Source organism: Lagopus muta, chromosome Z, assembly GCF_023343835.1.
Source record: "Lagopus muta isolate bLagMut1 chromosome Z, bLagMut1 primary, whole genome shotgun sequence".
Classification (NCBI taxonomy): domain Eukaryota; kingdom Metazoa; phylum Chordata; class Aves; order Galliformes; family Phasianidae; genus Lagopus; species Lagopus muta.
Window position 1 is genome coordinate 2750216 of NC_064472.1, and position 246187 is coordinate 2996402.

Here is a 246187-nt window from a genome sequence, read left to right on the forward strand (position 1 = left end):
TTTTTAACTTCTCTCTGTCATCAAATCCACAAACTGTATTTAAAAATCATTTCAGCAAAGGATTGCTAAATGTGCTTGGAAATCATATAGGACTCTGTTGTTGCAGAAACTGAAACAAATAAGCAGTCATTGCGATAATTAATAGCAGATCAACTCTTTCTCGCATGGCCGTGCCGACCATTCACCCATCAGAAGCACACAGTGCGGGAGGTCGGATATTGAAACACAGACATAGGGCACTGTCATTCACATAGTACACCCTCCATTAAGTAATGCAAATGCAGTGATATATAACTCTAATATATAACTTCAATATATGCCTTGATGCAGTTGGTTACGCCTCAACTAATCTCTGTTTTTTCAGCTGCTGGGACTAAAAGCACAGACTGAGCAGTGCAGAAGTATTTCTTTCCAGTAGCGGTGATAAGTGACCAGCTCAAAGCATCTTGCTGCCAAAGCCCACCCAATGGTCTGGATGCAGTGAAGAAGAAGCACAGGTCTGAGTACCTCTCTAACGACCTCTCTAACTCACTTTTGTAGTGTTAATTTAAAAAGAAAACACCCTCAGGATAGGAAAAACAAACAGAGGAACCTAAGGCTAGCAGCACAAAGCTTAGTTCTGTGCTTTCTTATCAAACCTAACTACTTTGAGGGTAGGGCAGTGAGGTGCCCTTCTTACTGTGGTGAGAGCTAATTGGAAAAGCAGCTGTTCTTCTAATGGGTGGGATTGGTTTAAATTAGTGGGGAATATACAAAAGGGAGATCTGAGAGGAACTTGGTCTGGATCTGGAGGGGGAGGAATATGTATGGGGGCATGGTGGCTCCTGTGATATGTAAGAACTAATGCTATGAGGGAAAAAAATATATATACATAATGGATAAAACATCAGGTAGGTAAATTCACTGTTTTGTGGTGGAGTCCCCAGCTGCAGAGGTGTTATGAACTGTGGGGGTGTGGAATTTAGGGGCATTGTGTGGGTGGTAAATCCTACTGTAAGGGCAGAGCAAGTCTGAGACCGCCTCATGAGACTGAATGTGTACAGATCTATGGGCCGGATGGTGTGCATCCCAGGGCTCTGAAGGAGCTGGCTGAGGTGGTTGCTGAGCCGCTCTCCATCATATTTGAAAAGTCGTGGCTGTCAGATGAGGTCCTGAGTGACTGGAGGAAGGGTCAGCTCACTCCCATTTACAAGAAAGGGAGCAAGGATGACCCCGGGAACTACAGGCCGGTGAGTCTCACCTCTGTGCCTGGGGAGATCATGGAACAGATCCTCCTGGATGACATGCTTGATCACATGAGGGATGAGCGTGTGATCTGAGACAGCCAGCACGGCTTCACCAGGGGAAGGTCATGCTTGACCAACCTGGTGGCCTTCTATGATGGAGTGACGGCATTGGTAGACAAGGGAAAGGTGACTGATGTCATTTACCTGGAGGTGACAAGGAGGTGACTGTCACCCTCCACTCTGCTCTTGTGAGGCCCCATCTGCAGTACTGTGTTCAGGTCTGGAGCCCCCAGCACAAGAAAGACAGGGAGCTGATGGAGAGGGTCCAGAGGAGCCACAGAGATGATCAGGGGACTGGAGCACCTCCCCTACGAGGACAGGATGAGGGAGCTGGGCTTGTTCAGCATGGAGAAAAGAAGGCTGCGGGGTGACCTGATGGCAGCCTTTCAGTACCTAAAGGGAGCCTACAAACAGGAGGGGAGTCAACTCTTGGAAAGGGGAGATAACTGCAGGACAAGGGGAAATGGCTTGAAGTTGAGGGAGGGAAGATTGAGGTTGGATGTCAGGGGAAGTTCTTTGCTATGAGAGTGGTGAGTTGCTGGAACAGCTGCCCAGAGAGGCTGTGATGCCCCGTCCATCCCTGGAGGTGTTGAAGGCCAGGTTGGATGGGGCCCTGGGCAGCCTGGGCTGCTATGAAATGTGGAGGTTGGTGGCCCTGCGTGCGGCAGGGGGTTGGAGCTTCGTGATCCTTGAGGTCCCTTCCAACCAAGGCCATTCTGTGGGCTGGGAGTTCTGGAGGTGCTTTCCAGTCCTAATGATCCTTTCGTTCTCTGTGGGGTTGCAATCAGTGGGCGTACAGGGGTGAGGATGACAGGGGTCTCCTCCAACTGTAGTGGTTCTGTGACTTTATGATTCTCATGGCAGTAAATCCGTTTGGTCCCAGGGCACTGAACACTGTGACTCAGTGATTGCTGTGACTTGCTAACGGTCCCTGTGTGTTTCTGAAAACAGTGTTGTCAGCTGCACCTCAGTGATTTCTCCACAAACATCTGCTTTTCTGTCTTTTCCAATCCGCAAAACGCATCCCACCATCAGCGTGACAAACGACACGACTGCTTTCAATTAGCGATCCGCGCTTCCTCGCCGGCCCTTTTTCCCTCCCGTCCCTGAAGCGCGGGGCTGCGTGAGGCGGCGCTCAGTTCCCGCCTCCGCCACCCCCCCACCCCCGGGTCACGTGACGAGGGCGCGCGGCGGCGCACGATGGTGGCGGCGCGGCCCGGCTGTGGCGGCGGCGGCGGCGGCGGAGCGGGCGGCAGTGCGTAGAAAATGGCGGATTTCGAGGAGCTGCGGGTGAGGAGGGGGGGGAGCAGAAGGGCGGCGAGGCTCGGTGCCGCCTGGGGGGCGGGGGCTGAGGGCTGGGCCCGCGGGGAGACGCGGCCTTCTGCTTTCATTTCCTTTTTTTTTTTTTTTCCTTATCATCATTATCATCATTGTTTTCATTATTGTTATTATTATTTTCTAGTCCCGACGTTTTAAAGGCTTGGGCGCTGCGTGGCTGTTCAGGATGACAGCGCTTTGTGGCTGCGCCCCGTCGTAACGCCTCTAAAAAGGCTTCGGCTTGGTGGCGTTCAGCAGATCTCCTTCAAATGGAGGAGAGAAGGAAAAAAAAAAAATCGCATCCCAGTATTTCCTCGCAGGAAACGCTGTCCCGAAGGGCCCCTTCCGGCTCTGACAGCGGGCACGGAGCGCCGGCTGCTTTGTGGGAGCGCAGCAGCGCTCTGCCCTATGGAGAAACACGGACTCGTTTGTTACACAGATGCGGAACGGTTGGTTGTGTGGCTTTTTTTCCGTCTCTTTGAGGCCTTTGCTGCCGCGAAGTCCCTTTTCTCTTGGAGATGGGACGTGTGTGGCTGTGTGTGCAGTGGGTGGTTTTGTAGCTTTCTTTCCTTCATCCAAACGCTTCTTCCTCTTTTATTTATTTATTTATTTATTTCGGAGTGGGAATTGTTCCCCACCTTTAGGAGCAATCTGAAGGTGCTGCTTTATGGATATGTACGTGGGACCTTTTTTATGGCAGCATTGTTTACTTCTGTCATGCTGATGGTGATTTCCTACGGTTTGTGATCGCTGCCTGCCTTAGGAAGGCCCAGTAGGGCAATTTGGAGAGTTGGATTTATTCTGGTTGGTTTTTAAGGTCATTCTAAAGGCAGGAGGTCACAATTCTTTCTTAAATCTATCTTTTTTTTTTTTTTTTGTTCTAGAGAGAGTGAAACGTGCATTTCTTTATTCTCACTGCAGTGTCAATTAGTGCCACGCCTATCATCCTCTGGTTTCCCTGAATGTAACTTTAGGGGAGCTGTGATGCAGAGGTTCCTAACTCTGAAGCTGTAGGGAAAGATAGGTGCAGAGGAACTTGCTGTTACCTCAGACCTTCAGGAAATTTGTGCATTTGTCAAGGATTCAGAAATAGCTGGAACCGCAGATTCTTTTCCAAGATCGTGGTGAAAGCCTCTGGTGCAAGGCTGACCCTCAGATTTGGGGAGAAGAGTTATTTTGACTGAGCTCTCCATTAATTAGTAGTTGAAGTAGGTGATTTAGTAATTTGTTGAGTAGCGTAGGTGACAGATTTCTGAAATATGAAGGCATTGCTGAGTTGTGGTAGGCAGAGCTTTCCTTCTCGTTGGAGAGAGAACTTCTAGACTTGCTTTTCATGGATGAGTTTTTAAACTTTTTCCATAATTTTCATTCACGGGCACCCTGATGCATGTTGAAGAGATTCCATGGGCAGAGCTGGATGTGGATCTGTGCTGTGGAGACCACAGAGGACATTCTTCTTTAACAGCATTGGCCTGGGAGTGGGAACTTCAGCTCACCTTGAGCTCTTGCTAGCCCCTGCTTTAGGACATACTAGAATCTGACTAAGCTGCTATGTGGTTGTATTTGGAAGTAATGTGTTTGCTTCATTTTAAGGAAAACAAAACCTCTTTATAGGCAGATGAATAAGCCTTTGCCAGAAGCAATTTGTGTGACACTCATGATCAGCTTCATGGCTGTTCAGAAAAGATGTTTGAGCGAGAAGAGATGGGAAAGTGGTCTTACAACTTACTGAGAGAAGATTACAGTTAGCATTCAGTGTATTAACTAACAGTATATATTACGATAACTATTAACAGTGTTTTACCAGAGGTTATCATGTATCTGTATTTCACTTCTTCTGTGCTTTGTATATGTGAAGTTACTTAAGACCAGTGAGGCTTAATGTGGTAATTGAAGTTTCTCTTGCGCAGAATAATTAACAACTAATGATCATGCTGAGATACAGTGACTGGGGAGAAGAATGAGGCCAAGTAATTTACAGTGCTTAAAAAATGGAGTAGCAGTGGAATGAGTCAAGCTTTGTGTTCAGAGAGCTGAGCGCATTGGAAACCTCCAAAGAAAATACTTCCGTTCACTGTCACATGGGGTGCATCCAGCTTTGGAGGACTCTGATGTGTGACGTAGGAACCGGGCTAGAGCTGCTCCAAAGCAAAACTGCCCATAATACAGAGGTTCCCTCAGCTCCAGTGTAACTTCATCTCTGTTGAGGGTCCTTACAGATCTCCTCGACCATCCCAAGGCACGAGTTGCTCTTTCTAGCAGTGCTCCTCATTTCCAGCCCCACGTAGATCGGCAGACTTAATTGGAAAGGTGTCACAAGTGTGCTTCCTTGTTAATGAGTGGTCAGAAAAAGTTTAAAAAGAAGCAAAATGGGATTTTTGTGTCTTCTGACCTCCAAGGAGGAATTTTTGTGGAAAAATTTATTTCTGGACCACACAAGTGCTGGAATTATCCAGTGCTGTTTCCCAGAGTTCTGTCAAACTACTTTGTGTTCATGAAGAGACCATAAACATAAAGCGGCTGCGGTCTCTTGCTTGTCCAAAAAGCTTCTTATTGGGCTGTGCAGCTGTAAAGAACTTCTTTCAAGAGCAAATTGATGGTTTGTGTGTGGCACAACTTGAGTGTCTCACCTTAATGCAGAGATGTGAAGAGTGTTACTGGCTAGGCTGCAGGCTTCTGCAACAGGGCTGGAACCCTACAAGAAAATAATCTGGGAGCGTTTGCTGCATATCTGCCCTGCACCGGGATTAGAAGTGCTCCTAAACACATGTTATGCTTTGTAAAACCATGTTGATTGTAACAAGCACTGCTTTGATACATCTGTAAAGGGGATAATAAGCTAAACAATGTCGATGAGATTAGCTGTGTCTTTATGCTTGTGGTTACTGTGTAACTATGTAATTTTTAAACTCCCAAGCACATTAATGGAGATGCTGATTTAAAATCTTGCTGACTGTGATACTGAACCCAGCCTGCATCTTCTAATGAAATGAAATCCAACTCATAACAAAATGCTGCTTTGTGAACTTACCCATAAAATGCTAGGTGTTCTAAGGCATGATTGACTGCACATTTCACCTTGATTAATGGTGGAATTCACAGGAGCACACAGAATGCAGCAGTCGGGTTAATGAGAAGTATTTTGCACGACAGGCCATTCCCTTAATCTCAGCGTAAAGGATTATTTTGCTCATTTGCATTCTGATGATGGAATCCAGAATCTCGCTTACTGTCTCCATCTGAGGGAAGGAGGTGATGGTGCTGTCGAACTCATGCGTCTATTTATGCAGTCAGTGTGAAGTTCTCAGTAAATTCTTCAGTATCTCTGTTCCTTCAAAGCTGGGATAAGCCACTTGACGCTGGATGTGACACTGCTTTCACCTGCAGTGATGTTAAGGTGAAAATGAAGAGCAAGCAACGGGGCGCATAGCAAGTTGCAGCTTGTTTTGGTGGTGGAGGCACAGCTGTAGCACATGTTCAGTCTTTAGTTAAGATCAACTCATGTTGGAGTACGTGGTTATGAACTGTATTGTAGCAGTAAAGGAAGATAAACACAAAGTGCTGCACTTCAAGGCTTACACTTCTCCTAAAATCAGTGCCTCAAACTCTAAGTATTGTCTGCTGGACCATAATTAAGAGCTAAAAGGGCTCTGCTAAACAGGTTTTACATCTGCATCATGGTTGCAGATGTGTGCTGCTTGATACCTAATGTCCAGTCCTTCACCTGTCAGTCCTTGAGTGCAGAACTGGTACAGTACAGCTGTATTAAAGCCAGGTGTTCCGTGTCCTTCAGCATTTTACGTTTTCATTGCAAGTAGGAAGCAAAGGAGAATTCTCGATTTCTTTTCTCTGAAAAGAAAGCTTCCTTTCAAAAATGGGAGTGATACGTCTGTGCCACCCTACTGATTTGTACTAATCCAGGGAGAGGAGTGCTTTCTCTTGGGTAGTGTTACTTTTTATTTTTGTATGAGAATCTTTCTGCTTGTGAACTCTGTGGTTCACTCTTCCATGTGGAAATTGGATAACGAAGTGAATAGTCTTCAGCATCAGTTTTCTAATTGAAACTCACCCTTCCCAGATATGTGATTTCCTTGCCTTAAGCAAGTCATGCTCTCTCTGTGGGTGAGGTGTGGGTCGTACCTGAGGCAGCAGAGGTGGAACTAGAACGGTGGAGGTTGATATGCTTCACTGTGCTTCTCAGAAAGGAAGTTTTAGAATCATAGGATCATTAAGGTTGGAAAAGAGTGCTGTGATCATTTCATCCAACTGTTGTGTACTGTTGGCTCACTGATGTGTACGTTGGTTCTTCTTTCCAGAATATGGTATCAAGTTTTCGTGTTTCTGAACTTCAAGTATTGTTGGGCTTTGCTGGGCGTAATAAAAGTGGACGGAAACATGACCTCCTAATGAGGGCTCTGCACTTACTGAAGAGTGGCTGCAGCCCAGCAGTGCAGATAAAAATCCGAGAACTCTATAGGCGTCGGTACCCAAGGACGATTGAAGGACTTTCAGACTTATCAGCTATAAAGCCTGCGGTTTTCAATCTGGATAGCAGTTCTTCTCCCGTGGAGCCTGACCTGGCTGTTGCTGGCATTCACCCGCTCCCTTCGACTTCGGTCACACCTCAGTCTCCGTCCTCACCCGTCAGCTCTGTGCTCCTTCAGGACACTAAGGCCCACTTTGAGATGCAGCAGCCATCACCTCCCATCCCACCTGTCCATCCCGACGTCCAGCTGAAGAGCTTGCCTTTTTATGATGTGCTTGATGTACTCATAAAGCCTACAAGTCTAGGTAAGTGTTTAATTGCATTGTAAGCTGCTTAATTCATGGAGTAGTTGTTGCTTGTGACAGTACTAAGCCTGGGTTTAAATTGCTTTTTGCAGCTGGAGGAATTTCCTTTTTTTTGAATTTTTTTGGTCTGAAGAATGTGGATCTGAGGAATTTATTTGATGCAAGTGAGGAACACCTCTGTCAGGGCCAGCAGAAAACATTCTTCCCAACAACCTGCAATCTCAGTTTCTTCAAGCACCTCATTCTTGAGTATATTTATTTGAAAATCACTTGGTTGTTTTGAAATTCAAGTTAAATTCAGTGTCCAACCTTAAGGGGTAGAAAATATTCCGTAAGGATTTAGTAGAACAGTTTAGAAACGCTTCTGACATTTTGCCAGCTGTTTGCGTCCCCCTGCTTCAGTTTTTTAATTAAGTACTGTAGGCAGTGACTTGTACCTAAGTGAGCCACGTTGCTTCGTACCAGCGGGGCTCCAGCCCTCTGATCATCCTCACAGCCTCTTCTGGGTCCCCTCCAACAGCTCCATGTCTTTCTTGTGCTGGGGCCAGGATTCAGGAAGATGATAGTGTGGCAACTATTGGCTCACAGTTAACCAGATTTACTGCCAGCCTTGTGGTTGCTTTATCCAGTAGAATGGCAGAATTAACTGCAGTGTGGTGATTCCCTTAATGAAACATTTGCTCTTCATAGCATTTCCAAAGCTGAGAAAAGAGCTGATATAAATAAGCTGCATGAGGTTTCACCTTTCCCTTGAGAAATTGGCTTCTGGTTGTATCGCGCAGGTGTTGGTGTGGGGCTTAGCTCTGATCCACACTTGGTTCAATAACAAAATCATTTCCATTTTAAACACGTGCAAATATACACGCAGTATGTCATGCTTATGATCTGGTGCGTGTATTTGTTCCACCTGGACTTAGATTCTTTTTGTGTGAGGTCTGGGCTGGGGCTTTGAATATTGCAGTGTACACACATCTTGTGCTTGGCTACCACAGCTGTTTCTGCATGGAATAGTTCTCCACTGCTCATTAAAAACTCATGGTGTGCATTCTCCTACTGTCGTAGGATAAAATAGTTGTAAACTGGTATTTCTTTCTCCAAGTATTCAGTATTATATTTTGTTGTTGGTATCTTTCTTCCCCCAAGGATTACAGTGCAGCTTGCCAAGCTGCTTTAGTTCTGAGGTGTGAAGTGATATTAAGACTTCTGAGTATGGTTGAATGAACGATTTGTTCCTTTGCCTTCCTCTTGACAGTTACTTGCTGTTCAACAGCAGTTTGATTATGGACATAAGTGCCTTGTGCCTTGTTTGGGGAAAAACTCAATTGCAGAACCTCTTCTAATCATTGACTTTAGGCAGCACAGTTAAACCTCTTCTGTCTCTTTCTCTTTCTAGTACAGAGCAGTATTCAACGATTCCAAGAAAAATTTTTTATCTTTGCTTTGACACCTCAGCAGGTCAGAGAAATCTGTATTTCCAGGTAAGAAGCAACTGCTGAAAAAATGTGGGAAGGGAATTTTTTTGTTTGTTACTTTTTTGATGCATCCCTTAACTGTGCAAGTGTGGAATGATAATCTTCAGAGAGTTTAAGATGGATTCAGCTGCTGTATTTATTTCTCTAGTTTTTGTGCACTGTACTTACGAGCGGGTGAGGTAAATCTGATGCTTCTGAGGAGTTAAAAATTGTTGTTTGAAATGATTGTGACTTTTTAGGTGGTAAGCTTTTATCCTGTATGTGTTTTCTGGCTGTAGGAAAGGAAGGCTGCTTTTATCTTTTGTCCTGGGATTCATGTTCTTGCAAGAACTGTGGTGTGAGCCCAAATAATTAGCTTTTCATCCCTCTGGCAGCATCATATTTTGTAGTAGCAATAAAGTCTTGACAGAAGATGGTGATCCTAAAGACATGCTTAACTTAAAAAGCTTAACAGAGGTGTCACTTGTAAGATTTGTTCGTAGCTTATAAAATAAAAGCAAAACTTAGTGCTGACATAGGCGTAGCACTTATAAGTGTGACTGCTGTCTAAATAGGTACTTTTCCTTTCCCTTTGTTGTAGGGACTTCTTGCCGGGGGGCAGGAGAGATTACACCGTCCAGGTTCAGCTAAGGTATCTTTTTCATGGTGTTCTCTTCTGCTTGTTGGCCAGTTAAGGAGTTGTAAATCTTAATGTTTGTGGAGACACATAAGCGTTGTGTCAGCTGAAAATGTTTTCTCTTTTTGGGACTATAGGTTATGCCTAGCAGAGACCAGCTGTCCTCAAGAAGATAATTACCCTAATAGTTTGTGCATTAAAGTGAATGGGAAGCTGTTTCCATTGCCGGTAAGCTTGTTTGCATGTGTTTGTGGTTTGTTTGACTTGTCTGTTGTTTCTGTAATGATAGCTTGCTAAAACGATCAAGCACTTTATTGCTATCATTACAGTTTCCCTAGACATTAATGCTAGCAAACGCAAACCGTGCCTGGGTGAGGTAGCCATTGCTGCTATTAATTAATTATGTTAAAGCCACTGCGCAGCTTAATTATGCTTTAGCCACTTGTAGCAAACCTCATCGGTGCAGTTGACACTCAGAATTCAAAAACAAACCGGTGTGTGCATGAGGAGTCTCCCTTGTATAGAACCGAGTTTGGTTGGATTGTGCTGGGTATCTATTTGTGTGCAGGCCTGAGTTCCTTCTTGTTAGAAGGAAACTGTCAGTTTTCGTGTATGTTTGCATGCAGCTCTGGTTAGAGCAGTGTCCATCGCAGGGGTGAGGAGCAGCAGATTCCAGGGTACCAGCAGCTACTGGTCCTGTTAGCAGTTGTGCTCTTCGCTGGTGCCTTGTGCTTTAAAAGTTGCTATGTGTACAGGGTAACTGTGAGGCTGGAATATTTCAAAAAGAAGCACTCTCCATTTTCGGGAAAAAAATAAATCACTGAGATGGGTAATTTGATAAATAGAACAGGGGTTAAAGCCATACCCTGCCCATTCTGAGGTGGTGCTAGAAGTTCTGTAAGATGGGTAAAGTAGCACAGAGGGGTTTTCAGCAGCCTGACTGTAAAATACTGGGTGGGGAGTGAAGGTCTGAGACGTTTTTATCTCAGAATGCATGCTACTTTCTTGGCATATCAGATTGTCAGTATGTTCAACGTGTCTTGTTTTCACCCTGCAACTGTCCTCTTTCATATGCAACGGTGATGGTTTCCTTGCCTCTGCTGGGCTGAAGTGACTCTCCTCACCTTTTCCATCTGTTTCTTTAACGAGTGCATCACTATTCTTCTGTCTTCAGTTTATAAAAGGGTTTCTTTGAGATGTTTTCTTGTCAAACACAAACTATGTCCTGTGAGGAACATAGGAGGACTTCCTTTCTTCAGAAGATGTCTTTCTTCAAGCAACCCTAACGCATTGAGTGATATTGTCCTGGAGATATCAAGCTCTGATGGTTCTCAGTCTTGCTAATATAGCTCATAGCAGGTGATGCTGTGTTATGCTATCCATCTCATGTAATGGCACAGTCATAGCAGAAATTCTATCATCTTTAATTCTCACTTTGCTTTAGGTCTAAATCCCATAGTTTCTTTTTGCACATGGTTCTGTTGAACAGTCTGAAGAACTATGAAATGAGAAAGTGAATAAATGACTCATCTTGGCAACTTCCTTATTTTTTCAGTATAAGCTGAATGATTAACAAAGTCTCAGCCTGAGCGCTCTGGCCAAGCTTTCTTTCCCTATAACCTGTTTATTTGCTAACTGTCTGCATCCCACTGGTGATTCAGAAAATGTAGGAGCTTCTTTGCTTCAAGGATCACTGTTGTCCAACTCAGTAGTCGTAGGGAACTAGCGAGTGATGCCAGGCTCTGTTCTTGCCTAATTGCTCTTCTGATATATTTTCTGGTTACAGCAGAGTCCACATGTTTTTACTGATATGGTTCTTGCAGGAAGCACGGAAGACTTAGTAACAAATACTTTTGGCAAATAGTAGCCACTGGAATTGGCCACCAAACTGAGCAGTGTTAGACCACGCTGATTACAAGGCAAGCTTCTGCATTAAAGTCACAGAAAGCTGGGAAGGGCTTAAACGTGTTTTAGGAGTACAAGATTGAGTCCTGGAAGTCCTGTGAAAATGATGGGATTTATATCCCATAAATGACTGCAGTTGTTACATCTGACTTGAAGAAATGACAGATCATTCGAATCTTCTTTTAAATGTGAAGCTAGCAGTCCTTATACATCTGCCGCCTCCTTGTGCGATAAAGCACGCACGGCATGACTCCTAGCAGCTCCTGTCACTCATCTTCTGGAGCTGCAAAAGGTTCTTTAAAAGAGTTGGTCAGCAGTTACTGCCTGCAGCTCTGGCCTGGCAGTTGAAGCCCTGTGTTTCTTTGCTGCCACTGGAAGGGTGTCTTAGGAACCCTTGCTGTGTGGTGCTGTTGGGTGTGACAGGGAGCACCCTGCAAAGAGGCTGCTAATCAGGTTCCCATGGAAGGCTCACTGTTGTGTATAAACTGCTAGCTAAACTAAAATCTAAAGAGCTTTCCAAATTGCTTTCCTGTATCATTAGATGAACAGGGGAGCATGTTTTGTGTGCTCTCTTGGACCATTTCTGGTGAAGTAGCTAGTCAGCAGTTCTGGCTGTTAGATAATACTTTCAGAATTTGGTTCTTTCACTCTTGCTTTGAAGTGTTATGCTGTGAATGTTCATGTTATCTGTGTTAAACACGTGCTTTTCAGCACGTTGGTCCTGGGTAGTTTCCAGTGTAGGACAACACTTGAACTGAATGAAATGTGACAGTTCTGTGCAAGACACAGGTCTCTGGTTGGTTTTTCTGATGCAAGATGAGATTTTGAGATGAGTGGACCATAGGCTGTCTGAACTCAGAACAGACTCTGAGTTCCTCTTACGGACTGGCTTGCTTTTGTGGTGACTGTTGCAAGATGAGATGCAGTTAGGCCATGTGCTGCTTCACAAAGCACGAGTGTTCTCTGCTTGGAAGTGCGTGCTTGTCAGCAAGCAAAAGGGCTGCTGAGTGTGTTAATTAGTGACATATAGGAAATCACAGGATAGAATCTTTAAGGTTGGAAAAGACCTCCAAGATCATCTAGTCTGATCACCCACCTTCCACCAGTATTGCCCACTAAACCGCATCCCTAAGTGCTACATCTTCCCTTTCCTTAAACACCTCCAGGGCTGATAACTCCACCATTCCCTCAGCAGCCTGTGCCAACACCTAACCTCTCTTTCTGAGAAGAAATTGTTCCTAATATCCAACCTGAACCTCCCCTGGTGCAACCTGAGGCCGTTGCCTCATGTCCTGTTACGGTTGCTTGGAAGAAGAGTCTGACCCTCACCTTGCTCCACGCTCCATTTCCTCCATACAGCCTTCCAGCTGCTCTGCCCTGAGCCTGCAGTGACATGTGGTAATTGTGACCAAAGTGTGGGACTTGGCACTAGTTTAACTTCATCCCACTGGAGAAATGAAATAAACCATGAAATAAAACTGCAGAGAGAAGCTGTCCAGGTTTTCTTCAGTTTTGAAGAATTTAAAAGTATTTAGTTTAATTTGCTTCTGCTGATGGCAGCAAAGCCTTTTGGCTCTCACATGTACCAGGTACGCTGTGCACAACTCATGTTCACTGAGTGTGCAGATGACAGCCTGCTGCTAATGAAGCTCTGTGTAATTAATGCAAGGCGAAGCTGGGTGTGTGGGGGGAGCATCAATACAACTTTTTTCTATTTTTGATAAAGCATCAACACTGATTTTTACACCTCCAGTAAACCTGCCTGGATCAAAACTCTTCTCTTTTCAGCACTCCTTTAAAATTGCTTGAAAATTGTTGATGTATAGTAAGGACTGTCAAAACGACTGATATTTCTCACAAATTTTGACTTCAGTCTCCAGTCTGGAGAACCTCAAGGCTTTTCTGTTTCCCACAGATCAGTCTAAGAGGATCGGTTCAGAGCTAACGAGTTGTTGGGGTACTTTCACTGGTTTGTTTTTTTTCTCATAGGGATATGCTCCACCACCGAAAAATGGGATCGAACAGAAGCGACCTGGGCGCCCCTTGAATATAACCTCTCTAGTTAGGCTGTCATCAGCAGTGCCGAACCAGATTTCCATTTCCTGGGCTTCTGAAATTGGAAAGGTAAGCTGTCTGTTTTGTAGGATGTGGGCAGTAGACTAAATCACCTTGTCTGGCATTGCTTCTAATCCACTGTTTGATACTGCTGGCAGGGTGTAGTGTGATCAGTGGCTAAAGTTACCGTCGGTGCTAGGAAACAAAGCTAGCTCCAGAGCCATGGTAACTTGCAGCAACGTGAAGAGCTTGCGTGTGGATTGCAAAGAGTTCCGTGTGGAATTCCAAGGGCTGTGTGGCTTTCTTTGAGAGCTTTGCTGTCAGCTTTGCTATTAGGAGGTGCCTGTGATATGTCAGAAACACCCATATCTTTCTGTGATGTAAATACAAAACAGTTCAGGCACAACAGAAAGGGAGCCTCCATGCTTCTTTGTAGCCTCATTACACGTTACTATGAACATGAGGTTACGTAGCCATGTCTTCAAAAGCTTTTTTTCTCAATATCTTTTGCAACTGTTCACTGGAGAGTGCTTGTAAAATGAACGATGTGCCACGGCGCCATGACTTGGTGTACTTGTTTCTCAGGTCTTTGTATTTTCAATCAGAGTAATTCCAAATAGTTCTGCGAAGGCAGTTTTTATTTCATAGGAAGAACTGCTTAACGGATGCTTCCTTCTTTATTCTTTTGAGATTAATGTTTTACATGAAAATGACTTCTCTTGAGTTAAAACTACACTTATGAGTTAAACACAAGTACAGTTTCCTGTTCAGAAAGCTTCTAGGGGGTACCTTCCTGGGAGGAGGTGTAGCTGGGAGGTGTCAGGCTACGGGTGTCCATTGCTTCTGGGCTCGGTGTGTCTTAGAAGTGCTCAGTTGAACCACAGTGTATTTGTAACGCAGGATGTCTGTGCAATGTGCCTGTTGTTAACAGTGAAGCATTTTCCTGGAAGCTTGTGCAGCTTGAGGAAGAAGTGCAGATACTGGCAGGAGTGGGCAGCAGGGTAGGAGAAAGATGACTGAAATGTCTTCAGAGTGCACTCATAGACTTCATGGAGAGGTGGCAGAAAAGCGTGCTGGACTTCAGATGGCAGGAGGTAGAGCAAGTGGTGACTGAAATGTCCTGTCTTGCTTTCTGGTGCCTGTAGTTGAACTTCTGATTTAGGAATGTGAAGTCATTAGAGTTTAAAGGAGTTAGCCTTCTAAATGGGCAAGTGACTGCTTAGAAATCTGCCTGTGAATTCACTAAAGAAAGAAGGGGAAGTGGTAAGAATTTTGGTAGCTGTTGCAACAACCCTTGAAGTAAATAGAAGACCCAGTGTTTTTCCGTCTGTGGTTACTTCTGGAAGTCCTTCTGGACTCTCTTACTATCAATGTAGCTTACCTCTTCAAGGTGAGGCTGAATGGAGCCCTGGGCAGCCTGGTCTGGTATTAAATGTGGGGGTTGGTGGCCCTGCCTGCAGCCGGGGAGGGTTGGAGCTTCATGATTCTTGAGGTCCCTTCCAACCTGGCCATTCTATGGTTCCTTTAACATCAAAATGGTCTGGAGCCATCGTATCCTTGAAGTAAGGCTCCAGTATAAACCTACATAAATTAAATAAAATTTTAAAGCGAAAGTGGGAAGTTTATGTTCAGCAAAAGAATGAAGGTGTCAGCCTTTCCTCACGAGGCAGATGCTGTAGGCAATAAACAGGACAATATGTGGTCGTTCTTGGCAGGGCAAGCAAGGCATTTGTCTCAGCATCTTCCTGTGTAGTTTGATCACTTTATCTGCTCCTCAGGAGAAGGGCTGTTCTTGGTAAAGCAGGAGCATGGTGGTATATGCACTTAAACATTAGTACAGGAGGCATAAGAAGGTGACTGCAGGGTGTGAAAAGGCGTTGCAGGTTGTGTGTCCTGCGGATGAAACCATTATCATTCTGCAGTTGTGGGGCTTGCAGATTCTTCTCTTCATTGGTGACCCAGAGGAGAGGAAATCTTGAACAAAGGAAGCTGGCAAGAGGCATGAGGGAAGGAACAGCAGTAGTTGCTAAGAAATGCATGTACTGCTCCTCTAGGCTGGCTGTAATGAGACTTGGCCTGGGAATGGCAAGCCAAAGAACAGGTGCAAAGAAATCAGTGCACAGAATTATTAGGGCTGGAAAAGACCACAAAGGTTATCAAGTCCAGCTGTCAACCTGTGCAGCTGTGTGCCCTCTGAAGGTGGAGTTTGCACCTGAAAGAATGTTCATCCTAATAGCAGGTTTGTCTTTGAGGTCTGCATTAATGACAGCATGAAAAGGGGGATGTTTAGGAGTGTGAATGTGAATCTCCTGTAGACTGCATGTTTAAGAAATTGTATCTTCCATTTAACTTCTTTTCAAGAAGAAGCCACCTTGTGTCTTAGTTGTGAAGGATAAGGCTTTTTTGCAGTTAAATTGCAGCTTGCATATTTGATTTGGTTAGAAGAATTAAGGCAAAGTGTGGACTTCTTAACAGCAATGAAGACATCTGTCAGTGCTTTTTCAAAATACCTTCATAATGCCAAGGAAAAAAATCAGCATGTTTTTACTTAGAACGGTGTAAGTGATCTGTTGTAGCAGAATTACTGTATTAAATCAATATCTCATCCTTCCTTGCTCTTTTTGCAGAGTTACTCCATGTCTGTGTATCTTGTTCGTCAGCTCACTTCAGCTATGCTTTTGCAGAGGTTAAAAATGAAAGGGATCAGAAACCCTGATCATTCCAGAGCGCTAAGTAAGTAAAATTAACTTTCCCATTAAATTTTCCTTAGGGGTGGTTAATGGCTCTTTTAAAACCAGAACTGATAATACTTAGGAGACTTGCAGCATTTAGAAAAGAAAGTCCGTGCCTAGAATATCAAAGGTTCCTTTTGTTGTTACTGAGGTGGCTGTTAATGCTTCAGCACAGGTCCCTAACCCATAGGGAGGAGTGCTGAGAGACTGAAATGCTAGGGAGTGCTGTGAGCACTTCCTACTGTTGTGGGCAGTGAGGTGCAGATACATGACTTAAATATGCATTCTCCTCACTTGCATGTGCTGCTGATTGTCTTGTCTGCATACCTCGCCCCTTGATTATTATTTTTGCTTCTTACCTGTTGGGTAGAGTTTGCCCCGCTAACCTGTGGCTAAGAAATGCACCATACAGCATGCATCTGCTGCACATAAAGCAATCTCATGATGTGCTGTTTATCCTTTACCTGTAAACAGTGAAGCTATTCCTACTGGTATTAGCTGTAAAGTAGCTTCTTAGATACTCAGTTGTTTTAGATAGCTGGAAACAAAATGTATGTGCTGTAGAATGAATATTAGGGTTGTAAACGGTGGTGTCTGTCTATACCTTCTTAATTTGTTTTTATAGTTAAAGAAAAACTAACAGCAGATCCTGACAGTGAGATTGCCACCACCAGTCTGCGGGTGTCTCTGATGTGCCCTGTAAGTAAGGCTGGGAGCTGCCGTGTACAGGTTTGCGTTGTCATCTGTAGTGCAGACTTGGGCTGTTCTTATGAGACCTGGTTTGGAGATGTCATGGGATTTCATTACATTCTGCTTTAAGATGTAATGTGGAGAAAGGTGCATCTGCAAGCACCTGGTTGCAGCAGCGTTCCACCAACAGGCTTGAACTTGTGAATGCCCCAGCTGCAATGCTGTCAGAATCACGTTGTTACTTGTGTGTGTATGTTGAGACCTTTAAATGAAATGGTCTGGTGTACTGAGGCGTCCTCTGGTTGGGCGGGGTGATGGGTAAAAAAGGGCACAGTGAGAAACAGCACTTTGGATCGTCTGCTCTTTGGGGTATTGCTTTTACTGCCCACTATTAAAACTGGAAAATAACCTGATGAATTATAACAAAGTCACAGCTAAGTGGTTTTCTCTTTCCAGGCAGAAACTGGTGTTGTGACTTGTCAGTGAAGTCTTACACTGACACGGGTATAATGCCATTCTAATGTGACTGCAGCTCACAAAACCTTGAAATGACAAAGCAGGTACTTTAGCAGGTCTCACTAACAAAATTCAAAGTCCTGGAAGTAATGCTGTAGGTCCGTTAAAAGTCTGATCGTTTCAAATCAGGAAAGACTTTGAGGACTGCTTTATTGTTCCTTCAGGTACATTGTATGTGATTTGATGGAGTGGATTTGCATGCAGCAACCTTGGTGTTGAGTTTGTAGTGAGAAAGGATGGTTCCTTGCTGGTTGTCGCCTTTCATTGTTAGCCATACAGGTCTGCTTCACTGTCTTCTCTCTGACACTCTTTAAATGCATCTTTGCAGCTGGGCAAAATGAGACTGACAATCCCGTGCCGGGCTGTCACTTGCACACACCTGCAGTGTTTTGATGCTGCTCTCTATCTCCAAATGAATGAAAAGAAGCCCACCTGGATCTGTCCTGTCTGTGACAAAAAGGCAGCTTATGAGAGCCTGATACTAGACGGGTAAGAGAACGGGCCAGCAGACTGCACAACTATTTCCAGCTTTTCATTATGTACTCGATAGATATGCTTGTGACCTGAAGTTTAGACACTTAGCCATTTTTTTTCTCAAAATAAATTAAGCTGGGAGGAACCACTGGAATGCTTTAGCTTCTCTTCCTTTGTAACAAACTATGTAAGCTAATCTCCTAATGGAGTCATCCGACTTTTGAGCCTCAGCATATCTCCTCTAGAGAAATCCAAATGTGACATCTCAGGCTGTCTTCCTTTTACATGAGCCTATCTCTGAAGCTATCAACTTTGACACAATTTGAGTTAAAGTTTAAAACTCATTTGAAGGACGATGGCTTCTACTTTGTGAAAATCTCTGAATTGCAGTAATGTTGAGTAAAAGATGGGTGGGTTGGAATACTCTGGATTTTCATGTGTGCTTGGTGGGAAACGCTGCAACTGCAGGTCATCAGGTGAGATAAACCAGGGAGAGCAGCTGTTGGTTGATGTTGATCGTAGTTTCTCAGCTGTCTCCTTTTCACTTAGCAAAAGCCTGGAACCAAATGACAAAACCACTTCATTTTTACAGACTCTTTATGGAAATCCTTAATGAATGTTCAGATGTGGATGAGATTAAATTCCAGGAAGATGGTTCCTGGTGCCCTATGAGGCCTAAAAAGGATGCTGTTAAAGTCTCAAGTCCACAGTGCACCAAAATAGAAAGTGAGTACATCATGGATACTGGTGGTAAATCAACTAAAAGGCTCGATGCATTGGAGGCTTGGTGTTTGTAGCTGGGATGATGGATATGGACATGGATTTTGTTTTGTGGAGGGTGTGCTTAATTCTTCTCACCTTTTCATTTAATGTAAAAAGAAAAGGTTATATCTCTGCAGGTGTAGGTTTTATTTTTGTTCTTTATAACAACACTTTTGTTGTTCTTGTGGCCTAAAACTGATAAGTGGAGATTGAGAAAACTGAGCATAAGCTTTAATGTGACACAGAATACCACTAATAAGATGGTTCCTGAGTCATATTGGCCTCTGTAGTGGTCTTAAAGATGAGCTAATACAGGATTTGAGGTAGTGGTTCTATTGCAAATTGGAACTTCTGATGGCAGCAGCCTTAAAAATAATAATAATAATTTGTTTTTCTATTTTAGGTTCCAGTGTTGTTAGCAAACCGTGTTCTGTGACGGTGGCCAGTGAGGTAAACAAGAAGAAAGTTGATGTTATTGACTTGACTATAGAAAGCTCTTCTGATGAAGAGGAAGATCCTCCAGCCAAAAGGAAGTGCATATTCATGTCTGAAACGCAAGGAAGCCCAACCAAAGGGTTTGTCAGTTTTGAAGTTAGTTGGTGTTCTGTTGTGTGTCAGATAAACTGATGTTAGACATACTGACTCTGCACTCTCCTTGGGATCCAGCTCTGAACTTTCGGAGAACTTCTAGGCCTCCCTTTTCAGAAGGTTATATTGCTACAGTACCTCTGTGCAGGCAAACCTTTATTGCATAGGTTTGTGTCTCTCAGAAGACGCACTGAAGCTGTGTTTGCAGGGATGTTTATCTGTAGAAAAGGAAACCAATTAAGCTAATGTACAGAGCTCTTAGAAATCAGATTATCCCAATTGCAGGAGCTTCATGCATTCTCGTTGAGTTACTGTCATCTTAAAGCCTTTTCTCACTGCCTTTTACCTTTATCATGTGCTCTGGTGCCAGGAAACAGAGCTGTGTTGCATGCTTTCCCCATCTTCTCAAGCTTGGAAGGGGAGGAAGGCACTTCCTTGTTTTGAATCGAGGCAGTAATTTTTTTTTTTGCATCTCACTGTTAGAATCTGAAATGTCTTGGTCACATTTGCTGGCCTTGGTTGTCGGTCAGTTCTGTGCCTTGGTGAACACAGCCAATGGCTTCCCAAGTCCTCTGTCAGTTCCCTCATCTCTGTAGCTGCCTGAATTCCCTGCCCTGAGTCACGCAGAATTAACTGACTGCTTTTCTGTTCTGCCTTCTGTTTGCTGTGATCTGTGCAGTTTGGCTATAGCTACTCTTTGTGGTTTCCACACTGTTCTTGCTCTTAGGCTGCAGGACATGAGAGCTGTAGGGTGCACAACCAGCCAAGTAGGGAGAAGAGGGCATTGGTTAGGTTCTCCAGCAGGCACTGCTCCATGTGGCGACTTGAAGTATTGGCTGTATGTTGGCCTTCTGGTTAGTCCAACTGCATGCACAAGGTGTATCTGTCTCAGCGTTGGTGGCTTCTCTTCTTCTAAAACAACAGTAATAAAACCAAACCTTTCTGTTTTGCTGCCTTTTGAAGTGATGAGCAGCTGTGCTGTCTGTACTCAGCAGCAGCCTGTAGTCTTTGGCAAACAACAGTTAATCAGCTTCCTCCAGTAGTAGCATGAAACACTGTTGCTTGTTGTAAATGCTGTGAGGGAGTTGTTCCCCAAGAGACTTTCTTATTTTGATATAAAAAATAGCTACAAGCACCTCTTAATGAAATTCCAGAAGATGTCAAGATTCTTTCCAAATTCCTGGGTTTGTCCAAGGTGACTGCCTGCAGTCGTAACTGTAGGACTGAGTGCTCTTGTTTATCTAACCAGTTCATTTTCCACAGTGTTCGGTAATGGAAATCGCATGCTTTCCTTATTGAAATCATAGTTTAGGCCCAGGGTTTTGGAGAAAGCTTGCCTCCTGTGAAGAATGTTGCTCAAATACCAGCTTTGGTGCTACTGCGAGGTGGCCTTTTGGCAGCAACAGCAGAGAGCTGATGTTCAGGTGGTGCTTGAGGGTCTGAAATCCAAGCGTCTGAAACCAGTAGTGTGACTGCACAGTAGTTTATGGGGGAAGATTGGATTGGATTGCAACTCACTGCTGGTGAGTTGAAAGGAGAAATACAGGACAGCTGCAAGTGGGGCTGCTGTTGTTACCTGACAGGAAGCGTATGAAACACTTGGTGCAGGTGATGGGTGCCACATTGCCTGTTACGTGGTCTTTAACAGTGCTGCAAGTATGCAGGAGGTTAGAGACAGAAGGGTTTTGTGATGGGCTGTGTGCTTGAGAGCTGAATTTAGCTTAGGTTTGGCTGTTGGCCATGGTAAGTCAGAGACTGAACTCCAGGCTTGGAAGTCTGTGCTGTAGGGGCTGAATCACAGTCAGCTGCATCCTTAGTGCCACAGCTTAGTGCTGAGAGCAGCAGAAGGATTTGCAATGTCCTGCTCCTGGCTCAGGCCACCTGTCCCACAGAGTGCTCTGCACATATGTGCCAACTTGGATTGTTCTGAATGACTCCAGCACTGTACTTAATTTTAATCTTGCTCTTATGTCACAGCTGCTGTTGAGAGCCAAGATGTGATGTTGTTATGAAGACTGTTATGAAAGGAAATTAGAGTGGAATACTGTGTAGTGAGTAGCCATGCCGTAGCTGTGTTGTAATGTGGTGACTGTGAATGAGAGTGCATAACGTCTCTTCTGTAATCTGTGCAAGGTTGGTTGTAATTCTGTGATTCTGAAACATGCTGTGCCTTCAAAACAGGGTTCTTATGTATCAGCCATCCTCTGTCAGAGTGCCCAGTGTGACGACGGTTGATACAGCTGCTATTCCTCCGTCGTTAACAGACTACCCTGTGCCATTCCACCACCCACCAATGTCCAGCATTTCCTCAGACTTGCCAGGTAGGTGGTGTTATTATTTTTAATTATTAATTAAATATTTAATTATTTTTAATGCGCGTTCTGAGAGACTGTTATATGCGGGGTGGGTAAGAGTCGGAAATTGACTTCTGTAGATGGGACAGGATTGTATATAGCATTGCCCTGATATGATGCCTAGACGAGTCTAGTACAAGCTGTCTTTCCAGTTTCAGATTGCACTTCCAACAGTGATGTGAAAAACCTTGCTTCTGGGGTACACCCTCAAATTGGCACTCTGGAATGGCAGCCAGAAGCACTTCTTGATATACCCAATTAGACTGTGTGTAAACACCTGATTGTTACTTGTTGTAGAAGTGAGGGAGAGTAGCTGCTTACTTAAGATTGAGAATTGTAATGGCACTGACTCATCCCAGCCCTAAATGTAGAGATTTCTGCTAGCTAATTCTAGTGGTGCTCTGTCTAGACTGTATGAAAAAGGTTAAGGTGAGCTACAATATGTAAGCTGACCTCTATTGACTTTCTTTACCTAGACAAACCCTAAATGCCTATGATGTATTCTTCAACACTGCTGCTAAATATCAGACAAAAGGTGGGGATACTGATTGTTTTCTATCCTGGCTCCTTGAAAAGAACGCTGTGTGTAGGGACTCTGGGGGTTCTCTGTCGGCTGTAGTGAACCTAGAGCCCAGGAAATGGTGACTTGTGACAGCAGGTGTCACGTGGGCCTCCTGTCCTTCCCTGCCCCGCTCCATTGCCTGTCTCCATTTCTCCCCTGCCGCATCTCTGGGTTTTTTTTCATCTTCTTTCAGTTTGGCACTGGGATGGATATCATTCCCCTTGTTTCTCTGTCCGTTTTTGGTTGCCTCACTGCTCCCTCCCTCCACTTCTCCCTTGTTAAGAAATTCAGTTTCTTTCCGAATTGGTTAGAAGACTAAGCTGAGAGAATGGAAGTCTAGAACTTTGTTCATCTCTGCCAACTGAAGTTCTAGCATGCGTATGAGCAAAAGCTGTGAATTCTGTAAAAGCAGCTGATCTTACATCTCCTTTAAAATTTTTCTTTAATTTTCTGTAATGGAGAAAAGTAGAGATGCCTCTGGCTGAAACAGATCTATGCTAACAAGAGAGGGAGGGAGAAAGCTGACCGTTTCTTTCTGTTGCCATAGCAAACACAAGGCCAAGATTTTGAAATAGAAATGGCTGCGATTTCTCATTGATTTTGTGTTTCTTAAACATCTTGCCCTAAATGCTTACGTGCTAATGGCATAGAGGATGGGCGCTGGTTGTCACTGCTCATAGAGGATTACCTTGAACTACTTGTAGTTTCCTCTTCTTCATTCCTTTTATTTGTCTAGACGCAAAACGGGGATGATATTAGAAATGTTTCCTTATTGGCTGCCTATGGGTGGAGGAAGAGACCTGCTGCTTGTTTTTGGACTTGTGCATGTTGTGACTTTACTTCATTCCAGCATCCTTAATGTGATGACACTCTTCATGTCCCAGTTTGGCCAAGTCAGGTACAATATGCAGTGAAACTTGTGTTATGAACAACAGCTCCAAATGGCAACCTCCATCTAAGCAACCACATTGAACCACCCTGCAATATCCAGTGAATAATACATCATTGTCATCCTCATTCTTAAAAGAGCCACTTGTACTAGAAAACGTGTTTTGCTGCTGCCTGAAGTCGTTGAGAGTGGTGTCACAGTGGTATACTTCATTTAGAAACTGTATAGCAATTGCAAAAATCTGTTCTACGACAACAGCAGAAATTCCTTAAACTTGTTGTGTGTGAAGAGAAGGAAGACACGTCAGTTTATTATCCCTCTTTTCTTTCTAGGTTTGGATTTCCTTTCACTAATTCCAGTTGAATCACAGGTATGTTTCTTAACTGTCAAGGGCTTAATTTCCAAGTGTGTTTTCTATGAAACACTGCTTCAGTAACGGTCAGGATGTTGTCCCTCACATTGTATTTGCAGTCCACTTGCTTAGATCTAACCACAGACCAGGAGAACACATTTTACCAACAGGTGGTAATGAGGAAAAAATACATTAAAGGAGGATTCTGCTAATGATACTATCAACTCGTGCACAGCAAATTACTGGTAGTTTGCTTTGCCTTACCAAACCAGGTACTTGCACAGTGCTGACATGAGCACAGCTATTATGTCTTTCATGCTTTCAGTTTATACTGTGTATCTGTAAGCCAGATTAATTCATGTAAAAATTTCAGTGCGGGTGGTTTTGATGATTGTAGGTTGAGTTGTAAAGACTGTATTGTCACTGGTTTGGGCACATTTACTGAACGTTTTTACAAGTCCTTCAGTGTAACACATAAAATCCATTGGCCTTGCTATAGTGGAAGTTTTGTAGGTCAAAAGTAACTAGCTGGTGCTTCTGCTTTCGTTTGCATAAATGACTGGATTATAATTAGATTCTTACACAGACAGTCAATAGCCTTCAAGAGGGGAATACTGCCTCCCTAACTAAGGTAGTACTCAGCCTGAAGCTCTCAGGAGAGCAGAGTAGAAAATGACAGTCATCTCCCTTGACCTGCTGGCCTCCTTTTGATGCAGTCCAGCATGACTGGCTTTTCTGGACTGCAGGTGCACACTGCTTTTCATCTGACAGTACTTCAAGCCCTTCTCTGCAGAGCTGCTCTCAATCTGTTCCCTGCATGTACCTTGATTGCGTGCCCAGAATTTCTGTAATCGGGGAGCAACACGCTGCACTTGGCCTTGCTGAACAGTTCAGTTCACAGCCCATTCACGTCCCTCTGGATGGTATCCCCTCCTTCGGCTGTGTCACCTGCACCACTCGGCTCGGTGCCGTTATCCTTGTCATTAAGACACAAGTAGTGCTGATCCCAGTGGTACCGATTCCAGTATGGACCCTTGAGGGACACTGTTCATTACAGGTTTCCATTTGGACACTGTGCTGGGAGGTCCTGATAGTGGTCATGGTAGTGTTTCCTAATGTGCCAGTAAAGGCTCAGACTAACAGGTTAGGAGGGGGAAGGAAGAACTCTCCTTGCTCTGCATGCACTGGTGAGGTCCCGCTAGCCACTGTGTTGTGCTTGTTGTAGGGAAGATGTATCTTTAGAGCATACATTTCCCTTGTGCAGTTAGTCTCTTCATTTTTCATTGTTTGTTTCAAGCAGTACTGTCCTCCTATGTTTTTGGATAGTCTCACCTCAACCTTAACAAGCAACACACCTGGCAGCATCATCACATCGACCAGTCACCACGAGAGCAACACACACGTTAGCTCCTCCAACAGGAGCGAGACGGGAGTTATAACCAGCAGCAGCGGCAGTGCTCCTGACATCATCTCACTGGACTGAAACAAGAGGCAGCATTGGAACTCCAGGAGAAATTGCACACAGCTGCTGCTTGTATCTCTGGAACTTCAGCATCTCTGAGGTTACTCTGATATTTATTGAAAGGATCTGCCTTCTGGAAAATGAAGTAATCATTTACAGTAGGGACAGAAGTGATAGTACTTCTTTTTTTCTTGTTTATTAAGTAGTTGGTATAGGAAAGGCCCCTTCAGAACATGCGTTTTGTGCTTCCGCATTGTTCTGGGGAAACTGACGTGTTGTTGTTGGATGGATACAACAAATGTTTTATTTTGAGGGTGAAAGAGCACAGGCAGCCCAGACAGGTGATGGAATCTCCTTCTCTAGAGATACTCGAGGCCTGCCTGGATGCTTTCCTGCTTGACCTTCTGTAGGGAACTGCTTTAGCAGGGGGTTGGATTAACTGATCTCAAGGTCCCTTCCAACCCCTGTGATTCTATGATTTGTTGTAAAACAGCAATAATGTAAAAACAAACTTTTTTTTTTTTTTTAATAAAAAAGGCACTTAACCACTCTTAAAAAAAAAAAAAAAAAAAAAAAAAAAACAACAACAACCTGGAAAATGGTGCAAAGGTAGATGGTGAATTTTTAATATTTTCACTGGGGCCGGTAATGAACTTCATTTAAGACAATGAAGCTTTGTGAAATAGCCATGACTTCACTTCTATGTTTTGTGACCCCCACTTTCCCCTTGCCTGGGATGGATGGGAAGGGGCTGTAAGTGGAGTTTTTTTTTCTTTAGATTTCACGTTCTTCACAAACTTAACACTCCTAACTGTGACGACTTCATGTTTTTTTGAGCTGGGGATGGGCAAGCTATCTATGCAAACCTTGCATTGTACAACCTCTCTGTGCTGCCATGTTAGGGTGGGACACTTCTCCCACCACCAAAACCCCAAACCTATGCACAGTTGGGACATAGCTGAGTTTCTGATTTGATAACTTTAAGAGATGACAAAGCTTTTCCTTGCTTTAAAGTACCTGGTGTCTTTCTCTGCCACCACCAGCTCTGCCCTAAATGCACCAGTGAGGTGTCTGCTTCCTATGGCACTTGTAAGGAGAGAGCACATTGCTGATTTCTCCAGTGCAGAATTGTTTTGTGGGATGCCATGCCCACACCTTTGCCACTTTGGCTGCATTCTGCTTGGGCATACTGCAGTCTGGCTTGCCATGGTGTAAGTATTCTTTCTTGGAGCAAAACAGCTGTAGCTGCATACTGCTCCCACTTGACTCGAACTACAGAGGTTGCTCTGAAAGTAATGCTTCCTACTTATTTCCATGGAAATGAGAACAGATATGAAGACACAGTTACGCTATTTGAACAGAGCATGGTCTCGGCTACAAAACACTTTTTCAGCAGTCACTTCTGTTAGTTAGCTCTGTATTTTCAGCAGTGATGAACGAGTGCCTGTATGCTGTGCTCATAAATGAACATCAGTGGGTGTCTTTTTTTTTTTTTTTTTTTTTTAACATGTAAGAACTCAGTTCCACACCTTTGCTTCATAAACACTTCCCTGTCAAATGCCATTCTGTTGGACTGCCCCTTTGCTGCCATCTGTTGCATGGTGACCAAATGGAATATTGGTGGGAAAGCCCAGCGTCTACTTGTCACCATCATCTGCCTTGGACTTCGTGGGCCGACATTGTGAAATAAGAGGCATTACTTTTGGAGCAGCCCTCGTATGTTCACAGCTGAATGATGCTTTGTCCCACCGCAGAACTGCCATGACCAGAAGGCCACGTTACCAGATGGAAATAACCTCCTCTTCTGCTGTGCTGCCTTGTTCAGTGTGTGGGGCACAGCCCTGCACGTTTCTGGGGATAACGCAGGCAGTGCCGTACGTGGAAGAGGTTACAGACCAGGAAAATCATTTCCGTACTGCTGGAATAATGGTATTGTCTGTATATGTTGACATAGCAACTTTTCCAAGTGTTGTTTCTCTGTTGAGTAACTGTATTTGAGATTACTCTTTCCCTACTTCCAGCATTCATTTTTCCCTAATTTTGTTTCACGCTTGCTTTCTCTCATCAAATGTCTGGTGCTTTTTTGCCTTTCAGTACTGTTACAGTATTTGAACTAAGCATATGGATAAGAAATGTTGAAGCAGGATATACTGTACCTCGTCTGCTCTGTACTCTCATCATTAATGCCGCGCTGCTGTTTTTCATTGCTTTTTTGTATCATCTTTCACACCAATCCTCAATTCACCCATTGGTCTTAATATTACGCCCATTTTCTTCTCCTTTCCTTACCTGTTAATTTTTTGTATCTGTTAAGGATCAGTTTTTAGCATGATTTATTTCTAATAAAGCCACGCTGCTCATGAAGTGTTTTTTAATGGCTTGCAGCTGGTCGGTGCTCTCTGCATCACAATTGCACAGTAAATGAGCTAGGAGTGGGGGGAGGCTCGAGAGCCCTTGTGAATAAACTGCTTAAAACTTACTGCTGGTGCTGTTTGTGGTCTTAATCATGAGGTGAGGTGTGAGATCACTGAACTGGCTGAAGGGATGTAAAGATGATGTAAAAAGCCCTGCAAGAATGGTGGATGGAGACTGGGGGTCCCAGAGCGATTCCAGCATGTCCCCCCACATGAAACACGTGACTACAGCTAACCTACAAAGTTCTCTGGAGGTGGAATGCCCTCCTTCAAGCCTGTGCACTTACGTCTTTCAGCCATGGTAGGAATTTTCAGCCAAAATACCAGAGATTAGCTGTGGAAAAGCCTGGCCACCAATGCCAGATCTCAAGTCAGTGGTAAAACGTAATGGGAAAGGAAAGAGAAAAGAAGGGGATGGCTAAGCAGTAGAAAAGTTACGGCTTATTGTGAAGTTCTGCACCCTAACTCTGTCAGAACCTGAATAAGGCAGTGTTGGCAAACTGCTGCTTTCCTAGCAACTATTTCAGGCAGGTAAAAATGAGACCAGTTCTGCAGAATTGCAGGACTTGGTGTGACCAAAAGCAGGCAATAGAATAGCACATGAAAGACAGTTTGCATGATTAAAGAGTGTTCGGGTAGATTATGTTTCACATGTAACGAGGCCTGATCACTACCACTCCCTGTGAAGTCCTAGCATTACAGCAAGCAGTACGAGAGCGTTCCGTGTCCAGACGCAGTCAGAGGTAACGCACATAGCACAAAACATGACCAGTGAAAGCCTGCACCTTGAATGCGGAGTGCAGCCATGGTTTTCTTTTTACTGCAGCAGTTTCTGCAAAACTGGGAAAAGGTTCAGAGAAGAATACAGCTGGGCAAAGCCCTAAGCTGGCTTCCATGCAAGATGCGAAGAGAAGAGGCAGCAGTGTATCAGGAGGGATACAACTGAGGGCTGAAAATAAAACCACAGCAATCCAGTGCATAAAGATCAATGGTTCGTGCTCATTTCTGATATGAAGGAAGCATCAACTGAAGCTAATAGATTGGAGAGACACAAAAAGAGGCATTTAGGTGGCATTAGGTTTCCTTTGCTGTTACAGAATGCTCTTGAAGATTTTTATAATTGGGAGAAAGGAAGAAGAGACACAAAAAAACACGACCAGAGGAAGGGCTCTGCACCACACTTATAAGGCGGTTTGGTGGCAATGCAAGAAGGGCCAGGTACTGTTCCAATGGTGAGGACATGGAAAGCCATCTAAGCTGTTCAGGCCCATTCTCCATCCTTCTCTTACAACATTCCAACAAATACCAAATTATCCCACATGCTGCCTCGGCAAACGAGTTCTTTTATCCAGAGATTAATTCCTGCCTCAGGGGAAGACCTTGATTCAAAACAATGGGTACAGAGCCAGTTCAACACTGGAGTCTTAATTTGCAGGTGCCACGTGTTCTTTTGGCGTCCTCTGCTGGCAGGAAAGGCCAGTGAGTTGAGGGCCAGAAAAACAGTCAACTTCAAAATGATCTGAAGATGGGAAGAGACAAGGGGGAAAAACTTCGAGCTGATAAAATCAGAATTCTTCAGTCCCTTTTGTCCCACAGTGGTCTTTTTTTGGATTGTATGTCAGTAACAAAACAAGTGCTATCTTTTGTGGTCTCCTCTCCGTGTGTTCTTGGTTGCACAGACATATTCTACTAACTCCAACAAGAGAAACTTTTCCAGCAGCACATCTCTGGTTGCCATCATTGTTTCTAGTTAGTTTTACTGCATCTTCAAATCTACATCCTAATGCCAAGCTCTCTGATTAATATCATAAAAAATTCCTGTCACTGCTTATACAGTTGTCCTCTTTTGAAAAGTTTCAAGTTGTTTTAAGGAAGTTGCTTTAAGGAAACCAGCAACAGCAGATTTTATATTTTCAAAGGTTAATATCTAGTCATATTCCATATCCTGCATTCCTCAGAAATTGCTGAATACCTTCAGTGGAGTAAAGCATGATCTTCCAGATCCTTAAGACAAACTTCTAGCTGGGGCTTGCCAGCTCCAGTAATTGTATGGCCACCAGACTCTTCAGCGATACATTAGAAGAAGAGATATTAATATGCAAATATTTTAAGAATTCATTAGTATTAATACAAACATACAGACTAAAACAGAAAATGTCAGATCCCCAAACCCAAGAATTAAGGTCAACCCCAAATATTCAAAAATGTAAGTAACTATCATCTCTATATAGCTTCCAGCAGTGCTCCACACTCCTATCTCCTCATCAACAGAGTGGCTGATGTCCTCATCCACCAAAACACGGCAGACACGGCACAATGAAACTATGCAGGAAATGATGTGGTGAAGTATTAGCTATTTAATTAACACTGAAACTTCATGGGAAATTCAGAGTAGTCAACTGAACTTCCTGCATTCAGTGGGATGCTACAACTTACACAAAACTTCTGTTACCTGTTTTGTTTTGTCTTTTCCCCAAAAAGAGGAATAAAAGAAAACACACCAAGGTTTTTCTGATTAGAAGGTCTTGCTTACCTGAAACACAGTAAACCACAACAGGGGCACCATCAGTGACACGGAAAGCTGCTGGACCTTCAAAGGAGAAACCAACACTTCCAGAGGAGTCAGACAGGCTAATCAGAAACCTCAAGGCTTCTCCATAGTGTTTGATGAAGGCTAAGTCAGAGTTCATACATAAAGAAATCATCCTGTAAGGGAAGATGATTCCTTTTAATAATTCGCTACTTTCAATAATTTCATTCTTTTAAAATCTGCAGTGATTTGGCATCTATACTTGCTCTGCTACAGTGCCAGCATTCCTTGATGTACTTAGAAGACAAAAAACATGATAAGATCTCAGTATTTCAGTTCTAACATTCTCAAGATCTAAAAATCTGCTTTGGGTGTATCTGGATTTTTATTCGAAATATACTAAAATGTCACAGCATTACGTCACTGTCAGACATGAAGAATCATGCTTCAGATGACTTTACAACTCATCAGCTTTGCGTGTATCATAGATAGGTAGTATTAACAGACAGAGGAAAATAACACATGAAAGAGACAAGCAAGCAGACTTGATTGTTACGTATCTTTCTTGTTCTAATGCTGGACTTCTTGACTCTGCTCACTCAGATGTGGTCTATTGTGAAATGTGGCTGATGGGGAGGAAAAAAAATACCCGAGTTTGCTTTTACAGTAAGTCTGTGACATTTAAACTTACAACATTGATTTTATATTCAGTCTAAAGAAGAAATGAAGTTGTTCACAATGTTAAGCTTAGTACTGTTAACAGTTGTTCCTATTTTTTATGACATGATTTTCTAAGGATGAAGAGCAGAGGTAAGACTCAGGTTTTAGTATCACAAAACAAAGACTGCACAAAAGTGGAGAATTCGCCTTGAGAGGCAGAACAGCTCAGCTCTGCCAAGTGTTAGGAGTGCTCAGCACGTACTACTGCAAAACAGCTCACCTGGTAATTGCCAGGTATTAAACACGTGTCAACTTAGCAGGTCTTACCAATCAGGGCTTGTCTCATTTTGTACTGAGTTACCTGCAGGTCACAGGACAGCAGTCCAGGTGGTTATTTCTGCAAATCCTTTCAGTTCAAGAAAAGAGCAGAAGTGGGAGGAAAAACGACGGGGAATATTAAACACACACCAAAATCACACCCCACATCACCTGCTCCAATGGAGAAAAACACCAGAACAATTAAAAAAGCTGCACATCTCTGCATAAGCTGCAACTAACACAGAAAGAAAGAAACATGCATTTCTACCACTGCACCAACAGATGTTTCCAGCACAGTCTGGGTCTGAATGATGGATCTGAACACCCGGAGCTGGAGACTAAGGCTCCATCTGCAGCCCATACCTCTGCACATATATGTTTGCTGCATCCCTGGCACTAGGATCAGGGATGTTAATCAGGAATAACGCAAGGCCGTTACGACTGTGAAGCTTTCAGCATGGAGGAAGCTTCATTGCCAAGAACTGTGCAAAATCACTCACCCTGCTCTGGCAAGCCCCAGACCTTTCCTTCCCAGCAGCTTCCACACATGGAAGAATTAAGGTCCAAGTTGGATTCTTACTTTCAGCGTATTTGGCTGCAAACTGATTTGGACAACCATTTAATTTACCAACTATTAGGATTGCAGAAATTAATTATTATCAAAGTCAATATCAAATTCACTTGAAAAAAATCTACAAGCTTTACTAGGAGTTACTTCTCTTTTTTTTTTTTTTAGGTCATTGGTGAAATCATTAAACAGCATTACAACGCAACAAACCTGTTCCAGGTGATCATTCTCTTTACCTGATTAATTCACCTGCAATTATTGCTTTGAAATTAGAAGGCACTCATAGGCCATCCTCAGTAAAGCAAAAGCTAACAAGGAGCCAGGATAGTCTGAATCAGTAGGATAGTAACAGAATCTGACCCAGATGTCTTTACTGAGTGAGGTTCTCACTGAAGACATTGAAAAATATTTTACAAGATTAATTTCCTACTGCCATCATGGTATGTCACTCAGTTTTATTGGGATTATGCCACCATTCTTCACTGCTTTACTCACTATGTCCTAGATAAATATAACTGTGTTCGCTTCTAGAATGAACTTCAGGACAGTGCACTTCTGCCTTCTCAATTCCTGCTGCAACATTTATTTTCAAAAAGAGGAAAATAATTAGCAATACTCTCCCTAAATGGTCGGTAATAACATCAATAGTTCAGATGAAGCTAATGCTGACAGCCCAGCACACCTTTGTTACATGGGTATATTTAAGAGCATAACACTGCTGGCTGTCTTTGCATTCACTCCGCCCCATCACAGCAAGTTGCTCTTGCTAATACAGCTAGGAAATCCATTCTTAAGTTTCTACTAATTAACTTGTTAATAAAATAAATTATATTACAAAAGATAAAGTACTCAGTTCCAGTGTTAATATTCATTTCTTGCTAGGCCTTTCCAGAGAAACTCCAGGAGTTTGTTTTAGTAGATAAGCACGACCCGTTTCCAAACATTTTATTTACCACTTTATTTATCCAAATTCCAAATCAGAATTTACCATTTACACCATTCTGCAATGGGAAGAGACATTGGCATCACATCAACTTTTGTTGCAAAGACAACTGAAAACACAAAGCTGGATTATAAATCAATAATCATTTTAATTTAAGACGTTTTTCATTACAGAGCTGGGACAGAGCTTCGTATCTGTTCACTAGAGAGCAACCAAATTGAAATTATCTTTCTATGACTACGGCATGAGGAGCTTCTGTCAACAATGGGGAGCAAAAATGAAGGAGAAGGAAGCATTATGTACAAATGAGAGAAACATCATTGTTTTGTTTCAAGCAGAATATCGCTTTTGCCACCGCAGACGGACAGCAGCCCTTCCCAGCTGGCTGCAGCAATTTGCATAACCCACTCTGCAGCTCATCCCTGGTGCTCGTTAACATCTCCGGTCTTCCTCTTCTGCAGGGCACTTCTTTGTGAACAGCAGTTCACATTCTTACGGTAATGACACGTGATGCAGCTTCAGCTCAGAAATACATTTTCTAAAAGCAAAGAAAAACAAAATATGCACTGAAGCTAACAGAGGTAACTGCACTGTTTCAGCAGAACATGGTACCAAATGCACAAAAGAATAAAAGAGAGAGGTTCCAAAAGCATTAATTAATCATCAAGAAATAGAAAGATGCATGTGTATCTGCTTATCACAGGAAGCGGCTGGTAAATTCTGATTCACTGGAATAAAAAAAGACATTCAGAGCAGGTGAAACATGTCACCAGAATGGCTGCTAATAAATTAATAGGACAGGCTTGCTAAAGAGAAAAAATAACAAACACATACACAGAATCATAGAATCTGCGAGGCTGAAAAACTCCAAGATCACCAAGTCCAGCCACTGACCTGACTGAGCCCCATCACTTAGCAATGCCCCTCAACGCTTCGCTGCCACTTTCTCACAGTGTTCCCTGTTGCACCTTAGTGGCATTTCCAAAATCTATTGTAAAGATCAGACAGGAATACTACTTTCTTTTAAAGCAGAAAATCACAGAATCATTAAGACTGGAAAAAGATCTTCCAGCCCAACCATCAACCTTGTTTCAGCATCTCTAACACATCAGCTCTTACACTGAGGGGAGAAATACAGCCAGCACAAATACAGTGTGAACACATAACGAGGTCACAGCAAAAATTGGTGATACGATTTCACACTTGCACAGAGAAATTGTGGTTTGGTACTCACAAGGATCAGTCTGCAGTGTCTTGTAGGACACCGCTGCACTGTTTTGCATTCCATATAACTCACAGGCTCATTCATTCTGTCTTTTACAACTGAGATGTAACAAAAGATGCCACACATCTCCATTCTGAGACCTGTATTGTTCTGGGGTTGCTTATTCCAGTATCAGTGGTGGCACTGCTTCTTTTAGCATGTTTAGAAACATTTCTTTCAGAGCAGTGTTCTACTACTGGACAGACACCTTAACCACTCTTTCATTCTGTCTCCTCCAAAGCCGAACGAATCAGGGTGTGTGACTACAGCAAGAAACAGCCAGATTTATCAACAGCAGTTTGTAACCTGCTCATTTGGGCAGCTGCTCTTGGGAAAGCAGGAAATTTTATTTCCAGTCACAGTGGCAGGATACTTGCACATACGAGGGCACTAAGCATCTGAATTACTGATGTTTCAGTGAGGAAGTATACCTTCCCTTCTAGAAATGGGGAACTTCCATGAGAAAAGCTGACCAGATCCAGGTCAGACCATCCTTCATCAGCATCTGTGCACTGTGGCACTGAGTATGATGCATATTCAACACATCAGCCCCCTCAAACACTCAGTTTGGTAGGAGGGGGTTGAGGAGGAAACATCCCTCCCACTGTAAGCAAAGATCAGGCTTGTGATCACCTGAGGAACCTGAACAGCCAAAAGTCTATGGGTCTTCATGAGATGCATTCCGAGTCCTGAGGTAATCGATCTAGTTGTCAAGCCACTCTCTATATTTGGACAGTAATGACAATCAGGTGAAGTCCCTGCTGAATGGAAAACAGGTAACATCACACCCATTTTTAGAAGAACATGATTCTAGGAACTACTGACCTGCAACTCAGTGCTGCAAAGATCACAGAGCACATCCTCCTGGAAGCTCTGGAACTCATGGAAGGCAGGGAGCCAATGCAGGAGAACCAGCACGGCTTCATGAAGTCCATGCTTAACCAATCTAGTGACCTTTTGTGATGGTGTCACTGCACCAATAGACAAGGGAAGAGCCACTGATGTCATCCATCTGGATTTCAGTAAGGCCTTTGACCCGGTATCCCACAACATCCTTCTCTTGAAACTGGAAAGATGGATTTGATGGGCAGGCTGTTCGATGGACAAAGAAATGGCTGCAGGATTGAGTCCAGAGCACGACTGTCAAAGGCTCAATGTCTGGATGGAGAATGGTGATGAGTGAGATCCCCCAACACTCTTTTGCTTCTTAATCAGTGATTTCAACAGTGGGTTCGAGTGCGCCCTCAGCAAGTTTGCTGATGACACCAAGCTGTGTGGGGTGCAGCTGACACAGCAGCGGGATGGGGTGCCATCCAGAGGGACACTGAAAGGCTGACCAGTAGGTCCAGGTGAACTTCACGAGGTTTAACAAATCCAAGTGCAATGTCTGCACCTGGGTTGGGGCAATCCTCACTACCAACACAAACTAGGGGATGAAACCTGGACGTAACCCTGCCTAAGAATACTGCTGGATGGCATGCTGGACAGGAGCCATCAATGTGTCTTCACAGCTCAGAAAACCAACAGTGCCCTGAGCTGCATCAAAAGAAGGATGGCCAGCAGGGTGAGGGAGGGGATCCTACCTCTGCTATGTGCTGCGAGACCTCATCTGGAGCACTGCATCCAGATGGGGAGTGCTCAGTGCAGGAGAGACATGGAGCTGTTGGAGCATGTCCAGAGGAGGGCCATAAAAATAATCCACCAGGGGATGGAACACCTCTCATATGAGCACAGGCTGAGAGCTGGGGCTGTGCAGCCTGGAGATGAGAAGGCTGCCAGGTGACCTGATTGCAGCCTTCTAAAGGGGAGCTGCAGGAAAGGAGGGGACAGAATTCAGCAGGGTCTGCAGTGATAGAACAAGGGGAAATAGCTTCCAGCTTGAAGAGGTTAGGTTGGACATAAGGGCAAATATTTTTACAGTGAGGGTGGTGAGGCACTGGCACAGGTTGCCCAGTGATGTGGTTGATGCCCCATTCCTGGAGACCTCCAAGGCCAGGCTGGATCAGGCTCTGGGCAACCTGATGGAGCTGTGGTGTCCTTGTGCATTGCAGGACAATTGGACTAGATGGCCCTCAGAGGTCCCATCCAACTCAAAGATTCTACGATTCACACACACATGCAGCCTTCTCCCAGCCCTCTAAGCAATGCATTTTGCTCCTGTGTTTATGATGGGCAGCTTCTAAGAGCCAGGGGAAAAATAACAGAAACGCACCTTTTTCCAGTGGAAAGATTTCCCCACAGGAAGTGCTGAACACAGCAGCACCCCCCCTCCCAGCAACCACGCTCCTCGGTTACAACAACACAGCTCAGAGGATAAAACAAAATCCTCTCACAGCTGCCCGAGCCCGCGGTTTGCACTCAGCACCGCCTCCAGCCGCTCGACCAGCCCCGGCTCAGCGGGACAACGGAGGCTCGGACAGCGCTATGCCGCTTCCAAGATGGCGGCCCATCATCCACCCTCAACTCGAGCGCGGGAAGGACGGCGCCGCCTCAGCGCTGCGGTAGGTGGGGGGAGGGGCGGGAGAAGGGAACGGAGCATGGCGGCGGGCACGAGCACGGTCCCTTCTCTCTGTGCCTGACGAGACGGCTGCCCCGAGGGGCGCGGGGCGGGGCTGAATGCGTCCGGCTTAACCGATAGCCCCATGGCTGCGACAGGCAGCCGACCTGTTCGCTCGTCTTCTCACAGCTCCGGCGGGACGTTAGGTGGAGCCCTGCGCTCGCACAGCCAGTAGCGATTGGGCCACGGGGAGTGGCTTTAAACTAAAAAGGGGGAAATTTAGGTCAGGTATCGGGAAGAAATTCTTTACCCAGAGGGCGGTGAGGCCCTGGCAAAGGTTGCACGGAGAGGTTGGTGTTGCCCCATCCCTGCAGACAGCCGAGGTCGGGCTGGATGGGCTCTGAGCACTGCTGGAGCTGCGGGTGTGCCTGTGCACTGCAGGGAGTGCGACCTGATGGCCTTTAGGGTTCCCTTCCCACCCAAACCATTCTGTGGTTCAGTGATAAGTTGTTTGTATTCCTCAGAGTGGTGCTGTAGCAAGGGAGAACTTCCTCAAGGCTGAACAAAGCCAGCTCACCCAGCCTTTCCTCACAGGGGAGATGCTCCAGGCCCTTCATCACCTTTGTGGCCCTAACTTTGTGTGAGCTCCCTTAACCCACCTGCAGAACTGGGGAATGCTGGTGTGGAATGCCTTAGGCAGGCAGATTGTGCTCTTCGTGCGCTCCTCTGCTATCTGAAGACCTGATTGCTGGTTACGAAACAGGCTTTTCTTCTGCTTGCATACACATATGGGAATGAAATGTTGTTTCTGCATTGGATATTGAGGTGGACTATTGATCTAAAGAAGTAGAACATAATGTGTTTGTATTCTGTAACTTGTCCTTAGGAGTAGCTGATGTGAAAGGAAGAAATACTATATACGTGTTAGTAACATATTTTAGAAACATAATTACTGAGCTGTGTGACAAATTCTTTCTCACAAAGTTGTGATAGATTTTTAAATGTTTAAAACAATGTAGGTATAATATTCTGACCTAGAAAACGTATTGTAAGATTGTTCCTTAGGCCAGAGAAAGTGAAATACATTTAACAAGCTTTCAAGGAGCCAGGGCCTTTACACAAAGCAGAGCTGTTGCGCTCTGTGGGAATGTTAGGATGCTATAGGCAGGCCCCAAGATACTCCACTCTATCCTCCTTCCAAGCTTATCTCTATGCAAGGACAGACATGACCAGAACAGTGACCCAGGGTAAAGGCCACAAATGCTAGGGAGGGGTAATTAAACAATTAAGAAGTTAGGTTTATGTTTATGTTCTGAAGTAGGCATCTCCAAAAGTTATGACCAGATGTTTGCTAAGAAAGCAATGGTTAGAAGGCAATTAACCAATGAGGATATTTATGTTTGGGTGGCAAGGAATTGTGTTTACTTGGTATTTGTATGACTAGTGAAGTCTTGCATAAGAGTGTGAACCTGCAGTACTCACCCAGTGAGGAGCCAGGGGAGAAAGAGATAAGCATTGGGCAATGGGGGATAAAAGATGGAACACTGTTTTCTATGCGTGCTCCTGCTTGCAGGAGGCCTGCCATTGCAATTGCAAATAAAATTTGATTTATCAGAGATTTTGTCCTGGAAAATTATTTGGTTATTTCCAACACACACATACATGTGATTTTAGAACTATTTTGCATGGCTCATGCACACCCACAATCCTATCAATGTAACTCAATGTAATTTACTTTTTTTTTTTTTTTTTTCCACATTTGAATTTATGCCAGTCTGTGCAGGAAAACAAATCTTTTGTAAATGTTGGATAGTTTCCAGATTAACAGACTCCCTGGTAAAAAAGAAAAAAAAAAAGAAAAAAAAAAGAAAATAAAAACAGAAACCCCTGGTGCTTGCTGTGAGCTTCTTGTGCTCTAAGAGACCTCCACTCCATTTAGAAAATACAGCTCTTAAGCAATGCATCTTTCACCCTTCGTGCTTCCTGCAAGATTATTTTCACAGGTGCTCATTGGCTCCTCTTCCTGATTTTGTTTATCTGTCTGTCTGCCTATCTAAACTGGGAGCACAACCTTCTTTCATACCTTTGGAGCAATGACTCTCCTCTTTCTTTCCTCCACAGTGTCATCCTCAGCTGTGGTCAATGTTGTACTAATTCTTTCCAGGTTATAACATCACTAAAATTAATCAATTGGGTCTTTTAAATTACACATGAAGAATAAAACGTCAAGTCTCTAGACATAGCACAGCACGAGGGCTGTGTGCCGTTCACAAGTGAATGGACAGTTTTTTGTTGCCTTCTGGCTCTTTGGTCCAGGTTCTGCTTTCTGTTCCATCCAGATAGATGTGGCCTGTTCTGTAGTGCACAGAACAGTTGGGGTTTCCGTGCGTGTAACAGAGCCAAGTGGTCTCATGATGTACACAAATCAATTTTGACAACGTTTGGTGGTACGGAGGATGGGGTTATCAAAGGCTGTTCAGAGACTGGTGTGTTTGCAGGACTTGCTCTGGCCATGCATGAGGCAGCTCAGAAGTTAGGCAGCCTATTTGTTCTGGTTCTGGGTTAATGGTGTGTCTCTTTTCTCAGGGAGGATGTTAGCTCAGTGGTGGCAATTCATTACCGTCACTGCATAGCTTCCACTCCTTTGTTGGCATGGATCTAAAGAGTTCCAGGCGTGTCTGAGGAGCTCACGTCTGCCTTCACCTGCATATATACAGGATTTTCCCTGGAAAGGTTCAAATCCATTACCAACTCTTGGGGCTTTTCTAGGCTATCGCTGCTGTTAAAAGTAAAGGCTTGATTAATTTGTTGCCGTCTCTTTTTGTACTTTGTTCCTTCTGATCTCTGCAGTCTATGTTTCTGAAGACTCGACTGTCCCACAAAACTTAATTTCACACTGAAATCCAGGCAATCAAAGGAAATAATGGTATATATAAGCTGCAACTGACTTTTGTTTTCCTCATAGGCTCTTCCTTAACAGAAGGCAGCTTTTCTTTTAAAACTCTTCATCAGAAAGCTGAAGAGTTTCATTTGCTATTTTATAAAATTACACATTGGCTGTAGTGAGGTAATCCTTCAGATTTTGCCTGCTCTTCAGAAAGGCTGGAATCCATCTCACTAAACATCAGACATCTAGCAGACAACTGCACTGAAACCTTGCTTAGCAGTGCAGAGACAGGCACTTTAGGAAGGCATTTCGCCCTGCTATTTGCCTGTGATTGGTTGTGACTGAATGACAGTAGAATATGCCACATGGTATCATCTCTTCTCCTTCACTAGGTGATTTGCAAAAATATCTGGCTCTGATACTAACGCGGAAAAGCAGCTCAAAAGATTTTCAAGACTGCTGTCTCTGTGTTGTATTTATTCTTTTCACCTCAAATTGGTGAGCTTTCTGCTGTGCTTGGTTTGAAATTGTTTGGGCCCAAGTGGCTGTTCTTGAAAACACCAGCGATAAAGATGAAAATCTTGAAAAGACTGATATTTGTAAATTTGAAATGAGTGGGATTGTGCTGGTAAAACACACTGTCTTGTCTACACATGCCCAGTGAACTGGGTCAACTTGTTTAGAGTTGAGGGTTGGTCTCTTAAATGAGGCACCCAACATGGTTTGGGAAGTGAGTGAAAGGCTTTGTAAGATTACATCATCTCTGCCACCATGTCTGTGCTTGTGAAAGAAATTAATGATTATACCCTTTTGCTATCACTTCTTACAATTATGCAATTACAGTTAATACTTCTTACAATTTAATATCATATTTATAGTGATGATACTGTATCATAGAACGGTTTGAGTTGGAAGGGATCCTTAAAGGCCATCAGGTCCCATTCCCTGCAGTGCACAGGGGCACCCAGAGCTCCAGCAGTGCTCAGAGCCCATCCGGACTGACCTTGGGATCACCAGGGATGGGGCATCCACCTCTCTGGACAGTACTAAGCTGTATTATTAAATATAGTGATACGCATGTAGATGTTTTATCATTGATACGTTTTATCAAATAATCAAGAAAATTTATTTGTGTTCGTTCTACTCTGTATATCAATGAAAAGGGAAGGGTGGGTGCAATGAACGAAATGTTTATCTGCTTCAGGAAGAATGCAGGCAGATTTTCTACAGTGAAGTAACTGAGAGCAAACAGTGCGTTGGTAACTTTTCTGCACTGAGAAGGTCGCATCTGTTTCTCTGGGAGCAGAGTTATGTTTTGTAATTGATTGAAAAGAATGGCATAGGCCAAGGGATGACGCAGAAGGTTTGCCCTGTGCAGAGCCAGCGTGGAAGTAAACACAGTTTGAAGAGGCTTACCAGGAAAGCAATTCTGGTGAACCCTTTGCTTAAAAGGCTTGAAGTCTCTGAAGTATCTCTCCATCTTTATTACTCAGGAAGAGAGCAGGATGAAGAGTGAATGCTCTAATTGAGCCAGATGTTACATCCAGCTTCCTGCTTTGCTAAAGGAATAATTTTCAAACAGAAATGATTCAAGCTACTTGAGGAGGCAAAAAGCGTCACATCCACAAAAACAACACTGTTAAGGTTTTCTGTATGTGTAAGTGACAGTAGGATGGTTATGAGAGTTCCGGGTAGTCATTCACTCTTCCAGGAACTCCCAACATTTCTGACCTCACCAGGAGCAGTCGTAAGCAGCTTATGCAGTAATGACAAATGTGAGAAATGTTAGAAGAAATCACTATAGTCACAGGAGAAAAAAGGTCTGTTGTGGAGCTGAAGTTGGCTTGTGGTCAGTATTTTTCATTTTAGGAGCAGAATGATAGATTTTATAACACCTCCTTTCCACTGAGAACTGAAAAGTAAAATGTGAACTCTTTCTAGTGTCTCTGATGTAACTGTGAGACACCAAATTGCTGCAGATCAGACAAATTTGTCAGTGTTGCGTAAGGCAAAAAAGTAGAATCCCAGCCATTCTGTCATGTTTTTATTTGGTTGTAATGCTGACAGGTCCATGGACTTGTTTTCTTCGTTAGTGGGAACAGTTAGGCACTTTTTATTTATGCATTTATTTTTAATACTTGTCCTATATCTTTTTGCAACTGAACAATCCTTTCAAGTGGGGAAATTGCATTAAGATGAGAAAAAAGGAAAAGGAGGGATTTCTCTTGGTGGCACTGCCATATGTCTTTCCAGGTGGAAGTACAACAGGGCACAGCAAGGCAGGGATTGTCAAGGGGACCCTGTTATGCATGGTTCCTGGAAGGCATATGGTACAGCAGTGTTCCAGCTCTGACTGTGAATTTTTGTTCTTGTGTTCTCTGGTAAATAGAATAATTCCAATGTATGCTCCAATTTTCTGTTTGTGCTTAGGGACAAAGTGCTTCTTCATCACCTGAGCTGCCTTCTGAATCAGGACCTACCCCAGAGAGAACCTTGGAAGAAACACACTGCAGGTATGAAATACTTCTTCAATAACTGTCTGAACCACCTTTATTGTGTAGAAGAGGTTGCAAAGGCTTGGGCTACTGGATGCTTTAGGATACTGCATTTCCAGAAGAAGGAATCTCTCTCCATCTCAAAGTGGTAGCTGCTCTGAAGAAAAGTCATGCTGGTTCTCCACCAGTTCTTGTGCCCTCGCAGTAATGCTAAGCTGCAGTTGGTTTGGTATCAGGGCTTCCTTCTGATCTCTGGAGGGAACTGCATGGAGAATACCACATTCAGAATATATTACTTAGCTTTCTCAGTGTGTTCTTCAGGGCACTGTGCTGTAGGAGTGTTAACAGAACCCAAGTTCCCAAGTTCTACCTGCTCTGTTGTGTTTGGTCATGCATGTTTGGGACAATACAGAGAGCTTCACATCTCCCAGGCCCTCATTTCATAGAATTACAGAGTTTGTGGCTTCTGAGGAAAAAGACATAAATCTGTGGCGCTTGGTAGTTTTGAATCAAGAAGATCATGCAGGGAAATTTGTCTGTAATCATGAGCTGCTCAATGACTGCTTCTGTTCTGAAGCTGGAGGGGGCCTTATGTCTGCTAAAACATATCATTATTGCCTCTAGAGCTATTATCTCTAACATAACCATGGGTATAGAATCGCTGAATCACAGAATGGCCGAGGTTGGAAAAGACCTTAGAGATCATCAAGTCCAACCGCAACTTAACCATGCTACCCTAACAACCCTCTGCTAGATCACGTCCCTGAGCACCGTTTGCATTGTCCAGTCCTTTTTGAAAGTCCTCTTAGACTTACACCACTGAAGATGTTTGTACGTTGCAGCCTTCCTGCTCGGTGGCGTCTGAATGGTTAGCAATCTCAAGCTGTGCTTTCCTGCCACTGGCAGAAGGGACAAATGCATGGGTGCAGAGCTGAGATACAGACTTGTCCACAATGTTCCTGAGCTGCATCTCTTTCTTTTTTTTTTTTCCTTCACCTCATTTATTGCACGTTTTCCCTTTTTTACCTTACTTATTTTCTGTTTTTACAGAAGCTGTAAGTGCAAAGAAAGTCACACGCAGTACAAGCAAAATAAATACTGCAGATATTGCAGTAGAATCTGGGTTGTGCATCCAGGCAGTACCTTGTGAGCATCATCCTGATGTGAGCTGGCATGCAGCACATTTGGCAGATTACCTACCCTGCTGATACCTGCACGTACTGGTTGAGTTAGCAGGGCATCATCATCATTGTTGTGATCTTACGATGCATAAAATACTCCTTACCTCATAGATGTTAAGCAGAGCAAAGTTGACCACGTTTATAGGAATGTCATTTGTGACATTAATTAATTGTAAAATGGCAGCTTCACCTTGTTCTCCTTGCAAGAGCACACTCTATTAACATGAACTGAGTGTGTAATTCTGTTGAATTTTGCCTTTTTATTTTTTATCTGTGGTCAGAGTACTGCTTCACAACCAGAACAAAAGAAGGCATCATCATCACAGTTTTCTAGCAGCAACGCTATGATAGTGACAGCAGGACAACAGTGTCCCTTGGGAGTAGTAGAATCTCATATTGTCCACACACATGCACCACATCTCCTTATAGCCCATAAAGCACTTCTACACTATTCTCAACATTGATGTCTTTTAAATTTCTTTACTTCTCTGTGAGCCAGCTCTCTGTGAATATTCTTGAGATATTGAGTGTGAACTTCTTGTTTCTTCTTGATCCTCTACCTGATGAAAAAAACGTTCTCTGAGAGGGAACACAGAATTCTGGAAAAATCAGAAATGTCACCTTAAGGATTATATGATCCTTTCTACCCATTTCCTGCTGCCCCTCTGTTACCTGGTGACGGTGGAAATGGAAGGATAAAGTCATATTTCTTAAAGTGTAGACACAATAAGGAGGGAAAGGAAATGTAGGTAGCAAACCTTTGCCCCCCCCCCCCCCCCCCAAAAAATAAAACCAACAAAAAAAACAATTCTTCCATGATATGTATTTTGAGAAACATTCCCATAAGCTGTAGAATTCTCAGATGAGTTTATTGTGGGGCCCGGGACACTGGGAGCTCCTTACATCCACTCACTGCTCTTCATCAAATGCATGCTTGGGGCAGCAAAGAAATGTTTTTATCCCTCCAATTTCCTTTTCTCTGTGGGATTCCAATAAACATATCTGGTGTGAAAAATTCAATCTACTGGTAGAAATGTTGGAGTATGGTAGAGGTAATTAATCCTTCTGAGAGCCCTTATTTGGCGGCAGTGAGTGGGGAATGTACTTGTGAAGTGGGAATGTCAGATAAACTGACAGATAAGCTCTGACAGAATTATAGGGGCTGCAAATCATAATAGGGATGGAGAAGTCCTGCAGTGGATCTTCTTACCTGTTGTCTTATCTTCAAGGCTTGTGCATTTATCCAGCTTTAGATCTTCAGAGATGATTGGAGGTGTGAGATGTGATGCAGCGTTAATGAGGCAGGGACAGTGCTTCAGATGTCACCAACAGTCAGTTGTTTTTCAGCCTTACTGCAGATCTACCTGGAGGCTTTTAGCAGGAGCAGCAAGCTGTGCTGTGCTGTGTTAGACAAACAGGAGCAGGCAGTGCTGCCCTCAATTAACTATTAATTCAGCAGTCCGAATTCTGCAAATTTCACCTGCTTTGTTATGCCTGTACTCATGTGAATGGCTCCAGATAGTCAGGGCTTGAGTCAAGTTACTGGTGAGAAAGCTTGCAGGATCAATTGTTAGATTAAGTGTTGAACTCAAAATTATGCAGGAAGGAGCTGTTCTTTTTTTTTCTTTTTTTTTTTCCCCCTTCTTTTCCTTTCCTTTTTTTCCTTTTTTCCTACCTATAAAAATTATATTTTTTGAGAACTTTAGAGTTAGAATTTTGTTCACATTTCATGACAAATTTTCCTTTTCAAAGACAGATTAAATGCTTATTACTTTTAGCTTAATATTAAAATTTCTCCTTGGAAATTGACTCCGGGGGATTTCCAATCCGTTAAAGCAACCAGAGGAGCTGTTTCCAATGAAGACAAAGATTTAGTGCAAGGAAAAGGCTTCCCTCAGTACAAAAAGCTGATTTTTTGTCACATCAGACATAAAAGCTGCAAAAGAAATTGGATATAGAGCGCAGAGTGAATAAAAAAACCCAAAATGCTCGAGATGAAGCAGGGGGTGGGTTCCCTGGGCTGGGCTGGGCTGAAACTTGACATCAGGAGGCTGAAACCTAGCATTGGTGGAAGCTACTGTGATGCAGAGGTGAGGGCTGGATCTAGGATGGTGCTCAGAGGAGGTGGGAGAGGGGAACAGCAGCGGCTCAAAGCTGAGAAGGAGTCCACGATTAACAGGAGAGGAACAGAGAGAAAAGGAACGCTGGCATAATAGGAGGGCAGCCACAACACGTGCAGCAGGTAAATAAATAGTCGCAGTATAAATAAGGGGAAGTCAGATTGGAAAGCGTTTGGCTGCTGCTGTCCTGGATTTATTGCTGCTTGTGTTTGCTGTTTGGCGACAGCACAGTTCTGATTTGTCTGTGCAAAACTTTAGAGCAAATCTGTCTATGTGGTGAACTATGCTAGGGGCTTTGTTTAAAAAAAAGAAAGTCAACTTCAAACAAAAAAAATAGTTTTCAAATGGTGGGTTGTTTCTTTTTTTTTCTTTTTTTTTTTCTTTTTTTCTTTTTTTTTTTATTAAGTAAAATACGTTTCTATGCTAGAAAAGAATTTAGAGGTGAGGGCCTCTGGGAGATATGTGCGTGCTATGCAGGAGCAAAAATGACTGGCAGTTGGATACTGAGCTTCATGTAAATTCAGTTTTGTCCTTTAGGTGTGCTCTGAGCTGTTAACATCTGCACTGAACACAGTAGCCAAAAGTTTTTGAGTATCTCACTAATAATAGTTTAGTGTGCTAGGAGAATGGTGTGAAATTATAGAAGTAGAAAATGAAGAGAGTTCATAATGGGAACTGGCTGTGCACAGAAGTTGCACAGATAGCAGTCAAATTAAGTCCTACTAAATCCGACTCAGGTGTGATTTGTCTCAACTCGACTCCTGGAGGGCTGCAGGGTGTTTTTGTGCTTGATAGCGCTGGAGCACTTTGCAGATAATGCCAAGTTAATCCAATCAGTTGTTCTGTGAGCATGAGTGTCACGGATGAGCAATTGGGGCAGTGCTGGGGCTGCAGGTCATACAGGACCCAATTCCAATAAATTGTGTAAATGCTCCAGTGTGTGGGAGGGAATAGGAGAAGAGATGAAGCTATATTTTAGCGTGACCTTATAAATGTAATCCCTACTCTGCCCTTGCAGAATGAAATTTGAGGTCCTATTTCCTGTTTCTATGCAAATCTGTTGTGTAGGTTCTAGTATCAGCTAGCTGAGAGATTACAGTAATGAATCTTTCTGCCACATCCAGGAGGCTGCTGGCTCTCTGACATTGCTTGCTGTTATCGCAAGCACAGTTTTTAATACTGATGGAAAGCCACAGGGAAGAGAAGAAAGTAGATGCTATGCTTTAAAGAAATAATGGGCCTGGACTTCTCAGCTAAACCTCAACAAATGAAATGTTTGTCTTTGCACTTGTTTCATGAGCAAAAAAAGAATAGTGAGGTGTTCCTGTGGGAGCACAGAAGCCACACACACAGCTCCAGGAGTTACAGTTAATTGTTCTACAGAGGGATAATGCAGCATCAGTGTCCCACTGCAGCTTCATTTAAAGCACTAAGTGACTGCAGCTTTTGAAAGACCTGAGGTGTTTAAAGGTTATGGGTGTTTTTGACCATCATTGTTGTCTTCCTCCAGACTTAAACTGTTACAAGGTGTGCAAAGAGAACATCTGCTTTTGCAGCGTGATTTTATTCTTGGCTCTTATTTTTGCCTACTTACTGTAATGTTAACTTGTTCTTAGAAGCCTGCTTCATACCTCAGGCACAAAGATTATGCTTCCAGGATACTAAAAAACAACAGAGTTTCCTATCAGTGGAAGTGAGAAAACTGGAGGAATCAGAATTTGCCTTTGCTCTTTACCCTGTAGGCATGATTTACTCCAGAAAATACCAGGAGCCATATATGAATGAAGGGACAACTGTAAGTTGTAAATCTACCAGCTTTTGGAGCTGCAGTCCAGCTGCCCTGAGATTTGCTGTACAGCATTGGTTCCTGAGACAGTACTGCTATAGAATTTACTCAGAACAGCCCCTTCCTATTGAATTCTGGGAATTTTACTCAGAATCTTGCTAACCCATTACCCACAGCACCTTTTCATGCCAGCTTTTACTTAAAAAGCAATTTGTAATTTCCTGGGTCTTGCAGGAAGAACATGGACCCACGTTCTTAGTTCTCTTTTCCAAGAACTGGAGTGCAACCTGACCCTGCTGTCTTTATGTTTTAATGCAGCACTTCTGCATTCTTAGCTGCTTATGTCATTCTGACAAAATGCCTCTTTTTGGACTAAGCACTGGGCAAATCATCAGTCCTGGCTTGTGAGCTCAGTTATATATAACCTGACTCAAGATTTGAGCAGGAAATAGCTGCTGGTCTGTTTTTGGCATGTAGGTTCTGTGCTGTTAGCAGTTCTCTTTGGCTGCTGATTTTGTCAATACCCTGTGACATGGAAAAATTGTGTGTAATGATCCTGGTTGGTTCGTTGCATCTTCCTTGTGATCTTGGCATGCTTTCAGCGTTTTGTTATTCCTAAACTATCTGCTGTTATCACTTTTTTTTTTTTTTTAAATCAGTTTCTTATTTTTCAATCAAACTTACTTTGTAGTTAGTTTTGGTCTTTAATTACTTCTAATATTTGAATTCATATATATATTTCAGTATTCTAGTAATTAACTTTATCAGTATTCAATTCTTGCTCGAGTCATGCTTTTTTTTGACATTTCTAGGGTGCAACAGTCTGTTCTAAGAAGAAAAGCAAGTGATCTTCAGTTTTAGTGGATGTCATTGTTTATATCTACTTGCTTAAAGACAACCACATGCACGTAAAGGACCTCCCGTTCAATGGAGATGTAACTTCTGGAAATGTGACTATAGCCAAGAGAGATTTTTTAGCATGAAGTACTTCCTAACCCTGCAACTGAAATGAATACACTTTCCAGTTCACAGCTAATAAAAATACCAGTATCAGAAAGCAGACTCCAATTCCTGTAGGCATCTATTCCCTCTTTTAGACATCTATTCCCTCTATACTGTAGACATCTATTTCCTCCACACCGTGTTCTGCAGAAAGTGTTTATGCTTGGACACAGAGTCTTGCAATATTATCTGTGTCAGTAAATCCCCAAACTTTAGTGTCCCGTACTTTGGAATTAAAATTACTTACAAAAGCAGAAATACTGTTTTTTGCAAAACACTCTGAGCTCTGCAAAGCTCCTAGCAGTGCTGCTTCTAATACGGTCATATTTCTTTAAAGTTAGAACGAGAAATAATTAGACAAATTAATCCCATGTGCAGTGCTTTTCATTTTGCAAGGAGAAGAATGGTTTGAGATGGGAGTGAAAGCAAATTGCTGGTGTTTTAAACTTTAAGATTCATTAAGTTTTCTGGGACACTTTAATTATTTCTTATGTTATCTTTTTTTTGCTATTGATTTATTTTTGGCAGCGCTGCAGGTAGATAAGACAGGGAAGACAATCCACTCTGAGACACATTACTAAAGTTTTGCCAAATTTCAGGTTACATATCTATATATGAACTTCTTGAAACATTCATACAACCTCAATCCCAGCTGAGCTGAGGAATCACCCAGTGGGAGCTGAGTAGATGTGTCACTTTGATCCTAGTTTCCATTATGTACTCAGAGTGTTGGCCAGTATTGATGCTCCTGGTTTGTTCCTCTGTGCTCAGCATTAATTCCATAACACTTCTTCAGCTTGGTACCTCTCCTTTCCTGCTGTAGACTATGAATTTTTAAACACTGAGAATAAAATGAAAGGATCCTATTTTACTTTTTTCCTCTCCCTACCAGTAATAGCTGGAATATTTTTTGAAAGTTGAATGAAATGAAAACAGAACAGGAAGGAAGGAAGGCATTTGGATGGACGATGCCATCATCTACACTCTGGTTTTAAACCCTGTTAGGTGTTGTGTAAGTTGCTGGGCCAAGATTACTTTGTGTGTCTTGAGCAAAGCACTGTTTCTGGATGCTGTAGCTTGGGGACAGAGCTTTCTCCAGGCGAACCTCTGCTGAGGGCATCAAGCCTTATTGAAAAAGAGGTCATTTGAATAATGAACTTTAGGATATACCCACATTTTTTTGCATTTTTTATTCATAAAGCTATTTGATACTGTGGATTGTTATTTGCACTTAAGGTAATTGAGTGAATGGACGCTGTGTTACTATTCTGTGTTGAGAACTATCCATATAAAGAAGAAGCAGGGATGGTATTACCCTTGTTCTGTGTGTGGGATGTTCATTTGTTCCCAGGGAAACGATTAAGGCAGCATTTGAAGAGTACAAATGAGAAAACATGTTCAAGCAGAGCTGCAGGCAGAATCTTATAAAAGAGTGAGTAAACCTTTGCATTAACCAGATCCGAGGTGGAGGTTTCCACTAGTGAATGAAGACCTAGGAAGAGATCTTAAAAGTATACAGAATATTAAATGACACAGAGTGATATTAGGGATGTGTTGTCGTGTTTTCAGCCTGCGTAATACTTTAATCCTCAGACCTACTGTCCTACAGTCATCTGTAATTAATCAGGAATGAAATGCTCAGTTCAATTCCATTTTTTCATATCAAATTTGGCTCCCAACCACATTGCCTTCCTGTGTATCAGTAAAGGTTGTATTCAGTATGTGATTCGGATCTTCTCCTGACTGCAGGCCTTATAAAAAATTGTATTTGACTTAAAAAGTGAGACTTGCTGCAAGCTGTTTGATTTTCCCTCTGGACATTCACTAGCCTTTAATAAGAAAGTGAATTTTTAAGTGCTTTAAAATGTGTTTCCAGTGTGTTCTTAGGAGATTTGGGCAGAGCTGAGTCACTGTTCCTATCCCAGCCCTGTGCTGGAGCCAATCCGTAGGACATATGGTTCTGTGTTCTTGTGCCTCTGACTTCTACATCACCTTCCTGGCTCCCTCAGCTTTCCTTGTGCAAAGCAAGAGGCATCAGCAGGGGCTTCTCCTGCAGGACAGCAGGCAGTGATACACTGAGATCGGTAGACTCTTGCTTTTCTCTTTCTGGCTTAGTCCAATTTTTGTTTTTCTTGCACAGAATAGCAAACTTTCCTGACTCTGATCTGTTACCTTCTGATATGACACCTGGGCAGTGGTTAAAGTCAGTGGCTTTGGGCTGCTGTGTGAGGTCCTTTCAAATCAGTCAATGATTGTGTCTGTTATCTCTGCTGAGAAAGGAATAATAACCTTAATTCACTTAATATCACCTAATAACCTGTGATAACCGTAAGTGCTATTTCATTTATTATTAGAGATCTTTGCTTTGTGAAGATTTGTTCCTTTTCAGTCCACGGCCCTATGCTTTAGTAAATAAAATACACACCTTGTTAGCTTATAATCATTTTGAGAACCGAAGGTTATTGTTTTGTCTAAATCTCACTCTGTAAGCTATAGAGGAATGTGTGCCCTTCAGGATGACCTTGTGTGGTAGGAGCAAAAAGAAAGCAGTCAGATGCCATCAGCAGCCTTTTGTGGGTGTAGCAGCCAGCAAAATCTGAGAGAGATGCCTGGGGCTTTGTAGTATTGCTATTGCATTTCTGCACATCTCTGTTCAAGAGCAGCCACGCCATATCCAGCAGAGCCCAGCTCAGCTATGTCATTATGCTCGTCCCTCTCCACAGCTTTCCAGGTAAGGTAAATAGGCTCTTGTCTGCCAAGAATTTGTACTTCTCACCCCTGCTTCTCCTTCTTTCCTTCCAAGTGTCCCCTCTCCTGGTTTCTGGAAGCAGCTGCTGGTGTGGTGTGTCTGAGTGAGGAAGATGATCCACTTGAAAACTAACCTTTACATTTTTTTTTCTGCTGGGTTTATTCTAAGCTGGATTACCTCTCTGGTATGAGCCACACATCTGTGCAAAAGCTAATGCCCTGAAGTCCAGGAGCTTTGCAGCAGCGTAGGCAGGTGGCTGGGAGCACGACGAGTTTGCTTTTTCTGCTATTAGCTGCAGGTTGAAGTGCTTGGAATGCTCCAGTTTCATGCTGTCTTCAGGCATTAAAACCTTTTTGTCCTAGCAGATGGTGAACATTTCCATAAAATATTCTAATCTGAAACACCTTGTTGCAAACTTTTGAAAATGTGATGTTTTCTTATTTAATTAAGACCTCTTTGACCAGGTGCTATGCTTGCATTAGACAACTGTACAGAAGTAGGAGAGTCAAAAAAAAAAAAAGAAAGAAAAAACAAAAAAAGAGAAAAAAAACAAAAAAAGCCCCAAACTCTTTCCATACTCAAAATGGTATAATTTAGTCTCTTCCAGAGACGTGGATGCTGTGTTGCCCTGGGGTGATATGTGGCAGTAACAGTGCATGGACCAGGCTGTGGCTGCAGAAAATGTGCAGGGAGGAGAAGAAGCCCATGACAGCATCCGCGGGCTGTGAGGCAGAGGGCAGAGAGGAGAAGAGAGCTGTTGTACTTGGGATGTTCGACTTGTCAGAATTTGTTTAGTGAAAAAACAGAAACATTTCCCAAAGCTTCTTTGCTGAGCTCTGGGCACATCTGTTGTACGTTCGGAAATGGAGCTAAAATAACACAGGGGAAAAATTAACTCCCTATAGTCAGGCATGGAGAAGGAGTGAAATCCACTTTTCAGCTATCAATTTTTAAGTGTGAAGGGAAAGATTCTGTCTCCCAGCATATCCCAGTAGTGTCTTTGTGGGGTTACCAGGGATGCTCTGAGGAGCAGTCTGGCCAGCTTTGGGAATACCATGATCCCAGCTCCGTGCCCATGGTACCAGCATAGCTCAGCTTTCACATGGGGTTGTCAGCAGTAAAAAAAAACCAGTTTTTTTAGCAGCAGTAGATCCCAATCACTCCCCTCTCTTTCGTCACCAAGCTTCTGTAAAAGACGGAGCCCAAATAAAGTCAGAACTTGTAGGGTTAGAGATATCAGCAGACCCTTTGAGAAGGTCCGGAGCAGGGATGGGAGCAGGGAAGACATAGCTGCATCCCTGGGAGCCAAGCAAAAACTCAAACTCTGAATTAAAAGTCTCCTGAGGAGAAATATCCCTCTTCTGTACTTGCTGCCAGTTCTCCTTGATTAATTGGGTGCTTTCCCCCACTCCATTCCTAGCACATGTTTTTCCACCGGTGATCTCAGTCTTGTTAGAGATGATTCATTGCCTGCAAGATCAGAACTGTTACAAAAGTTGGAATATTTTGCCTTCAGAAATTCATAGATTTCTCACTGGAAATCCTTACATATATTTTTGAAGCATCAGCCCTACAAAGGTATTTGTTTTAAAGGCGATCAGCTTATGTTGCCTTCTGCAATTAAAAAAAAATAAGAATGGATTGGAATGGTTTTCTTTCTGTGGATTTGATGTAAGTTGTCCTCCTTGAATTCCTTAGGTTCAAAGCAGGTGATACAATGTACAGTGCACCTGTTCCCAATAGTTCCCCATCTCTAGAGAGGCAGCTGTAGCAGTAAGTCTTGCTCTGGGGAAAACAACATTTTGTAATGATTTCCCATCCCCCAGCCAGCTGGGATGGAGCTGAGGCAGCTGCAGTGCAGCTCCCATGGGAAACAGCACAAAGAAGTTCAATTAAAATAATTAGTTAATGCCTTTTTTATCTGGCGTGATCGCAAATGGAAAAAAAAAAAAAAATAATAAAGCTTGAAATAACTCTTGTACACATTTGTCCCTTCTGATACTGGATGCTTCCCAGCACTGCTCCGAGATCTCTCTGGGAGCTGAAGAGCTCTTGCTCAGTTTCTGTGCAGGGTACAGCCACCTCACAGGTTAAATTCCACAGCAACACCAACAAAAAAAAACAATCCATATTGTTAATGGGGTGATTTAGATTCTGCTTCTGCCCTTGAAAATCAAGAATGCCTGCCATTATGTTAAGCATGTACTGGTTTTGCTTCTGATTAAGCAGTAATGCAGAGTTTGCCTGGTGATTCAGCCTTATGGGGGAATGTACAAATAGAAAATAGTGGGCCAAGTACGCCCTGTGGCACAAATCAGTGAAATCTGGCCGTTACCTTGTCATTAATTGCTTGTTGTTCCAGGCTTTTTCCACTAGCCTGCAGATGGTGCAGCAAGCAGAGATGTCTTTTGTGGGCATTTTAAGTGTTCACAGCAAACAAAGCAGTGCACCAGGAGCTGTGGCCACAGCAAGCTGTATTATTATTGCCATAGCAGAGTGGTGTTTGGTTCGCAGACAGATTAGATGACGAAAGGGTGAGGTGTAAGCTGAAAAACAGGGCAGGTTCTCTTCAGGATCCTTAGCTTCCCTGATTGCACTTTCTGATTTCAACCCTGGGTCTAATGATTCGAGCATGGGTATCTTTTCATTTTGTATTCCTGTTGTTGTTCCCTGCCATCCCCATGGAGGGACGTGGAGGTCAGGCAGTAGTGAAGTGGAAATAAGAAGATGTTAGATAATTAGTGCTTCAGGTCAGACAGGCCGTTCCTATCTTCCATTTCTTCATAAATGATTACAGAAGTGTAGCTGAGGCAATCTGGGGGGGCTCAGAGAATATTTTTGGACTGTTCGTCTGCAAGCTGTGAAGCTCTATGATGCTCTAAGCCTTTGCATGGGCCATCAGAGGAATCCTAGAATCACAGAATGGTTGGATTGAAAGGGACCTTGAAGATCACAGAACCATAGAATAGCTGGGTTGGAAGGAACCTTAGGGCCTCCCCAATTCCAACCCTACCTTGAGCTGGTTTTCCCCCATCAGCTCAAGCTGCCCAGAGGCCCATCCTTGGCCTTCGGCATTTTCAGTGAAGAGGCACCCACACTAGGCAGGATTCTTTCAGTTCTAGAAGTGCTATTTTAAAGTATCCAATTTTCTTTCCACTACTGTACAGTCTGGAAATGTACCTCCCCTTCTCTCCGACCCCCAAACCATTTTTGAATATTATGGGGAGGGAAGGAAGATTCCAACTCCCAGGTCTGCCATGTTGCCTTTGGACTGTGAAAACAGGGTTAACACAGAAGTGCTGAGAAGGGTGAGCAGAGGGAGAGAGTCATGTGGACAGAATGCCGGCAGCAAAGCTGGCACATGTTGTTTCATTCGCATGAAAGTATGTTTTATTCATTTGCTGATGATCATCTTCAGTAGCTGTAAGAGAGAAAAAAAAAAAGAGGACGAGAACATTACTGGAAATCTTGATGAAATTCTGCAGCTTTGTCACCTTGCAGCAGCAGCTGAGTGTAGCAAAGGTGGGTTCCTGTGACAGTTTTGCTGGAATTAATACAGGCACTTTTGAATGGATTAAAGCTGTGAATGCCCTATCCCTGAAGGTGCCCAAGGTCAGGTTGAATGGGGCCATGGACCTGGATGGGCTCTAGGGTCCCTTCCAACTCGAGACATTCTAGGATTCTGTGATTTTTGCTTGTTTGTGACGTTTTTGACGTTTTTCCTTGTTTTTGAAACAAACATGCTAGGCCAAGGAATGCTGCAATTGCCAGCTCATGCTTGAGGGAGGAAATGCTGAGGAATACAGAGATGCTCTGTGCAAAGCACATGGATTGTAAGGTGAGGGGATTAAATGGCAGATGACTCCACCATGCCACGCTGAAGTCACAATTCCAGTGCCGAAAGCAGCAGTGCTGCTTTGCCTTCCTAAGCCAGCTTGGGGATGTCAGCACTACAGCGTGGCTCTGCCTGAAATTGTGGAGGAACGTGGAGACGAGCACAGATCTCTTCCTAAGTAGCAAATGATGGTGAGGACTGCTATCCCATGGGATAAGGATGGCTTAGCTTGTAGCCTGCTCTAGGACATGACAGCGGGGTAACAAGAAAACTAGACAGGGGTTTAGTTTTCAGACACCCTTTCCACTTTCAATTTCTTTGTTAAAGCTCAGACTGTAAGTTCAGTCAGTTTATAAAGGCACATCCTCCATAACCTCTCTGACTTTGCCACATCAGGAAAAAAAAGTGAAAATTTCAAGTAACTCTTGCCCACTTTACTAAGCAGACATTTACGATTCTGACAGACAGGAACTCTCAGCACTATTCTTGTTTGCCAGCTACTCTCATAAACTGTGAGGACCCCAAAACATTGCATATTATTTTTATTATCAGGGAAGGTCTTTCCTCATAAATTAATTGACTTTTGAACCCATGAACTCTTCCGTGTGAATCTGACACTGGTTCATCTTTTCAAGTGCAGAAAAGGAATTGTGATTTGGCAGTTCTTGTGTCATCCACATCTGTGAAATGCCATCCAATAATGTCACAAATCAAAAGATCCAAAAGACAGACATAATGTAAAAACATGCTAAAAAATATCAACTGCTTGATGCAGAATACTTTCTTTGGTTTAATATAACTAATACTGACTCATAACTTAAATTTAGATTCATCGAAGGATATTCTTGTAGACTGTGAGCCCAGCAGACACATGTCCAAGCCTCATCATTCTTCTTCACCCAGGGCCAAAGCCTTACTCACATGCTGCTGTTTGCTCATGTGGTTCCTACTTACTGTCATTTAAAAGAAATGAGAGATGCAGTACAGAGGATGCTGTACCAGAAGCAATTTGTTCCCAGCGAGACCTTTTTAGCTACACAGGATCATGAAATCATCAAAGTGCCAGGAGAACTTCTCAGAACTAAACTGCCCTATTGCTAAAATAAGCTTTAATTGATTGGGAATTGCAGTGAGCCTGACAATCTGTTCAATTCATTATTATTTTTCCTTTCAAGCTTCAATTCATATGTTCTAAAGTGACTGCATTGCTGTTCACACATACCTCCCTGCCCACGCTGCAGGCAAAGAAACCACCCACAGCCCTTGTAGCTCCAGTGGAGCTGCTGGGTATACCTGGAGGAAAGCAAAAATGCTGATTGAGAGTGAAGTTTAAATAAAGATGATGGGAGTGTTCTGTACATCACTAAATGCCACGCTGTGCTTCCCTCCGCTTGGAGGAGAGATCTCCCGGGGACGTCTCTGCCTGTCAGAGGCATTTCATTCATCTTAGCTTGTAGGGCACTGCATCCCGTAGGCCAGATGCTGTCGTAACCCCTTTGTTGGGGATTAGTAATGGGTTGTGGATGAACTCCCACTCTGCATTCCCAGTTTCGGGTTTTTAAAGAGCTAGCACAACTAACTGGCTACACTCTTGGTTATTTCCATACGTAGCCTGGTGCAGGCTCCCTAGAGAAGGGTCAGCGCCACCAACTAAGCTGCTGGTAGACGTGCAGAACTTTGGGCACATGGAAAGGAGCACATTGCTGGGGAGAATCACAGAATCACTGAGGTTGGAAAACACCTCCAAGATCCCCAAGCCCAAGCCATTCTCACCATGCCCACTGCCCATGTCCCCATGTGCCATATCTCCACAGTTCTGGAGCACCTCCAGGGATGAAGATTTCCACCACCTCCCTTGGCAGCCCGTGCCAATGCCTGACCAAAGAGAAGGGTGCACTGGAAGCAGGAGGATTATAGAGGATGTCAGTGAGGTCAGAAAATGGAGGTTCTTCAATGAAGAATGAGGTGAGGCTCAGGGTCTGCACCACATGGAATCATGGAATCACATAAATAGGAAGTTGATGAGTACTGAAGCTGGTGGATCAATCACAAGGTGTATACTTTATTACTTTGAATGGAAAATCAGCACAGAACTGTGATAAAAGGACAAAGGTAACCTTTCTGAAGCCCAAATCATATCCTAAAATAGCTCTCTTTGTCTTGATTGTGTAGTATAAAATTTTTGAAGGAATCAATTAGCTTGTTGCTCAGAGAAATCTTTACTACATAGAATTATGGAGTTGTTAAGTTGGAAGGGACCCTTAAAGGTCACCTGGTCCAACTCTACTGTTCTGATCAGTGCTATTCACTGACATAGCAAAATGCATTCTGACATCAAAGTCATTGCTTCTGTGAACTGCATCCAAAATTGTATGCCATATTTTAAGGTTTGTTAATATCTCAGATTAACATTTTAGGGTAAAATTTTGCTCTTAAAATAGTGAAATCAACACGAATTGAGCTTGTCGCCAGTAGATGATGTTGTCACTGTTAGACAGTGTGTGGCTGTTCTTCTGACCATAGAAATGTTTCATTGCATTAACAGCTAGGATATTTTCTGAAAAAAGAAATATCAAAACTTTCATCTGTCACTTTTAACATGGGTGGCACTAGCTCCAGTGCTTCATAGGCATTCACCAGAATGTGAAGTTTGGTTGTTTAAGCTCGGTTTGGTGAAGCCTGTGGGAGTTTTAACTTGATTGGGATAGGTAAGTGCCACCCATGAGCTCCTTTATGGCTCTGGCACCATCGCAGCCCTCTGGGTTTGACCTCCCCCACTGTCTATGAGAACATGGTTGGAAGGAAACTGGTGGTGATGTAATGGATATCCAGTGTGCAGAACATATGTTATCTCCAGGACACATCCTCCACAGGTAGCTCTGGTGCCAACATGGCTTTCGTCACCCCCTCATGCCTCAACCCCAGCTAAATAAACATTTACACTTTAGCTGAATCCTTCCAGCTTCTTTAATACCCAGTTGTAGGCATACAGATTCATGGTGGTAGTGGGACAAGATGTTGTGTTAAGCAATAGGTCGTGCTGATAAATGCATGTTTGATATTGCAAAAGAGTTAATACTTATAGACACATGTTAATAGGTTTCACATTTAGCTGAACCTTATGGGCATGTACATGTGTGCCAGTGCTCAGCTAAATCAGTGGTCTGGTAGTTGACACGAGTATTGTAGAAACTTTCATTTAGAGGAAAAGGAAGGTAGGAGAGTGAGATCTGAAAGATCTACAGCCTTGCAAAGCTGTTAATAATCTGCTCTGTGAAGTTCTTTAACGTGCATAACAAAGAAGGGTGAAGAGTGGCTGAGCAGGCAAGGAGGGAAACATTCCTGTAGGGGAATGTTGTGCTTATTGTGCTTTACTCTGAACCTGTATGGTCCTGTGAGCTTCATATATTCATTCAGTGATGCATACTGTGATTTAAATAGCTAACAAGACTGATCTTGCTCTCCGACACATGAATGCCCTTGCTTCCAGCTGAAATGAGAGTGCACAGTCAAATGCTGAATCAGGTGACTGGTTTAAGGAGAGATGCTTAGCGAAATTCCCAGCCAGACCTGCCCATCAGCAGTGAATTTCTCTGTTTTATTTAAGCTCTAAATAAACTGCAACTCAGAAATAAGGACTACATGTTGTCCCTTCAGCCAAGTTGTGCTTGGTGCTTGCACAGAAGAAGCACTGAAGACATCAGGAATAAAATCTCTGCAAGATGTGGCACAGAAAACACTCTCCATGTATGTGTCCATTTGCTTTGCTCTTTGCATTAGGTTTGCAGTGGTTCTGCACAGAGGTGTCTCAGTGCTGTATCATCTGATGCAGTGCAGAAGGGTAAGAGGACACAAATCAAAGGCTGCATGACTGCATGTGGCCATGACTGCATGGGGCCTTGCTCAGCTCAAGCGGAATAGCTTGCTGAGTTTGGTGCACTGTCCCAGTAGCAAATCACTTCAAATGGAGAGGAATAAAGGAAGGAAGGCAGAACGTTTTCACTAAAACTAGCTGATATTGCTGTCTGCAAAAGTAGTATCACACTAACAGAAGGTCCTAAGTAGCCAAATTTTCCTCGCTGATTCTTCAACTGAGACAAATTTCTTCGGGATGATTTTCAAAGGTACCCATAAAAATCTGACAAATCAAAGCATTGACTGCATTTTCCTTCACAGGTGCCTTTATTTCTCAGCTTCCCAGTGCAAATCCACTTTCACAGCATTTACATAGCAGCCCCACTGTTCTTCCTGTTGCTGGGGATTAAGTTGCATGTAAATGGTATTGTTCCTGTATGGAAGTATTCTCATGTTCTATGAGCTGACATGTACTGATTATTGAAAGAAACATATTTGGCCTTGCAACTGGTGAGTTTGGTGGGAGGGAATCCAGCCAATGCTGCTGTTTAATTTACAGTCGCCCATACGTGTGATATTCCCAGTATAACAGAAGTGAGCGCTTCCAAAACAGTTATTTCTCCATCCAGATTGTTATTCTTCTTCTGACCCCGGATGTATTTCCATGTAAGCATTGCCCTGTTCCTTCTTTTCCCTGTGGCTGCCTGTTCCTGGGACAGGGCACTGGGCTGCTGATCTTTGCCTAGCCTCAGGATGACCGCAGTTCTTGCGTGGACAAGTGAAGCCTAAAGCCTTCTGCTGGGCTCATAAATGCAGGTGTGAAGCTTTGAAAGGACTGGTAGGGGGCAGCCAGCCCATGGTAGGGTCCCTTCCAACCCAATCATTGTGTGAAAATCAAGAGAGTCTGAATGGGTGGAATTACCCCAAGGTCTCCTGCCTGCAGGGACTCAAGGTTCAGGTTCATATCTCAAGCACTTTTATTACCTCTGTTGGTTACAACAAAAGCAGCTGCTTGCTGCTTTGCACTGCTGGCTAATGGCATGCTTTGCACACACTGATTTACCTGTTGGAAAATTTATCAACACAAATATTTTCCTGTTATCTTAGACGAGGGTTTATTTCACTATGTTTTGTTGTCAAAATCCCCGTTCCCTGTCCTCCATTTGGGCAAAACAAACCCCTAGCTGTGATGTTTACAAAGCTTTCATTAGAACTTGTTAAAGAAGAGCTGGGAGTAGTAGGCTTTGCTCTCACATCAGCAACAAAAGTGCCATTATTTCCCTGCGAGCAGCATGGAGCCCTCCGGATGACAGGGAGATTTCAGGCAGCTCTGATACTTGTGGGCAAGGTCATGTTCTTTGCCTTTTGCAAAAAGCACTGCTCCCCGCAGAGAGCAATCAGAATATTTGTCTCTTTAAGTGAATCTGAGAGGCAGGCTGCGCGCGGCTGCTGCAGGGCTGCTCCGTGCCTCCAGTACATCAGCATGCAGGAACTGAGAGCGTGTCCTTGAAGGATGCTCAGCGTCCTTGCTCACTCTGTAGGAATAACTAGGGGAAATGTAGGAGCCCAAACAGTGAGTGGTATGTGAGTACAGCATCACATTTGGCACGCAAACCTGTAATACCAGTGGCACACTGCTTCCCTGCCAGGCTGACCAGATTGCTGTTGTTGTTTTTGCAGGGGACTGAAGGAAACCCTCACGACTGCTCCGCACTCATTCCTCAATAGCACACCCTGATCACGTCTCCGTGCGAGCACATTGCACTGGGATTGCTGAGCAGAAGCAGCAAGGAGCTGATGGCGATGCGTTTCCAGCGCGGGCTGCCAGAGCCCTCTGTTTGCCATTGGCTGCTGTTTTCTGGTTTATTTGCAGCTTCCCCCATCTGGAATATGAAAATTGGATTGGAGTAGGTAATTGCTAGCAGCGGGTTTTTGAGAGAGGCTTTGTGGGAGTGGAATGCCTCTTGCACAGCACTGCCTGCGCTGAAAGAGCTCTGATTTTAGATGTTAGCCACGTCTGAATCTCTGGGAAACTTTACCGTGGGAGCACTGCGCACAATCCTGGAGCTGACAGCCAAAGAGGCACGGAGGGGGCAGACAATGGGATGCCCTGTCCTTGGGTTGCTCCAAGAACAGACACCCGGAGCTCCCCTTGGCTGCCCTGCAAAACAAGCGTGAAGGTGACCATGGACTGAATCATACCCAACGGAGATCCCACAGCTGTTAAGGATGGGATACACAGACCCCTCGTCGGGCAGGGATTTGCTGGGAAACAGAACTTTGTTCTTCATCTTCATCTGCGCCTTCGCTGTGGTCACCCTGCTGCAGCAGATCCTCTACGGGAGGAACTATCTCAAAAGGTAAGGGGTGAGACTGAGTGGAAAAGTTGCCTTCTCCAACCAGTTCTGCTGGTCTGAACCACCTCCTGGCATTGTGCTGGCAGTACGAACCTCTTGTCGGTCTGGGAGAGTGTATCCGGCATCTGCAGTGTCTGTTTGATTATTAATAACAGCATGAGGCATTTTGTACTGACTTGTGTTATTGGCAGTTATTGACTCATGCTTTTAGGATATCTTCACCTTGGTGTTTCTTAATTCTCAGCTGTTGTTAAAGACTGGGTCTCACTTAGGATGTAACTGTGCCACCTGAATTTTTATTTTGACCAGACCCTGCCATCCAGGCTTTTCACTCCACGTAAGTTGAAGCTGAAATGCTTTCAGAGGTTGAACTAAGGCAGCATGGTTACTGCTTAAACTTTGGCGTTGTTAGAAACAAACATGCCAAGGCCATTCCTGAAGTCAGCATAACAATGCTAGTATTCCAAACAGCAGAGAAAGCACTTGTTTTTTTCCCTGCTGTATTCTAGTGAATTTGCTGCTGAAGCTGCTGTGATGTAGAGCACATCAGCCTTTGATCTGAAACAGTGCTGCTCGTGTTACAGCAAAAACCAGTGGGGATCTCCAAGTGCTTAAACTCGACCCATGCAGAGTTTATTTTGCTTAAATCTAGTTTGAAGAGTTATGGCTGATATGATTTTATAACGGGGAATGTTTGTCTTGAGGGCTCTGAGGTAAGTAGGCAGCTGCTGTGGAATTTTTTATGGGAACTGAGCTGTAACTCGCCAAAAGAGATCAATGGTTTGGCTCCTGATTTGCAGTGCTAAGAGCAAGGAAAATACTGACAAATCAGCAAACATTTCTTGCCAAGAGGGGAAATAGCAAACGTAGTGTTAATATGTATGGACAGATGTGTTGTGGGTTAGCTGAGCAGTTTGTGTGCCCTGCTCGGTGGTGAGGGGTGATGATTTGGGCAGCTCACTTACAGAAAGGTGTGACTAGATTGGAAGGAACCGAAGGAAAAGAGCAAGAATGAGCTGAGTTGCAGAAGGCACAGCAGATAATTGCTTGTTTACCTTGGAGAAAATTGAGGGGAGATATGATAACCATCTTGAAATATCCAGTGTTTGGAAAGATGAAGGTAACGAGCACATTTCGGTGACAGCTCATGGGGTGACAAGAAGTCACGTGTTTTAATTACAACATAAAAGATGTGTTTCACAAAAAGGGAAAACTTCTAAAGCATAAGGCTACCTAAGGAGGTATTAAATCTCTGTCTTTGAGGGCTGCAGGAACCCATCAGATAGACCAGGATGGTCTTGGTGCCACAAGGATAACCTGATACCCACGTGAGGTCTCATTTTGCCTTACTTTTCCAATTTGTCCTGTAGGCCTTGCAGCCAGTAACTGGTTTTCCTATGTGCAAGTGATTGCAGGAGGATTAGTGCTGACAAATAGATCCCAAGTAGAGATGGAAGTGAGAAATGGCCAAATGAAAATACAATAGTGAGAAGATACAACGGAAGACTTTCTTTTGGGGTTAGTCTGTGTGTTACCACATGCCCTGGGACAGCCAGCAGGGAATGCAAAATGAGCGATGTTCAATTCCTAGATTTGCTAGGAAAAGCTTTGGTTTTGAGCAGTGCCATTCAAGGAGCTCAGGCGAAGAATCGTGCATTCATTTTGTCACTTTGACTGCAAAACACGGCTGTTTTTTGTTTCTTTTTAATCCAGCTTGTAATGATTTGTCATTTTTCCTTTTTCTCACACAAACTATCTCCAGGCAGGTTTCTCCCTCACTTAATGGGAAAAAGCACTCAGAGTCCTTTCTGCTGGGCAGTGTTAGTTCTGTTGGCTGCAGAAATGACAATTCAGAATGTGGCAGTCTCAGCCTGCCAGTTATTAAGGACAGAAAAAGTCACATATCAGCCTACGTCCTTACCATAACATCATCATGAAGATACTTCTTTCCCTGAGGTGCATTACAGTAACTGATGTTGGGTTTCTTGCCAGTGGCTGTGACTTGTGCCCAGTCTCCTCTTTCACAAATCCCTGCTAGGAGCTGTGAGGCTCCTTGGGCACGTTACATCTCGCACCTTCAGGTCGGTGGTGGTTTTGGAGAGCATCTTTGCAGAGAAGTGGAATATTTATAGCCTCGGAGCCTCTTGCCAAGCTGGAGCCTGGGGACGCTGCCTAAACCCAAAGCCATTTACATGCTGGGATCCAACATGCTGTTTGGTTTATGACAGCGTTTGCTTGATATCATCCCAACCTCTGCAACAGTAACAGCCCTCTGGGCCTCCTCCCAAGGCAGCAGGAAGAAATTCCGTTGTGTATTTAGGCAAAGCTGAAAATTGCCCTGAAATACTCTTCTGCTAAATGTGCAATGCTTTTAAGCCTAAATATAACACAAGGCTGGCTTGTTCCTCTGCAAGGAGATGGTGGAAACGGCTGATGTCCAGCGAGACTGAAACCAAGCAGCTAAGAAAGGGAGCTTGGACAGAATATTGGGGCTGCATCAGCTCCTCCACTGATGGCTGGACTTGGTGGTCTTAGACCAATCTTAATCATTCTGTGGTTCTATTACGAGGGACTTGGTCCCCATAAGGGGTATGGACAAAGTGGTGTTTGTTAGGAGTGGAAAACACACAGTTTGTTGGGAGCCAGATGGAAATGTGAGCTGTATGGTTGTGAGCTCTGCTCTGTCCTAAAGAAGTAAAGAACAGGCTGGCTGCATTGCCAGCAACACTCCTCAAGCTCCCATGGACACTGGTGGCCCTCCATCCACCCATAGCCATGCCCCAAGCCCATGGGGACAGTAGGGCTGCAGACAAGATTGAATCTCCAGGAGAGGAACAGCACTCAGAGAAATTCAAGAAGGGTTCCAGGCTTGGTGAAGTTCTCTCCCAAGTTTCCAGGTTTTCACGCATTTTTCACTAACCATGTAAATGTTGTTCATTTCCTTTGGCTGCTGCTTTGTAATGTGCCTTTGGAAAGCAGAGTCCTGCCCGCCTTTTTTTTACTCTTTTTCCTTTTTTTCCATCTCTTAGCAGTGCTCTCAGGAAAGGCATCCCCATAGCAGCTGAAGTCTGAATTAGAGTTAAGCTCCACGACTTCAGAAAGCTGTGGACTATGATGCTCCTTATCCCGAGTAAAAAGGATGATGAAATGAGATATAATTAAGGGACTTTAATACGGATCTCTGGGGTAATTATTTTTGTTTTAGGATTAATGGGATGATTAAAAGCCCACTGGATTGATCTGTTAAAGTAGGTTAAACGCTGTGGACTTCTGCTTAAACCCAGAGCTTTTGCTTGCTGTTGTATTAACTTATCTCTCCAGTGCTCAGCTTTTGGCTGAATTTTCCTTTGGATCAGATGCTCAGCTGAGGGCTGGCCTTCTTTTTGTGAGCCCCTGTTTGGTCAGCAGGGAATAGCCCTGGATTACATCCGGAAACTGCCAGTACTGTATAAACTGCTGAAATGGTCCCTGTTCTCCTCTTCCAACCTGTAGCATGGAATAGATCAATAGAATAATACTTGAATATTACTTTGCTAGATATCTATGTTCTGTTGACAGGATTTTCACGAAATACTGGTTTTCTGACTTCTGCACAGAGTGAGAGCCTGCTGAAGAAGCGAATCTGCCCATTTGAAAACATTTTTGAGTAGGGTGAGAGCACTTTTGCAAAGATATTGAAGACTTTGAGCAGTGGTTACTGTAGAGTCTGTCATGTATGAAAACACAAAGAATTACTTAGCAAAGAAGAGCAAACCTTGCCATGCAGCAGAATGCCTTGTTTGAAAGCTTTATGTCTTTTAAGTGAGATTTAAAAAAAACCCAAACATTCTATGTATGTCTGTGTGCCTTATAATTAATACCAGACTCTCATAGGTTTATACCACCATTTTGGTATTTTTGAAGTAGCTTAGCAAATGAGCTCCCAGATGTATTTAACCCTTTATTTACCCTCTTAAGAAAGGTAATGTAAATACAGCAGGAGCAAATAGAAGACAGTGAACAAACGTGGACTGCATCTTGAAGGAGTCATGTGGTTTGCAGAGTGCTGTAACACAAGATCAGATCTCCCTTATATCAGGGCCAAATTTCTTTCCATTTAAATATTTCTCCCAGGAGACAAGCTGAAGGTCACCCCATGATTCATTTATCTAACGCACATTTATCTAATTATCTCTGTGCCTCCACTGTTTCTAACCAGAAATATTATCCAAGTGGAATGACATGCGACCCATGAGGCGTCTGACTGAATCCCTGACAGGCTTGTGGAGCAGCTCTTGGTTGTGTTGGTTTTCTTCAGAGGAAAAGAGTGCTGGAAACTTTAGGAGATGTGAAAGTCTTGAAGCTATATGGACAAATATGTGTATGCATGGAAAACGCACACAGGATACGGCTGTCCTCTGAAGATGCTGGATGTATCCCAGCAGATCAGAGAAGCTGAGACTTCTCAAGAGCATTTCAAGGTGTGGCGGGGATCACGGAGCTGGCATCCACATCTTGGGAAGCTGGTATCCCCATCTTACCATCAAGTGGCTAAAGTTTTGGTACCAGAGCATGGAGGCATGTTGCTTCCTCTCTCGGATTCCCTGGAAGCAATCTTTAATGCAGAAATTAGGCAGGAATTTAATCCCTGCTTCTTGTAGACTTGCTTTGTTGCTAGCCTCGTTGTGTTGCACCTTCAAGTGGTTAGAAAAGCGAGTCCCTCAACTGCCAAACCTTGTCCATTCCTCAGATGACACTAATTTAAAGCAATGGGAGTCAGTTATTCTAATATTTTGCATGTTCAAATTGCATTATCGCCAGTGTGTTAGACCGTGCTCCTTCCTGAGCTCAACATGAGAGCTGTGAGGCACTGCAGTGACACACAGATGCTTTCCTCTTTCCCAGGGGCCACTGGGTGATCCGTGTTCCTCACAAACCAGCTGCGTAGATTTTGAATTGTGTTGGGAGCTCTGCAGAAGCTTTGTATCCTGGAGTGGTGGATTGCAGATGTCCCGTTGCCTGCTGAAAAGTGACCCTCATGACCCTGTCAGCAGTGGCATCATGGCAGCTGCTCACATCTGTGGCCACTGTTAAAGATGTCGTGGCCACTTGGTCTTTAATTTTTGTCCTGATAGGGTTTTCTGTTTGTTCTTACGCTTGCTGCAAATCATGTTCAGACAAAATTGCTGCTCAAAGCTTTGTGTTTTCTGACTTTCACTGTGCGTAATTCTTACCCTTGATTGCTTTTTCATCTTACTCCTTGTTTTTTTAATTCAAGTGTTTTCATTGCTCAGCAGTCCGTGCCTCCCTCAGGCAAATTGTTGACTTAACCTCTCATTTCCTTGAGGTATCTTTGCCCTCCACTGCTCGCATCCATTTTGCATTCCCATTGGCCTTGCAAGTAGTCACTGTCCTTGCATGTCCTCTTCAGCTAGTTAGCTTTATGCTTTAGTTCCTGTGATGAAAACCCTAAAAGCAAGCTCCATCATTGGTAGTTTTTTGGCACTTCCCATAAGAAAAATGCAGCCAGAGCTCAGCCAGATGAAAATTTTGGCCAGTCAACAGCAAGGGAGGCTTGCACAAATGGGAATCCTCATCCGTGGAGTTGTTCAAGAAACTTGCAGAAGTGGCAGCTGGGGACATGATCACTGGGCATGGCGGGGGTGGGTTAGGGTTGATCTTGGGGATATGGAAGTCTTATGCAATGTTTGTGGTTCTGTAGGATGAGTCCTGCTGCTTGTACACACAGGAAGAGTATGGCCTACTAATGAGGCTGTAATACAGTACAAACACTGACTTTAACAGTGTTGCTTGTCATGTTCCACCCATGTCTTCAGTACAGTTGAGCTCTGGGGGTATGTTTACATTGGAGAATATAGCACTGTGTAGGAACACTTGACCTGGTACTAAATATATTAGCCTTGGAAACATGAGATGCATAGTAATTAGCTCAGTCAGATCTCTCATACTGTGGTGAGATTTCTCTTGGCACCCATGCTGTGTCAGGTATCCTTGCACTGAGCTCTAGCCTCCAATATCATAGTTTGTTGCCATCTTACAGTATTTGTGATTTCATGTTGCAGTCTGAGCTTGGGACTTGATCAGTCTTTTCTCTTGATGAATTCACTGCGTCACTGTCAACTCACTCTGTGATGGGTGTTGTGCTTCCCCTAATGATTACAAATGATATTTTAATTTTGAACACTTGTAACAAAGCACTTACTTTGTGTTACTCCTTGGATGTGTATCTTCCAGCTATAGAAAAGGAATGTTTAACTTCTTTCATCTTTCTTGGGAAGTAATTTTTAATCAGATTTTTGAGAAGTCACATGTGAATATCTGAGGTAAAATTTATCCAAGAAGTGATATATGCTATATGAAACAAAACTTTTTTTTTTTTTTGCCTGTATAATAGCAGTTATAATCCAGAAGCTTCCCACCTATGTTTCCAATTTTGCTCTTTGTGCTAGTCAAAATATACTCCTCCACCACTCTATAACTAGTGCTTCCATCCAACATGTAAAGCCAGGCTTGTCTTTCACACAGCACAGTATGGGCCAATTGATGTAACCAAGTGGATATGGGATCATGGGGTCTGTATTATTCCACGTTATTCATATTATTTCATATTGCTCTCTGCTAACATGGTGAGAATAAATATGAGTATTTTTTCCCTGATTTTACTGGAGAAATAAGAAATTCTCTAAGCTTGACAAGTCAGATTCCAATCTATTTTCACTGAATGCAGATGTGGCTTTTAATAAACCACTGAAATAAGACTTTGCTTTCACTTGCTGCCATCTAATGTAATTGTCTTCAGTGACCAAATCTAGGTCTGATTCATTTCAGTGACTGTTTTCAGTCACCCTAATCTGCAGGTTGTTTGTGCATACCACTGGTTTTGTTTTATTTTCCGTCCGCCCTGTGGACATTGTGAGTCACATTTTCCCTATTTTGCAGGAAAGGAGGGACTGGATCTCAAGGTGATTAACCATCTGACTCTGCTGTACCCCTCTGACATCCCTGTTACTAGTCTGGGGGGATCACTTTCCATTTTCAAAGAGAGCAGCATGATCATTTAACACCACAGTCTTCAATTCCTCCTCTCAAGGGCACAAGGATTATGGGGAAACCATTGCTCTAATCTCCAAACATCTGCTGTGCAGGAGCTGTTTCTTGTTTGGATGATGGCGGTGGGTTTGTGCTTTGCTCCCTGCTGCTTCCACAGCTGGTCTTGACAGCCCTTCACAATTACCACTGCTCCATTAATTTTCCTGCTCTTCTTCACCCTCTCCCTCTGTTCTTACATTACAGCAGCATTTATTTGACCACATACTGATTCAACATTTGCAGTTAACAATTAGGATCAAACTGTTGCTTCAACATTTACCTGAAATTCAAGGTCTGTGTTGCCAAGAGTTCCAGCTTGGATTTGTTCATCACCAGGTCTAGACTGCTCATTCTCACATATCTTAGGGGCATGTCCTATGGTTAATGATGTCAATCAACTAGCACTCAATCTGACCACTGCAGAACTTCCTTGATAAGAAATTTACACAGGACAGTATCACTATTTGTGGTCATTACATCATTTATAAGGTCTTCACTTGTCATCATCAGCCTCACCTGTTAGGCAAATGTGCTAATTTTAGAAGGAGATAACATGAAGGCACACTGAACAGAGGGTAGCTCCACAATGGTAATCACTGCGGATTATCCCTGGCTCTCTTCTTTTTTTTTTAAATCTTTGACACTGTTAAAATACAAAGGAAACCTCTACATAATTTCCTCTGCTTTCCTCTCTTTTAATCTTCTTTTACCCTCTTTTTTTGTCCTGCTTATTTTTTATCTGCCTTTTCTATGTTTTCATCCTGCATGTGCTTTCCTATTGCAATTCTGACTCAAAAAAGTTCAGCTTGCCCCTTCTTTGTCTACCTGTTGAGGTGTAGCTAGTTTTGAGAGTGAGTTTAGCTGACAGAATATACTGTTGGAGCAGTCCGTCACTCTGATGTTTTCTCAGTCTGTTTGCAGATCTGGACAAGAGTTATTAGCCCTTAAAATTCACAAATAGAGGATCAGAAAATAATACACTTTCAAAATTGCAGTCTCCTGGCTCAAGGCTGATTGAAATCAATGGTAAAACTTGCAGTAATCTTGTTAGGAACAGAATTAATTCAGGTCAGTGTTATTAAATGTCTCATCCTGCTCAGTCTTAATACTCCAAGTCATTGTTTGTGAAAGCTTTTCTTACTAGCAGAAACAGGTTTATCATCACTCCAGAAAATGCCATACTTTACCTTAATCTCAGGCTTGCAGTGAGACACAGTCCTATGAGCTGTGGTTGTATAAGTAAGCTCTTATGGTGTCAAGCTCTATAGAACCTGTTAGAGAAAAGCACTGTGTCCATTGCTCTTGTCTTGCTCAAGGTCAGACACTTGGCTTGCTCCTGATCCCAATTTCAGCTCACCACCTCGGGTTGTGTCCTTACCATCTAGAGGAAGAAACGTCGTACCCAGACCCTCTGCCCTCGTTGGATATTTCTGTGCTTCAGTTAGATCCCATTCTACCATTTCAAAGCTAAGTATTTTAAGCTGCTCTTCACAAGACATATCTACCATTCCTCAGTGTTAATCTTCCTGATCTCCTGCTGGATCTTACTCAAGATATGTGTGTCCTCTTGTAAACTTCCTCAGCTGCAGGACACAGTGTTTCCAAAAAGTCCCAATGAGAGGAGGGATTGGAGAGTGATTTCGTCATATATTTTGCTTTAGGGGCAGATTTTTAAGGGCTTAAATTGTCTTTTTTAAGGACATTTACATTGAAATGAAACACTTCTCCAAAGGAGTCGTGAGTGTCATAATGTGTTAGACTGTGGTGCATCATGAGTGTTATTTCAGCAAGCCTGAAGTGAAGGTGTCTTAGTAAAAGTGAGAATTTTCTCATGGATTTTTTTTTTTTCTTCACACCATCCTCTTTGTAGAAATCATCTCCTGGGGCAACCTCAGCTGGTTAAAGCTAAGAGCAATGTCAGAGGCATAGGACTCTCTGATGAGCAATAGCACTGCTTTACCTGTTGGCATTATGGTATAACCCACACACTGTTGGATGTGCTTTTACAAGTGGACGGGATGCCGTCTCTGTCTTCAGCTCAGACCACTCCCTACCTCCTTCAGAATTCCTTTTTTAATGCCCCTTGTCTGTCTTTATCTTCCAGAGCTGCTAACTGCTGCCAGTCAGACTGGAGGATGGATGGGATCTGAGAGTCCTTGTGACTACCTGTGGACCCAGTGGGGTCCTGGATGCCCTTTCTTTTGGGCAGAGCAGGCTGTCAGATTGCTTCCTGCACAGCCCTGCCAGGAAGTTAGCTTGCAGTACTGGCAGCACCAAATGTTCATAGTGCAGCTGCCAGCCCTCTGAAATCATTTTGTTAAAGTTGTGTTAAAATGGAGAAGATTAAAAATAACAATTCGTTGTCTTCTGAGCGATTGGAAGGATTTGACTAGTGTTGTCAAATGTTTCTTCAGATCCAACTTTTTAAAATATGCGTTAGATTTCTACTTTAGGTGGGGTTCCCAGGATCACAGAATAGATTATTCACAGTCACAGAATCCCATAATGGTTAGTTTAGGAGGAATCTTAAAGCTCATCCAGTTCCAACTCCTGCTGAAATCTGAGGAATGCAGGCACCCTGGGATATGCAGTGAATTTGTGAAAGTTTGGAAAATGGGGAGTTGTGATGGTTGTGATCATTTGCATTTGCTTAAAACATATCATCTTCCCAAAAAGGGGGAAGCAGCAATATGGTGTGACTTAGAGAAGTCATCAACTACTGCAAACAATGATAAATTCTCTGGTGGCATGGCTAGAAGAGGCTAGAGGAGGAACCCAACTCCCACCACGTGTAACAGCTACAGTAGATGTGAAATTGAAGCTTGGAGGGTTTATTTCTTTGACCCTAGAGTTTTCCACATCGGTCCACAGCTTTTTGTACTCTGGGACTGAAATTTCCACTATGCTTCATGCATCCGTATGTGGTTCTGAGCACTGGCCCTCCATTTTGCTTGGTTGGGGTGACTGGTGGTGCTTTCAGAAAAGGGCTTGTAGAGTCCATTGGAAGTGAAAATTAATGGTTTGCACTGCTAAGGTAATGAATTGTGGCTCTTGATATCTTTTTGTTGTTTTTGACAATGTTTGTGTTCTTAGTCACATTTCTGTCTTAAGAAAAAGGACGTGAGAACTTGTGCTGATAGACTTAACCTAATGAATGGTGTCAAATACCAACTGCCTCGTTTTCTTGCTAGAGGGCTGCAGTTTAGCTGGCAGAATGGAGAGGAATTGGCCAATTGGACCGGCACCTTTAATTTCACGGATGACGGAGCAGTGAAGAGTGGCAGTGACACAGGCACCAGGTACTGGCACCGGAGGGGATGACTGCAGACATCTCTTGCTCTGTGTATGAACAAGTGTGAGCACAGGCTATATGAACAGATTTACAGTTTGATTTGTCCGCCGGATGCTGTTCACACATCACAGAAGATTCTGGGGATGCTGTGCTGGCCCACCCAGGTTTTGGGGCCATTTAGGATATACCATAAACACCCTTAAGATGAGCAGGATGGTGACATCTGCGTCCTGGCCTCTCCTTTTCCCATTTCTCCACCATGGCCATTTGTAAATATACAGGGAAGTATGGGAAAGTGTACTTGATTGGGAAGGGCTTTTCTTTATGGTAGAATGCTCATTCTAAGAAACATAGTTTAACTTGAAATCAGTCCAGTACCTCATAGTGGAAAAATGGTCTGTCAAAGCAAGACCAGAATATTTCCTTTATGTTTAGTATTCTGAAGATGATTTAAGAAGTGCTGATGCACTGTTTGCTGTTGCACTTTTATTAATTTATAGTAGGATTCTTCAGACTGATCTCTATATAAAAGGCCATGAAAAGCCGTGTGCATTGGTAAGACAGTGCAGCTGTCACAGGGAGCTCTATGGCTATCACTGTGTGCAAAATTTGATGCAGGTATGGGGCTGATATGTGGGACGAGTTCCTAGAATATCAATCATAGGAAAGGGCCCTTTCCTATAAAGGAAGGCTGCCTGGTTTTCATCTTTTGTACAGGGCAAACTCCTGCACTTTTACCTCAAGGAGCAAAGCTCTGTATGTTCAGTGCACAACGTGCATTTAAGTCATGTATTTAATAACAAATGTAGGATGGGACATCTGGGCCATTGGTTGGGTTATGATGCCCTCTGCTATCAAGAGTCCATCTGAGCTGAGGATGGGTTCACTGTGGTGAAACCTTGCTGTGGGTGGTTTAGAAAGGACCTTTCACTGCGTAGTCCTCCCAGTTCCTATGGACTTGAAGGAAATTAAATAACCTGAATCTTGTATAGTACTGAGTTGAATAAATAGCAGGGAAACTCTAGAAACACTGTAAGTTAAAGAAAAGAAAAATAATTACAAGAAGCTTGCATTAATAAAGCTCTCCCTGCCTAAATTAGGTGTTGTGTGTGAAATACCATCACAGTGTATTTTGGTAGCCACTCTCTACTGCAGCTGTGCAGCTGATAGCATTTCAACAGCCAGAGGAAGTACTGCACATAAGCTGCCAAAAATCACCCATCTCACCAAATCACAGCGGTCTGCAGTTCCTGTATGGCTCTTTCATGTAACAGGATCTGTATCCCTGCTGCTGCCACTCATTAAGGAAACGTTGTGGAAAGAGACGGCCTCTCAGCAGCATTTAGCTCAGAACCAGAGAAGAATGGTTCATTCTTCCTGTTTTTATGTATGGATCCATCTGCCTGTCTATACCTTTTTTTTTTTTTTGCATTTTTAGTGAGTGCATCTACGGTCTTTATGTTCAAAGTCTTTGATCAGGGCACTTGGCATAAAAGAAAACTGAATGTGGCACAAAGACAGATGTCTTCCTGAAGATAGAATAGAATTAATATAGATTTCCTCTTGTAAGTGCCCTTGGCAGGAACAATTGAACCATCACTGCCTGTGGGATGGAGAGACCTTTGACTGCAAAATGCATATGATATTGGATGACACTGAACAACAGTGCCATTCTCAATCTGTTTAGCCCCTTCAACAAGGAGGAGGTTCAGGAGAAGAGTGTCTTTTTATACAAATAGTATCTAATTGCATGAGTTAGGTACAAATTTCCCTGTGCGTTGCAGGGGGGTTGGACCAGCTGGCCTTTAAAGGTCTTTTCCAACTCAAATGGTTTTATGATTCTGTGATTCTCTATGCAGTTAATGTTGATAGACATAAGCAGATTTCAAAGTCAGTATGTTAATAAGCATGGAGATGAAAGATGGGGTTTCAGGTTGGGGACAGGTCTGGCTGTGACATGCATAAATGCATTACAGACATTGTCCATTTGTCTACTGTCTGAGGGTGAAGTATGCAGAAAAGTAAAATAGAGCTATGTAGATATGGAGGTGAGGCTGCATGGTGAATAACTGCAGAGTTGTGTCATCAGCTGTTTGCTGTTTACCTTTGATCACCTTTCCTGCTGAGTTACCACTAGACATCTCCTGAGAGGCCTAGCATAACACCCAACATCAGACTGTTGGTATCATCTGAAAGCAAGCCTTCCTCTAATGAATAATTCTTTCTATCAGAAAGAAAACTTGCAGAATGAATTTTCCCTGCCTGATTTTACTTGTGTGTATTTATGCACCTCCAGAGAGATGTCTAAAGAGTACAAAACTAATTACGTGTCAGCATGCTCACTGTATATCTCTCATTGCATGGCTCTGCATTTCACTGTGTGTTATTCCCTCCATCTTTGTAGAAGGTTTAGTGTTTAAAAGTAGTAACTGAAATAGATGTTACTTCAGTTGGCTCCTGTCATTCCTGTATTTCATGCATATAGATACATGTTTATTCATACATGCCTGGTATTGATCCATTTGTGTTTTATAACTACTCATTGTCTTTTAGTGATGTAATTTAACGTACAGTGCTGAGACATTAATAACTCATCGCTCATTTTGCAAGGGATTTATTAGTTGCAAATAAAGAAATTCCAAAGCAAAAGGCATACTGAGCAAATAATTTCATTTTTGCAAGAATTTCAAGACAGACAGACTTCATAAGAGTGGGGGCCATGCCAAAACCAATGAATAGTGAAGACTGCTCAAGAAGGGTAAAATAGCACAAAAGTGAAGAACATCATGCTGTCTGATTTGAGTAGGAACTCTGATTCAGACATTAACTAAAGTACAAAGTTAAGTGTAGCTTGCAGTTGGAATTCCAAAATGAGCCCTACTTCAGTTGCTGGCAGCTCTACTGTCCCACAGTAACCGAGGTAACCAATGAGGCTTTTCATCCCAGAGGATTTAGACACTTCTTTGACCTGCATAGAGCCATTCCCAGGAGATAAAAAATGATGCCATGAATTTGGGTTAGTGTGTGGTGCAGTGAATGTGAATCCTTTTGTGTTAGCTGATACTGCTGTGTGTAGATTTCCTACAGAGTTATATGTTTGCTGGGACTTACTGAGCACCAGAAGGTTCGTTTCCATGCATGTGACATTGCTGCAGACCTAGAAAAACACGTAGAATCACAGAATCATTAAGGTTGGAAAAGACTGATAAGATCCCTAAGCCCAAGACCAACCTCACCATGGCCACTGACCATGTCCCCAAGTGCTGCAGCTCCATGGTTCCTGAACACCTCCAGTGATGGAGACACCACCACTTCACTGGGCAGATCATGCTGATGCATCACTGTTCTTTCTGGGAAGAAATTATTCCTAACATCCAACGCGAATATATTGTTCAACTTAATGGTACTGTGAACCTTCAAACTTAAAGCACTTGTTGCTAAGATCAAGCTGCCTTAATGGTCTGATGGTGCACCTGTCCCACTGGATGCATTATGTGATCTCTGCCACCTTCAGTCTATCTGAGCTGAAGATGTGGTCAATGCAGAACATAGGTAGTGAGATCTCAGAAGTCGATGGGTGAAGGAGGAGGTGAGCTGTATGGTTTGGGGCCCAGAGGTTTATACACTGAATTTTCCGTCATGGCAAATATGAAACTTTGTCCTCAGTGGCTGCAAAACAGAAAGTGCAGTCAGCTGAATTCATCAAATACGCATCTTACAAGATGAGTGTGAGCCGTGAGACCTCACGGACCAGCAGAGCAGTTGAGGAGATCCCTTAATTCACAGTACTGAACTCAAAGATACTAGAATCTTGAGAACTAGAAAGGGAAAAAAAAAATGCATTGCTTAAAACCATAACCTAAAATGAGTTTTTTGATATGTTATTGATGTATAAGTGTTGACTTGTGCTTTGTTATGCCTCCCAGAAGGCCCTATGGCTAACACCATCGGTGGCTTGTTTCAGTCAAAGTGATAGGAATAGGATTGATTAAAACAGCCTAGCAGCAGTTTATTAAAAAATTGGAGAGTTCAGAACTGGCATTGCTAAAAGAGAGCTCCCTGGCATATCCAACTGCTTGTCAGGTGCTGACGTTGTTTTGATACTGTGATAAAGAAAGGAAAGAAACACTGAATTTTCCTCCAAAATTCCAATCTGATATGCTCTTCAATAAATTGTACTGAAGGTGACGCATTATACAGCTGCTCCACCCACAGCTGTTGCAAAGGAGCTGAACTGGGTGAGTCACATAGAATTAGTAATGGAGGTAAAGTCTGGCAAGGTTTGGTCCCTCACTCGCAATAAGTTCTCTGTTACAGTCAGCACTTACTTTGCACTGTGTGGATTTTCCCAGAGCCCCTGTAGCTGTGGTGCACTCCACCTGATCCATTGTTTTGCAGAAAAGGTTTGAGGATCTGTGCTAGCCCAGCTGAATGAATGCAAGTCCCCATATGCTTTTGGAGTTAAGCTCTGTCTAGCGTGTAAGATTCTCGAATGGGCAAGGTGAGTCTAGACTTGAGTTAGATGTAGATCTGCCCATCTGATCAGTGCAGACACTGCAGATTGGACATTTCTCTTAATAACAGAATTTTAATAGAATTTAAGTAGAATCTAAATAGAATCTTTAATAGAAACTTACAGATCTTCATGTATTTGCTCTCATTTCTTAGTCTCTGAACAACATGTATTTTTGGAAAGATCTTTCCTGCAGAGACAGGTCCAAGCCTTCACATGTTGCTCTGCTCTCTTGCAGCCTCATCATGAGCAGTGCAGAACCATCCCTGCAGGAACAAGCAAAATGGGAAGGAGGTTTTTGCAGGAGAAAATGGTCTTGTTTAAAACATGCTCGACAGTGACATTCAATTATATTTTAAAACCTTTGTGCAATTTATCAGAAGAATCCGTGCCTTGATCCAAGAGTCACTTGAAGACATGTCTCAGGCTTAATTCATGCAGCACTATCAAACAAAGCTGACTTCCAATCAAAGCTGGAGCAGCCCGGCTGCAGATGACCAAAGACCTAAGCATGAGCTGATGTGCTTGGGAGTCACATCTGCCTCTCACTTGCCAGCTCAATGAGCTGCTCAATTGTAAGTGAGGTGGCAGCGAGAGAAGTTTAGGAAAGAAGAAAGCCTTGTTTAGGCAAGTGGGAGAATGTCAGAGCAAGCAGCATCTGATTTCTGGGCATTCAGTATCGAGGGACTTAGAAAGAGTTCTCTCCCAGTGCTTTTGGTGTTAAGAAACAGGATTTGATCCTTGAAAGAATTATTTTGTAGCATCATCAGCATTTGCAGCCTGAGTTTCAAACCATGAATTTGACACTCCCAGTGACTGCTGGAAACCAGAAAAGGTGACGTACTGGGAGAAGTAGCTGACAGGACAGCCCTGTGCTTTTCTGAGCTGTAGGCTGGTGAAATCACAGAATCATAGAATCATAGAACTGCTTGGATTGAAAAGGACCACAAAGATCATCCAGTTTCAACCCCCTGCTGTGTACAGGGTCACCAACCAGCAGACCAGGCTGCCCAGAACCACATCCAGCCTGGCCTTGAATGCCTGCAGGGATGGGGCATCCGCAGCCTCCTTGGGCAACCTGTTCCAGTGCCTCACCACCCTCTGAGTGAAAAACTCCCTCCTAATATCTAACGTGAACCTCCCCTGTCTCAGTTTGAGACCATTCCCCCTTGTCCTACCACCATCCACCCTCACAAACAGCCGTTCCCCCTCCTGTTTATACTCTCCCTTCATGTACTGGAAGGCAACAATGAGCTCTCCATGGAGCCTTCTCTTCCCCAGGCTAAACAAGCCCAGTTCCCTCAACCTTTCCTCACAGGAGAGCTGCTCCAGCCTTCTGATCATCTCAGTGCCCTCCTCTGGACCCGCTCCAAGAGCTCCACGTCCTTCCTGTACTGGGGGTCTCAGATGCAGTGCTGCAGATGGGGCCTCACAAGAGCTGAGTCGAGGGGGACGATCCCCTCCCTCTTCCTGCTGGCCACCCCTTTTTAATGCAGCCCAGAACACAGCTGGCCTTCTGGGCTGCAGGCGCACACTGCTGGCTCATGTGCAGCTTCTCATCCAGCAGGACTCCCAAGTTCCTTCTCCACAGGGCTGCTCTCAAGGAGATCTTCCCCCAGTTGTGTAAATACCTGGAATATAAATAAATACCTGCCCCAACCCAGCTTCAGCACCTTACACTTGCCCTTGTTGAACCTCTTTAGGTTCACATGGCCCACTTCTCCAGGCTCCCTCTGGATGGTTCCCCTTCCCTGCAATGTATCAACTGCACCGCTCAGCTTGGTGTCATTTGCAAACTTGTTGAGGCTGCACTTGATGCCATCATCTGTGTCACTGATGAAGATGTTGAAGAGCACCGGTCCCAAGACCGACCCCTGAGGGACACCACTTGTGACCGGCCTGCACCCCGGACCCAGTCCTGCACACAGGACCATTGGTCACAACCCTTTGGCTGCATCCAGCCAGTCAATTTCTAATCCATCAAACAGTCTGTCCTTCAAATCCACACCTCTCCATGGTGAGGGACCATGTGAACGGCTTTTCAGAAGTCCAGATAGATGACATCCATTGCCTTTCCCCCATCCACTGAAGCTGTCACTCTATCATGGAAGGCCACCAGGTTGGTCAGGCACAATCTGCCTTTGGTGAAGCCATGCTGGCTGTCTTGAATCTCGTCTTCATCTTGTATGTACCTTCACATAGCTTCTAGGATCTGCTCCATGATATTCCCACAGAGGTGAAGCTCACCGGCCTGTAGTTATACTGTTACAACTATTACAAATGCATTGCTGCTTCATGAGCTTCCTTGAAGAACAGAAAATGGTTTATTTTTTGTGCAGCCCTTTCCTATTTGTTCTTCTGTCCGTCAGTAGCACATCCTTCTCTCTTTTTTTTTTTTTTGTGGACTAGAAAAACAAGCAGTGACCAAATAGAGTTTCTAGAATACAGGAAATTTAACCTTTTTCATAAAATGATATCTTTGTCTGCTATGCTGTGGATTGCAGCCAGCTTTCCCATGTGATTACTTGCTGTTTCACATCTGAGCGGAAGTCTTATGAAGGCAGCTTTGGGAATTTATCTGGAGTACATCAAGCTCTGACCTTGCTCGACCAGATGAGTTCTTCAACTAGTTTCAGCTGGAGCAACTTTCCTAATAGACAAGTTGCTCAGCTCCAGCTCCACAAGCACACAGGATATGTAACAGTGCAGTGGATTTTACCTGATCTTCACTAAAGGCTGAATGACCAGGTGGATAATTGAGTCAGAAAGAGAGCCCAGGGGCTTTGGTGGGAGACCAGTCGTGTTGATGACTTCCATCCTCCTTCTGGGGGCTGAAGAAGTCTTTTTCCAGGTTAATCACTAGTTATACAACACTTCAAATTCATTATTTCTTCTGCAGAACTTATAAAAATGTGTTTATTGCCTTGAAAAGTAAATGAGCATACTTCAGCATAGTCACATTTTTGAAAGATTATTAGGCTTCTTTCACCTCTAAGTTTTCCCTGGAAGTGTTCAAGAATCATGTAAATGTGGTACAGAGGGACTTGATTTGGTGGAGAAATGTTGGACTAGATGATCTTGGAGGTCTTTTCTAACCTTGGTGATTCTATGATTCTACAGTTCTTGACTGTAATCAGTTTACTTCCTTATTAAGAATTTTTGGTGTTCTACTCCTGCCATTTCTCAGCATGCGATCCTTCCTGTTGGTCTCAAGGATTCTGTCCTTCACTGAATCGCAGTGGTTGGTTTGGGACTGGGCAAAGTCGAAGTGATAAAATCCTGTGTTGAAGGACGCACTTCAAGCAGTTCTTGACGAGTTAAGAGATGTCCACAGTTGGTGGCAGGTTTCTGTGGAAAGCTTTGGGCTTCCTGCAGTTGCAGACCGTAGTCCTTTTCTCCCTTTTGTGGTTCTCTCTCTTCCTAGCTTTATCAAGTCAATTTCTGGATTTACTTAAAAGGAAAAATTCAGAATGCCTTGAGATAGTTCTGGCATTAGGAGGACATCATGGAGGTTCCTGGAGATATTTTTCAGGCGTGCTCTCTTCCAGCAGTTCCACTGGGCAGTGTCAGTACTTAGCTCTTCTCAAGAAGGGGTCAGCATTTGGGTCCCTCATGGTTTTGCTGCTAACCAAAAACGTGAACCACTAAAATAAGGTTTTCTTACTTCTGTGTTCCCTCTGGAACATCTCAAAGGGTTTTATATAGGAAACTGAACAGAAGTTCAGATCAGACATGATCTTTGATTTGATTTTCAAATGTCGCCACGCCAAAATATTACATTACCAATTATGGCTAAAATAAAGCTTTTACAGGAATCTAGTACTTTTCTTACTGAAAATTCAGAGGACACATTGTAGTTACAGGGTTTTGAATTTGAGGTTTTGAAGGATTCTTCAGAATAGCTTAATCTAGCTTCTGTTGTAATACTCCTTCTCCAGGTCACCCAGTTGTACTTCTTCATCATACTGTCTTATGGATATGTGCAGTTCTTGAGTTTTAGCACAGACTTACAGTGATAGAGCAAAAGAGACGCAGAGCTTGGCTTAAACCCTAAATTATTTTTGTAGTTTTGGTACGGTCTGAAAGAATTCAGTGGCCAGCCTAGACTTTCACTGGCTCATATAACTGAGTTCCTGCCATTGTCTTTTTTCTCTCCGTTTTTTTCAGTCTGATGGTTGAAGAGGAGGAACGTGACCAAAAAAGTAAATATTTTTGTCAGATTTTAATTAGGATTAGAAGTGTCAGATCTGATGTGTCTGAACATCCAAATTCTGTTGTTCTCAAAAACATCTCAAACTTTTTGAGAAGAAAATCCTGTTTCCCCTTCTCCTCTGAATATACAGATTAAGTAAAACTTGAGGAGAAGCTCAGTTGCACTGAGCTATGCAACACTCTACACAGACAAGGTGAAACCTCCAGCACTTTGCTAAGAATTTAAGGAACTGTTTATTTTTAATTCTCAGAATGTTCAGACAAAGGATGGGAATAGTGTTCCATAAGTGATCAGCACTTTTCACTTGACCTTCAGTGGCATCTGTCATGTGCTACCCATTGGAAAATGCGCCACCTTGGATGTGCCCACTGGAGACATGAACTGATCTGACATCATAGGCTGTTATCGCCTAAGCAAGTTGTATTGGATGCTGTCTGAAAAACTATCCATTTAGTTTGAGTTAGCTAAATGGAAACTGCTGAGTGCTCCTCATTGTGGTTCTCACATTATGCCTAGTCCCCCTGCTGAACGTCTCAAATTAGTGTTTGAATCTCTGAAGAGCTGGGGATGGGTGGCTGTTCTACAGTCAGCAATGACATCTGTGTTCTGCTGGAAGTAGTAACTGCCTTTGGGCCAGTTGTTGTCAGAGATCACAAATGAGAGCTCAAAGCACATTTCAGTTGACATGTAAGATAAGTAACCTGGTCTCAGGCTTATAGTCTTTGTTTTTGTTCTTCTTCAGGTATTTCGAGTTTTATGAAGGGCCACTGGAATACAACTCCACCAAATGCCTGGAATTGCGACAGGACATCATTGCAGTGAAAGTTTTGTCTATGTAAGTGTGAATTCTTGCTAAGGAGGTTGCTTTCCAGACAGGATGAAAATGGTAACTTACGATAAAGTTGTCAGGGATGTAAGGTGCAGGACATCCTGTCACTAGGGATCTCACCAGAGTTTCCTGAGATTCTCCTATGTGTTAATGTGTAAATAGTGACATCTGAATGCTGTATGATGTCCATTTGAAAAAAAATCAAGGCTTTTAAGTACACTGAGACATTTTAGTCAGGCCTGGTATCATAATTTGGGATTAAATACAGTGTTTGCAATACTATTTCTATCTGGTTTACTAAAGGTAAGTGAAGAGTAAGAATAGACAAAGTAATGGAAGTGTGTCTAGCCTCATGCTCCGTCATTGGCAGTGGCTAAAAGTGAAGGCTAAGGAGCACGGCAAAAAAGTTAGCTTTACCAGATTGCAAATTCTGGTATAGTGACTCTAAGTGGTAGGTGGTGTCTAGCAGTCAGAGAGCTCAGTAGACCTTCCTGATAATTTATTTAGATCTTTTTTGAGCCCATTTTTCCTTTTGACTACCTTAATTTCTTTCATCAGTGAGTTTTGGTAGTAACAAAGTAAAAATTATGGAAATGTGTGTTCTGAAAGATAAAAAAATATATATATTCTGATGCATTTTGTCTTCTCTGGTCCTACGTAAATACCAGGAAACTAATACCAGGTTCCAGGATGTATCCATGGAAGCAGATAGAGTCAGTTGAAACATACAGGTTGCTCATGGAGCTGATTGCACAAAGCAAAATGGAAAGTTTCTGTATTGACCTTCTGCATTTTCAGTTGACAGTGACTTTAGGTACTCACATTATGCCTAGTCCCTTCCTATATCTAAAATCATGCTGTAGTCATCCACAGTTCTGTGAACTGATATTCTCAGCTGAAAGTGCAGCTGTACAAATGCAGAGCCTTAAGCAGTCAAGGCTGCAGAACTGGATTCCTGCTCCAGGTCTGTATGAATTTTGAGCATGTCTCCCTCACTGACTTCGTGCTCAAAAGAATGTAGGTTATGTCCTTGTCTTCTGCATTTGGTACTGGATGAAGGATAGAAGGGTTGCAACTTCGCACTGCCTGCTGACATGCAGTGCTTAAAAATAAATGGAAGGGGTGAGAATGTGATACTTCTGCCAATGTTCTGCTGAAGATGGTGAGTTTTGAATCACTTTTCTGCATACTTATCAGATGGCACAGAGACGTTTCATCTTTTCCAATGGTACACAAAAGATAGCGGACTCCTGCTCAGTGGGATCAAGTCAGCCTTACTCTGTGACAGCCATTTGACACTGACCTCTTTCGTTATGCTCAGTTCTTCTGATGTGTTTCTTTCTGCTGTGCTTCCTAAGTCAGCCCATATGGTAATGGAAGATTTCCAAGTTAATATACTCTGGGGGGGCTACGGAAAGAACGATATGACCTAGTTCCTTCCTGTGGCTTCCACAGCCTGGGAAATCCTAAGTGCTACTCACTTTAAATATATAATTATCTTAAAAGCCTTTGCTTTATTAGAACATTCAAAGCCCTCAAACCTGAAGAGAACTCATTAAGGCCTATGAGCCTTGAAGAATTCTCAGACCTCTGATGAGCTCCACCAATACCTGTATATACAAGGCTTAGTGTTGCTATATCTAAGGAGGAAAAAATAATTTAAAAGGTAAGTTTTCCCCTGAATAGACTGACTTCTTTGTCCTATTGAAAGAAGCGAATCCCATGTCATAAAGTGAATTCTGTTTTTCTTTCTTTTTATCTTTTAGGGTGAAGCAAACCGAATTATTTGACAGGTGGAAGAGCCTACAGATGTGCAAATGGGAGATGAATGTCACAGAAGCCAACATATTCAAGTAAGAATGCTCCACAGTGATGGGGCTGTGCAAGATTACTTTAGTCTGAGTTTCACTTCTTGTTAAACTGCCAGACATTCGGTATGGATTGCATTTCAAGACACAGTTTGTGAAACTGATCTCGTGAAGGCAATAGTAGAATTAAGCCCCAAAATACTTGAACGTTGTGTATTCATACATTCAGGGGCCATGTTTGAGTGCACCTAGAGAAAACACATTATTTAATTCAAGGGAGGAGGGTTTAGATTAGATGTCAGAGGGAAGTTCTTCACAGTGAGAGTGGTGAGGTTCTGGAACAGCTGCCCAGAGAGGCTGTGGATGCCCCTTCCATCCCTGGAGGTGTTCAACGCCAGGTTGGATGGGGCCCTGGGCAGCCTGGTCTAATACCAGATCTGGAGGCTGGTGGCCCCGCCTGTGGCAGGGGGTTGGAACTTGATGATCCTTGGAGTCCCTTTTAACCACAGCCCTTCTATGATTCTATGATTCTGTGATTCTATGATTCTGTGATTTCAAAGCAGAATATAGACTAGAATTCTGTAAGTCACTGGTGTGGTTCAAAGCTGTTATTTAGAATGAGGACCTGCAAATTTCTCCCAGATTCTCTTCCATGATTACAGGAAAAAGGTGATATGAATTAGTGAGAGAATGTGAGAATACATGTGCTGAGTTGGTCACTAACATCTTTTAGAATTGTTAGTCATAGACTTTTAGCATTTTTTTCTAAGGTGAGCTCCACACATATGTTTTTATTGTATATTTTTTCTATAAAATATCTGATAGGCAGTTATCAAAGTCTATTATGACCAAGAAAAAAGCTAGGCACAATTAGAGCCTTTTATCTTACAGATTCCTTGGAGATATTTAGCAGTTCAGAAGGACAAAGCATGAAAATCTAGACTGAAGGAAGCAGTTTCTGAATGGTCATTCTCAATCAGCTGTCAGACATTTACCTTAAGAAATGCAGAACTAATGAAGAGCATTTTCATATCTCAGATATCACAATTTAATTTGACTACCTGCATTTAATTAGTTAATGATTTCATTATTTGGAATTACTCGTTGATTCATACAGTCTCAGTTGCTGCCTTGTTCTGATTGTCCTATGATGTCATTCTGCTTCAGCCAAGTATATAACAATAACTGAACATCACTGAAATGTTTGCATTATTCTGCATTTCTTTTCCAATTCTTATAATAAAACCCACAGAGCAAAATGACTTTGTCTTTCAGCTCCTAATGAAGTGTCCTTACCTGGAGGCAAGGTACCTCATGTGGCCATTTGGCCTTGAGCTCACATTTATGTGTTGACCATTACATGCATTTTTCATTAAAAGGACAAGGTGCATTGACAGAAACAAACTGGCTCTGGAGTGAGTTTAAGTCAGGGCTTTCAGTTCCACCAGGAAAAAGAGAGGAGCGTCAGGGAATGGACCTTTATTTGGAAAACTACTTTTCCTACGTACATTTCATATTAAACTTGGGTTTTCTCCCATGACATGAATCCCATTTTTGAGATTTCAAAGCCATTTTTGTTTACTTTGGAGTATCTGCTCTTTTGTACTAGTGACAAAGAAAATGTTGGACATTTGTCTGCTATTCATCCCTAGATGAAGAATTCAACCCCTGTATTTCCTGTTCAGTGATGAGTGAATAATTTGCAAAAGATGGTAGCCCTCTGACACAGAAAGGGACTAATTAATGAGGATCTTTTCCATGGGATATAGGTGGCATAAATTCAGCTTGGGGATGTAGAGCAGATCAGTTTGCTTGTGGATTTCTACCTTTGATTTTCTAAAGGAAAAACCACCATTTTATCCCCCATATTGTTAAAAGGAGGTGTTTTTTTTCCTCAAAAAATGTCTTGTTAGCAATAATAGTAACTGCAAATCCTAAAACACACTATCACCTCCTAGATCTCATTTCTGTCTTTTTCATGTTCCAGATCTTCACTGTCAAGGTGTTGCAATGCCCCTGCCTTCTTGTTCACCACTCAGAAAAACACTCCCTTGGGAACTAAGCTGAAGTACGAAGTGGATACTAGTGGGATCTTCCACATCAACCAAGAAATCTTCAAAATGTTTCCAAAGGTGCCTCTGTCCATCTACTAAACCAACTTCACTCTGCTTGCTTAATTACATATTATGCTGAGGACACATTTAGAATCATAGAATCGTTTCAATTGGAAGGAGCCCTTAAGGGCCATCAGGTCCAACTCCATGCAGTGAACAGGAACACCCAGAGCTCTGCCAGGTGCTCAAAGCCCTGTCCAGCATCTCCAGGAGCAGTCAGTTCCATTGAATCATCACCCTTATAAAAAAAACTTCTTCCTCATATCCAATCTAAGCAAACAGCTGCTTAGCATTTGTCCAGACATCATTGCTTATACTTTTGAATACTCTGAGTATGTTTATTTGTGATAAACATTACAATTGATTATCCTGTTTTCATCTGGGCCAGCATGCAATGTCTAAGCATTTTCCTTCAGAACATAAACCCAACTTACTTTTAAAGTACAATATTCACATGTAATAAATCCAGCATTTGCCATTGGCCTGCTTTTTAACGGGCTCCTTTATTTTATAACTCAGATTCACAATGACTGTTTTTTATCCCTGTTGTAGCTTATCTGTCAATAGGTTGCAATATTTTTAAACATGCTCATCATAAAGATTATTCAAAACCTTTCTAACAAATAACCCATGACCTGAGGGCCAAAGTGCAAACGTAACTGGTGGGCAATCCCTCTGCACTTTGTACTGATGTGCAGAAGTCATCTTATGTGACTACTGACTGATCCTGAATTTAACGTGGGACATTTGGAAGGGATAACTGCAATTTGTCCCTTTCATAAAGGGAAGAAAGTACTGAATTTAAGTACACAGGATTCTGTGACTAATGTTGGCCTTGAAGGTCTAACCACTTTTAGTGTGTTGGCTTTCTGAATACTGCTTAAGGTAGTGCAGTGAATGGTATGGAAAAATCCTGGAGATAATCACCTAGAAATGTTATACCATTATCACTCCCTCTGTAGTTTACAGCATGAAATCACTGATAAAATATGAATGTACAAAAAAGAAAAAAAGAGCAATCTTGTGCTTACATAAACGCATCTATACATATTTTTTGGGTACCGTACCCTAATGGCCCTGTTGTGCTTTCTGAGATGGGACTGTCACTCATTCTGACTTCTACAGCAGCAGTGCTATAAAAGCTAATTATTATTAATTAATGCTATTGGTACAGTTAGTGGTAGCAAGCACTAACATTTAGGCTCCGTTTTGATAAATAGCTGTAATGTGTTGGTTTAGAGAGACCTCCTGGGCTTCACCATCTGCTCTGAGATCTGCAGACTTCTCCAAAGGACATCATCATCTTGCATGCCGTAGGTTTATGGTTCATGCCCCTGTGTGCAAATCAGAAAGGAAAGTGAGTTACTGAAATGACTTCTTCCATTATTAAGTCTGAGCAAAGAGAGCTCTGCGTGTTTCATTCTGAGTTAGTTTCTCACAGCACCTCTAATTGCACAGATAACGTTTCCATCTGTTTATGTGCACCGTGGGAATGTTGTCAGCTTCCTACAATGCGTGTATTTGCATCAAGATGCAGCTGTACCTCCCCCCCCCCAAAAAAAAGAGCAACAAAAGAGAAAAAGAAAAAAAAAAAGAGGAATAATAGAAAAAGTTTTCTTGCTCCGTGCTTCAGGAGGTGACTAACCTGCATTCTCTGATGTTGCAGGACATGCCATACCACCGCTCCCAGTTCAAGAAGTGTGCAGTGGTTGGGAATGGGGGGATCCTGAAGAACAGCAGATGTGGCCGAGAGATCGACAGTGCAGACTTTGTGTTTCGGTACAGACTTTGTGTCTTTATTCATTTGTTTTCTGTTTTACTAGCGTATGAAGGACTGCAGAGCTATTCCCTCTCAAGTGGAAACTCTGGGTTTACAAACTGACCAAGTCAAGGCTGCTTCTTGCACAACATGGTGATATTTTAAAGAAAAACTTCCCTGTATAATATTTGTTTTAAACTTAAGATTTGAGGTGTTATTTCTAACTCCATGTGGACACTAACTGACTTACTGGCAGCATTTGATGTCCTTGTCCCTCTTGCCCCGTTACCCAAGTAGATCCTTGCACGGACATTTGCCCAGGCACAATGTCTTGTGTATTTTCATCATCCTTAATATGAAGGAGGGTTACTTTTATTATTCTTAAGCACTTCTAATCCCTCTCTGCATCCTGCTAAGCTCTCTGTCTGGGTCATGGCACATGACAGCTAGTTCACAGATCCATGACCTGCTTTATAGAAAAGAATATCAGTTGACTTCTCTTGGCCCATTTTCTGACTTCAGGTACATTTTCCTAAGTTTAAAATAAGTGTTCTTAAGTCAGTGAATTTCTCCAGTTTTATACCATCAAAAATCAGTTTAAATGCAAGTCTATTCTAAACTCAAGTCATTCTAAACTTGACATCAAATGAAAAGTGATGATGCAGAGGTCCTACATTCACTATCCATTATTTTCAGACCCTTATGTCTTGTGCCCACTGTACATTAATCTGTTGTCCTAATTTTAATCTGTGAAATAATCTAGGCTTCACATTTCCTTCAGTTTAAAGGGCTATTGTACAGTGCATACAATGTAAGTATAGCAGGTTCTTTTCTTCTGTGTTGTATCGCTGTATGATTGATTTGAAGGCAGATGTTATGCCTCAAGGTAACAAACTATTGAATGGAAGTAGAAATGCAGGCAGCAGATGTCATCTCTTGTGAAGAAGAACTTTCAGTGGAGGTCTTTTCTTACCACTGTGACTCTTTCCTGGATCACACCCTCATAAAAAGAACAGAGCAGTGCACAGCGTAGGAGTTGGAACTGGATTGCTTTTGCTGTTTGTAATTTGTTAAATAGAGACTTGAGTAGAAATGAAATATGAATAAGCATATTGCTACTTATGCAAAAAAAAAAACAACAAAACCCACTGGTTTACCATCTTCAAAATATCTGTGACCAGAATTACACATAAAGCCATGTTAAAGGAGCTTACGCTCTGCTGACATCGATTTTAAAATACAATTATGTTTATAGAGAAGTGTGAACAGATCAGTCTAGCACCACTTTACAAGACTGCTGGGAATCACCATCTTTGTCAGTAACAAAATGTCAAAAACTGCCTATGGAGCACTGCTAGCATTTCACAGAACCTCCAGGACACCTGGGAAAGTCATTGTATTGTCAAGGACCTTGTGGTCAGTGGGATGCAACCAGTATTTTTCTATAGAACGGATTTTGAGAGCAGGGAGCTACAGTGCAGTGGAACGCACAAAATGCACACACAGCAGTTGCATTCACCAGTTGTTATGGTCTGTCTCCATCTACTGGCAAGAGCAGAGATCTCTGATAACAAGTGGAGTGATTCTGAGTGCATGCTGGGATGTTACTGTTCCCTTTGCAGGGGTGAGTTTTTGGAGTTGTAGAATTTATTTTTTAAGTGGAGTTTCCAGTGGAAGTGAATCTGGTGTGAGTGTGTTTCATAACTTCAGCATGTCTTGAGGGATGCTCTGAATTTTAAAAGATGGGTTGGGCGAGATGAAGTTTTACAAAACATAGTATCAGAGAATCATTAAGCTTGAAAAGGACCTCCAAGATCCCCAAATCCAACCACAGCCCACTGTATAGCTCTTATAAGGAATTATCACTGTCAAAAAATTGAACTTTCTTAATCCTGCTTTGCGTTGACTGTTTAAAAATATTAGAGCTGAATATTTAAAATGTTTTTCAAATATAATCTAATGAATACAGTACTGGCTGGAGTTGAGGATGGCAGAGGGCTCCAGAAGGATGTTGTATGTCCTCATAGAGAAAACTGCTGGAAATAACATCTCCCATGAGAGGGTGGTGTAAAAAGCTGCCTGATCTGATAAAGGAAGACTCTCCAAGAGGTAGATGTGAGTTTCCTAAATCTGAGAAGGACTTTGAAGGATTTTTGTCCATTTTTTCGCTCACAAGTGAAGAAGAAAATACGTTTTTAGAGCTGGCAACTGCACTGTAATGTTGTGAAAATTCTTAACATTGCTTCTGCTGAATTCTTTCATTATTTTCTTCTACGCAGCCCTGGCTGTCAAATGTATTGAATGTAGCTGAGTGTAAGACAGCTGAAAGAATGACTGTGTTGTCTCTGATAAAGCATGAGGCTGTTTGTTTTATTTTTTAAGTGGAGTTTCCAATGGAAGTGGAGCTTGTATGAGTGTGCTTGTGTAACTTCAGCATCTCTTGAGAGATGCTCTGAATTTTGCAAGATGATGAATCTGGGTCAATGCCAGCGGAGGCTGGACAAGGTGAAAGTCTTCAGATCTTAGAATCACAGAATCATTAAGGTTGGAAAAGACCTCTAAGATCACCGAGTCCAATTGTGGCCCATCCCCACCATGCCTACTAACCATGTCCCCATATGCCACATCTCCAGGTATGCTCCTAATACGTCCTTTGTCAAATCTGTACAGTCAGAATTGCTGCTCTTACAGAGTGCTGGGAGCTACCTGAAGGGGAAAAGGGAGGGAAGCAGGTTGTTTGGGATTAGTTAGAAATTGGCCTGATGTCTTTCTTGTGGAACATTTCCCCTAAATTCTCTAGGGTATAAAATAAATCACAACATTAAAGATACAGTTTGTATATTAATTATGGAATACAGCAGAGCTGTTACTGAGGAAATCTGTGGTTTTAGAGGGTGATTGCCTTGGGGGCTTTGCCCCAGTTCTGCTCCTTAATCACCAAAGTAAATAGCCAAACTGCTGCTAGAGATGCAAATGGATGAACATTGGCTGCCTTCGTGAAAAGGAGACAGCTGCAAAAGACTAGAGGAAGAACCTGAATAAATTCTGCTTTCTAGTGCTGAAAAAGTACAAGGAATTTTTCAAATTTCTTACTTATTTATTTCCCTTACAGATGCAATTTGCCTCCCATATCTGAGAAGTACTTAACGGATGTTGGGGTGAAGACGGACGTCGTGACTGTCAATCCTAGCATCATTACTGAGAGGTCATCTCTGCTCTTTGTGTTTCCATCTCCTATTGGTTTTCAAATCTATCTTTCACTAAATTCCAACTATTAAAGGGAATTTTTGTCCCTGTATTACTTGGAACTGAGACTATGAAACTTAGTGAATCACAGAATCATTAAGTTTCAAAAAGGCCACTAAAACCATTGAGTCCAACCATCAGCCCATCCTCATTGTGCCCCCAGTGATACATCTCCACAGTTCTTGAAAGCCTCGGTTTCATTCTGAGTTTAAATGATCCAGTACATGGAAACAGTAATAACTTAAAGAAATGTGTTGAACATTTAAACCTGTACAGCGATAGTAGGGAGTGGGAAGCTGAAGGCTAACAGTATAGCCATCCCACATTGTGCTGCAAGCCCAGGTGGGTGTCTTGGTCTCATTAGGTTGGAATTAACTGGATTCAACCCTGAGTGCTTAAGTAAAGTAATATACATCACCATATTAAACAAACAAACAAATTAAATATGAGGTTTGACCAAGTGATTTCAATTCTTAATTTGTTAATAGTTTATTGCCACCTTGCTGACAGGTTTGGGACCGTGGGACTGATTTCTATTGTCCTTCCTTGCTGATGTGTTTCACTTATTGAGAAACATAAAACCATGTTCTTGCCTTGGGATTTTATTTTAAATGTTGCAGTTAGGCATTCTGGAAATATTTTTGCTCTGCTTTGGTATTTGCCATTTTTCTGTAATATCCTGTTCTGCATATTGAGTTACACAGCTGAAAAAATTACTCACAAAAGGAGACGCGAGACATTAACAAAGTCCATGCATTGTTCAGTGACAGCATTGTCAAAATGCATTGTGAAAAGAAGGGGAGAATGTGCTTTTTTAATATCCCCCATGTCTTTGGCTTACATTACGTACTGATGATTCAGCTACAGATCTAAATATATTCTCCTCCTTAATTCAAACATATCTCAGTTACCTCTGCGTCAGAATTTTCTTCATAAAAGCCTGATGTGTCCAAACTGATCTGTACTGATCTGAATATCACTTGCATCCTTTTCCCTTTAGGTTTCATAAGCTGGAGAAGTGGAGGAAGCCTTTCTACAATGTGCTCCAGGTTTATGAGAATGCCTCCGTGCTGCTGCCGGCCTTCTATAACACACGCAACACGGACGTCTCCATCAGGGTCAAGTATGTCCTGGATGACTTTGAGTCTCAGCAAGCTGTGTACTACTTTCACCCCCAGTATCTCATCAACGTCTCGCGCTACTGGCTGGGCCAAGGGGTGCGGGCCAAGCGGATCAGCACAGGACTCATCCTGGTGACTGCTGCCCTGGAGCTCTGCGAAGAGGTCCACCTCTTTGGCTTCTGGGCCTTCCCCATGAACCCCTCAGGGATTTTTATAACTCACCACTACTATGACAACGTGAAGCCTCGCCCTGGTTTTCATGCCATGCCCTCGGAAATCTTCAACTTTCTGCACATGCACAGCAAGGGGATCCTGCGGGTTCACACGGGAACCTGCGGCTGCTGTTGACAAGGGCACTTCTTCCTCTGGTGCAAAAGTGCATCAGGAACTCGATGCCTGTGTACATCCTGAGATTATGCAATAGTTGTTTGATATAAATTTCCTTGAGGCATTCATCCCATAGGATCTATGTGACCAGCATCCTTCCTGCTAGCAGAGTTGGGTCCATAGCAGTGTGGGTGAAGAAAAACTCCTCTGTCCTGGGATGTGCACTGCCCTGGGAAGCAGGTTGGATGAGAAGCACATCTCCAATAGATTTAGAGATATACAGAGCACATAAAGATAACTGTAATTTCAACATGGAGTAGATCACCAAGCTTTTAAGGAGAATTGGGGATGGAGAGTCTCAGCATAGACTGCACGACTTTACATAGGCTTCTGAGTTGAGTGCTGTGGGGCACTGTCGAATTTTACTGAAATCACTCTTCTTGGCATTTGGGTTTTTGAAAATACTCTTTGCTTTGTAGTTTTAAGGGTAACTGTACAACTTGAAGTCATCGTTCTGTAACGTCACAAAGTATTGGTGAAAAATAGCAGATAAGTGTGATAGGAATAAACAAGGTCATCTTACGAAACCTTTCAGCTGGGATAGAAGAGAATGTTCAATTCCCACTTGCAGATACAGGTCACTGTGCTAACCATGTCGTATGGTTGCTCTAGAGCTTCTTTCTTCTTCCTTCGTATCATGCCTGGTCTTCTCTGCTGATAAGAGATTCTTTCCCATTGCAGTCTTTCCTTTTTTGCTAATACATGTGCAGTGTCTGTGCTTTCTCCTACAGTGACCATCTCAGCTTCAGATTGGAGACCTTCCCTCTTCTTTAAGCTTTCCGTGAACTGAATATTGAGAAGGCTACCCTAGTTATATTTTCTGAGTTGATTTTTGATTCAATTATTGCAGCATTAGATGGAAAAGGAATTTCTCCTCAGTTTAATAAAGACTTTTGTAGGAGTATTCGAGTGTTGATCCACTATTGTACAGGTTGATTTAAATATTTTCAGATGTCTGTGATAGATACTTACAGGAAATGAAGTTAAAAGATAGTGAAGATATGAATGGCTTGAATTACAATGTCTGAATGTGGCATTTGTTTGTGTTGAGAATGTTACTAGAACAATGAAAGGGCTGATTTATTCTTTGAAATGTTACCAATGTAACTTAGTCATGCCAAGCTTGGTTTTCCACCTGATGCAGTTACCTTGGCAAAATCCTGGTGGAGGACAGATGCCACATGCTGCCAGAATTTATTTTGACTGCTGAACCATGGTGCAGATGTATGCCCTCTCATACTGTATGATTGCATGCACAGGAGGGTGAGGTTTGCTGTCCAACTGTGCCGGCATGGTTAAGATGAACAGAGTTTCCTCAAGTGTGTTATCAGTGTGAAGCACTTGCTCTGTTGTGCAGTGCTTTGTCTTGTCCTTTTTCAGGTTGTAGAGATTTGGAATTTGAAGTGCTTGTCCCCTCTGAGGGTTGTGTTCAAATCAGAATTGGATTTTGATTTTGTAATGCGTGAGCACTCAAAGCTATTTTAAAGCCTCCCTGCTGTGCTGACAGCTCTGAAAGTTGCTCACATTACATTTGAAATGGTGTAAAGGAAGTGAAGCACAGCAGTTGCCATTCCAGAAATCCCTGCTGACCATACAGCAGTGACATGGGATGGCGTGCAGGAATCTGAATTTCTTTTGCACTCTGTTAACTGTCAGAGCTTGGTAAATACCAGCCAGGGGTAGGCGAAGGACCTGTGCTTCAGCTTTGTGTGTTTGTCTTGTGCTTTTGGTCCTAGAGCTGTGTGTTGGTGAACTGTATCACAGTACACCCAGAATGAACCTATAGGTGAAGTGCTTCCCTTGATTTAATAAGCAAAAGAGATTTTTGTCCTGGCTGTGTTTTGTAAATCGATGTGCAAAGGGCTTTGATAATGAAATGCTGTAACAGAAGTGCTACGTAGAGAGCAACATGACCCGTGGGCTGGGCATCTTGCTGTGTGTTGAGCTTTATCATAATGAAGCCATCACCTATGGACCTCATTTCTGCCTGAGTGAGGGTCTGGTGGTGACTTGGTTTGCTTTGCTGCTGCTGCTTTGCTGGGGATATGCTCTTTGGTAAGAGTTTTTATTCACTGTATTGATTGAAGTGAACAAAAGGAGTCTGATCTATTGCAAGAGGTACTTCAGAATGATGGGAAGGCATTTGAGAAGCGTCAGCGTTTTGGAAAGAAATGGAGCAAATCCCGCTGTTTGGCTACAAAATTTCTTCTGGACTTTTTGGTCAGGCTAAAGGATAAGTAAAGCTGTAATTACAGTAACCTCTAATTGCAGGAACACAGACATTTTCTTCCCTTTGTTTGCTTCGTATAAATTAGCAATGTAAATTCACCGAGGCTACACTGTATAAGTGCAGTTTTACTGTGTTTAGATTTTGATGGATTACAGATCTATAGCTACTATATTTTTTTAATGATTTTAAAATGCACGTACAGGGTACTTGCACATATGCACCAAAGGCCCAGTCCTGCAACTTTCATCTGGAAAGAACTCCCATTCCAGCTGATAGGTATTTTATTTGTACAGGTACTGCAGAAACAAACCCAGCGGTCTGTGTGGAGGTGTACATAGGTAGATACTGGCGATGTTTAGTGGTAGGTCTGAAGGGAATGGCCTCCAGTTGTGCTAAGGGATGTTCAGGTTTGGATATTAACAAAAATTTCCTCTCCTTAAGAGTTGTCATGTTCTGGAATGGGCTGCCCAGGGACGTGATGGAGTCACTGTCCCTGAAGGTGTTAAAAAATTGTTTATATGTGGTACTGAAGTACATGATCTAGTGGGGAAGTGGTGGTGTTGGTAGTAGGTGGATGTTGGACTAGATAATCTTGAAGATCTTTTCCAACCTTCATGATTCTATGATTCCTTATTAGATGAGATTTAGGGAGTGATTTGCAAGCTAGAAAGGTTCTTAAAGAAACGTATATATAAAAGTCCTTGAGAGTAAGTGCATACTGCAACATTTGCTTTCTGATCTGTTTTTTGGGTGTTGCTCAAAAATAATTGAAAAGTGACAGCATTTTTGTTAGAAATTTGGAAGCTTTCAGGTTGTTCTTGGCCTTCTTTGCTTGGGCACTGGAAAACCACATTCCTGCTGCTGTCCTGCAGGAGTGGGGTCTGAGGATAGGGATGGTGCCTGGAGGTCTCAGCCATGCAGAGGTCCATGAATAAAAGCCGTCAGCTCTCATCCTGAGCTCAGGTGGTAAGCCCAGCTGTCTTGCTGAGAATATGAAATCTGAGGCAGGGAGAGAGAAAATTACAATACTGGGGATTAATCACCAGCTTCTAGTAGTATTTATGGGAATCTCTTCAGAAGTTCCTAAGATCTTCATACATTGGCAGTGCAAATTCAGTCAGAAAAACGTGGCTAGGCCTGCTCCTCTTCGACAGGTCAGCAGAGGAGCTTATGGGCCACCAGTGCCGTCATCAAGTGGAAAAGAAGACTTAATCAAAATGCTTTAGCTGCTTGCTCTTGATCTATGGGCAGAATGGATTAAAGAGTGATAGATTTATGATAATGTTTTAGCGTATCTCCTGTGGTAGAGACAAAATGCTCAAAGCCAGCTCATGTGCTGTGAATGGGGTGCCATGGCATGGTGGCTTCTTTGGCTCCAGCAGGTCCATTGTCACCAGGAAAAGCCTTAGAGAGGGAATCTGAGAGACTGCAACAACAACTCCAGGTGGCTGGATGGAGGCAAATAACTCTTAAGAAAAGAGATATTTTTCCAAGGATAGAATTATTTTCTGCGGGGTTTGATGAATTAATGGAGATGTTGCTGAATGCAGAAATTCTTGTGGTGATGGAGCTCTGTGGGCAGGTGGCCTTTGCATTTTGGTGTGGCAGGAGAGAGCAGTCTCTGATTGGTGATAAAGCACAGAGATGTGAAATGAGAGGGAATCCATCCTTTTGAATCTTTTGGGCCCTGGTGGTTGGTCAGCAAAGCTGTAATTTTACAGAGCAGAAGGTTGGACAGTGAGAAGAGAGTTTGGAAGGGATCCTCCTGTCTGGTTTGTACCCAAGCATGCAGTGAGCTTTGGAGCTTTCACACGTACAGGGAATGCTGTCAAAATTCAGCAATCTCTAAATTTCTCTTTGGGAATTTCTGAAATGAGCCAAGGAATAAAGGAGTCTGGACTTACGTTGAGGGCCTTTTCCAAAATCCAGTGAAATTTATGGGAAGTTTGGAGGACATCAGAGCCAGCCTGCAGGCTGTGGGCAGAAGGAGCAGCCCTTGTTTCTTACTTGTTTCTGATACGTTTTTAATATATTGTAGATACAGTGCAGTAGCAACACTGTGTTTTTAATGGTTTGTGTAAAGAACAAACTTAATCTGGAAGCTGAAGTGCCGTGAATGTCACTCTCCCTTCCAGATTCCTGCACTTTCCATCCTTTCCAATTCATCTATGCAAAACATTTCATCACGGTTGTGTAAATGAACCAAACCACAGTGAGCCCCTGCACCCTGCTGTGTGTGTGTATGTGTATCACGTGCCGTGAGAGAAGGGGGGGTTGTTCTGCTTTCTTTGAAATGCCAGCATGTAATTCTACAGTAATACAAACATGTTGGAGGCAGGATTCCCAGTAAGGCCAGTACGAAGTGTGCATTTGGCTTCAGCAGGAAGACAACGGGTCCAATGCTTGTCAGTCAAGCCCATAGCCCTCATCTCCAACCTGCCCCCACGCGCTGTTACAACTTTATGTCTTAGTGTCATCCCATCTAATGTGGGTGAGGCTGCTGTGTTGTTTGCATGGTATCCCAAATTGTAGGCAACTGTACTCAAGTGCTTTTGTAATGAATCTTAAGGAAAATCCAAACGTATGTGTTGGGGTGAGGGAGCCTGAATCCCAGGCTTGAGCATCTCTCATGTTCCCTAATGCCCGAGCATGAGAAACATCAGCAATGGGGTCTGGGCCATAGTGGGAAGCCTACAAAAAGATTAATATGCCTCAGCATTTCAAGGATTGAAAGCTGTAAATATGTTGCCTATATGTCTGACTTACAGTTGGACTAGATGATCTTAGAGGTCTTTCTGAATTACGAAGATTCTGTGATTCTATGACTTTCCCTTTAGAAGCCATAAATGTTCTCGGTGTTTGACCTTGGGGTGAGCTGCTGCGTGTTTGTAACTGTACCAACCACTGTACAATGTGTTAGCATGTAAAATGGCAACAAACTAAGCCAACAAAATCAAAGTGTTGGCTGGTTCTCGAAGCGTTCTACCTGAAACTGTACATGTTAAGATGGACCAGGGCACTCTGTGCTCCCTACAGCTAATGGAGATGCTCAGAAATTGCCCAGAAATGCTGGATCAAAATGACATCTTCACGCTGAGGGAGCTCAGGCTGATGCAAAAATAAATCTTGTTCCATAATTGTCATTTCTGTACGGTGGTGACAGCGGGGGTGGACAAACCCCAGTGGAGCCATGGCAATTTCTTGCTGATGTTAATGTCATTGTGCCCATTGACTCACCTTTCTTTTTTTTCCGACTGCCACCCTGTAATTCTTGCTTCTTTCTGTAGCTGTAATATGGTTGTAATAGGAAGCCTATCAATTGATGTAAGCCATAACTAAAGCAGTAATCAGGGTACTTTCTTTTGTCTGTATCACTGTGTTTGAAAGATGATTGATTCTATTGAATAAACCACTTTAAGAGTTTTATGGGAAAGTCTGAGCCACTTTTTGTGCCTTCAGACTCGTGTTTTGCTGTTCTCTTTTCTGTTTTGTGTCTCTGAGCAGAGTGGGATGGAAGCTCAGCTGGGCAAAATCAGTTCACAAAGCTTAGCACTACAGAATACAGACCTAGCATCATGTGTGTATACAGACACACAAAAGTATATGCAGGGTCGTATGACATAGATGCTAGAAGAGGTGTAATTTAGTATTTTGGTATCTTAACAATATACATGGACACAGGTAAGTTATTACCTAGAAGTAACAAGCCGTACACAGACATGTATTGAAAAGCCTCTGCAATCCATAGGATTCGCCTGCTTCACACCTTCCTGACAGCTCTGTCCTCTTTACATGATGAGTAAACCCTCTTCCTGGTGCTGATTTTCTGTAGCCTTAACTTCTTTCAGTTTAAACAGTATCAGGAGAATTAAAACGTAATTTCACAATTATTCATACAGAACAGTAGATGGAGCAACTTTTTTTTTTTTTTCTCCTTTGTTTTTGTAGTTGTGTGTTCTCCTCTGACAATCTGTTGTTTCAGATTATACACTGGGATAGGAGTGGGTAATGGAAATAGAATATTGGCACTCTTCTAAGGTAAATGTGAATTACCTAGAAGACGCAGAGTTGTGGTGAATGCAGAGGAATCTGCTCTTGTTCCTGCTGACATTATGGCTGATAGATGCACTTCCTTCCCACAGCTGCTTGTGATTATTGTCAGTGATTATTCAATCAAGAAGAGGAAATGTAGAGAGGGAAAAATGAAGAGACAAATTGACACTGTGTGGTGTAATTGCTGTCTATCACTTTGCAAATTGCTCAGCTAAGCAAGCAATCAAGGAGTGGTTCATTTCCTTGAGATCACAGCATCCGTCATGTTCCTTAGTGGCATTTGCAGCCTTTCTTCTGAAAAGGGATAAGCAGAAGGACACAGAGAATTAGGGAGATACTTCACCACGGCCTGCATCTGACAGTGCCCAGCAGCAGGTTCTTGGGGAAAGAGAGGAAGAAAGAAGGAAAAGTAGTTAGTGGTCCTTCTGCTGGCATTCTCTCCAACTGCAATCGCCAGTTTTTATTTCTGGCCTTGTTAATAACTGCGTGGTACTGAGTGTCAGAGTTTAGCTCTGTGCTCGGGTGATGAATGAGTCCTTTGGACTTTGGGAACTGCTGCTTGCCTCCACGGTGTGGGACTTGCTAGATCCTGATCTCCCTTCTTTTCCTGCCAGCATTGCCTCCTGAAATATCACCTTTGCATGAGCCTTTATTAAGCTTTGGTTTGGTTTTGCCCACCAGCTCCAGACGATCTATTCTTGGGTAGTGAAGTGAAGGCACTTGGGATTTCACTTGTTCTCCTTCCTAAGACTTTGGCCATCTCCAAGTCATTCACATGGGCTGGGCGGAGGAATAGAACATTTAAATCCACAAAGGAGCTATTGTCCATCACAGAGAGGGAAAACCATGGAATCACACAATCACAAAGGTTGGATAAGACCTCCAGGATCCCCAAGCCCAACCTCAACCAACCCCACCATGCACACTGACTGTGTCCCCATGTGCCACATCTCCATGGCTCCTGAACACCTCCAGGGAATGTGGACTCCAGCACCCCCTGGGCAACTTATGTCAGTGCAGCACCATTCTTGGGAGAAGAAATTATTCCTAATATCCGAGCTCTGGAATCACGCAATCAAAATCCTGTAACTGCTGCAATGGACGTGATTTCAGGTACAGAAGGTCCCCTGCTGATGAGGATGTCAGTGTCAAAGCTTCCATGGCAAAGAAACAGCCCCTGATGGTGTTTTTCCACACCTAATAGCTACTGAACTAATCATTTCTTTTGGGACATACTGACTCCCTGATGTAAAAAATATTCAGCAAATATTTTGGCTCCAGCACTGTGGATCCAGCAGAGACATCCCTGCCTTTTGGGCCATGGAAGCTGATCTTGGGAATATCCATGTTCCTGAGCTTATCATTTCCACTGAGAATTATTGAGTCATTGAGGAAAACTGATCATTTTGCTAATAATTTGCATTCTTTATTGCTCAGAAAACAGAAATATTTGTCTCCCTGATGCTTTTCTGCTTGGATGTTTCTGTGGACAAGTGGTACGAGATGATAAATATGGACCATGCATTTCTTTTGCTCTAAAGGATTTAGATTGAATTTTTTTGTTCCCAGGCAGGTGTTTCATGAAGTGATCTGTACTGCAAACGTGTGTGGTTTGGTTTTGTTTTGTTTTAATTTCAGAAGTGTCTTCTCAATCACCCCTTTAATAAATCTCTGTTTCTCACGACAACATTTTGAAGCAGTTGTGCAGCAGTGATGGATTTCACTATCAGACCATTTGGAAAACTGATCAAGTTGTTTCTTTGAATGATGATGTGAATGAAAATCGACCACTGCCAGGGATTTATTTTTCACTCAGTTACACAGGGCTGCCACTATCCCTGCAACCAAGACAACGTACTGTGTAAGCAGCCATCAAAAATTTATTCTCCAAGAGAGCAGTGATGCAGTAACACAGGCTCCCCTTGGAGGTGGTGGGCTCACCATCCCTGGGAGTGCTCCAGAACCATGGAGATGTGCCACATGGGGACATGGCCAGTGGGCATAGTGGGGTGGGTTGGTATTGAGCTTGGGGACCTTGAGGTCTTCTCCAGCCTTAATGATTAATTGGTTTTATGATTCTGTGACCTCCAATGACCATCTCCAGACCCTACAAGCCCGTAACACCTGAGCTGATCATGTTCTTTTTATTTCAAAGCTAATACACATGGAAAATAGTTTTTAAGCTCTGGAGTTGTTTCGTCTGAAATCACAGAGCTGTTTAGTGTCTTTTGGCTTTCAGTGGCATATAGTCACACTGTCTGGATTTGTTTATTTGATTATATCCAATCTGTTTTGCCTCACTCATCCACGTAAGGAATAATAGGAAAAATCCTTGGAGAGCACATCCTGACTCTATGGCAGGGCAGGTCTCTTATTATACAGAATAAACCTGCTGGCAGCACTTTATTTAGACTGCAAGTAGAATTGAGTGTCCACACATGGCTGCAGGAGGAACTGTGCATGTCTGCAAGCCGGAAACACTTCCAGCACTTCCAAAATAGTTTTGTGAGCAGCAGAGCTGAGGATAATTATCTTCTTCTGGATCTGTGAGAATTGAGGTGGATAGCACTTCAAATGTGTTTTTTTTGTTTGTTTTGTTTTAATTCTTTTTTATTTTTATCTTTAACATGCAGCAGTGGACTTATCCCATATTATATTCTGACCCAGCAGAGAGATTTTACAAATGCTCAGATGAACAGAAGAACTTAAGTGAGGGTTTCTGCCATAGGGAAGACCAGAACTACACTCTCCGTTGGGGATCTCTCACCTATCCTAGCTCTCCAGTATGATGAGGGCACAAAAGCACGACTAATATTCACAGCAGCTCTTTATTTCCCTAGGATTTCCATAGATTTCCCAGGGAGAGCCTGTCCCTGGGAGTGCTGCCTTGTTGTCAGCCTTGGTTGTTATTCACCAATGTCAGCACTGGGAGCTGAAGTGACAGATGGACAGACAGACAGAAGCAGAGATTCACACTGCCTTCCCTAAGAAAACATGGCAGCCAGCACCATTACCCCCAGAGTGTTCATGTGATCATAGGATCACAGAATGGATGGGTTGAAAGTCACTGTACAGCCCACACAGCCCCAGCTCTGCCATGGGTGTCCACGATGAGCAAACTTTGCTGATTCATGAACAAGGCTTTATCTGTGGGATTAATTAACCTACGGCTTAACGGGCTTCTCTTCCTTTAGCCCTCTAACTTTTAATTTTATACTGATAACCAGCAGGAAAAGGGAACAAATTGCATTCACTGCAATTAAAATCGATGGCTGCACAAATCGTCTTCCTTCGCACGGAAGATCGAACTGTGTCAGCTGATGGAGTGGCTTCAGGAGTTACTAATTTTCAGGAGATTTAATTTTTATTTTCTTTAAATGAAATAGAGGCATGAATAACTGAAAAAAATAAAAATAAAAATTGCAAATGTAGCATAAACCTGGAGTTAATTGCCTGGAGTGGAACTTTGTGCTAATTGTGGCCGTATCTCCCCACCAGAGCAGCTCAGATGCAGACAGCATCTGAGTAGTAATAACTAAGAATAGTTGGTCGCTTCAGTCCTGTGTTACAAAACAAGCAGCAATAGTGCTTAAATATTTTTTTAGAACCTGTTAAATTAATGAAGTCCAAGATAATTGCTAGTATTTTTGATAATCCTTATGTTAGTGCTGTTTATATTATTAGCAAGGCTTAGTATAGGATGGCATTAACTACATGTTCTATAGGAAATCATCCACATTCAGGTGAGTTGCTCAGTTATTTTGCAGTAGACACAAACACACTACAGCCATGGAATAAGCTCAGCAACACGACATAATTACAAACTGCATCCATCATTTTTAGTGTCAATCTGTAGATCAACAAGTTTCTTTTTCTTTGCATTTCACAGCTCTGGAAACGGCGTATGAATAAATTTTCTGCTTTGGCTACAGAACTCAAGCCATTTAAAATACACTGGCAGGTATTTTTTCTAAGCATGAAGATGCACCTAGCATCCTTTTTGTTAATATTAACATGTCTGTAAACAGGTATATGCTTTCACAGTGGATGCTTCGGATGATGCTCAAGTAGTTTGGCACTGCTCTCTTATCCAGGCCACGGTTTGGATTTTGCTAATACTACTGAGCTGTTTTGTAAGCTGCGTTTATTGTTTTCTGCTCCATAACTTCAAACCATTGTTAGGGCAATAGAAAGAGGCAGGCAGATTACAGACTGCGAAGCACATAGTTTTGTTAAAGACTCCAAAGGACCCGTCCATAAATCGCATAGACCAAGATGGGTTGAGCTGGATGTTAGTCCTGACTGCCTCTTTCTGAGACCAATCATAACCATCGCACCAGAAGACTGCATGAGGTTCATCTCAGAATGTAACTTTTCATCATTCTTGGTGGCAAATGAGGTCTCTGCCCAGAAGCAAGTAGCTTTGCCCAGTGCTGAGGTCAAGGTCTTGCTCGCTGAGAAGCAGCCCCAATGTGGTGAAGCCCCAACAAACAGAGGGCGAGAACTTGGGCTGCTTCCTTGGCCACATTGGCTGAGCAGCATTAAGAAATTGAGCCGTGTATTGCATTCGTGTTCTCAAAGTTTACAGATGAAAAAAAGAGAGAGAAAAGACGAGTCTTCAATTCCCAAAAAGGCAATCAGATTGAGAGCAATTTCTCTGAGTGCCTCGCGATGCCTTCCCATCCCACCCCGTGCATCACTAAGTGGAGACATCACCCAGACCTGTCTGAGGCCAAGGTTAGGCTTTGTTCTCTTTCAAAGATGACCCCATGTCCTTCAGGAAATCTATTAAATATATATATATGTACATATTTATCGGGCCAACCTTAAACTTGGAGCAGTCTCTTGTTGTGTGTCACTGCAAAGTGAATATCGGGTTGACCTGCAGCACTGTAATTTAGCAGGGGTATTCATCCCATAGCACCAGCTTGAGTTGCAGAGCAGTCTGTGCTCCTGATAAAGGGCTCTGATATTGGGATGTAATTGCTTTTCTAATATCCATGTATTATTTACACTACGCCACTGCTGCAACCAGTGGCAAACTCCTTCTGACTCCAGATCTGTTGTTATTGTAATGTATTTGCTGGAGCAGTGCAAGGTCAGACTGATTTCAGTTATTTGGCTGTAAATGACCCAACTGAAACCAATAGTTTCAATACTATAGAACCAATGAAAGTGAGATCCGAATCAGGGCTTGGAGTATTAATTTACTTTATTGCCATATCCTGACAGATGGTTATTAAGTACTTTAAGTATTAATGCTGCTGCTTTATTTATAACAGAGATATGTCTTACTGGTTTCTTAGGTATTCCTTCAGGAAAAAAAGGTCTTCAAGGGGAAACTGAGGAGAACAGGCACACAGAAGAGGATTGGATCATGGTGAAAATGCACTATCAGAATGCAGAGTTCGATTTTAAGCGCTAAACACAGCTCTTCCAAGGACACTGAATGAGATACTGCTCGATACAGTTTTTCACTTGGCAGGCAGCGATGGCCAGGTCTTTGTGAAACTAAATCCGTAATTCTTTATGCAGTATTTTAATTTCAGCAAAATCTTTTCCTTTCCCAGTGCATCTGGGAAATTATCACCTGAGGGAGACCTGCAGATGGCGTTTTCAAGCCCTGGTATCTGGATCAGACTTTCCTAAGCTGTCTGCTCTAACCTAACGCTGTTCTTGTTGCAAAGCAGTGCTGAAGTGACCCCTGGTCCTGTGCAGGTGAAGCTGCCCATCACACACAGCTCTCTCCAGTTAGAAAACACGTGGGACAGAGGTAAAAAATCTGTGCCCCAATGGAGAAAAGTGAGCAAATCTATCAAGAAAAGCAAAGCAATGCCTTGAGGTTTGCTTATCTCCAGGAGTCAGGATGTTCTTTGCTGCAGAGGATTGATTCCACCAGACAAAACTGGCCTTTGCCTTGAGAAGGGGCTCTTACTCTGCTGTGTATGGATGTTAGAGGCACAGTTTTCTTCCTATTTCACACAGAAAGATAAGATGGATGTAGTTCACAGCAATGAAGAAAATCAAACTGTTCTGAACGGGGGAAGCAAAGCAGCAGATGAGCCCTCTGGTGGCACAGAAACTGGTTAAGGTGCAATTAATGCAGCTAGTTGTTCCTCTCTTTTTTTTCCCTCGGTTTCCATCTCTCAGAGGTTGACAGGTCCCTTTTGTCTTCATATTTTTTTAAAGCTCATTAACTGTGAAAGGGCTGTTGGGTGGCTGCCCTGGGTGCATAAATACAGGGCTGAGTGCTGCTGCCCTGCCTCATCTCCTGGCTTCCTCGTACAGTTCTGCTGGGACACCTGGGGACTTGGGAAGGAAGAGCATCGCAAGAGCAGCTGCCATGAGGTGCAGAGAGAAGCTCCAGTCTGCTGGTGGGTGTGCTGGTAGGGTGGAGATTTTCTCTCTTCTTTTTTTACTGTTGGACCATTTAGGCTCCAAACTGCAGATTCATCAGACCCCTTTTCCCTTCCTCCCACCAGGAGGGAGCCTACAACAATTTGAGGTCTGTCCAGAAGTTATAACGTGGCTTTTTTTTTTGTTTCCTGCTGTAATTATATTCAATACATTCGAGAAAAGTGGTTAAAAATCACAGGTAAAAAGTTTTAAAGCTGGATACACGTCAGAGATTTGGCTCTGTTCTTCAGAGCCATCCTGCATTGTCCTCTGTGGGAGAAAACACAGGAGAAGGATTGCTGCTCATTAACATGGGTGGAGGGTATCTGCAGGAATGAGCATGAACTGGAGCAGGTAGGAGCTGAGTCCTGTTTATCCCCCTGTCACAGCTTCACCCTCAAAGGAGCTGAATTGCCTTGAGTTAATAATGGAGCTATAAAAATTTACATGATGATTTGGTAATTTATGTTTATAATAAGCTTCCCCAAATCCATGTGGATTGCGGGAGCATAGGCTAAGCCACTGCATTAAAAAAATAAGAAGTTTATTATTGGGTGCTTTAAATGAATTAATAGGGGCTAATAGAGCCCTGAAGATGTGGCCTCAGCTATGAGGACTTGAGCTGTGCTGGAAATCCTGGCAGTAAATCAAGTGAGGGATGAGGAGCCTCTCATGCTTTATTTCTTTTTATTCATTCACATAGGAAATTATGCTTGTGAATCTCAAACAACTCTGTCAAAAGACCAAGGAGAGTTATGTTTTCACAAGTCCTTTATTGACGTGTGTTTGAATTATTCTACTTCTTATCTCCTCCTAAGAAGGTGCATTTCAAATAGTGGCATCACTGGTCTTTTATGTGCTGGAGACAAAATACCACTGTTTCTTTGGAGCAATGCTCTGCTCTTTGAATACCAGGAGTGTTAGCCTTGAAATCCCAAACATAGGATCTGGGGTTTGAGGTGTAGGATTCAGCACATTTCAGCTGTGTTATGTGGATCTTGCACAGAGGATGGGGTCTGCGTGGTGTGGCATGGTCCCAGTTGCTGACCTTCCATTGTGCACAGGATACTATGGGCAGAGGGAGCCAAAATGTTGTACTAAGGGATGTGGTTTAGTGGGGAAATAGTGGTGGTAGGTGGATGGTTGGACTGGATGATCTGGAAGGTCTTTTCCAACCTTGGTGATTCTATGATGATTTTATGAAGGTGCCCTGGGCAGGGATAGCTGAAGATGTAGGGTGCTGTGGACATGAGTAGCTGAAGGTGCATCATGGGCAAGGACAGCTGAACGTTTGGGGTGCCATGGGCAGGAGTAGCTGAAAGTGTGGCCATCTGAGAACAGCTCTTGGTCGAAGTTGCAGCAAGTGTAAAATATGAGATATAGAGATTTTTTTTTTTAATTGATATCATGACTTTAAGAGTTCAACACAGTGCCATATGCTGCTTGCCAGCTCGAAAGCAGGAACTTTTTGGTAGGTATTATACACACAGGCATAAATGGAGTGACCCACATCTCTAGCTTTGCCCAGAGCTCTTTAGGAGTGCGTTGGCTGCTTTGGTGATACCAGCAAGCGCCTGTGACCTTTGTCTTAAAGAACACTGTTTGATATCTTGGAGAGTCTTTTTGGAAAACCTTTTGAGCTGAACAGCTTACACAAAGTGGGGAGAATTAGTTATCTTCTGGTTAAACTGCTATTTGCACAAAGTGGCTGCCTAACCAGAAGCACTTGTGCTGCAAAGAGCATCCCAGCAGTGACCTTCACCCACCATAACAATCAGAGCTGTTTAATTTGGCATATGCTGGCTCCTTTCTTGCAGTGAAAGAGGTGCTTGATTATTTCAGTGGCTTGAGGAAACGCAGCCCCACGCTCAGTCACAAAGCCACCTTTGAGAAGCTGAGGCTGGTAACTGCAGCTGTCCCCAGCACTGATGGCAGGGAGGGCTGGAAGGGATGGAATTGCAGCTGTCCTGTGGCAAAAATAAGTGCCATACATCACTCAGGATAGGACACCAGCGTTTGATGATTCTGGTCTTGTGAAGCTTCTCTGTGATGGGAACAGAAATAAACTGCACAAATGCTTCCCCTGCAGCATCTGGATGCAGGGAGGTCCCTGTGCACTCATGCAGTCTGACACTCAATGTCAGCAGAAGTTACTGCTGAGTCCAGAGCCTGACCCCATGGCTGTAAGTACTTGCTTAGAGCTGAACTGCTGCAGAAGTGCTTCCTGAATTGAATGTTTGCCCTTAGAAAATGCTGGGATTTAGGTTGCCTCCAGCTTACATTTCAGTTCAATTAGCTGGCAGAGCTGATCTCAGCATGGATTAGGATTGACTTACGACTCCCACACCAGGAATGAGTGGCAGCAGCACTTCTTTCTTCATCCCCTTCTCTTATAAAGGTGCCCTCTAATTTATTATTACTTTTTTTTTTTTTGTGGCGAATTATTTCATCTGCTTGATATTGTCCCTCGGCCTTATTCCTTTGTTTGTCCTCTTTGTGCTGTGCCCATTGCAAAGACAGTGCTAGCAGGGCTTTGTGCAGCATTTCTGGCAATGTGGCTTTTCAGTGCCATGAATGTGAAAATTTGCCACTTGTCTTCTGCTTGTCAGCTGTGGACCTGGTGCACAGAGCAGTGGGAAGCTCTGCCAAGGTATCTTCCCCAGACAAATTTAACCAGGGCTGCAGCAGAATGTGGGGTGGGCTCTCAAGTTTTTCTGGCTCTCCATTTACATTTTACGGAGTGAGGAACCTCTCTGCTGGTCTTCAGTACACAAGGTGACCTGGAGCAAGCCCACAGTGTGAAAGCATTTTGGCATCACCTCCTGCTGCTGTGGGAGGTGCCCCTGCAGGAGCAGCAACCCAGGGGCTATGGGGCCCCTGCAAAAGTCTCAGTGTCAAGCATGTAACATGCTAAGAGAATTCAAATGAGAATAATATAAAGTCTGGAAACAAGCCTCAACCCTAATATCTTGAGCATCTTCAGTTTTCTTCCCTTGTTCTCTGAGCACCAGAACCTTCCTGGACATGAGGAGTCAGTCCTGCTTCAGTCTAGCAGATGTGAATATTAAGCAAAAGGTGCAGGTTGGTGTTAACCTTGTGCTGCTCTCCCCCTGTGCTGTAACTGAAGTTAGGAGTCATTTTACCAGCAGCAGGTGGCAAAGTCCGCATGGTCCAGAAGCAGAGCTTTATCCCTGAAGGAGCCACTGGGTTTGTAGTGACAGAGGGTGATGTGATTTCAGAGGGGGCAAGAAATCAATTGGGCTCAGGAGTGAGATCTGGGGCAGGCTGTCTGCCCGTCTGCTGTCATTACACACCGCTCACTGCCATGGGACTGAGAGCACTTTGCAGCTGGGGATGGAGTCCCCCACAGACAATAATGCAGAGGATGCTCAAGGAGGGAGTTCAAGCGATGCCGTGCATGCTGGGGAGGTGTATTTGCATGCTGACAGCTGCTTAGAGCCACATTCAGATAAGGCATGGCAAGCAGCAGCTCCTGCAGGAAATAACCAGATCAGCTCTGACATCCTGCGAGTAAATCCGCGGCACAGACAGATAAGGGGCATTAATATTTCCTGTGCTGGGCCTGGATGCTGTAACTCACAGAGCTTTTCTATTTTTGTGTCAGCATGATAGAAAGTTCAGTATTTATTGTGTTATCAGGGCGAGTTCAGCTGCAATTATTTTGCTTTTATCCCTTCCCAGACACGCGCATGTACACTTGCCCTCTTGTTTCTTGGCAGCTTCTAACAATGCCTATAATCCTCCTTGGCAGAAATCTTCTGAACTAAATCTTCCAGCAGTAAAATAAAATAAAATGAAATAAAATAAAATAAAATTAATTTAGGCGATATTTTTTCCCCCCTTCCATTCCTGCAGCGGCAATTGAAATAAATAAATAAGTAAAAATTTAAGTGAACAAACTTTGCCTAAAAGTTGACTCTCTTTCAGTGCCTGCTCAGTTTGTGTTCTGCAAATCCATATTGCTGCGAGATAAGGATCCCTGGGAAGAGGAGGGTGGCACTGAGAGATAGCAGTGCCACCTGGTTGACTCAGATTTATGGTGAGTGAGAGAAATAAACACACTCAGCCCACGTGCATGTAAGCAGACCACTTGAAATCCACAAGGAAATCCAGACTTTACCTTTGTCACAAGCTTTTGGGGGATTATTGGTGTCTGAAAGGGTGAAACGATGAAGAGAATATGGTACTTACTTGTACCATATTGCAAAAAGACTTTCATCCTGCTGATGTTTAGCCTTCCCTCTTTGTCTGCACACAGCTGCTAACTGTGGGCTTAGGGTGAAAGCTGAGATTAAGATGAAAGTAGTCATGTAACTTTGGGTGCTAGCAGATGTTTGTGAAGTAGTTGTGCAGTTTTGGACTCTTTGTAGGATGTTTGACAGCTGCCTGCCCGGTCCCAGAGATGAGATGTTGTCTTCTCCCCAAGAAATAAGGGAAGAACTCATGTATACTGGAAAACAATGGGAAGATCTGATGGTCAGAAAGTGATCTCTCTGAGTGCACACAGAATCTTGGTTACTTTAGCAATTCTCCACCTGGATTTGGGAAAACCACAGTATCCTGTGAATTTCCTGTGGTTGGGATTCACCCCTGGGCATGGAGACCTCATTCGCTTAGAATCACACAATCATAGAACCATGAAGATCGGAGAAGACCTCCGAGATCCCCAACCAACACCACTACGCCCGCTGACCGTGTCCCATGTGCCACATCTCCATGGTTCTTGAACACCTCCAGGGAGATGATGGGTTCTTCATCATCTCCCTCAGCAGCCTGTGACAGTGCCTGATCACTCCTTCTGAGAAGAAATTATTCCTAATATCCAACGTGAACTTCCACAACTCTGGCAGAGTTTTGGGGTGGAAAGCTAAGGTGTAGACGCCTAGGGGACACGTTTTGGGTCACCTGGTCACAAAGTGATAAACAAGCAGTTGTCTCAAAAATATGGAGAAAGCAGCATCAGGAAGGACCATAAGCATTGCAAAATCCAAAATGGGAAAATGGGTTGCAGAAGGTCCAGAGAAGGGCCACAAAGATGTTCAGTCTCTCATGAAGGCAGGCTGAGGTAGCTGGGCTTGTTCAACATGGAAAAGAAAGGGATCCAGGGACACCTCACTGCAGCCTTCCGTTACCTGAGGGGAGTAGTGAAGGTAATGGAATCAGGAGGTGTTCTCCACTCACTGGGTGATCTTGGCCATGCTTCTGCCCTTGTCCTATTAACCCCTTGTCTCCTTCTATACAGAGTCTCTGGGGAAAGATCTTGTCTTCTCCATGTTGTTATTGCATCATTTGACACAGCAGGGACCAACCTCAACTGGGAACACTGATGTAACTGCAGAGCAAACACGAAATAAAACCATTTCCCCCCTCCCCCCTCAGTTTTATGGGAAAAGGCTATAGAGCCTCGTAAGCTGATGGCTATAATGAGTGTCAGAAATTGTGAAGCAGCATTTGCAGCATGGGATGTTATTTATCTGTTCTGCATTGGTAAAGCAGAGATGTGCTCAGCATCCCTGCCCAGATCAGAATGTGCACAGGGATGCTAAGAAACAGACTTTGGGAGGTTGTAGGTGGGCAGGAGGGGAAATCAAAGACAGTTACATAGCTGATCTGGCATTACCTGAGGACCTGGGTATTTGAGACCTGCCTTTATTGAGTTTGATCCTCATCTTGCTGCAAAGGGTGCAAAGGTAGCGTACAGAATTGGCACAGTTGCAGCAAATGTCCCCATTGTAAGCAACAAGCAGTGTCCCGTGGACTGTAATCATTGCTGCTACTCTGGTCTCAGATAAACGAGTCTGGTATTGAGATGGCAGCTTAATTCCCAGAAATTTAACTCTGAGGTCAGAAGAGTGCATGGGAGTCTGCATGTTTACTGTTTACATGATGGTCCTGAGCTCTGCAGAAACTTCTTCCTGCTGAGCAATGTCAACAATCACAGAAATCGTTCAGGTTGGAAAAGGCCTCCAAAATCATAGAATCATGGAATCATAGAATCCTTGGAGTTGGAAGGGATCTCTGAAGGCCGTTTGGTCTATGCAGTACTGCACACAAAACCATGTCTCCTAAGTACCTCATCTGCATGGTTCTTGAAGATCCCCAGACAGAGTGATACCATCACCACTCAAGGCAGCCTGTGACAGTGCCTGACCACTTCTTGGAAGAAGAAATCATTCCTAATATCTAACCTGAACCTCTCCTGGTGCAATTTGAGACCATTCCCTCTTGTCCTGTCGCTGTTAACCTGGGACAGAGGCTCCTCACCACAACCTCCTTTCATGAAGTTGTACAAAGTGATGCGGTCTCCCTTGAGCCTCCTCTGCTCCAAGCTGAACACTCCAAGCTCCCTCAGCCACCCCTCATAGCACAGTGCTCCAGACCCATCACAGCTCGATTGCTCCTCGGGCTCCGGGGCCTCAATGTCTTTCACATTGTGAGGGGTCCAACACTGAACACAGCAGACCTGTGTACTTTACCCAGCAAACAGCGCACCTCTCCAAGCCACGGGCTGCAGCTTCTCCAGGAGAACACTGCATCAGACAGTGCCAAAGGCTTTGCTGAAGTCTACGTAGGGTACATCAACAGGCTTTCCCTCGTGGAAGGAGATGGGGTTGGTCGAGCAGGACCTGCTGTTCATGAACTCATGAGCCTGATCCGCTTGTTGCCCCAGCCACGCTGTGTGATCTCCATCAAGACGATCTGTTCCATGACAGTGGCACTGTCTGCACTGGCAGCGCCGAGTTCTCTTTGGGATCGCACTGCTTGTATCAAATATGAAATGCCCTCAAACCTCTGCACAGACCTCTGAACCAAAATAAAAATTAACAGCGGTTGTTTTTTCAGTTCCGTAGTTTTTAAGTAAACCGAGCTGTAGAAACATCTGTTACCTTTGGTTTTAATTTAATGCATAATAGCTTACATCGTAATAAATGATTCTGTGCGATTTGGGTGTAATTTTGATTTGTCATGAAGTTCACAGCCAGATCAGTGTGGTTAACGGCAGTTCTGCAATCAGCCTCGCTATGTGTCACATCAGAGCAGCCATTACTGCATTTTAAAAGGCTGAATTACTGTGTTGTTTGTATTAAATCTTAATGCTGTTCTGGATAACAGCAACGTTTTCCCTTGGAGGTAAGCGCTGAATAGAGTTTGTGTTCCTGAGTGTAAAAACCAGACGGGGTTTTTCAGTGAGATTGCCTGAATTCAGGCAATTTTAGAGAGGTTAGATGTACCCGAAAGTAATTTCAAACCTGTCTAAAATGAAAGAACACATTTTCTCCCCTGGCTGTATTGTTATGGTGAAGTCCTTTTTATGAGTTATGAGAGGTTAATGGTGTGCTGTCATGTTAATTACAGAAAATAATGTACTCTCACAGCTGACCTTTTCAGGAAAGACAACAAAGGTTTACATTTCTCTGTGGCTGGAAAGAGGACGGGAACTGCTTTGTGTTTGCTTGTTTTGGGCAGTCCCTTTCCCAGTGACCACTGCAGCATGGTGAGAGCATCATCCTGGGAATGTGAGATTATGTATATTGCCATAGGAATTGATCTGTGTACGTTTCCAATACGCCTGGAAAAAAATCAGAGATCCACAGCCAAAAAATAACTGAGCCTGATTCTCTCCATCACTTCTGTGTTCGTGAGGACAAGAATATTGTCCTATTATTCCATGTTTCTCCCAGCACAGCCCAAATGGTGTATCTCTTAGCAGGGACAACTGACCCAGTTGCCCTGTGTATTCAGTGATGCAAAACTGACCTGCAGACTTTAAAGAAAAAAGTTTTGTAGCTCTTGGTTAAATCAGAATTTCAGAGGCATCAATGTGTTTCAGAGGAATGTTATTTGGATTTCATTTGCTCGTAATTTCCCTCTGAAAATTCCTGGCCCATAGGTGTTTTATTTTTTCCTTCTCTACAATTAAGAACCTGTTTAGCCAATGAAGCCTCTGCTTCATTGGCCCCTGGCATCACTGTTGAGCTGGGAGAGCTTTCCCATTTCCCCAGGTGATGGTGACAGCAATAGGTATAATGGACTCATTTGGATAATTCAGTGCTTGCTTGGCATATCTGGTTTCTCTGGTGACACTCTGACATTCACGCTTGACTTCTTCACCTCTCAGATAATAAATGAAAGAGGTTTCACCTTGTTGGCAGTGCTGGCTTTTGGCCCAATATCTTTCCTGACATTGAGTAGCTGAGAAATTAAATTACCTAATTACCTGGCCAGCTCCCTAATGGATGCCATTAATTATGGCTTTTAAGAGAAGTTGTTTTTATTCTTTATCCACGTGAGAACTGCTTCCCTTGGCCTACCATAGCCAATTCCTTCCTTTCCCAATCTTGTCTATCTCCAGTCTTCTGTGAGCTACTGCTAAAGCTGGCAGGTGTTGTTTTCTGCACTCTTCACCTCGTGTCTCATAGCCAAAACGAAAATCCTGTTTGTGTTGTGGGTTGCTTTGTTTTTTGTTTGTTTATCTGTTCCTTCGCCTAATGCTGCTACACCATGGTGGTCGTGATTTACTCTTATGTCTGTTTCCTTCCTTTAAATGAGAAGGGAAGTTCAGGCGGACTGCTTTGCAGAAGGACTGTGCATCTCCAAGCATGCCTTTTACTTACAACTTGTTTTCATGGCACTTCTCAGGGGAACATCTTCTCCCAAGAGCTGTCAGCTTAATGAGAATCACAGACCATCCTGAGCAGGAAGGCGCCCAGAAAGAGCTGGAGTTCTTGTCTCCACACATCACCACTCAAAACTGTCTGAGGGTGAAGATGAGTGAAAATGCATCACTGTTCCTTCGTGAGAGTCAGCTGGAAAGCATGAGTCTGATGCCCTTCCTCTTGTTAAGTCTCTCCAGTGGAATCAGAAGCCCTCTGTACAAATGGGCGTGGGGCAGGCAGACTAAGTTGGGAGGAAGCAAGAAACTTGTGGCTCTTAGAGGTCAGGGATGGCTTTGGTTCTTTGTGATAAAGAAAAGTAGCTGAGAAAGAAGATAAGGACAAGGACAGTGGCACTGGATTGGTTGTGGTGTCCATCCGCAGTGATGTGGGTGAATGCAGCAGTGATGTGCTCCGTGCCACTGGGATGGGAATAAAGCTCTTGGGTTTGCTTGGATCTACTCTGCATCATGTAGGCCTTCAAGCAGTGTTAGATTCAACTGATCTCTTCGCTTCTATTCGCTTCTATTTTATAACTTTCTGGCAAAACAGATAGGTCAAAGTTCTAGGTAGGTTGATTTCTTTCTGGGGGGAAAACTTAAAGCAGCTTCTATGAAAGCTGGAGTACAGTAGGCTGTGGAAGATCTTAGTATGTCATTCACAATGGTCAGTGCTCTGCTCTCTTCCTAGTTTTGGTGGTCAGATTGATGTGTACTATGATCAAAAAGAACAGAGGAATGGGACATGTTGAGGCTGAATCTCTCATTCTTTTGGAATCAGCAGGACTCAAACTATGAGTCTTAAAGGCAAGCTTCCTTCAGCAGGGAATCATCTATGATACCAGTAATTGTGCAGCCTGCTCTTATAAAGGCATTACTACAACTGGGTTAAATAGGATTAAAGCCCTATAAGCAGTTTATCCAGCTGGTGATCTAGTCTCTTCTAGAATCTACGTGCACATGAAACTCCTGGTCTCTGCAGTGCTTATTTTCTTACCATTTTGTTAAAAGCCACTTGGAGAAGCAGGTGAAAACATGGCCAGCTCCTTTCACTTTTCCTCTCTTTGCAGAACACTTAACAAGGTGACTGGGATTACATTCTTCCAAATCCCATGCTGCACATTTCCTTCAGTACCAGGGTTTGTTTCATCACTGAGACCCCCCTGCTTATGCAAAAAAAAGGCTTCAAACAGGGTTTTGTTGTTGTTGTATTTGTTGAGTACACACTGGCTCCGCTTGACTTTCTGAGGACACGTGAAATGCTGCAGTCACGTTCCAATCCCTTTTAATAGCGGATAGCTGATTCTTAGCTGGGCTTAACCCCTGTGAATTAAACTGATAGAAGCGCACATCTCTTTCACCAGCGCTGCGTTCCCTTGTTTCCATCAGAAGTGTCGTCAGGCTCCTGCTAATGGAGCATCCCTCTCGGCTAAGCCCCTTGCTACCAGCAGAGGCCGTCATGCCCATACGCTTGAAGGCAGCGAGCTCCCACCGCAGCCCGCGGCCGCGTTAAACCTTTCCCTCCTGCCTCGGGATGGCTCGGGCTCGTTACACAGCACCCCAAACGGCCTCTCGGTGAGCTGATGAGATCGCAGTGCAGATGCGGATTTTGCTGTTATTTCAGTGTAAGGAGTTAAAAAGGAAAGAAAACAACAACAACAACAGCAACAAAACCCACAAGAAAGAATAATCATCTGGGTCTGGAAGGAGAAGCAGAACTGTGAGCAGGCACTGTGAGGTCTGATTAAATCTGCCGTGATTGGTGCTGCAGCACCAGCAAGGGACCCCCCGGCACCTCCTCTCTCCAGCCTCATCTACGCAGAAGGGAAAGGAAATGGCTGCATTATAGGAATCCTTCGGTATTTGTTTCTGAATTTCTTTTCCAAAGGAGATGTGCTCTGTGAGTGTGCTCTATATGTCTATAGCACACTGGGCTGCTGCTCCACTGCCATCACATGCACAGAAAATAAAACCCAGCAGTGATACAGCTGTGGCTGTGGCTGCAACACTGCCCTGAGCCCTGGAGCTGGCTGATGCTGAGCATCTCTTCACCTCCATCCTCATTGAATGTATGGGTAACCAAAAGAACAGCTGAATGTAAACCTTTTTCCTTTAAATGAATTCACAACAGTGCAATGAGCAGTAACAGACCCTAAAAGCAGAGCTGTGTATATTGAAAAATAACCTTTCCTGAAGCAAGAGGCATCACTGTGTGTCTGCCTTGGAACAATCCTGCTTTGGGGTGTGGTGTTCCTCGGTGTGATGCCTTGTTAGAGGGCATCTGGATGTTATGGTAAACAACACAACACAGGATAAGCATGGAAAGGAATGAATGGAAAAGGATGAGCTAAAGAAAAGGTGTGTTCTTCCTTTGTCTGAAGTATTGGGGTAATTCCAGCCCAAGCACTGCACAGGTTTTAGCAGCCCAAAAAGTTAAAGGTGGGTTGGGAGCTTAAAGAGCCCAATTCTGACTTAATAGGCTGCAGCATGTCTGTAATCCAGCTTGTGTCTCTGAGCTCACAGCGCTCCGGTGACTTTTGGTCTGCCTTTTGGGGATGGGGATTTGGGGGAACCTCCTGCTGAACCCACAGTGAGAATCCAAGCCAGTATAAATATTGGTGACAGTTGTAACTAATGGTCCTCACCAATAGCTTGGTTGCTTTCCTGTAGTTCTTTACGCACCAGTAAATCCTATTGTTCTTCTCCCAGCTGTTATTCACCCCTAGAACAAAAACAAGCCGGACTTTCTCAGCACATCTCTTCAGATAAAACAACAGAAGAAGGAAGCATATGGAGCAAAGTCTGAATGAGACATGGCAAATCCCTCTTCTCCTCCTGATCCCCATCACTTTAGCTCACTGGATAAGAGGCCTTTTCCTGACTTCTACCTGAGGTTCTACTCTGCTGCAGCAGGAGGAAGTGACCTGTGATGCTAGGAGAAGCTCAGAGGGATGTCTCCCACTGGAGCAGCTCTTTTTCAGGTCCTGTGGTGTCCAGCTGGTGCTTCTAGCATCTTGGATATGCTTCTTTCTATCACCCTGCTTATTAAACTGGGGACATCTGTGTGTACAGCCAGAGCTTCATCTCTGGATGGTGCTCCAGCAAAGGGTAGAATCAGACTGAGGATGAGCACCCTAAAACTTGTGTTAAACCTCTCAGTGTGGGAGGAAATGGTGTTTCTTCCTCTACCAACAGACCTGCTGCTGCAGACAGGTAACTTAGTTTGGGAGGAGCAAGGAGATAATATTACAGAAGGTATTTTTAGGCTGGAAGGGAGCAGTCCTGCAGCTGGATTGCCTGCCCTGAGTAATTACAGCAGTGCCTTTTGGCCTGAGAAGTTGATGCTGTCAGCATTTTGATGCAGGGAGCTGGAGCCACTCAGAGCAGCAGTGTGCAGGGATGTTTTTTGATGAAGTGTTTACCTTGTGTAACAGAGAGATGAGCTTTGCTTTCCTCAGAGATCCCACCATTCTTCTTTTTCTGAAAGCTTATTTTTTGTCGTTGTTCTTCTTCTTTTTTTTTTCCTCTTCTTTGGAAAGGTTGTCTCTTCTGAGACCAGCATCCCTCTGTTCTCCACTGCGCCATCAATCACGTGCATATATCAGAAGCACCCTGAACAGGAGCTCTGTGTGCTTTCCCACTGCTTTCCAGATAACACAGGTCCAGGAATAGGTCCCAGGATTTCAGCAAGAGAAGGTTATCTTTTTAGGAAGGACGTGCTTTTTTTTTTTCTTTCCCCTTCTTGATGTGATTTTCAGATCTTGGAAAAGCCATACTTCTGTTTCATCTCAAACCTGTGCTTAACCTACTTGGAAGCCGTCCCTGAATAATTTGCTTTATCATTTTTAATGGTAACATTTCCATTCAGTAACAGAGGCCATGACAGATGAGGTGCATTTTTAAAAATTATTGTTCACTTTAAATTGCTGCAAATTGATACCTGATGAGAGGAGGGACTGACTGTTGCCCCCTGGGCCAATGCTCCATCAGATCTTGACTGGAGCCATGCTGCTGCTGTCCTACTCATAGAATCATTAAGGTTGGAAGAGACCTCCAAGATCCCCCAAGCCCAACCTACCCCACCATGCCCACTGCCCATGTCCCCATGTGCCACATCCCCATGGTTCATGAACACCGCCAGGGATGAGAACTCCACTTCTCTGGGCAGTTTCTGCCACTGCCTGGTCACTCATGTTGCACATCCTACCATTAAAACAGCTTTTCCTTTCCATCAATCCAGCCTTGATGCTGTTCCTCCTTCAAAGCTGGCAGATGGAAACCCCAATATTGGTCTAAGAGGACTTTCAAAGCTAATGTATTAGAGGCTTAGCATGGCTAAACCCTCTGATACACCATGTAGTACTTAACAAGCTGTCAGTCTGGGCTGCAAACCACCCAGCACATAACATTTAATTCACCATTTGAGGAACCTTGTTTTTCCTGTGGGCTTTTTTTTTTTTTTTTTTTTTTTTTTTTAAATCCTCTTTTGCTGTCAGGTTCCTGGTCCTGACTGCAGCTGAGATTGACTTGGTCTTGTGTTGGTCCTTCCCTTCCCTGCTCTGAAAGAAAAAGCAGCTGGAGCTGCACACCAACCCCTTCTGTGTGCACTGGATGTTGGGTGAGCTTGATGCTGATGTCCTCATGGGATGAATTGTGCTCCAATGTCTTTCCAGCCATCATAGAATCATTTGAGTTGGAAGGGACTCTTAATGGCCATCCGTTCCAACTCTGTGCAGTCAACAGGGGTGTCTTCAGGGATGGACAATCCACAACATCACGTTGCATCATTCATTTTTCCTTTTCTCATCTCTCTCACCTCAGTCTTTGCATTTGAGAAATGCCAGATTCCTAAGCTTGTGCTTTTGTTCACTTACAAACCTGAGATTTGTTTTGTGTTTTTTTTTTTGTGTACAAACCTCTTTGTTTTGCAAAAAGGGGCCATTTTATGGACAACTTATGCAAAAGCTATGCAGCATTTTCTTCTTCTATGTGTTGTATTTATTTGTTGTATTTATTTTATTGAATGCTGATTTTTCATTTGGCTTGATTTCTGGCAGATGGATGCAGGAATGAGTTGCTGATGCTATGGAGGTCTCCTGACCTTCATAGAGATCCTGGAGATGTTCATGATTTCTGGTCACAGAAAATCCATGTAAAGTTGAGACCTCCATTGTCAGTAAGGCGATCCTGACACTATGAATAATGGAGATGAAATGCAGACCAGTGCGGTATAGTTGCTCGATGGGTCTCCTTTTTCACCTGCCCATCTGCCTCATAATCACATGACAACCTTGAGTAAATTTTCATGAGGGTTCTGAAGCTGCTACAGGTTGGGAGGAGGAGGATTGCTTTTGTTCTTGCTGGCATATGGAGAGGAGAAGCAAACTGGACCATGTGTCCTCATCCAACCCATTTTCCAAAGGGCAACAACTGTGAATAGAACGTACTGATACGATAGAGTCAGACTGTCAGCTGACCTTGAGCAACACTGAAAACAGGAGAATGGTCTCAGCTCAGCCCAATGAATAAATCGTAATAGCAAAAAAAGGAGAAAATCCAAATACAGAGAGAGACAGAAGGGAAGGAAGGGGAAAGTGCCTCAATTGAGGAGGTGAAGGAAGGCAGAAGTCGGGAGGCGAGCTGTTGGGTTGGGAAGGACTCCAGGACAGATGGACAGACAGTGAGACGTGGAGGAGAAAGGACGCTGAAACGAGAGCAGCCCATCCCCAGGCAGAGGAAGGAGTTTTAAGGACTTTTGTAATAGGTAAAGTCACCAGGAGAGGTGGCAAAATTTGGGTTGTGGGAATCCTGGTGCATTGTTTAAAGTGCAGGAGTGAAAAACAATGCCATGAAAGAGACCAAAAAGAATAAGGCAGAAGAAGAGGGGGAAGACGAGGAGGAAGAGGAGGAGGAGAACGAGGAGGTGGTGGAAGATGTAGTTGAGGAGGCAGTAGAAGAAGATGGGGAAGATGAAAGCCAGAAGAAAAAGAGCAAAAAGAAATCAAAGTCCGAGGACTCAGAAGATGATGGGGAAGTGAAGAAGAAGAAAAAGAAGAAGAAAAAAGCCAAGAGAAAAGAGTACAGCAGTGAGGAGGAGGATGACTATGAGCGCAGAAAGAAGAAGAAGAAAAAAGGCAAAAAGAGCAAAGAAAAGAAGAAAAAGAAAGGTGACAAGTCCAAGAAAGGAAAGAAAGAGGACAATTTCCTCGAGCTGTATGAACAGGAGCTTCGTGACTATCATTCGGACTCCTCCAATGCAACAGAGGATGAGTACAACAAAAAGAAAGGTCAGCACCATCGTTTCCCATTTCCCCCTTGTGCGCTTCAGATATCAACCGTGGGGCCCTTCCTGGGAGTGCAGGCTTCCTTTGTCGGGAATATTTCTAATTGAATGAGAATTTTTACCATGTGAGATGATGCTGACAGATTGTGCCTCTCCAGTTTATGAAGTCGCTTTGCTGTGTGCATGGTACTGCTGTAATTACAATCTCCTAATTGATATTATTCGTATTGTGGTGCTACTGGGAAGCTGGATCAGCAGTCAGACTCCCCTTTTTAAGCAGGGTACATGGACAAGGCACATGCTCCTGCTCATGCATTTGCAGTAGGAGAGTGCTGGAAATCCCAGCAACCAGGCTGGGTAGGCAGTGGAGTGCTTAGGATTGATGTAGCAGCAAGAGATCAGCACACGGTCCCTCTGGCTGTTGTGAGTAGCCAAGTAAGGTGGAGAGTTACTGCTAATCACATCTAAACCTGAATATTGTGCCTGTACAATAATTAGCCCATGTGCTCCGAGTACTTTATGCCAATGTATGGTGAGTCGTGCAGCGAATTAGGGATTAGGTGATATGCTCCATTTGGTTTGAAGATCGTGGTCTGGAAAAAAGTTGCATTCATCACCCAGGCTGTGTGTAGATAACTCCTGGAAAAAGGCTGCATTTGAGCTTTCTATCTACAGGATGGCAGCTAGTAATCCTCCTACAGCAAACCTGCTGTTCTGGGGTCGAGAAGCAAGGAATGAGCAAGGCGAGAATAATGAGCCATGGTATAGCTCTGTAATTGGGGAAAGCCCTGGGCAGGGAGCACCATGGTGCTCCAGAGCACAGCAGGGTCATCTCCTGATCAGGGGTGGGCAGCAAAGGGGTAATGGGCTGCTGTGGGTGACACTGACTGCCCATTCCCCATCCAACTGGATCTTGGTGCGCCTGGGGCAAGATGCTTAACTTCTTAGATGGGTTTCCCTGTTGGTTAATTAGTGTAATAATAAATCTTGTACACGGTAACTCAAAGAACTGAGTGTACCTCACATCAGTGGTGTGGTTATAGGTTAACTTAAACTGATGATTTCCATAGTGTGCCGTATGGCTGTTCTGGGAAGAGAAAAATGAAACAACTGCTCCAATGGCTGTTCAGGCCGTACACCTAACTTGCCTCATTAGTGATTGCTCTTTGGGGGAAGAGACGTTCTCTCCTCATACCATTATTTTATTTCATATTCTTTTTATAGCAGAGGAAGAACAGCTCGAACTCAGCGAAAAGAGAAGTTCCAGCAAATTATTTGTAACAATTTCTCCATGGTCTTCTTTCTTGTCTGTCAACAATTTCTGCTGGGAAGATAATAGCTTGTGGTTGAAAACATTGAAAAAGGAGCCAGACAGGGACTGGGTTCTCACAGGCTCCATCAGAAATTAAAAAGTCATAACCTGCAACATTTATTATCGTAACAGCCTCAGGGATCCCGAGAAGCTTTTCATGTGGACAAAGTCCCAGCAGTTAATCAGTGGTTGTTACCTTAATCAGGACTCCTTCAGCTGTGGCTGGATCTTACCCCTTCATTTTCCAGAAATTTCTGGAAATGAGTGCACATATACAAGAGAGAAGAAGTAGAGGGCAGAGAGGGGAGAAAAACGTTGGGAAGGATACAGGCTAACAATGAACTGCTCAAGTTTTCCATCAGTGAAAACCCGATATTAGGCCACAAAACCCAAAAGTTTATGAGCACGCTCAGGTTTCAGGTTGGATACTAGGGATGATTTATTCTCAGAAAGAGCAGTGATGCTTTGGCACAGACTGCCCATGGAGGTGGTGGGGTCTTTGTCCCTGGAGGTGTTCAGGAACGATGGAGATGTGGCATTTGGGAACATGGACAGTAGGTTGGGACATAGTGGAGTAGGTTGGGGTTGGGCTTGGGGATCTTGGAGATCTCCTCCAACTTTAATAACCCTAGGAGACACCAGCTGCTGTGTTCTCTTCTTGAGGCTATATTCGCTTTGCCAAGCACACTGCTGCTGATTTTGCATTTTTAATCAAAGTAAGTTTCAGCTTTTTCCTGACTTGGTCCTAGAGGTCACCACCGTTTTTCTTCCAAAGGACTGAAGGAACCAATGTTGGTCAGCTCCTGAGAAATGTGTAACCACTGCAAACGCTTCTCTAAAGCACTGGAGATTTTGGCTGCCTTTGATACTGGTGAATATTCAGTAGAGATGAATTTCAGTCCTTGAACCATGATTCCTTTTGTTCTAAGAAGAAGGGAGGTGTAAATGTTTTATAAGTAGGGAGCTGATGGTGTCTGTGTCATCTGATGTCCCCTTTATCTTACTGCATTAGCAAGTGGGAGAAGGGATTCCCTCTGCCTTTGTCACAACCAACTGATGACTGAGGAACAAGGGGAATCCAGCTCCTGGAGACAGGAAAGCACAAAAGATATAAAGTGGCTGGTTGTCAGTGTGGAAATCATAGCAGACAGCAGGCATTTTCAAGCAAACTGCATCTCTTGTCCTTTCTTGTGTTCCTACTGTAAACTATGACTATTAAGAATTTGCCAAGTTTCTTCTACTTTCCATCTTCAGCTGCAGCTCTCCTGTGCTGGCCCAGTGTCAAGTGTTGCTGGCTCAGATCCTCTTGGGGTTTCTCTGTTTGCAGAGTTGTCACTGAACACTCTAGTCTGGGACTTACTGTTGATAATTTTTTCTTTTTCTGTATTGTTTACCTCTTTTTTCCCTGTTTGTTTCTCCCAGCTGAATTTAAGGACTGCGTGTCACCCCTGTAGAGCAGCAAACTCTATAGAAGGCTTTCCTCATCTCTTGGAAGCTTTGCATTTAGACCTGTCATGCCAGTCACCATCTAGAAATGTGTATTTTGCTCAGCACAGTGTCTGAAATTGTGTTGGGAAGGAGAATGGCCAGTGTTGATTTGTGAGTAGATGCACGAGCTGCTCGTCATCTCTCCTGCTGTGCACCATCCATTTCACTGTGCTATATCCATCACATTCTGCTCCTTTGGTGACAGCAGTGAAGGGTTACATAGGGAAAGCATTCAGGACACACAGAGCTTATTGCTGAGTTCTCTTTAATTTAGGAGCAGAAGGGAGGAGGTGAGCAAGTGCTGTATGATGTCTGGCTCTCCCTGTGCTACATTCAGAACTAGAGATGTATCACATTCCTCTGTGACAGAGGATCAGCAGCTGCAGAATCTTCTCATCTATGCCTGCACCCACTGATCTTCCCAAAATGAGGCCTTCTTAGGCTTTGATTAATACTCCAAATAGGAATCTTCCTTCGAAGAGAGACTTTCCTTCTTGCTGGAAAACACTTTCTTCTCCTCATTGCTAAAATGAGTTTTGGTTTTAGGTGCAAAGCACACTCAGGAGAATGTAGTACTGGTGGCAGCTGATGGCTGGTGATCCAGTGGAACATGCCAAGCTTGCCAGTGGGAGGAGGTGATATTTCACCCATCTTCAAGGCTGCACTTGTTTGCATCTCAGTGTTTTCCACAGTTACAAATGATGGCATGAAGTATGGATTGCAAAAAGTTTAGATCATTGTAAAGTTTATTGGATGAGTACCCCCAGGAACTATCAGCTTGTGTGACAAACAAACCAATATCAAACTACCCCTAATATTCTCATCTGTGAAGTGTTAGGAGCATTGGCACTTGTTCCCCAGCACAAGAACAGCCCCAAGCATATGCAGAACCCACCCTTGTTACATGCGTACAATGCATGGGGATGGCTTTGCCCAGCTGACAGCCCCAAAACAGCACTGAGGAGCAGCTGTGGGTGCCAGGTGCCCCATGCAGCTGATGTGCCAGCTGGTGCCTGTAAAACCACCAGCACCAGGGCTGAGGCTTGCAAGCAATGCTGCTCTCCTCTCCCCGAAATATTGAAATGTCAACAATGTGGCAAGTTCACTTTCAAAACCTTCATTATCTGTGGGTGCTGTTTAGGTGGAATATTTGACTTTTTGGACATTACTGGAGAGGACTTGCTGAAGAGAAGCTGAGCAAAATGTCAGTGGGAAGCCAATGTACATAGACTGATGTATACAAGTCTAGATGCAACCCTCCAACCCTCATGTCCCATCAGCCTTTTCATCCTTTCCCTGGGCACTTGGACTATGATCTGAACACTCTGCTATTAAAAAGGCAGAATTGTCCCCATCCAGATGGGAAACCCAAGCAGAAAATTGTGGTATAAGGCTCTAAGCAGAAAGGGAACCAGAGGGAACCATGAAACTAAATTTCATTCCAGATGTGATGAGTCCCTATGCAGCCCCATGTGGGGTTGTTCATCTGTCTGAGCGTTACCAGCCACTCTGTGGTAATACTTAATAAGAGCATGAAAATTAACAGTGGGTTTTGCTGATGGATTCATGTGCATTGCAAGTCTCACTGTGCAGATATCACAAAGTGGTGATTCAGTGGTGGGAAAGCCATCATTTTACCAATTTGAGCTCAATTTTTTTTTTTTTTTAAATATTTTTTTAAAATGCTGCTTGGAGAGTACCAACTGTCTTTCATGAACGATTAAGTCAAAGTATTATGATTAATTCATAATGACACCTAACAATGTGCCTGTAAATATAGGTAACACATCCTGCTTGTATTTACAAGCTGCTGGCAGGTTCCAGCCCCTCCTTTTTCGAAGCATCAACACCAGCTGGAAGGTGCAGCTCCAGTGCCTCTGGGCAAAGGGAGACAGTAAAAGGGATCTCTTGTGAAATTACCCTTCCTGCTGTGTTCAGAGTACTGGGGAGCAGAGCTGGCAGTGAGGAGAGCACTTCTTCTTGGTCTCATTTGTCCTGCTGCCTGGACAGCAAGAAGAAAGTCGGGGCTGTAGTCAGGATCTGGTCCTGAAGAAAAGGGACAAGTGGTGGAGAAATGCCTCCGATGCACTCTGCAGATGCAGTTCTCTGCTGCAAACTTTGCTTTACAGGTAAAATCCACATCATGTTTTATCTAGGCTGCATTATTTTCCACTGCTGTCCTCAGTCATGGTTCAGAGAAACCTCATGTCTTGGCCAGCCCTCCCTGCCTCCAAAGATAATGAAGGAGACTACGGGTTTTTCTCTCACATGTTTCTCTCCCCTGAGGCACAGTGTTTTCCTCCAGCACAATTTAAACTTGAATAACAAAGATGTTGATCGCTGAGCTAATTCTATTTTGCTGTTCCAGCAAAGAACGGAGAAGTGTTTTTCTGAAGGTAGGAAAGCAAAAACACTTTTAAGTGATAGCTGGAGCACCAGATGAATCAAGTCTGGCTTCCTACAGTGAAGGAGAATGAAACGTTGATTTTGCAATAGCTGATGAAGCATAACAAGCTCCAAACTACAGCTCCTCTGCCTGTGGGAACTGGTGGGACAGCACTCAGCTCTGGATTTAAATTCTAAGAGGAAAGTGATGTTACAGTGCTGAAAGTAATGCTGTTTATGCTAGTGGTAAGCTTGCAGGAAACTTCACTGATTCGTGGACATGAAGTGCCTTGAAATGCAAGATGCTATTAATTTCACAATTCTCTATATAATCTCTGAATGGGAAAAATGGATAACAGTATGCAACTGGTTGAAATAGTCATGGAAATAATTCCCATCTTTTGCTTTGAATAATTAATTTGGCACCCATGCCAGACTCAAAAGCTGCTTTTGCTGGAGCTTTTATAAGCAAGCACTCTCATAGTGTGTGAGGCCTAAATCTGTTCACATTTTTGCCAGTATGAACCCAAAGTCATTGTGTTCGTGTCAATGAAGCCAGTCAGGATTTGCCCTGGAGAGAATGAGAGAAGAATTTGACTCATTTTGTTTGTGATGAGATTATTGCTGTGGTGTGATAAAATCGAATGAGCCGGCTTCAGAGGTTCATCTTCAAGCTGGGTGAAGGAATGTCCCTTGTTGAGACCACAAGGATATTAACTAGTGTGTCCATGTGCAAAGAAGGCAACCCCAACCTGCAACGGCCAGCACAGATGTTAAAAACTTCCAAGTATTTTGTACAGATGTCAAGGGACTCTTGAGAACCCTTCTGATTCTGTAATTTGTGTATGCAGTTACCCTAGACTATTTGTATCCTCTACTTCTTTGCCCATGCTTATAGCATGGCTTGTCTTCAGTTCTGCTTTCCATCTTCCTTACCTAAACTCTTAGACTCTTCCCAGTCTTTGCTCTCTTATTCCATGTGTTCAGTCATTTTTGTGACATAACCCTTACCTTTTATTTTAATTTTTGTTTTCAGCACTCCTCTTGCTGGACAAAGGTGGGGCACCATTCACCTCAGTTCTCAATGCTCCCTGTGTAAAGAATGCAACCCAAGGGGATTTGCAGTCACTGCCATCATTGGTACTTAGCAGTTGTGAGAATCAGAGTGAAAGCACTATTCTGCCCTTAAGAAATTCTGTCCTTATCGATTGCAGGGATCTCTGCTTCCTTGCTAGAGGATCTCAATCTCTGCTTGCCAAGCTTTCCAGCAATTTTAGCAACCATTTTGAAACATGTGTTTTTCTATTCTGGCTGTTGAATGGACAAGTGAATAGCATAAGCTCTTTCTGCAAGACGGGGAAGCAGATGTAAGTTCTTCCAGTAACACTGCAGCGTAACCCGATACTGATTTTATGCTGTCTGTATCTTGTGCTTGAAATGACTGGGTTTGAATGCTTACTTTCAGAAAAATCCAGTGTCGATTATTTCCATTTTTACCCTTGAGTGTGCCCATGAAAAGCAGTTAATGGGTTTGCAGTCCATAGCAAATCAGTTCTGCTAAGCTTGCTGAAACTTTTACCAGTTTCTGAAGACTTAATGCCAGAGAGCCGAAGAGGGCAGTCAGCTGGGGGTTCAGTATCTACCAGATGAGATAAGTGAACCAAATTCCATTTGATTGAGATAATATTTGGAATCAGCAGCTATAATAAAAGCTTTATATTGTCTTTGCCTAGCCTGTTGGAAGAGAAGTAAGGTTTGGAGACTGGCCTGAAAATCAACCACTCCCATACAAAATGCTATAGATTACTGTAACTTGGCCACGTCCTGCCACTCAAAATACTTACACTGATCTTAAGTGTGAGGTGGTTCGACAGTTAAAAGCACCAACATGCAAGTGTCCTCCTGTGAGCAGTATCCTGTGTTCAAACTGGGACACAGTACTCTGCCTTTTGTTTTGTGATGGTCTCAGCTCATGTTGTGTGATAGATTCAGCCAACACTGGTAGGAGCAACATCAAGCAACAGCACAGATAGATAGGAGCATCTTAACACTCAGTTATGGCCTACTGAACTGGCAGCTTGGGGGAAGAGATAAGGGTGTTTGGGAAATTGTGTCCGTATTATGAGGGAGGTGGTTGACCAGTGTTGATGTTTGACGAGGTGACAGGGAATATCATTGTCTGCATATTGTGTTTGACCAAGAGAATAATGGGAGTACGGTGGATGCAAACTTTTCTATCTGTGGAGAGAGTGAGACATTTCTGACAAAGTAGATCTTGATGTGTAAGATGAGCATGGATAGGTATGAGGAGTGTTTTGCTCCGTGTTTTTAAAGCAGAAAGTTCTTGTGAATCTGTGAAGAAAGTTCATGTTTAAAATCCTGCTGACTGAGGGGGGAAAACCAGAAACTCTTGAGGTTTGCACCTGGTAAAGCACTGTGGTGTCTGTTTAGCACTGTTGCCTCTATTGCTTTATGGAGGACATGCCAGTGTGGTTGAGCTGGCCCTCCTATACTCCTCTTCAAGAACAGAATTCCTTGAGAAGATCAGTGGTTCCTCGTTACACCTCTGTTAGACAGCCAGAAGCAAAGTCCTTAGTACTGACATCCCATACCTTAGAAGTGGAGGAGGAAGATTTTGTGAATGTACTTGGAAACTCCAGGAGTAACCACAAAATCCCTATGGATGCTCTGTATTTGCATTCAGTGATTGCTTCTGTCAAGCAGAAGTCTAAATAGCAGGATACAGCCAAATTTGGAGTGATACACCAAAACCTTGTTCCCATCTGAAATGCTTTGCTATAATTTCTCATTAGCTGTTTGGCCAAGCAACAGTCCCAAGAGACATCCTGAACTGTCAGTGGGCATCAGTGTCAAATAGTGGGAAAAGAGCAAACTTTGTACTTCAGTTCTTTGCAGTTTTTTTTTTAACCTATTTTGTAACAACAAATGGATTATTGGTTTTGGTACTTTTTAAAAACTTTCCTCATTAACAAGCATGCATTCCATGGGGGACTGCTCAGGTAGTGAATAGGAAGAATGAATCAACAGGTGGTCCAAACTTATTTAGACAGTGACCCTATTAAAGACAAGTTGGAAAGTTCTGGGGAGTTTAGGCAAACATTGGTGGAGGGTTTTAGGGGCTGGCAGTTTTGCACCATAGAGGCAAACCTTTAAAGTGAAAACAGCTTGCATTCCTGAGGATAACCACAGAGCCACAGCAGCAGTGAATTCAGACCTACTCAATGGGAGAGAGGAATGTGGAAAATGGAAGCTAAAAATGGAGGAGGAACTTGGAAGTCCTGCAGTGGCACCCAAAAAGAAAGCAAGGGACTTGGTGGGAAGAAGGCTAGCTTTTCTGATGAAACAGATACAGTACTAAGGATGTTTAACTTCTGCCCTTTCTTAATCTTTCCCTTGCAGCTGGTGGACTGAAGAGGTAAAAATGATATTTCTGGCCCAGATTTCGCCCTTGGTTAGAAGTGTGATTTCCACAGAAATCTGATTTCAAGCTTTCCAGCTAATTCATTTTTATTGCCCTAAAAGTACAAGATGTTTACACCTGGGGTTTGCTGAGGTTGGGCATGTTATCACAAAGCCAGAACATGCAATTATTCATGAGCAAAACCCTCAGGGAGTCAAAAAACACCATTGGTCTACAGCTCTTGCCTTATGCAACAGATGCTGTCCCCATCTGTATAAAATGGGGCTGTACAAAATGTTATCCCTCTTCTGCCTGTTGTGTGGGTCCTCCAGCTGCAGAGATGCTTCTGATCAGGATCACACCCATCAGCTGTCAGTGGCTTATCAAAAATAAAAGAAATGCAAAGGAAATAAATGATCCTGCTTACAGGCTGCTGAGCTTTCAAGCTCTCCTATCCTTTGAAGGAAGCAGCTAAACAAGCTGCATATCCCAGCTCCACTTCTTAGTAAGACCTAGCATCAATAGTAGCATTAAACTTTTGTTGTCTTCCCCCAGAGGAATTCCTGTGCTTTGCTCCCATCACATCACAGTAAAGCAGTGGCATAATTTGTCTGCACAGCTGGCAGCACAGTTGTAGTGATAGAGGGGAGTTGGCAAAGCTCCTTTCCCTTTCCAGGCATGCACCATGGCACTTCTGATGTGTGGTGACATGCTAGTGTCACCAGCACAACCCCTGCTTTGTTCCTCTGTGCACAGTTAATTAAATTGGTGCTAACTACAACATATGCTCAGCAACAATGTGTGCTACTTGGGCTGCAGCACATCTGTCCTCCACACTCAGACCTGTTCCCAGCACGAGCTGCTCATCCACCTGCTGCCTGTTTGTGCTGGTGCATAGATGCTGAACGTGAGGTTGTGAACCTAATGTGCGAATCTGTGCATGATCATGGCTTGAGGTTTCTTGCAGTTGTGACTTCTACAGTGGGGAGCTGCAGGCCACCATGAGGAAGCTACAAGGCCATGAGGGGCTGTAGGGCTATGAGGAGCTGTAGTGCCATGAGGGGTTGTAGGCTGCCATGAGGCCTCCCTTTAGCCTCCTCAGCTCTGTGTGGATCATAGCAACTACGCTGTCTTTCTGTGCTGTGCCAAGCAATGCCCATTAATATGTATGAATGCTGACAAGAGGAATGAAAACATTTTTTGTACATATTACTCATGTGTAAACTGTGTATATCGTGTTCATTTTTGCACAGCTTTGAAAAAATCTCCTCTTCTTTTGAGCCCATCAATAAAATATGCCAGCCAAGGTATTCTTAAAATTTAGCTGAGCATAGATCATAACTTACTGCACTTATTATGATACTGTCTCCCTTCTGTCCTATTTGTATTCATGGAAAGGAGAAGTTAGGAAAATACTGTGGTATTTTGTTCCCTTTCTATGCAACAGAGCCCTTGGAAATGAGGAGTTGTTTCCAATCAGTTGTACATGAATGGCCGCAGTTTTGCTCTAGCACTCTGTCTCCAAGCTTTTCAGTTAGAATGGTGATTTAATTTCCCTTGAGGAAAGAGTGCTACTGGGGAAAAAATGTGATGCTCAAAGTCTGCGATATCCAGTGTTTTTGTTGTTTGTTTCTGTTTCTTCTGAATACATGTCTAATGTAGTGAGGAAAAAATGGCCCCTAACAAAACACGTAATTCTATTGCATCCATGGAGAAGGACATTTTTACAGCGTTCGATCTGGGAAATCATATACTCCATAGTCACACTGTGCAAGATGAAATGCTGAAAACTTTAGCCTTCAGCCTGTATGTCTGAACCTGATGTTGTGGCACTAGCTGATGACTATTATGTGGTTCAAAGTCAAAAATGACCATCAGGATTCTTGGTCTGGCTGTAGGCAGGATTTTGTATTTTCATGCTGCCTGTTCTGCACTGAGCCAACCAAGACGTGCCCTTCAGAAAGGTAACCTGTTGACAAACCTTGGGTCTTGTTCCAGCTTCATTCATCATATCATCCTGCTTAAGAAAATGCATGTCTGCCTGTAATTTTAAGGTTTTAACCTTTTGGCCATTGGACCTTGCTATGCCTTTCCCCACTTGAGCAGAAGTCTCTTTTCTACTTGTGCTTATCCCAAGAAGATATTGATGTGGGGTAATAAAGTCACCAGTCAATCTACTGCTCAGACAGGTAAATTGACATTGCTTTGATACTCTAATTTAAGCAATTTCCTCTTTATCCTCACTGTGATTTACCACTTGCTCTTTGGTAAAGTCACCAGAACATCTGAAAAGCAAACTTTCTAGCTGTAGTGACTCCTTATCTTCGTACAAATATATTACCAGCACAAATAGGGAAGTGTGCATTGTCTTCATGTGTGCATAAATGAAAAATGACTCAACAGCTTTACTCAACACATAAATGCCTTTGTTATATGTAATACTTGCACATGCAGTACAGCAGGGGAGGAGAGGCAGAATCATAGAATCATACAGTTGTTTAAGTTGGGAAGGACTATTAAAGGACATCTAGTCCAACTTTCCTGTAAAGAATAGAGACATCTATAGCTAAGTAGATGTGGATGAAGTTGCCAAAAAGCTAGCCGTTGTATTTGAAAGGTCATGGCAGACTAGTGAAGTTCCCACTGATTGGATAAGGGGAAACATAACCGCAAGTTTCAAGAAGGGAAAAAAAGAAGTAGGGAACTACAGGCCAGCCAGTCTCACTCTGTGCTTGGCAAGGTCATAGGCAGATCCTCCTGAAGTCTCTAATAAGGCACGTGGAAAATAAAGATGAGGTGATAGATGGTAACCAACATGGCTTCACCAAGGCCAATACCTGAAGGGAGCCTACAGGAAAGCTGGGGAGGGACTTTTTATAAGGGTAGGTAGCAACTGGACAAGGAAAAATGGCTTTGAACTGGGAAAAGGTAGATTTAGACCAGATATCAAGAAGAAATTCTTAATCATGAGTGTGGTGAGTCACTGGAACAGGTTGTCCAGGGAAGCTGTGGATGTCCCATCCCTGGAAGGCCAAGCTAGATGGGGCTGTGAGCAACCTGGTATAGAGGGAGGAGTCCCTGCATACAGCTAGGGACCAAGTGATCTTAAAGGTCCCTTCCAACCCAAACCACTCTATTATTCTATGATTCTGTGATTCTGTGGTAAGTAGTATGTTTGATTTTCAGCAAAATCTGTTCTAATTCATCCACCCATCTACCCATTTTTCTCCACCAGTCAATGTGATCCATCTCTGGGATTTATGATTCAGCTGACGTTTGAGGAACTACTTGGATCTGTAACGTATAGGGCAAGGAACTTCTCCCATTGTCCTAATCTTTCTCTTCTCTTTCCACAGTTTATGAGGTGGTGACAGTTACAGGAGATGTCCGGGGAGCTGGGACTGATGCCAATGTTTTTGTTACTCTTTTTGGAGAATTTGGGATCACTCCCAAGACTCATCTCACGAGCAAGTGAGTATCTGGGAGGAAATGTGTATCCGAGAGGCTTGTTCTTCAGTAACTTTTATTGCATTTTGACAAAAGATAATACTATGCTGAAGGATGCAGAGGGAATAACTTTGAAAGGTATTTTGGGACCACTGAGGAAATTTGAATTTTTTTGCTGTTGAATACTTCCTTTACAAATTCCTTGCAAACCTGCATTCCCTTCTGTAGGTGGAAATGCATGTTCAGATCCTTATTATGCAAGTTTCACACTTGCAAGGTGTGGGGATACTTGCTTTTCTTAAGGCTTAAATTAGGACCTCCAAATTTCTGAGCTGAGAATATTCACCACATCTTCAGAGTGGGCACGATGGGCCAAATTCACATGCCTAAATCCCACTGAAGTCTCAGTGTGAAATCAGGTACAGAGAGATAAGTGTCCTTTAAGGATTCTGAAGAGTAATGTGGTGGGTCTGAAGTAAGGCTGATGGATATCCACCCACGCCCAGCTGCAGGAAATCTAAGACAAGCATAAATGGAAGAAGTTAAGCTGTTTGCTAAACAAGGCTGCTTTCGCTCTGTCTGCTCTGTGCATGTTTGCACACCTGTGATTGCACCATTTTGTTTTTCTCAAGCCATTACCGATGCCATCCTCTGGATGGAGTTTCTCAGTTCCTACATTAGGTCAACAGGTGCCCATGCTCCATGAAAGCAGAGTAACTTTAATAAAGTATCAGATCTGCATGCACTAATTTCCCCTTAGCTGGACAGCTGCAGTAAGAGAAAGCAGGGATCCCTTTCCCATGGGGTCTGGGCTGTATGTCTCTGTTTTTCTGTGTTCTTTTTGTTCTGATTTTCTTGAAAATGTGCATCAAAAATTATGAATCCTGTGCTAATGTCACACGGTAACTTCACATTTTCTCCATTTCTACAGCACCGACAAGAGGTACCTGCAACTATTTTAAATTTAACCTCAAAAGAGCTTCTCTTCCCAGTGAAGCAACTCAAACATGAGAGTCTGTAAAGAAAATGATATGGGAATGGTAAAGAAAATACATGAAATTTCAGCCCTGTTTGCCATATTTGAAATTCAGAAATCTGAGGTAGCCAAAGGAGTTTTCTTACCTCAGTCTCAGGAGAACTTGGTGATTATATGTTAAATACATGATCAAGATTATTCCTTCTGTGATTTTCATCCAGACATGAAATTGTAGAGCAGAATACTGTTTCCCCTGATGCAACAGAGAAGGAAATGAGGCATAGGAGGCAAAAGATGCTGTGTCCAGCTTATGTCAGTGGCCAGTGTGGGATCATCATCATCCTCAGCTCTGCTTGGGGAAAAGCTGCCAGTACCCGGACCTGCCTGCTGGTACTTGGCAGAGCTGTCAAACAGTTTCTGCTCTTAGGGAGTTTTCTTGTGGTCAGCACTTACATACAAAAGCATTTAAGTGGAAAAACATTCTTCTGCTTGTGGCTGAAAAAGCAATGAAAGCATTATATTTTAAAATAATAACAATAATAATACAAAATTATTATAAAAATGCTGCATTCCATTTGGAGGAGAAGTCAGGACATTTCTTAATCAGCCATGACCTTACCAATGGCTGTACAGCTCTTTATTGCCCATTCTTTCCCCTAGGATGAGTGGGGAGGATTTCAGGTTGCTGCAGCAGCAGCATAACCCTGTTCAGCTCTCCATTAGCATTTTAGGTTTGGTCCCTGCTACTGCAGAGAGCAGACGGCTGAGGTCTTGGTAAGCCAGGGTGAGAAGCACGGGAAGCCAATCTTCTGACTTCCAGAAACAGATCCTATAGGGAGAGACTGTCAGAACTGCAGTTGTAATTTTCCAGGGGGCTTCCCAAATATCAACAGTATTTCTGCAATTGTAAGCAAAGCCTGGAGCATTAGCGATCAAGAAAATTGTGTGAAAAGCTGGCCTGTACATAGGTACGTCTGCTTAGCTGATTAGTTTTGTCTTCTAAATACAAAGCGAAGCATGAAACAGTCCATTGCCCCCAATTTATTGTGCTGCTTTGTGAATATGGCAAAAGGATGGAATCTCATGCATCTTTCAACTAAACGTTTATATGAGTTCACTTATGACATGACTGCAAATGCATGACATTTTATAGGCATTTCCATTTCCCGGTATAGATAGAGAGATAAAATATCAAGCATTGCCTAAAGATGGTACTACCACTTCAGCTTCTGGTTAGCATAGGCCTTTCTTATTTCTTTTGTGGTTGTGTGCTGGTAGTGAAATACATGACATTTCAGCTCTTTTTGTCATGTACCATAAATGGAGGACATGGCATGCTGTTGAAATATCATGTGTTATTAACATTTGCCAACAATAATGTGACTGTGAAAAACAGACACAAATCTTCATAATGACCTGTTGAGCATCAGCTTTGGAAGTGGGAGCACTCAAAACCCACCCAGAAAGACTCATTGGTTTAGGCCAGGAAGTTTAGCCAAGTAATGTTTGGGCTGTGGGCACTGGATTAGACCACCTTCGTATTTGCTGCCTCCAGTCTGGGAGATGGCAGCACTTTGGTGACTGGTTCACCTTCTGTCCTACACCAGCTACAGCTCAGCCAGAGGCTAAAAGCATTGCCAAATGTGAGTTTCTTCTCATGGGCTCCACCACCAGCATGGCTGGACACATAGGCAGCTGTCCTTTCATTGCTTGGTGACATTATGGCAGTCTCTGAAGCTATTTCTTCTCTTCTGTCCAACACAACTAAGCAGCAATGATCCTCCATAGTGTTTTATTTCTCCTCGCTCATGTGCTCTCTACCACACCAAGGCTGAGTAAAATAGAAAAGATCACAAAACTCAGCCAGGGGCGCTGCTGCCATCCCACTCATAGTGTTCAGCAGCAAGTTTATTTGTGGTTAGTGAAAGGAGCCTGCTTTTCAGTGTCAGGTTTACCCTTTGTGTTTGTGACAACCACGATATATACTCATGGTTCGCCCTGCCCTTTTGAAAAAGTAAATAAATGACAAGTGCAGATATAAAACGTTTTGCAGCTATGGCACTCTGAAAGAAAGATGAAATATCTGCTGACAGCTGGCTTCTTGCAGTGCCACTGAATTTGAGAACTATGCTAAGAAATTTTTTATTCCTCACAATGAATGCTTTCAATTGGACATCCCTTCTACCTGCTCCTGAGTCACTTATAAAGGGCTCTTTCAGTTCCCAGTGCCAGCAAATGGTGGTCTTCAGGCACAGTGGTCTGCAGAGGATGTCAGTCGGTGTAGCAGCACGGCAGTTGAGCTGTACCAACTTGCAGAAAATCTGAATTTGTTGTCTAACATCTTTGGAACAAATGAACAAATACTCTTAATAATAAGAATTGTAAGTTAGAAAGTATTAAGATGTTGATATAGAAAGGGCTATCCAGGCTAGTAAGCAAGCTTTCTATGAAGCCTGAGAGCAGTGGAGGAGGGCTTCTAGCACAACAGCTGAAGCACTTCTGCAGAAACAAGTTGCTATGCTTGGAATGGCACAGGACACTTCCTATGTTAAAGCTGCTTATACATCTACTCATCCTCAGACTGATGCTAATACTAATCCACAGCACTTAACATTCTGCTATGTGCTTCCATTATACTTTAATCTCAGCATTTAAAAGTCAAAATTCATTCTCATTAAAATTTTCCAGAATATTTCCCCAGGGGAACAGGACAGAAATTTTCAGCAGAGAAAAATTTGCCCCCAGATCTTGTGAACTAGATGCAAATCGATATGTTGGGAAATATTGGGAAGTGCTGAGAGAGCTTTGTGATGTCAGAGATGGCAGTATCTGCTTGCATACGGAAAATAACAGCTGATGTGTAGGTAACAAAGACAAGCAGTACAGCTAAAATTGTCTAAATTCAAAAATACTATTCTGTTTTCCCTATGCAAATCATGCAAAGCCAATACTGAAACATTCCTGCTCTATGCAGCACAGACTGAAGGAGCCACTATTCAGAGCAATTGAAATCTCTCCTGTGAGTGCTTCTGGATAAGGCAGGGTCCATTTTCATGTGCCCTGTGGCTCTTTGTAAAGTTTCAGGCAGGCTCTCATGGTGTGGGATGAGATTTTGGCTCCTGGGTGTCAACATTCTTCTATAGAAATTTATCTTGTTCAGTTAAATCTTTTCAAGTGAGACTGCTCTTCCACTACATGTTAATTCTTCTGTGCTTCCTTAAGCAGCTTTGCTGTATTGGGTTATTTGTATAAATAATTTCCTCAGTACAGGGATGTATGCAGTCAATGTGCTGTTCAGCTGGTTTCTTTCCCATCTGGAGTATTTCTGGATGCGTGCTGCCTGATGCTTTGTTTCCAGCCATTTGCTGACTGATGTTGTCAGCTTCATGACAACTGTCTTGGCAGAACAGTTGCAGTCCAAACTCTCTGGAGTATTTGTTTGTTCCAAGAAGGAGGTTAATGATGCTGCTGTTGAAGTTCTGCTTTAAGAATAAAGACGACTTGAAGGCTGCCCATAAGTCCATCCAGGCAGGGCCCTTTCTGTAGGATAGTGGATGTGTAGGGATAAATAGAAGAATAAGGTAAACATATTGTAGAATGGCTGTGTGACCTCCTGAGGTCATTCCCTGGTCCCCCACTCCTTGCCACGGCTGCTAAGTAATACAATCACAGAATCTAATCTAAAAAGTGGCAGTAGCAGGCTCACCCCCAGGGAGATCCTGCCAAGAGGAGGTTCTTCATCATCCATGGAGATCTTTACAGTGTTATTTCTTCAGGCATCCATGATAGCACTGTGCGTTCACTGTCTCCATAGGTTTTGCAGACAGAGCATCATTAGATAAAATGCTGAACATGAAGGCTAAGCAGATGATCATTAGTGCCATCGTTTGAAGCTGTTAGTTCAGGTTGCTCTGTGACTGCTAAAAGTTGTGGTTATTTCTTCTGCTCCTCTGATGTGAACAGGATCCAGGTTTTTCCTTTGTTCCTCAGCTCTGGGAAGAGTTCTGTCAGCTGGTCAGAGGTGAAGTTTATTCTTGACAAATAGTTGGTGGTTTCTTAATGTCAGCACACCAATGGGTAGCAAAATTCTCTTGGCACTAATGTCCTACAGAGGAAATGCACACAGAGATTTATAAACACCATGTCTATGCATGCTCCAGTACTTCTTAGCACCATAAATTACCCAAGCAAGGGACAGAGTGCCCTAAATCCTGGTTTGTACATTTTCAGCAATGTGAGAAGAGAATGCAGCGTGCAGGTGGTCATTCAGCCAAAAGAGAGATAACAAATAGACTGGGAATTTCATTGAGTAATCCCCGTTGTACTTCCTTGGATGTTTCTTACATCGTAGTTGGGTAAAGCACTACAGCAGACCATAAACAATAGAGATGCTGAAGCTGATTGAAACATCTTTTCTCTTTTTCTCTGATGAAACTTCAGTATGGCCATTCATTACAGGATATTCCCTCACTGTTCCCTTTCTCACTGTCTGCAGTCCTAGAAAAGCTTCAGAGAGGAAGGGTTGGGTCTTCCCTTATAACACTTCCCATTTGTGCTTTTGGTGCTCTGCATCCAGAATTTGGCTCTTCTTGGTGGGCTCTATGGGGCTGCACTCCAGCTGCCCTCCATAGACTCTCAGCCTCCATGACTGGCATGTGGAGAGCTTTGGACTAATTAGTTCCACTTAATTCTTCTGAGCCATCTCCACAGCTCTGTACACCATCGGCACTGCTGCATCGATCTCTGTTGAGAAGCTGCTGTCATTACGATGCGCGCTCGAGCCTGACAAACTAATTGCCTTGCTCTTGCTGGCTGTTTTCCCTCTGACAGCCAGGCTGAGGGAGGTTGGGCTGGATTTAATCGTCTCTTGTCTACAAGGCAAGGTTGGCTGTTTTAGTCCTTCCATGTCGCAGTGACGGTCCTTGCACTGTTCCTGGAAAAGCAGGGTGGAAGAGGAGGAGAACACAGAAAATAACCTTTACACAAAGGCACATGCAGATGTTTTAATGATGCGGGGAAGAGTGCTGAGCAAAAGCAAAGCCCGTTGCTCAGATTATTAATATTCATTAACTTTCTGAGTACAAGCTGCTTGTCAGCTTTATGCTGATGAAGCACGGCGGTTTCTTGTTCTTTTTAATACAAGTCCTGCATTTTGCTGTTTAATCACCTGCAGCAATGCTTGGCAGCAGAGTGAAATCCCACTGGGGAGAGCAGGTGGGAGCGGCTGTATCTTCTGAGCAAGAATGGGCTTCAACTCAACTTTATTCACAGTGGAAAATATGAGCTCCAGAGAACGGAGGTGCTGGCCAACAATCATAGAATCATAATATCATTAATGTTGGAAAGACCACTAAGATCATCTACTCCAGCTGTCAACCCATGCCTGTGACCACTCTAGACCATGTCACTCAGTGTGACTTCTACCCTTTTCTTGAACACCTCCAGGGACAGTGATTCCACCACCTCCTGGGGCAGCCTATCATAGAATCATAGAATGTCCTAGGTTGAAAAGGACAACAGTGACCATCTAGTTTCAAGCCCCTGCTATGTGCAGGGTCACCATCCAGCAGACCAGGCTGCCCAGAGCCACATCCAGCCTGGCCTTGAATGCCTCCAGGGATGGGGCATCCACAGCCTCCTTGGGCAACCTGTGCCAGTGCATCACCACCCTCTGTATGAAAAACTTCCTCCTAATATCCAACCTAAACCTCCCTTGTCTTTGTTTAAAAAGATTCCCCCTTGTCCTATCACTATTCACCCTTGTGAATAGTCATTTCAGTTCCTATTCCAGTGCCTGACCACTTTCATAAGAATTAATTTTTCCCAACATCCAATCTGAACCTCCCCTGGCTCAAATCAAGGCCATCACATCTTGTTCCATCACCACAGGCCGGAGGCAGAAATGGGAATTGAAGTCTCCGTCTCCTGCTCCAGACCTATGTGCTTCATAATGCCTTCCACTTGCAACAGAGGTTTCTAGCTATTGCAGAAGCAGTGGGAGATGGGAATGGAAAGAAACTCATGAGACAGGCCGATGCTTTTGTCTCCGGCTGAGCTCTGGGTAGGCTGGGCTGTGCAGTGCCTTTGCTTCATCACTAGAGCAGGTCTGTTCAGTGCCGGCCCTCAGCTGGCAGGAAAGCACACCTCTTGGCGTGGGAAGCAAAGAAGAGAAATGTACCAAGGGCTTATAAAACAACTAATACAGATGTATGTGGCTTCAGATTCACCAAAGTTGTACATCTTGCTCAGCCATCATGGGCTGCTCAGTATGGATTTCAAAGAACAGCAAGAAGTTTGTGTCACCCTCAAGGGCAGCAGCTAGAAACACCCCGTTATTTTTTTTCTGCTGCCCACCAATGGGTGGGTTGGTAACACCACAGGTGAGGTACTACCAAAAATAATTGGAGCTCTTACAACGATTTTTGCCTGCTTGGTGCTGCACTGAAATATTTTCACCGAAGATTATATTCAGCTCTGACAGCCACTTGCCAGCAGGAAAGTCTTACAGCTCTCCCTAGCTCTTACCTGCAGAGGAGATTTAGCTGATGAGTTTGAGAATGACTGCCACATTTTACTCTTGGAGGCAATATGGACAGTGATCCAAAGCTTGCACCTACTTGGGCCAGCATTGCATTTCCTGTAAAGCTTTGGTGTCAGCTGCTGAGAAGGTGCTTAGAATTCAAGAAGGAAAAGTTCTGTTAAATGTCAGCCTTTAGAGCTAGATGGAGCACATCACAGCAAAGAGCACATTGGAAAGTAGGTCTGCCCAGTGCTAGAAATGACACTTCTTCACCCTGATATGACACTGTGGGCTGATTGACAATGTGATTGTACTCCTGCCATAGCTCTCGGTGTGTCTGTATTGCAGGAGCAGCACGGCCTTTGAGAGGAGCAAAACTGACGTGTTCCGAGTGAAAACCAACAATGTTGGACAAATAAAGAAAATAAGGTAATTGAATGATATTTCCACTGCAAGGAAACCTGCTCTGCAAAGGGCTAATCGAATGATGGGCTGTATGGACTTTGGTGTTGCCATGTTTTATTCATTGTTTCTTAGCACTTTCCCATCAAGTTGAAGTTAAGGGATGGTAAAATATTGTCTACTGCCTGAAATTTGAACTGAAGTGTGAAAACACCGAAGTTATTAACTATCCATACTCCCCACCAAGGTCTCTATTCCTGTCACATACAACTACAGATGAAAACTTCTGGGATGGTTGTTATGTACCAATGCAGTTATACTGCATTTCTGCAGTTAGCAGAAAGGGTTTGTTGCTCCTTTCTGCTGAATTAGTGTAAAGAAAGTGACAGTGGTTTTGTTTAACCACCATCTGACAGATATAAAATTAAAAATTATTTAGTAAATAGTACAAAAAGTTGGCAAGATTGGAAGAGGAGAGATCAGAAGGGAGGCAGAGTAACTGGAGAGTCTTGTGTTTGAGGCACGCAGTAGAAGGTGGATGATTGTATTTACTAAATGAACTGTGATGAATGCAGCTGTGTCTATGGGTGCATCTTTTTGCCAATAATAGCTTACCTGTGCACATGTGACTCTGTGCTTGCATACATATAGAAGGCTGTTATTTGAAAAGTAATCTGTAAAGGCCCATCAGTTTTACAGAACACTGTGGATAGTATAAGAAGGTATAAGAAGGCATTTTGTGTACTTTAGCCTTGCCTATAAAATATTTCAAAAAATGGTAGCACTAGTGCCCAGTCTTAAGGAAAATACCAAATCCAGGCCCTCAGACAGATTATTCTTCCTCTAGGATTGAGCATGATAACACTGGACTGAACGCAGGCTGGTTCCTGGATCGTGTCATCGTGACTGACATGAACAGACCTCACCTCCGTTTTTACTTCCCTTGCAACAACTGGCTGAGCAAGGAGGATGGGGATGGGCTGTATGTCAGGGACCTCATTGGAAGCCTGAATCCTATGGATGTGCCCAAAAGTAAGTGTTTCTCAGAAAAAATATGTTTTCTGGTGCTGTGCTGGAAGGCACAGTGTTGCTTTCAGATTACTTCAGCCATATAATAAGTAATCTCGCGTTTAAAGACAATTTAAATTTTTCTTAGTCAGTGGAGAGGGAAATAATAGGAAGATGCCTCCAGAGCATAATTTCTTCCTCCAGCATTATGTTTGACATCTCAGAGTGGGATTCATCACTGTTTGGAGAAGCTCCTCTTGTTAGCTGAGTGCAGAAGGATCCGTGATGCGTGCTTTAAATTAGACTCAATGTGTGCAGATGGGTGGGTGGCATCCTGCCCCAGAATGTGGAACCAATACAGGTGTGTCTTATCAGAAGAAGCAGGGTGGTTACAATCCTATAGTTGAGGTTCAGTGTTTCCATGCTCTGGTGATGACCCACCAAAAATTTCCATAAATAAGCCAACACTCTCACTGCAATTCTACACCAGTTTGCCAAACGTGTATGACATCCATATTGAACTCATGCCTGTTTTTCAGAGTGATTTTAAGCTAATGATGTTGAAACAAAGCCAGGGCAGCTTGAAAACCAGACAAGTGCTCCTAAATTGATATCAGCGTGTAGGCCATGTGGTGATGTGCAGTGCATGTAACATGAGTGGGAAGGTGATCGAGATATGGAAGTGAAGCCAGCAAATCAGCCTCAGGTGGGATGTCAGCAGTTTATCTTCAAGTGTTAATGAGCCAACCAAGTTTATTTCCCTGCTGACCTCACCAGTGCAATGTGTCTTTCCGGGAGCTTAATACTGGGCGTAGAAAATGAAGTACACCCACCATTAGACACAAGCCTGAGGAAACAGAGGGGTGTAAATCAGTGGAAATGAGGGGGAAATTGGGTTTTTGTTAGTATCACATCTTTCTGAGAATTAGTAGTAGGGCTGCCAAACCTGTCTAGTATTAAATGTGGAGGTTGGCAGCCATGCCTGCGGCAGGGGGTTGGAGCTTGATGATCCTTGGGGTCCTTTCTTACCCAAACCATTCTGATTCTATGATTCTTACGCTAGCTTTGTCAACAGGACCACTTGGCTTTTATTTTAGAAAGTGAAAATTTTGTTAATTTATTGATATACACGGTGGCACTGTTTGTCCCTGAATTGTTAAATGATTTACCTCTGCTAAGTTGTGTTCATCCACAGCAGCTTCAGTGTTGAAATGTAAGCGCAAAAGGCTTCATGTGAGTTAGCATACAGAAATAAGACATACTGACAAGAAATGTATGTGGTAGCATTTTGTAGATGCAGACCTCTCTAGGGCGAATGCCACAGGGGAATGAGATAATGTCTGGAGATGTTCTGCCAAAAACTCACCCAGTGACTGTGGGACTGAGCACACTGAAGTGCTTCATTGCTCTTTTATCCACTCAGTGCACGAAGATGAAGAGCTCAGGGTATACTGGGTGGGGATGGAGGAGCCTGGAGAAGGTAATGGATGAGTCAAAAGCAACTCACAGTTAAAGAGAGGTTCTCTCGAGAAGGAAGTCGACTACTCAATCTTAATAGATCTCTAAATGACAACAACAATCTCTCTGAATTTATTACTGCTCCTGCCTGGGAGAGCTGATTCAAACGAATGCATGTGATTTCCTCCATCCTGCTCAACACCTATCTCTCGACAGGAACAGATTTGAGGGGTAAACGCTCAGCTGGTAAAAATCAGTGCTGCTTCCATAAACTTGCTGGAACAACTTTGTGGCTCAGCAGCTGAAAAGCCATTCCCAAACACACGCTCTTCTGGAGGAGTTGCTTTGAGTTATGGATCAGCTGCTAGCCCTTGTTCCAGGATGTCCAGGAAAGTACGAATAAGATTGCTCCTTGCCTTAAGGGTATGAAAGAAGAGATTCGAGCAGGCATTTGTCAGAAATACATCTGTTCTTGTCACCTTTGTCAGAGAATGCCACTTTTGATCGCCGCAGCCTAGGAGCTCCGCAGCTGCCATGCAAACACAGGGAGCTGGGCTGAGGCCAGGGGCGCGGGTGAAGGGCTGGACGCCATCCAGGCTGCAGGTCTGGGTCTGTAAGAGGAGAGGGATAGCTCTGCTATCTCAGGTTGCAGCTCCCCTTGAACCATAATTAATGAAAGATAAACATTTCCAGCCTGCTGAGGTGAACCGTCAGCTGCAAACGTAAATTCATTTGAATTCATTTGGCTCTTTCTGAGTCCAGAAAAGTCTCTGAAATGAGACTGTGATGTGATTTTCTCCATACGTACAAGTGATTTGCCCTAAATTTTATTTTATTTATTTATTTTTTTCTTTCTAATGAATTTAACAGTTGGATTTTTTCTTTGAGTATTCATATTTTCTAGGCTACTAGGCAAATGAACAATTATGTGGTTTGGTGATTTTATGTTCTTGTAGAGTAAGACTGATTGCTCCCTCTTAAGCCTGTGTTCTTATTAGCAGCATTCACTGCTGTGCTCTTTAACTTTCTGGCCACGTCTCTTCACTCCTATTTCCCTTATTTCTTCAGTCTGGAATATTTTGGTGGTAACCAAACAAGTTTTCTCTGTGTCCCCTCTCTCCTACAACATCTTCAGCTTTTGATCTTCTCCTGGAGAGCTTTCATGTCTTTGTTACAAGGATTTACCTTCCTTCCTTGAGCCAGAGGTCACTGCTGCGATGTGTAAATTTTATTCGATTTGTGTGGGATGCAGACTGGAGAAAACTGTTGTGACATATTCTATTGAGTTTCTGTTTTGTTCTATGGAGAGTTCATGTCTGAATTGGACTGCTGGTGCTTGGACCAAACCCTGCAAGTCACCAGGAGGCTCAGCCTTGTTGAGGAGTAGAGGCCAACCAGAGAATCCCTGTAGTGCTGTCAATATTGAAGAGGTTAATTTAAATAATAATATGAATTATTAAAAAGCCAAAAAATAAAAATGTTCCCCCTAGATTGTCAACATAAAATTGAAAAAAAAAAATGGACAAAAAAGTAACATGGAGTTCTTTTCGAAATCCAAAGAGAGTTACAGTGGAAGGAGAAAGACTGGGTGATTACAGACAGCTGAGTGACTGTATTTGTTGAACTGGATAAAATGACTCCTGTCAAGTTCCCCATTGAATGCCATGCATTTCTGAAGGAGAACACGTTACATTTTAAGTGCTCCTTCCTGAATGGCCCTCTGTTTCCTGTATTCACATCCGTGGCATCGTATACCCACGGTCCCTTGACAGTGATGGTGTCACAGATTCTTATTTACCCAGCAGCTGCTACTGGCAGCCTGGATTAATTTACATTGCAGGTATTAATTACAAGGAAGGGCTATTGTTCAGCCTCATGCTGCTTCACTTGGCTTTATGAAACCTCAGGTTTCAAACTTCAGGTTTGTATGGCTGTGGCTGAGTCTTAATGCAAGGGATTGGCAGAAAACTGATTACAGGTGATGTTTTTTATCTGAATGTTGTGGTTTCTGGATCACTCTGAGGGTGTCTAATGTCCTGCTCAATTGGTGGGGGAGGAGGGCATAAATCATGGCTTGTAGCTGCATAGTAAGAACTGCTGACCCAATGAAGTGCAAAAGCAAATGCAATGAAAGGGAACTTCTACTCACTTGGTCCTTAAAGCCATACAGAAGATAACAAATACCTGAAAATGAATCCAGATTTCTGTGCCATTGCGATTTGTGCTGATCTTACAAATTTTGGTCAAGTCTAACCAATATGGCTGTTGTAGATGAGGTTCAGAGTGAAGGACTGACTTCCAGCTGGCTGTTTGGCCACCAGAACTCTAAAATAGTATAAGATTGGCCATGATGGGATGTAGACATGCATGAGATGTTAGTTCATGCCAAACTATTCCGATGTTGTATATTCACAACAGGATAGAGCCACGTATGTGACATCACTCTGTAATGTTCCTTGCTCTGTTAGATAGCGATAGCATCCTTTTCTGGCTGAAGTTTAACCTTATTTTGCCTCGTTCTAATGAATGTGTTTGCAAACAAGGTGCTGTGCAGCACCTCCTCTGAGGAGAGTCAAAATACATTGCACACCCACACCTTGAGATGGGAACTTCCAACAAAGTTTCACTGCATTTGATTTTCCCATTCTTAAAAGTATCAAGCATTTGTCAACAATCTTCCATAATTGTTATTGTGTGAAAAAATGGATCACAAGCCCAGACTAGATGTGTCTGGGTTAAGTCCACGTGGTCTTATGCCGGCAGACATGAGTTTTTCTCCTCGCTGTGGCAAGAACCATCTTTGAACCACAAGGCTGGCGATTCTGCTCTGATTTATGGTTGCTTTATGGTGCCTCAGAGATGACACCCTTCACGGATACAACCTAGGGGATAGTGGCACATTGAAGGCCACATCGATCAGCTGGGAATTAAGTCCGGTAATGGCATGTTAGTGATGGAACATGCTCATGTTGTGCGTGCTGAGAGTAGTCTCAGTTTTACAGAATGAGAAGATGCTTATTACACTTACAAATGAGGGAAGTTCAGCCGATTGACTTGCAGGCCAGCCCTCATCTACTAGTCTTTCATGATTTTCTTTGACTCCCTGCTCTGTACTCATCTGTGGCAGAGTCAGTGAGATTACCCAAGGGTGGCTGTATTCGTGGTGTGTCAGTGGAGAACACCATGGGCAGAGAGAAGCAAAGAGCAGTTTCCTTAAAATAAAAATAAGAAAGTGTGCACACAAAGCAGCAGCCTGTGCTGGACTTCTCTGCCTGGTGTGCTTTCAAGAACACTTCTGTGAACACACGTAGAGCTAACATGACCTAGATATTTTCTCCAAGGCTATTAGATCCATGAGGACCTAGACTCATATATTTGGGTAATGTAAGCTGTTTTATTTTGCCTTCTGCAAAGGAGGCTTATCTTAAGAATCCAGGGTTCATTGTCCAGAGTTTTAATGCTGACTGTCATGGAATCATAGAACCATAGAATCATAGAATTGCTTGGGTCGGAAGGATCCTCAAGGATCATTAAACTCCAACCTCCCAACCTTCGTATCTAATACTGTTCTGAATACTCATGAGGGCCTGATGCAGTTGAGGAAACACTTGGGCAATGGATATTGATGCACGTTTGATTTTGAGTCAGTAGCTAAATCCTTCCTGATGGGATACACACGTGCCTGAGGGCTGGACTGGATCAGGCTGGACTAAAGCTGTAGCCAATATTTCTCAGTGATGTACTCTAGCCAGAAGTTCTGATAAGAAGCAAGGTTTGGGATGGAAGACTGCAGTAGGTGGTATCCCATGGATCCTTATTTCATAAAGCACCATGCCTAGAGAGTGAGAATGGTCCTCCTCCTATTATTATCTCTTGGTCAGGGTTCAAAATGAGCTGTCAGATTTTGGAAACATGCATAATCAGGAAAGCCAAAGGATTATTTCTCAGAGTGGGGAAAGGGGAAGTGAAATATTAATAAGTGTTACCAGCTCATCAAAACTCATCTTTATTTGCACTGAGAACTGGAACTGTGCAATCAGAACAGGGAAATGCAGCTCAATGTATTTATGAAATAAATATGAATTGTTTACTTTTGAGTAATGGAACACATGCACTGTACTAAGGATCAAACTTTGCTGCACGCTGAGATATTCAATAAACGACCTTTGTAGAGGAAATCATACATTTTAGTTCCCAATTGATATCTCTGGGAGATCATGTTATCTGTTTCCCCCTACAATCCCCAAAGGAAACCATTTAGTCTAATGTGAATTTTATTCTCCCTGCAGACTTCACCCTTTTCATACCCTTAAGTCACCACACCTAGAACAAATCAGCTGTGACCTCTTTCCCTGTAATGTATATTTTGCATGTTGTTTTACCTCTGAAATTGGACAAGGATAATGAGAAATCAAAATGTTGGAAATGAAAAGAAACACTGGTAACTTATAAACCACCGGGAAGACAAGGTGCAAGGAGCTTGGACATAGGAAGCAAATAGAGATTTGTAGTTTACATAAAGATCTCATATTTCAAGGGAAAAAAAGCTTGGAAAAGAGTGAGAAATCACTATGTGTGGCTTGTATGTAGATATATATGTAGCCAACACAAAGCAGTGCAGCACAGCTGTGAAGATGGGCATAATTTTCACGGGCTGTGTCTATGTACCGTAATTATGTAAACATTGTGAAACAGAATCACCATATTTAAAAATATAAGTTATACCAAACAAGGCTGAAGTACAATGAGGATAATAAGATTTTGAACAATCCTGTAAAACTATTTTACTCTTCATTCCGAACAAAAACATTTAAAACAAATGTTTTTTTTTCAGTGATTTCCATAAATCTGAATAGAGCAGGTCTGGGGAAGTCTGGAAGTAGATGCCTCTTTTGTGAAATGTCTGTGGGTTTTTTTTAATGGGCTCTCACACTGGGGCTGTGCTAATGAAAAATAATGGGAAATCTTTGTGAATTAGATGAGTAAAGTCCTACATGCTGCTGTCACAAGGTGAGCTGCCCTTTGCTGAGCGCCATGACTGCAACTAAACTGCTATTGTCTCTGGAGTGAGGTCATTTAAAGCTCACTTCAAAAGGCCATCATCACTTTGAAGCCACAGTAGGAACATCAGTTTAGCATATCCTACAAGCAAAGGCTCCTGCATGTGGTAGATTGCTTCTCAGAGGCTTTGCAGGAGGATGAGCTGGGCTGAATCCTAATGATTAACTGTTCTGATACGTGCTTTGATTTCATATTAGAGCCACACAAAATGGGGCTGAACTTTGTAATCTGTGGGCTGGATAGGGAGAAGAAGCACTGTGTTCCTTACAGGAGGTGCACCGGGCAGCGACTGGGGATAATGGAATATTCAGCAGAGCAAATGCTCATTTCCTTTCCCTTGTGTTATTCCTCCTCCGGTAGCAGCAATAATCTCTGCTTCTAAAGAGTGTGGCTTTAGAGAGCTCTTCTGAGACTATCAAAATGCTGACCCAGGGTCACACCAACCTCTCAGAATCCTGCTGCCTCTATTGATGTGCACCCAGCACTATTCAAAGGCTCTTCAGCATTCCTTCCTGCTGACACCGTGGGCTGTTTGGGTGCTGATGACCAAAAGCAATGCAAATGCCAAAAAAGTATGCACTTCAAATCTGCGCACAGTCTGAATTTCCAGTTTGAGCCCTCATTTGAAGGAGCTGCTCACCACCACTGAATTGCTGGACTGGGGAAAAAATCATCCTTACCTGTGTGCAGGTCACTTTCTGTAACAGTGGTCCATGATGTGGGACAGGTAATGACTGGTGAGCATCTCTGCACCCTATTTCTCAGGGGTGGCTTTAGGTTCTCATCATGCTTTGTTCTCTGCCATTATTTCTTGGGCCCTTATTTATGTTGTAGGGAGGTAAAGGCATGTATTCTTGTCTGCAGTGTTCATATGAAGACAGCACGGTGGGATATGTAATGCAAAAAGGCATCTCTTTTCAAAGGTAGTCCAAGAAGAGGTGGTGTTGGCTTGGTGCAGGTGGGCTCTCTCCCACATCAGAAGAGAAAGAAAACCAAATTCTTGCTCTGAACGAAGCAGGCTGGGAGGCCACAGGCTGAGCACCTAAGCATAATCTGACCTTTCAAGGTTGCTCTGACCAGCTGTCACCGAGGAACACATTGTCAGCAGTGGTATGAAGTAGTTCCCACTTTGACAAGTCAGTGCTTTCCATCAAAAAGTGGTTTTGTCAGACCGTTAGTCTGGGCTGGAGCAACTGACTTGAGCTGACAGCAAAGAACTGAGGCATATGGGATGTTCAACCTCTTTCCTGAGCTCGTGCAAAAAGATTGTGGCAGGCTCCAGTTGAAACTGCGTGCCCTCCAGCAGCAATTCTTTTTGCTTTTCATGCAATCCAGTAATACATTTCTTTAGTAGAAGCAATCCAGGGACAGTAGAGTTGCCTCTGCCCTACCTGTTTCCTTTGAAATCTGCGTGCTCACTGCTCAGCAGCACAGGCTGGATCTTAAACATTGCCACCCTGGGGAGTGCTGTGAAAACAGAAAGATAATTGCTAGAAGTTGCCTTATGAGAAAAATCCATCACTGCCCATAACTTAGTTTGCTGCTTTTGACCCTGTGTGTCTTATGTCTGAGAGCTGTAGCATTTCTTGGTTGTTGGATGCTCACCTGCTCCATGATGGGTCATGCACAAGGAAGGGAGGCAGGGACATATAGCAGAGAGTTCCCTGGGCCCTGCAGGAGGTGATAACTCCAGATAATGAAGCACAGTCTGGTTTGTTTCTCTGCCTAAATCTGATTCTTCTGCTGCTACAAATTCATCAGCTTATGCATCAATGCCCTGCCTAGTGCCCCTGGTCATTTTAGCCACAAGATTTCCTTAGGCAACTGCATCCTATGGTGCTTTCTGTGACTATGATACTCTATTGCTAAATAAACAACATTAACAGCTGAATACCCCATGGCTGAATAGTCAGCTGCAGTTTTCAGTTGGAAGGATTTGGCTGGGATGCCTCATAGAATGGCTTGTATCGGAAGGGACCTTAAAGACCATCCAATTCCAGCCCCCACTTTCCGTGGTCACAGGTAGGGGAGAGAATGAGTGACAGCACTTGGAAGTGGTGGGGCTGGATAAGAAGATGCTGGGTGCAGTCTGCATCCTTGGGATGTAGGGGGCAGTGGGACCAGCCTGGGTACACCAGGAGGGGTGCAGCCCCATGCCCTTCCTCCCATAGGAGCACTGCTAGGAGTACAACACTGCTCCACTCTCCTTCACAAAAATTAAACCCCACAGCTCCAACTGGAAAGAGCCCAGATCCAGCCCACAGTGCAGCATTCATCTCCCCCTTAACTGCTGAAAGCTGTGTCTGAGTTGATTAGTAACAGACAAGCTGCTTGACTATCACACCTCTGCTAAATTAATGTAGTGAAGTCATATCAGTACCACCCCACTGCTTCCCAGAGATGGCAGCCTGGAAACACTTCCAAATGCTCTGTGTGTGTCTGCGTGTTGGCTGGGAGGTGTCAGGGGAGCAGGACTGTCCTTAACTGAGCAGGGACCCCATAGAGATAAGGAATGTGCTGTAACCATACAGGACATCACAATTCTGTGTTGCAATGGGAAGAGGCAGCAGAATATATCTGCTGGTCTTGCTTCTAAATTTTTGCTATTTTCCACTTGGCATCTTGCAGTTCGTATCTCTAAAGCTACTAATTTTGTTCCAGGAAATCTTCTTTGTGCTGTGCTGCAGCGAGCATGCACTGCTAAATGGAATCAGCTTCAGCAGCTGTACACCAGCATTTCGCATGTTCCCAGTGCTAGGAGAAGCATTCAGAAAAAAACAACAAAAATATCCAGGCAACATCTTGATCTCAGTTCTGCAGATGAACTCAGAGCTATGTATTGAGATTAAAAAAAGCCAAGAGGGTATTTTTGAAAAGATGATATTACTGTTTGAAATAACTCATGATGAAGGGCTTGCAGAGTAGGGAGAGAAATCCACCTATGCTTGAAATGAAGGGTGCTTGACTTCAGCCAGAGCTGCAATGAGAGCCTTTTTCTGCATGCTGCCAGCCACTGAATGCTTTCTGTCTCTGTGAGATACAGCGTCGCTTTCCATTTAAATTTGTACCTTCTCAGTGCAATTCTGCAAGATGTTCTGATGTACGAAGCACAGAAGGACTCCCGAGCAGGATGAAGTGCTCTTCTCTGCTTTAGCTGAGGCTTGAATTGCTGAGAGATGGAGAGAGTGGTGGCAAAAATTCAGTATGGCTCAGTGCAATCCTGCTTGTGTTCTGCTGATGAAGGAGCTAAAACTAGTCCTGAACATGGAGCTGCGAGGGGCAGGGATGGGGGCTGGTGTGAGTGCAGTTTTGGAGCTGGGAACATACATTATATGATGACATTGTGTATCTCAGATTTGAAATACAGCAATGTTGGAAGGCTTTTCAAGGCTTGGATGTGACCAAGGACTTCATCACGCTTTTGCTTGAAGATCTTCTGTACTTTTACAGAAACTGCACAAAGTGCCCTTTGTACCACGTCTTTGGGCATTGTTACTGATTGATCTTTGTTGTCTTGCTCTCTACCTGTCCCCCTTGATGCTCTGCATGTGTTTCAATATCCTTTTGGTCTCTTCTTAAGAGGCTTAAAGACTAATCCTACAAGTTGTCTTAGCATCAGCCACTGTGCTTGCCCTTCTATTGCTCCCTTTATCCCATAGGGCTCTTCTGTCTGGAAAGCAATGGAAAATTAATCAGTAAGATAAAATTACATAGTATAAAGTGCGGACCAAATCTTCTTGAAAATTGCTGTCTGTGATTGAAGATCCCAATGTACAATGGGTGACTCTTTGTGGGAGTCATTTAGTGGCCAAATGGGAGCTGTAAATTACATCTCAATTCTCAGTTAACGCAGATTAACCCCTTTGGTGTTGGCATATTTCTAGCAGGTTGTTAGAACTCTGTGAACTGAGGCAAAAGAGTTAAAGAAGAATATTGAGGCATTGAGGCTTCCCTTGTCTGGGGCAGTTTTGTCCTCCTTCTTGTTATTTAGTACTTACTGCACTTTTATCATTATTGTTCTATTTGTAATGTCAGCTCAATTTTTACCCTTTTCAGAGTGCATTCATTTAACCATAAAGGGTTCAGCTCTGAGCTTGAGCAGATGGCTGGCTCTATAACTCATCAATGTTTTGAAAAAGTGAGGCTGGTTTGTAGGCCTGGGGTCGTCCAATGGCTGTGTACCAACATCAGAATGAGTTCCTTCCTTGCACTTTCATCTCACCCATTTCAACTTTTGGTTTGGGGTTCAGGAATTGAGTGATCTCTGCCTCCTGCCCTGGGCAATGGATACACAAAATATTAGAGTTCTGCACCTATGTCCATGAGCATTGTCATAGACAGGGTATCTACCTATGGATTTTATTTCTCTTGAGGAGAAGAGGAAAATGTTTTGAGACTAAGTGCTCAGAATCCAGGAGCAGAGATTCAAATGCACTTTCAAAATAGTGCAGCACAGCCTGATCTTTTTTTGTTTGTTTGTTTGTTTGTTTTATTTGTACTCTCATGATTTTTGGCTATTTTGTTATTAATTTGTCTGGATTTCTGCCTCTCTCCTTGCAGTCAACAAATACGTGGTCCGAGTTTTCACGGGCGAAGTCAGCGGCAGTGGAACAGATGCAGATGTCTTCATTAATATCTTCGGAGAGAAAGGAGACACAGGTATTCAAATGCAAATCATTTCCTAAAATACCTCTTCCTGCTCTGCAGGCCTGCGATCTGCACAACGCACAGCAGCAATCTGGCAAATGCAGAATGATTTGGCTGAGTGCAAAGCACAGCACATGGCCTTGTGAGTGCTGCAGTTCCTTACATCCACAGCTCCTGAAAGCTGTTGTGGCTGGGCTGTGAACACGGCTGTGGTTCCTATCACTGAAAAAAAAAGCCACCCAAACCTTGGGAAAACACACCACCAGTATAAACCAGTGTGATGAGCACCAGACTGCTGAGGGACCCTGCGTCAGTCAACGTGCTATTGATACTGCATGCAATGCTCAGTGTCACGGGAGTAGGCATGGATTGGGCTGCATACTGGGTCCATCTGAGTCCATCTGTTCTCACCCAGAGATGGGGATCAGGGTTACTTCCCCAGGTGACTTTTGAAGATCTCCAGGAAGGAGATTTCACAGCCTCTTGGGTCTGTGTCTTTCCTCTGGCCCTGGGAGGATGATATTGCCCTTTTCATGTGGAACAGGTTGTGTCTGAACTTGTACAGACATTTATAAATATAATTTAACCAAGGTTTGTATTAGCTGGTTTTAAGTTATTGATGGTAGTTTTTTGTTTGTTTGTATGTTTTCAATGTAGATGGCATTACAACAGTGGCCCAGAAAATCAAATTTAGTTTTTTCAGTCTTTTTAATTGAATGGTAGTAAGAGAAGTGCCCAGACCAAATTCTGTCTCACACTATGGAGAAGAACAGGTGGAAACTCCTGGAGACAGCTAACAAACATTCTCTCTCTTCTGTACATCACATATCCTGTCAAAGTCAAGAAGTAATGATGTGATGCCTGCCAAGTGTCCTTGAGCAGATTATGAAACCTAGTGGGGAGGGCTCACTTCTGATTAACTCTCCAGACAGTTGCAAGGAGATCCATCTGATCTCACCAGAGACATCTGAAAGTGGGTGTGTAAATCTCAGACAGTTGTCCAGGCACTGTGTAAAACCTGCACAGAAGGGCAACACCCCCTAGAAGTGATTCATCCCCTCCCCAGGTGAGTGGGATGCACAAATTCAGCAGGTTGCCCCCAGGCAGACCCAACCCTCACACGACAGCATGGGAACAGTGCTGGCTGCAATTTTGGTCAGTGCTTTAATATTTTTCGTACAGGAAAGCTCCTATGAGATCTGGAAAAGCCAATATCCCATGTCAGGTGCTAATAAGAAAATAAATCCTTCCTGCGTGATGCAGCAAAAAATCTCACGTCCTATAAATCTGCAGCTAGTGGCCAAACCTGTTTTAAACAGATTTTGGTGGTTAGGAAAAGAAGATATAAAGGCCATCTAGAAATATATTTCCAAAAACTCTGGATGCTCTAAATAACTGTGACATTAGGGTGAAAATCCTGGTCTTTTGTGTGCTCAATACATAGAGCCTTTTTATTGAAATATAAAGCTCTCTGCCTTTGCTTTGCATCCTGGCTGCAGGGAGCTGGTGCCTGGAGAGCATTTGATTCAGTCAGCTGTGGCATTCCTATGTACTCCTTCAGTTAACAGTTTTTATTATTTTTAATCTTTTCAGGGGTGAGGAAACTGGACAACGACAAAGACAACTTTGAAAAGGGAGCAGAAGACAAGTTCACGCTCGATGCTCCGAATTTGGGCAGGTTAAGAAAAATTAATATAGGTCACAATAACAAGGGTGGATCTGCTGGCTGGTTTCTTGCAAAGGTGGGTTACTTCTCTGATCTTTAATGCAAGCCTGCTGTGGGATCAAAATGTCTCACTTCTCACCCTCTCAGCAGTGCCACGAAGACACCAGAGCCTAAGAAATATATATTGAGTCAGTTCACACTGGAAATTTGCAGAGACTTGTCGTTTGGGCAAATTCGAGTGATTCTTCTTGGCACAGCAAGAAATACACGCCTGCCACAAAGATTCCTTTCTTCCTCTCCTTGTTTCTTCTATTTTCTAATATCCTGCTCTGAGACTTGAAGGTATGGCAGCTTTCAGTAAATGAATACACAAGAAGGAGAAATCAATGACTTTCCTCTAATCTCTCTTTTCCCCTCCTTCCCCCCCTCAATGGCGTAGTTTAACATAGCTAGCTGTAATCCACTGAAGATCTGACCTAGATAAAACCTGGATAATAACTAGATAACAATTGATGTAACAACACTGCAAATATTAGCACATGCATTTTCTCCATCATGACACACTGCACTAAAAGTTATTGTGTTGGTTGTCTACCAGAAACACAGAATCTGTGCTCCTTGTAATAGGTGGGTGGGGAAAGGGGGGAAGAAGAGAGAAAAGAAGCCTTCTCACAGCACAGATGTGGTGTGCTTGGCATGCTTGTTGATGCTGGTTAGGTAGATTAACCCCCAAAGCCCATAGCAGGAACTGGTTGCAGCCAACTCCTTAGCTCTGTGTTCTGCTTCAGAACTGCTGAGATTTTTGCAATTAAGTAAGAAGCAGTTGACCTTATAAGTTCAGAGGGAAGTCTGGAGGAATGAGCTAAACCATGGCCCAGTGTCATTCACAGCGCTGAATGAACTCGCTAAGCAGCACTGGAAGTTCTTCTCATTTTTTCTTGTGCTTTCAATGAAGCATATATTTAGTAGTGGTTTTCTAAATATAGGAAAAAATACATTAACAGGAACCCAAAACGGATGAGCTGGTAGAGGGTGAGCTGAGCACTGATGCTTCTCTTGAACCTCAAATGTTTTAGCACAGCACTGCTCTCTCATAATGATAATCCCAACCCTGGCTGGCAGTGATGTCCAGCTTATGTCCGAGGGACAAGGAGAATCTGTAATTCTGCAGGCTGTAGTACAGTGTGGGATGAATGGCAGGATGGGAGGCTCTGTTTGGAAAAGTCTATCGGGAAGGACAGAATCCAGATTCTCCCTTCTTGCTGTGAAGGGAAAAAAAAACAAGGACTTCCTATCCCTAATGGTGAATTTTCACTTCCAAAGATGTAAGCCACGCAAGCAAATAGATTTTCACAGAATCACGGAATCACTGAGGTTAGAAAAGGGTTCCAACATTCCCAAGACTAACTCACCATGCCCACTGACCATGTCGCCAAGTGCCACATCTCATTGTACCAGAACACTTGCAGGGATGGGGATTTCCCCGCTTCCCTGAGCAGCCTGTGCCACTGCATCATCACTCCTTCAGAGAGTAAATTTTTCCTGATTTCCAATATGTTTTTTGGTTTTCTTGTTTTCTGGACAAAAATCTTCAGTCCTCTTTACTGCACATTCAGAATACATCAGTAACTCTTATGGCAAACTTCAGGAATGGTGCTAAGAAAAAGTTGCTGCAGGAGGTGCGAGAACCTCCAGGTGGATAACACTGGCTTAATTTAACATTAAAAGTGAAGGTTGTTCCCTGACTTGTTTCAGCAAAATGTCTCCTGAATAGAGCACAGAGCCAAATTCTTCCAAAATAGAAACTATTCCTACCGCAGGGTTTCAAGGCTGTATCTGCAAGTGTTTCCATACTGTAGTAACTGAATGGGATAAGAAAGTATTGCTGGGTCACACAAGCTGATCCAACGGTCTTGATTTGTCCTAAAATTCCTTGGTATTATTTCATAACAAGGCTCTAAAACAGAAAGAACGAAGACAGCCTGTTCCAATGCAGAACAAAGAGCTGCTATTCAGCTGATGGAGAAGAGTAGCCAGCAAAGGGCTCTGGAGGAAAGGAAGACAGGCCAGCCAGCTGGTCCTGCTAGCAGAGACATCTGCTCTCGTAAGCTGCGAGAGATGCAGATTGAGTTCAATGGAGGAAAAAAGAGAAGAAAAAAGCCTGGTTTTCCCTCACTGATTGTCTGAAATCCTGTCAGTGCTAATTAGGGAATGGAGAAGGAACTGCCTGAGAGTTGAATATATTGAATATCAGGTGAGAGTGTGAGCATTCAGCTTCTCTTCTTCCGTCCCCTCCTTGTCTAACACCTTTGTCTCTTCCACGTGCATTTTGCAACATGCTGTTTCTTTCTCCCAGGTGATCATTGAAGACATTGGCAATAAATGTGTGTACCAGTTCCCAGTTGGACGCTGGTTTGCTTTAGATGAAGATGATGGCAAAATCCAGAGGGACATTCTTGTTGGGGGTACTGAAGCCACAGGTAAAGTCATGTTGTATCCATGGTGGGAAATGCAAAGACACAAAGGTCTTGTTGCTTCCAGTCACATTTTCCCTACAAGAACAAGTGCCAGAGCTCCTGCAGAGGGCCAGCTGTTGGTGGCAGACAGTTCTGTGCCTGAACTGTCATCCCATGTCCCACCTGCACAAATACCTGGTGAATCCATGCAGGACCTACACGCTGATCTGTCACGCGATGCCCCTGGATGAGAGAATGATGGGCAGAGGATGAAAGATTCAGTGCTTCTGCAAGTCTTTCACCAACATTCAGAAAGGAGACAGCTATTCCCACAGCCACTGTGTTGCCTCACAGTGATGCATATTTATGGGCTAGGAAGCTATGCATTCTTTTACAACACAAGGACAAGTGTTGGTGTAGAATCCCATCAGCAGGACTCAGGCTGGTAAGAACAGGAGGAGAGGTGAATGCCATCTTCTGACCAAAACTGCAATTCGTTTACTAAAAGCTTCCATCTATCTCTTACCATTTCTAAATGTGCTCTCATGAGTTCAGTTGAACATATTCCATATGCACTGCAAAAGACATGCAAATACAATCTTTAATGTAAACTTCAAAGAGAGGGAAGGTTGTTCTGTAAAGAGTGAGCTCTGATGTTTTCACTTAGTCCAAAGGCCCCGTTGACATTTCTGGGTGATGTAAGAAAAGGAAGGACATAGCTTGAATCCCAGCTGTCTTATACTTGGTTCCTAAAACAGTAAAGCAGATACAGAGGTGTCTCCTTATTCGACAGCATGACAAATGTCTATAATATGCTTGTCAAAGAGCCTTCTGAGAAGTAAGGTTTGTATGAGGAAACAGCATCTTTCCACTCTTCAAGCACTCCCTGACATATTGGATATTTGGGACTTCTCAAAATGAAGCGATATGATTGTCAATTCATTTTTTTCTTCACCCAATTGTCACCATATGGTGATTAAAAAAACATATATTTTTTTTCCACTGGGCTGTATGACAGGGAGTTTGTCAGCACAAACCTGCTTCTCAGACTGTCTGAAGGTAGCTGCGCATTTCTTGGGAGTATGTGTGGAATAAAAACAAGTGAAGCGAGTTGAAAGTTAAAAAGACCAGTGGGAAGGCGGTAGAGCCCAATGTAAATCCAACAAAAAGTCTCAACTTGGTCTTTTTTTTCCTCTCCTTTTTTTTTCTTCCTGACCAAATTCCTAATTCCTCCAGGTATTGTGTACAATGTTGCTGTAGTGACGGGAGATATCAGAGGCGCTGGCACAAACTCCAAGATCCACGTAATCCTGCATGGCTCCAAAGGCTTAAAGAACAGCGGGACAATTTTCCTGGAAGGAGGTGAATTTGAGCGCGCCAGGACAGATCTGTTCAACGTGGAGATAGCGTCTCTTCTCAGTCCTCTCAGCAGGGTCACCATTGGGCATGATAATTGTGGCGTCAGCTCTGGCTGGTATTGTGAGAAGGTGAGACTAAGACATTTGCAGGCAGCTCAGACTGTTTCCTATTCATAACCTGACCCCAACGATAAAAAAGGCTGCCTTTATTTGGATGACGATATCCCCAGTTTAGCAAGTCAATATTATACATAATGCATGGTAGTAGCTGATTGCCTCCAAGGCGCATTAGATGTATAAATCAATCAACTACTAATTGGGTTGATTGTCTCTTTGCAGTCAAAAAAAAAATATAGACAGAGATTATTTTTTGCTCAGCACCAAAAGCACCTTCAGAGGTTTGCCCAAGGGGCCAGCCTGAAACGTGGTCTTGAACTGTGCTGAACATTTCAAAGCTGTCATCTATATCCAAAATTCCCTGACGATTTCAATGCTGCTTTGGAGCCCACACAGAAAATGGTTGACTACCTCAATTACTGGGAGGTAGTGGAGAGTTATGGCATGTGCATTGTGTACACCACCAGCAGGAGCTAATGGCAGGGAAAGCAGGGTGGCAGCGGCTTGCACAGAAGCTGTGAGGAGGTTTAAGTTTTCCTGGAAAACAAAACCAGCCTAGGATGCATGTGAAGGCTTTTTGCATCTTGTATTTTATTGCAAAAATTCTACCATGGACCAGCGTGGTGGAGGGTCTGTGCTGCAGACTGACACAACTGCAGCTACACTGCCTGTTAGTGCTCCTATTCCCTTTCCTGGTGCTGTTTTGCCTCTTTTTGGATGACTCACTTTGGTGTACTTTGGAAAAGAGGGAAAACAAGATGGAAAGGTCTTAGATATGCTGCAAATTGCTGGAATTGTCCGTGCTGGTCCACAAAACCTGCCTTTGAGAGCAGGACTAAGAATTTCAGGTCTGTTTTTGCATAAGTTCCTTAGGCTGTCAATATCATGGTCTTGTGGTCTGCCAGTGATGGAATATTCAGATTCTCCTCTTTTCCAGGTGGTGGTTTACTGCCCATTCACTGGTATTGAACAAACCTTCCCATGTGGGAAATGGCTGGATGAAGATGAAGGAGATGGTCTCATAGAGAGGGAGCTCTATGAAATGGTCTCCCTGCGCCAGAGAAGACTCAAAAGTAGGTCCAAGTGCCCCATAGATTCCTGATACACCACCTACCCCCATCTGACAACACCCAGCATGGGATATACCCAGTGCAACACGGATAGGTCCATGGTCAGGTGGATGCTGAAGTGAATTGAGCATTATTTTCATAGAATCACAGAGTTATCTGCTTTGAACATTCTGCTTTGGGAAGTTTTAAGAAAAGAAATAGAAATGAAATAAAGCAGCTTAAAAGATATTTAAAATATTTTGAAGAAGTGCACTCATTTTCCTATAGGGAGGAATTGGACCCATCAGCCTTCCTAGAGTTATTGAGCTTCAGGTGCTGCAACCACCAACTCACCTTTGCAAATAAGGCTACATTTACACTGCTGTAGAGGAAAAATCTACTCGTTCCAGATGGAAACAAAACCTAAATATACTAAAAAGAGAAACCTGAGGGAAAACAGGAAGAAAACCCAAGCTGGTAATCATGCAGGCGTTCTTGTTCATGCTTCCTGTTAACTTCAACATTTCCACTTTTGGACATTGAAGAAAAGAAACAGCTCTCAGTCCTGTCCAGCTGCCAAATGCTCCTCTCATGGCACGCGTACACTGTGTTTCAAGCCTTTTCTCTAGAGGGAGGCACACGTGTTTGTGCAGAGGAGCAGCCCTGCAACAGGCACTGCTCCTTTATCCATACATTGCTCCAGCACTCAGCCATGATGAGTGGTTTTGCACCAAAGCTGGGTTGCTGCTGGCTCACCTGTTTGCAAGCAAAACATTTTAATTAAGATGATTGAGTCCGTGTGCTTCAGGGTGGGCTCCTGCCTAAACAGCAGTTCATTTAAATAAGCTTTATCTAAATGTTAGTCAGTGTTACAACCACATCACGCCTGCCACTCGGTCCATTTAACTGAGGCATCTGCAACCTTTAACCTTCTATTATCAGCTCTGATTGTTATTGACAGACTAATTCCCCTGCTGCTGCAGCGCAGGAGATAGACAGAGAGCATTAGCCCTGAGAAATCAGTGACCTTTAGCTGCCAGATTACAGGAGGGTAGGACTTGGAGTCAGACAAGACCCATTCTGTCATCTCGCCTCTCTCCCCGTGTGTGCAGGACTGTCCCTTTCTGTAAGCTGATCAATGCTGGGTTCATCCTTGCGTTGGGTATCCATGGTGAAGTCAGTCCCAGAGCAACATCTGCACATTGCTCTCCAGCAGGCGGGAGCTCTATCAGCAGTTAATCCTGGTGCGAACCCCCTCCCCCACCCCTGCATACACTGCTTCTGCATCCCCGCAGCAAGAGGTCAAGAGGGCCAAACCCAGCAGACAGAGAAGTCCCTGCTGTCTCTACTGCCCTTGTTTCTTCCCCAGGAGACCAGGCTGCTCTATCATGTGGTACTCACTAACTTGCCTCTGCCTTATTTTTGCTCAGATAAAGCTTGCTGGTGATTTTCGCAGGAGACTCTTTGTGAATGTTATTCAAACGTGGGTGAGAATTTTTTATAAGGAAAGTTTGATCTTCCCCCTCCTTTTTCTGGGAGGTGGCAGTCACCTCCTTTTTCACAACCAAATGCTGAGTGGATCAGTAAAAATTTAATTTGTATGCATGTCATCATACTTTTATATTCCATTCCGGGCTCTGAAGGTCAATCTGTGCTCATGTGGTCTGAGGCATACCAAAAGGGTTAGCAATTCTTTCATTAGGATTTTTTAATAATTCAGCTGATGTCTGAGTTGGGAAGGAAATTCGTTCCTTCTTCTGTAGATGCAGCAAGGCCAGCAGATGTGAAGATTACCAATATATGAGTGCAGATGAGGAGCTCTTAAGAAAATAATGTTACCTTCTCATACGTATCACCATCCTCTGACACGGAAAGGAATGTGAAGTTGCTGAGGATAATGGTGTTGCAGTTCTAGGTGCTGGAGAAGTATACAAAAGCTGCACAGGTGGACCATGTCCTTCATCTACCCTATTAGCAATGTATGATATAGAAGATGACTCAACTGCAAATTGGTCATTTATGTGTTTTCCCATTTTATTTGAAGTTGAAAAATAGAATTATAATTCCAGGCAATCTCATTTCCAGCTGTTACATAGGAGCTGATTTTCCTTCATCCAGTTATCTCTACAAATGAGGGAAGAGGAAGAATTATGTTTTTAAACAGAATGCCTTTAAAATTGCATTTTTAGCTAAAATAATTGATTCTTTTGTGATTCCATTTGTGTTTGGTTTCTTTTTTATTTTTAGAAAATCCCTGGTCTCTGTGGATCTGGACAAGTGACATTAAGAACGCAGGGACAGATGCCACCATCTTTTTCCAGATTTATGGTGACAAAGGGAAGTCAGACGAAATGAAGTTGGATAACAATTCAGACAACTTTGAAGCTGGACAAACCGACAAATTCATGGTATGGTTCACGGGCTAGTGATAAATCTGGCTGAGGAAGGTTTTCCATGGTATTGGCTTCAGTCTTATACAGAAAATCAGCAGCATACAGTCCATACCTCTGTGGTTTTTCTGAAATGGAGGTGAATTCATTCAGTTTGCTAGTGATGAAGATGATTTCCTCAGTGGTGAATGTGGCCTGTCTTCTCCAAACAGGACCTCAGTTGTTATTCCAGGATGCTCAGGTGGTGATGGCTTCAAAGTCACAATGTGATAAAGTGAAGCAAATAGTTGTTACCTGCAGTCCCAGTTACTTTGCACTATTCTGTCCATTTAGATTGTGTCATTTAAATGGACATCAGCTTTTTACAGGAGTATCAATAGTGCTATTTGGTGATCTTGACTTCAGCTTCCTTGACATGACCCTCCACGAATGTTTGGGGCTGAGCATATACTGAGTTTAAAGGCTGGGAGTAGCTGCCTTTTTTTCTTATCTCTTCTTTTCCCCTTCTCTTAGAAACAGATGTATTTCCAAAGGTTAAGTGGGGTCTGGTCAGAGAAAAGTTGAGAAAAAAAGGATTTCAATTCATGACTGTAGCCAAAGCATCAGCAGCCATAACTGCCTACTAGAGGAAGAAGTCTGAAAAAGAGTTGATGCTCAAAGCAGGCTTTAGCTCTACTTGGAGTGTCTCAAAGAGCTTTCATGATCAAGACTGTCTGAATTCAATCTGCATGTTCTCTTCTCCAGAAAAGACTCCACAAGCTACTTTTGTGCAGTGGGTTTCATTTCTTTTAAATAGCATTAGTATTTTAGTTTAGTTCTTGACTCCTCTCTGATTTGGTTTTTAAGAGATGCTCAGTGGTGTCCTCTATGTGAATGCTTTGTTTACTTACAGAAATGGATAATACTCATTTTTTTGGTTTGTTTTGTTTTTATGCTCTGTAGATTGAGCTCCCTGATCTGGGCATATTTTACAAGCTTCGGATATGGCATGAGAAAAGAAATCCTTTTGCTGGCTGGCACCTTGATAAGGTGAGAAGACAGTAAGGAAAGGCACAGCTGAAAACACGAATTGGTCAGAGAGATGTGTGCTGTCAGTGCTGGGCCACTGTGTTCCTCAGCTGATCATTGAGTTTAATGAGTTTCAGCTCTTTACAAGGGTAGACAGTCTCTTTACAATGGTAGATAATGTCAGGACAAGGGGAAATGGTATGAAGTTGAAGGAGGGAAGATTGGATGTCAGAGGGAAGGTCTTTACTATGAGAGTGGTGAGGTGCTGGAACAGCTGCCCAGAGAGGCTGTGGATGCCCCGTCCATCCCTGGAGGTGTTCAAGGCCAGGTTGGATGGGGCCCTGGGCAGCCTGGGCTGCTATGAAATGTGGAGGATGGTGGCGCTGCATGTGTCGGAGATTCATGATCCTTGAGGTCCTTTTCAACCCAAGCCATTCTGTGATTCTGTGATTCTATGTGCAGTGCACAAAGGTGCCTCCAATTACAGACTGTGCTGGCTGAGGGGTAAAGGTGGAAATCCTGCATGAAATTGAATTGAAGGAGGTGCACTATACCCTGAGAGAGAGTATGCACGGAGAGATGGATTCATTGCATATTTTTGGAGGAAATTCCTTGTCCCTTCCATCCCACTCAGTAGTTCAGCCCAGCTTTGATCTGTTTGACCTTCCATCACGTTTCCTTTGCTCCACCGGCAGCGGTTACTGTGCCGTCAGCCCTCATATAAGTCTGCAAGGGCAGCAAATTCATCTCTAAGCTTTACCACTACTCCTTCTCTAACACTTGGAAGTCTTTTTCTGCACTTAAGAAAATAAACACTTTGCTTTGCAGCCATAAATATCTGTGATGATAAATCACAATTTACCACTTAGGGATTTTTCTTCCGTGGCTCTAATGTGCTTTGACAGATTCTACTCTCTTGCATAGCCAAGGAGCTGTGAAAGCATATACAGACAGCCACAGCAACAGTGTTGAGAGCATCAAGTACTGCTGTGTCTTCCATATAGTGGGAGAAGGTGTCTGGGTGGGGTCTTTGTCAAGGAAAAGTACTGATTATATTTTGGGCCAATACCATTTAGTGATGAGCAGGAGTGCTCAGGCCTTCCATGGACCTACATTTCTGTGTTTTTTCTACACAGAAATAGTGTGTGGTGAGGCAAAAAGGATCTAGTAGCTTGTTTAAGACTCATTTTGGGCCAAGCTGTCTAAGCAAACCTGATGATGATGCCAAAGTCAGCCTCCTGTGGACAGCAAGTCTGACACTTTCAGCACTGAGCTGGCTGCACATAAATCCCACTGCTCTTGCATCTATTTTTACACCATGGAACTTCCAGCTGAACACTGAACAAAGCTCTTTTCTGGTCCTCACACATTTCATGCTGAGATTACTCCGCCTTTGTGCAGCCATTCACTTTCTACAACAAGAAAAAACATACTGATCAGATCAAAAGTCCACCCAGCTCCTATGTCACGTAAATGCATGATTACAGAAAGTAAGAACAAGCATTTATGCTCCTTTCACCTAGTATTCCCCCCCCATCTTTTGACTATTCCCAGTGGAATGCTTCCTTCCTGAGCAGATCTACTAAATGCAAAGAGTTTAATAGATTTCTCTTCCATTTATTTGTTCAAACATTTCTTTCTCCCTTTGAACACCAAAGCTTTTAACAACCACAACAGATTTCACCAAGAGCTTCACAAATTCATTATGTCCTTCTGCTTGCCTTCAACTTTGCCCTACCAGCATTGTCTGATGACTGCTATCTCTTGTAGCAAAGAGAAGGAACAGTGGATCCCTCTGCCTTTTCTATTCCACCTGTGGTTTTAGAGACCTTCATCATTTCCTCTCTTTACCTGCTCCTCAATCTTTAAGCAGATTCCTACCTTATTTGCTCATTATTCATTTGGAAGCTACTCCAGATCTTGTCAATCCCTGTTCCTGTTTTCTGGGTGCTTCCTCGTTGTGCTGTCTACTGGTTCTGGGTTGAGGGGACCGGAAATGCAAGCACTGTCCAAGGTTTGCTCTGTGAATTTGTACAGTGGTATAACAATATCTTCTGCTTTGTTGTTTGCTTTTTTTCCCCCTAATAATTCCTAATATTAGAATTGGGTTTCTTTCTTTCTTTATTTTTTTTCTCTTGTCTGTCGTGTTTTGCTCTGATTTGGTTTCTTTTTATTCTCAACTCAATACTAAGTTGGTATTTCCAAACTGTGACTCGACCTCATGGCTGAAGCTTAGAGCCAAGGTCCTGGATTTGTCAATGCTGCAGAAACAGGATTATAATGCTGCAAAGAAGCCAGAAAAAAAATGTATTTTACAAAGCACTTATTTATTATTTTTGCCCTCTAGTTTGGATAGGGTAAATTTTAGAACCCAGTCTGGCAGTGGCAAATGGCCATCACAGCCTACTCAAAAGCTAGAAGATTCCTCTCTACAAAATTAACTCCCCCTGATGATGAACAACATGCATTAAAGGATTTAAAAGGACGTGCATTATCCAGCATACCCTGCCTGCTTTGCATCCTGCTGTCCCCAGCTGAAGACGCACATCACCTGTATTTGCACTGGTCATGATGTGGCGCATGATGAGCAATTACTCCCACCCACAGTACCCATAAAATCGTCACAAGATGGCAGAGCAACTGGGGAAAAGAGCAACAAAAAGGTGACAAAAGGCTGTGACAGCCTGCTCTCATTTTGGAGGGCACACACTGCAAGGCACAGCTCTGGAAGATGGTTTTCTTATTTATGCCTGTTATTTCTTTTCTGCGACCTGCCCCTGCTTCTCAGACACAAACCTGCCGGGAGCCGGTTGCTTTCTGTCTCTAAGCTCTGAACTCATGTGGTGTTTTGGTTTAATGAAGGTAACTCTGCTGAAAACGCTGACAAAAGACAAATACTCATTCAACTGTGGTCGCTGGCTAGATATAAATGAGGATGACAACGAGATTGTGCGGGAGCTCCCTGCAGAGGGGTCTCTGGTGACTGAAGTCATGCCAGGTGAGCGCCATGGGTTCAGTGTTTGGGGCCTGAATAGAAAGAATCCCTCTTTGTCTGAGCGATGCACGAGCAGAGCAGTGCCATTCAATTAGCTCCTCTTCTGGCACTTTCTCTCTGCAGTCTTTTCTGTGTACATCATTAGCTGCATGAGGCATCAGAAATCCCAGGCTCTGGCTCTGAGCAGATTTCTCTCTGCTGGGAGGTGGGGGAGCTCTGCCCATCACACTGCTATTTCCAGAGCTATCTCTTTTTCCAACTTGCATTTTTTTCCAGTCACTCTTAAAACATGAAAAGCCAGGTTTGAAGTGAAGCTCGTATAAATCATGTTTAGTTGGAAAGCAATCTAAAATTTAACAATCCTTTTTGTACATCAGAGCTATATTTATCTATCTATCTACCTATCTATTTATTTACTCATCTGTATGTATTAATGTATAGATAGTTGCACGAAAGAGTTGTGCAAGAGCATAGGCACCTTTAAGTGAATAAAAGAAAACAGAAATTCTTACTGGGCTAATTATGCTCCAACTAGAAGTTTAATTAAGGAAAGTCTCAGAACTTTGTGTTGTTCTCCTGAAGTGGTCACTTCTGTTTGACCTTAGGTCACAAGAATTAAATGTGCTTGAAAGGAGAGTTTTGGAAAGCAGAATGGCTCAATGTGGCCAATGGGTTTTCTTTTATTTCCACTAACTCACCCAGTGGGTGTCCACACTCCATAGACCACGATTCCCCTCTTCTCTGAAATTTCCGATTAACTCAGTGATCTGCATGCAGCTGAGCTGCTCCTCAGAAGAGGAAGAGTAATTGTAATTGCAGATGTTATTAAAATGTAAATAAACTTGTTTTTGAAATGTATTTTTAATCAGCATGTGGAGAGGGCTGCTTGAGCTCAAATGCAGGCACTTTCCCACAAGGAGCAATTGTGCCAAGCAGAGCCAAAATGCAGCTCTTGTGCATTGGGAGGAAGGGAAGGAGCACTGCTTCTAGTTCCACCTGGAGGAATGGATGAAACCACAGAATCCCTCCCAAGTCATGGGTAATTCAGTGCTGCGTCTTTCCTGCTGGGAGAAGGAGCTCACTGCTCAGCAGGACCCTTGCTAAAGGATTGGCCTTTAGGGGAAAAAGGGTGTTTGAGTGTTCCGGGGTCAGACGTGAGGTGATCGGCCTGATCCTGTCTGCCTTAGAGAAGGGGTAATACTTCCATGTGCCAAGGTGGTCATTAGGCACTCATTTGGGAAGGCACTCAAGAACTGACGTAGGCTGCCCTATGGTGGTGGTGCCCCATCCCTGCAGACAGCCAAGGTCAGGCTAGATGGGCTCTGAGCACTGATGCAGCTGTGGATGTCCCTGTGCACTGCAGGGGGCTTGGAGCAGACGACCTTTAAAGGTCACTTGTATGTATAACTTGTATAACTTGTATGATTCTATGAAGAATCTCTGCACCTCTCCTAAACTCAGTGATGCTGTTAAGGATGTGTTCTTACTGCCCTAATTGTTAAGGTTTAATCTATTAACATTAACAAAGTGCTGCAAGCTCCTTGCATGCACAGTCTCACAGGGAAGATGTTAGAATAGTCCAGAGCTGCTGTTTGTCTCCTTTCCATGAATGTCTTTGGGCTGAATTTTCATGTTGAAATTCTATCTGGAAATGCTTTTTTATATAGCATAGGAGGCCTTAGTTGTGGCCTCAACCTGGAAACATGGTTTAGTGGGCAAGGTGGTGATGAGTTGCTGGTTGGAAGTGATGACCTCAGTGGTCTTTTCAAACCTTTATGATTCTGTGATTCTAAAGAAAAGTCTCAGAGGTGACAAGGAGACAAGGTATGACCCAGCCTGTCATACTCCAAGAGGCCCAAGGAGATGAGGCCAGCTGGGCTTGTCCATCTCAATGCAGTCAGCATAAATCATCCACTCCTTACATGCCAGACCATTTGGTTCTTTTTAACTCTCCTTCTGCCATGCTCTTGCATATCAAAACAAAGGTCTTCCCTATAGAGGCTGTTACGTTGTCCCTGGGTATGGCAGAACCATGGCCAGATTCCAATGTAGCCACACATCCCAGACTGTGAGGTTTACCAAATGAGTGTAACTACATATATTACTTCAGAACAGTTTTGTAGGTTCTCTTAATATTTCAGGCCTCTTCTTATCTTAGTGATAACGTGGAAGTGCAAGAGCCAATGCACGTGCAGAACTACCAGCTGAAAGAGCAAACTCTTAAAATTAATCGCGACTTTTTGCAAAACACAGTCAATTTAAACGGCGATTAATGAGGTTGTTGAAATTACTGTATTACTTTATGCCTCCACAGTGATAAAATACCGAGTGACGGTTTGCACGGGGATGGTAAGTGGCAGCGGCACGGATGCCAACGTCTTTGTCTGCCTCATCGGCGACCAGGGGGACACGGGAGACCGCGTCCTCTACAAATGCATAAACAACGTCAATAAGTTTGAAAAAGGCAACGTAAGTTCAAACAGCATCTCCTTAAGATGGGCTGGAAAGTGCCAGTTAGAATGTGTGATGGTCTGTAGGTGTTTTTGCAAACTTGGCTGATTTCCCTGCTGTTTCGTCTAAGAGCTGTAGGGGGAAAGAAATCATAGACACGGAGTACCAGAACTGGTTGCATTTGGAGGTCAGGGGCAGTGTGCCCTTTCATGGCAATGCTATTTTCATACATAAATGTCCTAGTTTGCTCCTGAGCTCAGAGTTGCATCTTCAGACTGGGAAAGCAGTCTGGAAATACTTCCATCCTCCGGGAAAGTTGAGCCTGTTCTGAAAGCTGGAAATAATGAAGAGGTCAACCTGAAGCCAAAGTCCTTGCTGCATTAACAAGCAAATAATATGCAGATCTGATTTATGAGGTCAGCCTGCTTAATATGTTCCATTATGAGACATGCTTTGGATGATTAGGGTTGGATTTAAATCAGTGAAATATACTCAGCCTCCTGTGGAGGACAGTTTGAAAATCTGATCACAAAACTGTAATTTTTCTGGCTTCTGCGTCATTTGATTGAGAATTGGGAAAGGAAAGAAAACGAAGATAAAATGAGGTCAGATTTTCAATACTAACCATTGGATTTAGGCTTCTTAAATATACATTAATTCTTCGGATTTGCCTTTGAGTGTTCCAAATTTCCAGTTCTTCCCAGAGAATGCTGTGTTTTGTAGACTTGAAAAGAATTTTCATCAGGTTTATCTTGTCTTGGTAAAGCCTGTCTGGTGACACATGGCATTTACGTAGTCGTAAAGTTCATTCTGCTTCTGATATAGAGGTCTGTGGGCGAAGACATCACAAACACTGTATTTTTGCTTGTGCATCTGTATAATTACTTTTTAAAAATTATTATTTTTTAAAAAGATGGTTCAAACTGCAAAGGGGAGTCATTATGTCAAATGGGAAAGTCTTATTCTGTTCAAACTTTAGCACAATGAGTCACATTTTTATATTGGTTTGAAGACCTTTGGTGGAGTTTCAGAGAAACGTTTGGTTCACAGAAGAGAAGAGAAAAGATATTTTAAACACAGATAATTTTTTTTTTTTTTAACTCCCACTGAGATGAGCTGTAGGGTAACTTGCATGAAATAAACAAAGGAAGATAGGAAGAGTATTTCAGGAAAGCTGTTCAGTGTGATTAATAGTATCCAGACAATATAAAGCAAAATGGAATCTGATAATGAATAAGTGTTCTTTTGGCATGTGGAGCTGAAAGCTGGTGAGTGAATTGGAAGTTATTTGAAGATTGATCCTGACAAACTTAAGAGCTCATACGTTTAGGAGTCTTTATATCTACATTGATTAACTCAAATGCTGTGTTAAGAAGAAGCATGGCTTAGTCAAGGTGGTCTTTAATTTACAACTCTTAAAAACCAATAGCACCTGATTACTAATTTAACTTGAAAAGTTTGCTTGCACATGCAAATTAACAGCCTGTATAGAAGGCAGAATTTAAAGATGCCTTTAAATTAGACGTTTGCCCTGCTGCAGTTCCTTCCACTTACTTCTCATTAATTTGTATCAGCTATTAGTAAGTAAGATGAACATCAGAGTGTATTGACTAAGACTGAGGCAGTGAGCTTTTGATAACTTAAATCCTCATGCAGCAGTTTTGAGTTTGCAGCTAACACTTACATGTTTATGGAAGCCCATCATTAACAATGAAAACTGGAGCTGTCTTTTCAGTTGTCTTAATTTTGAGTCCTGAATAATAGAAGCAGTGAGGGTTGCGTTAATGATTACTCTTCCCCGATTGAACATCATCATCCACCAGAACAGTTGTCTAGAGTGACGTGCCCAGGCTCTCCCAGAAAGCTGACGAGCAAGAGTTTGAAACAGGATTTCCTGCCTGTGTGAACTCCTCAATAATCAAATTTGTTTGTCTGTTTGAATTTTACAGTTGTGGAGGGCAAGCAGTGACATGGGAGATTTCAAATGTTTGGAGATCATACATTTATGAATCTAATATTCTACTTCTATCACAGTATTCCAGCTTTCAGTTTTTGGTAAATTGATTTGCACTTAGTCCTTCATCGTGTGAGGAATTATCTTGCAGCATGCTCATGATGTTGGTTTGGTTGCAGTAATAAATTTGAGTTTCCTGCTTGTTTTTAGGGAAAAATATTACCTTACCTTTTTGTTTTTCTCCCTCTCAAAGGCTGATGAATTCTTCGTTGAAGCAGTAACACTGAAGCAGGTGAGGAGGGTGAGGATAGGGCATGATGGCAAAGGAGGAAGCAGTGGCTGGTACCTTGCCAAAGTGATAGTGAGGGAAGAAGGACAGCCAGAAAGCGAGGCTGTGGAATTCCCCTGCTACAGGTACTGGAAACAATGCTTGTGCTTGCTAATCATGCCTCCAGCTATGCATTTGCCAGACTTTGAAGATCCTTGCTATTATTCCAAGGCTGGAATTTTTCCGAGCACAGCTTAATCCTTTTTATTTATGCGTTCATTTGTTTTTTTTGCTGAGCCTGAAAGCAAAGGGTGTGGATTGGGAGGTTTTAAGATGCTGTTAACTCCCCTTACCAAGTGAATAGCAGTCTGAATAGCAGAACTGTGAACTTTTCATCAATCAGCTCAGTACTATTGGAAATTTCCAAAAGGCAAAATGCAACCTTCCACTCCCATATCCAGTGTCATGACAATTGCCTATTGCAGAAACGTGCTCTGCAATCTGCTGCATATTGTTGGTTGTATAGCATGTGTGGGACAAAGTTCTGTTCCCTCACATGCACATCCCATCTTTCCAGGAATAATGGGATGGGTGTTTTTTCGTATTGGTAGAATATAAAATCATTCTACTGCCATCTTGCGAGCTTCTTGCATGAAGGGAAATCCACATCAGGAATAGAGAGATAGTCATAGAGCAAAGGGTTGTAAGTCAGGCCTATGAGTGAGCTATAAGTGTATTATTCTCTTTCTCAGCCAACCAAATGGCCAAAGGAAATGTGTGATAGTGAGGCTGCCCATGGGTAACCCAGGTACAACATTGTCCTGGCGCTGACTGAGGTCTGCTTCCACATCCTGGCACAAACCAGAGATGACTGGCTGAAAATAAAACAAGCATTCAGGGTAGTTCAATGTCCTGTACAGTTCCACATGCCCTTGAAGAAAGTCCACCCAGTAGAATGGAAATCCACTGAGCTTCACTTAACAGCAGCAAGTAGGCTGTTCTAAAAAGCTTTCTCCAGGGGGACAACTGAAATTGTAAAATGCAAGCACGATTATTCTTAAATTGCAAACAAGGGTAAAATCACTAAGCTGATTACTTGTCTCTTGCCACTATGAATCAGGAAGAACACCACTGTAATCAGGGGAGTCAGTCTAATTTAAACCAGGAGCTAGCTCCAGCCCCCCTGCATTGCTAAGCCGTGCCACGTCAGACAGCACATACACTGGAGATAGAGCACTGAGCACCAGGTGAATGTCATTGTGGCTGTGCAAAGCAAGCTGGCCTCTCCCTCATCAAAGAACAGACAATAGTTTTATGCCATTGCTGCCTTTTGTTGCATATTTAGCAAGCACACATTTCACTGAGTTAAGCAACAAACCCTAGACAGGTTTTCAGTTGGGCATGCAGTGTCTACGTGAAGAGTCGTGCTGCTGAGGCTCTTCAAAAGTATTTCTCTGCCTAACTGCATTATGCAGCTGGCTCATTTTAGAGGTTTTGTTTTGATTTTTTTTTTCTCCTTAATTGGTTGTTACCACATCCACCCTCAGCTTGGAATGTTGACCCCGTATCCTTGAGGTTAATTGGTTTGGTTCAGAAGAAGCAGAGTCCACAGGGTGTTGCTCTCAGGCCAGGGCCCATAAAGGGAGGGAGAAAAAAAATCCAATGTCTTAACTCCAAAATATGTGGGGTGCATTCATACTTCAAGTCATAACGGAAGGAATTCCACTCTTCCTACCTTTCTCAGAGTCTCTTATTTCCGAGTGAGATCAGTACCATTCATGTGGCTTCATTTGCTGTCCTTGTGCCAGCATTATCTCTTCCCCTCAGATTAAGAAGGTAACATGACTGATCGCCTCCAAACACAGGGAAAGCTGCTCCCTATCTCTATCTTTGGTGCCTGTGTCTCTTGAGAGACAGGGGCATCATCGCAGAATACGGGTGTCGTCATGGAGTCGAGATATCTGAGGGAGAAGGTGCTCACCCACTGCATCCTCCGTGTGAAAGATAAGTATCTCCGTGACCTGCAGCATTTGGAGGTTCCCCTCCAGTCCTGTGGGCCAAGGACAGCTTGTATCCCCACTGCTTTGGCAGATGCTTGGAAGGACCTTCTTTGCTTGCTTCTTCAGAGCCAAGGTGTTGAAGAAGGCTTGGCAAAGAAGAGCAGCCTTCTCTTAATGAGCCTGTGCAGTGAGGTTAGTTAGGCAGAGTAAGCCAGACTCCATCCCGGGGACACTTGCATTTCTGCTTGGCTAATCTGAGGCCAGCCAGTGGACATGCTGATGTTTTCATTGCCTCCATCTCCAAGATGTGACTAACTTTAACTCCTGTAACCTCTTGTTGCTGTGCCCTTACTGAAAGACTCTTTACTGACTTTGAGCTGCTGCTGAAAGTCAGCTAAAGGACAAAATACCTTCCAGCAGGAACACATCTCACCTGTGCAGAGAGCTCCTGATGCTCCTTACCTTTGTAAAAACTAGGCTGTTCTGGCATGTGGAGAGCAGATGTTATGATTAGCAGCTGGCTAAGCAGTTTGCTTAGACTACATCTGATGCCCATATGACATCCATATAGATCTTCATCGCATGTAACACACTGAAATCTCTGTTGTAGTTTTATATATATTCATACTATTCATACACATGGTTATGTTTTGTCTGTTGATTTGAAAGTTGGGTTGTTGTTTTTTGTTTTTTTTTATGACTCTATAGGAACATCTATAACCGAATAGTCATAATAGCTCTAGGAGAACTTTGTCTTAAAGGGAGCCAAAGGAGATGAAGAGAAGATAAGTGGATTAATTGTGAATTTGTGTCAGGCTCAGGATGAGCAGCCAGAAATGATGACTCCCAGGCCTGTGCTTTCAAACTCTTAAAACAGTTGGCTTCAAAGAGAATGGCTTGTAGCTCTTTTTGGAGTCAGTGATATTTAAAATGGTCATTTGATGTTTGCATGTATGGAGAAAATACAACTTCTCCAAGTGTTATTTGTGTAATTACTAGTACCTCATTTGGGTGCACTGCAGTATTATTCCTCCTTTGTGACCTCATGAGACTATAATACCCATGACTGTTGGAGCTGAACCTCAAATCCTCTATGGAAGTCCAGGAATGGACTAGCTGACATTCTCTATAATAGCCTATTTTTCATAATATTTATATCCCAGACCAAAATGAATTTTCAATCATGTAGTCATGAGTTCATGATAGGATACAATTTCACATGCTATAAATTATTACAGTTTTACTGAACTCTTCAGTAATACTTAGTTACATTTTTTTCTAAGCATATGGACTGCAACGTCCCATTTTTTCTCCAGTAAAAGAGAACATAATTAATTCCCCAAAGAACAACAGGCAGGCCATGAATGAATGATGCACTAGGAAACCCCTATGAAAGAACATTTATTCACTCAGATGCCAAAGTGCTCATCATACCAAGGATCCAGAGAAAATTCCTCAAGTTTCACTGAATACACTTCAAAATCTACTTTGTACACATCTGTGTATATACACTGTATTTGAAGACCTACACAAAGATGCACGTGTGTCTGAATTTGTCACACTGAGTGACATGGTTTTGTGGGCATGACAGTGATGGGTTGACTGCTAGACTTGATGATCTTAGCAGCCTTTTCCAACCTTAATTGGATTCTATGATTCTATGAATTCGTCTGGATCTGCTAATCATTCTGGTTGCACACAGGCTGTCATCTGCAAGACTTCAAATGATACCATTCTAATTTTTTTAGAGCATCCATGACTCTCTGGTCCTCTAGACATTCATGCTAGAGTGTCCTTCATGTAACATTTCTGCCCACTTTGGGTGATTGGACATATAATGTTTTTAAAAACTAAGTTCTTTATATGCCCTTGCAGAATCTGTAGTGGCATGTGAATTACATGCACTGAAACTGTATAGAAACTAAGCAACTCTGGTAAAATGAAAGAATATTTTGACAGGTCTTTTGTACAAGGAATATGATAGAACTATGCTGAAAAATTCCATTTTCTGTTGCCTGAAGTATTTATAATGTGTCAATCCATTTGAGTTCAGAGGAAGACTATAAACCCCTGGTTGCAGTCTGCTGCTCAGTGATATGCTATTGGAAATAGGTTGGAGTAAATTTAGCATATTGCAGCACGTGCTGAAGAGAAGGAATACAGTAGCATTGTTCATCCAAATACTTCCTCTGTCACTAGTTAAAGTCATCTTCTTGAGAAAATGATGCTATTCTCATTGCTGAAAGAACCTAATGAGCCACTGCCTTAAGCCAGTTCTGCTGACAATCCTCCATTTCCAGTCCAAAGCAAACTCCTCTCCTTGCCATCCATAGCTGCCAATGTTGGTAGAAATTATTTACCTAGGGACACATCCTCCTTTATTGGATGCATTATTCTTGTCCTTCCTTGCTGCTGATACTACGCTGTACACAGAGATCTGTTTCTTGTGGAACACGTTTGCATCCTGCCAGGTTGGTGGAAAAGGGTGATTGTCCCCCCTCCATCCCTAAAACATCAGCAATGGTGAAGGTAAAAAAAATGAACAGCATGTACACTGGCAGCAGAAACCGCAGTTTTCAGGGCACAAAGAACAGCATCAAGAGAGCAGAAGTTTATTCTAGCTTATGGCTTCTGCTTTCCCGAAAGCCATGCTGAGTTCAGTGGTCCTGGGATGATTGAGTTCATTTTATTTGGTCTTCCGAGTATACAGAAGAACCTTGTCTTTTTGGGATGATGTGATCCCATAACATTTGGATACGTGTCCAAGGATGTGAATCCTTAGCCAGCATCAAGAACTACATGACAGAAGGGCATTAAGGACCAGTCCTACCAGGTAAAATTCATTCCCCAGACCCAAAATATCAATTAATGTAAAGTCTTTTTCTTTTAGGACTTGATGTCTCATCATGCTCCTCTAATGCTCTCCTTGCACTTCACCCTTACTCCATTCCTGACATCATTTTCCCAGTCTTCCCCACAGTTTTTTCTACTCTTCTGTCCTTACTTCACCTCTCAGGCACCATCAAAGCACAGCACCACAGTGAGGACCAACCTCTGTAGTTTGAAGTGTGGCTGCTGTAGAATCCAGTCAGGCTCCTGCAGATCTAACAGAGATCGTTTTGACAGTGGTGTGGAGCTTTAATGTGTGCGGAGCCAGGCTGGATCGTAAGAGGCCTGACAGATCCTAATCATTCCAAGATAACTTGCTTCTGTTTGTAACCCAGATGGCTTGACAAAAATGAGGATGATGGTCAGATTGTCCGAGAATTAGTGCCTGCTGGAGAGTCACCATTGCTAAAAAGTGAGTTTAGCCTGTAAAAATAGGTATGGGTTTGAGATGTGTGTGCACCTAATTACTTGTTTTACTCTACTTAATAATTCATGGTAGTTCACAGCAAATCTGCTGGGCTTTATTTTACCATTCTTTTGCAGCAAGCTGTAGGTCACTCAGAGGAAATGCCTCTGACCCTTAATTCCTAGTTTATGTGTGGAATTAATTTGCATTAAAGAAGATAATTGCAACGTTATGTGTGTAGAAAGGAAGTCTGATTTTTAATTTTGCAATTTGTTACAGAACTGCTACAGGATTTTGTGTATGTGTGTGCTTTCTCTGAGCAATCTTGAATTGCCACTCCTGTTACAGAGAAAAATCCACCAGTTAAGTACTGCATTCCCAGAGAAAAATGCCAGAATATTACACTGCCCTTTTCTGGAGATCTAGGGCTCCAATACTGCAATTTTCTTTAAAAAACACTGTTCTCTGCTTGAGATGCTTTCTGTTTTTATAAGAAAGTTTTTGTACAGAAGAAAGTTTGTACATAGAAGCAAGTTTTTATTTAGAATGAAGAATTAAAGCTATTGAATTAAATTGCAAATATAAAAAAACAGTGAAATCACCCCACTTTCCTGACCTCATTCTTATGACTTGGTAATTGTCTAACTGTGAGGGGAAGGAAAATATTTTTCTGTTTATTAGCCTAACTGCTGTCTCTGTTACGTGTTGTTGTATATATCTAAGGTGTAACAGTCACCTTGGGTGGCTTGCCTGGCTGGAAATGCCACTCACACATCTGTATTTTGTACATGAATCTTACTTCAGATGTCAGTTATCACATCAGTGTGAAGACAGGAGACATCCCCGGAGCCAGCTCAGACTCCAAAGTTTTCATCAAACTCTATGGTGAAAAAGCTGACACCAGCAAGGAGACTCTCTTGGTCTCTGACAACGATCTAGGCAATTATTTTGAACGTGGCCGCGTGGATGAGTTTACTATAGATACAATGGATATTGGGAAGGTAAGAATTAATTGCAGGTGGCAGTGTGCTTTGTGCAAGTGGCTGAATTCAGGATCAGTATGTAGCAAAGGGTTGTAAAAAGGTCTAACATTAAGAAATACGTTTGGTTTAGACAGCTGCTTTAGCAGTCTACGTGCTGGCCTGTGAAGTGACTATTTCAAGTTTATTTTCAAATACATACAGAAATGATTTGTGTGGAAGAGTAGGCTGCCAGGAGAAGTAGATTTCAATGCTGTAAGTAAACTTCATTTTGTTTCTTTCTGCTCTCATGGCTTCTTGTCTATTTTTTTTTTAAGATCAATCGAATACTAATTGGACATGATAATGTGGGTCTCCGGTCTGGATGGTTCCTGGCCAGTGTCCAGATCACGGTTCCAGTCCAGGGAAGGCAGTACATGTTCCCCTGCAACCGATGGCTTGACAAAGACGAGGCTGATGGCAGGGTGGAAGTGGAGGTCTACCCAAGTGAGATTTTGCCCATTGAGAAATGTGAGAGAAGATTGAGAAATGCGTGCTCCTTTACATAGATAGGATTAAATTTGTATTAGTAGTGTTGTTAAGGACCAGGACAGGCATCAGAAAGTTCCTGTCCCAAGGGCCTTACCTCAAGAAGAAGGTAAATCATTCTGCTGTTGAGTTTTTGTTGTTGTCATTTTTCTTTCTTTATTTTTTTTTTCCTGAAAGACTTGGAAAAACATTAGTGCATCCACAGTTCTTGGCCTTTATTACCAATACCAACAGGCTTTGCTTTTTTTGCCATTACGTGCTTTGCTGCCCAAGTCCTGCACAAACACACACCCTATCCTGCCTGTATTACCCCACAGTTTAATACTTGTGAACCAAATTCCTACTGTCCATTTGACTCTTTGCAGAAAATTTGCTTTCTTTTAAAGCTTAAAACTTGCCTAGAAATTATGAGAAAATGTGCTTTTCCTCTGTTCTGTGAAACTCACTCTCTATTATTATATTCTTGGCATTATTTAACCACTCAGTAGTTAATTGGAATGGAATGGAAAAGAAATGGAATTCCCTTTTAAGGCTCTGTTTTGCAGCTCCCTGACACTACTTGACAGTATAAAGTGAAAACTATTAGGTTTTTTTTCTCAATGAAGTGTTGTGCTATCTCATATTTGTCTTGGGGAAGAGTAAGAACAGCCACCTCAGCTAAGTGACCATTTGTTTGTACAGGGTAATTTGATTTTGAACCTCGGCTCTCAGGAGCATTGTATCTGAACTTCTCTGCTGATTTACCTGATTTATTTTTGGACTAGTGATAAACTATGAAGTGTCTGTAGTTACTGGAGACGTGCGAGCTGCAGGCACCAACGCCAAGGTCTTCATGCAGATTTATGGCGAGACTGGCAAAACTGAATTGATCATCCTGGAAAACAGATCGAACAACTTCGAACGGGGAGCCACAGACATCTTCAAGGTATGAATACAGTCTTTTCTGCTTCTAGGGGGGGGAAAGAAATGACCAGCCAACATTCAAATATCAAAAGAATAATTGGCCCAGTCAGCAAGATAATTGGGCTTAACAAAATTGCCAACTCTGCTTGCCTCTTCTGACCTTTATTCATCTTTTTGAGGGCTTTTATATTTCATAGAGCAACTTCTTTTATTCTGAGGAGTTGATAGCAAATGTTTTATTGAAGGATTTAGCCCTGTAGCTGCTTTTTTTACCTTTACATTCAAAAGGAGACAATTACATTAGACTTCAAAAGATCATAAACTTATATTTAATGCCTGAACTGATTTATTGTCCCTATTCAGTTGGGATAAAGAAAATAAAGTATAAGCAATTTCATCCCTGCTTCTAACCACCCATCCCATTTATGACAGGTGTGTTTCTTGACCCGATTCTACAAAGATTTGCTTCCATAAGTTATGCAAATGTACAACTGTCCCACAGATTTTACTACCTGTAGCACTAGACATGTACTGTATATTTTTAATGCCTGAGGTGCACAGCTTGCTCCACCATCTATTGGTCTGGAAAATATTTAGGTCTTTACATCAGTGACCATACCTCTTTCTGAGGAACTCAGCATAGGCAGTGTGTGGGCTGAGATCTGGCTAACCCAGCAGGAGTGTCTGAGCCAACAAGGCTGGCCACCACTAGGTGACTGGGCATCCTCTCCTAAATGGGATCTTGGCTATGTATGGCCATCATCCTCTTATAGCTTGTCTTCATGCTTGGGTTTTCTTTCTCTTTCCATAGAAATCAAAGTTTGGGGCAAAAGAATGGTCTGTGTTCTCACTCAGAGTGGAGACAAGTTGTGATGTCAGGGTATATCAGAGTCATATCCTTCTGTAGTGTTGTAACCTCAAGAGTCACCAACACCTAGACAGCAAAGGACAGAGACCAGATGGAAGGAGAACGAAGACTCATCTGCTGTATGTGCTAACAGAGCAGGGCTCAGCACTGCAGAGGCTTGAGGTCTCTGAATTTGCAGTCCCACAAAACTGGAATCCATTTCATCACTAAAGTTAAGCACTTTATCTACTTGCTTGGATCCATAGGAATTGAGGTGTCCATCCCATTGATACAGGTTAACGGGGTGACTTTGTTTCAGTCTTTTCCACAGTTCTGTGACGGGTGTTTCTGAGTTAATTTCATCACCTCCTGCCCCAGTTCCTTGCCTTATAGAATGGAGTTAGTGATGTTCATCAAATTTTATGGAGTTCTTTAGGACTTAAGAAGACAAACATTTTATAAACTCCCACTTTCTTAAGACTCTCTATAATTTTAAGGTGAGGTTTCTCTGATTTTAAAGGAAATAATGGGGATTAAAGCTAACAATTTTGTGAGTAATAACCATTAGCCACTATCAGGTGTGTATTAAGCCATATGTACAGTCTGGTGTTTCCATAGCCCAGTTTATTTTCTCCCTTGGATGTTTATTGCTGGTCTTTAAAGTTCTGCCCATTTTTTAATTTGGTTTCGCTTTTTTTTTGTTTTTGTTTTTTTTTCTTCTGGGAATGCAAGGCAGAAGCAGTTAAGCAATATTTGACAAACCTTTCTCTTTCATGATTTGAATCTTTGCAGACAGATGTAGACAAGAATAAGATACTGTGATCTAAATGCTGATCAGAAATGTCAGATATGGACAGAGTGTGTGGGATGATTATAGCAAATCTAAGAGGAAAGCAAAAAAAAAAAAAAAAGACACATTCTTTATGCCAAGACAGCTGGATCAATTTTAGTTTTCTGATAAGCATCTTGTGTGCAATTGATTTTGTTTAAATCTACTACGGAAAAAAAAAAATGCTTATGAACTGAAACTTTATAAGCCAAGTTGGGAAATTTTAGCCTGAAGCAAATGTTTGCAAGTTTTATAACATATACACTGCCTATTGGCATGAACAGTCATCAGAAACAGGTCATTGGTTGTTGAAGGATTGCATGGAGTAAAAACCTTCAATCCAACTTCTTAGGTAATAGTACAGACACATAATCTAAACCAACATTTTTTATCTCCTGTATTGACTGCAGAGATGGAAACCTTCCCTTTTATGTAGCCTCTTGCTGCTGATGCATTGTAGTAATGAATGGATTGTATCCTCTCTGCAGTAAAAAAAAAATCTGAGAAGATATTCTTCTCATTTTCCAGATCAGATGCAAGTAGAACAGTCTGTGTTCTTCTGGTGTTCAGGTCATCTGAGCACAGTTTACTGCTCTTCTGCATTCTTGTTATTGCTCCTGACTGGTTCATGTCTCATGCTAGGTATTGAATATATCTTATTTATTTCAGGCACCAAGAAGCCCATGAGCTATTATGATATTTGACATATTCACTTTTAATGCCAATATGAAAACAATTTTGGTGAAAAGAAAAATGAAATGAGCCAGTAAATACGAATTCAGCTCCTATCTCTACCTTGTTGTTCTGGATGTCCTCAGATTAGTCTGTTCAAGTGAGATTTGTGTCACTTGAACAAGTGACACTAGTGTTCAAGTGAGATTTGGTAACAGGAAGTATGAAAACATGGAACAGGAAGGAGAAATTAATGGTGAACTTGTTTTCTAAAATGACCTTCTCGCTTTCTGAGTCAGACAGGTGTTTCAGGTGATGTTTTTAAGAGTCCATTTTTGAAATGAAGATGTCTAATATTCTATCGGGTACTACTTTTCCTTGGTGGCAGATAGAGGCTGCAGATGTTGGCAAGATTTATAAGATTCGGATAGGCCACGATGGGAAAGGCATTGGGGATGGCTGGTTCCTGGAAAGTGTCACACTGAAGCGCCTCGCCACAAAGATGGATGAGTCTGATAAAAAAAAGAAGAAAAAGAAAAAGTCTGAGGAGGAGGAAGAAGAGGAGACAAAGGTGGAAGAAGGAATGGATGTCTATACGTTTGTGGCACACCGCTGGCTAGCTAAAGATGAAGGAGACAAGGAGCTTGTGGTTGAACTGGTGCCTGACGGAGAATCTGAACTGGAGGGTAAATATCAGACAGAATGTGCATGTGTGTGGATAAAGCTGGCAGTTTAGCAGGTCTTAACTGTTTAAACAGCTAATGACAAAGGCTAGAGAAAAATAGTGCATCTCATGTTTTAAGATAGGCGCAAATGTTCTATCACACTCCAGACAAAACCTTTCTTAGATGCAATAGGCCTGATATTTTTGGGCCATGCACCTTTGGGAGCCAAGGATCTGATGGTATATAGCTATTTCTGGGCTTCTTACATTTCCCTTTGCAATTTCACTTGCAGAGAACACATACGAAGTCCATGTTCTCACTGGCACTGTGTGGGGTTCTGGGACAGACGCTAGTGTCTTCCTGAGCATCTATGGCATAGGAAGAGGAGACACGGGTGAGCGCCAGCTGAAAAGGTCCAATAACCTCAACAAGTTTGAAAAGGGCCAGGTAATGCATGAGCTCAACTCACTCGAGCAAGATGAAGGCTGGCAGAGCTCTCTCAGATGTCATTCTAGACATTCCTTACCATCTCTGCCTTATAAGGCTCTGTAGGTTTCTTCTTTCAGCTTAATGCTCAGATGCGTTTTATTTCTGAATAGGATTATTAAAGTAAAATAACCTCAAAACACTTTCCAGAGAAAATTAACTTGGATATTAAGCTGAATATTTTTCTGCGTTGGAGCTACCTTTCTCCTCTTCTTCCTGTAAGCATTCTGGTAATAACACTTCCTGTCGGGAATACCTGAAAACCACAAACTTTATATTGATATTGGAGAGCATGTGTGTGGCAGTTCAAGCACATCAGTGTGTAGATTGCAAATACTCTTCCAAATGCTCTGCTTGATGAGTCAAGGAATAAAAGCAGTATCACACAGTGTGCTATAATCAGGTTACGATCCAATCCAATTAAACAACATCACTATAGATTATATATTTGCCATAAAAAATTCTTATGAAGAAATACCAAGCAAGTATTGTAGCCAGAAATCATTCAAGGAATAATTTTGAGTATCAAAGAATCACAGAGACAATAAGCAGCAGTGGAAAAACTTGCAATTAGGAAAAAAAAAAAAAAAAAAGCCTAAGGTTGTTAAATAAGCTGTTAGCTGTGATTTATGAACTTGGCACGGGTGAAACTGCAACCTGCACACAGTTCTTCGTTCAGTGGGAAGAGCTCCAGGCTGCAAATGTAACATTCCCTGCTCCTGGGAGTAGAAACCCAACATCTACTAACAAGTTAATCACGTTAAGATGCTTAAAGTGTTATGACAACAGGGCCCATCCTGTCACACTAATGCTGCTAATAAATGAGCCTCATGGTTGTGGTAAATGACAAAAATCTGCAGATTGAAATAAAGCACATGGAGGCACAGAGGGGAGTTTCTGTGGAGTTAATGTGTTTATGTCCAGTTCCAGATTCAGACTAGGGGAAATGCTCACCCTACAAGTAATGAGATTTAGGAGAGTTAAACCTATGTGGAGGATGGGATGAGGTAAAGAAAGGAGGGAAAGGCTCAGCAGTTCTGTGGCTGTCACTGCCTCATAGAAGTCAAGCACAAGTGTTAAAGGGAAACAAACAGCACTCTTGTGATTTTAATACATCAATCCTAGGAATGTAGGGAAACCTACAAACATCTTACAAGCAAATTATGCTGTCCCAGCTAACGCCTCTCTTTCCCCCTTCCTGGAAAAGAGTTATTTTCCTCCTGCCTCCTGCACAGGTGGACGTGTTCACCATCAAAGCCATTGACCTGGGTGAGCTGAAGAAGCTGCGGATCCGCCATGATAACTCTGGTAGTAGCCCAAGCTGGTTCCTGGAGAGGGTAGAGATTGTTGACCTCAAGGAGAGCACCACGTGAGCAGCCCAGTGCACCCTTTTCATATGGTTGGAAAAGGGGCCACGTTCTCCCAGACAGCTGGGTGAACGAGGAGTGTATTTTAGGAAACCATAAATACAAGCTTATCATTGAGTGGGAACTTGTTTACAAGATGCACAGTGTGTTGGTGGGTGGGACTGTTCACAAGGACCTCAAGATTGGTCCACTCTTCCTAAGTATGAAATGCCTGAGAGATCCTAGGTTTCCTTGAGTTATTTAAATTCTTCTGAGTGTAAAAAGTAAAGGATTTGGTCATACAGGGCTGACAGCACTTTAAAACAGCACTTTTCAGTAAGTGCTCACTAACCAGCTTATGCATTAAGTTTTCGCAAACAATAGCAAAGCTCAGGGGTGGAAGCAGATGTATTGTTCAGCTTTGGGCAATGTTCATGGTAAATTTTTTGTTTCTTTGCTTGTTTATGTTTTGTCATAAAGCAGCTTCTGATCTGCGCTTATTTGTGTCGTTAAAGCCTGTGAAGCCCTGTGTAAGTGCTGGATGCTGCTGTCATTCTTGCAGGTATTATTTCCCATGCCAGCGCTGGCTAGCAGTTGAGGAAGATGACGGTCAAATTGTCAGGGAGCTGGTCCCAGTGGATGAAGCATTTGTAAAGAAAGATTCAGAAAATGATGGCCAGTCTCTTGCAACGCTGGGCCTGGAACAGAAAGGTAGATGTTAGCAATGTGTTTCTTCCAGTGTGGGGTTGGAAAGGAACCAGATTATTAGCAGTGCTACAGGGCAATACCTGTTAACATTCACTGGGCTGTAATTCAACCCCAGCAATGAAGTTTTCAGGTGTGAAAGTGTGAAAGGAAGAGTGAAAGAAAGAGTGAAAGAAAGTGTGAAAGAGCAGTAGAAGGACATGCAACCAGATAGCTCTGCTCACAGCATATGGCAGGAAATGGAGATTGCAATAGGGCTGTAATCAGTCAAAATAGAACTGAAACCAAACATACACATGCAATGAAAAGTAGCATTCGTTCCTATTCAGACTTCACATTCTTAAACTAAGATATTTTATCTGACAGCTAAATCCACGACATACATTGTGAAAGTGAAAACTGGGGACAAGAAGAATGCTGGAACAGATGCCAACGTCTTCATCACTCTTTATGGGAGTAAAGATGATACAGGTATGGATCCATGTGATGGAAAGAGATAGCACCTCGTTGGTGGATATAACTGTTTGAAAAGACAGGTTGTTGTTTCTTTTTCTTCCTTAAAACTGATTCCTCAATCCTTTTTAGGACAACTGCATGTTCTCGCTGTCTGTGCATATACAGTATTATCTGGGAGCATACCAGCAGCTGCTGTAAATCATTGCCAAACTCTGAGATGCTGATTTGCACCAGCTGCTGGTCTGAAGGCTTTAATTTCAATTATAGAAACAGCACAGTTGCCTGGGACTACATTGCTGAGTAGTGAATGTGGTGAATGATTTGCTTTTCTCAGCAGTGAATCAGAATGCTCCTGAAATCCTGCTCTGCCTCGTTGAGTGGCCCAGAAGTATTTCATCAGCTGATGAGCTGTGTGTGGGGACTGATGCGTGTCAGAGTGGCAGGGAGCTGATGGGTAGCACCCATCTTGCTAGCCATAAACACAGCCCAACAGCACAGTCCCAGAGGCATTGCCAGCAGATCCCTGAAGAAAAGAGCTTTTTGGGGTGGTGATGTGGATACAGTTTGGGTTCAGAGGGCGGGAGGACAGAGCTCAGATCTCAAGATGAAAAGCTGTTTTTCACATTTTATTCATTTCCATTGTTCCACTGTTGACATTCCCAGAGGATTTGTTTCACATGCTGAACAATGTCCTTTTGCATTGCCACAACAGGGATAGTCAGCCTGAAGGCCTCAAAGCTTAACAAGAACAAATTTGAGCGTGGGAAGATAGATGAGTTTACAGTCGAGTCTGTCGACATAGGAGACCTGAAAAAAATCAAGATAGGCCATGATAATGCAGGTAAGATAACATGCTTTGGTAGTTTAGTATTTCTGCTTGATCTGGCATATTATTGTATAAAATAACCTTCCACCTAGTCCCTAGATTTACCTTTTGTTGGTGAATTCTTCCTGCCACTTCAGCTGTTGCTGTCACTATTTTTTTGTTAATACTAAAACAAAAGTAAAAACAACAACAAAAAACCTGGAAGTTTTTCTTGTTCCACATGGGACCATAGATTTCTCTATCAATATTTTTGTGCTGCTTTTGTTTTTTTGTTGTTTTTTTTTTGTTTTTTTCCTGTTATCAAGTGCTAGCTGCTTTCTGAACATAGAAGTGTCTCCAACACAAACAAGAGAAGCTCTGATAGGATATGTGAATTGCTTCCAAGGGATAAATTGAAAACTTCCCTCTTAATTCAAATTAATCCAAGCATTGGAGTAATCAGCACTTTCATAAATGCATCTTTAACTTGTTGCAATACAGAGATATAAAATGTGTTATCTCAAGCCTGGCCAATCACTTGCAATGATCTTTTATGGTTTCTATTCCATTGACAAAAGAGAGGAAGATTAAATTATCTGAGGCCTGGAAGGTAATGATTAATTTTTCTGTTTTCTGTAAAGGATTAGTTATTCCTGTATCTCTCTAACCACAGGTAATTCAAATGGCTGGTTTCTGGAATGGGTGGAAATTGATGCCCCATCCCTGGGACAATGCCTCAAGTTCCCTTGTGGCCGTTGGCTGGATAAATCAGAGGATGATGGAGCCATTGAGAGATTCATCTTCCCTGCAGAATTGCAGACAACAGAATATATCCCATGTGAGCAAAATGCTATTTCCCCAGTATACACCCATCATTACAGAAGATAAAATTTCACTACCTCATACAGTTGTATAGGCTTGGCTTCTCCCTGGAACTGTCTTTGAGAAATTTATGAAGACATAAGATGCCAGTTTCTTCAGTTACTCCAAGAAAGTTCCTCTGGGTTCTCTTACATAAATGCTTCATGTATTTGCAAAATCAGAGTGTCACTAGAAGCTTTATGGCCTTAATTGTGTGTCTTTTTTCTCCCTCTTGCTCTTTCATCTCCAGGTCCTTAGCCGATTTCAAGTTGGCTTTGTAGCCTCCAGTTTCCCTTTGATCTTGCTCCATTCTAACATCACTATTTCTGTTGTCAAAGCAAACTCTTGTTGTGGTCTCACTTCCAAGCCTTAGTCTCTCACTGGTGCCCTTTATATTGCACACACCTCTCTTGCTGAAGGACCCTCTTCCACAGTTTCTCTGATGCATTGCTCTTCTGATAGTGTTGCATCAGTCTACCTCTTTCAAGATTCAGCATTCTCTTCCTTAGTCTTCATTTCCCTCCGATTTAATGTTTGAGGTAAACCCACTGTAACACCAAAAGCCTTCCACCTGCAGTTACTCGTTTAGACATCACTTAGATCTTCCGAATCTCTCTATTTCTGACTCAATTTTCTTCTTTGTAATTAACTGTAAGAATAGCCACACGGAAGACTGTCAATTGCTTCAACTTCATTCTGACTCTCAGCACTATGGTAGAAGCTGAAGGTCTCTTTCACACTGGCTGGCTTCCTTCCAGCCTCCATGTGCATATACTCTGCAGTATGGAAGTTCAAATCTTCTTTCTTTTCTGAAGATCTAATCCTAATTCTGGCGAAGGTGTTTCTCATGTCTTTCTCTCTCTGAACTGTCTGAAGTGGAAGAATGGACGCTCCTTGCTTCCTTTTTCACTTCCATCAGATTTATACAAGATATCATAGTCTTTATGTTAGAAAGAATTTGTAGATATGTGAACCATAGACTCGTGGCTCAGGTTGGAAAAGATCTTAAAAATCATGAAGTCCAACTGCAGCCCCACCATACTGCCATAACAGCCCTCCCCTAAGTCATGTGCCTGAGCACCACATCCAAACGGTTTTTCAACATATTCAGGGATGGTGACTCAACACCTCCCTGGGGAGCCTATTCCAATGCTTAACAACCCTTTCTGTAAAGAAGTTGCTATGTGTTCCTATGTAACATGTTCATATAAATTAATATTACTCAGAGAACTCGTATGTGCTTCTCAGCAGGTTTTTCCATATTATCCCAGTCAGTGTGCATTTGGATGCAGATGTTGACTATATAATTTATTAATGTTCCAGCTTATAAGAGTCAGAGTTTCTGGAATGCCATGCTGTTGAATATGCTGTGTGTAAACCTGATTTTTGTCAGCTGTCCACATTCAGCATATGAAAATAATTGGCCAAAAGTCACGCTGAACTGAGCATCAGCTCAGGCAGTTTCACCATTTAAACCACTCCCACCACACTATTTACCACATTCTGGTTCCCTAAATACTAACCTGGCACTTCCAGTCTGCCAGAGGTGTCTAAAATAACTGCTTTAGATTTGGATGACTCGTGCCAGAATGTTTTCTTGAGGAACAAATGATGAAAACATGTCATCAGCAACCCAATTAAAACCATGCCTGTGGGGATACTGTTTTAAAAGCACCATGTAAATGGAATGGGAGTCTGACAGCTGAAAGTTGTGTTGCCAGTGACCTTGTTACAGTGCCACTTTGCTGATTCAGTTCTAAGCTGATATTAATATTCAAGCAGCAAGAGCAAGCAGCACAGACTTCAGCAGTGAAAGTCATTTCTAATTCATAATGCATAGCATGTGATTTTTGGTCTCCAGGATTATTCCCCCCCTTATGCATTGGAGAAATGATGCTAGTTTACCTGGAGCAAAGCAGAGCAGATTTCATTGAGTTGGGCAGAAGGAATATTAAGTACCTCCAGGCTGACTCTGTTGAAGAAAACTTCTTCATCTCCGTTCTCCTGAGAGCTGTGGTTAGAGAGCCTGATTTTTAATGAATGATTCAGCTCTGATATGCTCAATCAGAGTTACTCCAGCATTAACAGATACGGTGCCAGGAGTGTCCCCTCTACCCGAATTGATATTCTGGATCTGAAATGTGGCACAATACGATGCTGAGTAACAAATAGCAGGGATGACTGGAGCCACTGTAGCATGGGAGGGTGCAGATGACAGCAGCTGAAATGACTGGAATGTGGAAATTGGTGGGCAGTGTATGAAGGAGAGACCTGGTGGTAGCATCAGGTGTTGAGATCTGTGCTTGTGGGTAATGAGATGGAGTGCAGGCATTGTGCCTGCCCTGCAGCTAACAGGGGTTGGCCACAGTATAGATTCACCCATAGATTTCAGAGAGGATTTAAAGAGAGGGAGTTGGGACTCAGTCTAGTAAATGGAACTTGTACGTCCTCATGGTGATAGAGCATCTGATCTCACAGAACGATAGAATCTCATTCTTATCAACAGATGTTTGGTCATTCACAAGCAGGCTCACAGATTCATAGGTTTGGAAAATAATTCACAGAATCCCAGAATCATTAAGACTGGAAAAGAAATTCAAGGTCTCCAAATCCAACCCCAGTCTGTGCCTCCAGGTGCCATATCTCCGCAGTTCTCAAGCACCTCCAGGGACAATGGCTCCACCACTTCCCCAGGCAGCCTGTGCCAACAGCTGACCACTTTTGGAGAATAAATTTTTCGGCTAACCCTGAGGAAGATGCCTGTGTTTTCTCTTCTGGCTCTTTCTCCAAACTTTATTGACTTCTGTACTTGTATTCCTTTGGCTAGGAGTACTACTTGATGTACAGACATTTGAACACTGGTTTCCTAGTAAGAGAGCTGAGCAGCATCTCACTTTGGAAACTGGAGTTGGACGTGACTTGGCCAAGGATATTCAGCAAACCTGTAACAACAGAGCCTGGAAAAGAGACTCAGGCTTATTCCTCCATCAGTTCTGTTCCTCAGCAATTCCAGCTGGATTCAAGACTGAGAAGCTGTGAAGACAGAGAAGGACAAGAAAAAAAGTATGAGATTATTTCAGTAATAGGGTGTTGTGTAGAAATCAAGGGAAAAGAGTAAGTAAGAGGCTTGATCCTTACTGTTCAGCATTTACCATTCACCTGCTGGAATTTTACCTTGTTTCCCAAGGTGTAAAGGACTATATGCTGTCAGAGAAAAGTGATACTATTAGAAAAATAGGGCAGAGTGGATAGCAAAAAGTTTTGTTGTGGTTTTTTTTTTTTTTTCCTTCTAATTGACTTCTGTCGCTTGTTCAGTAGTGGAAGAAATAGGACATTTTCTACAAAGCTATCCTGAATATTTATCTACTGCCTCCAGTTGGCATAACTTCATCCATCTGCCAAGTTGCTCCAAATTTTGTCAGATCGTAGTTTGCTTTAAGACGTGAGCTGTTGAAGTAAATCCTCTTTTACTATCTTTATGTAGCCAGTGTAAACATACTGAGCATTTTCTGATCGTATGATTAGTTTTGAAATCTCAGTAAACTGAGATGAATGAAGGTCAATTGGTTTTGCAGGGATAAAGGAAATTCCTCTGGATGCTCGTAATACTGATCAGCTTCTAAGTGAGCAGAAGTGTAATTCCTACCCTGTCCTCTTCAGCTGTTGAGTTTTCCAATCCAGATTTTGTTACTTTGAAATATTCTTAGGAAAACTGTTCTGCTGCTTGATAACCTTTTTTTTTTTTTTTAATTGTTACTATTTTCTGCCATTTCCTACATCAGTTGTTCCTTATGAGATTACAGTCTACACCAGCGATATCTTTGGAGCTGGCACGGATGCAGATGTCTTCATTGTTCTCTATGGAAGTGATGGGATCTGCACTCAGCAAAAATCCCTGTGCCTCAACAAGAGAGAGCAACGGATGTACTTTGAGAGGAACTCGGTGAATCAGTTCATTGTGGAGGTAAAATCGAATATGTTTGCTCTCATCTCAGATTGCCTTGGGGGGATTAGGAAGAGAAAATGTAGTGAATGGGAAATTTTTCTCTTATTGAGAAAGGTATTTGGCTCTTTTACTCTATTCTACAACACGCTTACCTTGTATTGCAGCAAATCATTTCTCACTGAGATCCAGTTAGTAGCTACTAAAAGTTATCAGCACACAGTGTCCCTGTGGCTTAGTGCCATATTAAGCCCTGTAAGGGCTGGTGTAATTTTATTTTGTTGCTGAGGTGTACCAAGACTTGGACATGGAAGCTTGCCCCTCCTTTTGAAGTTGAGAGACGCTTTTGAAGGTCAGTGGAGAGACACAATGGAAGGTGTACATCTTCCATGTCCTAGACCGTAATTGGTGTCAGTCTCTGGAATGAGGTGCCCCATATTTAAGCTCACTTTTCATCCTTTCACACCCCTGTTTCACCAGATGGTGCTGACAGAGCTGCTCCATAGTCCTCACTGCTTATTTATGGCTTCATTTGGGTTGGATAGGTTTGCTGGGTGGTTTTCTGAATACCTCAGACTAACTCATCAACAGTTTCCTGAAGAATTTGCACATGTGTAAGCAAACAATAAACCAGTGCATGCAAATCACTGTGCTCAATTACACTGACAGTATTCAGTGATTTCTGTTTGTCATATATGCCTATTGCTGGGAAGCTATGAGAGGCAAAAACAAAGGCACTCCTGCTCTGATCTGCTCTTTCAATGTTACCTAATACACTCACCTTCCTTCCCAGGGTACAAAGCCAACACTGATCTCATGGAGTGCTTTACAACCTCTGCATGCTTTGAGTTTGTTTTGTTTTTGCAGAATAATTGAAGTCAAATCTTAAAACAAACTTTCAAACAAGTTAAAATGATTCCAGATGACATTGTTGTAATATGGAATGAATCATAAAACAAATCTCCATTGTGATTCCTTGAAAACAAAGAATATTACTAATTTTGGTGGTCTTTCCACATGCTTTTTCAAAGCAGAGGTGGCATTAATACATAGATATACATCTTAAACTGAATGTGATTTTTATTTTTTTATTCCATAACATCTCTTCTAGGTTTGGCAGAACATGAGATGTCAGTAATTTTCTTCAGTGAAACAATGAAAATACACTTTGTTCTCCAGATTCATGACATATCATTAACCAGTCCCCAAACTTAGAATCACAGAATCATGGAATAAATGCAATGTAATTATTTTGCAATTTGTGCTTTCTGAGCTGATTGCTGGTGTCTTTGCTTCTGTGTGAGACAATTTTGTTAGCTGAGAAGGGAATGATCTCCAGTGGTGTAAATTGAGAAGTTTGGTTTTTTAACGTTTCAAAGAGCAGAAGTTTCCAAATCCCTGTGGAAACTTCAATGTGTTTTTACTGTGCACGAAGGAGTTCTGCAGCCAGCTTTGTCTCTCAAAGGCCAAGTGCACAACAGCTTGCACAAAAAAATGACCAAAGGTGTTGCTCTGGAGCAGATATATTTTGTCCTGTTCAGGCTTCTGGAAGGAAGTGGCTTAAAAGTGATATAGGTGTGACAAAATACTCCTGTGAGACATAAAATATAAACAGCTGCTTCACCAGATAGTGATCCTGTTGACTTGCTCAGAATGTCACTTGGATTCTGTGCAAGAGCAAGAAAGGGAATGTGAAATGCCAGGTTGTTAATACTGTGCTTTGATCTCAAGGCTGTTTTCCCCGTGTTATAACAGTGCCCAGCCATCTAATCACGTAAGCACAGCTCTATTCCAATTTCTAAAAACATACTTTAATTCACAGTAATACAAGGAGGCTTGGCTGGAGAAAAGAAATAAGTTCTAAGTATTGTTTTAAAGATCACTTGTTGTTCATGCAGTAATCTGTCATAGAGTCATAGAATGGCTTAGGTTGGAAGTGACCTCAAGGATCATCATGTTCCAATTTCCCTGTCGCAGACAGGGCTGCCAGCTGCTAGACCAACCACTAGATCAGGCTGCCAGAACCCATCCAACCTGGGCCTGAACAGCTCCAGGGATGGGACATCAACAACCTCTCTGGGAAACCTGCTCCAGCACTTCACTCCTTCTGGTTGGTTCTTCTTTCTTTCATCTTTCTTTTTTTTTTTCTTTTTTTCTTCTTTTTTTCTTTTTTTTTTTTTCTTTTTTTTTTTTCTTTTTTTTCAGCTGGAGGATGTTGGTGACATTATTGAAAAGATTCGCATAGGACACAATGGTGGAGGGCTGAACTCTGGATGGCACTTGGATCGTGTGGCAATTCGGAGACTGCTACCCAATGGGAAGGTAGGATGGGAATCACGTCACTCTGGAGTAGGTTTCCACTGGATGCTCCTTCTATTTTCCAATGAGGGACTTCAGTACACAAAGTGTGATTAATGACTCCCCAGAGAGCAATCCATGTTAATGAATTCACTAGAGCTTGGGAATTTGAAGGGCAACAAACATTTATTATCATGTTTTATTCTTCAAGTGTTGATTATACGACTTTGCAATCACTGTTTTTTAAAAGAGTGCTGCTTCCCTTGTAAATTTGGGCTAGAATAGAGGTGTTTTCTCCTGGCAGTGGATGAGAGAAAAGCAGTGAAGTTACTCCTCTCCCTTTTGGGGTCTTTGCTGCTGTCCATCTTTAGAATGAAGGAGCAATCAGCCTGCTGGATTTGGAGGCAATGTTGTACTGTGCCACTGAGCAGAGGGGGAAGATTTCTGAACTTGTACCCTTGCAAATACTGCTAAAGAACTACAGACAGCTACAGTTGTCCCTGCAAACATCTGCACTGCTGTGGCTGGGCATTCCTGAGTGCCCAGGGCTCATTCAGATAAATCTTACAAACTTACATATCTACAGGGCTCAAAAAATGCTGTCATAGAGTGACCAAAGCTTTGTGTTTTTGTATATAGTTTTGTTTTGGACATTAACAAGGAAGGAGGTGGAAAGCAAGTGCGCCATTTAAAAATGAAAGGTATGGTTGCTAAACACAGGCAAGAAATCTTTCATTAGCTCCTTAATTCTGAAAGAATAAATGAGGGAAGCGAAAGACCCATTGTTATAAGCATCATAATCTCTCCTCGCAGGAGTTTTGGTTTCATGTGCCAATGGGATTAAGGGAGTGCAGCCAAATTGTTCACTCTCTCCACCTAAGAAGCTGCTCCTTGGCCTTGCTTTGTATGTTGGATGTAGGAGCAGCAATTGGTGTGGCTGCTGGAAAGTGGAAGTTCACAAGAAACTCACCTCTTTAGGTCTACGTGTGTACTGACTAACCCTTATTTTGTACATCTTGATTACGTTTCTTAACAAGATGGCATTGTTATTGGTAATAGTGTTCTTGGTCATAGTCAAGGGATAATGGGGAGCGTGATGTGAAAAGGCATGGAAACAAAGGGAAAAGAGATTCCTGGGCTGCCTCTTTCTGCAGCTGGGATTGAATGAACATGAGTTCAGTGCTGAGTGCTCAGCCATCACCCCAGGAATGGGTTCTAGGGGCTGTGCCATTGTTACAGAGGTTTTAAAGGACAGACAGTGACAAGTCTGGAGAAGTGGAGGAAGGGAGGAGGAAAACCATGAACACCTCAAAAACCGAGTGGTTTACAATTCTGCTGATCTTTTCATTATGGTATGGGGAAAAAAAGAGAAGAAGAAAGCAGAGCACTGCGTGATGCCGCTGATCAGCAGCAGAATATTATGACCTGCCACAGGATAGCAATATGCTGCCAACGCTTCTAAAAGCCGTGCTACCTGATTAGACTGCTAAGATGCATCTAGATCTATCTGTAATGCTGCAAAAGAAAAATGAGGTCAGTAACTTTTCAGATTAAATTGAAAGCGCTTGGGTAGGAAACTAGAATTGTTGTGTGCCAATAAACTCCGTCTTGGCATGCCAATTATATCTGGTAATTGTATTTTATTTATTCCAACTTGGAGAAGGGCAAAGCACTGAATTCTAGCACGCTATCATACCCTACCTCTATCTTACAGTCAGGCTCATATTCTGATGAAACAAATTCTGTTTGTAGCTGAAAGAGCGTTTTACCATGGATAACATGAAACAATGCACTTAGTGTCACTTAAATATTAATGCAATCGCTAACGAGGAAACTCCAATGAAAACTGTGACAGTGACAGGGTGATTAACAATAATGTTATAATTAACTCTTGCAGTAACTGTGCATTATGTCCCACCATGCAGGCACTCAAGTCCCTGCATGTTGTATTGCCAAACAAACAGCATTCATATCAATAGCAAGTAATACCAACATTATCAGCTTTAGGGAGAAGTTAAAGGTGCACAACCCATTCCTCCCTCTTTTATTTTATATTAACTTTTTACTATTTAAATATAAAAAGAATGAAGAAGGTTCCCTACTTTGATTTGCTACTGAAGTAGAGAAATGTTGTAGAGGTCAACTGGAAAATGGCTCATTTTCTTCCTTCACTCTACTACTTTAAGCTGAACACTAACTTTCCTCTTCAGACTTGTGAGCTCTGCAAGTTGCATGATGGCTCATGCCCATTTCTTTATGAAGACATAGCCTGGGGTGCCCAGTACACAGAAATTCTGCTCTTACCATCTTGGAGGCCTTACACGAGTCTGCTCTTGATGAGTAGCCTGGGATTGGTTTCTATTGTTTTTGTTTCTTTGATGACATAAATCATATTTGTTTCCACCAAAGTGAGTCAAAACAAAGGATCAAAAATTAAATCAGTATTTTTGTCTTCTTATTGCAAGTATGGGAACTGCTTGGAAACCAGCCTTAAGTCACAGAATTACAGGGCAAAATCTTGCACCATTAACTGAGTAAAAAGCCCAACTGACTTCAAAGAGAATGCTGACTGAATAGGGATTGAAAAGGGATTGCAGGCCTTGATAAAACATGGCTTCAGTGGAAAGGGTGCAATGCTGATTGGGAGTCTGCAAGATCAAAAGCCTGCCAGTAACGAAGGCGATCTAATGGAGCATGTACCAATATCACCATTGGGAATACTGTTCTACTACTCTCTGAGAAGAAGCACACACAGTGCTCAGAGTCCTCATATATCGCCTCCATTGGTCTGAATGACTGGAATAATTTGTCAGATAAAAATATATATTGTCTCCACAGACATGCTCATGGGTTAGTTACTGCCATGCACACTGTTTCAGGTACTTCTGAAAGAGTGTTCAGGTGCTGGAATGGACTGCCCAGGGATGATATGGAGTCACCAACCCTGGAGGTGTTCAAGGAATGTTTGGATTTTGTGTTGAGGAGCACAGATTAGTGAGAACTATTGGTGATAGGTGTATGGTTGGACTCGATGATCTTGTACGTCTTTTCCAACCTTGGTGATTCTGAGACTCCAATTCTACATAAATATATGAATTGGAAATTCTTGCTTGCACAACAGAGCATTTTCAAAGGAGGAATGTTAACATATGTCCCCTTTGCTTTGAAGAGATTCTCTATCCTGTTTTCTACTTCAGGGTTCAGAAACTATCACGTTTCCATGTGAAAGATGGCTTGCAAAGTCTGAAGATGATGGTGAGATTATCCGAGAACTGGTACCTTCTGATATTTTTACTGAAAAGCTCATGAAGGATGGGACACTTAAGCAGATAGAAGAAGAGGTTGAAGACCCGCTGGAAGGTAATACGACAGTAGGAGTTAGAAGGGATCTATTTATCTGGGCAGGTGGATTTTTTTGAAAAATTTTGGATGTGTTGTTCAAACAAAACTACTGCCACTACCTATCCACATTTCTTTTTCTTCCTGTCCTCTGGCATCTGCTATGTCTGAAGCACTTCTGTGCAATAACACCATTTCTTCTCCGAAAGAGTGGTCAGTCACTGGCATAGTCTGCCCAGGGAGGTGGCTGAGTCACTGTCCATGGAAGTATTCCAAAAACTTTCAGACGTGGTACTAAGTGGTTTAGTGGGGTTATGTTGGTGGTAAGGTGAACAGTTGGACTGGATGATTGTGGAGGTGTTTTCCAACCCTGGTGACTCTATGGTGTGTATAAGCCTGTTTCAGCTACCCTTCCATGCAATGTTTGCTCCTCTCTTTTGATGCATGGCAAACCAAAATCTTGACCTTGTCTTCCAGGCTCTGCAAACATCTCAACCTGTTTGCCCAACTTTGCCTTCCCTGTGCCCTCCACAGCTTCTTCTCCCACTCTATCAGTCTGATCTCTACACTTCTTTCTTCCCAGAGTTGGTTTTGCTGGTGTTCTCCGCGTGCATTTGGACACCCTCTAAAAATTTTGCTTTAGGCAATCACCCTCATCTTTTTCTCAACAGACTCAATGATCTACAGATGCCCCTTCACACCTCTGTGTTTCTAGGATTCTGTGATTCTATGATTCAAATGCCTGTGGGCACCTATCCAGCTCTGTCTAGCATTCTGTCTTATAAATTGTTCAGATTCAGAACAGAAATTTTGTCCCTAACTCCTTTCTTCTCTGTGTGCCTCGTTATTCCAACACTAGGATCTCTTTTTCTCTTACTAAGCTCTTCTGCTCTTGAGAGAAGCTGTGTAGACCTTCCTATACTCTGAGCAGAGGAAATTGAATGCAGCTGCCATCTTCTTTCCAGGTACTTCTGTCTGGTAACATCATGATTCAGCAGAGGAAATCATTCCTTTCTGTGTCTTTTCTCTGTCTGATTTGCATTTACTGTACATCATTGTCAAGGTGGAATTTATATGAATGTTAAGTGTTTCTCCAGCTGCCACAGGGGAAGTGAAGAGAAGTTTTGTGTGGAGTCTTTAGAGATGCTTTTCATGGAGTGGAACCTTTGCAGTGTTCCTTGAGAGGAGAAAGGTGTGCTCTTTTCTCCTATTATCTCATGTGAGACTTGTTTTTCTGTTGGAGAAAAAAGACAGTTTTACTCTCAGTTTGTAAGCAACGTGCTTGTTAGATGCCTTTGTGACATTGTTTAACCTACTGACTCACATCGCTTTGTCTTGCATTCATTATTATGTGCTATCTAACACAGGTGGTTCATTTTCTCCTCTGAAATGCAAAGCCTTAATACAAGTCTTACAACCTATAGAACAAATTTTTTAACAACTAGAAGTTTCTTTTGGGAGCTAGGTACAAGCTCTAGCAGATAATGCTAGGATTAAGTCTGGGAACTTCTATTTAAAATATGAAAGATGGGGTTTATATCTCTGCATCTCTGAGTTCCTACATGTTTGGGACACTAATGCAGTATAAATGACAGCAAAGGAAAATCTAATTTATGCTTTTCTGAGGATGGCCTCTTATGTAGTAGACTGCATTTCGGTCCAGAAGTTGTCCAGAACCGGTAAGCAAAGAACAAAGGTGGATAAATGGGCTGATTAGTCTATATGCATTGCTTCCTTTATTACTGTTGAGGCAATCATCTCTCAAACACAAAGCCATAGCTCTGCACAAGAATTTAGGACACAAAGTGAAGAGGCAAACCGGAATATATGGCATTGCACCTAACCTGATGCACTGCCCCACAGGACACTCCTGATACACTTCTTAGAGAAACCAGTGGAAATAATTTATGTACTAAAAAGCAGAATATGCCCTGTTCTACTGGAGAAGCTAGGAACAGAAAGAAAAGACTCTATAGGTATTTTTTAATGTTCTTTTTGAATGAGGAAGAGTATTAAAAACCTATGAAGCAAACCTCCATAGTTGAGACTTTGTCCTTCTTTCTTATCTGTATTGCCATGAGACTTGCAATGAGGCATTCTCTAGAGCTTGTATGCCACTAGGGTAATTAGAGACTTGCATGGTTCCTAATTGTTTTCCTAGAGAGGATGTTCTCAATTTGTTTTCTGCATGTAATTTGGAAAAGAGCAGCAAAATAGAAACAGGGGTATTTAACACATTTATTAAAGCACATTGTTAAAGATTTGATGAAACTTTATTGGATAACCATTGAGCAAGCTAAAGAGAAAGAATATTTAATACATCTCCAGCACTTCCTTAATTAAATACTGCCTGTTCTCTTTCAGTTTGGGGAATTTACAGAGATACATGCCATTAACTGCAGCGGTAATTGCACATCTGAATCCCTGGGGTTTATTTACGGAAGATGGGAAATTAAGGGTTCACAACACTGAACCACTTGTTCTCTGGCTTAGATCCCTGGAGCCTCGGTACAAGAAAAGTATCAGGCTCCCTGAACTTGAGTTCACATCCCTCACTTGAGTTCACACAAAGCACTGCGTAAGATTTGCTGATCCCAAAGAAAGCATGCAGAGGTGACTTAACATTCACCAGTTCAGTAGAGAGTTCTGTACCAAGTTCTTAGTACCAGTGGTGGCTTACCAGTATAGTGCCCATGCTGGGACTACTCCCAGCAGATACTGTTGGTGGCTGGCAGGCAAGTAGTCCAAGCCATCCCTTAGTAACATGGCCATATATATAAAACAACAGAGACAATAAAGCGTTGCAGAACAAGGTAAGCAAGGTCATACACAGAAAGCAAGGGGACTTGGTTACAGATACGGAGCAGCTTCTCACAAATGCGTTTCTTCTACATGCAGAAATAGAGGCAGTTTATTCACGTTCCAAGCTAACATGAGCCCTTTCTCATGGGCTAGTCACCTGTTCAGCAGTGGTCTGTATTTTTCCACACTACATCCGGTAATAACCATGATGATTCTTCACATTTCTAACTATGTACTATGTGATCAAAGCAATATGCAGGCATTGACTACAAGGAGAAAAGAAAAGTCAGCGTATTTCACTCAAGTGATTCCCAACCTTGGGATCATTAGCAAATGCCTGGAAGGATAAAGCACATAGGATTTTAACTCCCCAGGAGCTGAGGAACAAGCAGAAAGTTTGTGACTACCTTCATAGGTAAATTCAATGTCTGTGGTAGACTTCGAGAGTTCATCTGGCCAGAAATCACATCTCCATTTCCTTTTGCAGTTCACACGTACAAAATCAGCGTGTTCACTGGAGATATCTATGGTGCTGGAACAGATGCTAACGTTTTCCTAAATATCTATGGAGATCTGGGGGATACTGGAGAGCGGAAACTCAGCAAATCTGAAACAAACTTCAACAAGTTTGAAAGAGGACAGGTACAAACGCAAGGAATTAATAACACTTGCTGTTTTGCAGTCTTTAACCTACAAAGTGCGTGACTGTTCTACAGGCTGAATTTTCCTATGAGGGATAAATTGATTGATTCAATTTATTATGTTCATTACCCCTTAAAATACTTTGTATGGATTGACAGCTGTCTAATACAACTGATAGGCACTGCAGCAAATGGGTTGATGTTCCTTTGCAGTTGTTGGTAGAGACCAGTTTTGAGCTTGACCCTCACAAACTGCCATGAATTATTAATTGCAGGCTTGAGAGCACATGAAACTTAAGAACTGTAATTTCCCTAGTCTCTGTGCAACTGGTTTGCACATATCTACTGCATATTATAATTTATCTTAGAGCATGATAAATTAATGGATCCTAAATGGGTGCCTGTATTTGCCAAAATAACTAGATGAGTGTTTTTTGGCAGTTGGTCCTCAAATCATATTCACAGCTTCCTATGATGATACAGAGATATAATGATGGCAAAGACTGTAATATCTGGACAGTCTGTATAAATCTAAGTGCATTAGAAAAAAGTATCTTACATATAGAAATAGGATGTAAAATTCCAGGTATTCAAAATTCTAATTGTGAAAGTGACATTTTGAGCAGCTGCCCTCATAGGAGAAGAGTGCCTCAAAAATATCCCCTGTACAGTTCTAATGCACCAAAATACTTCTACAGACCCCATAAATTTAATCAAACTTGTCTGAATTTAAACATGTATTATGCAGTGCAGGCTCGGTTTGCTTTTGCTTGGTATATAATTTGTTGAGAGCTCATTAACAGAAGCCTCTGCTGTTGAACACCTTGCAGGAGGACACGTTTACGATACAGGCTGTGGACCTTGGCATTCTGTACAAGATCAAGATTCGCCATGACAATAGCATGTTCAGTCCTGACTGGTTCCTGGAAAAAGTGGAGATCCTGGATGAGACCACAGAGGAGTCGTTTGTGTTCCTCTGTGAACGCTGGCTCTCCAAAAAGAAAGAGGACAAGAAGATAGAACGTACGCTTTATGAGCAGGTACATGTACAGCTCACAGCTGTGATCCCAACTTAATTACTACCAGTAAAAATAAAATTGTTGAATATCTGACTGAAGTCCACGATGATGTGATAAGGACATTTGGTTTTATCTTGTCCAGACTGAATTTGTGACTTTCTGACAAGCACTCAAAGCATGGCCACTCTCAGCTTGGTATCACTAGCTCTGTAGTTTGCAGTGTCAATAGAAAGATCAAGGTCTGTAAGTGAAACTGTTCAGCTGAGAGTCAAACTGGCTTACTAATGTAGAGTAGTGTATATTTTGCCACTGTTCTCCTTGCTGCATCCGTGAAGTAGACAACTTTCATGTCCTACTGTTCTAAGTCCTCAAGCAAAAACTTTGGGTCCTTCAACTTCATCCTTTGAGGATGAGCTTTATCATTTCAGCTCCTTCCACCGATGACAAATATCAAAAGTCTTCTGTTACCATTCTAAGCACAAAATGGCTTTTAGTGAAATGCCCTTTCTACTTTTGTATTCTCTATTGCTTTATCAGGCTAATATGGCTAATTGGAATTCAAGGCTCATGCACCAATTCAAATTAGCAAACAAGATTAATAGACCTCTCTTGCTTCTATACAGTGAGGCATAATAAAGCAGCTAATTATAAGTCCATTTTATTTAAGGAGTCCACTTTGCAAAATATAGTGACGTTTTAATTGAAAGCTACAACTAAAATTATCATCAATGAAATTGCACCAGACTAATCCGGAATGTAGCAGAATGGATGTGAGAAGAGTTACACCATGGATAAGTACTGCCATATGCCTCCTCATAAAACTGCAGCAGACAATGCTATGAATTCTTGTGGTCTTGCTTGCCCCATTGCTCATATTCCTTCATAATGAAGAAAAACTAATAACTTATTTTAAATTATGTGACCGTGTGGTAAGATGGCCACATTCATTGGAAACTGACATTGTACACACCTGCAATAACTGCTCTAACACAATTGATATTTCATATCATTCCATTTTGTAGTACTCTCCCTCTCAGAGTCTTTAACCTACACTAGGTAATTTATTCTGACACCACAATGTGTGCCCTGATAAGCAAATCTGGCTCTGCTCCATCTGCCTGAATTTTCTCTAGTTACTGCTCACACAGGTAACAGAAAAAGAATCACGACACACCATTCAAGTCTATTAGGCCCTTTATATTTTCTTTCATTATAACACACATCTGTAACAATCTGTCAAGGTTACAACAATAAGGTAAATAAATGACCTGCAGTAAATTACAAGTCACATTTCTTTGAGCTATGCTGAGCAAAATGCTACCTGGGGAGCTACAGGGCTTTCTCCTCACGTTGTCTTTAGAGGTACATAGGAACAACTGACAGCAGCGTGAGCACTGAACCACATTACCCTCCTGTACCTGCCTTTCTAATTAGAGTTACGATGGTGAACGGAGAAGCCTGAGTGAGTCCTCCGTCAGCCTGTCGAGTCTGGATAGCAGTGGAAACCCAAAGGAGAAAAAATCCCGCTTGGTCAAGTCGGCAGAAGAAGGATTATGTGAGTGAGCAACATGTTGGCTGAATGCATGCGTGTGTTTTTGTCTTTCCCTTGTTGGGAAGAAACATTTGCCCTGGTGAAGGGCAAGAAGAGGCCAAACTAGCAAATGTCAGTTCTCCAAAATGCATGGTGCTCTGTACAGTGTGACCTTATCGTTAGGTAGGTGGTCATTCAAGGATATACTATTTTCTGTCATGGCTAAGGAGGAAGTTTTTCACACAGAGGGTGGTGACGCACTGGAACAGGTTGCTCAAGGAGGCTGTGGATGCCCCATCCCTGAAGGCATTCAAGGCCAGGCTGGATGTGGCTCTGGGCAGCCTGGTCTGCTGGTTGGTGACCCTGAGCACAGCAGGGGAGTTGAAAATAGATGAGCATTGTGGTCCTTTTCAACCAGGCTATTCTATGTTTCTGTGATTCTGTGGCTGAGGTAAAATGTTCAGGGGTCTTCTGTAGGCAACTGCAACCCAAAATCACATCCCCTGTGCACCTCAAGGTATCTGAGTGGATCCACATCATCACATGTGGAAAAGCAGCTAATCATCATTTCCATAAGGCCTCCTGACGAAACAAAAATACTGATCTGAAGATTCTCACTCACCCTTCCTACCCTTCCATCCATGACTTCATTGCATAAAGCACTTCAGAGCTGTGAGAAGGAATTATGCCCTCTGAACAGAGGGGGCTGACAGAGAGATGGGAGCAATTTATCTAAGTTTTGTGTAATTTTGTTTGAAGTATCCTTTAAAGTATGCAAAGGGAGGGCTGGAGGCAAGTCGTATTATCAACAAAAGAGCCTCCCTTGGATAATAAGAAGCTCTTTTCTGCATGATTCCTTAATATAGCTTTTGTTGCTGATATCAGCTCTTTTTTCCTCCTCCTTTATCTCTTCGACCTCCTCAAGATGGTGTTTCATGTAGCATATTAGATCCGAATTAACAAAGAAGGCTTTCAATATCTTGAGACCTTATTTGCCACGCTTAAGACATCTTTCCACTTCAGAATCAGACTAGTAGTGCCTCATCACCAGGGTGTTTGTGTAATAGGAATTTAAATGTAATTTCTTTTACAGCTCTGAAGCTTTTCTCCTTGCAATACAGAGCTGCATCACAGTGCTGTTGGGTGGGGAGGGGAGTGGAATACAGAGAGCTGAGCAAGAGTACAGAAAACTCTCTGCTTTCAGAAAACTAGCTTTCAATAGGAAGGATAGGAAGAACTTGTTATTTCTAGAATGAGAATTATCTTATATCTGGACAGAGCAGGAGGGTCTGCAAATGTGGTTGCTCCAAGACAGGGATTACAGAAAATCTGTACTGAGATTTCTGCTGTAATAACTGATAGAAATGGTTGATGGATCTAAGGTAGAGCTTCATCACTGGGCTCTGGTTCTTGAGACAAAAATAAAGCCAAACACAAACGTCTGCATTGCAAGTTCTAAAAAGTGAAAAATGCAGGACTGTACCTGTGGAGGCCAGATATGGTGCAAGAAGACTCATTTTGTTCTGCTGCCTCTGACAGGAGGTAGGAAAGTTGCTCAGGTTTTGCTTCTGTACTGTCTGTGAAGAAAGCCTGCTGTCAGTCAGCAGAGTTCAACCTTTATGGAAAACTTCCCCAGTCCATTCTTCTTAGTTTTTTTTGTTGTTCTTTTTTGTTTTGGTTTTTAATAATCTTATTGCAACGCATGGCTTTACCTCTGTGCCTTTATAACTTTGATTAACAACATCCAAGTTCCAGCACATTGGCTTGCCATCTAAATTGTACTTACAGTTTATTGTTATTCTCCATCATTTCTTCCTGCTTTAGATTAAGATTTTAGATGTGTTTTAAGAAGTAGCTGAGCATCAAATGAGTTGTAGTTACTGTCTCTGTGTTCTCTTAGCCCACGGTGAGTACAAAGCAATTAAACTTGCCTGAAACTTCTATGCTGAGCAAAGTACAAAACGATGTGGTTTAGCTTTGGAGTTTAAGATTTGCTTTTAAGCTTTATTACGTGGACCAAGGTAACTCTGGTGAATGATTACTGCATCTCAGCTAGTGTTTGGTAGTTTGTTGTGATGTGATACAGGGGCTGTACATCCCAATCCTCCAAGTTGTGAAGCAGAATGCTGCACATTTTTTAACCCAACTGTAATCTGTGTGTCTTGGGGCAATTCTTTTGTAATCCCATACTGTGTGCTCAAACGAAAAATAAGTTATTCTCATGTTCCTTCTGATATTACTTCTGTGGTGAGACAATGGATAACATCTGCCTGGCTGGTATGCCATGTCATTTCACAAATAATGGGTAAAACATCAGCAGAGAACCTCCCACGAGCAGAGCTGGGATAGTTCCCATTGCCCCCATTGTGCAGGGGTGGTCCTTCTGCTCCGAGTCCTGGAGCTTGTCAGCACCTCCATTCCTGATGCAGTGACACAGCCTCATTAAGGAAATGCATCTTGAAGGAATGTTGGATAAGATGGGCTGTTTGAGCCAGACAGCCACTTCCTGAGCTGGAAAAAGAGCCAGCTGTTAATTAGTTGATTAGGGAAGTGGTGATGGGAGTTGCCTGGGAAAGGGAGTGTCAGTCTGAGTAGCCTGGTTCTGACTCTCCCATGCTGAAGATGGGTGATTAGTACTGAGGTGATGTGAGGATGAAGCATGGGGAAAAGTCCTGTTGGTGGGGAAAGAACTCGTACCTGGACTGAGAATCCTGGTTCATGCAAGGCTCTGGCTACATTCCTCATGGAACACAGCCCCTTGCAAGGGGCACAGGTTCCCTTGAACAACCTAATCTCTGCAGAGGCACTTCAGGACATAGGGAGCAAAGAGAGAAGTTTGAGAGACCTGTGATGGGCACCAGGCTCTTCTGTGATGTCTATTTTCCCCAGGTATTGCATTTCCTGGGTTGGAAGAAGTATGCTATGGAGTGCTAGAGAAAGGAGTCAGTGGAGGAAGGCCATACACACATTACAGATCACTTTCACAGCTTTTAGAGGAAAGAACAGCAAGTGGTGGGATGTGGTTATTTCTCACAGTCTTCAAATTTAGCATAGGTATTTCCAGTGCTTTGGCTCAAGGATGCAGCATCAGCTGGAAAAGTTGATCCTTCTGTGAAGCTTGTCAGAGGAATACAGGATGAAACCTGTACAAAAGAGGAAACATCTTGGAGCTGATCTAAACAGGACTCCCTGACACTCCCATGAAATCTCTAGCCTGTCGCTTAAACCTTTTCTACTCCAATGGTTACTTTGTGAAGAACGCATCACAGATTATTATGCTGATGTGCACGCTGAAATGTGAATTATACCATAAAAGGGAGAATGAGTTTCGCCTAATCATCAGTTCATTCTGTGCTGGTGCACAGATGCCTCAGACTGGGGGCTGAACAGAGCTTTTGGGCTCTGTTGAGCCCAGAAGTAAGTACAGATTTGCTTTGCCTGAGTTTGTGTCTTCCCTGGTATTGAACACATTCTGAACTTGCAGTAAGTTTCTAGTGCAACCTCCACCCAAAAATATTTTTAGCTTTCATAAGGCAAAATTAGATGTAAATCATAGATCATCTGAAAGCTAGCCAAGCTTGAATGAAGGTTTATGAACCCTCATTAAAAATGAAAAGGTGATGATGAGCCAGGCTGAGCTTTGAGTCTCAAGCAATGCAAGTTTGGGAGCTCGGAGTCTTTTCAGAACGGCTTGGAGAGCCTTGCATAAATGTTCTGAGAAATCAAACAAGTATTCAGCATCTCATTCTGCACCATCCACTTGGCCTACCCAAATGAGCTTTTGGAAAGCACTTGAAAAGCAGTCTGGCACTTCCACCCTTTTAACAGATGAACTGAAATTTTTTGAAAACAACAAGAAGTGGGAGGTGGGAGGGGGGGGGGAAAAAGAACAAGAAAAATAAAAGTCCCAAACCTTGGCCTGGAGGTTTTTCCTTTAATCAATATTATTATGTAATGCATAAAACTGTGGGCTGAACTGCCTTTAATACAAAGAGTTTGGCTGGATTTGCAGAGGGATGCTGGAACCCTGAGATCACAGATCTCCTTGACATAAAGCAGAAGAGAGAACGTTTGCAGTTGGACTGGGACATTCCAGCATTGATGGTTCACCTTGGAGTCAGTGTATATTTATTTGCCTTTTCTGAGTGGTGAGCGTGAGATCACTGTGGTCTAATGGCCTACTAAAGATTTAGGTGCTTGGACTCATTTTCAGGAAGGTCTCTTGGTGTAAATAAGATTTCAAGCCTTTCTGCTGTTCTGACAGCTACCGGGGAGAAATCTGTTTGGTGCTATGCCCATGTAACCTCCTTGGAGCCAGCAAAGAATGTAACCCTTGCAACACTCACTCTGAAATGTGTATGTGAATAGAGTTTTCCAGGGCAACTTGTTGCCCCATACAGCATGTCGTTGTACCTAATGAAACTACCTTCTCTGGTAGGATGAAATCTCACGTATGCATGTATGTTTGGGGTGTTTCTGTTGATTAAACCTCGGTTTAACCCTGCAGTAATCCCGTACCATATCACTGTCACGACGGGCATTGAGTATGACTCCAGCACCGACAGCCGAGTGTTCATCATCATCATGGGTCCTCAGAAAGTGCAGACTGAGAGGCTGTGGCTGGATCTTCCTGAAGGAAAAGATGAGTTTGCAGATGGCTCCGTGGAGAAATTCTCTGTTTGGGGCCTGGATGTTGGGGAAATCAAAAAAGTGGAGGTAATTTGTGCGGTGTGGGCACGGGGGCACCTGGGACACACAGCCAAAGAAACAACAGATTCCATGGCACTCAGTGAAGGAGAGGCACTGGGGTCTGCAATGAATGTAGGTGGGAAAGTGCTAATGCAATTACAATGATTACATGAGCTACCAGCCCTGAAAATAAGTATCTTTATATCTGGCAAATCTGAAGTGCTCAGGAGGTAGAAGATAATGTTGAAATAGAGGGAAGTCGTAGCATGTCACAGTTTAGTACCAACTCTGGCACTGTTTTTTCTTAGTCAAACCTTGTTGCTTGACAGCTGCACTGCAGGTTCCCAGGATGCAGCCTTCCATCAGTCTTTTTCTGACTTGATTCCTACAGTACTTCCAGTTGGGTTTCATAAATTGCCTGCAGTGAGAAACACATCTTGTGTAATTTTCCAGCTAAACATGAAAATTGTTTTCAGAGCTTGGAGGACCCAGGCTTAGAGAAGACAATTAATCATTGCTCGTAAGTAACACGCACAAATAGATATCAGTGAAGGAGCCATTCTTTCTGCTGTGGCTCAGGGAGACAGAATTTGCATAGACTCTCCATCACTGAGCCAAAACCTTACATGAATCTTCCAGACACTTGCTGTGTATCATTCACCTTTCATATGGCAGTTCCATATCCTGAACACCTGCTCCAGCCCCTGAGTCCTGAAACATAGAGCATCGTAAGATGTCATGAGCTCCTCTCCTCTCCTCCCCTCTCCCCTCCTCCCCTCTCCCCTCCTCTCCTCTCCTCTCCTCTCCTCTCCTCTCCTCTCCTCTCCTCTCCTCTCCTCTCCTCTCCTCTCCTCTCCTCTCCTCTCCTCTCCTCTCCTCTCCTCTCCTCTCCTCTCCTCTCCTCTCCTCTCCTCTCCTCTCCTCTCCTCTCCTCTCCTCTCCTCTCCTCTCCTCTCCTCTCCTCTCCTCTCCTCTCCTCTCCTCTCCTCTCCTCTCCTCTCCTCACCCAAAGCCTCCTCCAGCCCCAGCCCTAACCCTAACCTTAACCCTAATCCTAAGCCTAACCCTAACATCTTTTTAGATGTGTATGCTTATGTATTCAAAAAGACAGGTGTGAAAGAGATACAAAGAGAGAAATCCCAATTAAAAATCTTTGCAGTTGTGCACCCTGTTGTAGCAGCTGATAGATTGAAGCAATCCAATTCCTTTTCATTCAGGCGATGGATTCTGGCACGCTGAGAAATGCCCATGCTACTTTTGAGTTCATTATCAAGACATTTTCTTAATTCACTCCAAGTGCGTGGTTATTATGGATGCTAAAGGCATTTTCTATCTGGCCATCTCTCATTCAAAGTTGGAAAGTGAAGCAACTATAGAAATTCTTCTTTTCTAGACTGCATGCATGTGGAAGCAGCCACATCAGCCCAGCTCAGACAGGCAGGAAAAAGCCTACATAATAGCTCTGTGTCAGAGAGGGGAGAGAGCTGTCTGGGGAAAACAATATGCTTGTAAGCAGATAGTGAGTGGGGAGGAAGGAACAGAGAGTAGAAGATAGCAGTAGACACTTGGAAATAGAGGAAAGAAAAGGAAAATAAGTAATTTCACAAGGGTTACAAATGGGAGAGAAGAGAAAACTTCGTAAATGGAATGCAGAGTTAGTAAAGCAGATGGCATCACTTTGAGGATGGATAGCACTCTTATGGACCCTTTCACCATTAACCTTGATTCCACCAGTCTGCTGCCTTGTTTCTTTTTCTATTTTCCCTTTTCAGTTTGTGACTCCCAGGCCTGTGGCTGGAGGTCACCTGCACCGGGTTCTGAGCTTTCCTTCCACAGTACCCTGTGCTTGGAATGACCCCTGTTCACTCACATCCCAGTGATGGCATCTCTGTGCCTGTATGCCTTGGTTGCCATGGAGCCAGTCTGTACTTTCCTTGTAGAAAATTGCAGTGTTCAGGGCCATTGCAGAAAATTGCTAGTTATCTACTTGGGGAGAGTGAGGAACAATTCATTCTCAGATTTGGCATTTGTCTGCTTCTGGAAGATGGCAAGAGGTTTTGAATGTGTTACCATGTGCAAATAGCTTAGCAGGGGGATTTTATTTTCCAGAAGCCCTCCATATAACCCAGGCAGCAGACTAGCAGGATTGTAAGATCTGCAGCATGATGCCACTTTTAGACTGGCACCACTCTCCTGTGGCAAAAACTTATGGAAGCAGAAACAGTGGAACATGAATGAATTCAAAAGGGTCCCATTTGTACCTGTCTTGTAAATTTACAGTTATAATATTTACTACTTTAAAGGATGTGCTGACATGCAAATACACAATAGGAATTATTGGGTACACACATTTCATAGCGTGTTCTTAAAATCAGTTTTAGTAATTTCTTTTGATGAACAAAAGAATCTTTGCTCCTGGATTGCTGCAGCTGCAGAGAGGTGCTTTCTAAAAAGTCCTGCTTTGAGCTATATGCTTTTAAACCAGTTCTAGTTCAGAGCCATTCAACCACAGGCACAAAGTAAAGCCAAGGAAACAGGAGTGTTTAAAGTCCACTTCCCTGTTGAATACAGACCTGGTCCTGGAAAACCACGAGGTCTTCCTAATATTCCCAACACCTTACAAAATTAGCAGGAAAACCCATATTTTGGCACTTTTCCCCTCTGCCTACCTTCGTTTTATTTTTCCCCTGATGTGTTTGTGAGCTGCTCAGTGCAAATGGTGCCTTAGCTGTGTTAGTCTGAAGTACCCATCAGTCCCTCAGACACACTAGGAATGAATTAAAAAGATTTTCAAAGCAGACTACGGCTTTGCCTGCCATGGAAATGCTGTCTCTCCAGCTTGTTCAGACTTCTCAAATTGTCTTTGTATTGATACGTACACTCAATCTATGCTACTGGTGGACACGGCTTCAGATCGCTTACTGCACTGGCATGAATGAATTTGTCCCAGACTTTACAATGTTATTCTAAGGGACCATGGAAATCTGCCTGCATGCATGTTCTCCAAGGTGCCTAGAGAGCAGAATGCCTTGTTCACTGGTACCAAAAGAGTTAGGTGTTGCTGTAAATATCTGGTCTTAGCCATGTCTTAGAACAAGGCGTGAGGACATGGCTGTAATAAAGCCCAAAGAGCAGCAGACTTTAATGGTATCATCAGGACCTTCCTTAAAACTGAACCATTGGATGTGAACCTTCCTCACCACCTCACCAACACCATTCTGCAACACGTCTGAAGGGGCACTGCACAGATCTCAGAGCTGTGGGTGCAGGGAAGGGCTGCCATGCTGACAGAGAGGGAATGGGAATGTATTGTATTCCCATTCACCTCACACCCATGAAATCTGAGAATTAATGCGTCCATTGTATACTTGAAATTTCCCTGGTGGTTAACTCTAATTTTCTGCAGCTGCATAGACATTAGTATAGTAATAATGTTCCCAATAGCAGTGATAGCTGAGACAGATAAAAAAAAGATTACTCGTTTTGGGGCAAAAAAAGACATGATCGATACATTACTCTAGATGAACTTGTTATAAAAAACTGTTTCCTGAGCAGCTCTAAGTATCACCATTTATTTTTTTTAATGAAAGCTAAAGACCTCATTTTCCCAGTAATGGCATAAACAACATTTTCTCTGAAAATAATGAGCTGTAGGTAGGTCTTTTATCCAGCCTTTCATGTACAGATAGTTCACTGGAGTGACTGAAAGAATTTCTTACAGCACCTAAGACGGATAATCATCCCTGTAAGTCCGCATGGAAGTAAGCACAAGTTTCCTGCATCCTATAAGAGAGACACATGCAGAGCTTGTGAAGCTCCTGCCACTCTTACGTGCTTTCCTGCTCTTCAGGATGGCATGGTCTGCCATTAAGCATGGAGGAAGTGGTCTTTGCAAATCAACTGGCAACAGCTTCTTCTGTTGGCTCCTCAATACAAATACAGAGGTTATATAATATAAGGAAATAGAAACAGCCTGATGCACATACTTAAATTAAGGATTTGTGGATTTGTGAGGCAAGAATTCCTTGAATAATACGAATAATACGTGCAGGTGTTTGTATAGATACATTTTCCATCTTGGCTGCGGAGCTTTGGATTGACACTTCTAAGCAACTGAAGGGTTTGGAAGGATGGAGAAATGCGCAGAGATCAGCAGTGGGTAGTGGTCAGTGGGGCAGTAAGGGGGTGGATGTGTTTTTATGTAGGTTAGTGCACTCCACTTACCTCATGGTCCCTTTGCTTACATTGGGGATAGCATCATCCTCCCTGCCTTCATGAGAGGCAGGAGATGACCCAAGCTTTCCTGCCCAAATCAGCTAACATGCACACTGACGCGTTGCCTGTTGAGCAGAAAGGGCACAGATGGTTTTGCAGCTCATCTCTTCTCCTGTGAAAGTGGTTTGCATGAAAGTGTACATAGTCAGTACTCATCAGAGACCAAAGATAGCAATTCACAGCTCTCCTCTAAGAAATTCCCAGTAACCAGCATGTGTTTTCTCTGTGACTCTCATAGGTGGGACACGACGGTGCCACCCCTGAGAGCTGCTGGCTGTTGGAAGAGCTCACCATTGTCGTGCCCACCAAAGGTGTCATGTACAACTTTGTCTGTAAATGCTGGCTGGCCAGAGACAAGGGTGATGGTCTCACCTCACGGATCCTCAACATTCTGGATGCAGACTGTGTCAATGTGGGCATCAAGGTAAGACCTCAGCTCATCCTGTACCTTCATCATGGAGCTGAGCTGGTATAGTCATGCACCAGCAGTCCTCATGCTTTGATTTCTGCTCGTGGTTTGAGATTTTTATTTGAAGAAGGGAATATTATAATCTCCACATCCTGTGGCCACGTATCTATTTTTCTTACCTGAATTTGGAAAACATTAATTTGGTTAGAAAGTAATAATAATTGGAAGCTGATGAAACGTGTAGGCATTTGTAAGTTTGATCTTTCAAATGACTGAAAGTTTGAAGTTGAACAAACAATGTAAAAAATATACAGTATTTCCATTCAAATGTATGGAATTTGATGTGAGGTGTACTGTGCCATATTTCAACCAGGTACAATTTGGAAAGCTGAGCTAAGTTGAATTCCGGGATAAGATTTATAATAGAAATGCCAATCTGGATGAATGAGACAATAATACAATAATTAATGCCTGTATGTCCGTTTCGAATACCTATAGTTGTGTTTCTGTGTACAGTGAGGTTATGCTTTTGAAGGACATTATTTGTGCTGCTCTTGATCCCCAAGCTAAATATTTTCTCCTAAAATAGTTTGTTCCCCAGACACACAAAAGCATGCAAACATATCTAACAACTGCAAAGAGTTTAACAAATCAGAGCAGGTTTCAGCAGTAGAAATCCCCTAAGAGGGGAAATAAACTCCTTCAGATGAACACTAAGGTTGAAACATAATTGCTTCAAAACTTCCCTTTGGTTGCTTAACCTCCTGAATAAAGTTTGAAAACTTCTGTCAGTGATCTGACGATTTGTCTGTAGATTGAGATGGATGCTAATGAGGATTTTTGTTCTGCCTCCCTTTAAAAGCCTGGTGCTGAATATTTTTTTTCATAAGCATGCCACAAATAGACACATCTAAATAACATTTTTTTTCTGTGATGTTGGGCCAGAAACTTGCTGAAAGGTTTGAAGAAAATCAGGAGAGATGTTTGAGATATGAAATCAGAAGTGCACGTCCGACTTTCTGATCAGTCTCCTAGTAGAGGGGATTTGGGACTGCTCCCTCATATATCGATGTAGTTAGAAATTGAGTTACTACGTTTTCCTTCTTTTTTTTTTTTTTTCTTTTTTTTTTTTAATAGAGTTCAAAGAAGACTAAAACCTTTATTAGCTTCAAGAAAATTCATGCTGCTTTATTTTGCTTTTGCTTGACTCTTGTACAGCCATATGTACCCATTTCAATTTAATTTTCTTCTTGGCTTGATATTTCTCCTTGTTTTAAATTCATTATTTGCCTTCCCAAACATAGAGGAAATAGTATCCATCACAGTCATTAAAAACCCCTAATGTACTTGTAAAAGAGTTTTTCTTCTCCCACTTACAGCAAATAAGATGCTCTGCTATGATTTAAATGTGTGGATGAATAAAAGATAGACAAGATGCTGAAGTCTGAATGAACATAAAAAATAAATTCTTCTGTGATATTATTCCTTTGCATTATTGATTTATGTGGCATCTACAATTCAGGCCAATAAAACATGCATGACAGAACAGCGTCTGAAATACGTTCTGTTGGGGTTATTTCATTTTATTCTTTCTCCTCTCAAATCCAGAGGTCTTTTTATCACAGGTACAGTCTTGGAAGCATCTAAGTGGCCCAGAAGTCTTAAAACCATTGACAGCTACTGGGATTTGCATGCTTTTGAAATATTTTATTCTGAATCTTATTATTCACACGTCAGGAGAAGAGAACAAAGTTAGGCTAATAAGGTGAAAATGATGCAGAGCAGTTTTCACAAATCAGCATAGCTTTAAAGTAGGAGATCTGGGAACGCTCTCAGTTGGATGCAGCACTGTGTCTCCTTGGGCAGTGAGGGAGCTGCCTTGTACCAAGTGCTTAGATGTGTAGACTTTAACTTTGTTAACTGTGTTGGATGAAATGTCACCCAGATGCACACACCAAGCACTTGGGAGAGACATTTTGCAGTTGATCCCCACAGTGCTCCAAACTTGTGCTCATTATATTGGATGTCCCTTCCTCTTGGAGTGTATGTAGGCTGAGAAAATCTGTTCCCCAAATGCTAGGTTATGTAAAGGGGAAGGTCCTGTAATAAGTTTCATTCTCTGTTTTTTACTTCCAAAAACTGTACTGTGAAGGAAATCCCAGAAGCCACATTATAACCATTTCTTACAGAGAAAGCAAAGCCTGGATAGCCTTTTGCCCAGGGTTTTGCATGGGTCGAGGGCAGATCTTTGAATGAGATCTCATTGTTTGAAACCTTCCACAGATCCTATACGAAGTCACAGTTGTGACTGGAGACATCGAAAGCGGTGGTACCGATGCTGGTATTTTCATGACTGTCTTTGGATCCAATGGGAACACTGAGGAGATGCAGCTGGATAAAAATGGAGATAGGTATGGAAACTTTGTCAGTTTTGTTGCTGAGCAGTGGAGTGATAACATAGTCTAGCATCAAGTAAAGAAGTATTGGAGGCTTTGATCATACTTCTACTGAAACTCATTGATTTCATTGAACTTGAACTCAGGAGTCTTTTAAGAGTTATGCTATGTATTTAGCAGAGTGGAGAAAAAAGGTGCTCTGTATACCTGAGGAGATAATCCTGTGGCTGTTTGTAGGAGTATTTTTTAACCTCAGGAGCCTTAAGAGAGAAACACTGCAAACAGAAAGACGAGTGGTGAAGTCCTTCATCAACCCCAAGAGAAATTGTGCATGTTTCAGGAAAACCACAGGTGCAATTTCTGTAAAACACATCTTTTATGCAGAGTAAGTAATTTAATCTAAACATTATTTAATGGCTGAGATGGGAAACCATTAGTGATTGCATAATTAAGGAAAGACAAACCAATATGCCTGTGCCTGCCTTGTGAAGGTGCTGACTCCGATCCATCTGCTCCTCCTTTCTTAGCTGGCCAGATGTCAGACAGCTTGCATCCTAAAGCAGCACGAGGGCTGCCAAAGTCTGGGCTAAGGGGCTATGAAACTTCTTGGCTTTGGATCCGTGCCACACTGCTGCAACCACTCAGTGTAGCAACCAGGGCTGCCTCCTCAGCAGCTGGCACGAAGGGGACATGTGATGACATCTGCCTGGGCAGATGTGGCCTTGGTGTGCAGAGAGATGGAAATAGGATGTGAGATGCACGGAATGCCACACTGAGTGCTCTGATTTTGCTAAAAAGGTGAAATCTCATGTTTTTCTGCAGCAGGAACAGCTAACAAATGCTGTAACCCAAGTTAGACGCCAGCACTTCTGCAAGCCAAAAATCCCACATGCTACTCATCCATTTCCTAAAGCTTTCCTGTTCCTAACACCTCCTTCAGCACAGAAAGCTTTGGCATGCTCAAAGACAGGCATGGCACTAACCATCTTTTAGAGGCAAGCTTCGTTATGCTTAAATTTAATTAGCTGATGACCTCTGAGCTTGATGTTCCCAGCAAAACAGAGTGTCAAGAGCACTGGAGCCTTTGGCCACATGATTTGAGCACAGCTTGCTGAGATGATGCTGGACTCTTCCCATCCTCCAAGCGATGCAGATCCTCCACTGCAGTGCTGGGTACCACACACTGTGTAATTGAAGATAAGGCTCAAAGCATGGAGCTATTTGCTGAGGGGATGTCATAGCAGAGCGAGTGTCTGGGCAAGTGTTTTCATCTAGGCTTGAATCCTTTGTGTGTTTAGCTAGCAACAAATCTTGTTTGCTTTGAGACCAATGCAGCAGAGATGCTGCTGATGGAAATCTCTGTGGAAAGTCAGAGCTCGTCATGCTGCTCCCCACCAAAGACATCCAACACACAGGGCACTGCATTGGTTAGCAACATGTCCCAGAACCAGTGACATCCCCATCCAAGACCCCAAGCAATCCCATGCTCATCTGTCTGCCATTTTTTAAGCCTAGGTGGGAAAACAAACCATGACTGCTCATTCTTAGAAGCAAAGCAGAGTTTGCATCAGGGTTCATCAACCAAAGCTCTCCTAAGGCACTGAGGCAGCTGCAGCCCCTGCAGTTTTACTCTTCATGACCAGGCAAGCAACATCCATAAACTATGTGGCCTATAAAAAAAAAAATCATATTTATCTACACGAGTGGAGTGATGAAAGGATATGAGGATATGAAAGGATACGAGGATATAAAAACCCAACAAAAGTGTGCCACACAGTTTGTGAGCTGTTTGTGGCCTCGTATTTCTTCTACCGGAATAAAACAAACAAAAAAAAAGATGATAGAAACTCCTGGTATAAATAAGAAGGACATGTAAAAAAACAGTAATTACTATGCTTATATTCCCAGGATATTGATATCTGGTGTTGTGTAGGGAGATACTGATGCATCTCTTACCAAATGGGTAAAAGACACTTCATCTTCACGGGGACCATGCTGTGCCAACTCACTCACAGCAGCTTAGTGCATTATGAAGAGCTGTCTGCCTAACCTGTCACAGATTTAAAGCAATTTTAGCTACATTAGTGTTATTGCCAAGACCTCCGGGCAATAGAAATATTTATAAGTGCAGACATGGTAGGAAAGCTTAATGAAATCCCTCAGATAAATGCTTGAGTGTCCTAGAAAAGGCAAGGTGCCAGACAATCCCTCTTGGTACTTCTTTCCTCTCATCTTTGTTTTCTGGGGGGAGTTCTGTTCATGTTCATATAAATTCAGGATAGAAAAATGCTATTGGATCACTTGCTTTGTCCCCTTAGAAACTGTTTCCATCTCACGTAATCACTTCTAGGAAGTAACAGGTGAGTACCAGACTTACAGAGAGGTCTATTTCTTATTTTTGCAGCTTTCTAAGTAACAGTGATTGCACTGAAAACCAGTGACAGGACCACAGGATGATCCAGGTTGGAAGGGTCACACCTTTTTCTGACACAGAAATCAGTCCAATCCAGGCACAAAAGCCCATTTTCTCATTTTCTTTCTCATGGTGAAAAGGGATGTCCTGGTATCCAGTACCACACAAAGACAAATAATAGAGGGGAGTTTTTTTAAAGAGCTAACACAGCTTTTAATAATTGTGAACTGGGACCAGAACACCCTGTCCAAATGCCTCTGGGAGTGGAGGGGAAGCAACGCTGGATGAAAACTGAGAGGCTCCAGCCAAGCCCTATTGCTAACATCTGCAGCCATGTGGCTCAGATAATGGTGTGAGGATAATCACATTCATGCTGCAGGGTGTAATCTGAGCAGGGGTTGCTAAAAGAATGTTTTTTCTTTGTGCTTTGGCACTGTGCAGCAGTAGGTGGCTGAGTACAGTGCCAGGGACAAGATAGCATCATTCTGGCTTATCTGTATTATGGTAGTGCCCACATCTTGCATCTTGCAGAGTTCTCCCCAGATTGCTCAGATGATTCAGATCCCACCGTATTGCTTGCTCATGAAAAGATTTTTTTTTGCAAATGTGGACCTCAACACAACTCAACAAGTGGCCATGCTGGTGCTGGACAGATCTCTGCATGTGGCTGCCCTGCTCCTAGCAAAGGGTGGATTTCCATCTGCATGCTTGCAGCAAGTCTGCCAGAGTATTTGGGGCAAAGCTGGCAGATTCATTTATTCTAAACCAAGTACTATTGAGCCTGAAGCAACACAGGCACTGGAGCAAGGGTTTCTTGGCACCATTGATGTTACAAGGGTGGTAGAGTAGTGGCAGTCCTGGCCAGTATGACGTCTTCTTCAGGAAGCATATGTTAGCTGCTTTCCCCCTTTTCTTTCTTTCTGCTGATTGCTATGGATGAGCAGTTCCTACACCTCCTGGTGCCTGTATACAGCAGCCAAGCATAGGGTAAGATATTTGAAGCAGCATTATAAAAAACCCACCTCAGTTCTCAGCAACGATGAGGCTGGTTTGCAAATCCATATTGAGGAGGGGTGTGGGATGGTCAGTTTGAGTCTCTTTCTAACACCATTTGTCTTCAGTTACTAAACGTGGGCTTTGGGCTGGCTAGCAATCATGTGGCTGTATTTAGCTGAGCTGCAGTTACTGTCTATCACCACAGCAAATGCAAAGTTATGCGATGCATCTTAGCAAAAGAAGATTTAGAACAATTGCTTTACCTTCCTTTAGGGCTAAGGTTAGGCACGTGGGCAGCTGCCAGGGAGAAGGTGATGTGCAGAAACCTGATTGCTCTGGTTGCAGTCAGAATAGTAATGCACACTGCAAGCTGCCTGGAACTGCTCCAGATACCTCATACGGGCTTGATTTTCCGGGGAAGGAGGAATTCCTGTCAGATCTGGGCCAAGACAGCTTGCCAAAAACACAGTAGCTGGTGATCACAGGGCAGGAGAGCTCAAGTCCCATAAAACGCACTCATAAACTTTCAATGCAAGGCTGCTGGCAAGGCATGAGCTGCATGAGGATCGAGTTGCGATGACGTGGTGAGACAGCAGGAAACCTCCTTGGTCTTTCAATCCCTCCAGATTTGAGCGAGGCCAAGAGGACAGCTTCATCATGGAAATTGCTGATATCGCACCCCTGAGGAAGATGAGAATCAGGACAGATGCGAAGGGGATGCGCCCAGACTGGTTCCTGGAGAGGGTAATGTGCTCTGCATCACTCATTGCTGTGCATCCTGCTTGTGCTAAGCCTCCCCACGCTTGAGAAAGAGGAGAAAGGCAGTGAGCACTCGTTCAGATAATCCATCCTCTCAAGCAAAGCCTCATTTCCCTGCCTTTCTCTTTATCTAGCATGCAGGCAGATTTCTTTCTTTTCCTGCTAGTACAAGGAAAGCGTCATTTTCTTCCTGAGTTTTGAATACAGTATGTAAAATGGCTCCAACTGCTTCTACTGATTGCATTTTTCCCTGGTGTCCTATCTTGCTAAAAGGCACTATGCTTGCCTTAATCTTCTCTACCCAGCCACCAGCTCCTTGTGAACAGCACTTTTGTTTGGGTGTACAGTGTAGTTTCTTTGCTATGGGCCTGATCATTGTATTTCTAGAATAGAGATAGAGTGGCATGCCAATTCCACATCATTACATGTCATTGAAGAAGGAACGTATCTCTGCCAAGCTCATTTTGCATGCTTCTGGAGGCCATGCTTCTGGAGGAGATATCCTGCTGGATTTCTACAACTCAACTTCTTGACAAGAGCAGGGAAAGTTCCAATGGTTCAAGGCACGACCTCAGCTCCTTTATCCTTCCTACTAGTCCAAAGCTATCCTTCATTTCCCCATAAATAATGTGTTTCTAAACACTGATCCTAGGCAACCACTATTTTCCAGTCCAGTGATGAGCCACTGTTCACCTGCCATGGTCTACAAAGCTTCAGTGCATTGCCCTGCTTTCTTAAACTTGAGCTAGCACTTTTAACTTTTTTCACAGCAGCTCTTTTGCAGCTTTCCAAAGAATTAGACCTTCAGCATATGTCTTCCAAATGGATGCCACAGACACACAATTTTTCTCCCTGTGCCTGAGGAATAACTCAGTCTGCTCTCTGCTTTGATTCAGTCATCATGGTCAATCTCTCTTTGCTACTTCCCCTGTAACTTCCCCTGAGTTTTACAGATTGTAATCATATAAAATGAACTCATCTCCAGCTTATTCATGGAGATGGATTCCAGGTCTTGCAGCCATGAATTAGCAATAGCTCAAAGGCAGGTAGCATATCCCCACGTTGTTCTCACCAGCTTTATCCAGCCATTCTAACACACAACCTGCTGGACCATCCCACCCACAAGTCTTTCCCAGAGATGTGGGCAAAAGGAGCTCTCACATGGACGCAGATGATGATTTATAGCCCTCATGTCTCTATAGAAGCAACAGGTGGGCCATAAATGCCACTGCTTGGGAAAAAGATTTTACAGGCTTTGAAAGCTGTACCCATAGTTTGTACTCCTCTGTTGATGCATATATCCACACCCTCATGGAATGCAGAGAACTTTATTTGTTAGTTTTCATTTCCACCTTCCCTGCAAAGGTGAACACAGCATTTGCATTGCAGGCAGTGGAGCTGGGAGTGCTCTGGTGAAGGGGCGGAAGGATTTGTGTTCTCTGATTTGTATTCCAGCCTTGAAAACTTATGTCGCTTGGAGTGACATGAAAACTGATCTGAGCCCATTTCCATTTCTGTCAAAAGTGCATATTAAAGCTGCATAATGAAATACTTGTGGGGGTAGTGCTAAACCCTCAGACAGATGGTTCACAGTTAGTGCTAACTAGCACAATGAAATGAGAAGCTAGATTAAGCTATCAACCCTCTAATTAACCATTTGTTGCTCCATTTATTTACAAAATATTCTCGGTGTTGTTCTTCTACTAAAATAACAATAAAAGACCTTTTAAATTCTCTTTACTCTTTTTCTCTTTTTGTACACTGTTTGCTGGCCATAACTTATGCTACTTTTGGATCGCCAGAAATGCAAGTGCAAAAATACCAATTAAAATGCATCAATTATCAATGATGTTTCATACTGCCAAAAATTCAGTTTACAAGCAGGGAGCAGTCTTTCTTTAATTTTTTAATTTTTTTATTTTTATTTTTTTCCTATCTAGATTAAATACATTGATATTTCATTCAGAATCACAGTAAAGCGATGGAGACAAAGACTCAAATGGTACCAAAAATGGCAGTAAGATTTCAATGCTGAAGCTTAACAGCAAGAGGGAAAAAAAATTGGTCAGTGATGCTTTGGAGTAGAGTGAATACTGCTGGTTATTCTATTATTGCTACAGCTAGGTGTATCTGTCTGCCCCTGTACAGCATCTTATAGATGTGGTATCCCACTTTGCAAACAGAAAACCCCTTTGTCCAAATGTGGTTGGATTCAACCCAAACAGTTGAATTCTGCAGAGCTGGGTTCCCTAGGAATTTTAATGCTACTTCATGCCGTCAAAGCCAGGGAGATAAGAAGCTGCCTTAATGAAACTCTAATTGCATTGCATTCAAACAAATAATCCTGGATACGGGAATTTGTCTCTATCCTTTTTCCTTTATTTGAAGGAGCTTAAGAAAATTCAAGACAATGCATCATAGCTGAAGCTGATTGTCACTCTTTGCCACAGTGCAAAGTCTTTTTGTTTTAGTTAGAAGACCATGATATTAAGTGAAACTAATGACATGCAACAAAACCATAACAAAAAGTGTGGCTGATTCTTTAGAGGTGAAATCAAGAATGTCCTTGTATTGGCATTAGTAGGGTGTGAATCCCTGGGGAGCTTGTTTGGTACTGCAGCTTGGAGAAGGCTGTCTGGAGGTAAATCAGACAAAGGGACATGTCAGACCTACCTGTTACCACTGTAGATGCCCCTGTTTATTGCAACTGGTTTGGACTACATGACATTTACTGGTTCCTTCCAACTCAAACCATACTATGATTCCGTGATATACAGTATACTTTTAATTTTGAGCTGGCTGAACTTCCTGGCAGCTACAGTATTTGCTGAGCTACAAAGAAAGTTATCAACATCTTATTCTTTAGCACTGCTACCACTTTTCCTTTTTATAGGCATTTCACAGCCCATTTAAAATACACGTGTAATTATTGATAATGTTCTACCTTAAAAGCAGGCAGGATGTCCACAGTGAATATAGATATCCTAAAGAGTAACTTCTGTGTGGTGTGAAGAAACAATATCATTTTTAAGCAGTCCTCCTTGGGGTTACTTTTTTGATCCAAATCACAGCTCTGCATCTGCCTCGTCTCCCAAACTATCTAGGCCTCCTGTAAGCAGCATGGAGGTTCTCCTGAGAGAGGCAGAGATCACAGAATCACAGAATGGCCAGGGTTGGAAGGGACCTCAAGGATCACGAATCTCCAACCGCCTGCCACATGCAGGGCCACCAACCTCCCCATTTAATGCTAGACCATGCCTAGGTCTTAATGCTAGACCATGCCTAGGCTAGAGATGCCCTGAATGATGTAGAATCTCAGACTGGTTGAGTTGGAAGTGACCTTGAAGCCCATCCATTCCAACTCTCTTCCATAGGCTGGTATTGTGGGAATGGCCTCAAATTTCACCGGGGTGATTCAGGTTGGATGTTAGGAAAAATTTTGTCTCTTAGTGGTCAGGCTCTGGAATAGGCTGCACAAGGATGTTGTAGAGTTACTGTCCCTGGAGGTGTTCAAGAAGAGTTGAGATGTTGCACTAAGGAATATGGTTTAGTGGGACGTATTGGTGAGAGGTGGATGGTCCTGGAGGTCTTTTCCAACACTGATGATTCTATGATATTATGATTCTATGATCAATCAGAGAGAAAACCCCAGATGAGTGTCCTGCCCACAAAACTGTACACCACACAAATAACATCGCTGCTGCTTCAGCTTCATCACATCCACTGCCATCTATAAAATCATTCCTTATAACCCGCAGCATTATCTTCTTCTGAACTGCTGAAGGCTCCAGCTCAGCTCAGCTGGGGTCAACAGGAGGGCATAAGCTGGGACACTGCTGTTTGAAGACAGAATCTCAGAGGTGGGTGGTGAAAGGGCATGAAGCCAGGTGTGCAGGTTGCAGAAGGAAAACTCCTGATTGGATGTAAGGAGGGAAATCTTCACATCAAGACTTGTGCAGCTCTGTGATGTGGGAAATCTCTACACTTGAAGGTTTTTAAAACTCATCTCTATATGGCCTTGCATTTAGCCCTGCTTGGAACATGAAGTGGAACTAAACAGCACCATGAATCTCTTTTAACTTAATTCACCACAATTCCATGATTCTTCCTTCCTAATATCATGTCACACTTCTCAGGCACATCTGAGCTCGTTTCCATGACCTTAGCAGAGATGTGCATTGTTTTTTGATACACCGCTTAACTTGGGTATGGTCTTTGTGTTTTTGCTAGACAGTAACACAAATGGTAGCATGCAGCCCTATCTCCTCCCTTCCCTCTAACTCCCCAGTTTAGTGGCAGTGCATTCCCAGGTTCTTGCTGTAGGCAAATGCAACACCTTCTTCTCGGTAGACTGATGCTCTGCTGACACCCATTTAAAACTGGGAAAAGCTCAAATGTTGAACATGGAAAGGTAGGTATTTTATTTGCTATTTACTGGAGTAACTCTCTTTCCTGTTCTATTCTCTATTCCAGGTTCTTATTCTGTTCTTAACACCAGAGCATCTGAGATCCTTCCACTGATACATGAGGCAGTATGAGTAATATCTGTTGCATGTTGCTTGTGCTGTCACTTTTTCACAGAGGGAAAAACATGTGAAGCCTTAAATTCTGCTGGCCTAATTTGTCTTGTGTTTCTTGTTCAGGGTTGGTCTGCATTTTTCTGCAATGATTACTGTGGGTTTGTGCAGAAGAGATGAGCAAAAGAAAGATAGTGTGTACTCCAGGAGAATGAATATGGCTTTTAATAATTCTTTTTTCCTTCTTCCTTCACATTAATACCACATAGGCATCCAAAAAATATCTGACTTTCCTAGAAAACAGCTTTGTCCATGTCAGAAGAGCTCATTTTTTCCTATACTTTACCCCATGCATGAGAAAGTCCAATATTATGGTGACTGTTTCCCTTGACTGTTCAACACAGCAAATACTGTCTGTAGGGGAGAGCTCTGCTGATCCCCAAAGATCTGATTGCAGATTTTCAATCTATGACCAAACTCTACCCATGTTGTACCATGCTGTGCACTTCATAAATTTAATATCTGCCTTCCTTCAAACTGTATCTGATGCTTTTTCCTTGACGTTGTCTCTTTGCAGATAGTCATGAGGAACCTGACTAATCAGGAAGTGGCCACATTTACATATGGTGATTGGCTGTCAAAGGTGAAAAATGCCAAGGGAAGTCTTGTGTGTGAGATGCCAGCCATGATAAATGATGAGCAGATGATGGAGGACACCACTTATACTATTCAAGTTAAAACCAGTGATATTGGAGGTATGTCCGTGGTGGATATCTAATGACTTTTCTAGTATGAAGTTCGATTTCTAACAACAAAAAACGTCTCATAAATAATTTGAAATTATGTTAAAAAAAGCATAATCTAGCTCTACTATGATGCAACATAGCCATTTTGGCTATCTGCTCATCACAGCAGTGTTATTCTATAGGATCCATTCTTATCTAAGCAGTGGGTATGAAATATTTAGACACAAAGCCTATGCTTGACTGTTCACTACTTCCTCTGAGGAAATCTTAACCATAATCTATTTCCAGACAATGCTGAGGTGCTCAGGAGCCTCCTTTTCCTATTAGGTCAGGTCCATTGATTACATGGAATTGACAAATAGATTAATGTCAACCCAGGAGCTTGTGGGCTCTGGATTTTTGATGGCACCATCTGCTTTGTCCAAAGAGGAGAGCAATCATTCACTCTCCTTTTTAAAATGTTTTGAGACCATTTATTTCAAGCAGTGAAATAACAACCCTAAATGCATGTAGAAAACATAAATCCACGTGGCTTGAAGAGGCAAGAAATGGGATTTCTATGTCATTTCTTGGGATTGTTGCCTCTTTTCATGATGACTTCTGTCAGGTTGCTGAATGAAAGCCACAGACACAGACACAACTGCCTCATGCCAGATTGAGGCACATCACACATCCTCTCACCCTGGCTTTGTCTAAAATATTCACCCTGTAAGGGGATTCTGCCACACCAGTGCTCTTATCAACCCCTGATCTCTACCTGTCTCTGTTTTCACTTTTATTTTTTGATTTACCAGTAGTAATTTATGCAGCTTCTGAGGTTTGAGTGGAGAATATCAAAATTCTCCTGGCAAAGTGTCTTAGTGCTGCCTCACCATTTTTCATCTCTCTAGCTGCTCTGCCTGCTGTTTATCTGAAAAACTTAGTGAAACACTAAAGACAGAAGAGAGATTTGTTTATCTGTCTGGCAATCCACCTAACATAATGGCAGAGCTTTCTATGACCTTTTTATGAAATTCAGGCCTATCTCACAAAGGCGATAGAAATGAAAGCGAGAGGAGAAATGGGAGATGACAGCAACAGGAGACAGTTCTGCCCTTCTCATTGAATGAGAGATGAAGGGTATTAATGATGAAGCATTTTATTTCATTATGAGCAGTGACAACCAGTAGGAAGGAGCAGATTACAGAGAAGTTTCAGAGAGTCTGTTTGTGATTAGATCATAGAGAGCACTGACATCATGCTGAACTTTATCCAGCTTATCTAAAGAGGGGACAAGTCATGAACCATCTCTCCTCTTTCATCTTTGTGTATTCCATGATTGCTTCTGGTTGAACCAATTGAGGAAAAAGACCTTTTATCCTTGACGATTAGTGTAAACACGTTATATCATCTCCTGCCACACTATATATTGCCTAGGGACAGCACTGCTCCACTGTGAATAGAATCAACCATGTTTGTTCCTAGGTATAATAGTTTTCTCTGCAATAGCTTTCAACTTTCCCATCCATCAGAGGCAATGAAAAAAAAAGAAAACATGTTTTGTCTCATTTATTTGTCATTCCAAAAATTATACTCATGGTCTTAACTCCTTCAAGGCTGAATTCTGCATGGCCAAATCATGCAGGAGTGGTTTCCTAAACACTGGGCTGCCAGCATTCTCTGGAGCATCCCCCTTCCTGCTTTTTTATCAGGTTCAAACAGGATCAAGACTAGTAAGCTAGTCTAGATGGATTAAGTTAGAGAAAATGAATCCCACCAAAATTGTTGTACAGCAGTCATTTCTTCCCCATCATACACACAATAGCAGTCCCATTTCATTTTGTCCTTAAAAAAAAATGGGTTGCAGTTTTCAAAAGTAATTCAGCTTGGATGTTGGATAAAAGCTCCTCCTGCAAGTAGGCAGATTTCTCTTTCAGAGTTCAAAGGCTACCAGCTGTAACTCAGATGGCAGCTCTCAGAATACATACAGAAAGAAGAGGAACAACTCATTGCATCAAACACATCCCAGGTCAGATGGAGAATCTGTGGTTTAAACCAAGACCTGGATTTACTTTCCGTCTTGTAAGACAAGTAAAGAACAACATCATTTTCTTCAAGATGTGACCCACAGACATGGCTGCAGTGGATTCAGAACACATGGTGGTGCTTTCTGTTCTAAAAAAAAGACCTTTGCCTTTTGATTTCAATCTACACAGCTTTTCTGTGTTCTATATGTAAGAATCGTATACATGGTAATGCAGTAAAGATTGAGAAAGAGTAAACATTGCTTTCACATTTTCCAAAAATTAACGAAGCAAGAGGTTTTTATCTCTGCTGTTAAAAGATTAATTAGTATGTTGTTAGCTCAGCTACAGACTACAAATTACATAATTTAATACAGTTGTCAGTTCCAAGTGCTGTATCCAAGTCTCTGTTAAGACAAAAGAAGGACATTCTTTGGCCTCAGAAGGCTATGACTCAAATCCCCTCTGGTCAAAAATGATGCAGCTGTTCAATCGTAAAATTGTAGATACTCTTATTGGAAGAGGCCTCATGCAACTTTCTCCTCCATGGTCTACTGCCAGCACTAGGTCAGATTGGCCAGTGTGAATCTTGGATGCTTCCAATATGGTGCTGCCATGACCTCCCCAGACACCAGTTCCAGACCCAGACAATTTTACCAAGAAAGGTTTTTTTCCTAACATCCAACCATCACCTCCACAGCTCCAAATCTGTGGCTGTGGCTCTTTGGGGTGTCTGACATATACATGCCCAGCACACAACCCTGTAATCTCTATCATGAGAGATGGATATTGATGTGGCTCCAGGTTGGATATGGCTCTGGGCAGCCTGGTCTGATGGTTGGTGACCCTGCACATAGCAGGGGGGTTGAAACTAGATGAGCATTGTGGTCCTTTTCAACCCAGGCCATTCTATGATTCTATCTCTCCCTATATGTACTCACAGGTGTCCTTGCTCACCCATGACAGCTCATCTCCCTTGGCCTCCCCTGACAGCCATGTGCTCCATCACCTTTCCATTTTGGCAAACATCTGATAGGCTCTCCCTGTTGTCCCTGCATCACCCTTGACCTGAAGACACAAAATGGCACGATGGTTCAAGTAGGGGCTGCTCAATGCTTATCAAGGAGCATAAGATGTTCCCTCCAACTGCTCATCACACTTCTCCTAGTGTAGCCCAATATGTGGCTTGCATTGAACACTAAGAGCTCGCTGTCAGATCAAGTTTGTACTGAATACAAATTGTTGCTGCTATAACTTCTGGATCCTCTTAAACTTCCAATTCCCTTCACATGCAGAGCTTATTCTACCCCTGATGCAGAACTTTGCATTTCTCCTTGCTGAACTTCATGAGATCTCTGCTTGCCCAGTCCTCAAGTTTCTCAGTGTTGATCTAGATTGGAGTTCTGACATTCAGTGTGCTGCTCACTGCCTCAGATTTAACGTTACCTGCAAATCTGATGAGGATGCTGTGTCATTTTTTAGGGTAATGACAATGAAGTTCAGTGGTGCGGACACCACTCCTGAGCCTCTGCCAGCTAAGGCCTGTGCAACAGCACTGCCTTCATCCCTTCGTTTATCAGTTTTTCCTACTGTTTCTAAATGTACCTAGCAGTTTCCTGGGTTTAAAAAGAAGAAAAAACAACAATGAAACAACAAAACAGGATGGTTTGGGGTGGGGAGACAGACGCAAATAGGTGAATTGATTCAGCAGTTTCTGTTGTTGTTTTTTTTTTTTTTCCATCTTCTGCTAATTGCCTACAAGAGAAATGTCACGGCATGAGGCCTCCATAAGGTTCTTTTTGCCTGGAAGTTTTTGCTAAGAAACAGTTGGTTCTGTGCTTTTTGAGATCTTGCATTAATTGGGAGCCTCCTCCATGTAAGGAAATGGAGTTTAGTTTGCTTTGTTCCTCACCTCAGCAAGATTTAGAGTCGTAAAAGGTGCTGCCAGATGAACTGCGTTAATCCCTGATCCTTTCTCTTCTTTCCTAAGCCCTTCCCAGGGAACTGCTGAAAATTAACCCCAGTTTAACATAGGCAATTTTTCTTTACCTGTTCTCTGTGTGACTCTTTTCCTTCTTTTTTATTTTCTTTTTTCTCTTTTTTTCTATCACCCCCCCTCTCTCCCTTTTAGAATTTTTTCAGTCCTATAGGAAAAGCAGTGATTTTTTCCTAACTCATATATTCATGTAATTATGCTGAGGAAGAGGTGGATTTCCCTGGATGTTCTGAGTCCCCCTGACTTTGTCTCTGCACAGTGTTTTGAATGGAGCTATGGGAAATACCGTCTGTGTGCCCAATGTGGATTTACGACACTGCTGCATAAGGAATGGCTTGGCAGGCACTTAGGAGTTCTCAAAGCAGGGAGATCCAACCAACCAAGGGCAGCAGATGATGAGTTTCTCTGAAAGCCAGATTTGGGTTTGATGATCTCATTTTTATTTGTCAAAATTCAAGAGCCTCAATTCTGACAGAGCAATGAATATCTGCCCAGGTGGAGACAAAATTCTCTGTGAATCTGCTTTCTTATGAGGGCATCAAAAATAAAAGGAAATAGGATGACAGTTTATGTTTTCTGTCAAATTTTAAATAGTGCCCTATAAAACTGCATTAATGCCTTCACTAAAATTTTTGTAAGTTCATTGTATGTAATGGTGTAGCCTTGAACTCTCAACAGTCAAGAAAATTGACTACATATCTCTTTTCTTCTGCAACATGTGTGGACAGTAGTGGACATGAATTACAATATCAGGTAAATAAGGACTGACTTAGAAGTGCATCTTTTCCAAGCACATACATGAGAAAGCATTTTTTTTTCCTTTGATTCAACTTGAAGAATATTTTGAGAAACAGGAACATAGAAAGAAGGCTTGTGGGAACGGAAGAAGGGCTGCAGGATGACACAGCATTTTGGCTGTTAATCTGTATTTTGCTTTCAAATCCATTAGGAGCAAATATTCATGTTGATAACAGCACAATGTCCGTACCTTGAATGCAAGTCAAAGTATTTCAGCTGTGTTTGTGTTCCAAGTCGCCTTTGATGCCTCCATTTCTGGGCATTTGGAGGCTGGTTCCAGCCTGTGTGGCAGGGCATCTCATGACCTCATGCCTTGCTATCTGTTGCAGGAGCTGGCACTGATGCCAACGTTTCCTTGATTCTGTTTGGGGAGAATGGAGACAGTGGGACCCTTGCTCTGAAGGAGTCCAACAAGTCTAACAAGTTTGAGAGGAACCAGATGGATGAATTCAACTTCCCTGACATGCTGAGCCTGGGAGATCTCTGCAAAGTGCGAATATGGCATGACAACAAAGGTCAGGGTGGTGAGGTGTGGGGTGCAAAGGGACAATGACTGGTACAACCCACCAGGAGGGCAGCTCCCTCTGTAGCCATGGGGCAGTTTGAGGATGATTCCCAGCTCCGCTGCAGCCTGAGTAACCCAAGGGTCATACTGGGACCTTGTGGCCCAGTTTGCCTAGACACCCTGCCTTCATGCAGGAGATTCAGTGGGCTGATGGTTGGATTTGACAGCCTTAGTGGCCTTTTCCAGTCTTAATGGATCTATGAGAGGGAATGGTGGTGGTGGGCTGATGGCTGGATTTGATGGTCATGGTTGTCTTTTCCAACCTTAATGATTCTATGATTCCATGATTCTGTCCTGTGTGTTCTGCTCTAACGTTTCCCCAGTTCAGCAGTGCTGCAGCTTAGACAGTGATATCACCTCTGAAGCACAGGCATACCAGCACAGCAGCTCTATTAATGAAACAGTTTTGTCACAGGCCACTCTGGCACCTTCCTAGCAGTTTAATCAACCTGACACCAACACACAGGGTAATGCAGCCTGGCATAGGATGGTGAGCTGTATAAGATGGAAATGAAGATCTGTGTCTGTCTTTATTAAAATCAGTGCATCACACAGAGGGTGTGCAGAGCCCTGCTGAGAGATGCTGACATTTCCCTGCTGCTGGACACCCTAACTGGTTTCATAAGCAGCAGCAGCAGCAGTGCTTGGTACTGCTGTCACAGTCATTTGCGCTGTTATTCAGGTCCCAGAAACTGCATCTTGCAACAAACACACCCACCACACTGCTGTGATGACATCTCCCAATCCTGCCCCTCTAACTCCTTCAGCTGAAGAGAATGATTTTGCAATAACAATGAATGCATTGCTCACGGCAGGCTAAACCCAGACATGAAGCTTGATAGCTCCCAGAGACCCATGGGCTGGTTTTAACTTGGTGGCTGGAGAGCTGATTTAATCTGAATTCAGTTGCCAAAATACTTGTTCTTTGAACCTGCTGTTCAGATGCTGAAATGGAGAGGGCTGTCAAAATACCCATCAGAGTTTTAACTCAGCAAACAGACATCCCTGTAGTTGCAGATGTGGTTTGGATGTCATTCTGAGGGCAGCAAGAAATCAACGTAGACTTGCAGATTCCTCTTTAAATATGTTATCAGTAAAAATGTATACAGAGAGCATTTCCCTTAGAAGACCTCGTGGCTCCCCAGGCATTGGTCAAGCTAACAGAACAAAACATGCCCACGAGATCAGAGCTGTTCTTCAGGGCTTAGGCATGGGAATGGACACACAAGGCAAGAATCAGGTCAGACCAAGGGTCTGCCAAACCCAGCAGCTGTTTCCAACAGCAGCAATCATTGGGTGCCTGAGGAAGTGAAGGAACAGAGCGAGCATGTGTAATCCTGCAACGTTCTCTGCTTCTCACTACATGTAGCTCAAGGCATCTACTGAGCTGGATATCATTTTTGTCTGTTAAGTAACTTGCAGTGAATTTGCTCACTGAAGGGCTTGTTCAGGCTTTCCAGGAGACATTCAGCATGCATGGCATCCCATGGCCTTGAGTCCAGTGGGTCTGCTCTCTGCTTCATGATGAGCAACTTCTGTTTATCTTACATCGGTGCCTTTTCCTTCTTGAACAAGTGATAATGGTTAGAATGAATTCTAGAATGCCTTCAATTAGTAGGGACTGTAATGATCATCAAGTTCCAACCCTATTGCCATGGGCAGCTGTTCATCTTCTCCATGCCACTGTTGGTTTTATTGATACAGATTATAGAGAAACCACCGTGCACCTGAACTACGGTAAATGCTATCTGCATGCTGTTGGCTGGTGATGAAAGAAGGCTACAGAGCCTACTCTAGGCCAAGAAGTAAATTGCTTCAACTAATTTTATTTTGGTTTTGGTAGAATATGTTGCCAGGTAGTCACCACAAGCCAGCTAAAACATGTGTCCAGAACCTAAGAAAAATAGTTCATATTTATAAAAAATGCACATTGCAACTGCATATTCTCTTTCCTTATCTCTCCCAAGTCACTGTTTTCCATTTATAAAAAATAGCACATAGTGTTTTACCAGGCCATGTTGACTATGGGTTTATACCTTGGAAAAACAACATGCTAAGGATTTGTTCAGTATAAATGTAGTTGCTTTTCCCCTCAGTAAGAAGGACAACTATAGTTTAAGTCATACCATATGTTGTCTTCATTGTTCTTGTGTTAGTCATGTGCAAGGCATATCCTATCTACAGCTTCACACAATGAAGCATGACAGTTTGTTGGGTGGCTAGAATATTTATCACTGCTGGGATTCCAGGCTATAGCTGTTCTTTACGTACATGCTCTCTCTATATACATTTTTTATAGATTGGCTTTGTCAAGTGGTTAGAAATTCCTGTCTCATTTATTTTGGATGGAAGTAGTGAGGTCAGGAGCCAAGGGTCATGTATGGTTTTTATCAGATGCTTGGGAGACTCTGGGTATTAAACAGAAATGTGCTGTTACTTACCATTAGTTTCAAGCAAAAAGTTCTACTAATTCCTTACTATTTTGAACTACATGGCTGTCTGCCAAAGCTCTGTAGAAAGCAGCCTCATAGTGGACCATTCCATTGCTCCTCACATGCTGAATGCTTGAAACATGGATGACGTTCTTTTCCTAAATTTCTTGATAATTAGCTTTAACAGCAGCATAAATCTGGTTTGACTCAGCAGTTATCCCGTGGGCTGCTTAAGAGAACAGCTAACTAATACGTCTTCTTTTTCTTTCAAACATAGAATCATAGCATCATAACACAACCTGGTCCAACCAGCGAGTGAATGGGATGGTCCCCATCTGGGGGTAACAAACGTTTGCAGGACTGGCCCAGTGTGGTGGCTTTGCCATGAAATCCAGCTCAGCACTCAGTCTCAAGAGCAAAGTTTTGCTGCAGTGGATTTGCTACCTGTTCATACTGTCCTTTGTTTATCGTTTCACTGAGGTTTTACTGTACCAGGCTATTCACAGTTGAAGAGACAGTAATTGCAATGGCAAAGACTGTCAGAAGGTCTTTAAAACAAACACTGTTTGTCTTCTCCGGAAAAAACATGCCAGAATGCTGGCTTTATAGTCCCACTTTAATGCTTTTAACGTCATCTTCCCCACCAAACCCACCACGTGGCATCTCCATCTGAGAAATGAAACACAAAAGATGCCCCCATCCAATCCTCTGACTTCAGTAGAACTGAGCGTGGAAGAGGTCAGTGCTTGCTTACAATTAGGCAGCTCAGAGACTTTGCAGTGCAGATTCAGGGAGCTTGCTTCTGACTTCCCAGGTGCTCAGAGCTCACCAGCAATGCCTGGTGACAGTGAGCTGGTGAGAACGAATTTTAGCTTTGTTTTGCTTCATATCTTTTTATCCTGCCCCTGTTTGCTTTGAGGTACTGGTGTTCAATCTAATATATTTAGAATTCCTGAGCAAATGTAATTGCCTCCAGACTCCCCATCTCCTGATCTCAGATAGGCACTATGTATTTTCTCATATCTCCATTCATTTACTTCTACATTTATGCAAGATCGGTATCAGCACGCCTGTAGAAATGCTGGCTTTCTAAATGCATTTATCTTTTTTTCTCTGATTTAAGGACTAAATCACCATTCTGGAAGAATGACTTGAAGTTTTGCAGCATCTCAATAATGAAATTTTTTACTTATAAAACTTTTTTTTTTTTTTTCCATTTTCTCTTTGCAGCAGGGGGATGTGGGAAATCTGGATCTAGCTCCCTCGTCTGCCTGAGTAGATTTGAACTCAGATGATAAACTGTCATTCTAAAGTCATTAATTTCAGATTCTTGATTATCCCTGTTGCCATCAGCCCAGAGGAGCCAGGAACGGCCTGATTGTGGACAGACCAGACTTCTTTGTGTTATTAGAGAAGCAAAGATAGAAGAAAATAACCCATTTGCAGAGCCCAACTTCTGTGGCTCAACATAGCACTTCTCCCAGTTACGCCAGCTATGACATTGTCTGATTGAGTTTTAAACAGCATTAATGCCCCAGTGACTCCTTTTGGGTGCGTCTGCCAAAGGAGAAGGTATCTTATTCACCTTTCTTGAACTGGATGCAGTGCAGGAACATCATTATGTCCATGCTTTTCCTTTTCTTTCTCTGAAGGAACTGCCTTCTCAGAAGCAGAATCTAGGACCAGCTTAGAAATCGAGTGTGTCTTGCACTCACAGCACACTGCACATCCAGAGATACGTTTTTGCAATCTATAGACATCATTCCAAGCCTTTGGGAGCACTGGTAGAATATAATATATTAAAAGAAAAATAATATCTGGTTTTCTGCCCTCTCTAAGCATTGGCTCAGCTATCAGACTTGGAAAGGTCATATTTAAGCCTTCCTTTCAGCACTTGCCAGCTCATTCATAAATCTGCTGGTTCACGGGGCACTGAATGGTTTCTTCTTTAAGTAAAAAGAAAAAGGAAGAGAAACAGACGCATAAAGCTGCTCGAGGAGAGAAGACTGCTCCATCCCCTTGCTTTGTTGATGGCTCAGTAGAGAGAAAGACAACCTAAAACCCTGACTCTTTTGCACGGGTTGGAGTCAGACAAGGCATCATTTTGCACACCAGGTCCATGTAGGATGCCAGCAGCTGTAATGTGGCTGCTTAGTCCTTTGGATTGCCAAATCCACCCTTAGCCCTCAGGAGACCCCAGCACAGACCCTGCTGAGGCAGATTTAGAAACCTTGGAGCTGGAAGGGACCCTAAAGGGTTATCTAGTTTCCTCGTTACAGCACGTTGTCTTATCATAGAATTATGCTATAGTCATCACAACAGAAGCAGAAGACACAGCAGAAATCTCACAGCCCAGATTTGACAATAAAAAAGAAAAAAAAAAAAAAAAAAGGATTTAAGGAAACAAAACTCTCTAAGCATACTCAGAGAGAAAGTAAATACTTCACTGTTGTCCTTGCAGAGTCATTCCTTGCTTCCCAGTTTCCTATAACCATTCACTACAGAGTGGAAGGAAGACACCAGACCAGCTAGCAGCTGTAAAAATACTAATCCCATGAAATCTTTTTGCTACAAGCCTTCCCTGCTTGTGACAAATTATCCTGCACCCTTATTAAAAGCTTTTGCATCAAGTACGCTTCAATAAAACACAAAATATGCTTCAATCGCAGGAATATTCTCTGAGAAACAATTATATCTTCACTGGGCTCCTATGTGTTGTTGCACTGGAGTAGTTTATCAGTAAGATGTGTGCTTGTTTGCTGTTGTTTTAATTTATTGCTGGGTTTGCCCTGATTTAAATCTTGCACTGAACACATTGCACAGGCAGCTCAGGAGGGCAGCAGTAAATCTGTTTTCTAAAGCTGTCCCAAGCATTAAGCATTTGCTTCATCAAAGGTTGTGAGAGGTTTTGCACTGCATGCTTGCTCTGATGAGGAATGCTGTGGTGTGAGCTCCTGTGATCCTCAAGGAGAGATGCACAAATGCATCTATTTTTATTCTGCTGCTGTCTTGCTGAATGACCTTGTGCAAATCACATCCCTCTGCCTCATTTTCAATTATGTAAATTAGGGATAAAAGTTATTCACCTTCTTACAGTTTTTTGAGGTGTACCAATGCAAAGCTAGATGCTGTGACTTCAGCACCTCGTAATTAATGCTCTCTTCCTAGCAACCTGGCTCTCCAAACTCCCACCACTTTCTGGATGACATCTCATGTGCTGGAGCGTAAGGATGGACAGCCACATAACCAGGCAGTGCATAAATAATGCTGTAGGACACGAGGCCAAGGAATTGCATTTGTAATGTTCACTACTTTGTGCTTCAGAACACGTGAAGAGAAAAAGGAAAAATAATGAAGTTAGGAGCTGAGCAGCACTGGTTGTGGATGGCTGGTCCCTGAGCACTCAGTGTCCCAAGCACAGCTTTTATTTTACTCCTATGGGAACCTCAATGTCATTAAGGACAACTATCATAGAATCATAGAATCACAGAATTTGAAAGGGGCTTCTGGAGATCATTGAGTCCAACCCCTGCTAAAGCAGGTTCCCTACAGTAGGCTGAGCAGGAAGGCAACCAGGCAGTTCTTGCATTTCTCCAGAGAAGGAGACTCATAGTAGAACCAGGAGTTGATCATCCCCTTGTACTCAGTTCTGTAAGGCCATACCTCAGTGCTGTGATCAGTTTTGAGTCCCTCACTCCAAGAAGGACATTGAGACCATAGAGTGTGACCAGAGAAGGGCAATGGAGCTGTGAGGGGTCTGGAGAATCCATGTTATGGGGAGAGGTTGAGGGATCTGAGAGTCTCTACAACTGCCTGAAAGGAGGCTGTAGCCTCTTCTCCCAGGCAAAAGCAATAAGGATGAGAGGTAATAGCCCTAACTTGTGTCATGGGTGGTTCAGCTTGGATATTAGGAAAAATTTATTCTCCAAAGAGTGGCAAAGCACTGGCACAGGCTGCCCTGGTAGAGTCACTGTCCCTGGAGATATTCAAGAACTGTAAAGATGTGACACTTGGAGATATGGTCAGTGGGCATGGTGGGGATGAGTTGGCCTCGGTCTGGGGGATCTTGAGGACCTTTTCCAACCTTCATGTTTCTATTATTACCCTTGAACAGTGTTAACAACCACATCCAAAAACAAAGTAAAGATGTGTTGCAAAAAAGAGAGAGGCAGAGGAGGAAATTTCACTTCCATGGGCACTGTATTCCTGGATTTACCTTCCTGGTCTGTCAGTAGGGATTTGATCCCTCCAGATCCTATTTCACAAAGAATAGCTCATTTTCACTACAGCAAGGATATAGATCAGGTTCCTGGCAAATTCACCACTACAGGGGTCATTTTCTTTCCTTTTCTCTCATCCTCAGTAAATGGTTCTGCATGTGTCAGAGTAGCTTAGGATCTTAGGGATGAATATTGGCTGGGGCAAGTGGAAGCTGTTCCCAAGAGAGGCAAAGGAGACTTCTGATGCTGCAAGTTGGAGTTCTCCTTGATTGAACAGATACCTTAATTGTTTGTATCTACTACTTCTAAAAGCAATCCCCAAAGTGGTTCATCAGTGTAGAAATGCATGACAAGGAGCTCACAGTCCAAGCTCTCTGTCTAACATCAGTAAAGTGTGAGCCTTCAGCATCACCTGGAAAAAGCAAGGTGGTCCCATGAAGACCCGTCCCATGCAGACATGCACAGAGGATCCCTGCCCAGCATCACTCAGTTGTCAGGTTGGGCTCTTTACTAAAGGGAGATAAATAGGACAACTTGCTGCTTTTTTGGATAGGGACACTTGGGGAAAAGAATGCTTTTCCCTACATGACACTAAATTATACAACTGCCAGAGACAAGCAAGTAAAACGATTCTGTTTTCCCCAAAGCTCTTCTCCTCCTCTAATTACATCTGAAATGTTTTGCATGCTATTGAAAATGTCACTTCCAACTGCAGACCATTAAGGGGCTGACGCAGCACAGCCGTAGGTTTCATTAGGGCAGGACTGCTGCTGGGGATTTTTATGGCAGCAAAGCAGGCCTGGAGTGGAGCTCCTTTTGTTACAAACATTGAACATTTGTTATGGTAGATTGTCTGCAGTGTCACAGTGATGGCCATATTAAAGACCAAAACCTGCAGAATCAAGTGGGAGCTGCTCAGATACACGTTATTTCTTCCTCTCTTCTCAGTAATGGAGTGGCCTGGTCTGTCCTGAAGTCTCTGCAGAAAAACTCATGTTTTTTGAGGCATTTTTGCTACTGACTTGTGTCTGTGCCCTGGTAATCCTGGTACTGTTGGTCAGGGTGCCCAAAAGGATGCAAACAGATCTGTACTAGCAAGTGATGGAACTTGAGTGATGGACTGACTGTAGCCTTTTACATCAGGGCAGAATCCATCATGTAATGCTATCTTGGCACCCAGTGAAAGGACTGATAAGATCACTGTAGAGATTCTCCAAATTCTTCATGCTTCACAAACAGTGGCCAAGGATCGTCCTTGGCAATGCCTGTACTCCTTGCTGGCTTCTCGTCCCTGTTTCTTGGTTGACGCCTATCTATTAACCATCCAGCCTGAGGAACTGAAGCCTTGGGGACTACATCCACATGGGATGTATTTCCCTTTCCTGTTGCTTTTCAGGTTAGGATTAGGGTCTCTGAGCTCATTGCCCTACAGATTCTACCCAGGGACAGAAATCCTGAAGAAGGAATTTCATGATCTGAAAATGGGTCCTGCAAATGCGTTTTTCTCCTTTCCACTGTTGTGCCCATTGGCACACAGAGCTAGGTCCACATATTCTCACATTTAGACTCTGTGCGTAACTAGATTTTAATTTGCTTCTAGTTCAAAAATACGTTAACTATATTTTTCCCAGTCTGAGAGAAGAAAGAAATAGAACTTTTCTGGTAAGGGAGAATAATTTCTTCAGCTTCACATAAATCCTTTAATGTCCATATCAGCTTTTAGATAGTTTTGTGCTGTGGCACTGAAGGTCATGATGATAAAAGCTGATAAATTCATCTTTTGCAGGGAACACCAGCTAAGCTGCACTTTATTCTTGTTTTGCCCCCAGTACATGCTGGAAAGTCAGCACTACTTCATTTCTCCGCATGATAAAAGTGCAGATTTTTGCTGTCCTGTTGAGCAGGAGTGGAGAAGCAGAAGGACAGAGTGCAGGTCTTGTTCAGCCCTTTACTGATACTGCTGCTTAGTGCTGATCCTGTCCCAGTCAAGAGGTTCACTAATCATCGATGCATTCCATCATAGTCCTCGACCACTGGTGTCTCTCACTGGAGAATGCTGGGATGTTTTCCTTCTTTCATCCTGAACCATTTTAACGAAGATTTTGATGGAAGCAGAGCAGCTTCCCGAATGCAATGCAGAGATGTTCATTGAACTTAAATGGAAATGCCAAAAAAGAATAGGGGAAGGGAAGCCTGACAAAAAAGATTAACGGCTGACACTGCCAGCATGCTTAGAATGAAATCCCAGACAGCCCCACAGAGTACCTTAGAGCACAGTGGGCGACTTGATAAGATCTGCCCAGCAGGCACTAAGCTGATGAGGAGCTGCAAAGGTGTCATGTATCAGCCTTCCCCCAAAACCTCCACATCTTTGCTCTTCACAAGAAGAGACTCAGAGGAATCATAGAAGCACAGATTCATTAATGTTGGAAAAGAGTTCCAAGATCCCCACATCCAACCCAAGCCCTCCCCATCATGCCCACTGACCATGTCCCCCAGTGCCACATCTTCATGGCTCTGGAACACCTCCAGAGAAAGGGACTCCACCATCTCCCTGGGCAGCCCTGTCCCAGTGTCTGACCAGTCTTTGGGAGAAAAATATGTTCCTAATATCCAATCTAAAAATGTCACCACTGTATATAAGTATCTAGGGGAATAAAGAGGATGGAACCAGACAATGATAGAACAAGAGGTCATGGGCACAAAGTGAGGTACAGGATTTGGATTAGATGGTCTCCAACTGTGCCCTCCGACATCAATGATTCTGTCATTCTGTGCTACCTAAATCGGAGCTTAAGGGAAAATAGTGTCTTTGGTTGATATTTGTGCCTGTTCATTTGGTGATTTCCTACCATGGGGAAGGCTCAGAAAGCCAGTGTACAGGACATGGATACCTTCAAGGCTGATAGGAAAAAGCCAATGGTGATGCTGTGGCATGTCACAGGGCAGAGTGATTTGTTGACGTTGCTCAGAAATGTGCCATCATTACCCTTTAGGGTTAATTAAGATTAGTATTTGAAACTAACGAGGCAGTCAAATGGTTGTGAGTGCTTGGAAGGACAAGAGCTATTTTATATTTCTGGGATGTAACTAATAATTCAGCAGAGATGCTTCATCATGAACATAACCTTTTGTCTGAGTAATAACAGAACTTGTAAGCAGAACTGTGATAACTTTCCATGTCCCCAAAGTCAACAAAAGATTCTGCTAATTCAAGAAAGCAAATGTTCCAAAATGCCCCATTCTTGATTTCCAAGTTACTTTTCAACTGTAAAAAAATAAAGGGAGAATAGAAAACTAAGAGAGGGAGCTACAACTCATCAAAAGGCCACAAGGTGAAAAATAAATGACTGATTGTGTGTAGTTATAGCATTAGTCTATTCATAGTGTGCATGTGCTTGTTGCCTAGCAAGAACAGCATGGGTAGTTTCCTTAAACATGCTGGCTGATAGGGCCAAAAAAACAAATGATAATTTACCTCTTTCAAATCAAAATGTGAAGGGATGAGAGGAGTAATAGAGACCAGAGAGAAAGACATTACACCTTGAGCTTGTGCCCAACTAGCACTCATGTTTTTCTTTCGGCTTTAATGTTTCACATTTCCCTTAGAGTGGAAGAAGAATCAGCAGCGGTTTCTGAACAGCAGCTGTTCTATATTTTGGCCCAAACCCACTGAACTGAAGGACATTTCAAGCTTCTAGCTTTGGTAAACAGTCCTTCAAGACCCCTGAAATTGCTGGGAGTTTTGTAAGGCTTTGTTGTTCCTATACTGTAGGAATGCTTCATTTTGTGATGATTATTCCTCACCCAGAGATTAGTCTCATGCAAAATGCTGGGCAAGGACAACAGATGGCCCCACGTCCAGACAGCTTGACACCTTGCTTACACAAGACCATATTCCAATATCCTTACATCTGATCACAAGCCAGCAAGCCCCTCAAAAGCTGTGTAATGAATCAGATTATAGTCTTGAGATGGTCAGTGTTGTTTTTGGTATCAAAGCAACATCACATACACTGAGAACATTACAGCGAGGGATTTCTCACCTCCTTACCCAAGCAATGTGAAAATATCTTATTTTTTAATTACATTGTTGTTTTATGGAAAAGGAATCGCTCCAGGTTGGCACTTGGAATATATTGATGTGATGGACTCTGCCACAGACAAGACTTTTCGCTTCCAGTGCGATCGCTGGCTGGCTAAAGGTGAAGATGATGGGCAGCTCATAAGGGAGCTGGCTTGTGCCAATAATGACATCCTGGAATTGAAGGAACGGACTGGTAAGTGTAGAGTTAATTTGGGGCATTGCCAATGGTGCAAAGAGGCCATAGGGCCACAAATTTTAGAGCCTGCTCCATTGAGGATTCCCATGCAATGGCAACTTGTGTTTACAGGCTCTATAGATAGAATGAGTTAAGTTACTGTTTAGTTCGAAAATGTAGTGTTATTTTAAGGGAGAAATAAATTAGGATTTATGGGGAAGAAAAGCATCTCATTCTGGGTTGAAACTGAAGAGGGTCCCATCTGCTGTGGTTCAATCCAACAATAAGCTATAAGGATACGTGGTTATGGGCTCATTAGAAATAATGGGCTTGAGACTTTGAGGTGGAAAATAAGTTCAATGCACTGCAAGCAACATTGCTCCAACTTGCTCCCAGACTTGTTCTGGGCTACAAGCTCACACATCTCAGCTGATGATGATAGCTGAGCTTAACAACCCAGAAACCTGGGCAAGTGTCTCCATTGGGTAATCCTCCCAGCTCCACTTAATCACACTGGTATGTATGTTATTCAATCACACTGGTAATATGCTCTCAAAAATCTCATATACATGCATCTCAGAAATTCCTGCAAACCAGCACTCTTCTTCAGGACAGTCCTGGGAAGTTAAGAATCACATTTTTTCAATGTGATCACACTCTGTCCCTGCAAAATTGCCACCCAATGATTGCCATCTTGGGTGCTGACATGCCACCGTAACATCTGAGCACATCCTGATGGGTATCTGGACACCTCCACCATCCCTGTGAGGCTGCTCCTTATTGTTAGTTATGGTGGCAAAAAACTGAAGGATTTGGGCTGTCCTGCAAAACAAGCAGCTGGGCAAAGCTGGATCAAGAGCAGCTCCATCTATTCTTACTTGCTGATACAGAAGAACACATTTTCTGTGTACTCTGTCCCTTTGTGATATCTTGGGCACAAAGATGTCAGAAGTCCCACAGATCCCAGTGTGTTTCCACCCCTGTTTTGCAAACGCTTTCTTGTGTGCTGCAGTAAATACCGGGAAGAAGGTTTTTAACCAGGGTGACAGCCACGTGAGGAAATTTCTTTGTCCACCTGCTCTTCCTTTGGTGCTTTAACATGTCTGTTAATTATACTCCAAAGCCTATGAAATTGTCACAGTAACAAGCGACAGAGATGATGCAGAAACAAAGGAGAACATCTGGATCATCTTGGAAGGAAAGCTGGGCCGCTCGAAAGAGTTCCTTATGGAAAACTCCTCCAAGAAAAGGAGATTTGAAAGGTAGTGGGACAGGGTGAGGGGATGGAGGAATTCCCCACCAGCTGTGTGACTTCCACAGATACCATTTCTTCTTCAGTGTGATCTACAATTACACTGTTGCCATGCTCTTTCTTACCACCATTCCAGAAAGCAAAAGGAAGGTTGTAAAAGGACTTCCTGATGAGATGACAAAGAACAGGCTTAAAAATATGTGAAAAAAAAAGCATCTGGTAAAAGGAAACGTGGATTATGCTTATGTGCGTGTGTGTGTATGTGTGTCCTTTTGTACCAATGCACACCAATGGGGTTCTGGTGAGCCTTGGGGAGGCCATGTATTTCTGAGCTGAAGGAAGCTGGAGTTGTTTTAGTTCTCTTTGCAGCATCTCACTGGCAGTGGTATCAGACATCTCCCATGTGTGGTCAAGATGCTCCAGTTGTGGGATGGGCTTTAAGGACATGATATGCTATTGGGAGATGGAAACACATTCCAAGCCACAGACTCTGATGATGCTAAGTTAATTTTCAGAGAGGAAATGTTTTGTTTTTTTTTTTTCCCCATGGCTCTATAAAAGGTGAAATTGGAATTGATCTGGACTCCAGCATGAATGATTGAGGTTTTATTTGAAACATAACAGAAGCAGGGGAGTTTCCTCCTGACACTCAGCTGATGGTTACTACTGTGGATGTGAAGACTCCATCTCCTGAAACATTAGTCACAGTCCCTCCTTGGTGGCAGGTTGGGATAGGGGCCAAAGACAAGGAAGCAAATTAACAGATATGTAGGGAACATGACAGGGAGCCAGACAAGCATTTGACAGAGACCTATTGTTCCTCTGAACTATTTTCAAACTGGGTTTCTAAAGCAGGAAGGGTGGCTGAACTAGCAGATTTAAAACAGCTATGGTGGGTAGATGTGTAACAGATACCATATCTGTCAGGAATGAATGAATAAATGCTGGAGGGGAAATTAGTCATTCTTTAGCTTTATCTATAACGAGGCAAATTGATTTTGTGTGTGGAACAGCTTGAGTTTATCCTGGAAAGTCCTAGTGGCAGTAATTTAAAGTGTCACCCCTAATCAGAGAAAACGCTGAATTTAAATATGGAAATTATACTTTGTGTTGAGTGATTGTAGGGTGAATCAAATGACTTTAAATGAAGGCTTATCTTCTGCCTTCCTTAGCCATGTGCAAATTACTTAATGTCCATATGAGACAAGTCACTGCCAGCATTCAAGATATTAACTGACTCCGCTCCCTGTTTCCTATAGAGGATCAACAGATACGTTCCAGTTTTCTTCTAAGAACCTTGGTGATATTGCAGCCATCTGTGTTGGTCACTGTCCAAAGGATGGAAAGAAGTCATCTGCAAAAGCTGATGTCTACTGGCATGTCAAGGAGATTATCATAACGGAGATGGAGCTTTGCAACAAGTGAGTGTCCTCTTGTCTGCAGGGAACCCTCCAGGAGGGAATCTGAGCAGCTCTGCATGCATCCTCCTGAAGCATTTACAACTTCAGCCATCATGGAAAGACTTGCCAGATCTTAATCCTTTACTGAATGTAAGGGAAGGCAGTTTGGTGTGTAGATTCACACATTCCCCCCTGTCTTGATGTGCTCTTTCTGAATTCTCAGCAAGGGCATTTGCACATGCAGATGCGTTCATGAACAAGTTGGCTGGAGTGTATCTTGCAGCTAGGACAAATCAACATCTCACCTTGTGGAAAGTACTGATACTGACATAAATTTAAGGGGTGTGAAGGATGCTCTGCACAGACTGCTTTTCAGGTAAGTCTTGTAAACTCCTAGGAAAAAGGATGAGAGTAAGACAAAATCTGTACCTCTGACTCAGGTTGGATGATCCTTCTAGGACTGTCTGAAAGCCCATTGGGAAGGCTGCAGCCATCTTCCAAACCACAAACACTTGGCTGCTCTGGTGTGAACAGGACTGGAATGACCCATACTGGAAGAACAAACATCTCTCAGCCCTGTGTTTGGAAGGGATGATGTTCTTGACTTATGGTGCTGATAGCACAGGGAATACGCAGGAACTGGAGACAACTGGCCATTTGCAAAACAAGCTCCTCTCCCACAATGCTGAAGGATTTTTCTGCTCCATGATATTTTAATTTCTGCTAAGGAATTTCATTATACGGGTTTTGTTCCTGCTGAGACAATTGAGTGTTTAAGAAGAAATCCTTGAAGTGACTTTTTGAGATGCTAAGAGTCTCTCCTAGCAAATTAATCAGGCAGCAGAAGAGCCATAATAATATCTGCTGAATGAAAACTAATTCAGCTATAACCTAAAACGTATTCTTTCTTCCTGGTGGGGAAAACTCCCAGTCAAAGCAAAGACTAAATTAAGTGTTGTGGGAATGGCGTAGCATTGTTTTGAGCAATTCTGTTTTTCACTTTTTGTTGTTTGTTTGTTTTCTCCCCCATTCTAAGTAGGTCTCAATATGAGAAATAGACATATTTCAAAGATTTTTCCTACAGTCCCAGGGTTAGAAAAGTCATCCTCTTTCTCCCTGCCCTTCTTGAGAACCCATATGTTCCTTCATAACTTCAGACCATGAGATATTACGCAGCCTAGGAAATAAAATTTCATCACCAGGAAGCCTCTCCATGTGCTCTCATGCAGCTTTTCTTTCCCTGAGCCTAAAATTTTGCTTCCACTGGAATTTCTCATTTACAAAACCTCTTCCCAGGGAATTGAGAGCTTTTATTTAGCTGAAGAGAACGTCAGAAATGTTAGAAGTGCTTAAAAGCACTGTACAGCAGTAACCGTCCCATTTTATGAATGTGCATTGCAATCCAGCTATGCTCTCACCAGGAGGACCTGCTGCATTTTAGCAGAGGAGGAGGAGGGAAAATCTCATTTGGAAATGACCTGCACCATTGGAAATGAAATACATCATTAAAAGCACCTCTGGCTGGGTACCAGGTGCACAGTGATTTATGGATGCTCCCTGCATGTCACCTCCCCACCACAAGATGAAGTTTTTTGGCACCTGGGACCTGTCATTTCTGTGCTCGGTACTCTTCTGCAGGCTCAGAATGGGCTGAGCAGTGCAGATGAGGAAAGGGGGGATATCTAAACCTCCTCCTCCCATCTTTCCCAGTGCATGTTTTCCTAATTCTTAAGGCGATCACTAGTCTGGGAGTGAGAGTGGTTGCTGAGCTCCTTCCGTGTGCTTCCACGAGCTCCTTCCATGCTGCAGCGATGAAACCTGCTCAGGGACCAGAGCTGTATTAGATACCATTGCAGTAGGTGCCATTCCACAGGTAGGAAAGGTGGCAGGAGCTCCATGCCAGGCTTTGCAATGCGGGGTGTCTGTGTCTTGGGAAATATGGGATTTTCAGCAGTTGCTGTGCTAGCATATAGTGGGAAAACTGTACTGAAGCAGTGCTGATATTGAGCTGAATCACAGAATGGCCTGGTTGGAAGAGACTTCAAGGATCGTGACGCTCCAACCCCCGCCACATGCAGAGCCACCAACCTCCACATTTAATACAGATCAGGCTGCCCAGGGCCCCATCCAACCTGGCCTTGAACACCTCCAGGTTCGGGGGCATCCACAGCCTCTCTTGGCAGACTGAGTTCTTTAGTAGCATGCCCCATCCACTGCACAAGAAGGATGTGACCCATGTCACTAACACACCATTGGCTTTCCTCTGCAGGTATTTTTTCAAGTGCAATGGGAAAATCCCTCTGCGGTACAAGCGACGGGACTACAAAGTCTTTGAGTGTGCCAAGGTCATTGAGAGCTTTGCCAGCAAAGCCCGCAGCTTGGTGCCAGTCAAATACGAGACCATCGTGGTCACTGGCTTTGAAAAGGGTGCGGGGACGGATGCCAACGTGTTCATCACCATCTTTGGGTTGAATGGGGATTCAGGGAAGCGAGCCCTGAAGCAGAAATTCAGGAACCTCTTTGAACGGGGCAAAACCAACAGATTCTACCTGGAAACACTGGACATGGGGGAGCTGAAAAAGGTCCGGATTGAGCATGACAACAGTGGGCTGGCCCCCGGCTGGCTGGTGGAGAGGGTGGAGATCACCAACTCAGCCACCGGTGTGACCACCATATTTCCCTGCGGGAAGTGGCTGGATGAGAATCGGGGCGATGGGTTAATCTGGAGGGATCTGTTTCCCAGGTATTGAGGAGGGTTTTGCTCCCTTTGGCACAAGTGTATCTTTTTTTTTTTCTTTCTTCCTTTTTACTTTTTCTTGTTTTTTTTTCTTCTCATTGTACGGTTTTATATTGTGTTTTCCTTTTCAAAATGCTGCCTTTTTTATTGAGAAGTTTTCAGTGACAAGATGTGCTTCCTGGGTTTAATATTTTGTAGAAGTCATTCTGTTTTGTCTTTTTTTTTTTTTTTTTTAAGTTATATAAAAAATTGTGAATGAAACAAATGCATTTCTGTTGTATTTGCTATTGGAAATCACAACCAGTTGATCCGTACACTACTCCATTAGCAGCTGAGATCCCATCCTCTGCTTTTAGCATCTTGCCCTGCTGGGGCTGAAAAAGCCTGCTGGCTTCTACACTATCACCTTTTGGGGTGAATATTGAGAATTATGAAATTGAGACAAAATATATAAGAAAATTCAGCTGAGACATTGAGTTTTGACCCACTTCTGGCTACCATGAACATCACTGTGGGTTGTGCTCAGATGTGAGAGCAAGTATCTGGGTCTCACATGATGGGATCTGGGGGATGTTTTCTGCCTATAGGCTCTCCCCCTGACCAGATACAGCCTCTGGGCTGCATTCAGCAAGATTGAAAGTCTTTGGCAGTCAGAGCACCAGGCCAGGATCCCTGGATGGGTATGTGCAACTTAAGAGCTGTGCTGAGCTCTGGGCTATGGTGCCCTAGGAAGCACCAGGGGGAATTTGCTGATGTATTATGAGCAGCCCCACTGTCTCCATGGAAAAACATGAAAAAAAGCTTTTTTTTTTTTTGTTCCAAAAGACTTTAAAAATGCCCTTTCTTTGTACAAAATGCTACTCCACCCCAGCTCTGGGGAGTCAGCCTGTTGCTACAATTAGTGCTACAAAAGTAATAAGCAGAGTGGAGTTGTTTTTCCAGGGGTTGGATTTACATTAAGCTGTTAAAACCAACACATTCCTGGCCAAATGGAGAATGGAGAGGAAAAAAACCAACCAAACAAACAAAATCGTCCTCATGCAGGACTCAGGGCATCCACTTGCTGAACAGGAGTCTGCTGAAGCCATGCGTTGGGAAGACTGTCCTGTACTTTCTACCTTATTTTTTGCACTTTACTTTTGCCTTCAGCCAAAAACCATAAATGTGAGTGAGCAGCAATAGCAAAGGATAAGGATGGTGGCACCCAGCAGGAACCTGCACAAGCAGGCTGTCCCACTGTCTCTGTAATCCGCATTACTGGGGGATCACAATGATGTTCCCATGACTATGAACACTTTTGTGTTTCCAGTGAGACCAAGGAGTCTTTTGCAGTGTCACATGCTGGGAGGGATGGGCTATTTCTTGCTGCAGGATGTAGACAAACCAAAAATCTCCACAAAGTTGCTGTGAAACATCTGGTGGCATTCAATTTACCCATACCAGCCCCGTGTGTGCAAAGGGAGAATAATTGAAGGCTATGAAGCGTCCATCCTAAAACCTCCCCTTCCTTGTTATGTGCAACGAGAAGAAGGAGAAGGAGAAGGAGAAGGAGTAGGAGAAAGGAGGAGAGGGAGAAAGAGGGGAAAGGAGGAGAGGGGGAAGGAGAAGGAGAAAGGAGAAGAAGGAGGAGGACAGGGAGGAGGGGAGAAGGAAAGGGAGAAGGAGAAGGAGAAGGAGAAGGAGAAGGAGAAGGAGAAGGAGAAGGAGAAGGAGAAGGAGAAGGAGAAGGAGAAGGAGAAGGAGAAGGAGAAGGAGAAGGAGAAGGAGAAGGAGAAGGAGAAGGAGAAAGGAGAAGGAAGAAGGAGGAAGAAGGAGGAAGAAGGAGGAAGAAGGAGGAAGAAGGAGGAAGAAAGAGGAAGACGGAGAAAGACATAGAAAGAGAAAGGAGAAAGGAGAAGAGAAAGAAGTTAAATAAGGGAAAAGAGAAGAAGGAAGGAGATAAAGGAGAAAGAAGGAGAGAGAAGAAGAAGAAGGAAAAGCAGAAAACAGAGAAGGAGAAAGACTTACTCATAGTGTTGTACAGCTCTGGGCTGCAACCCATGGGCCAGCCAAAGGCTTGTATTCCTTAAACAAAACAAATAAGAGGTGATACGGGGAGAGTGAATGTTCGCAGTGAATGGCAGTGTCACACCATGGTCGGTACTGCTGTCCCTTAAAGGGTGCCACTCCCTCCCTCCTCACTGCAGTGCCCAGTGGGGCTGTTATCACATCACAGAGGCAGACTCGTGTTCTGCTGCAGCAGCTTTGAAGCAAAACAGATTGCGATCTCAAGCAACTCTCAGAGCTGTAACCCTTTGGAAGGACATCAGCGAGATCTCAGTGAGCAAATGTGCTTCCCATGTTTTCTGATGGGATTTGTAACAGCTTCCTGTAAAGGCACTCTCATTTTGCCTGAATATGGTGTTCCCTTACACAGCCTTACAGGTTGCTGGGGGATCCAGCAGGTTCCTATTATAAGCAGCCCAATCACAAAGGGACTGCACAGGATGCAAAGCTAGGTGTTGACACACTTTGGTTCTCCAAGGGTGACAAAAGGATGGAAAATGCCTTCAGCTCTCCCTGCATTAATATAAAAGTGCTTTTTTAAATTCCATTTTCCAGTAGATTTCTCTTTTCCTACTGATTCAGGGTTGGAAGAGGCAGAAAAAATGTCTACCACCATGCACTTGCTAAAGGATTCGCCCTAAAGAGGCTGCAGGCATCAACCTGGAGAGGATTTTACATGATGGAATGGAGTCAGGGTCAGGATGGTAAATAAAGACCACACAAGAGCCGTTCCAGCTCATTTTGTACAGCACAGATTTATAGTTAGCAATGCAGTTCATTTTATTAGTTATAAATAAAGTACAAAAAATCCACCAAAAGTGAATCTAAGCATTTACACAATTTCTAATGTCTTTTCATTTCTTCAATGCACTATTGCTTTAATATTAATAATAAATATTTTTCTAGCTTTCTTCTATAAAATAGTCTATGTAGCAAAATGTTGCACAGCACAACAGAACAGCAGTAGGAGTACAAAAATGTGGGTGATCCTTTCACTGGCTCGGGCCATTAAAGGAGAGGATTTTTGTTTGCTCGCCCCGTGCTTTATGCGTCCCTTTCTCGGTGTCTTTGCGGGGTTGACAACCAACCCCCATCCCCACACCGCCCAAAACCATGGCTCCAGGCTCCAAGGGAGGAGCAGCAAAGGGAAAACGTGAGTCTGAAACTTAGGGTAAGGCAAAGGCAAAGGCAACAAAGCAGAGCAGCACCCTGAAGGGAAAAGAGGAGTCATGAAGGTACGGTTACGTTGTGCTTTCCAGCCCCAAAAGAGAATTGCATCCAAAGCCTTTTGGGGTGGAGATGCATCAAACTCCGTTTCAGCGTGGCTGAGCATCTGCGTGGACCCAGAGCAGTTATGGCTTAAAGCTTAAAGTAGTGTCAAGGGTGCTTTAACCTTCCTGCATGGCGCAAGCACTGGGTATCTGGGCACCTCTGGAGAAGGGGCAGCGTGTTAGCAGTGTTGTGGTCATGGATGCAGATGGGGATGTGGACACTTGGACACCTGCACTGGGGATGGAGATATGGACCAACAGAGGAATGGGACATCAGTTGGGAGCTGGTCCCCCTTCGGGTGACCCAACGAGGTCACAGGAGGGTTGTAGCCCCAGCTCCACAGTGGATTAACAAGCCTCAAGTTGAGGTTTTTCTGCCCTGACTGAGGGAGCAAAACTGATTGAAAGGCTTTCAAGGTCATTTTGGGGGGCTTCTGCTCCAGGTGTGTTTTACAGCTGGATTATAGCCAGTGTTTGTGGCCCGGTGTTACAAATGGATCCCAGATCATCCCCACAACCATCCCATCCCTCTCTACCCCATCCTTCTAGCCATATCTGGAAGCAGTGAAGGAGCTGAAGTCCCACCATCCCGATGGCACCGCACCATGAGGAGCAGGACCTCCACGTCAAAAAAGATGGGAGGCTTGGCTTCTACAAACTGCAGAAAAACCCTTGGATTTGTAGTCTGTGAGCTCATCGATTCCCTCCTGCATCCTCCCCTGGAGCACCCAGCTGGGTGCTCATGGAGACGGTTTGACAGGGTGCACATAGCCAGAACAAGCACTGAAAATTAAACAGAACTGCAGCACCGGGGCTCCCTACCTCATTGTATGAAGCAATCTGCAGAGTCATGCACTGAAGGCATGCATTGCCCCTAGCACAGCCTTGCATTCATTATTGCAGGAAGCATGCAGCAAGAGCGGGAG

At 42.9% G+C, this 246187-nt stretch overlaps 3 protein-coding genes across 13 annotated transcripts; all 3 read left to right on the forward strand.

The window, feature by feature from the left end:
- Positions 1 to 780: 780 nt before the first annotated feature.
- PIAS2 (protein inhibitor of activated STAT 2) lies at positions 781 to 27302 on the forward strand. 8 transcript variants are annotated; one of them, XR_007373951.1, is made up of 15 exons: positions 2772 to 3052; positions 6920 to 7394; positions 8788 to 8872; positions 9447 to 9497; positions 9620 to 9710; positions 13377 to 13511; positions 16070 to 16175; positions 16800 to 16873; positions 17709 to 17869; positions 18447 to 18580; positions 19020 to 19191; positions 21386 to 21525; positions 22035 to 22093; positions 22857 to 23379; positions 24662 to 24747. XR_007373951.1 is itself a non-coding variant. In XM_048931593.1 (14 exons), exons 2-14 carry the CDS (start codon positions 6923 to 6925, stop codon positions 24842 to 24844), a joined length of 1842 nt encoding a protein of 613 aa, XP_048787550.1. In that variant the 5' UTR covers positions 781 to 890; positions 6920 to 6922; the 3' UTR covers positions 24845 to 27302. The 8 variants fall into 8 exon arrangements, 4 of the variants coding, with proteins under 4 accessions (XP_048787550.1, XP_048787549.1, XP_048787548.1 ...); XR_007373953.1 differs by having other exon boundaries at positions 23342 to 23379; positions 24688 to 24705; XR_007373952.1 differs by having other exon boundaries at positions 23342 to 23379; positions 24662 to 24679.
- An 8629-nt stretch (positions 27303 to 35931) lies between these two features.
- ST8SIA5 (ST8 alpha-N-acetyl-neuraminide alpha-2,8-sialyltransferase 5) lies at positions 35932 to 96312 on the forward strand. 4 transcript variants are annotated; one of them, XM_048931622.1, is made up of 10 exons: positions 35932 to 36021; positions 41335 to 41417; positions 59608 to 60287; positions 70565 to 70672; positions 80134 to 80226; positions 81987 to 82073; positions 84016 to 84160; positions 85809 to 85921; positions 89014 to 89106; positions 90148 to 96312. In XM_048931622.1, exons 3-10 carry the CDS (start codon positions 60157 to 60159, stop codon positions 90614 to 90616), a joined length of 1239 nt encoding a protein of 412 aa, XP_048787579.1. In that variant the 5' UTR covers positions 35932 to 36021; positions 41335 to 41417; positions 59608 to 60156; the 3' UTR covers positions 90617 to 96312. The 4 variants fall into 4 exon arrangements, with proteins under 4 accessions (XP_048787579.1, XP_048787577.1, XP_048787580.1 ...); XM_048931620.1 differs by lacking the exons at positions 35932 to 36021; positions 41335 to 41417 and adding an exon at positions 44686 to 44822; XM_048931621.1 differs by lacking the exons at positions 35932 to 36021; positions 41335 to 41417 and adding an exon at positions 50064 to 50219.
- A 21544-nt stretch (positions 96313 to 117856) lies between these two features.
- Positions 117857 to 241957, forward strand: LOXHD1 (lipoxygenase homology PLAT domains 1). Its single transcript, XM_048931717.1, has 42 exons — positions 117857 to 118142; positions 130254 to 130368; positions 138189 to 138269; positions 139090 to 139274; positions 150330 to 150428; positions 152010 to 152158; positions 154439 to 154562; positions 155775 to 156025; positions 156951 to 157086; positions 159310 to 159470; positions 160395 to 160481; positions 163323 to 163458; positions 165770 to 165924; positions 168114 to 168274; positions 173353 to 173429; positions 174228 to 174424; positions 174721 to 174913; positions 175696 to 175856; positions 178571 to 178675; positions 178733 to 178868; positions 179140 to 179294; positions 180569 to 180702; positions 181242 to 181390; positions 181751 to 181855; positions 182553 to 182681; positions 183319 to 183483; positions 187289 to 187470; positions 189655 to 189771; positions 192945 to 193107; positions 196376 to 196530; positions 197360 to 197569; positions 198983 to 199103; positions 203587 to 203795; positions 208282 to 208467; positions 210736 to 210863; positions 214884 to 215001; positions 220111 to 220288; positions 225406 to 225591; positions 236403 to 236573; positions 237679 to 237817; positions 239067 to 239228; positions 241477 to 241957. The coding sequence occupies exons 1-42, from the start codon at positions 117857 to 117859 to the stop codon at positions 241955 to 241957; spliced, it is 6738 nt and encodes a 2245-aa protein (XP_048787674.1).
- Positions 241958 to 246187: the final 4230 nt, after the last annotated feature.

Bases quoted from the DNA above. Each gene is read 5' to 3' on its own strand.
- ST8SIA5 (XM_048931622.1), top strand. From the start codon at position 60,157: ATGGGATACACAGACCCCTCGTCGGGCAGGGATTTGCTGGGAAACAGA. The intron at 82,074-84,015 runs GTAAGAATGCTC...TTCATGTTCCAG, and splicing joins ACAGAAGCCAACATATTCAA to ATCTTCACTGTCAAGGTGTT. The intron at 85,922-89,013 runs GTACAGACTTTG...TTTCCCTTACAG, and splicing joins AGTGCAGACTTTGTGTTTCG to ATGCAATTTGCCTCCCATAT.
- LOXHD1 (XM_048931717.1), top strand. From the start codon at position 117,857: ATGAAAGAGACCAAAAAGAATAAGGCAGAAGAAGAGGGGGAAGACGAG. The intron at 165,925-168,113 runs GTAAGTTCAAAC...TCCCTCTCAAAG, and splicing joins ATAAGTTTGAAAAAGGCAAC to GCTGATGAATTCTTCGTTGA. The intron at 196,531-197,359 runs GTACAAACGCAA...AACACCTTGCAG, and splicing joins ACAAGTTTGAAAGAGGACAG to GAGGACACGTTTACGATACA.
- PIAS2 (XM_048931590.1), top strand. From the start codon at position 2,873: ATGGAGGAGAGAAGGAAAAAAAAAAAATCGCATCCCAGTATTTCCTCG. The intron at 17,870-18,446 runs GTAAGAGAACGG...TCATTTTTACAG, and splicing joins GAGAGCCTGATACTAGACGG to ACTCTTTATGGAAATCCTTA. The intron at 21,526-23,341 runs GTAGGTGGTGTT...TTTTCTTTCTAG, and splicing joins CATTTCCTCAGACTTGCCAG to GTTTGGATTTCCTTTCACTA.